The sequence below is a fragment of the Pelmatolapia mariae genome, linkage group LG7, assembly GCF_036321145.2.
Source record: "Pelmatolapia mariae isolate MD_Pm_ZW linkage group LG7, Pm_UMD_F_2, whole genome shotgun sequence".
NCBI lineage: Eukaryota > Metazoa > Chordata > Actinopteri > Cichliformes > Cichlidae > Pelmatolapia > Pelmatolapia mariae.
The window spans coordinates 54,881,617-55,169,974 of record NC_086233.1 but is presented as its reverse complement, the minus strand read 5'-3'; the positions used below and the strand labels follow the sequence as shown (position 1 = coordinate 55,169,974).

General features: G+C 39.0%; 5 protein-coding genes across 9 annotated transcripts; all 5 read right to left on the bottom strand.

Moving 5' to 3' along the window:
* Window positions 1–53,667: 53,667 nt before the first annotated feature.
* Window positions 53,668–72,347, bottom strand: hgfb (hepatocyte growth factor b). Its single transcript, XM_063479801.1, has 18 exons — window positions 72,206–72,347; window positions 69,595–69,751; window positions 69,215–69,327; window positions 68,520–68,634; window positions 66,705–66,853; window positions 64,800–64,920; window positions 63,733–63,851; window positions 61,207–61,372; window positions 60,971–61,104; window positions 60,081–60,174; window positions 58,809–58,939; window positions 57,911–57,940; window positions 57,314–57,419; window positions 56,672–56,746; window positions 56,383–56,532; window positions 56,186–56,292; window positions 55,821–55,963; window positions 53,668–55,286 (listed from the first exon to the last, which is right to left on the bottom strand). Exons 1-18 carry the CDS (start codon window positions 72,255–72,257, stop codon window positions 55,113–55,115), a joined length of 2,136 nt encoding a protein of 711 aa, XP_063335871.1. The 5' UTR covers window positions 72,258–72,347; the 3' UTR covers window positions 53,668–55,112.
* Window positions 72,348–81,479: 9,132 nt separating this feature from the next.
* LOC134631449 (voltage-dependent calcium channel subunit alpha-2/delta-1) lies at window positions 81,480–150,276 on the bottom strand. The gene is made up of 40 exons (XM_063479800.1): window positions 150,011–150,276; window positions 141,384–141,465; window positions 141,042–141,158; window positions 127,327–127,386; window positions 125,581–125,616; window positions 124,548–124,677; window positions 118,032–118,163; window positions 116,964–117,033; window positions 116,283–116,333; window positions 115,964–116,063; window positions 112,319–112,477; window positions 110,638–110,742; window positions 109,623–109,701; window positions 109,115–109,164; window positions 108,920–109,009; window positions 108,717–108,791; window positions 108,558–108,638; window positions 108,111–108,185; window positions 106,987–107,046; window positions 104,017–104,073; window positions 103,677–103,748; window positions 103,070–103,131; window positions 102,621–102,715; window positions 99,935–99,995; window positions 99,765–99,856; window positions 98,677–98,758; window positions 96,331–96,393; window positions 95,633–95,736; window positions 95,057–95,146; window positions 94,902–94,969; window positions 94,773–94,811; window positions 94,616–94,687; window positions 88,352–88,504; window positions 88,115–88,167; window positions 87,644–87,699; window positions 87,387–87,513; window positions 86,626–86,738; window positions 85,629–85,711; window positions 85,224–85,303; window positions 81,480–83,526 (listed from the first exon to the last, which is right to left on the bottom strand). Exons 1-40 carry the CDS (start codon window positions 150,097–150,099, stop codon window positions 83,490–83,492), a joined length of 3,300 nt encoding a protein of 1,099 aa, XP_063335870.1. The 5' UTR covers window positions 150,100–150,276; the 3' UTR covers window positions 81,480–83,489.
* A 6,503-nt stretch (window positions 150,277–156,779) lies between these two features.
* On the bottom strand, window positions 156,780–219,323 carry pclob (piccolo presynaptic cytomatrix protein b). Of its 4 annotated transcripts, XM_063479795.1 has the most exons (38): window positions 219,201–219,323; window positions 216,773–217,811; window positions 210,142–210,993; window positions 208,165–208,995; window positions 207,104–208,009; window positions 206,328–206,948; window positions 205,188–206,159; window positions 203,765–204,706; window positions 202,608–203,450; window positions 201,605–202,459; window positions 200,323–201,486; window positions 198,540–199,517; window positions 188,980–189,837; window positions 181,738–188,509; window positions 177,291–178,846; window positions 176,935–177,200; window positions 175,739–176,549; window positions 174,423–175,461; window positions 173,001–173,069; window positions 172,645–172,671; window positions 171,505–171,593; window positions 171,298–171,373; window positions 171,057–171,182; window positions 169,642–169,750; window positions 169,351–169,418; window positions 169,016–169,248; window positions 168,272–168,319; window positions 168,021–168,151; window positions 167,045–167,071; window positions 166,498–166,591; window positions 165,632–165,703; window positions 165,040–165,334; window positions 164,584–164,778; window positions 162,416–162,557; window positions 162,224–162,282; window positions 161,502–161,639; window positions 161,255–161,400; window positions 156,780–160,107 (listed from the first exon to the last, which is right to left on the bottom strand). In XM_063479795.1, the coding sequence occupies exons 2-38, from the start codon at window positions 217,583–217,585 to the stop codon at window positions 159,964–159,966; spliced, it is 23,367 nt and encodes a 7,788-aa protein (XP_063335865.1). In that variant the 5' UTR covers window positions 217,586–217,811; window positions 219,201–219,323; the 3' UTR covers window positions 156,780–159,963. The 4 variants fall into 4 exon arrangements, with proteins under 4 accessions (XP_063335865.1, XP_063335866.1, XP_063335868.1 ...); XM_063479796.1 differs by lacking the exon at window positions 167,045–167,071; XM_063479798.1 differs by lacking the exon at window positions 173,001–173,069.
* Window positions 219,324–231,352: 12,029 nt separating this feature from the next.
* sema3e (sema domain, immunoglobulin domain (Ig), short basic domain, secreted, (semaphorin) 3E) lies at window positions 231,353–251,509 on the bottom strand. Of its 2 annotated transcripts, none has more exons than XM_063479793.1 (17): window positions 250,648–251,509; window positions 242,819–242,979; window positions 240,548–240,607; window positions 240,141–240,260; window positions 238,331–238,424; window positions 237,944–238,060; window positions 237,145–237,287; window positions 236,946–237,060; window positions 236,450–236,519; window positions 236,227–236,371; window positions 235,673–235,898; window positions 235,361–235,452; window positions 234,900–234,941; window positions 234,489–234,658; window positions 234,045–234,115; window positions 233,628–233,761; window positions 231,353–233,325 (listed from the first exon to the last, which is right to left on the bottom strand). In XM_063479793.1, exons 1-17 carry the CDS (start codon window positions 250,778–250,780, stop codon window positions 232,837–232,839), a joined length of 2,382 nt encoding a protein of 793 aa, XP_063335863.1. In that variant the 5' UTR covers window positions 250,781–251,509; the 3' UTR covers window positions 231,353–232,836. The 2 variants fall into 2 exon arrangements, with proteins under 2 accessions (XP_063335863.1, XP_063335864.1); XM_063479794.1 differs by having other exon boundaries at window positions 234,045–234,112.
* Window positions 251,510–262,045: 10,536 nt separating this feature from the next.
* sema3ab (sema domain, immunoglobulin domain (Ig), short basic domain, secreted, (semaphorin) 3Ab) lies at window positions 262,046–284,916 on the bottom strand. Its single transcript, XM_063479792.1, has 17 exons — window positions 284,155–284,916; window positions 275,871–276,031; window positions 275,366–275,428; window positions 273,343–273,462; window positions 272,426–272,516; window positions 271,525–271,644; window positions 270,619–270,761; window positions 269,364–269,478; window positions 269,198–269,267; window positions 268,937–269,081; window positions 268,624–268,843; window positions 268,411–268,502; window positions 268,265–268,306; window positions 267,647–267,804; window positions 266,126–266,193; window positions 265,424–265,569; window positions 262,046–264,474 (listed from the first exon to the last, which is right to left on the bottom strand). The coding sequence occupies exons 1-17, from the start codon at window positions 284,270–284,272 to the stop codon at window positions 263,947–263,949; spliced, it is 2,400 nt and encodes a 799-aa protein (XP_063335862.1). The 5' UTR covers window positions 284,273–284,916; the 3' UTR covers window positions 262,046–263,946.
* Between the last annotated feature and the right edge of the window lie 3,442 nt (window positions 284,917–288,358).

Sequence of the window (288,358 nt, the reverse complement as noted above, 5' to 3'; positions counted from 1 at the left end):
ACTTGCCACCATATAGGTGGATCTTATTCCAACTTGATAGGATCTGCAGAGAGATTCTATAAGGTTGAGGGTTTGTTTGGAACACGTCCTTGAGCCCACAGATCCATATCTGTTGATGAAGTCTCTTGCAGAAAAAAAGTGTTGGTCAGGTGGCAGAAATGCTGCCACAGTCTCTCCTCTGACTGATGCCTTTTTGTGCCCACAGAGGGATTGTAATAATCCACGGTACCCTTAGAAGTGAGAAATTGTCAGGACTCATCCCTCTCTCAACACTTGATTGGACTCTTTTATCATACTGCAAAGCTTTGGCCGGTGTCTTTGTTTTTTTTTTTAAGTTTTTTTTAACTAGGGCAGAATGTGCACAAATTCAAAAGATTAAAAATGTAAGGGAATGAATAACCTTGAATCACATTGTCAAAATAATATGTACAGTGTTTTGCAGTTTCACTGGCTATTGCTTTTGGATCGAGGAAAAATGAATACTGTTAATACATCAAAGAGAAAATGTAAATGCGAGAGAAGACATAGCAGCTTATATACATATAACCAGATAAATCTACAGTTAGTTGACAAATAAAAGGCCAGTGCAAAAGTTTGATTTTCAGTTTTTTAGTTTTGCTAGATTGTATTTTGTGTTGCTGCAATTTTCTCACCAATTACTTTTTATGATTAAGCAAAGTACTGCAGGTACATTAAGCTATAAACTAAGCCAGTCATAAACTATATTTTCTGATTCAACTGCCAAGAAATTGTTGAAATTATTGATGAGCCCTCATACCTCCACTAAACGAAAATCTGAATGTCTTCCACAAGGATATGTGGATCTGGATTATTTTATTTCATATTAATGTATTTTCTTAAGAACATCAAGATGTCCCAGATTTTGCCTTAATTTTATATATGTTTGCATATCAAACAAAATTTTTAATTGACCCCATCTCACCTTACATTTGTGAATCATATTTCATATACTTAAGTTTTTGATGGTTTCTAATTCCTCAGCGATGCTGTGTACACCAGGTGAGTGGCCTTCTTCTTTGAAATAATGAAATAATGCTCTCAGTTTTACTACGCCACTATGAACAAAGTATGCCAGGTTTCTCCTATGCAGTAGAAAAGATGTGAGACTTCATCAGGACATTCACTCAGTGTTGGTTTGATTCAATGAAGAACATTAACATGTAAAGCCCTTGTGATATGTATACGTATACTAAATACGATTCCACAAAAAGGAAATAAAAAATAAAACATAAGGTAAGGTGTCACTACAATTATATTGCCTCAAAGTAGAGACGCAGTTTGCATCCTACTGAACTGCACTGCATTGTATAAGTCAGTGTCACTGGAATGTAGGCCACGGTACTCTCTTTGAACCACTGCAGCTCAGGATAAAGGATGGCAACTGGAGGTTGTTCCTGAAGGTTTAATTCTCTGTCAGTCCATCTGACACTCTTTATATTTTTCAGAGGGGTGTATGTGTCTGTGTGTAAGTGCCTGTGTATGTGTGTGTGTGTGTTTTAAGTGTCTTCTAGAGTCTTTCATGTTATTTTAATCCCTCTCATTCATGACTATGAAGGTAAAAGTGGAACTCATGCATGATATACTGACAAGCAGTGTATGCTCACAGGGAATCCTAAAGCAAGCAATAATGCTTAAAAAAAAAGAAAGAAAAAAAAGTCATATTTGTGGACAGGCTATATTACATTCTACAGAAATGTAGATACTATAAGAAAAGATTTGGAGGCTACAGTTTGGACACCATTTGACTGATTTAATCAAGTTGTGACTTTTATGTCTGCCACAGAAAATAGCAAAGTGTATATTACAGGTATTTTTCACAGATCCTATCTCTCTCTGAAAAAGAAGCAAAACAATCACATCTACAAATACAGTAGATCTTCTGATATCACAAATAGAAAGCAAACTACCTGACATGTGTACCCCTAATCTTCTTTATTCACCACCAACTGACCCACACATGATGTGTGTGAGTGTATTTGTTTATGAGAGTATTAGAAACAGTTATCTAGACCACACAGTACATTATGATTACCTGATTTAGGGCTTAAATCACTGCTTTAGGTAACTTTCCTCTGGGAGTGACTACATAGTACTGAAGGAAGAACTGGGCTGTTACACAGTTACTCAGGGATTAAGTAAAATTAAAAGAAGAATGTTTACATTTGAGATTACATCTCAAATTGAGCCCTCACAATACACTGAGATTTCAGGTAATACAAAGCTAAATCCCTTTTGTCAGCTGGTCCTAAGACTTACTGATCAAATAACTTTATACCGTTCAACTTCAAACCAAGACTGCATTCTAACCCCTAATCCAAAGTTGTTGTTTTTTTTATCTGAAGCATCAAATAAACTCAGGACGAAGCTGGGAGATTCAAGTAGGGACACTATCTGCAGTGGCCCTTACTCACATCTATGATGTGTTCTCCCTGCTGAAGAGGAAGAAAGAAAGAAAGAAAGAAAAGTGGACTGGAGTTAAAACTCTGTGGTGTTGCTAGGTCAAAGACAGTTTTATGTACAATCCACATGAATCAGAAATTTGCGTTACCACAATGTCTTTAGTGACTATACTCTAGCCATAAAGAAAAGATCATCCATCAGATCAAAGAGTCTGTATCCCTGCACAAGAGGTAGAGACAAAGCTGTATTTCCCCCTTAAGATGACAAATAGCATTAACAGCATACCTTCATGCAAAAGGGGGACACAAGTCAAAGCAATAAAAAATGATTATGTCAAAATAACATATTATCAAAATAAAAGATATTTTGATTATGTCAAAATAAAATCTTGACATAATCTGTCTTACATATTTAAAACCCACACACACTTTTCATTCACGTTCTTTTCATTTTAATGTGGTTATTAATTTTATTTTACTTAATGAGTTGTGTTTTTCTCTTTCCCTCCTTAGTTTTTAATTGCATCATCCTTCAAGCTATGGCAGTATTGTCCACCTGACGTTCACACCAGAAAGAACATAATGAACTGAGTTGAGAAAAACAAAATGTGATAGTCCGAGCAAGACAGAGAGAGCAACAGAGAGATTTTGGAGAAAGTTCAGTTGGTACAGACTTTTTGAGCTGCACCAAAGCCAAAATGCCACTGAAACACTATCTATTTGAGCTTATAGGTTCATCAACAGACTCACTGTCACATCTTCACAGCTCAGCAACAGTTCTGGCAGTTGCATAGATTCAGTTGGCTTTTTTTTTTCTTCTTTAAACTTGACTTCCGCCTCTTTTCTCTTTCATTCTATCGACCCTGCCAATAACATCCAAGGCCCCAGGGTTGCTATGGTTTCCCTGGATTCCAGTGCAATGGTGATTGGCTGTTGAGGAAATTGTGGTAGACATGGAGCTGTGTGAATAGGGAGCTTACTGTGACCCTGACAGAATGCACTGTATTCATATTTACTTTGAGGACCTTGGTTAAACAGCCACTCGAAATAAAGCTCAATGGGCCTACTCACTGGCTGGTATGTGCTGAGTTCATGTTGTGGCAGATAGAGGAGAATGATGTGAAAAAGGAAAAAAAATAATTATTTATAATGTTTTTTACAAATCCCAAAAGCAGAGCTCTACAATTCATTGTTATGTGACACAGAATGGAAGAAAGCAATTTACCATTTTTTTATTTTTACAATTTAACAAAGCAATGACATTTACAGTAAAAATGCAACATACAACAGTATAATAAAGTACAGATATCTTAATAACTAAGAAAACACACTGCAATATGTCCCAGCAAAAATGGGATGTATGAGACTCAAGAATATTAAATTGCAGACAATAGCTGAAAGAGGAAAACAAAGATCTCTTTGTTAATACAGTCAAGAGTGGAATACAGCAACACACTGTAACCTGTGTTTCTAAAAGTTGGAACTCGGTAGTGCATAGGATGTGAATGTGCATACTACTGTGTACTCCTGCTAAATTCTCTAAATTGTAAATTGTCATGGGAAATTGATAACAAAAAATTGCACTGTGCTTGTGCTGTGTGTTCTAAGTGTGTTATATCAGTACTGGATGTTGAATGCATTGAATCTAAACCATCTAAGGTGTAGGATGAGGAATGTGTGAAAGTGTTATGAGGCAGCACTCTAAATAAACTGAGGCACACCAATTTTGCAAAACACTCAAATGAAATATATCTTGGCTGTAATAACACAAACTCTAAATATGTAAAAAAGCAGCGGGCCAAATTGCTGGTACTGCTCCTTGAAATACTGAGTTATTTTTTGTGTATATAATGTGGGAATTATTTATTTATTCATTACTTACATTGTAAAGTAGCTCCTGACTCAAGGACCACTTACTATTTTACGCGTATTCCTCAGTAGATACCACAGTGAGTGGCGGGACACTGATAACCACAATAATCTCATTCACCTGTAAGCATAGTTACATGTAGCATAGCCCATATGGGTGCATCAGACATACAAAGATGACTGCTAATTAGTAACCTACAAATAAATACTTGGTCAGTCTGTTAGTACATATATAACAAGTCATACTGTACATGTGAGGTAGCTGTATTGAAAATGCTAAGAAAGGAATCAACAAAACAAATGGTCAGGATGTCCAGTTCAACTGATCAAATTAGATGAGGTCCCTTGCAGAAAGCCACCAGTTGCAGTCAAAGTAGCCTATACACTCAGCCACTTTGTTAAGTACACCTTAACAAAGTAGTTCTCGGGGTGTACCTCCCTTTGCCTTCAGAAGTGGCTTAATTCTTTATAGCATAGATTCCACAGGGTGCTGAAAACATTACTCAGAGAGTTTGTTCATTATTGACACAATAGAAACACAAAGTTGCTGCAGGTAGTCAGCTGCACATCCACAATACATTCAGACTGAGATCTGGTGACTGTGAGATTATCGGATCTTTGTGACAAGCTGGAAGCAGCCCTCAGAAGATGGGTGCATTGTGGTGATAAAGAAATGGAATTGGTCAGCAACAATACTTGTGTAGGCCGTAGCATCCAAAGTGTTTCATGAAAAGATGTCCTGCATCACCACCAGCCTGCACCACCTAGCACCACCGCCAGCCTGAAACACTGATATAATCTTTATGCTTTCAGGTTGTTTCCACCTATCATCCAGATGTTGCAGCAGAGATCATGACTGATCAGACCCAACTGCAGTTTTCCAGTGTTCTGCCATCCAATTTCACTTAGCCTGTGGGAATGGTAGCCTCAGTTTCCTGTTCTTAGCTGACAGGAGTGGCACCCGGCATAGTCTTCTGTTGCTGTTGCTAATCTGCTTCAAACTGAAGCAGATTAGTTACATACCTCGGTTGTAACAAGTGGTTATTTGAGTTGCTGCTGCCTTCCTATCAGCACAAAGCACTCTGACCATCCTTCTCTGACTTTTTGCATCAACAAGGCATTTTTGCCCACATAACTCCTGCTCGCTGAATATTTCCTACTTTTGGATCAGTCTCTTTAAACCCTAGTTTAAAGAGACCCTAGTTTGTGCAGGAAAATCCCAGTAGATCAGCAGTTTCTGAAATACTAAGACCAGCCCAGCTGGCACGAACAATAATGCCATATTAAATCATCTTTCTTCTCATCCTGATATTTAGCTTGAACTGAGCATATCTACATGACAAAGTTGCTGCCATGTGATTGGCTGATTAGAGGAGGACTTGAGCAGCTGTAATTAACAAAGTAGTTGTTGAGTATATACAGTGCACAGCTTAACAGTCGGCCTTTGTCAAGCTCAAATAATTGAGTTATGAAAAAAAAAAAAAAAACGGATAAAATTACCCACCAACTTTTCATGAAGTTTAGAATTACCTGTAGAGACCAAAACCAAAATTTTTATTTGTACTAGGCCAGGGGTCTGCATGCAGTGATGCAACTTGACCTTAATATGAGCATTGTTATTAGTTTTATTAGTTTTATTATTAGGATTATTATTATTAGTAGTAGTAGTAGTAGTAGTAGTAGTTGTTGTAGTGGCAACCCACCCTGAGCATCACTAGTGATATCACAGTCAAAACTTATTTAAGTATGGATGTATGAAATAAACAGCACTTAAACTTGTAACACAGTAAAGAAAATTGTAAAAAATTGTATTCAAAAAAATACAGTAACTGAAACAAACTTTGTCCTGCTCAAAGGCTTTGACATTCTGTGTACAACCAAAACAGTAAGTGATGGATTTTTACACTAGTAATAGTAAATTATTAGAACTGGACACTAGAAAACATACTAACAGAAGATGTAAACAAAGGTTTCCATCCACATTGTTACAAGTCAACCACAAGTAGAGGCATTCAGGCAATCTGTGATTTGTTATAGTTTGATTCAGATTATTCACATAAACACATTCATAACATGTATACTAAACTTGTTCAGAACGATTGTCAATCAGCACTGTGCATTACATACACATGCTTGAGTGCCTGTGTGTCTGTGCTTGGCCGGTGTATGTTAGACCGAGGCCAATCATTCTGTAGAATGAAAGCCTGATAAACGACAATTATGCTCGCTGTGTAATTGAAAGACATAGAACCCCAATTTGTTTACACTGAAATAAAAAAAAAATATCAATGAGAAGTGCAAGCACAGGTTTTATTCTGTATGTGGGATAATTATGTGTTCTTAAGAGAAGCATTTATCTTAATACACAGAAGATTACCCTCCAAATCACTCTCACAAATTCAAGCTATCAGCTTGGAAATAACCTGCTGACAAGCACGGGGGGCATAAATGTGTTTTTATTTCAACACTAATTCTCTGTTGTGTTTGAATTACGCAGACCATTAGGACCGGCAAATGTGCTCCAGGCCAGTGTGTGTGTGTGTGCGTGTGCGCATATTTGTGTATAAACGAGTATGTTGGAACAAGAGTGTTCAGTGGCGTGTCGGTGGTATTAATAGGAGGATGTGAAGATGCAGTTGTTTTGCCTTCTGCATGTGCTGTACATTCACTGCCTTATCACTTCCAAACACTCTGGCGCTGCTCTGTCAACTCAAATGAGCTAATTGCTTTAGTCTTCCACTCTTACTTATTTTCATTTTGGCTCCCTCCCACTCTTTCTTTCTACCCACACACAATGGCCGCTGACTCGCTTTCGATTCTCATTGTCCCTTACTCTCTCTCTCCCTCTCTCGCTCGTACAGTTTCTTAATGCCTTTTTTTAATTTGGATTCTGTCTAAGAATTGCACCTTGTCCTAATTGCCTTTGCAGCTGAGTCATAGCCCTTCTCCAAGCTATTTTCTTTGAGTGACTCCCTTTCAGCACGGCTCACCTCTTTTAAATATATTCTCTGTTCATTTTTTTTAGCGACCTTTGCAATATGTTGATCAGCTAAAACTGTAGATCTATTAAGTTCTGCTTTTTATTCCTTGCCTTTTCTTGCTCTTCTCTCTCTCTCTCTCTCTTGCTGAATTTCCTCTGTAGCCTCTCAGAGAGTAAGGATGGATTATAGTGTGACAAAGAGCCATGGTGCAGTAGAGGGGGATTTGGGAACGCCAAGCTCTCTGTCATCTCAGGACTCACTCATATGCCTCTGCACTCCATTATTGTCCCACTGACGCATCTGTCTTAACAGAGAGCAGGGAAAGAGTGAGAATTAAGTGAGGGATGATATATGTGTGTATGTGGGTGGCTGGGCACTAGCCTTAATTGACAGGACAGTCCTGTATTCTTGAGTTTCTTGGACAGTCTAGATGGAAACTTTGCAAAAAAAAATAAAGTGGTTTCTTGGACTTTTCCATAGCATAACACCTTGATATTAAGTGACATGAGATTTAAATGAAGGGAAATGGAGCAAAGTGTGGCTACTGTTTAAGTATGCACCATTCTAGTCATAATCTGAGGTAAATGTCTCTGCTTGCACAGTGATGACTAAATCACATTAACCACATTACTGCTGGCTACAGCATAGACCTCCCTTTACTAATAGCATGCTGCACAGCTAGTCTGAGGTTGAAACAATGATGAGATCATTTGTCTTAATGAATTACAAAAATGATCATGCATGACTTTCATGTGTATGGTTGATTATTATGATTATGAATATTGGATTTCACAGAAACTGAGTACATAGTGTGCTCCAGTTTGCCTGTATGCTGCATTCACCTCATTGTTTCTATCAACAGTCAGTTTATCAGTTTAGAAAGCACTATATCTTCAGGAATCGGGTAATATGATAAACTTTATATATTTGTGAGAAAACCGATTTTTCAAAATCTTGTGCAGATCTTGTGATTTGATGCAGTAAGCAGTGGCAGAGGGACTGAACCAGACATGCACGGTGGTCTGAGAAGAAGATCCCAGCACATAGTATCGTGTGTCTGTTTTGGAGAAGGGGTTGGTAGGTTGGGTTTGGGAAGCTTTCTTACAAGCAGGTTAGGACTCCCAGGAGCATCAATCCTGCTGCAAACTGCTTTGATCAGTTTGTAGTCTCAATCCAATTTAAGAGTTTGCCCCAAGCAAGAGTGTGTATGTGTGCAATTTTGTTTATAAAGTGTAAACTGGTGCTTGGCCCATGGCAGGCAGTGACTGCGGGCTACAGCTGCAGAGCATGTACATATAGACATATGTATGTGTGTATGCATGCATGTATGCATGTGCTCTTTGGAGGCTGTGCTGTGGGTAATCAAGCATCATTAATATTCCAAGTTGCCACATTCAGGAAATAAGGACCAGCGCATGAAACACAGCCACCCCTTTGTAACCACTTCTATCTGTCCCACTCAAAGACACACATGCACACATACATAAAGCTAATACACACTAACACATCACCCACTTTTTCTGAATACGTTACTATATTCAATATTTATTGTTCTAAAACTGCGGCTGCTCTGATTAGCATTTCACCCTAGTAAAAAAATAAAATAAAACAGTATAAAATATTCAGCTTGTGGAAGTAAGAGTCATGGGAGCCCTGAGAGTGTTTATTCATGTTGCACCCTGGGAAAGCACACAGGAGCACGTTGGAGAGAACACTTTACAGAGCACAGCAGAGCTCATCAGCTGAATATATTACTCTGCTCCTGAAGGCAACGCTGTTCACTCTGGACTCCAGCAGAGTGAACACTGCTGATCAGCAGGACACACACACTCAGACACACTGATTCTGTCTCCCATTTCACACCCACCCACACCTCAGCCTCATCTCCCCCGAGCTGCCCTTTCTTCCATCTCGTTCCTCAACCCATAATGGGGAGGAGGAGAGGATGTTAATAGGCAAGAAAAGGTCAAGGACAGCCACTGATATCCTGCTTAAGACACAAGACCGTTGTTAACAAGAATGAAGCACTAGAAAGATTTTGTAAGGTGCAGGTACACAAAGAGACCTTGATGGATACATGGCAGTGGTTAGCAGTGTTCAGGATAGCATGTTTCAAAGTCATTACGTATCGCTGTAATGATATCACATTAGACTTGCCTGTAAAACAAAAAAAAGAACTTGTTCCTCTTGCTAATTTCGGAAACTGAATTAAAATTACTCAAACAATAATGTCACTTTTGTTTCATAAGTCACCTTGAGTGACTGTGTCTCACACACAATGAGCAACAAGATTCAGTTCAATAGAGCCCAACCTAGTGGCAGTGAGAAAGATATTTTGCTTTCTTTTAAAATAATGCCACTTCCTTTCAACTCCAACATGCAGTCACTGAATATCTGAACATCAGGGTCAGAGACAGAGATCCTGAACCCTTCGTCTTTAATAAAGACTTTGCATGAACTATAAATCAACAGCATTTTGCTCGTGGCTCTTCAGCCTGGACATTTGGGCAGACTTCTTCTCATGAGCTTCTTCTTAGATATAATGGGGTAATATGGAGAAATAATAAAAACATGAAATAATCTGATTCATTTAGTGAGTATTTTTAGGTGTATTTGATCTGTTAAAAATCACTTTACACAACACTGAAATATGTTTCTTGGCTTAAGTCATTTGAAATGATGCTAGAAAGGCAAAAGTCTCTGTTGTTACTACAACAAAAGGCTTTGTGTAAAACACACATTAGACTGGTTTTCATCAACTTTGTAGTCTGGTTTTGTAGTTTCATTTGTCAAAAAGGATAAAAGGAAATGTGTGTGTGTGTGTGTGTGTGTGTGTGTGTGTGTGTGTGTGTGTGTGTGTGTGTGTGTGTGTGTGTGTGTGTGTGTGTGTGTGTGTGTGTGTGTGTGTGTGGATGGGTGGGTCTTATTATTTTTAACAGGAAATTATATGACAGTGCTTCCCTAGCAGTGATGTGGAGAAATGCAACAAATAGTGTAATACACTGCTTTCTAAAAAGTAAAAATAAAAAAATAAATTCTGGAAAAAAACAACAACTAAAAAAATCTAATGACTAATATATGTAAAATATGCTGCAACTGCAGTACTGATGATTAGCCGCCTTAAGTGTATCTGGAGCTTGAGCGGTTGAAAATGGCACAGAGAAGTGACAGTGGCTCTTTAGAGAAAGTGCTGATACATGTCAGAGCTTCCTGATTCATTAATCAAAGCACACACCTAACTTATTAAAGCCTGCAAAGAGTATCTCTTATTTTATCACGTCTGCAGTTTTCTCTTTTCCGCTGTGCTTTTATCCTTGATTGTCTGGCCGATCATGTAAAGAGAAAGAAGAGGAGAGAGAGAGAGAGAGAGAGAGAGAAACCTCGCTAACAAGGCTCATGTATCTCAATCACCTCAAACAATATCAGTTCCAGCTAAAATATGCAAGGCAACACTCCTCACAATAGCAATGCCAGGGGGCACAGTGGCTGGCATTTCCTGACAAATAGACTTAATTTAGATGTAACCCTGTTTTTGTGTTATTAATTCTCCTTTCACCTATTTACACACATATACGTGCACACAAGCAAATCCAGCCTCTATTTTTCATTCATTCCCTTTGTCTTTTTGCAAGTGATAAGGTTTGAGCTCTGACTGACAGGCGACTGCATCCTCTCCCCGCCTTTTCCCTTTTCAACCTCTCATGGTCTCACCATTTCGGAGCTTCCCCTCTGCTCTCATTCTGCCCATCAGCATTATAAAGCTCCATACTATCATACCATTCATGCACATACACGGAAACGGTAAGGAAGAAATTATGAGGAAGGGAGAGCGGGCGAAAGAAAGCCTTGAGTTTTAGCTGACACAGTGTCTCTAAGCAACTCTAACTGATTTTCTTTTAACTCTCTGGTTAATAATACAGATTCGACTGCTGACAGAACAAGTGATGACTCTTCCAATGAGTTATTTTATTTTCTCTCCCTTAGTCACTTTTAAGTGTTAAACAATAGTCATATATTAAACTGACAAACGACTGCTGTGACTGTTGGATGGCTTTAGAAGCAAAAGATGGTAAAGTGGGACTAATCTTTACATCAAATAACCCTATGATCGTCACTCTTTGTAGCCTCGTTACACAGAGTATTTTTTTAAGTAGTCATTTTCTAGATGGGCTAAACTAGTATACAGTACCTTTCAAGAGCTGCAATATTAACCTGGAATCTACACAAAATGCAAAAATAAGAGATGCAGACTCTTCGCGGCTGCTCAAAATTATGCAAAATTACATGTCGTTGAATTTACAAGTTTACATAGCTACATATTGTTTTCATTATCATTCAGTTTGAAGAATGTAATTGGATTTTATGAAAGTATGACTCTTTCAAGGTGTTTTAGCCTGGCAGCCAAAGTTTATTTGTAGGCAGTTTGTCCTGTGAAATAACAATAACAGTCCCAAAGACTCCAAAGTCAGTTCAAGCAGACAGCTGTTGTTGCACTGCTACACTCACAGGTGACAAACACTGGAAAATGAATGCATGGCAAACATGGCGCCGTATATAGGGCGAGATCATAAAGTTGGCTTTCTGGTCTTAAAATCCAAAAACTAAACCTCATTCAAATTTGGCTCATAATGGCTTTCAGATATAAGCCACACTGTTTCTCAGTGGGTTCTCAAATCTTTTCTTTGGCAAAAATTATATATTGAATGTTTTCACTGCAGTTGCTGTTGTGTTGCTTTTAATTCTTGTAGCATTTATATTAATGATAAATAGCAACCTAGATGATGCCATTTTTTTAAAGGACAGAAGCAAAAGACAAGAAAACAAAAGCAAAAGCTAAAAACAAAGAAAACGGTCAAGAAGCAGCTGTTACCAAGGTCCACTTTTAGAAAGTATTAGTAGTACAGAATTCGTCTCATATGCTGCACAGTTTTTGTTGGATAAATAAATTTATCTGGTGTCTTGTATATCTGACAGTTTTGTTTGGCTTAGCTCTTGTGTAATAGCGCTCTTCAACTACACACTGAACAGCGAACATCAAGTGTTTACTCTCGGGCTTCTTCTCACTCTGATTTCCAAGTGACTTGACTTGTTGATGGTACGCAGCAAACAGCTCCAGCCACGGTGAAACCCGCCTACACACAAAACAGAGCTGTTGTGTGTTATATCTTCAGGTGCAAGGGGGAGGGAGAGGGAGAAGACGGGAGAGAGCGAGAGTTTGGAGAATCGTGTGACTGTGTGTATCGTGATGACTGCTGCTGTGCATGCCGTCACTCCAAGTTCAGACTTGTGCTGCTGTTTTTCTGCTGCACTGCAGAGGCCTGCGTTGCCTCTTGCTCACAACTTTAGACTGGTTTCCCCGGCAACCAGGGTGTCTGCACATAGAGAGCAACCATCTTCCCCAGATGAGAGCTTTTGTCAGTACAGTCACGCTCACTAGGAGAGAGAGAGAGAGAGAGAGAGAGAGAGAGAGAGAGAGAGAGAGAGAGAGAGAGAGAGAGAGAGAGAGAGAGAGAGAGAGAGAGAGAGAGAGAGAGAGAGAGAGAGAGGGAGAGGGAGACAGAGAGTGATGAGAGAGCACATGGTAACTCTTACCCATATATCACTTATATGTCTGGGTGAGACCTAAATTGCTGTTTGTCCAACCAAGTACTCAAACCTTTTCAAGTTATAGCAGCATAATATCTCTCACTTTTTTTCTCCCACACAAACATCCTCCACAAGTTTTGCTGGGACAGTTTGCTTCTTCTAGGTACCAGGGAAGAGAATGTGAAGTTTACAGGATAAAATAACCCAACATGAAAAAATACCTGAACTAGTCTAAGTTTTATTCCAACTGTACCACTTGAAGAAAAGAAAAAATGTCACATGTGTTGAAAAACAGTACAACATTATAATGATTAGGTTTAACATTTAAACTAGCTGATGGCAGTGTTGATTTTGACATGAGATTTTGATATAGTTTTAGTCAGTTTAGGCAGTCACTTGGTGTTGGCTCTGTCTGTGGTACAGTATCACTTCCTGTATCATTTCCTGTTTACAGTACCTACCTGATCAGTGTATAATATGTTTTACTCCTCGACTCTCTATTTTAGCAATAATGATAGTTGTAATAAATGTAACCTCTTTAATTCAATTCAATTTTATTTATACAGCACCAAATCACATCAACAGTCACCTCAAGGCACATATTGTAAGGTAGACCCTACAATAATACATACAGAGTAAAACCAAACATTCATATGACCCCCTGTGAGCAAGCACTTTGGCAACAGTGGAGAGGAAAAACTCCCTTTTAACAGGAAGAAACCTCCGGCAGAACCAGGCTCAGGGAGGGGCGGCTATCTGCCGCGACCTGTTTACAGCTCTGGAGGCCAGGATCACTGAATTGGAGACCTCGCTCTGCACCCTTAAAACCAATAAGTAGCCAGGCCCCTGTAGTCGGTGTGGCCGATGGTAACGTAGCCAGCGTTAGCAGTTGTTGGGGTTTTCCCATTATTATTGTAGCTCTTTACCTTACAATATGAAGTGCATTCAAGCAACTCTTGTTGTAAATTTGTCGCTACATCCTCCTGAGAACCAGCCTATTCATTTATGCCCTTTATAATAGACATTTGTTTTGGTCTATATCTTTTGACTTTCATTGTGCTACCCTAAAAAGTCCTGATGAGTCCTAAATAGAGGACACCCTGGGCTTTCCATTGATATCTCATGTGTTTGGGGTGGCCTCTTTTAGCTCCAAAGAGGCAGCAAATCACAAAAAAAAATTCAATGGGAAGATTCTTTTTGCCTTGGTTCTCAGGAGGATTGAAAATTGAATTGAATTGAATTTAAATTCTTTTCATTTTAGTCTAGCTTTACTTCACTAAAGATCATAAGATTATAGTTGACTAAATCTAAAGTTGATGAATCTATAAAGTGTAAAAGTTTGTCATGTTTATACCAGTGAGTAAAAAACAAACGCTATACAGTTTCTTGAGGCAGGTCACATATGCATGTCTAACCTTACTGCATAAGGAGATTATTCCTCAGTGTATCGCTTCCAAACTCGTTCCACCTTTTTAAAGAACTTAATTAGATTGGATCTTGTTTTTCTTATTGTCATCTAATTTTTATTTGTTGATGACAGTGTCAATACATTGATGTAATTGTTAATATAAACTATGAAGTAAATTATTAGTAAAGGAAATTACAGTAGAAGAGGAAGAAACTTGGTGTTCGGTGTTATAGGGAACATGGAAAGGCCAGGGATTTAGCCACTAACCCTCCAACTAGTTGACATTCAGCTTTACCCTCTGAGCCACAGCTTCAGAGGCTTGTACCTCAGATCCTGGAAGAATCATCTGTCTTACACCCTTCTTGTGTGGAGTTTGTATGTTCTTTCTGTGCCGTGGTGTGTAGTCAGTTACTCAGTCCCACAATCCAAAGGCATTGTATGTTACGCTATGTTATATGTGAATTCAAGCTAGGTACAATACATAAATGTATACATTAATAGGTGTAAAAATCTGAACCTGCGTTGTAAATAAACACCTTTCAGCTCACTAAGACCAGAAAAGCATTATACAAATGTCAGTAAATAAAAAGTACTGAAGTCCCCGTGGTAAACTTCACTGTAATTAGAAAAAAAAAATCTTCACAAACGATCGAAGTATTACTCAAGATAAAATTTATTTTTCAATGATTTGAATAATTATGGAAAAATATATTAAACAAGCCTCAAACAGGGACATCTTATATAATAAAGTCATGTGGAAAAGTCAAAATTAAGTCGGCAGACAGTGCAGATGTATATAGATATGTTATTCCTGGTCAGTACTCCAAAGTGCTCAGCACTGAATTCCATGCACAAACAGAACGGTTACATGTGTTGTTTGTGTGTTGCAAGCCTTGACTCTTCTGTAGTTCCACAGCTGCATTCAAACTTCATTGTAGTCCTTTATTCCTTTTAGAGACTAAAAATCTGCAGTACAATCTACCATTTTAAAATGGTGGAATTTTCTGTGCTATACTTTATGGATGTTTTGCGCATTCAATCTACCATTTAAAGTTTACGAAAATGCCCATGAACCTCAAAAAAGAAAAGATAATGTTCTGGCAGAAACTTATCAGGGCATTTTATTTATTTATTTATTTTCTGCAGAATCTGTATTTATCTGTTTGTTGCTTTGTTGTTAGTCTTATTTATTTATTTTTACCGTGGATTCAAACAGCAAAATCCTATTTCTGCTGTTGCAATAATTCTTTCCTCACCCGGGCCACAACATTTACTTTCAGGTTGTCCCTGTAGTTGAGGACCTTATAATAATCGTTCTCTGCGGAACATTAATATTACTTACTTTTCCAACTCACTGTGCCTTCTCCATTTATTTAGCTGCCGTCCTTGATTGTCTTTGTTATCATAAATTCCTAAAACAGAGCATACTGAAGGTCTTTAGCCCCAGGTGGCAGGCTTACTAGCCTCATGAAAAAAAATGTCAGGGTCATTCTTAGGCATATGGCACAGTCTCTTGTCTAATTTTTCTCTGCTATGGCAGCAATAACTGTGCAGCATTTAGAGAAAAACTCAGACTTTGTTTATTAATTACCACAAGTACAGTACTCATTTCCACACTTTATGCTTCTTTAGTGTCACTGTTAACTTATTGGGCTGAGCTACTTGAACTGATGTTTGATAACAGTTTGACAACTACACAGTATTTTACCCTTTTAACAGCTTAACAAAATATATGAAATTTCATAAACTAAATTAATCACATTTAATGCTGAAGAAGGACAAATATTGATGCTGGAATCCTGAAATTAGTGTCTGTGAATATTCTGTGTCTGTGACTAATCAAATATTTACAAAGTGTTTGTCGTTGATATTGACTTTTGTTATTTATTTTTGTCACTTCTTTTCAGGTTATCTGTTTTAACTCTGTCTGTATCAAGTTACTGAACCTGCAGTCTGATGCAACAAATATGAATGTGCTTATTATTATGACTTGCCAGGTTCAGTATAACTTTTCAAAAGATATTATTTATATTTTTGATTACTTGTTGACGGTATTTTATCAAAAGTTCTGATAGAAATCTGCTTATTGTATTCGCTCCTTTTCTTTCTCTGTGTTTGGGTTTGTTAAAACAATACAGCTATGTTGACCAAAACAAAACCTGTACCGGCATTTCTCAAAACACTTTTCATTTCCAAACTTTCTACCCTCATTGTCTCACTTTTCATGTTCATTTCTCTCTCATGTCTATTTATCTAGATGACTCATCAGACTGTAATGCTCAGCTGCAATTTAGCTTTTCTGTTTCATTCAAAACATTCTCACTCTCTGTTCTTCCACCCACTCTCAAGTTCTATTTCTCAGTAGTCTGGCCTCATCTGACCTCCACTCTAATGAATAATAATAAGTGTTCCTCTCCTTGCATTGGTCACTAAGATCCAGTCAGGGGTCATTCAAGAAAGACGGGACAGCTTGCTGTCTTTTTCCACACAGTAGTGATATAATTATTAAAACACCACTGTGGAAACAAGGACCCGGTGGCTGTATTTTGAATATATTATACTTGGTCTTTTGGTGGACTAATAGTGCGTTGATGTTTGTAGCCTTGCTATTGCGACCGTTCACACGCTCATAACTCTTCATTACCGCTAATAAGGACATGAGAACTTCTGAAACAGATACATGCACAGGCACACCTCCAACAACAGTGGCCTGTTTTTGTTATTACTTTGTGATTTGTGTGTGTGTGTGTGTGTGTGTGTGTGTGTGTGTGTGTGTGTGTGTGTGTGTGTGTCTGTGTGTGTGTGTGTGTGTGTGTGTGCGCGTGGGAGGGGGGGGGGGGGGGGGGGGGGCAAGTCTTCAGTCTCAGAGGAGCTTCACTGTTGTGATGAACTGTCTGAACTGTTAACTCGACTAAAATGTTTCTCCTGCCGCAGGCAATGGTTTTGTCATGTCAAAAATAACAAGGTTAAGCACTGGCTCACATAAATTTATAAATCCCGAAAAATCTAAAATATCCTCTGTTATCCGATCCATGAATACAATCTAGGCCGCATTTTCTTCTTTAGCTCAGATAGGCATTATCTTGAATAGTGTCACAGAAACTAGTGGACACGATTAGACAGATAAAAATCCTCTCTCGGACATGACCTCTGTCAATGACACACACACACACACGCGCGCACACACACAACCACTTACACAAGCCGATATATACACAGTGAGACACCATCTCAAACACAAACATCTCCTCAACCACAAACACTAAAGGTTGTAGACAGTGTTTACAATGTGTGAGGCACTTCTGGTGCACGCACATGCACACAAGCTACCAGACACAGTGAAGGACATATAGATTCATTCTCTATTCAGGTTTGCAGCTAGAGTATCCTGGGGCCTTTTTATCACTTCTTAGTCTATATTATTAATCTCATGCTGCATGCACCAGTTCAAACCATTGGTGTCGACATCCTTTCACATCTTTAGTACCTGAATACATTTTGTTGCTGTTATTTGTAAAAAAGTATTTTTTTTTCTGTTACAGAAAATGAACACTGTTTTATGTGCAGTGTGTTTCCACTAAAAAAAAAAAGGTGAGGAAATATTATGTCCTTGCGATGTACTTTGAACTTCAAATATGAAATAAAATCTGACCATGGCTACTTTTTTAAAGTAAGGATGGCATTTTGGTGTTCTCTCTTTGAGTTGTGTCGGCTCAAATATACAAGGATGTCTTTTAGAGCTGTCACTCTGAAGTTGTGACAGATCTAAAACAGTGCACTAAGGCAGGATAAAAAGAGGCACTTACACTTGCAGTTGTTGACATACTTAAAAGGCCTTCTAAAAACGGTTATGGGATAGGCTATTTGACAATAATGCTTTGAGCTGGTTGGAGGAAGCCCCGGTAGTGTGCAGTTGAACCGCTCTGGATCCTCTCCTGTTGTTATGCTTGTCATCCTTTCTACTTTACACAATGGCATAATCTGGTGCCTCTCGGTGTTCAATGGATACCTAGATAAAGTCACTGAGCACTATATGGAGAGATATATTGAAGTACTACTTCCAGCTACTCCCTCAATCAAATGGGGCTTGTCATCCCAGATACTCCCCCATGTTTAAATTGGCAGACCTTTTTTTTCACATGATATAGAGTGACTTCCTCACACTTCAGCACATTTTAAATACATAATCAGCCAATAGCCTGGCAGTAACACAATACATTAGGTATGTAAACATGGTCAAGACAGCCCGGTAATTTCACACTAAGCATCAGAATGGGGAAGAAAGATTATTTAAAGGACTTTGAATGTGGCATTGTTGGTGAGACACTGGTTAGTCTATTTCAGAAACTGCGCATCTACATGGATTTTGTTGCACAACTAAACTCTGTAAACTAAGATAATGGTATAAAAAAAGAGCAAATATCCACCGACTGGCAGTTCTGTGGGTTTTGATGTCAGAGAAGAATGTCCAGACTTCAACACGATAGGCAGGGAACAGTAACTCAGATAATCAGTCTTTACATCCAAGGTATGCAGAAGAGCATCTCTGAATGCATGACATATTGAACTTTGAAGTAGATGGGGTACAGCAGCAGAAGGGCACACCAGTGCCACTGCCGTAAGCGAAGATCAGGAAACTAAGGCTGCCTTTTGCAGAGGTTCACCAAAAAGCAGACAGAAGATGCATACTGTGTCCATCCCTTTATGACCACAGTGTACCCATCTTCCAGGACATTAACAACTGTTCTCTGCTGCTATTATGACATCAAGTCTTTCCATGTAATTAAAGAGAATATGCTAACACAAAGGTAGCAAAGAATCCAGCCAAAAAACCTACTCCTGAGAATCACTGTTGCACCAACATTTTTCTGTGAAGTGCTCTTAGGGACTGATTTTCGTCAACTTTGCTGAAAGCTTTGTGTTTGATACTTAAACACCAACATAAAGTTTTTCTTTGTGTCTTCAAATTACGATAGGTGGTTGCGTGGATATATAGGCTCAGATCTATATAGCTAAATGCTAATTGTGTGACAGTGCATCTCAGGCCATCTTGTGGATTAAAGGAAAAGTAATGTAATGGAGTAAATATGTAACTTGTACTGTATTGTATTGCATTACAACAACAAATATTGTATGTAGTACATCTCTTTTTGGAGCATCACACTCAGTACTGGTGGTATAGAGCAGCAGTCCCCAACCTTTTTTGCACCATGGACCGATTTATGTCCGACAATATTTTCACAGACCAGCCTTTAAGGTGTCGCGGATAAATACAACAAAATAAAACCAGTACCGGTACCAAAAACAAGAAGATTTACTCATAACACACTGGGAAAAGGCCCAGTTAACAATAAAAATGATAAAAAAAAAATAATGATAAAAACCCCGAAAACCATACATTTCACACCCGAGCCTCAACTCTCATGGCCTGGTACCAAACGACTCACGGAACGGTAACAGTCCGTCGCCCAGGGGTTGGGGACCGCTGGTATAGAGGGAACTGAACATTGTGAGCAATGGGCTGATATTAGTGATTATATTTGATTGATGACCAGGTCCACATGTGGTCAACTACACCCCACATGTGCAAACCAGATCACTGTTACTGTGCATCTGTTGCAGTCAACCCCCCATAAACTTCCAGATGACACTGACCCAAGCAATGGCAGAGACGATTTAAATTTCATTCTAGCAAACAGTTCTGGTTGGTGCATCACTTTTGAAAATGTGAAGTAAGATCTAATCCTTTTATGACCCATTTGTGCCTTGTATGCTGTTAGATATTTACCCCCTGGTGTGCATGTGATAAACAGCTTATATTAAAACAAGTGGCTAATTTTTGGGGATACAAGCTGTTTCAGGTACCACTGAGACAAGAGATACGGTCCCGTAGAGCTGAGTTGAAATGGCAAACCAGACACCAGAGTACAGCTATTTTCTTTAGAAACCAAGAGGGCAAGATGCTTCTATTCTTTAAAGCTGCAGGGTAAATTATTTTTCTCCATGTCAAAATATTCATTGAGATAATTCCCCAGTTGTGTTAATTCATTCAGAACAGAGTGTAATTAAATATTATATGTTCTTACTTGAAATTATGCTTAAGGGTACTTAACATGAATACAGAATGTATCCTCTGCCCTTTCTCTGTTTTTTTAACGCCTGCATAACCATCTACTCCTCTGCCTTTCTGTGTTTAAAGGTCATATTTGTTTTGTTTATTGTGTGAAATTGTTTGGAGAGTCCACTTGCTCAATTTGACAGAAGGCTGAGGCAGAAATACACAAAACACAATTTCAGGCAAATGGTCTAAAGGGTGCAGGCTGGTCAGAGAAGAGAAGTGGACCAATGTGAGTCCTCAAGTATGAATATGATAAACATAAATAACATCCACAAATGTTAACAGACACAAATATATAACATAAAAAAATAAAGCTTGAAGGTCAGATTTTTTCTTTTTTGGACTCCCACAAATTCCTGGATCTCTGACATGTGATTGTTGCCCTGCTAGGATTCATTACCTCTACCTCTCTTGAGTTTAGCTGCATTTTGGTCTAGCTGCCTCAAGTGAAACAGCAACATAAGAAACTGTGGTCTTACAATGTCTGAATCGTGTTTGATATAAATAGATATATCGCTTGCATTCTTGTACAAAATTATTCAAATGGCTCTACCTTTCTAAGACCATGCTGACAGGGTGCTAGTGTTTCTAGGGTCTATGTATATTCACATAGTAGGCTATTACCAAAAGCTTTTGTTCACTTCTTTATTTTTTGCTAGAAAAATGTTAAATAGGTATGATGATTTATTGAAACATCTGCAAATACTCCAAAACGTTAATTTAGCTTTCTTTTTTCTTTTCTTTTTTTCTTCTTCATTTCTTCTACATTACGTGTTTTGTATAATTTTTCTACTCATTAGCCCATCTGTGCTTGAGCTTCAGACCACAAGCTGATGGCCGGACATTCTCATTCAGGACTTAATGGTATAGAGCAGAATTCACCAATTTCCATGTTTGACTGCTGGCTTGGTGCTCTTTTTGTAAAATTGTGCATTAATTTTATGCCAGATGTAATGGGAGTCAAAACTTCCAAAAAGTTAAACTTTTGCCTTATCAGTCCACAGGCTGTTTTCTCAAAAGTCTCAGGGAGTCCTCAGAGTTTTTTTTTTTTTTTGGCAAATGTGAGACAAGCCTTTGTGTTCTTTTTGGGCAGTATAGCTGGATTGAAAATGACTGAAAAGGCAGCCAAAGAAAAACTTTGAATAAGAAAAACTTAGAAGAACTAATATTCAAGACCACTTTTAAAAATTACAAGAAAGTCTGGCCCCCTGGAAGGAACTTATTAAAAAAATATAAAGAACTGAGGAGCAACTCAAGAGTTTTCTACAGTACTTATATAAATTACCGACTAAAGGAACCTTGACTAGCCTGTGTTACGTCCCTCTGCAGCCCCTAATCTCCTCAATGTTTTCAGCTGGTGCTAATTGGCCACACCTAGTCAGGTGTGGATAAAAGCATACCTGAGGCAAGCTTCCCAGAGAAGCTCACTTGTCTTTGTCTTGGTGGCACCAGCCATTTTAGCCAACCTGCTAGGCATTTTAGGATTGAAACCTCTTCTCACTCACAATTTGGTGTTCGTCTCCTTATTTATGTTGCGGCTTTTGAGCCGGGTCGTAACACCTGCTCAGCTGTGATACATGTATCTGGCAACCAGAACTGTTAGACTGCATACAGTAACTCTTAGTCTTGCAATAGGTACCCAATTGGTCCCAGCTACAGCTACTAGCTAGTAGTGTAAACTATTATTTTTGTTGCAAAGAATTTTTCTTGAAATATATGATACAGTTGGTGACATTTGACACAGACTGTCAGGCACTTACGATGCAGTCTTGAGATCCCTTCCTAAGTCCCTCAACCCCCACTCACATCTTGTGTCACATGATATGGTGAGGCAAGATCAGAGAAACCTCTGATGGTACGGACCCATGCCTTTTTTCATACCTTGGCACAAGTGATGAGGTACATGATTAATAGTGGGTCAATGACCCTCTTAAGGGACAACCCTCATTAGGGTTTAAATACCTGGAATTCTTCACCATTTGGTTTTCAAATTGATGAAGCCTTTTAGATCAGAGGTAAAACAGTCGCTCTATTTCCAAAGTCCTCAGACTACCGTGATCTGGATGACTGAGAACCTACACAGACATATGATACTACAATATAAAAGTCTATAGTCTCTTGCTATATACTGCATAAACATAACACAATGACACTACAAGTGTATCATCCTGCTTAATGAATGGCAAAGCTGCTTCTTTGATTCTAAGTCCTCCACATCGAAACTGTATGAAAACAAAGAGAAATAAGAGAGATCATTAAATGAGCATTTCTCTAATTATATCTTTTGCAATTTCAACCAAACTTTAAGTCTAAAAGGAGGCTAAACTTAATTCTGTCATAAACTGGCTCCTTAAAAGTGGAACCTGAGCAAATATAAGAAGGTAATACTATAAGGAGGCAGCAGGTAGGAAGATTGGGGTAAAAAAAACTTATGAGAGACAGGTATTTGGGAATGCAAGTGTTCAAGGGTCTGCACCTTTGTGCAGCTTGGCAGGCTAATCACAAAACAGATGTCAGAGTGCAGCAAAATTCTGTTGTCTTTCACCAGGATAGGACCTAGGGAAAAGGGACATGAACACAGGTAGCTGTGGAGTTGTGTACTAAAACTCACTTCAGCTTCAGTCACACACAGTCAGGACTCAGTGGGGCACATGTCTACCTAGCGACTCCAGAAAGAACAAATTTGTTTATTTGTCAGAAACAGTCACTTAAAATAGCATGAGAAGCTTTTGCACCCTGTGGTGGGGAAATCACTGGCATGTGACATATTTTTAGTGGCTTCCCATACCGATTTTTTGGAAGGAAGACATAAAATACACATAGTTTGGTTAGAAGCTAGCAGTGAATGTGGCTGATGTTTTAATCAATTCAGGAGTATGTTTGGCATCAGGAATCATACAAATCAAGGTCACAAGCACTTTGTAAGTAGATGCATACTATATACTACAAAACCGCGAAGGTTGTGTGTGCCCACATATGAACTTACAATGTAGTCATTTTTACTGCATGTTCAGAACAACACAGGCATCAGTGTAAAGAGACATTTCATAAATCATACAAGTGTCAACAGACAGAAAGACACAGCTGCTTGCTCTGTCGCCAGAGTTGCAATAAATGTCATCCACGTCTGTGGATGTCTGCCACTATAGTACCGGATAATGAGGAGTATTACTGATTGACCTGATTTTCTGCATGCTGAGAGCACTCTGGCTCTCAGGACCACCACACATGAACATGCATAAAAGATATTAAATCTTGTTTGCATTTAGAGAAAGCCCAGTGAAAGCAGCAATGTATAACGGATTCATAATGAAATGGAAGTGCAGGCTGATAGAATAGAGCAGAGAGGAAAAGAAAGGGGTCAGCCCACATGAAGGAAGGCATTATGCATGTAGTAGTGGAGTACTGCTAAAACTGTCAGTGCATGCCGTGTACTATATATCTGAGGGTGTGTGTGTGTGTGTGTGTGTGTGTGTGTGTGTGTGTGTGTGTGTGTGTGTGTGTGTGTGTGTGTTTATGCATGTGTCTGTTAACTTTTGCATTCACAACATACAGAAGTGGCACTGTAACGAGATTGCTAAAACCTGCAGTTAAAAAGGCAGCGAGCGAGACAAAAGTCTTGATGTGAATATATCCTGTGACAGACACAAACCACATTTGGAGCAGAGTGCACCTCCTGAATGCACAGCAAACAAAATATAGTCGAAAAAAAATGCTCAACACAGTGAAATATATGCAGAGTTTGAAATGACAAAACAGACCTACTTATCGGGTGTTTATTTGGAGTGCTCCAGCACAAACGCCAGAGTTGTTTTCTGCAGCACTGTGCACATTTAAGGAGGACTTCTCACCCTGCTTTCTTCTTAGACACATTTCACAGCTACCAACTGCCTCCATCAGCACACACGTCACTGTACAGACACACAACACATACATATCCAAGGGACAGTCACACATGAATGCAAAGACACATACACACTCATGTCATCTACATGCACATGCACACACACACTCACAAATACCCTATGGTAGCTGAATTCAGGTTGCCGTAACTGTATGGGCCATTTTTAGCTCTTTAATAATACTAGAATAGTTGTTACCTGAGATAACCCCAATGAGAGGAAAAACAATTCCAGTCTCCCGCAAGCCCTCTAGTTTAATCCTCTCTAGTATCCTAGGGAGGGAAATTACACTTCCTGTAACAAATCTTTTGGTCTTGCAGTTCAACATTGATGTCCTTTTGTGTTGGCCAAGGCCATTAGTTTTGACACATGTATAATTGATTATCATATTAACAGCTGAAATCGTTCAGCACACTTTTGCTGAGGCTGTGGGGATAGACAAGGTTCATAATGACTTTGAGCAGATAGATCCATATTTTGTCTGGTTTACTTTACATGTAGTCATGTGACTTCAAGACTTTCAATCCAATTTTTTTTTCATAATTTCTTCCATGTTACCTTAATTAAACTGTATATCTGTTGATTAAAAAACAAATCTATGTAAGATTACAGAAACTGTAAAAGTTTTTTATGTGTGAATTTTTTTTAAAACAAAACGCCAGTTCTTCGTAAAGTGGACATCTTTGGCTTTTTTCTTAGATGAAATGCTACTTTTTGTTGCCAATCATCGACTTTTAAATAAAGTCAATACATACACTACCAGTCAAAAGACACACCTTCTCATTTAATGTTTTTTCTTTATTTTTATCACTGTTTACATTGCTGATTCTCACTGAAGGCATCAAAACTATGAACAAACACATATACAATTATGTAGTAAACAAAAAATGTAAAATAACTTTAAACATGTTTTATATTTTAGATTCTTCAAATTAGCCACCCTTTGCTCTTATTACAGCTTTGCACACTATTGGCGTTCTCAGGTAGTCACATAAAAAGGTTTTCCAACAGCTCTAAAGGAGTTTCCAGAGATGCTGAGCACTTGTTGACCCTTTTGCCTTCACTCTGTGGTCTATCTCATCCCAAACTGTCTTGATTGGGTTTAGGTTGGCTGACTGTGGAGGCCGGGCCATCTGACACAGCACTCCATCATGCTCCTTCTTGTTCAAATAGCTCTTACACAGCCTGGAGGTGTATTTGGGGTCACTGTCCTGTTGAAAAATAAATGATGGTCCAACTAAATCCAAACATGATGGGATGGCATGTCGCTGCAGGATGCCGTGGTAGCCATGCTGGTTCAGTGTGCCTTCAGTTTTGAATAAATCCCCAACAGTGTCACCAGCAAAGCACCCCCAAATCATCACACCTCCTCCTCCATACTTCATGGTAGGAACCATGCATGTAGTTCACCTTTTCTGCGTCAATCAAAGACATGATAGGTGGAACCAAAGCTCTCAAATTTGGACTCATCAGACCAAAGCTTTCCACTGATCTAATGTCCATTCCTTGTGTTTTCTGACCCAAACAAAATTCTTCTGCTTGCTGCTTTTCTTTAGTAGTAGTTTCTTTGCAGCTGTTTGACCATAAAGGCCTGACTCGTGCAGTCTCCTCTGAACAGTTGACGTGGAGATGTGTCTGCTACTGGAACTCTGTGTCACATTTATCTGGTCTCTAATCTGAAGTGCTGTTAACTTGTGATTTCTGAGGGTGGTGACTCAGATAAATTTATCGTCAGCAGCAGAGGTAACTCTTGGTCTTCCTTTACTGGGGCGATCCAGATCATGTCAGCCAGTTTTGTCATAGCGCTTGATGATTTTTGTGAGTGCACTTGGGGAGATTCAAAGTTTTAGCAGTTTTCTGGACTGACTGACCTTCAGTTATTAAAGTAATGGTGGACTATCATTTCTCTTAGCTGATTGGTTCTTGCCATAATATGAATTCTAACAGTTGTCAAATTGGGCTGTCAGCTGTGTACCAAGCTGACAACACAACTGATGGTCCCAACCCCAATAAGAAGGCAAGAAATTCCACAAATAAACCCTGACAAGGCAAACCTGTGAAATGAAAACCATTTCAGGTGACTACATCATGAAGCTCATTGAGAGAAGGCCAAGGGTTTGCAGCGCTGTCCACAAATCAAAGGGTGGCTACTTTGGGAAATCTAAAATATAAAACATATTTGGAGTTATTTGTTAATTTTTTTTCTTTGCTAAATAATTCCATATATCTTGCTTGATATATTTGATGTCTTCAGTATGTATCTAAAATGTAGTAAAAATAAAGGAAAAACAATGAATGAGAAAGTGTGTCCAAACTTTTGACTGGTAGTGTATCATCTTACCATTAATGTACACAGTAAAGGAGTGAAGTGGTGCTCTGTTTAGAGTTATTCTGCCACAAAGAATAACTCAATTTGGAGTTATTCTCTGCGGCACAAATGATTCTGTCAAGAGAAACACCTGTTAGCCTTGAAAAACACATTGTCTTTGTCTGGTTCCCTGCTGTTCTGTGTGGCAGAGCTGCCCACAGTGCACAGCTCTTTAGCTCAACTGGAGAGCTAGTTTGAGTCTTTGGTGAATTATCTTTTGAGTTTTTTGTTCCTTCACACAAGAAGTCATTGGCTTCATTTAGTTTTAATTGTTAAAAGGTTAATATATTAAAAAAAACCTGCTGAACGTAAACTTTGGTTTGCTAAAAGGATATGAAGCAAAGCACGACTTTCTGTCTATCTTTGATGCATCATTTTGCAGCTGTTTTTCAACCTGGACTAAATGTCGAGAAAAGGCTGTAATATTTGTAATATTTACCGGGTAAACAAAATTGTATTGCATCTTTATTATGAGTAAAACTGACTTCCAAAGATCATCCCATTATAGTATAAATAACTGATAAGCAGTCTTTATTCTTGGAGTCACTTGAAGCTTTATTATGAGTGAAGTGATAGCAAACCTTCGTGTGACTCACACAGCTCATTAAGGGATTATTGTCAGGGGAAATGTAAAGATAGGATTTTGCAATAAACACTAATGCTGCAAGGTGTTCACTTGTTGAAGCCTGGCGTTATCTTCATTTCAATGTAAGAGGTAAATTGATTATCCACATCAGTAACTCTTTAAATAGACATATGGAATGAGAGTCCTGTGCAAATATTGGTATTAACACACATTTAATTTAGCAGATTTTCTGCTCCATATATTAAGGAAATGTTTATAAAATAACAGAGCATTGTGGGTTCTTTTTTCTCTCCCTTGTTTGTGCTCAAGTCAACTGAGAGAGCCCCTATAAGTTCACATTACTTACAACTTTCCTTAATAGCCTTAATTACGTTTTAAGCATTTAAACATGCATACGTCTAAGCTTATCTCTACTTTATCTCTTTTGATCAAAAACTACAACAAATGCATTGATCAATCAGAATAATTGTGTACTGTTTCCATTGATTTTGCAAACTGTGAAGAACTATTCACATGTAAAATATCTAATTAGTGGCACAATTAGTGGGATTATTTCAAACTATCATTCTGTTTCATTGGTTTAATGATATTTTACTCTCTCACTAATAAACATGAATTTACTCTCCAGGATGATTATGTGGGAGCCCGTAAGGGAGCAGTGGCTCCGGTGACAGTGGTCAATGAAGAAAAACGGCCTGCAGGACTTCCCTTTAAAACACACACAATGTTGTCAGTCATCCAGGTTTTAATGTCTCACAGATCTCAGTGAGATGCATGGGAGGGGGGGGGGGGGACTTGTGCTATATGCAGTTTTTATTCCAGTGCTAAGGAATGGTTCTTTTATTGTCAGTGGCCATAACATTTTTTTCTGTATCTAGTGGGGAGAAAACTATACTGTAGACAACATGTGCACCGGACATGCATCTGTCTGCTACATGTTACACATCATAAGTGTGTCTATCAGTGTCCAGCATATTAACAAAGGAAGCTGGTTCATAAAATGTCATGAATATTTTGTGTTATTGTTTACCATGAAAAATTGTCAATTAAACATCCAGAAATACAAGTTTATTATTATTATTATTATTATTATTATTATTATTATATATTTTTTTTTTTTTTGAATATTTTTGCTGTTAATGGAAAGAAATGAATGAACAGGAAAATGCCATGTACACAATTATGAATGTTTAACATCGACTAAATATTTTTTTTTTTTTTTTTTTTCGTGTGTGTTTTTTAATATCTGTGTTTGAAGGTTTCATCAAATGAAATGAGAAACAGCAACGAGATTTGAAGCTGGTCCTGCTAGTCTGTCATGATAAATCCTAATGGAAGCGTTAAGATAATGCATTCAGTTCAGTTTATTTCACTTCAGTTTTATTAATATAGCAAAACATCACAGCATTCACTTTATATTGTAAAGAGTACAGAGAAAACCCGAAAGCAATTGGTGACAGTGGGAAGGAAAAACTCCATTTTAACAGGAAGAAACCACCAGCAAAACTGGGCTCAGAGAGAGGCTGCCATATAACGCAAATGGTTAAGGGTTAGATGAGTGAGACAAGAAAAAGGACATGCTATGAAAGTGAGCCAGAGAATAATGATAACTAAACACACAAAGCGAAAAGAGGTGAGTAAAGAAGAAACACTTCATCATGGGACGCCCCCAACAATGTGGGCCTACTGCAGCATGACTAAGGGAGGATTCAGTCACCTGATCCAGCCCTAACTATAAGCTTTATGTAACCCTTAGTGTGTAACAAACGATAGGTTTGATTCAAACCACTGCAGCCCAGTATGCTAGACTCTCTGTTATAAAATATTATGGTAAACAGTATCAACTATTGCACTGAGGTCTAGATTGCAACTAAGTTCATTTAAACCCCCTTTAAATCATTCAGTTCATCTTTTACTGCTGCGTTTACTGAATTTTAAAAAGTGCTTAAATTGTTTACATGAATACACTTCTGTGTTTTACAGTGCAGAAAAGAAATCCAACAATTGACAGGAAAAGCAGTTAACTGCTTTGAATTTATGTGAATTTTCCTCCTTCACCAGAGTCAGCACAGGTCAAGACTGTAGCTTGAGGCATGAGGCTCTCTCCGAGACAATTTCCAGCTGCCTAGGACCAAAAAAAACCCTGCAATACTCCTCATCTAAGTCTGAAATCTCACTAAGAATATGTGCCATCCACAAATAGTTATGTTTAAACAAATAATAGTATTGCATTCATGAAAAGATGAATTCATACATAATTTAACAGGCTGTGTTACACATCAAGTTTAATATGCAAAACATTTTTATGCAGTATATGTGTGGGGGTACCCGGTTTTTATCTTTTAGCAAAAGTGTCTTTAGCCTGATAAACATTTAAGAGTACTGCATTAGATATTATGTCTTCAGAACCATCAAAAATTGATTGGCATTTTAATAAACTGGAATTGAATTTCCAGTTCCCTTGTGCTGCGAACACCAGGAGATTTAAAAATCAACTTAATAACAAAGTGATTTGTGAGAGGCACTGCTGACATGCAGCAATCAGAAACAAAGTACATCACAGAGAGAGAAATTAACCAGAAATCAATTTTTTGACTTTGCTGCAAAATTTGGTTTGGGCTAGGAATCGTGCTTGCTGCCTTGATATTTCAATCACCAGGAGTCTAATAAGTTGTGAAATGAGAGAGTTATCGAAGATGTATTGAGATTTTTTGAGGAAAATTATTAATCCATTCATTATTAATTACTTCTAAGTATCAAAGAAAGTAATGTCCCTTAAATATGCAATATTCCTAATGAATTATAAAATATATTTCATAGAATAAAAAGACCAGATTTAATCATTAACTGTGTAGATATTCTTCTATGTACATCCAGCAATAAATATTTGATACTTGCATTTTGCAGCTGCTCTTGTTTCTTGCATCTTTGATCACACATCTACTTTAGTTAAATTGAAAATATCAGAATTTTAGTAGGAGCAACCTTACATATATCTTTACCTTTTTCCTATTTTACCTTCATGCTAAGATTTCAGTGCCACTCATTGTTCAAGTTATGGGACCACTTCTATAGTTCAGGTCTTTGATCTCTGCTTTAACTCAGCTGCCACATCTATGCTGTCCAGCAGGTGTGTCCACCTTGTCAGTGAACTGCTTTGCTGCTTCTAAGATGGCATTGCTTCCTAGTACCTTCCCTTTGTTCTTTCTTTTATTTGTCAGTGGGTTCTTTATTGGGGAGAAAGGGTCTTATCTTCAGGGATCTTTGTGAAAAATTCCATCTTTGGTAACGTAACAGTCAGTTACCCCTTTGTGGTGCGCAAAGTTCTTTTTTCTCCAGTTTAAATACTGCAGGGAATTTCAAAAGGATATAAAATGAGAATTTGTAGTAATATAGTTGTATAAAGCTGGGACAGGCAAACAGAACTCCAAACATAAGTTGCACCTGGAGCCTACCTTGACATGAATCCCACCATGCCAAACTACCGTTAAAACAGTGAACATGCAAAGTTTTACACCTGCTTTAAAATGCTAGCATCATCATTGTGAGAAAAATAGCATTTAGTTAAGAGTATTTGTCTGTGAGTGTATTTTGCCTGTTTGCAAGTAGTTTTAATCAAGTTAACCAATGCTATCTATTGATAAAGCATAATAAGCACAAAGTGGTGTGGAGTAGAAGGGAGGAGAGGAGGTCTGTGACGTAAAAGGGTAGCTGGTAGCATACATAGCTTTATCTGTGGCCTGTATCCCATGGTTACCATATGCCGAACGCCACTGGGAACCTGGGCCGGAGAAAGCAGGGTGACGCACTAGACACACACTCACACTGCAGGACAGCTGGCATCCAGCACAAATGCACGCAAATGCAAACGCACTTGTGTAATTTCACTGCACCTTAATCCAGCACTAATGTTGCTCACTCAGGGGGTGGTGTTTCTAATTCCATCTTGGGTTAGAGAGAACACAGAAGGCTAATATCTGCAGGATCTCCAACTGGGAGAGGTTATGCACCTCTATCCCCATGAGATCATCCTGACAGAGAAAGATAGAACGAGGGAGACCAGCAGAGAGAAAGAGATCCATGTAGAGAGAGACACAGACACACTGGGTAGGTGGGGGTTGGGGAACCGAGAGAGACCGAGTCAGAGACACAGGCAGACAGAACTGAGAAAAAGGTGGAAGAGAAAGCAGAGCGTTATCTGTGTGCTGAGTCCTAGGAGGAACAGCCTGTTTGTAGAGTGATACCTATCAGCTCCCTGGCTGTCTTGGGAGATGTTACTGCACTGTGGTGTACTTTACCCAGATAAAGCATCCCTGTGTCGCTGATAGAAAGACTCAGACAGATAGTGGCAAGGTGAAAGGGAAAGACACAGAAAGACTGTCAGACAGATTGACAGACTAAAGATTGGTGCAGTAACAGATTGCCTCTTTTAAATTCACGTTTCCGGATAATGGACAAGATTCTGCTGGATATATAATTTGGAAAAATCCTTGCATCAACACTGACACTATATGACAGACAGTGCAGGCACTGCTAGCATCTGGTCCCAGAAGAAATCAAATATTTTTGCTGTGTTGTACAGAACTTTAAAGTGTATTATTTGAAGTCTAAACCGGGTATGTGTACAAAGCATACAAGAAAACCCAAATGCATGGGATTAAGGATTTAAACACACATGTTCTACATATACTGTGTGTTGCTTATGTTTTTTTTTCTGCTTGTGTAGTTGCCCTCACATAGAATCTTGACCCTGTTTTTCAGCAATGTGCAGCAGGCAAGGAGAATCTCATAATCAAATCAGAAAATGCACAGTTTTTTTTTTTTTTTTTAAATATGGAAAGTCATTTTTGATGTGAAACCTCTGGGCATAAACCTGGAAGTTGGTTGTCACTTTGAGACTTTGTGATCTCCCAGACTATGCTGTTTAATGTCCCCCAGCCTTTTCCCCCCCTTCTGATGATTCACCCTGCTTCGTGTCTGCCTTCCTGCCTCTTGCTTGTCTGTCCCTTAGTCTGTCATGCTGCCTCCTGTGGTCCTGGTTGAATAACCATAGATTAATATCAGCACAGCCACTGCCTTAGCAACTGATTTACCATATCCATTGATCCAAACCTTGAGATGTCCTGAAATTGCTGAATTAATGGCATGAAAGGCTTATAAAACTACATTATCTAAGCTTGACAATTTGTGTATGCTGGCAAAAAAAACCCCCAAAAAAACAAAAAACCACTGCTCAAGGCAAAACTTTTTTAAAATCTGTTATCTAACATGGTGCATTTTTGAATTTTATTTTGAGAATCAAGTAAACATGTGATGATATGATATAATAACATTTTTTAAAAACCACTGAACTGGAACTTCTTATTCATTTAGTTAGGGCCTGGTCTTGTTAGGCCAAAAAGAAAAAGCCCTGTGACTTTAACAAAGACGACTGGGAAGTGTCAAAACTTGCTTATTGAGGGACTTATAGAAAAAGAGAGAAAGCAGTTGCTAAGCAAAAATAGAGCCTTTGTCAGATTTCTCAATAAAAAATATGAAAGACAGTATCTGGATATTAGCTAACTTTTCTAAACACTGTTTTGTTGCCACACTGATTTTGCCACTGTTTTAAAACATTTGTGATCACAATTATGAAAACTATGGATGCTTAACTGGTTCTAATGGTCCTGGTTATACAGACATTGTTGCTCTCCTTTCATTTCTACAGATATAATTAACACATTATTTAATGGCTCTAATGGCACTACTAATTTTAGTGTAGTGAAACTCTCCAACAATACTCTTCAGCCAGTACAAGCACTGTCCATCTAGAACAAATCCAATCATTACGCCAATACAATTGGAAAGCTGCACAAACAGACAAACACTAAAACAGCAACCACCCCATAAATAAAATGACTTTTTTACATATTCAGCAGCACACAATCGCTGCAGTATTATTCCATGTTCCTTGTAAGTCTATTTTGGTTTCCACAAATTCTTTGAAGGGGTAGCTTCCTATTAGCTGCTAAATGCCTCATTGTTTTCATCGGTTGATGCTAATTTTATCAACTGTGTCAAACTGGAAAGGTGAGGAAGAGTGGAGCTAATTTGTTAAAAAACAAACTGAACACAGGTGAGAAGTAGTCAAAACAAAGCTGTAGGCTGGAAATTGTAACACCAGGGCTACGTCCACACGTACCTGGGTATTTTTGAAAACGCAGATTTTTCTATGCATTTGCACCTTTCGTCCACACATAAACGGCATTTTCGGTCACTGAAAACTGAGATTTTTAAAAACTCCTCCCAGGGTGGAGATTTTCGAAAACTTAGTTTTTGCATTTACGTGTGGATGAGGAAAACGGAGAAAACGCAGCGTCAAAGGTGTGCGCCTTTTTTGACGTCACACTGTGCGCCACGTTATTGTTTCAGTGAAATGAATTTCTACAATGGTGGACTTACACAAAATACTGTTAACTTTATTCTCTGCAGTGTTTAAATGCTACATATACACACACAGTTTCTGTCCCTCCACACATACCACTCAGTTCTGTTTCAATGCGCCATCCTTGTTTACTCTTTCCGACCCAGGCTTCTAGACTTTTGATTGGCCAACATTTCTACACGGTTAGGAATATATCGCCACCTGTTGCTTTGGCATGTTCCTAGCAGCGTTTTCCTTCATTTTTGCGTTTACGTGTGGACGGGATTTTTTTTTAAAAATGAAAACGGAAAATCTCCGTTTTCAAAAATAATCGTGGACGTAGCCTAGGAAGAAATGCAGCATCAGGTTAAGGTTCTCTGTTCATTGCCACAAGTCACTCCTCTCATATTACACATAATCATGTTGTTGTTAATAAACAGTGTTGCGCTAGTTACTTTGAAAAAGTAATTAATTATAGTTACTAGTTACTTCTTCAAAAAAGTAACTGAGTTAGTAACTGAGTTATAATATTCTAAAAGTAATTAATTACTTGAAAAGTAACTATTGTGTTACTTAAAAAAAAAACATTTAACCCTCTGGGGTCCAGGGTATAATTGGCCATTTCTGACTACTTTTGATTTTACCTCTACATTTCACCTTTAAAAACTATTTACTTTGCCTTGTTTGGTATCATTCTTTTCATGACAACCTCAAATGTCTGAAGTTAAAGTTATGTTTTCATTTTGACATACTGTATTAACATAATTGATCTAAAATCAGACAAAAAACATAAAATCTGAGTAGAAAAAGTTATATTTTTACTGTAACCACAAACATTTTTCTGCTCTCTCTCTCTCTCGCTGTCACTCTTTTTTTTCTTTTTCTTTTTTTTGGCCTGTCCCGCTTGGCTCTTTTGCCATCAGAATTATTGTCTAAAGGCGAAGAAAGATGCCCAACGGATTTACTTTACCAAATAGACCATCCCAGCCTTGCCGTAATGGTCTATTTGATTCACCTTTTATTGTTTATTTTATTTCATTTTCACTTGCTAAATACAGGACAGACTTGACTGGGGAAAAGAAAGGGGAGAAAGAAAGAGGGAAAGAAAAACAGCGGGGAAGAGGAAAGGTGATAAAGGGCAAAAAACAAAAACCAACAAAATAAGCAGACAAAAAAATACATATATCAATCACCTGGATCACCTGTTGAGAAAGAAAAAAGAGAAAACAAGCAGAAGGAAAAAAAAGAGCAATATAATACTAAATATTAAACATTATTGTGCAGCACGTAAGATCGACAGCGCACAGTGTGCTTTGAGGTAGGAGCCAAAAAGGGTGTAGTTTGTGTGTGTGAGCACCCGTGTGTACACCTGTGAGCATGAGCGCGCTTGTATTTAAAAGGTTCCTTCATGTAATGATCTGCTAGAGGGTGTGGGGGGCCACAGTCCCGTCCTCCAGGGCATGAAGCAGGTATGGAGGAGATCAAGACTCCAGACATCCAGAGGCCCCCAGAACACAAGAGACCAAGGAAGACCAACAGAGGGGCAGCCGCGCCACTATCCCAGAAAGAGCTGAGGAGATCTCGCCGTCACTCCTAAAACTTCCCCCTCTTCCTAAACCACCAAATGTCATGTTGCCATATCATTTTTTGATTGGTCGACATGGTACATTTATCCACCAACACGAAAGGGCTGTTTTTTGTTTTGTTTTTTATTTTTTGGTCTTAAGCAGAGAGTGCTTGCTAGCGCTGTCCTTAGACGTTAAACGTGACAAAACTATTGAGGAAAAAACACCGCATACACTGCAAAAACCCACCTCCTTAATACTAGATAAATACACTTATTTTTGGTGAAGATTTGCTTAAAACAAGTGAAATTATCTGCCAGTGGGGTAAGTGTTTTTTTCTTATTAAGATTTCTTGAAATAAGAACAATATCTAGATTTAAATAAAGCTAAAAAAATAAGTCTTTTACACTTATTCCAGGCAACAAATCAGAACATTGAAACTTAAAATAAGCTTTAACCACTTATTCTAGGGAACAATTAGATAGTTAAATCTTAAAATAAGCCTTACACGCTTATTCCAGGCAACCAATCATGGCAATTGAAACCTAAAATAAGCTTTAACCACTTGTTCTAAGCAAAATGTTGAAGAAATTAAATCTGAAAATAGGCATAAAACACTTATTCTAAGGAACAAATCAAGGCAAATAATCTAAAAACTAGTACATTGAATCATTTTAAAGATACACTGCAAAGAATTACCCATCTTAAAATAAGTTAAAAAATAATAGATTGTAGTCTAAATCTTCTTAAATTTAGTGAAATAATCTGCCAGCGCAGTAAGATAATTAGACTTGATAAGAATTCTCAAAATAAGAAAAATAAAGCCAAATTAAAGCAGGCAAAGTATACTGTGTACTAGGGCTGCCACAAACGATTATTTTGATAGTCGACTAGTCACCGATTATTTTTGCGATTAGTCGACTAATCAGATCATGCATCGATTGGACGTAAAACGTACAGCTTATAGCACCAGCAGCATCTGCTCTTATATAACTATTAGCTTACAGCTTTAAGTGTTTAAGGTATGTGCTAACTAAAAATAAAGACAAGGTGATACTTTATTAAATTTTAATGACATTTGCAGATTGTTTCGGTGAAGTTTAATAAACTCCTTGCTATCTAAAATATAACAGGACACCGGAGTAAATTCTCGAGCATCTCACACTTCTGATAATCAGCTGTCTGCTTGGCGTTTATTCAGCTGTGTAAAAACTATCACTTTAATCTCAGCCAAACCGATTTACTCAGGAACAAATAAAATACTAAAAAAAAGCCAAACAATAACATTTTTAAGTTATCTAAGTGACTTATATATGTTTAACCTGAGTAGCGAAAGACAGCGGTGGGTTTGAAAACGATTTGCCGGGAGTCCGGTGTTCTCACGGGCTCTAGTAGGGCTGGGCGATATGGCCTAAAATCAATTTCACGATAAACTGAGCAGTTAACCTTGATAACGATAAATGGACGATAACCACCCCAAGTGCCAAAAAAACAAACTTTTTTTTTTTTTTTTTTCATTTGATGGGGCTGTGGCAGGCAGCATAGTTCCTCCAGTTATTGTGATATTATTCCCCCTAGACCTATTCATTGCAATTATATTATTACCACTTTAAAGGACTGTAAAATGTCACTGAAAATAAATGAAGACAATAGTAGTAACTACTTTTAGTGGTTAAGATTTATTAACTGAACAAAATAAAAAGTGTAGGATACAATATGTAACCATGCTCTCTAAAAAATGTGTATCCCTTGTAAACAAAATAGTTTAATAATAAATATGTTTCACATTGGCTATTCACAAAGTAAACAATGATTGTGCAAATGTAATGCCATCATGGACAAAGGCCTATCTCTGCTAAGGCCTTGAGGTACTATAACTTGTAAACAAATAATGTCACAAACACAAATGTCAACTGAACACAGAAAATCGAATTCGAATTGAATCTCATGGTTGTGCTGCAGGTGGTGGAAGAGGTTGGTTGTGTTACCCTGACTTGACGCAACAGTCTTTTTGCAGAGTTTACATTTAACAATTTTTTGATCAATATCATCCTTGTTGAATCCAAAATGTTGCCAAACGATTGATGATGCATTTTTTTTGTTAACAAGCGTCTCCTCTTCCTCCTCCACCAGCTCTACCTCCGTCGCTGCTGCTTCAACATTTAAATCGTCCTCCATTTGTTCACCCGTGTCTCGTCTTGTTACAGGTAGTAGAGTCATGTGACTCCACCCCGTCAAGTCTGTAACGTAGCACAGCGTCTTAAAGGGACATGAACATCGCCAACCTGCACATGCCTTTTCTTTTTTTTTTTTAAATACCGAATTTACCGACATGGGCAAAATGACGTCGATGAGAGTCATAAATTTCGGTAACGATAAATTTTTGATATATCGCCCAGCCCTATGCCTCGGTAAAACTTAATATTTGACCACGACTGATGTTACTACAAGTCAAAGCTAAAAGAACCTTAAATGTTTGCAAGCAAAAGTTAATTACCTTAACACAGGGGTGTCCAAACTCCGGCCCGCGGGCCAACTGCGGTCCGCAGTCCATTTTTAATTGGCCCGCAAGTAATTTTATAAATAGAATAGAATATGGCCCGCGCTTCAACTTTTGCTTGAGTGTATTGCACTTCTTAGTTTTAACACCAGGGGGAGCTACTGTTGATCAAGGCAGTTGCTCCACCAAAAAGGACAATCACAGAAGAAATTTACCCCAAGTTACTAAACATGGCAGAACCAAAGAAGCGAAAGGTAGAAAGTGAATGCAGAAAATTTCCAACACGGTGGGAGAGTGAATATTTCTTCAAAGAATTCAAGGGGAAGTGTGTCTGTTTGATCTGCACTGAAACTGTGGCAGTTATGAAAGAGTATAATGTACCACTCATTATGAAACCAAACATCAGGCCTATGCATCCTACACTGGTGCTGAGCAAGGGCAGAAATTAAAGCAAAGGGTAGCTCTCCTGCGGGGTCAGCAACAGTATTTTTTTCGTGCTCAAAAGGTCCAGGAAAAGGCTACCATAGCCAGCTATGAGGTCGCCCAACTCATCGCAAGACATGGTGAGCCTTTTTCAGATGGAGACCTCATAAAACACTGCCTCGTTAAAGTCACCGAAATAATGTACCCGGAAAAAGTGCAGGACTTCAACAACGTCAGCATGTCCAGAAATACAGTTGTGCAACGCATTGAAGACTTGCCAGCCAACATTAAACTGCAACTGTCTGATAAAGCTTGTACTTTTGATTTTTACTCCATCGCATGCGATGAGAGCACCGATGCCACAGACGCCGCACAGCTGCTATTTTTTTGCGGGGAGTGGACGAGAGCACGAGCACTTTAGGTGAGTAAAAAATATATTCTACAGTACCCGTGTGTTAATGTGCAGGTACACATGCTTCAAATATCAATAATGTGCATACATTCTGTCACTACCCTGCTTTTGCGCACCACTTTCTTATATGCGTTTTTCTTGTTAACACACAGAGTACACACCGCTGTGCACAGCGCACGCACATGCAAAGTCAGCTGATCTCATCTGATGCAGATTTCCTCCTTGATCAAGTGACATTTGTCCGGATTTTTTGGCACGAGTGGCGTCGGATCAGTACCGCAGCTGGATGGCCCGATTTACATACCCAGCGCAGCTGATACTCACCAGAATAATTTACTAAAATTATATGCACTCCTGTTATTAAGTCCAGTTCAGTCTGTTAATGCTGATAACTGTTTCAAACGAACGTTAATAGGTGTGTTGCTAAGCCTAAGAACTTAAATAACAAATTTACCTGTCCCATTTTCCCCTTTATTGTTTTTTCTCTGTACTGTAAATCTTCTGTCTAAGAAGAAATCTGAGGCTGCGAATGAGCTACCAAAGCTTTTTCTGAGTAAATCAATAAAGATCCATTTATGGAAAGCTGTGATGAAGGCAGTTTTGTCTTTAATTATGTTCAACAACATAACATATTAAACCACTTAAGTGATTTTTTTTAACTTTAATACACTAAAGTTAAGGTTATATACCTAATTTCTAGTAAGTGGCCCAGCCCCTCCTATATTTTTATGTATGTGGCCCTCAGTGAAAAAAGTTTGGACACCCCTGCCTTAACAGAATCCAGTCCGAACCTGCTCCCTCGTGTCCTTCACTCCGATTCAAACGGTGAGATCAGTGTTGCCGCTATTGACGTAGCCTGACATATTTTCGTACCTTATCTGTGGAGTCAGCACGTACAAGCCGTCATTCAAACAAAGGTAAGTCAGCTCGAGTACTGCGTGTGAAATGCGTTTGATTTCCCTGCAAACATTCAGATTAGTGCAGCATAAATTCATTCATGAGGGGAAATTACAGTGAGAACATGTGGAGGCTCTGTTAGAGGGATAACATAGTAAGTTCAGTGCATTGATGTGACATTGTCCTGAAGGATTTAGTTATTCTTTATGGTTAAAGAAATTGCAATGATTTATTCATATTTATTATAAATAATTCTAATTATACATCTTGCTTCAATATTTGTATCTTGTGTCACTAAAAATACATTTTATTTTAATTTTATACATTGATTAATGACCTGCAGAATCTCCCTATCATATTAAGTGATTCATAATTGTCACTTTATGCTTTCTCCATCTCTAAAGTGATTACATCCTTGCATTACATACTTTAGGTTCATTTTCTGCAGGCAGGTTTCTGACAGAGAACAGGCAGATTTACACTATAACATGCAGAGTTCTATAGATGGATACATAAAGAAATGAAAAATTACATGTATGTGCTAACTTTCTAAACACTTTGTTACATTTATGATAAAGTAGATAAAACACATTTATGTCGGCCTTGGCTCATTAGTTCTTGTCTGTAAATGAACTTTGTGTGTGTTTCAGGTACTGCACTCTCAAAGACTGAATGAACCAGCATTGCAGCCATGGCTCACTGTGAGCATCACAGGGAAGGTTGAAGCCGCCCACTGCACCTGTATGGCCGGAGTCGTGGAGACCTGCAGCCATGTCCCTGCTCTTCTGTTTAATGTAGAAGCAACAGTGCAGATCTGTGGCACAAGGCCGGTTACAGATGAACCTGCATACTGGGTTTTGTTGGGTAATTTGACCAAGATACAGTCAGTGGTTGGCCATAAGATAGACTTCTCCTCTTCAGCTGCCCAAAAAAAGGCTCTTGATCAAAACATAAACAGACCATCCGTATTGAAAGGTAAAAGGAGCTGTCCTCAAAAAAGAAAAATCCCACCTGCTACTGTGGAGGAGTTGTCACTGCTATAATGCCATAATGTTTTATCTAGGGGTCTAGATTTATGCCTGAAGTCCACTGCCATGTAAATAATTTGCATTTACTGAATATGTACTGACCCTTATGTAGCGCTGGAACCCAGTCACGATGCGTTTCATCCATTTCATAGGCTGGTTTGCTGCAATAATGCCAAATAATTAGCAACTCTATAAAGAGAAGGTAGTTCTGCAAAATCACTCAGTAGGATGTTTGTTCTAATTTGCTATGACCTCAGAGCGCATCGAAAATAAAACTAATAGGCTATAAAGAGTGATATGAACATATTTAGAACTTACCGGAATGAAAATGTCTGGAGCACACCAACAGATATTTGGAGATGGAAGAGAACTGGATATCAGCTCGTCTCACAGCTGCTATCCAGACTAAGACGCCTTCGTTTGGTAACATCCGATACACGAGCTGCCTCATGTTGCTTCCAGGTTGGGAAAGAATGAAAAGACAAACCCTTTTCAAGCTTATTCTCTTGCCGGTCGTGCGATCACACATTGCTGCCGACCACACAGCAAATACGAACCATGGCTATTGTGTGTGCCTTCGCTCCCTTTTCACTTGCGCTAGACCCCCAAAATGGCGGATCGGGCCAAAATCCTTTCCACGCCCACCCCCGTGACATCACGCTCCAAAGCCCTATTAGTGATCGCTCACTTGTGTGCACGTGCATGTAGGTGAACGCTCACGGCATGACGTCACACAGCTCAGTTCCTTTCTGCTTTAATCTTGCAGTACGTGCCTTTGATCTTGCAGCACGTGACCTCCACTGTAGTCCTTAAATAGGGTTGAAACAGCGGGCTTTATACAAGAATCTTGCAATTTGCATTTTTAGTTGTCGTACGTTAAATGTACAGACCGCGATCTTCCCTTTCTGAAAGCTTTCTGAAAACAGATTTCCAAAGTAATTGTAGCGAAACTAAGTCGTTGACAATGTCTTTATCCAGTGTTAGAACCCCTACCCGCATTAATTCAGAGGCTATTTTACCTGCTATCAGCGGGTGTTTCGATAGGCTCTCTGGATTACAGTGGGGCTTGATAGAAAATGGGATCTGGGACTCCGATGTCCAAGTAGCACTGGCTGATATGATTACTGATGTCATACAGTCAGTTAGTGCAAGCACCATAAAAACTTCAATTCTAGGAGGTCAGGACCAATTAAATGATGCATCATTCCAGACAAGCCTTAGCATAGCCGTGACAAAAATAAGCCCCATATTAGGAGACTCTCTCTCAACCAGCTTTGCTACCGCTCTTAATGTCACCCATGAGGAGTGTGACAGCGCTGTGGAGCTGACACAGATGGTTGAGGAGGAGATCTCAAATAAAGTCAACTCGGGTTGGGTTCTAGTCCCAGAAAACCCTGATTCTATTTATGTCACCAGAAAAATAACGAACATAAAAAACCTCAGATGCATGGTTTCTCATGCTTTCTCATATCTGAAGAGATATAAAGGTAAGCTGAGCTGCCTGTGCATGAGGGGGGCTTTACCCAGTTCCTTTAGTTCAAGCGATGAGAGCCTTGAATCCAAGCTCTCTGAGATGGGAACAATTAAAGAAATAAGTATGGCTCTCATGAGGTGGAGTACAGACAGAGAGATGAGTAAAGATGACGAGGACTGTCACATAGAACTGCAACCCATGGAGGAAAAAGAAAGTGATGAGTTTGCAGAAGCTGAGGAGAAAGCTCAAAGTGATGATGAAACATTCCTCAACAATCTGAATTATTTACATGATGAAGATGATGCAGATAAAGCTGCAGTTGACATTGTAAATGTGTTAATTGCCAACATTCAGAATCCTGATGCAGAAGATATCACATTAAGTGAGAAGTGTAGCTCGCCCAAGCCTGCTTTTGATGTGGACATGGTGATCAAAAAGGTGAAAGACTTTTTTGCATCATGCGCCCTAATTATAAAACCAGATGAAGTAAAACAACACTTCTTCAGGTTTGCTAAAAAGGAATTTGAAAAAATGAACAGTGAGCTAAAAGATCATTTGAAGAAAAGCAAAGGATTTTTCACCTTTCAGAGACAACAGGCAAACTCCCCTGAGAGTGAGAGAGCTGACTCCAGGAAAAGCGAACTCATGAATCCCTCAGAAGTTCCCAGAAAATCACCAACCTTAGAACCCACAGTTAAAAGTTCTTCTCCTCTCAAATTTACAACAGTCATGCCAGTTCTGAATAAACTGTTTAGTAAATTAACCCAGGCAGGACACCTTGACCTGACAAGTAAGGAAATCAAGATGTTTTCAAGGGAGTTGACAGAAAATGTGTACGCCCATGTCAAGTCAACATATCCAGCCCCCACGATGCAAATGGGTAAAAGTCTCTCAGAGTCTGACATCTCTAAGACTTCACAGGGTGACTGTAACGTACCCTCTGCTCCTGAGGTGCCATATGTGTTCGTAGAAGATTCAGTGGAAAGGTTCTTACAAAACCTTCTTTTCTGGTTGGAGAATGAAACTTTAACCCAAACTATTATAAATGACAAAATTTCTGGTGCCGTGGAAGATATAGTAAGAGTGCTGACCCCATCAAAGGAAGAAGTTATGATTGGACCAGATGCTGGTGAGACAAGCGACAGACTGTTTACATCACAGACAAGTCCAGTTACTGATCTCACCAATCAACCAGTCTGTGTGAGTGCAGAAGACCCGGACCTGGTTAATACAAGCGATTATCAGGCATCAGTGTCTCACTCTGAATCCACAGAGGGTCAAAGTCAGCCAGCAACCTCTGAAAACACAGAGGAAGAACTGTCAGAAACATTAGTGTCAACTGGTGATAGGCTAATTGCCAGTCAATTTAGCTATTTTCTAGTCATGAGAATCGCACACAAATTGCACAAAAATACTAGAAAACTTCTGGATACACAAAAATTAGAATTAGCTACCAACTACCTGACAGATTTGGTACTTTCTGAAGTGAGATGCACCAAATCCCTGGAAATTCTTAAAAATAACAGGAATAAATTAGTCAAGGCCACAGCTAAAGGCCTTATGAAGGAGTTTGGATCTCCAGACAAGTTCTTCGATGTAATGATATCAGAAGATTCATCTTTTTACGACACTATTCTGAAGCACCTAGCAATGAATGTCGGTGTCTTCATGAATCCTCCAAAGAAATCCAAACTCACCAGGTTTTTTTCAGCAGTGTTAAAAGCTTTTAAGAAGCCGTTCAGCTGCTGCTTTAAAGGCAGTACTGATGACTAAATTGTCATCTTGACCTCTTTTAAAATCTTAAAGCACTCTGGCCTCAGAGTTACCATCTGAGGTATATTTTATTTTAAAACTATTTCATTCGACTTTAATTAGACTGAGAAATATTCTTCATCGTGTCTCTTCGTATTATCGTTACCATCACCCCCCACAGGCCGCGGCAGATGGCCTTCCCTTCTGAGCCTGGTTCTGCCGGAGGTTTCTCCCTGTTACAGGTAGTTTTTCCTCCCCACTGTCGCCAAGTGCTTGCTCATAAGGGATTATTAATTAATTGGGGTTTTCTTGCTGCTACTGTAGGGTCTCTATCTTACAGTATAAAGCAATTTGAGGAGACAGTTGTGATTTGATGCTATATTAAAAATCTTAAATTCAACTGAATCTTAAAAACATGTAATATAGCATCACATCACCATCAAATCAACAACTGAAAAATAAAACAAAATGAAAATAAAAACAGTTTCTGATTTGTCTTGTGCTTTCAAAATATATTGTCAAATATGAAAAGCTCTGGTCATTATTACTGGTATTTTAATGTAAGCAAACACAAGGAACATACACCGATGAGTAAGTACTACAGATGAAGATACAAAGAAACCATGAAATAATTAATGAAATAGTGAAGTTTATAAATAAAATAAACAACTATTTTGTTTTACAAATCTTGTCAAACTTGTAAAACAATCTGAGATCTTCAGTCATCAATATCTCTCCTGAATAACTGACGCTTCTCTCTAAAGTGGATATGTTGCCTTTCTTGTGTAGAATCATCCGTCAACTCCGACTTGACGAGCTGGTCTCTTGGCCATCAGAGCGCGGTGTGCTAGTTCAATTCCAAGTAACTGGTCACTGGGAAAGCCCAGCATGTTTTTCAATAAATTATCCAAAAATGTCATCACTACAGCCCCTTCTTTATCTTCACATATTCCATATATCTAAAGGGTTTCTCTGCGTGCTCAGCCTTCCTGCTCAACCAGCCTCGCTTCTAGGCTGGCTTGACGTTCTGTTAATCTCTTAATTAAAGACGATGCCGCCTGTAGCACCGTCTCAGTCTCGTCGAATCACCCCTCTGCCTCTTCCATTCTAGCATCAACTCTTCTTAACCCTCGTCTAATATGCGCATATTGTTTGTTGTTGTCTTTCCTAAAGTTACAAAGTTCTTTCGGGATATTCAGGAGGGTGGGTTCGTCTGTATCCATGCCCTCTGTGGCTAACCTTAGCTCAGGAGAGTAGCTCCTATCCATGTGGCTTTTCTCTGTCTCCTCTTCTGTCTGAGTTGTGCCTCTCAAACTTCTTGTGACTACCCCCGTTTTCATATTTAAAAGCAATCTCACCTATTATCAAAAAGATTACCGTATCTTATTATAAGAGAAATTACTCCCACTTCCTGGTGTTTGGAGACTCTAAAGTAAGCAAATGTGGTAAAGGGTGTGGGTGATTCTGGGATTGATGCAGGAGGGCGACAGAAATAAAAAATAAAATATAAAATTTTTGCTGTTATTGACTTTCCTTTACAATATCAAACACTGAGCCAGATGCAAAATAGTCATGTACATCACACGTAAACACATTAATGTAAAAAACACAGAGGTTAGGCCATCAAAGTGTGTGTAAAAGAAGTGTTTATGTCTGTCTTGCAGTTTCTGTTCCTGTCCGAGGATTGCAGTGGAGAGCTCAGACTAGAGCAGGGCGATATGGCCAAAAATATTTATCACGATATATATTTGAAAATTTGCGATAACGATATAACTGACGATATAATTGATGCGAGACAAAATACAACTCCACAACTTTACTAGCGCAAAAAAACACCATCCGTTTATTTTCACTTAAACAAGAAGCTGTTTTTTATGTGCATTAAAGCTATATAAAAATTTAACAGTGCAAATGCAAATTCCTTGCTGAAAGTTTAACCAAAAGGCATTTCCAGTAGAAATGGGCTGACATATCCTGAGCATAACCATGTATAATATCCACTGAAGTTAAAAAGAGTTGCTTTGCAACATTAAACTGCAGTGTGCCAAATAAAAAAGTCAAATACATATTTTTCCACCATAAGGTGCACGGGATTATAAGGCACATTAAGCGAAACAAAGCAGTCAGATAAATCAAACTTTATTCAACTCATTCTTCTTGCTTCCTCCACTTCTGTACCATTGATTCATTAATGCTGTATTCCAGGGGTCTCAAACTCGCGGCCCGCGGGCCATTTGCGGCCCACGTCACCTCTACTTGCGGCCCGCATATTGATGTGAAGAAATATTTTTAAAAAACTGTTATACGAAAAATGATTTAATACGACGGCAGAGTGTTACAGGCATGTCCCTTTAAGACTGTAGCCTCATGGGCGGTGTAGTCCTTGCAGCAGGGAGAACGTGTGGGACCGCCCCTCCCGCTGTGTGTGTGTGTGAGCGTGAGGGAGGGAGAAAAAGGAGATAAGTACAAGGTGCCACCGAGCAGAAACGGGAGCTGGAAGCATGTAAATATAATAATAACCACTGCAGCCAAAAAGAGTGCCTGACGAGCCCAGTTTTAAGTAAGCTATTTAGACTCGACTGTACACTGTGTTCGTGTTCTCCGAAGAAACAATAAAGTTCTGCTGGAGCAGCCTTTCAAAAGCCTCTTTCTGTCTCTCGCTAGCAAGGTTGACCCAGAGAGTAAAGCTAGTTCCCGGCTACGAGCCCGACACGGAACCCAAAGTATTAGCCGGACGTCTCCTTACCACGGTTCGGAGCCGCGGACCTGGCCGAGGTAACAAGAGAGTGCAAACGTGTTGAGGGCTATGTTAGTTCAGTGAGAGATTTATTTGGAAAGAAAACAATTTTCACTTGCAGTCGAAAACTAATGTGTAGGCTTATGCCTGCATTTTAATTTTGTTAAATACAAACAAAATTGTAGCAAAAGTGCTGCCACGTGTCTGGCCAGAAAGAGCTGTTTATTTGGTAGTTCAATGAAACTACTGTACTATACTGTACTATACTGCTGAGTGACCGTCTTCTATTTCATTGCAATGTTGACCCTGTGCTAACTTGCATATGACAAATGAAACTGAAAGGCTTCAGATAGTTGAGAGTGAGAAAAAAATTGCGTTCATGTTTGCAATTTTGTCTTGTTACACAATATTTGGAATTAAATAAAAGAAACAAAACACTACATTTTAGGAAATATTAGTGGGTGTTTTCGTTTTTGTTTTTTTGTACTACTTGGACACTAAAGTGGCCCTCCAATGAGATGACGGTGCCAGAAGTGGCCCGCGGCTCATTTGAGTTTGAGACCCCTGCTGTATTCTATTACAGCTGCTCTATTCCCATGTTGTTGCAGTATATTAATGACTAACCTTCTATTGTGGATGGATTATCTCAGTTGTTCTCCTGACTAAAGTTTGGTCCGTTTACAGCATCCTGCTATGCGATTGCATTTGTCTCTAACCATCAGGAAACTTCACGTTAACTTTTATTGAGTGGAAAAGTGTTAGCCTTGATTCCTCCAGCTTCACTGTTTATGTTATGCTAACATAGCTGTGTCGCTAGCGATCACGTAGCACATCATTACATACCAGCTAGCCCAACTTCAGTAACCTTACAAATGTCACTGCTGTTTAGTTTCCTGTCTTCATTTATGTTGGAAGTGATAGCAGAGCTGTACGTTTGAATTTTTTCAGAAATCTCTCAGTCAGAACATGCTATATCATGCTTAGGTAAGTAGCGAAACTAGCGGGCTAACTTCCGCTAGCTTCCTGCTAACTTCTAACTCCGTTAAATGTAATAAATTCTGTTTTCATGTATGCCTGGATCTTAAACTTCATAGTTACACCTGGTAAAGCAGCAATGCTGATCATTTTATTAAAGATGAAAGAATTTAGACAGTTTTTAACTCTTAGTGATGCTACAGTGTTTGTTTGACTTTGGGACCTGAAACGGAGGGAGTTTAGGACCCAGATTATTCCCAGATTTACGAGCACCTTAGTCCGACAAATACGGCAATAACAACGGCCGCTTGCATGTTCTACAAAAAAAATGTGCTTTGTTGTGTATCTGACGGACAAACACCAAACCAGTTCCACATCACTGAAGTGGCACCATTTTTACAAACTAATTCTGGTTCATCCGTTTCACTCAACAATCGGCCATGTGCGTATGAAAACAAAGGCACTGCGCATGCGCGTTTGACCCATATTCTATCGCAATATTTCATTTTCCTATCTTGCCTAACATTATACCGGTATTACCGTGAACGGTATAATATGGCCCAGCCCTAGCTCAGACCACACAGGACCCCGTCCTCTCCAAACCCTGCTCAGCTCTCTGGTACCAGCACACCCACGCACAACTGGCCACCTTAAAAAATTGTACAGTTTTGAGCTCTATAACCTGCAGGTGAAAAATCTGTAGATCAATCATCGTTGCTCTGTGGTGTTAAGATGCTGAATACAAGGAGAATAAAAGTGGATTATAATCGATACCAAAATGGATCTTTATCCATGGAATCAGTAGCTTAAAATCAGGAATTTCAGGCTTCATTATCATGGTTAATTTAAGTAAATAAATAAAAATAGGTGTGACCATATTTGACGATTGCGAGTTAATTCAAGCAAGTAGAAAACTGAATAATTATCCATAACTGTGGATGAACTGGCCGTTAGATGAACTGTAGTTTTTGTCCTTTGAGTGTGGCAGGTGGCTTCTTGATGGCTCACACCGTTCCCCTCTCTCACCTCCCGCAGGGGGCAGTGTCCAGCTCTCTCACCTGTCTGCAGCTGCATAAGAGGGCGGAGCGAGTGGGAGCTCTGCTGATGGAGAGAGGCGGTCTGCAGGAAGGAGATCACGTCGCTCCGGTGTACCCGCCAGGTGAGAGACGATGCAGATGTTAAATGTACTTTTCAGGTGACAGCACCTGGACACTGCAAGCATCGTTCACACCTGTGTGTCTCCTTCTTCTGCAGGTATAGACCTGATCGCAGCCTTTTAATTTAATTAGCTGATTAATATAAGGCCACATGAACTTTAATTGTTGGGTTCAGTTGTAGACGTAGCGCTTGTTATACACACAAAGAAAAATACAATATTGAATATACACATACACCCTGAACTAAGGCTTTACTCAAAGCACCGTACAGTCATTAGTGTAGAAATATTTCTGGCTCCATATTTTAAAGCCACGCTGCAGCCTCTGATCACAGCAAGAGTCTCGTCTTGAAGTAATGCAGACAGACCTTTAGAGAAAAAAAAGACTTCTCCTCATCCTCCTTCGTTCCCTTTGTTTTTTAAGTACCTCATATATGTTGGGATTCTTTAGCTAGTTAGCCATCACATTAGCAAACTGCTTCGGAGCACAGCTGCCCGAGTCGCGGGTTTTGTTGAATCAGGCGTTGGACCTGCTGGAGGAATGCTCTGCGACGATGGTGGAAAACACCCGCCATTCAACCCATTTGAGAGATTCAAAGAACTGGCTACAGGTATGATTGAAAGTTTGAGAACACCGACTTCAATGCCGGCGCTGAAGATAATGGACAGAGCCACTTGAGGGCAGCCAGGGGGGAGGTAGTGTTACACATTTTCGTCTGTGTAAAGCTTGTAAAACTTGAACATAACATGCATAATGAACCAGCATTAGAAAAACAAATTTTAACAAATAACCCATCAATTACTATGACTGTTGTAGTCGTCTTTACAATTACATTACTACACAAGTTAAATGCAGACTTGGTATAAACCACCCCTTCAAACCTGGTATTGACCTCTACTACTCTGACCGCCAAGAACTTCTTTCAGGTCTTTTCCCCTAACAAGATGGCGTGTTGGAGGTGGGGGATTTGCTTTGTTTTTGTTGCCTTAACATTAAAGTCTCTTTTGAGCCATATTAATACAATTCATAGCAGTAGTCCAGACTTTCCTGTGATATGTGGGATTGATGGTTGTACGGAGGAATACAGGAACCTAACCTAGTGCTAATACATTATTTAACTTTTTAATATGAACTAGACTATGGAACACCAAAGTGTTAAAATGTGTCATTTAATTTTTATTTTACATTATGTATTTTTATAATATTTTATTAAATATTTATTTCACTACGATTCTTTTTTGTAATAATAGAAACATTTTGAGACACTTTAATTTTAAGCAACTGTTTAAGCAGCAGCCAATGAGCGTTCAGGTCCCACCCACTGACCCTGATTGCCTGAATAAGAAATTCAGTTGTTAAATGACCTTCTGAAATAAATACACCATTATGAAAAACGCCATTATGAAACAAAAACAGACTTTGGGAAAAAGAGATTTTGGAATATAAACTCATTGAATTTATTAAAATGTCTCAAAAAATGTTCTATAATTCATAAAAAAAATTTTAATGCTAGTTTAGCTTCAAGTGACAACAGATTAAAACAGTCCTCTGGACAAATGCTTCTATTGATTAAGATTTTGCCATTCTTATTGGACAGTGTTGTAGAGAAAAATCCCTTTATCCAGTTTATTTTGGATTTAATTGAAAGTGTTAAAATACTTTTTGCCCCAGTTGTGTCTTTAAAAACTGTGTCCAAACTAAAAAAAAATGATAGAAGATTACATGCTGCATCTTCCCTTTTAGATTATTGCCCTGGGACCTGTAATTTGTCATACGTGTATGAAATCCGAGTCTAAACACAGTTTTTTTTAAAACAATGGTCAGCCAAATTAAACTTTAAGAATGTGTGCAAGTCTCTTGTAAACCACAATCAGCTGCTGGAGTGTTGTCAAAGTGAAGCAGGAACTGAGCATCTGATATTTGTAAATGAGAAAGGACTAGGTCCTGTATCAGAGGTTGCTAATATGGAGTTTTTGGTGATTGAAGATGCTATACATCATGCCGTTAGAGTAAAGTGGCTTATTTTACATGGTAACAAATACATCTGTGACAGGTCTCAGATATAAATATACCTTCGAATGATTGACTTTCTTATTTCAAGGAAAAAGGTGAATGTTTCTTATTTTAAGATAATTTTTTGTTTTGCACTCTATCTAAAAGCTATTTTTGCTTGAAATAAATGTAAAATGGTTCATTTTTAGATTTACAGACTAAATAAGAAAAAAAAGTAATATATACTTAATACAAGTCTAATCATCTAACACATGAAACTGGAAACTAGCTTGTAATGTTCAAAACAAGATGGACAAGATAATCTGGCTAAATTTAAGAAAATAAATCTTGTTAAACTACAAGAAATTTGCAGTGTATATATAGTGTTTATCATGACTCTGGTTTTATGTGGCCTATCAACACAATTTAAAAACTGGTATATATCACATTGTTGCTTTGTACGGTGGCCACCGTAGGCTTTGTCATCTTAAAGTGGTCATGTGATTGGCTTACCACGACTACTTTATTCAGTCAAACAGCAGCACTCATGCGATTGTTTTGCCCCATTAGCTCCAGGTGTTGTGCCAAAAAGTGATCGTGATTGCTGTCCGCGGCAGCGCACGCAGCTGCTTAAAGCTGTTGTGCCCAGATTACTTACGTAGACAGCTACTTCCGTGCAACTGATATAAGATGCAGTAAGCTGAACACAGCTTCAACCGTCTGTTTGTTGAAAAATAGTAACGCGACCGCACCGCATTTTCTTGTTAGTAACGGCGTTGTAACGATAGGAATAGTAATTAGTGAGATTACTCGTTACTGAAAAAAGTAACGCCGTTAGTAACGCTGTTAGTTGTAACACCGTTATTCCCATCACTGTTAATGAAACACTGAATGAAATAAAATAGCATTAAATGTAAAATTAAAAAATAAAATCCTTCAGCAGATGATTCCAAACATGCTAATCCAGGTCAAAAATGAGCAAAACTATACAAGTGGTAAGTATAACAAGATTGTGTACTTGCTTTAAGAAGGAAAACACTTGAGAGAATAACACTTGACTAAATTGATTGAAAAATAATCTGTGCCTTCTTGTAGTTTGCTTGCTGCTACCTCTTCTCGCTCATTTTCAAACATTTCTACAATAAGATGTGAATCAAACAGTTATTCAGTCAGTGTCTAGAAGATCAGAAGCTGAGCTGATGTGGAGAGTTAATTTCATGGGCAATGTGCTCTGCTGTGTTTGCTGATTGTTTGTAGACCATTGTACCTGTCAGAATTTCTGGAAAACTCAATTGCATCCCATTTGTTATTGTTTCTTATATTATCTTCTTTTCTTTTTTTTAATGTGGGACTCATAACAATGGGAACAAGTCTGAAAACGCATCTTAAACTTTCCAGTTTTAGTAATTAAGTAAAAATGAGCTTTATTCAAATTTATTTGACAAAGATGTATTACTATTCGCTTTGCTATGTATGGCTGTCCAGTGTGGGTGGATTTGTGTGTTTTTTAACTGAACATACTATGAAAAGTATCAGGTAGAGTTAGTGTTGGGATGGAAAGGTGTGTCATGTTACAAGGTGAAATCCTGATAGGAGAAAGATACTTTCAAAAGCTTGGACATGATCAGATTTCCTCTCTACACTCTTGTAAGCCTACACTTGGAAGTAATAATAATCTGACAATCGGAAATGGGCACACACACGCACGCGCGCACAAGCATACTCGAATACACACAGGTATAACAGAGGCCCAAAACCGACGACTCCACAGAGAGAAGTGAAAGTGCCTAAAAAGAGGTTAAATGACATTACAAAGACAACCCAATTAGATTATGAAAGATATTCTTAACTAAATCTGAAACATAATGATCTGTAATGGGAGTCTTGTGGCTTATAAAAGCCTTTCTCTGGAATAATCAGTCCCTCTCTCATTTTCCATCTTTCTCTTCTAGCCACTCCCTCTCTTTCATTTAGTCGCATACGTAACACACACATACAGAGGGATTGAGAAGCAGATCTCTGCCTGGAGTCGTCAGCCAACTGTGGCAGCATGTGAGACTATCCTGCTACTGTGTTTGAATTTCAATGGCCAGCCAGATAGAGAGAGATAAAAGTGTCTCATTTTACTCCTCAAGTTGTCACATCTCAGCACTGTCGACAACTAATTGTTGTTTGAAGATTGATTATTGCTCTTAATCATTTTCTTTACCATACGTCTTGTAGACTGTGCTTCCATGCCAGAGTGAACAGCCGTGACACAAGCCATGCCTCCTGCATGCTGTAGCACAGAGGGGGTGAGCGGGGAGGGGACCGGTGTCCTTGTGTTTATCTGCTCGTTTATATCTACATTTCCATGTCTTTCCGTTCACCCTGCTGACCTGCACATGAAAGCAAACTTCTTACACGTCATATTTCTTTGATACCGCTACAGTATGCATTATCACAGATACTGTACTGTCCCAGCCATAAGTGCGAGTGTGTGCGCGTGTGTCTGTGTGTGTTGTCTCAGCATCAGCAAGCAGCACACACGTTGCAACGGAAAGTGTCGATCTCAGTGCATTTTCTGCTTGCTCCATAAGTTTCTTAATACAGCATCAATGGATTCAGCGTTTAATCTCCAGCTCGCAGTAGCCACTCTCTTTCACCTTTATGCGTTCTATTTCTAACACTCGCATTCACACATATACTCTCATGCCCCCTCATATTTATCTCACACTCCCACTCTATTAAACTCTGAATGTGGTGACACCAAAATTCGGCTATTTTGGTGTAGTATCAGGAACAGCTACATGGCTGGAACCAGTGGTGTGTGTGGGTATATGCCACTTTGTGTGTGCAATTGAAAGTGAATGTGGCTATATGGATTGTGTGTGTCTGTGTGTGTGTGTGAGAAAGAGGGAGAAAGAGAGATTAGCAAGATTACAAATTCGTCCTCATAGTCTCTATGCTACTATGGTGCCATCTTCTGGTAGTGAAATACAACAACCAACCTATGTTCTATTAATTATGCAGCAAACTGACTGCAATTATGCACGTTTGTACTCAGAATGCAAAGAATGCAACATTTAAAACATGAAATTAAAATTCAATTCACAGATAAGTAGAAAAAGAGTTTAATATAATGACAGGCATCATTTGAAAATAATGCTGAAACTGGGTTTAACATTTCACGCTCATAGTAAATGCACTCAATACAATACACATTTTATATTATAAGGCATTACTGTACAGTCTGTGGAATATAGCAGCTTGCAGAATCTTTTAGTGTGCACACATTCACACACAGACCATTTTTCTCACTCATGCAAAAATAATGTAGCTGTAAAGCCATCTCAATCACTGACACTGGAAAAAGAAGTGTGTCAAGTTGTTTCAAGGGCTGTTCAGTCATCACAGTGAAACCCATCACAGACAGTAATGTTACAAAGACCACATCCCATCCACAAGAGTTGGAAACAGCAGACTTTGACACGCTAATATCTAGGGTGGAATTAAAATAAGGGTCTGCCAAGGTATGAGAGTGGAGATAATTCATTCAGTTCTGGCTTAAATGTGCACAGGCTCACAGGCAAAACTCACTCTCCCTCTGCACATACACAGACATAAAAAACAAACATAAAAAACAGACATACCGATGACTATTCAACTCTTTTTTTTTAAACGAAATATTATATTCTGTACAGAAAGAACTTTTGTGCACACATAAAAGGAAAAAAAATACATGTTTTTCAAATCCTGTGAAGACTGGGTAACCATACACTCATTTTATTTACACAGAAAGCAAAGAGCATCTTTCAGTCAGGTGTATTGTGTTAGGAGAAGAACACTGAAGATGCAGTTTATTTAGGTATTTCTGTTTATTTGACACCACAATGAAACAGAAATGTGGCTAAAAGCTAAAACACAGAGATAGCACACTTTATATCCACCACAACATCTGAGTTCTCTTATAATAGATCTATAAGACCTAAATGAATTAAGAGTGTCACAAACACACTCATTAAAATAGTATGTACAGTAAGGACCACTTTATCAAAGCTCGTCATAGTGTCCTTAACGTTGCCCTACCACTGGATAGTTTTCTAAGTGGCCCATTGACGTACTCTACAAAAGCAGCTGCTGAACCACCGAATTTGGTATTTAAAATATTCAAGTAATGCCAGGAATCAAGAGTAATTACATACACACATACACAATTATGGTGGAACTGCTACCCAAAGGAAAATGTGAATTGGATAAAAAAAATATATACATATATGTGTATGTTTGTCTGTTCTGCTCCCAACTCAGTCAAAGCCATACTTTGTTGTTTCTTGACTTTCTTACCATATGTCTAAGATAAAACATCCACTCAAAACTGCCATCAGTGCCTTTTAGAAACAGAATATTCTTGTTGATACTTTAAATATTACATCATAGTGTAAGTACATCCTTGGATCAATTTCCTATTGATCTGGACTGTGTAAGTATGCAAAACATATAAACCAGGCATCCTGCGTGCACCACTGGCTCTCGGTCAGATTTAGTCCCCCAAACTTTTTTCATTCTCGGTTAAGTTTCTAGACGGTGTTGGGGTAATATTTGAAAACCTTGTAGATCCATTGCGTGTAGAAGGGCACGTTAATGAAAATGCTAGGCTGGTTGGCCCGAGCACAGCCTCTGCCATGGACACTTACTCCAACAATAACCCTGATATACCCATCCTGACACACCAGAGGGCCTCCATAATCCCTCTGCAAAAAAAAAGAAACAAAAAAAGAAAGAAGAAATTTATAGCACATTTTTCTTTGTCCGTAGTTTTAAACAGCTAACATCAATGTTTTACATTTCTGACACTCAAATGAAATTGTTCTGTTATAGATACTATATCCAAACATGGGCAGCTCTTTTCTAAAGCCAGAAACCACAAAATCAAGTCTTTGATAGCTGATGAAATTTAGCGCAACAGTCTCCAGCTGCTCTATTTACAACTGACTGAATACTAAGCCCACGGATTCACATAACATTTGTTTGAGATTTAGATCAAACTGGGCTTTGGAAGCACTGTGTTAAACAAAGGCGCTAATACCCACGTAGATTCACACTGGGAACAATTACTTTATCCATAGGAGTAAAAGCCTGTTCTTGTTTACCAACACGGTTTGAATGCACTGTATGAATTCTAGTGAGCACTTTTCCTTCTGATCACTAAAACAGTTATTTGCCCTGTGTGTAAATACCAAAACACTTCTTTAGGAAAACAATACAAACTGTTTACAACAGTTTACCTCACACACTCCCTCATTCCTCTTCCCTCCTGCACAGATCTTGTTGGTGGTGATGTGAAGGTTTCCTCTGTGCATTTCTCTACACCGGTTATTCCTGACAATGGGCAGTTCCACTGCCTTTAGCATATCTTCATAGCCAGTGCCTGAAAGAGTTAAAAATTGCACTTCATTGCCTGTGTTTTGTTGTAGTAAATATAATACAGTGCAACACAATGTTAAGAAAAACCCAGGGTTAACATATTGCAAGCATATAGAGCAAGAAGTTATTAATTATGCTTTTGCACCTCAATCTTAAAAAAAAAAAAAAAAGAATATTCCATGACTGCTATGTATGTATACTATAATCCAATATATAATATTAGTACCTTTGGTCTCTCCCCATCCATACATTTTACATATTGTTCCTTCTGGGATGGTGCACCCAGCCACAGGTAGCTGAATCGTATGGACATTGTCTGCAGGAAGAGCAGGCCTGAAAAACATATTTACAAAATATGATTAGCATCACAACTACAGAAAAATATATCAATATATCACTGAGATTATTTTTCCAGGCACTCACTTAGAGAGCCTTAGGAGGGCTAAGCTGGAGCCCTCAGGGCCACATATTACATGGGCTATACTGATTTCCTGCCTCTTAGACCAGTCAGGAGCGCCCTCTCGAATATCAGAGACCCCCAGCCACACTCGATACTCGCTGAGGTTCGGAACACTGAACAGGCACAAGAAAAAGTTAATACAGTTGGAAATACTGCACAGTTATCATTCTTCGGGTTAAAACTGCTCAAATCCTTTAACTTTTTACCACCCTACTCCAAAAACCAAAAAACCAAAAAGGGAGACAACATTACCATGAGGAGAAGCACTCTCTGTCAGTAAGCACCCACTCGTCTCGTATTAGTGAACCGCCACACCAGTGCATTGATCTGAGAACAGCACAAAACACAAATATTATATTGAGGTCAAATCTATGACATCCCACAGCATACGTGACCTGAAACTGCGCCACTTTGGGGAGAAAATCTGGGGGAAAAAGCTTGTAATCATACTATGACAACCTGACAATACAATTAATAGAAGCACATCACAAGCTCTTCTTCAATACATCTGAAACTTCACCAATATATAAGCACACAACTAATAATTATGTTCTAGACAGTCATTGTATTTAAGGAATCAGGCTTAATAGGCTAATCCTTAAGTTGTTCAGAGAAATAAGAGTATTATAAGTGAACTTCTTACAGTGGTAATCTGTTTCTTTAACCCTGTTTCTTTTCTATATGTACATGCTGACTGATCAGAAATGTCAAGGATCAAAGCAAAAACAAACATATGTTGTTCATAAATCCTAAATTTGCAGCAGTCGACAAGATATAAAAAGAAAAAGAATAAGCAACCCTTCAGATTTTTTTTAATCAATTCAAGAATAGTCTGGGCAGGATCCTCCACTGTTCTTTAGTAGAGGAAAATGTGTCGAATGCTAAATGCCATACCCTTTCTGTATGCTGACCATCCAGCTGCCTTCTGATATGCTCATTGGACTTCCTCCTACGATCCTCGTTGTCTTATGGACAAAACAGCTCACAGAAGCCTCCTCACCTAGAAAGTCAGAGCGCAAATAAAATATACATTAAATTTTAGCCATAGAGACACGGTCACAGACACAATGACACTGTAGTTAACACGGACATATATTGTTTACATAGTCACAATACAAGAGGCACTCGAGCTGCCTAATGACACAGCTCAATCATCATCATAAGAACATTAACTGATGAGGCCGATAATTAAGGTGATTACTGAAAATGTTAACAGAACCCATTTGTATTTTGAACTCTGTATGTCAAGAGAGCAGAGGATTCATCATTTGTTCTTCAATTACTATGTGCAAAAGAGTACAAAGTAACACAGAAAGACCAACAGAGACACACAGAAAGGGAAACAGATGCCACCACAACCTCATTATCTCATGCATCATTATAGCTGGACATAAAAAGCACCCCATCAAGTTCTGTAGCCTATCAAATACAGTTCAGCAGCTGAGCCACTCGCACACACAGGCAGACAGATGAGCACAGAGAGACTCTCACCCAGTTGGATGGTGTTCTGTGAAGCATTACCTGCAGAGAGGCAAGGAGACAAGCAAGTGATCAGGGCGCATTAACTCATTAACTCAAGGTAAGAGCCAACCTCACACAGGGGTGTAAATTTCACAGTGAGCATAGAGCAACAGCTACCAGGGCCAATGAGTTTGTTTTCCCTGTCATGTTTAATTGAATGCAACACGCCTTAAAAGGGTTGCAGTGTGTCTGTAGGTTAAAGCTGCTTCCTAATTTTAGATTTTTAGATGTAACAGACGCCACAAGAGCACAACTGCTTATGTTTTATTTATATACTTTAAAGCACTTTTCCCATAGTTTTAAGGTCAGCAGTCATGAATTAATGTATATTCTCATAATCTGCTCATGTCAAGTAATCAAATATGGATGCATTATTCACACCATTAATGGAGGCTCGACAAGATAACAGATGGCAAGGATAATATATTAAATAACATATCAGAATTGTAACACAGTTATTTACAAAACAGTAAGTGAGAAGGAATCCTAAAACGTGAAATACAACAAGGGTATGGTCTTGTAGTTAAAAGTTAAAAAAAAGTGTAAAAAAGAAGAAAAAGATTCAGAAACTTTTATAAGCTAGTTGCAAGCATGATGCCTCTGGCTCCATACAAAAACCCTCAGGCTTCCTGATGACTATGGATCTCCTGTGAGTATAGACAGACTTACCCACTCCAAATTATTCTCACTCTCCCTCTCTGTGTGTGTGTGTGTGTGTGTGTGTTAGAGAGAAACAGAAGTGAAAACAAATCTACACTAGCTAGGTCTTTTCTCTAGAACTATGATAAAGCTTCAATTACACATCATCTACGTGACTTTTATGTTTCTGTGTGTGTGTCAGTGCTCATATGTATGGATTGACACTCACATGGTTTCACATTGCAATAGTCCCAGGGTATGGCAGAATTGTTGGTGTAACACCAGGGACCATGTTTGTCTTTATCAGGATTTCGACAGTAGCTTCCTTCCAGGCCAGCCGTCGGCATGCCCCTCTCACCACTGAGCAAACACAGAAACCCGAATGATCCCTTAACAAATCTTTCATCAACATTTATTAAGCCCCAAAGACAATGTGAAAACAAAAGAAACATCTCTCTCGCTTTCATTCTTTCTTTTAGTTTAAGCAGATAATTTGTCTTGTTTTGAAAGTTAAAAAAAGGATTTTCTACTGATTTATAACTATGTGTAAAAAGCTGAATGAATTTAGCCGGATAGGATTTGGACCGTTAAATACACAGCTGTGTAGGCTCTCTCCCTCCAGACAAGATAATGAGGTGATTTGCAAAGGAATTACTCACTTAGACAGTATGCTCCCACCTACATTCACATATCTAATACTCGTGCAGACGTATCCCACACATGAAGCATTCTCGCTACAATTTTAAAACCACAAACTGAATCCCTTCTCACACCAAATTCCTTAACTAATAAGGTGGTGAAATCATAGCAATCAAGGGTTTAAAATTCATGTTTATTTATATTATCCTTCTGGTGCAGCCAGCTCTCTCTCTGACTTCCTAACCCCAGCTTTTGACCCATTAGAAAGAGCCATACAGTGGGGTTGAGTGGCTTTGAAGTGTTCCTGTAAAGGAGCGGTTTTAGGGTCAAGGGTGAGTTGTAAAGAGTGCATCGCCCAGCCAAGTTATCTCTGGGAGTCTTTCTTGCTCAGCTGGGTCATTTTCAGGAAAACGCTTCTCAAGCCATAAAAAAGCTGTAGGGGAGGCTAGGAGTTGTTTTCTCCGCTGAGAACAAGTGGCTTGCCCTGACTGACTAACAACAGCGAGACTTAAGTAGAGGTCACTTAGAAAGTGCCTCCCTAAAACGACATCATGTTTCAGATTTGCACACATGGTTCTAGAAAACTCAGCTACACTTGCATAGCAGGACTGTCATGCACAAGGTCATCTTCTGTTCAAAATTTGTGTTTTCTTTCTTCTTGTTGTCTCACTGAGTGCCTTAAAATCACCTACACTTTGTTGGGGTCTGTGGGTTAACATGTTGTGGACCGGTGTGACAATTTGATGTCTATTTTAGCCAGTAGTGCTTGTCTACAGTTTTATTAATGGTGCAAATCTGTTTTCTACATCATAGTGAAGTTTGGGAAAGTTATTAGGAAGTAGCAGAGATCCAGTGGGCCGACCTGTTGCTGTGGTCTCTCCAGGGAGCGCAGGGCAGGTTTGATCTAGTCCTTGACTGCTGTCCTTGGTAATTTTCTCCAAATCTTTCATAGCAGTCTGGATTTGGACAAAATGAGATAGAAGAATTAGATAGGCTGTCTGGACACATACTGCGTGTGCAAACAAATAAGGGCTTTAAACAAAAACATGCAAAACAGTCTCTATAAATGTACAATTATGCATGTGGTGCTGTTCAACTGAAAAGCTGGAGAAAAAAAACTGTGAATTGAGTTCAAACATGAGCAAAAGAATACACAACCCTTAGCTGAGCTATCGTAGTTGTTGTAGTGGTCCTACTTTATGCTTGGCTGGAAACACAAAAGTAATCCTTGACAATGATAAATGAGAAAAATACCGCCGTTCATAATTTTTTTAGCTGTTTGTTACCCTTCATTTCATTTACAATATATTGTATATGGGAATGTATTGAACTCTCAAGGGTAAAACACAAGACAGCCTCAGAGTGGTTTTATAATTCCAATTCAAGCCCACTCAGTCTCGAAAGAATATCCGTTAAAATCCCTTAGGGAATCTGAATTTGCCTACTCAGCTATAGATCTGCATGTAGAACTTCTAAATCTACCTCGAAAAGAATCTCAAACAGCACTAATCCTTTCGATCTTTTTTCAGTGACCAGTAAGAACTGACCATCCTGAGTTGCTGTCAGATTTTATTTGTGTGATACATGGTGGTCAGTCCTTCCCACACTCTTACAGGGCAACAGCTTTCCGCTGGGATGTGTGTGGTTACAAGATCTCTTTCAGAATATGCGCATTTCTCTGCTTCCGATGGAGAGAAAATTGTCTTTTCCCTTGCTCCTGTCAAAACCAAATAAATCTGTTGAGTCTCTCACCGCTGACAGGCCTGTTTTGGGTGCCACACTGAGGGATATTAATGCAGGACATTGTGCGGACTCTTGGGTCTGTAGTGAAGCACCAGGGGAATTCTTGGCCATCTGGATTTCGACAGAAGTTCTCTCTCAGGTCCCTGGAAAACACAAGAGAAAGTCATGCTGTAATCTGCTAAAATGTAAGTGCATGCATGTGGGTGAGTGAGTGGATGGTTGTATCATGTAAGTTTCTGACTCACTTGCAGGGGTAGGCTTCAGGCAGGAATGTATGGTTATGGGGATACTGAGAGTCCCAGCGCTGGCAGGTAAGTCCAGTGGGCGTCATATCTACTGTTCCCCTGTAACCCTCTCCTCTGCCCTGGTAACACTCAGTTGTTTCCACCACATTACTTTTAGGAGGGGTTTCTAAAAAATATAGCCAAAAAATTAATAATAACACATGTTCTTAAACAAACCAAAAGACATACCAAAATATAGCAAGGATAGTATAGTATATAGAAAGCCTAGTAATTTAGGCTCAAGATCTTGTGCTCTTGCAACTAAAACGGGGAAGATGTTTCAGCATAACCCCCATTTATGAGTGCACTAACATAGAAAAAAAGACGGTGTGAAAAGTTTGGCCACCTAATTTACACTGTGCACAGAGATGGTGAAGAACTGATAAAAGCTTATTTAGCTGAAATGGTGTATGAAGAAAATTTGAAAACATTTGCTGTGAGTTACAGATCAGTGAAATGAGAGCAGTAAAAGAAATTTTCCAAAGTGATGAAAACTGAATAAATTATGGTAACTTTGAACTGTATAGAAAGTTGAAAAACGGATACTGCAAAACCCTCAGGAGGTCTTTTATTTGCCTAAATTTGTATATCGTTCTCCATGAATGATTTTCCAGGAAGATTTTTCAGGAACTTCCACAGGGTCAAGGTTCTGCCGCTGTTGTAATTTGCATTTTCACACGAAACATAAACAAATGAGTCAACTAATATATCAAAATATGTTAGTCTGAATACCATCCTCTGCAAAAAAATTGGTAACTATGAACTGAAGTCAAACAAAAAGTGTGTTTGTGTAACATTGCTGTGGAAAACATTAATATAATAGATAAAATGACACTGATTAGTGTTGCATGCTCTGCCATAAAAGTGTATGTATGTTCAGAAAAGTACAGCTTGCCAATGGGGCACTTTTTTGGGGGGTTGTGGGTTAAATTGCCTCCTGGTAAATTTAGACCCTCAATACACTGTGCAGAATTCAGTCTCCCAACTGCCAACACCTACAATTCAGACTGCAACAAACAATTTGCTCTGATGGCAGCCAAATTAGTTGGCCTAAAAATGACACTGTCCTCATCCCCAGGTTTTATCTCAAAATCATTCCCCGATCTCAAGATACATCCACTTTGTATTAGTGCACAGTGATGTCAATAATAGCAAACAGTCAGGATTATAGATGTATTCAGTGTGACAGTGTATTTGAAATGGTGCCAAATACTCTTAGTACACTGACTATCTGACATCAACAGAATAGCTGTGGTTTTGAAAGAATGCAGTTTAGCTAGGCTCAAAAAGATTGGACAACCAAGGCACAAAATTGAGTCTGCTGTGCTTGTCTTCACGGAGATCCTCATTAGATAGTGCTACAAGTTCATTAACCTGAGCATTACACGACTGTACCCGAAAATGTACAAAGCGCCAGATCTTCAAGTCTCTAAAACAGAGATTTACTGTGCATAGTAGATGCATAAAAATAGATTTGAACTAGTTTGACAGTAAACAAAAGAAGGGGCCTTATCAAATGAACACTTTATCTGGTTGTCTCTGTGTGCCTTGTTTTGATTAAGACTAACTGGGTCGTAAACTTGGTCTGTTCCCAAAAAGCTCCCATAATAGAGAAAGAGTGAGAGAAGGATTGAATGCCCTGGGTAGAAGACAATTTTTAGAGAGGAGAAAATAAGGGGGAGAGAACAGTGAATCACTGGGTCCACATGGTGGAGTGCCATCTAGTAAACATGGTGCCAGGACTGCTGATGATTCTAGCAGGAAAGCAGGCCGGTCACAGACTAAAGAGAATAAAGCAGAGTCCAACAACAACACCAGCTCTGTTTCTGTTTTATGTTCTTGAAGAATCCAGTGTCTGACTATGTGACTTGTCACTGATTGCAGGGTGAACTCCAAGCACGTAGTGTTTGCTGGTTTACTACAAGTGCAAAGACACACAAAGCCAAAGCCAGATGTGACGCACACACCGATCTCTTAGACATCAATCACACCGCTTGCACTAAGTGTATGAGGTGTAAATGATCTGCTTGTAGCGTGTATGACCCTGGTGTTGTGTCTGTATGTGTAACACGAGGTTAATGTAGAGCAGTAATTGAGACCTGTGCAGTTTGACTACGACACATAAGAGCTGGCATAGAACAATAAACAGAAAGCCAGTGGTGCAGGGAAAAAAATAAACATTCTGGCTATCAGAGAAGACATAACAGAGAGCCAACCATAAGAGGGAGGGGAGGGGGGCTCTGCATCTGTTTGTGTGGGTGGGTGAGTGTGTGTTTGTATATTCTTTAGCATTAGCCAGGAAGAGGGGAGGAATGGTAAAATGAAAGGTACAGGGAGCAGTAAATTTTGATGCAGTCAGTCATACTTTGTCGACCCGCACTGAACAGCACCACTGCCACTAACAGAAGCGCATAGATTGCTCCATAACATGCATGACAAATGGTAATGGATTCAACCACACACAAACAAACATGAATATATGCTCACCGCAAACTGTGATGTTGCAGTACTCCCAGGGTGTATTTGGGTCTGTGGTAAAGCACCAGGGTCTTTGGCGACCATCTGGGTTTCTACAATAGTTATCATCCAGGCCTTTGTCAGGGTACCTAATACAAAACAGACAGAAAAAATATGTAAGCAGAAACAAGACTCAAAAGCATTGCAAATAAATAAAATATAAAACAACTATCACACACTTGGAGGACTCCTTGATGTTAACTGCCACTATATTCTAAAAGTCCAGATGTCCCTGTCAAGAGATCCATGTTTCTATTTTCCTGCTGATTCACAAGCAGTGCGAAATAGTTGAGAGACAATTCACCATTGCATGTAACCGACACACTAATAACTCTTCTGAGCTCAGGGGAGTGAGGAAGATAATAAGTTGCACCACTACAGGTGTTCTACAGTAAGTCATCCCAAAGTCCTACATCCCTTCAGGCCTGTAGCCACTAGGCATGAAGTATCAGGCTGTGGGACCCTCTCATTACATTAGTGCTATGAGCAGTCTGGGACCTCGTTTACATAAACAGTGGGATGATTAAGGATGTGTTAACGAGTCCCCACTAATCCAGACCACCTGCCATCCCACTAGCTGTCTTGACACAGATGCACACAGCTGACATGTACACACACTTTTTGAAGATCATGCAACGAATAATAATATAGATTAAAATATATGAAACCTTAAAACAGGTATAAATGAATAACAGCTTAGGCCCAAGTCTGAGAGTTTAAAGCAATTTGGGACAATTAAGTCAAAATGAAGCATTTTCCCAACATATTATTGTTAAATACACAAAAAACCCACATAAACACACATTGGATTCCAATATTATTCCTTTGGGGAAGGTTTTCACTAACTGAATTCAAATCACTTCATCACCAAAGTAAGTGCAGCTAAACTACATTGAATTACTTTATGAACCTTTTAAAACATAATGTATTCTCATGCTATAAGCATGCATGTAAGTAGATGTGATTGAGTTTGCACAAAATTTGTGCGCTGCAGAGGTAAGTGTGCATCTGTGTGTGTGTGCACTTGTGAGCATCACCTCTTGGGGTGGTACAGGTGTTTGTGTGGGTCATCCAAGTCCCACCGCTGGCATTCTTTTCCACTTTCTGTGTGGTCCATTGGTCCTCTGTAATCCTCGCCAATACAGTTGATACACTCAACTATACAGCAGTAAAACACATGCACATATCTTAGAAAAACACTGAGTTGATCAATGAAAAATCATATATCCAGAATATAAATGAGAGATGTGGTTTTTTTTTAGTAGGATAGCCATGTGCTGACAAAGGAATAGAACTGAAGATCAAATTGAATAAACTTTGGTGTTTAATATTAGATTCCCAAACTGTTAAGCAACATTTTGAACTAAACATTTTGATAACATAATACTTAAAGTGGGATAAGCAACATTTTTTTGTTTGTTTCACTAGACAAACAAGTCGTTAACAGCCTTTCACCATACTAGGTTTTCAACTGGGCTGTGCAAGAACTGGATTTCTACACCTACTACAGTGGAACCCTGACTTACGAAATTAATTCGTTCCAGAGGGTCTTTCGTAAGTCAAAATTTTCATAAATCGAAGCACCTTTTTCCATCGCCTTTTGAGTGAGGCGATGCTGGCTGAAGACGAAGTTCTTGGTGGAGGAGGAGGTGGCGGAGGTTGAAGAAAGCATACGTATGCATGCATACATACGTACGTGTACATGTACATAACATTATGGAATTTAATTTAATTTTTTTTAATTTTCTATTTTATCTATTTCGTTATGCGGGCATTTTGCCGTACCACGGGCAGAAATATGAGGTCTTCGTAAGCCAGGGTTCCACTGTATATCAAAAGGATCAGTTTTGGCCAATCAAAGTTCTTTTCTGACTGCATCAGGTATAAAGTAGGAAGAAGGCCATGTTTTTGTTCTTTAATGAAGACTCGTTATAAACAAAGACATTTAAAATATGGATGCAAACAGTATGTATGAATTAAAAAGGCAAAGGTTTCTTGGATAAAGACAAAGCCTCTGCCTGGTGAGTAGAATACACTGTCTAGTGTGAACAACAGCAAGGATCCAGATTGGAAACAGATGTTTGTGAGTCCACAGGCTGCACATGTATTTGTGCTTGTACACGCCATGTTTGCGTGTCTGTGTGTATGTTTCCTATTAGGACCACTTAATTTCAGGAGAAACCCTCCCAGTCATTTTTTTTACTGAGAGAGCACAGGCTTTTTATCAAAATAAAATGTCATTATCTTTGTTGTACAACTTGTGTCAGTTAAAGAGCAAGAAGGATTCCCATTTTGTCCTACCCAACCACAACCTGGCGCCTCATTAAAGTGATCCAGTGCCATGCATGCTGAGGAAACAACCCCTCTGACAGCATGAATCCCCGAGGATTAGATAACAGAGGTCATTATCATCCCCTCCTTCAGTGCCTGACAGTAACATTGTGCGATATAACATAAAGGCTAAAACATGCTGAGAAGGCCCTCTTCTTTCATCACAACCACATGTATGCCACAGGGATGGATATAATAGCTAACAATTGATGTTGAGTAGACGACAGGGGGATTAATATCCCGTAACATTCCAACACCCGCTTCTTCAGGTTCAAACCATTTACAAACCCTCAGCCTGATGGAATGAGAGAGGACAGTGTAAACCGAACCACACACCTGGAAACAGCTGCAGCTGGCCTCAGCAAGTAACACGCACACACGCACACGCATAAATATATAGATAGATAGATATCACAAGAGAGCACAGTTTAGGTGAACTTGCTTAGTCCAACTATATGATTGCCCAGTTTGCCGGAGCTCGTTTCAGGCTATCAAGCCTCAATTGGTGAGATAATGCACATTGCAGAATGGGTATTATTTTAACATTAATATGTGCTCATATAAACACTGATATATTTCTGCAAACGTGTGTGCCTGTGTGTAAAACCCACCCTCTGAACACTGTGGTATGCCACACTCCTCATGTCTGAAGTGTGGCCGAGGGTCGGTGGTAAAGCACCATGGGCCAACAGCAGAGTTGTCTGGGTTGCGACAGTAGTTTTCCCGGAGGTCTGTCTTCCTGAACCTCTTAGACATGAATCTGTCAGAAGCAGAGCCGCAGTTACAAAACAAACACATGTACCAAGACCTGCTGCCAAATACAGCGTTTCGGCTCGCATGCAGAGCAACTTCTTTTTGAAAAACACCAAAAGGTCACAGTTTGTGGTCTCTGGTTTTAATCTCTGACAGAATGACTTCTTGCTCATTTACTAGAGTGCTGCTCTGTAAACACCACCGGTGGAAATTAACAAAAATAAAAGTTACTGACAACTATGCCAAAGGACTGAATCATCAGTGACACAGCAGTCTTTTTTTAGGGAAAACAGGTTAATACTTAAAAGCAAAGTTAGTTCTCCATGAGGTTGGCGTTGGACGTAACATAAACATACTGACAAATGACTCATATCTTTTACATCAGGGAAGCACATGGCTGTAGTCACCAGCTGTGATGATGGACACAGAAAGCATAGCTTGTTAGACAAGGGGTGTTTTTCCACATGATGGGGAAAAGATAAAGCTATGAAATAGTCCTTCACTAGATTTGGTAATGACAGGTACAAAAATGAGAAGTCTTTGGTGGGCAATCTATGGAGGGGAAACCTTACACTGATAAAAATGCTATTTGAACTTGTGTGTGTGTGTGTATGTGCGTGCATCCATCTGTGCTTGCGTGTATGTCAATTTCCCATGTCTGTAAGTGAACTGATAAAACATACAAAGTGCCTGGGTTTAATTACCTGATTTACAGAAAAGTTAATAACGGCCTGATAAAGCAGGTTCACTGGAGGTGCAAACGTACACTGCCGGCTTTGATTCGACACTACAAAGCCTTTCAAAGTCATTTTAAATCTCTGAGGAGAAAGGGCAGTGGGATTTTTCTTTTTCACTGAAGGTTCAACACTATTCATGTGCTCTTTGTTTTGGAAATCAGGGAATAGGTGGCTATCTTTCAATCTTGGATTACCTTTAAATATGAAAATGATAAAGAGAATAATGAACAGAATTCCAACAATGTGGAAAAAAGAGGAAAACAGTTTAAAAACAAAAGAGAGAGGAGGTAGCATAGGGTTCAGCGATAAAGTATGGCTAGTGTACAGTACAGTCGTCTTTGATTTTCAAGGAACCACATAGCTCTCTCTGTCGCTATTAAATCTACAGTGGATCTTAGTCATATAGGCTTAGATTAATGTAACTATATTGTTGCTTACTGGGTACAAAACGATGCAACTGCACTGTGCAATGTAACCGAGATCAGTGCAAATTTCACTTTTGTCATCTTTTACTGGCATCTTATTATTTTAACTTTTTTCTTACCGTGAAAAATACCTTATCAGCAAAAATAAATTTAGATATTTAGGGGACATACCTAGAACTTAAACTTAACCAAATGTGGCATATGCCAGTAAAAGTAAAATACACACACTTGAATTCACACTACATACACATCTAGATAAACAGTAGGTTCACAGCAGGAAATGATCTGTGACTGTGTAAGGCGTTACAATGAGGTCAGTTCTGATGAATGACTGCTCCCAGGAGCCTAATCAACCCCTAATATATCATACTCGTATATACATATGCACACATACAGACCAGCCTCTAGCTACTAGCTAATTGCATTACTAGCAGGCCAAAACTAACAGTAAGAAAGAGCTTATAACACTATTTTGTTTGACATTGTGGTGTAAAGTACATCAGATTCTTACTTGTGCTCATGAGGAACAGGAGAAGCCCAGGCCTGGCACAGGATCCCACTCACAGTCACTGACCTCCGCCCCCTGTAACTCTGCCCTGTTCCGACAATGCATTCTCTAACATAGTCTGAAATAAGACAGAAACAGAGAATGATCTTGTAAATGTGATAAGTGCTTTGCATACAGAGCCAGAACAGATAATAGAGAAAACAGACAGAAGGAGATTTTCATCTGAAACACTGAGCTTAACGGAGATGCGACAATGCCAAAGTCAAATCTGTTTTCCTAATCATCTTTAAAATCTGGACTCAGTAAAAAATATGTTACACAGCCAGCATGTTCACAGTTCACAGTTGTGGTCAGTGTGATTGAAAACGGGTGGGAATTTCCATTATTTACATAAACACCGCTTAATGACAGAAAATGAACCATGATGTGGCCCAACCCAATAAACACGACAATAGTCCTTGCCCTTCCTAGTCTTCCCCCCAGAGGGTTCCCATCATCACGGAGCTAAAATCACTCTAGCATAAATTGTTATGAAATGGATATTTTTTTCTAAAAAATGTAAATCAACAAAACCTCTACAGAAGCAGTGGTGTCTATTGAAAGAAAGGCTACCTCAAGGATGTGTTTTTTCTGAGAGTCAGAGACACTTGATGTGTATGTATCAGCTGGGTGAGCAAAAACATGGAAATGTAGAGCACCTTTCTTCTCATAGAGTTGGTAGTTCATGTTCTGCTGGCTCTGAACTCCTGGTGAGTTCCTGTCGAAGGACAGCCACTGGCATTTCCTGTTTTTATGATCATACACAAATGCTCTAGAGAATAAAGAGGATTGGAAAGGAGGAAGAGAAAACAGGAGGGAGAGTGAGAATAATAATGGTCAGTTTTATGACATCTTGAAGTAAAAGGAAACCAGTAACACAGGGATTCTGTGAGTACACAAAGGAGAGGCCTGCTAAACTAAACATCAAAATTCATGCATCATGCAAACATTAATTAAGTAAGACGAACTGAAAGCCATTCCCATGTTACCAAAGTAATATCCTGAAACTGAAAGGGTAATGACATTAGCATGGACAAACCTGCAGGTAAAGGGGAGCCTTTTGTTGCGGCTGCAGGCTTTAGCACACTTCGATAAGCTCAGCTTCCTGCTTTTGGTCAGGAGGGAGGAATCAGAATGGACCATCAGTTGAATGCTGTCAGTTTTCTGGTAGTCCTGGAGAGCATTTCTTCTGCCTTCTGATACACAATTGCATAATGTGGTCACAATCACTCAGTAGCATTAATTTGACATTTTACATTATTAATGAGACTCATCTATAGGTAAAGAGAGCATCATTAGGAAGGGCCTGATGCTGTTGTGGTTGAACACAGACAGATAGCTTTATGACAGTCTAAAGACTTGTCTGGCTCTACATCCATGACAAAAGTAGTCTTAGTCTGCCCATTCTAAATTGTATATATTAACACAAGGGATACTAAATACTACTTCTAGTAATAATAATAATAAAATTAATTCACACAAACAAAGCATTCTTTGCTGTCTGCTGATGAGACTGTCTAAAAAAACCCAAAAGTCTCAAACACCTCATTTCTTTTTATTTTGCAAAGAGCCAGACTTTCATTTAATTTTAAGTGGTCTTAATTCTTCAGACTTTCTGCATATCTTTCAGTTTTTTTCTTTTTCAGTTATTTTCACTCCAGTCCTTGTTTGTGATCATTTTCACAGGAATATTTTCTTTTTGTGTGTTTAGTAACTTAACAAACAAAAAAACTATGAATCATTCAACCATTAGAAAAAAAGCACCTATACCAAGCAATGAAACAGTATTGTGTCTACATGTAACAGACAACTTAGCAAAACAATTTAAAAATGCATCTTGTGCACTCTGTAATAATATTTTTGCACCAACAAGATGATTCCCAAAGAGCTTTTGCATATCTGGCTTGATGTGCACTTTAAAAAAAACCTGAGGAAACTGGACAGATGGAAGACAAAAGAAGTCTTTAAAAAAGCCATGGCCTTAGGGAATGAAAAAACAAAAACAACTGTAAAACTGCAAAAAAACAAAAAAAACAAAACCTGACACAGGACCTGAGAGATGCATTTTGGCCCTTTAGCGGCTCTCTCTACTGTTCACCAAAGCCTCATCTGAAATAGCCTCAGTGGGAGGCTGGCTTTTAAAAGCCATATTTAAGGAAGGGAAACAAGGAGAAAATGCATAGGTAATGTGCAAGAACTGGACTGAAAATGAGTGACAAGAGAAATCAGATCCAAATAAATATGGAGGTCAGGAGAGACGTACATTAGTGAGTGTCTACAGCCATCTGTGAAACAGAGTGGATGCTCTGTCAATGTTTGGAGCTGAATGAACGCATAAAAGTACCAACAGATTTTGGTCCACCATGGAAAGCATCTGAGTAACAGTAGTTTCATTTTTTTAGCATGACAATGATCAAAACTACACTCCCAATGCAGTAAAAGTATACCTTGTAGAAAAACACCATGGAACACTATCAGTCATGGATTGGCCTCCCCAGAGACCGGACCTCAACATTTTTGAAGCAGCATCCATAGAAGAGCTTTGAATGACCTACATGAAGCCTGGAGAACTATTCCTGAAGACTACTTGCAGAATTGCAAGACAGCTTGGCTAAAAGAGTTCAGGCTGTGTTGAAGAATAAAGGTGCTCATACCAAATACTAACTTCAAGTTTCTAAGAATCGTGCAAACACTGTTCTTGTTTTAAAAACCATATTTCCATTTATGTTTGCAAACGTTTCAATAAATCACTGCACCTATTTCCCCATTTTCCTGCTTAAATATAAAGAAATGAGCGGTGACTCAAGCCTTTTGCACAATACTTTATGTGTGAAGAAGTCTGCTAACTGTGCATCATATTAGGTCTACAGCGTCCAATGGGATGCACAGTCATTTGTCACTGGCCCCAAATGAAATCGAGGCTGACACACACACAAACACACAGAGAACATACAAACAAAAATCGTTGAATCACTTGAAGGGAAGACGTCACACATCAGAGCTGATTTCAGATTCAGTGTCTGGATGGTTTACGATGTGGTAAGCAAGCTGAGGATCACAGAGTACCAGAGGCTTAGTGTTTGTCCGCTCGTCAGCTTGAGTTGACCGGCTGAGTGCCAAGGAGCAATGAACCGCGAAAGTTGCACTCAGTTAGAGGGTGACTGCACGATTGATTGGATTTTAACAGGTCACTTTAGGTGACAGTGGGTTAGTGTATAAGCAGATGTTTTTTTCTTATCACTTACCCAGTGTTCATTCAGCTAAATTTTAAAGCGATACTATATAGTCCAATGAGCTCTAGTAGTGAGTTAGAATGAAAAAGCTCTGTAATGGCTCTTAGCAAAAGCATCTCTTTTCACTGAAGTCCAGTCTTAAGAAATACTGCCAGGGATGTGTTTTGACTAACCCATAAATCGCGCACCCCCAGATTACATTAATAACACACCTATACAGAGTTAAACACAAGACGAATGTGTTATTATCCGAACATCGCAGCGACAGTAATAAAATCAGATGAATCAAGGCACTCCTAACTCGTGCTTGACAGTTTGTTGTGCAGGGAGCGCAAACCAGTGCGCTCACACGCTGGCTCTGGTGTCACACGTTGGGCAGCAACGCGAGCAGTTGTGAGTAGTTTTCGGCAAACTTACCAGAGCAAGAAACGACGAAAACGAATCCAAAAACGAGCTTGTAAATCCACATGGTCTCGTCACGCAACAACGGTTTCTGAAAACAAGTCGGAAAAGCTGCTACTGCAACCAGGAGATGTTGCTCCCACCACTGCACAGATGATGCGTCTTCTCTCTAAGTACTTCCCCGCGTCACCCCTCCCTCCCTCTCCTCCCCTCCTCTGTTCTCTCTCTCTCTCTCTCTCTCGCTTTCGATCTGTGAGTCTGCTTATCCCTCCACCCCTCTCTCTCTTTCTTTCTTTTCTCTCATTTCCTTTATTTTAACCACCACCAATTTTCAATTAGGTAAGCACACGCACACACATTGCCATCCCTTCCGTAACAACGTTGAATAACTGATCTTTATATCAGCAACTTGCATCTGCGTCTTCAGACCCGTGGTTTAGGAAATATTACATCCTCTCTTTCTTTTTCTTTCTTCCTTAACACCCTCCACCGAGTGTTATTTTCTTATAATTAAAAAAAGTTTTAATGTCTAGAAGGAAGGAAAAATGATTCTGCTATTGTGGCAAATTTTGGGAAACCTTTTCTGCTGTAATCCATAAATTTCATAGACTTCAGAAGACCTCAAAATCTAATTGAAAAGCAGTGCTACCACAGTTATACATTTGGACAGACTGCAGTATGCGTTCCTACAAGTCTGCAAAAAAGAACATTATTTTAAATGTTTTGTTCTGCGGATTCTTCACCTATCTCACTCTCGCTCACCTTTTACTACTCAGTTATCTTTTTGGACCCTTTTCACTCTGCTTTTTTACAACCTCACCAAGGAACACTGTGTCCAAAACAAAACAGATATCAGCAGGCACTTGTCAACAAAGATAAACCTAATGGGGATGCAAAGGACAGGGAGGTTGTTTATGCTACTTTACTTCTTTCTCCCCTCCGTCTAAGTAGTGAAATTACTGGTGGGGGTGCATGAAGACAGTGCATCCACCTCCTGAGTGACATGTCTATTTCCAGTGACGACAGCACAAGACAGCAGGCATGACACTTAGCTGGCTTTTCTCTAAATACCTTCAGTGCAGCAGTCACAGAGCAGTCCTTGGATAAGAGCCTGATGAGAAGTGCAGTAAAGAGACATCATGTAAGTTATCACAAGGCAGGCAGGGGTTTGCTGCCTTATGGGAATTCCCGGTATTTTCTTTCAAATCACACCATGTGTGCAAAACAAAAACAGACCAATAGACGAATAAATGTCTAAGGGGAGACAGACTACATCGCTATCTTCTCTTTGGTGCAATGAGTAATACTCCTGTGGCTTCCTGAAAGGACTACAGTCATTTGCAATAATAAACAATCAGGCATGAGTCAGATACTTTCACTGGAGTAATGCTCAAGCTCCCTTTCTTTACTCTCTTTCTTTGTGTACCATATCTCATCTACATCCACATATAACTAAACCACACACTGTATACTTGAGGGAAATTGATTCCAACTTTTTTTTCTCTCTCTCTTTTGTCTTTCCAGAACTCACATGCACACAGATTCAAAAACACGCATGCTCACACATAACGAGCAGCAGATGACTGGATAACCTTTACCAGTTTGAGTTTCCAACAGAAAGCCTTCTTCACCACAATCTCATTACTGACTTCTCTTAGCAAGAATCCAGTGGGTGTTTTCACTGACTCCAAGAGCAACAGCTTCTGCTAGAAGATGGAAATTAGAGAGACCTAGTAGCCCACTACTTTCCTCATAAGAGTGCTGTCACCATGCAAGACTCCTGACATCTGTGGCCAGTCATTGGCAGAAACTTATCTTCATCCTGCTGGCAATAGAAGGGGGAAGTTCAGTAAGAGATGGAGATGACATAGAGAGTAAAGAAGTTGATGTGATACGAGTATAAATGAAGAGTTATGTGAGAAAAAACAATTTCTTTATGAGGGAGGTACAATGCAGAGCAGGGTATTGACGGCTGGGCTGTCTTTGTGCATATTTGCGGAGTGTGTGGAGTATTAACAGACTTCCTGCAGATTTGTTTGGAAATTTTGTGTGCATTGTGTTGTGTACTATTATTTCCCCGCAAGTCCCATTATGTGGACATTTTCATCTGCAGCAAATTAGCTGACCTCTAATCATTCCAGCCTCTCTTCCAGATTACAGCCAGTCGGAATGAGAAATTAAAGGAGGGAATACTGTACCAATGGGGTAATAGTTTGAGCAAGACAGAGAGCGACGTAAAGCAGAAAGGACTCTGTATGAGGAAATGTGGGAGAGCAGAGGGGAGGTGGCGCAGGTATTTCAGTCTAATTAGAAAAGAGTCAAATTTAGGGGTTGTGTTAGCTCTGTTGGAGTTAGTGATGACAGTGCTGGGGCTAGACTCTGTAAACACAGATACTGTGTCAAGACATCCTCCTTTAAACAAACACACATTTCCTGTTGTCAGTGCATGCGATTATAGTCACTGCTCGTAATTGTGATCCACTGACAGTTACAGGCAGCACAAATAAACTGCACACACACTTCTTGTACAAACAAATAAAAAACACAGTGTGTGAGATGAAATGTGTGTGATGCCAGACCCGCTGTCTGCCTTCAAGTTAAATTTTCATTTGATTTTTATTTCTGACTCTCATTTCAAAGGAAATGCTGGAGAGTGGGCAGCTAATAGAAATACAAACCTAGAGTTTTAACACATCAGTTCATTATCATGCACAATAGCGAACTGAGTCACCAACATATTCCTAAAAATAGCTTTAAAGAGGATCAGAAAACCATTACAGTTCTAAACCACTCAATACACCATTGATTTTCCACTCAGATAATTCATCAGTGAACAAGTGCTTTTGTCATTGCCATGGACATACTGAAACGTATTGATCACAGAAAGTAGAGACCAAAATTTTACATATGACTCATCTTAAACTGCTGAGTCATCACTCAGTTTTCTATCTGTAGGTGCACCATGAAAATTGCACTTTTTACTCTCTTTTATGGGGAAAAAGTGATGTTAAATTGAATCTTCAGTCGGTTTCTTGTTAGAAAGTTATTTTTCAAACTCAGAAACTTCTGCACTATAATTCCTGTACTGAGAAATATTACTTAAACAATTCAAGAGACCACACTCAGTTCAAGAGCACAGTTCTTGTAATGCCTTTTGTCTGTCACTTCTCCTGTGTTTATGGGTGTTGATGTGAACATTTGAGACTGAGCCTTGGAACAATTCATAAGCAAAATGGCCTTGTGAGTTTGTATATCCACAAAACCCCGAACTGTTTAAATGACACATCCTTTAGCATAGTACACAAGGAGCTTGTGACACAAACACATCAACATCCCACACTGAGTCTATTGTGCCAATCCTTTGACGGCGGATCACTCAAATGTGTGCAGCACAGAAACAAAGTGGGGGAAAAAAACACACAAATAGGTCATGTTTATGTGCTCAGCATTTATTGTAAAGGTCAAGCTATTTAATACAATTGTCATGCTTTTTCATACACATGGTTATGTTTTTTTAAACAACCCTTTTGATCAGATGTATCCATTTTTTCCCAGTGGAGCTTCGCAATTAGATTACTCCAGAAGTGAACAAAGATGAAAATGAAATTTGTCACTAACCACAGAAAATGAATTTAATTCCCCAAGATCCAGTTTGATCAATGACGTGATTACAGTAAAAAGTAAAAAGTAACTCCAGTTAAACAACAAGAGACTATCCAAAATCTGGACTTTGAGGCAAAACACACAATAACACCAAACATCCACTCTGACCACTACAACTCAAAGTATCAAACTAATGACTTAGAATAGGGGACAATTGGAAGCAGGTCCTAAAATAGTGCCTAAACCTGTGTTTCCTTCTTTCTTAAACATCTGCAAACAGTCACCTTGTCTTGTCTGCTCCTCACTGCTAATTTACCCCCACGTGATTCGTATGGAACTGGAGACACACAGAGGAGGAAAGATGATCGGTTAAATTAAAGAACAGACAGAAAAGCGTCTCCAGGTCAGCAGGTACACTTCATCCCACATGTGTCTGTGTCAGACCTGTACACGTAGTCACTATGTTGTGACTGTGAACATGGCATAGAGTAGGGGAAATTGCAAGCGATCTGTAAGTCTCTTAGTACCTACCTGAGTGATTTGCACACAAACACACATACTGTACACACAAGTAACTTGAGATATAAACATAATTCAAAAAGTCGAATGTCCACGTCAGCTCTGTGAGGTCTCTTTGTACCACCTGCCAAAGTTCTACTGCTCCCCCGTTTCTAGCAGAGGGCCCGCTAAATTGTCAGTGGGGCAACATGCAACCAAGTGAACCAAGTGACATTTTCCCTTCCTGTCTGTATAATAATTTTTTTTTCATATGTTTTTCAGCTTTGTGAGTGATGTGCACACATTTTAGGCACCAGTTGAACTGAGGATACCTTTGACATGATTGCAGTAGCAATATAGGCAAAAATATATGAATTAAATCAAGATGTGTTGAAGCAGCATTGCATTACATACGTTTTAAGGATACATGTCAGGTAGTACAAGTGTCTATAAGAACTTATCACGGAACTGCTGTAGGCTGTAGTCTGTCTCAGGGTAATCTATCTTTTTGTGTAATGCCAAACTGTCTTTGTGATGCTGAGCTCAAAGCTCTTTGGGACCAGTCAGTCTATTCCAGGAAATCCCATTCTTCTTTTGGCTGAACACTGTCTGTAGCTGCATGCTTTAAGTTTAAAGCAGTGATGCAAATCTATCTTGTCATCTAAATCGAAAGATACTATATTTCTGCTTTTTTATTAAACGGTGAAATTGAAAATTCACAGATAACAACAGTAATTATATTTTGACATTAAAAATATCATTTCAATTAAACAGATTATGTGTACTGGTGGACTAGTTATTATTAATCTCTGGCTCTCTTCCACAGTGTGTCTTTGTTTGTCTTTGTCTGCCTCCCTTCACCTCAACACAGCATGTGGCCTGAGCCTGGTTCTGCTGGAGGTTTCTTCCTGTTAAAAGGGAGTTTTTCCTCCCCACTGTCACCGTGATGCTTGCTCACAGGTGTCATATTATTGTTGGGATTCTCAGTTTTTTTGTACTATTGTGGGGTCTTTACCTTACAATATTAAGCACCTTGAGGCAACGGTTATTGTGATTTGGTATATAAATAACATTGAGTTTAAATGAATTAATTTCAATATTACAGAAATATAAGAAATGATTTTGATAACCAATACTGTTATTTACATTAGCCCAGTGCAGTCAGACAACTACCATTCTCCTGGCAACCTCCAAACCCAGACTCATCCATCAGATTTCCAGACGGAGAAACGTGATTCATCATCACTCTAGAGAACATCTCTCGGCTGCTCTAGAGCCCAGCGGTGGCGTGCTTTACGCCACTGCATTTGAAGCTTTGTATTGTGCTTAGTGATGTCAGGCTTGGATGCAGCTGCTTGGCCAAGGACGTTCATTCCAAGAAGATCTCTACATACTGTTCTTGAACTAAACTGAAGGCCACATGAAATTTGAAGGTCTGCAGTACACTATGCACCTCAGCACCAGCTCATCCCGCTCTGTGATTTTACTTGGCATACCACTTTGTGGCAGAATTGCTGTCGTTCCCAGTCCTTCCAAAGAGGAATATTTAGTAGTGAGGAAATTTCGTAACTATCATGGCACCATGCTGGAATTCACTGAGCTCCTGAGAGTGACTCATTCTTTCACAAATATTTGTAGAAGCAATCTGCGTGCCTAGGTGCTTCATTTTATAAACCTGGGGCCACTGAAGTGATTGGAACAACTGAATTCAATAATTTGAATGGCTGAGTGAATCCTTTTGGCAGTATAGTGTAGCCATGTTCCTTCATATCTTGAGCCTTGAGTATGTCGACGAGTTCTATTCTCCTCCACCTTTGGCATATTACTTACATGGTCTCTAGCCAGATATATAAAATGTAATCAGGTGTAACAGTGGTGTCCAGCTTGGCCACTGTATTCAAGATAGTGGAGCAGCATGGCAGCTTCCACAAAGTTGCGCCCTATTTTTAAATCAATTAATTCTAAGATTGTGAGAATCAGTTTGTTTGAAGATCTAATTACGCACTAATCAATCTATATTTATAAGTAAAATATTCTATATGTGTCAAATAGACCGAAAAAAGACTGTGTTATTTAATTAGTCCTGTATTGCTTGCAACCACCCCTTAAAGTGTGTTATTTCTTACCTTTATGTGGCAGCCTGCCTCACATCACATTGCTTTACATCTAAGTACCCATATCTGCTGATCAGTGGAATAAAGGGAAACCAGTTGCAGAATCTGTTTTGAATGTGCAGAGTACAAGCAAAATAGGAATGAGCCTATAAAAACATTACTACACTGTGCTACTAGTGGCCACAAACTTAACAGGATACCTTTAAAAGTTGTACAGTTTCTATGTCATTCACAAAAATGTAAGTTTTTATGTTGAGAGACTTATAAAAATATCTGATCCCATGGAAAGAACCTCAGTGAATGCACATGGCCCCAACAAACTTAACACCTCATGTTACCAGTTATACTATATGTTAGGCCCCACTCTAAACACAGAGAAAATCCACAAATCAAGACTCAATAGGGGCTGGAATGGAATGTGTTATGTTAAGACCATTCACCTGGTTAGATTTTACCCGGGCTATGCCTGCCAATTACATTCGGGACACACGCATGCAGATATGTACTGTACCTACAACATGATTACAAACTGAGAGAAAAAAAAACAAGGTAGGAAGAACAGACAAGTGTGTGGTCATGTTTATGGGTTTGGAAAAGACTGTGGCATTTCCTGAAAGTCCATGCCAAGTGTATGTTTGGTGTTCTGCCCGACCTTCAGGTTGTTCAACACATCTTTCTCACCGTGTTGCAAATATTGTTGAGGCTGTCTTTGATTTACTTTGCTGCCAGCCTGTGTGCAGGGGTTCACAAAAACAGGTGATTAAAAAAAGTAAACTGCAACAGGAAAATGTTTAAAGACTATTTGGGATCATTTTGTGTGATTAACAACTTATTTGAAACGTTCTCTCTTTTCCTTTTGTAGTGTGCTAAATCCTTTTGGACTTCCATAAACATAAAGATTTATATACAAATACTGTTTGATCCTAGCTCGGAGGGGGGAAGAGTGTGTCTCTCACAGGAAAATACACCATAAATATACCCAAGCAATCAGGGAGCATTTACAGAAGATACTGGAAAACTTTTTCTTACTACACTTTAAAACCTTATTGACCCCGATGCCCCTGCCCGGCTGAAGCCTTGTAGTGACGGAAAAACTGTGACCTCTATGTCACGGCTTACAGGAAGTGTACTTTTTTTAACAGTTAGAAAAAAAACAAACAGTGCCAATTAAAAATGTTGTAGCTAATGTAAACCACATTATATTAACCAGATTCAGGGAAGTTTACTCAGACGTGGGTTGACTGCCCCGGGAACCTCATGACCCAAAGGCTGCCGAGAGTGTTGGAGCTAAATTTAGAGTGCCATTAAGTTGCAACACCGATCCAAAAAAACCAAGCATTTGCCGGTAAAGGTCTACGCAAATAGATGTTATATTACTATCACAAAAGAGTTAATGAACTTTGGAGGAGTGTACTTGATGACATGCTGATCCTTGCAGATCCAGTCACGGGTCATGATGTTGATGCAGCATTAGTCTAGTGTGTCACTTCCTGCAATTAGTGGAACAAACCTAAAAAGCCACTCTAAGATTTTAACTTAACCACAGATGAGTCATGGTCTTTCTTGGGGGATCTAATATTAATGCTGTTCCTCAGAAATATTGAGTAATGAAAGAAAAGCAAAACAAAAAAGTTAAATTGGATTGAAGCCACCCGATCTAAATCCTTAAAAGTGTATTCCTTATATTATACCATGCTGTTGTTAATCTACATGTGTGGACCAGTTAGTAAGTTAAACTAGTAAAATGAGGGATCTTTTTGACTTTGAATACATTGTTACAGGTTTATTTTATTTGTGGTTAGAAGGAAGGTTTTTGATTTGTTAAGCATTAAACAGAGATGTCTAACTAGTTCCTGCTTTTCTTCTATGGCTGTAGGATTTTAAGCCAGGCATGCTAAAGGGTATGACCTCGTGCCTATTTACAAGGGTGTCCCGTTACAACCTCCCTACTAGATCATTGCTGTGTAGCACACATACAAAGACCTCCCAGGCTGACACATCTCTAAGAAAAACAAATATTTTTAATACCTACTACTCCAAATTGTGGCCTTACTTATTCTTATATTACGGTCAGATAAACACAAACCCCATCAGGTAAAGTGTAGATTATGCTCAACTACTCACTGGTGTTAGCATCTGACATTTGATTGCTGCTTTAGGCAGGGGATAGCAGAGCTGTCTGTGTCAATAATGCTGCAACAGGCATCACAAAAATCAAAAACACTGAGGCCTCTGACAGTACTCAGTGGGGCACTCTATGCCATTCTGTTTGACATCTTACATACAGTTAAGATTTCCACCCGGAGGAGCCAGTGCCTTCCTCACCCCAGAAATCATGTAAAAATGGATGTGTATGGTTTTATATGTGTAGTTGAGGGAGGATGAAGGAAGTGGAACAAAAACAAAAATGTCTTAAATCATCTCTTTTAAGGTAGCATTTAGGCTTCTTTGAGTGGTCATTTGAACTGCACAATTACTGTATTTAACTTATGCTTGATCAAGTGTGTTTTCTTGCTGAAGTGAATGAAGTGCTTTCATAACTAGATTCAGACTTTACTTTGGAATGAAAGATAAAATGAAATAAAGCTGCAAACATTTACACATTTTAGCACACATCTGCCAGCACATTTAAGAAATAAATACCCAAGACCCTGGAAATATGATTTAAGCTAACCATTACCTTCTTGTACTGATGTAGACAGGCTATTGGCTATGACAACACCCAACCGCAAATCCCACACATCAGAGATCTGGGGTGTGGTCAGACACAAACTAGGCATGATGTTTTTTAGACAGCCAGGTGTTAAGTTGCACTTTCTTTCACTACTTTGATAATTAGGCATTAATAAGACAACTGTAGTGTAAAGAGCTACTTGACTAATCCCAAATCACCCACACCCTTCCTTCATATACCAACACGGACACAGTGAAACACAAATGCAGATGGTCTTTCTTTTTCAGCAGCTGTCTCTGTCAGCAGGAAGGATGACATGTTTGGTCTGCTCCCAGTGGAGCCAAAGCATCTGACCAGATGTGAGCAATAAGGAGAATCTCAGGTCATACTAATACAACGTTTTTTGTGAATTTATTATATATGCACAATTACTAACACCATATTATAAACATTTTTTTCATTTGTTCCATTTTCTCTTTTTTACAGTAAATAGTATTAGTGTACAAATGTATACAAAATTTATTCAGGCTAGTGAAGATCCACAAAAGAGTATTTCATGTACGGTATTAAAGCACAATCAGATATCGGAGGGACACATACATGCCTGCACACAGACAGAGACCCTCAGGGTAAAACACAAGTCAACACATAACTTTGCTAGACAGCATAACCTGATCACACCAGTATATCACCATGAAGGCGAGGTGGAGAGAACATTACTTTTGTTCTTAAAAAAAAAAAGGAAACAGGGAAAAGATGAACTTATGTATGATGACTTACTAAAACCTAAGACAAAGTAAGGCAATGGAAAATTATCATTGGTAAAAGAGTGCTCTCAAAGTTCTCTCCAGCACGCCCTGATGCTGATCGTAGGCATAGACAGAGTTCAAACACAGAACAAGCTCATCCCATGACATTGCAGCATTTCGACACTGAGCCTTCAGTGTCTGCTTCACAGCACTTATAGAGCAACACAAAGAGGAAACAAGCATAAAGAGAACAGCAAGAAAACAAAGAAACAGTCATTTTGATATGCTGATCTCATTCACAAGTCATCTTGGCTCCTGAGTCTGGCGATCCAGAAAGGAAACAGAAACAGGATTAATAAAGAGAGGTGTTGGAACCCAAGCTCAAGCCTGGCTTAGCTTTGTTTTGGCAAAAGAGGGGAATGATATTCCTCTCTCATCATCAAAGTCAACGGTTGTTTCCATCACCTATCTGTAAGCCAAAAAATTAGAATAACTGCAGCAGATTTGGACTATTTCATAACAAATTACTGCAAGGGATACCCTCTCTGCTAAACTGCAGCAAGCATTAGCATAGAAGCATACGTGGTAAGAATACAAATCTGATGTGCTGCTTCATTCAAATACCAGACAGTTTGATTTACTACATAGGCACTGGGAATTTGATGCATCAAACTGAAGACAACCAAAGCTGTCACTTGAAGTACAAATATATTTGAAATTTGCAGTATCCTAATAGATTATCACGTTGGATGCAACCTGACCTCACTTATCTCTTGGTGAAATATCTATAATATCTAGCTAATAATGTAGCTCGTTTACTGATGTACACCCACGTCTGAGGAATATCTCAAATTAAACTATTGTGCAGATTCTCTTTAGTAGGTTTGTGGTCATTGGTACTGTGTGGAGCTTTGGTGTCAAAAAGTCGGTGTTGTCTTTCGCTCTGTACTGAGCACATGCTGCTACAATACAACACCTAGCTAGACACAAAATGCTTACTGATTTTGAGTACAAAAATGAAATGTAGATAGGTTGGTAAAGTACATTTAAAAACAAATCAAAAGGGATACTCTTAATACTTGCTCTGGTTGCCAAAATAAACGATCCTTACAGCATACTTATTCATACACAATGAATATAATAAGCAACAAACAATACCGACAACCACACAAATCAATGCTGTCAGTGAACATACAGGCTTCGAATGAGATTTAGTTGGCATAGTGGGAAAACGTCTTTCAACCTCCTCAAAATAAATCAGACACACAAGAGAAAATGAGGCAGAATTAAAGGGTTTGGTTAGCTCTTACTCTTGCACCATAGGAGAATATTAAGGAGTATATCATGAAAATGAGTGCAGCTGAGCACAGTAAATGTGTCTCTCTTCTTGGAAAATAATGAGGAGGTAATGAATGAGCACCCTTTGGCATTGGCAAATGGAAATGCTGATATTGGTCTTGAGAAAATAAAAATGTCTTGTTGCAAATATTCTGCATACATCCTGTATGGTGCAACTCGTGTGTCTTCTGGCCTCCAGCGAAATGACTCGATGATCAGTGTATGAGTGTATGTAATCGCGTGTAGGGGTCATGAGTGTTGCAAAGATGTGCTGAGCCACAACAGCAGCAGCTGAAACCCGAACACTGGCCAAAGGCTCGGTCTTAGACAAGTCCCTCCTCCACAATCAGAATCGTCTTCCTGTTGGACAGATCAAGTGTAAGTAAATTAGAAGCAGTCTTCTCTCACATTCAAAAGCTCTATCTCACCTGCTACCACTACTACTGCTGCTACTAACAGTAATAAGCATTTTATGATTATACTATATCTAACGCTATCAAATTCAATCATTCGATAGTCTACTGTCGGTGTTGTATCAAGTCTACTTTTCACACTGAAGATTGACAGGTTTTTAGAGAAGCATGTTTTCCCCCTTTCCCCTTGATACAACAACAATGTACATACCTGCCACATTATATCTGTTATAACTAGATGGAACCGGAGATAGTTAGCATAGCAGAAATACTCAAAACTGTGTAGCTTAATCCCAAGTTGACAAAAAACATCTACCCAGCACACTGAGCGCATACAGATTATTTATTTAGATATCATTAGTTTTACCCATACAAAACCTGAAGTGTAAAAACAACAGCTTATGGTGTTATCTCCTTGTGTGTTTCCTGGATAGCTGCAGCGAAAGGTTAGCTCTTTCTGTGGCTAAATAGCTATGCGGTCCAGTGTTATAATAAGCAGCGAGAGTGGTATCAACATATAAACTTATGTTTTATTTAACTGTCAGCAAAAAAGCAAACAAGCACATTGCCAAAATGAAATATTAATTTAACAGCTCTGTTCAAATATTTAGAGGTGTTTTCAGACCTCAATCTTTGTGCAATGGCTTGCACCTGGTAGCTTCAGTGTGTGACTGTTTTTTTATTTAATGGGAGTATTCAGGATATCCGTGCATGCCAAAGGCCTAGGAGAAAGAGGTGGGGGTCTTCTGTATTCAAAGGGCAGGAAAGCCATGTGAAGCTTCCTTTGTTTACTCCAGTGACAAAATGGACTGGCCTGGACACAAACTGTCTTCCTATGAGGAGCTTAGCCAAAAGTAATGGGACAGATGGGAGAGGAAAAGGACACGGCCTACATTTACTCCGTTCATCTACTTCCTACGTTATTCCTCCCCTCCCTTTTTGCTTCCCAGCATGGCCTCTTCATAATATAAACACCAAAAGGCACATGAATTGGTGGCCTGTTGTGTGTATGTTCTACTCCTTTATAGCACAATGAAAGGCAGAGTTCACAAAGATATGCCAGATATTTTTTTCCCAAATATTTAGATGTCTTATAAATTGTTCACAGTTGGGTGGTGACTCAACGAGTTCACATATAATTTATCTACTTTTCTCTTTTGTTTTATGGATTTAGCTGATATGATACATGAACGTCCACTAGTAACTTTTTACAATACTTTAAACATTATTTTTTTAAACAAAATTGTGCAAAATTATGTACAATATAAGAAAGATGCAGCATTCTGCGAGTAAGGGAATTATTCAACAAAGAAAAGATCTCACCTATTTATTAAGCTGTGTTATACTTCTTAATTTTTTGCTCATCAGCTATTTCCTTATTAAATTATTTTAGTGAGTATAATACCTCATGAAAATTAAAATCTTTACTGTTTATAAAACTTTTTAAATTGTAATAACCAACATTACATATTACAACATAATGGAAAAGTGAAAAAATAAATCAGCTTTAAGGATTGAAAGCCCATCATACTACCTGATTTACACTGCCCCTAAAAAGAACTTTGCAATCGCCAAGAAACTGTGAATATCATAGAAGTAAATATGTTAGTAATGAGCCTTCTGAAGCAGTGAGACGGCACTGACCCTGAAGCCAGAACCAGAAACAACAGAAAAGGTGTAGGGCTCATTGTAGAACCTTTGCTGACTGGGCACAAAGGTTCATCCTGCCAGACAAGAGCAGCAGCCATTGGGAAGCAGAAACATAAAAGAAGAATGAAAAATGATGAGAGACAAGAAGACAGAAAGGAATATAAACAAATGAGTGAATTGTATTAAAAACTGATAAATAACACGGAAACTGGATAGATAAATGAAAGATGAAGGAAGCTCAAAGGGCAGGTAATAGACATTGCTTTAAATCTATGCAGAAAGCACATTGCTGATGAAAACCAGACAGAAACTGACAGAAGCCAACTGTTTAGTCTGGCTAATAGAGCTGTTTCCAGAAAATATTCTCTGCACAAGGGCACATATGTGACTATGTCTTACATATTCATTGTTGTCAAAGCACACGTCCGGCCCTTTGCGATATCTGGCTTTATCAACCATGTCACATGGATCTGGACCTTCAGCTGAAAGGACACTCAGGAAAATTCAAATTGCGGTTGTGCACATTTTAACAATAAAAACTCAATAATGCTTCTTTATGTACTCAGAAACACTTCATTTTTATAGCACCAAATGACAGCACCAGTCATGTTGAGGTACTTTATATTGCAAACAGTGCATCATTATAGTTAGACAGACAACAATGATCCCTTATGAGTAAGCACTGGAGCAACAGTGGAGAGAAAAAACACATTTTAAGAGAAAGAACTGCTGAAGTATGGATGGCAGCAATCTTCAAAGACCTAAATACGAATTACTAATTTTTACGAATTTTAATTTTTCACATCTAATAGAGATTAATAAACATCATTTAGTAATATTTGTTTTAAAAATAGCTATTTTATATGAAAACACTGGAGACTGTAAGAGAAATTTTGATTACTGATATGACAAAAGGTAGCCTTGATCATTGATTAGAAGTATTGTTTATAAAATGTTTAATATTTTAATGTGCTGTGGCAGCAACATTTAGTGCTATTATTACCAAATGGACCGCTCTGTAGTGGCCCCCTGGTGACCTTTGGTGATGACACCTTTACTGTCCAATCAACAGAAACCTACATTAAAGACACATCTGTCAAACACATATCCAGAACACATACACACACCCTTCTCTTAATCTTAATTTAACCTGATGGCAACCTGTAGCCCAGATGAAGTTAAACATAGAAATTTAATCTAGAAGTAATGTGAGACCACCTTTCATATGCTGTGCATCTGGTTTACGGTTCACACATGAACACTGAGTGGGGACCCACTGCACACTTATTAGGTGTGTGTCCTCGTACTGACAGGTTAAAGTGCTGCTATATATGTGGTTTATGGAGGATTGAAGAGACAAAAGAAAGTTCAGTTTTTAAGCCGAGTGAAAGGATACAGGGCTGTTCAGCCTGTCGCAGTGGTCTGGGGTCACATGACAAACATGTTGCTTTGGCATCAGTGATTAAAAACACAAGGTTGGTGTTTGGCAGCTTCTCAGCACGGTACATCCTAGAAAAAGGAAAATAAAGCACGTATAACGTGGTACCAACGCAGCACACATTTACATGCAGGTATGTGTTCAGTTGTGCACAAACAGTGCACTTCATACCACCTCCTTCCTCACGGGATTGACTTTTTATGGTAGTCATTAAAGTATCTGTGTCTACAGTTGTTAACTTTGGGGAGTAAAGCATCAGACACGTGGGACTCATAACACCCAGTAATTACAGCCATATTTAACCCACTCAGACAGCCCAAAGTGATACAAACGTAGGTTACAGCAAAGCAAATGTGCAGCGGCCTGTAAATGTGTGTATTAGTGAGTTTGACATACAGCCAGAGTGTAAAGGAAGAAAAACAGATAAAAAAGGCTTTTTGTGCTTTCCTCTGCAATTCCGGGCTCTGACAGATCAAGGTAATCTGTGTGTGATCAGAACTCATCAGAAAGCAGCTGTCTGAAATCAGGCTGGAAAACAGAAAGAAACCAGGAAACCAATTCTTTTCTGGATCAATCCCCACAGGCCATTAAACAGATGGACGCCCAGTAAGAAGCTGAAAATCTTCAACAACAGCCATTTAAAGTTATTCAGAGCATCAGTGGAAAGAGCCACTAAGATGGAAGCATATGGGGAGTCTTGTGAACTAACATACACATACCTGGAACAGTTTCCACAGTCCAGGACTCCTGAGTAGGATTTTTCGTCGTTGTCAAAGAAATATTGAGTCTGCTCTGTGATACAGCTTTCTTTAAACATGGCATCTGATATGTCGTCATCTGTCGACTCTGCTAGAAATAAGAGGGACGTTTAATAGAAAAGAGGATTAGTAAGAAAGGACATGGATTAAAACTGGACTGACAGCCCTCTGTCTCTTCAAACTAAGACTGATGGTTATGCACAGCTTATGTTACTTGCCGGCCTGTAGAAGGCTGGGGAACATGAGACCCAAGAAGAGCTGCTGAAGTACTGACCTAGGAAAAAACAATAAAAAGTAAAAACAAAAACAAAATGAGTCACATGTAGGAGGCAACAAATCGCCTGAACAGCTTGTTTTTTAAAACTACGTTCAACCAATAGCTGTTAAGTAAAAGCAACACATCTGTCTAAAGTTAGAGTAACTGGTGATGTAAATGTCATGGGAGGTATCAGGCATTCTATTTTAAAAGCTGGTTATATTGCAGTTGGACAGCTAAGCAGAAAATGATGCGGTATCATGTTGTGTAACTGCCCTTGTCTTACACTGACCCAGCCAACTTCATCCTTCAACAGCATGCAAGTCCACTCCCGTACAAACTCCCACCCTGAAATACAAGTGTGCTCCCACTCTAACATGCACACGCAAATCAATGAAACATAGAAGCACAAGCACACAACCTCTACACTCACCAGGCAGCAGTGGATGCCCACCAGCCAATACTGAGAAAGTCTGCAATGGTAGGCTGTAGAAAGACAGGAAAAGAAATGCTAGTGAAAAAGCAAGCACAAAAAAGCCTCAGACAAAGCTAGTAAGGCTTCATAAATCAAATTAACTAATAAATTCTGTTTTTTTACATTAATATATTACTATTGCACAAATAGAAACCAAATAACATATACAGTAATGGTTTCAGTGAGGTTTCTAACCACATAGACGGAGCGGGGTCCAGCTGCTGCCTTGCTGTCTTTCTCTGGATCACAGACAGACTGATAGTCATAAGTCTTGTTCAAGGAGTACAGGGAGGTATTGACCAGGTTGGTCATCAGCACTGGATCCACCTCACCAAAAAACTGACCTATCTAGACAGGTTCACAAACACAGACACACACACACACACACACAAAACATAACAGAGAGTAAAAGCAGTGTAAAAGTAAGTCTTGTTGTTGTTTTTTTTTTTTTGTAAACAAAGCACGGAGTTGGGTCCTACTTACCTTAAAGTAGCATTGGTTGGAGTATAAGTAAATTAACAGAAAAGGCAGTGGCGCTATTAGGTAAGTATTTTGCTTACAGGGTTGAGGTACCCTTTTTATCCCCTTAGATGTATGGGTCATTAAAAAATCATTACAGTGCTGTTCTAAGTGACTATCTTTATCCAGTGAGGAAAACATTTCTATTCTAATATCACTGCATTCTTACAGAATGACAACGCCTTATACATAGGGCACAAGGGTTCACTGAATGGTTTGATGAGTATGATAATGATGTAAATCATATGCTACAGTATGACCCTCACATAGCAGATATTAGCAGTTATTAAGTCAGCTGAAGACTTTTGAGAGGTTTTGCATCAAAATGTTAGACAAAGCTCTCCAACATAACTCTACCAACTTGAATAAGTAATCATTAGAGTTAGGGTTGTAGAATATATTCCATCATTTATCATCATTTTATATCTATATAGGTATATATCTATATCTATATAGCTATACATACATATATATATATATATATATATATATATATATATATATATATATATATATATATATATATATATTAGGGCTGCCACGATTAGTCGACTAGTCACGATTACGTCGACTATCAAAATCGTCGACGACTGATTTAATAGTCGACGCGTCGTTTGAAGTTTTGTAAGATCACAAAAGACGCAGGAATAAGTAGCGGGATTTAAGAGTGTAATAACGGACTGAAACAGAAGATGGCAGCACTGCGTGTACAAGGATGCCAGCTGCCATTAAACCCCGAAGAAGAAGAAGTAGCTCTGTCCCAGAATTCATAGCGCAGCCCAGCTTAGTTTCCAACAATGGCGGCAGCTAGTTAGTTTTAATATTACTCTTATTATTCTTTCTGGGTCACAAAATAAACGTTTAACATATTTTCAGGCGAGAAAGTAACTGTGTAAACCTCAAATATCTGCTCAGTTTATCAAGACACCACATATTTTCAAAAGCGCTCCGACGTTTTCGGAGACATCTGTTACCCACTAGCTTGATAGCTAGCCGGGGGCAAGGCTCACTAGAGCCCGTGAGAACACCGGACTCCCGGCAAATCGTTTTCAAACCCACCGCTGTCTTTCGCTATTCAGGTTAAACATACATAAGTCACTTAGATAACTTAAAAATGTTATTGTTTGGCTTTTTTTAGTATTTTAATTGTTCCTGAGTAAATCGGTTTGCCTGAGATTAAAGTTATAGTTTTTACACAGCTGAATAAACGTCAAGCACTGGTTATCAGAAGTGTGAGATGCTCGAGAATATACTCCGGTGTCCCGTTATATTTTAGATAGCAAGGAGTTTATTAAACTTCACCGAAACAATCTGCAAATTTCATTAAAATTTAATAAACTATCATCTTGTCTTTATTTTTAGTTAGCACATACCTTAAACACTTAAAGCTGTAAGTTAATGATAGTTATATAAGAGCAGATGCGTGCTGGTGCAATAAGCTGTACATTTTACGTCCAATGGATGCATGATCTGATTAGTCGACTAATCGCAAAAATAATCGGTGACTAGTCGACTATCAAAATAATCGTTTGTGGCAGCCCTAATATATATATACATATATATATATATATATATACACACATATATATATATATATATATATATATATATATATATATATATATTAGGGGTGCAACGATACACAAAATTCACGGTTCGGTTCGGTTCGATACTTTGGTGTCACGGTTCGATATTTTTTCGATACAAAAAAATGTTCATGCCTTTTTGTCATTTATTAAAATTACAAATATATATTTTAACTCAAAAGTACCGTTTTTAAATTTAATGTTGCTGAAACAACAAAATAATAAAAATAAATAAATCTATCTGATTGAGAAATCACTCATCTTTGGAAAAAGAGAGTTTATTACAGAGAAATGGCTCTTTCCAAAATAAAAGCTATACTATACGCTTCTTCTGGGCTATATTCTCAGCAGCATATTAAACATATCAGGTCCCCATAAGGAGAATCATGTGCTAACGGCTGTCTAAATGACTCGGGTAAAGTTTGTAGCATGCGTGCTTGTTGTTTTTGTCTGCTTCCACTTGTCTTTGCACTAGGATGATGTCGGAGTAAATGTGCAGTCATATTCATTGTGTTCCCACTAGTGCTGTCAGCGTTAATCTCGTTGAAATGACGTTAACGCCACAACACGGCAAATCTCCGTTAACGAGCTACCGCGGATCGCCCCGTGCGTGGGGCTGGACGGCGTCAACACGTTAACGAGCAAACTGCGCTAAGCACTAGTTCCCACCCATGTAATTGAGCATTGCGTGGCACATCCGACATACTGTTTTACTTTTGTCCATGACGCGCTTACCTTCAGGGTCATACTTCACATGAAGACCGAAATAGTTCCAAACGCCAGATCTGAATTAGGGTGGGGGAGGTTCAATTTGCCATGTTGCAACAGCTTAACTTCTGTCTCGCTAGCTTGCGCTGTGCTCAGTGGATCTGCGCTCGACAGTGCAGCCTAGTCGGATAAGTCGAACGCAGATCCACTGAGCTCTCAACACAGACAGCATCGTCAGAAGAAAAGTTGATAAAATAAATTAAAAAATTTGTATTGTTCGATACATATGCGTACCGAACCGAAAGCACTGTATCGAACGGTTCAATATCGATACGAGTATTGTTGCACCCCTAATATATATATATGAACCTCTTGTCTGCGGTTAATAGCTTTTTTTTCAGTTCAATTTTATTTATAAGTTAAAGACCCTACAATAATACAGAGAAAATTCCAACAATCAAACAACCCCCTTTAAGCAAGCACTTGGAAACACTGAGAAGGAAACACTTTTAGCAGGAAGAAACTTCTGACAGAACCAGGCTCGGGGAGAGACAGCCATACTTTATCAAAAAGGGAAAGCGTTCAGCCTGATCTTAAAAGTAGAGAGGGTGTCTGTCTCCTGAATCCAAACTGGGAGCTGTTTCTTGGCCTGAAATCTGGCAGCTCTTCCTCCCATTCTACTTTTTCCCCATTCTACCTCGCATCTTGGGAACCACAAGTCACCCAGCAGTTGGAGAGCAAATTGCCTTATTGGAGTGGGGTAGTATGAGGTCTTTAACATAAGATGAAGCCTAATTATTCAAGACCTTGTATGTGTGAAGGATTCCAAATGACCAGGTCATATCCTCGTCAAAAATAACTCCAACTTTCCTCATAGTATTACTGGAGGCCAAGGTAATGTCATCCAGAGTAAGTATTTGGTAGACGTTATGTTTTAGAAAAATAACCTCAGTTTTATTTAAATTTAGAAGCAGAAATGTAAAGGTCATCTACGTCTTTACATCTTTAAGACATTCCTGCAGTTTAGCCGATTGCTGTGTGTTATCTGGCCTTATGGATAAATAAAGCTGGATATCATCTGCATAGCAATAAAAATTTATGCTATGCTGCTGAATGATACTGCCTAAGTAAACGTTTGTAAATGGTATTGGGTATCTAAAAATATTATCTTGATAGCTATTGTAAAACTGAAAATGTTTTCTATGTTACAGTATACCTTTTTAAGTTTCCATAAAAGTTGGGCAGATTGGCACTGGTATCAGTCAAATAACTGCAACATGTACTATTATTTGTGTTCTGTTTTGTTCTCTAGTTAGCTTTAGGTACCAAAAGTACTTCAACAGTTTAGGAAACAAATGCAGTTTTGGATGAAAAATGTTACTTAACATGTTAACTGTAATGATAAAGTAAAAAAAGTTTCCATATATAATAGGTGGGCTTGAGAATATTGTAATAATAAGAGAATGCTCTTACTATTACGATACCAGCAACTTTTATAAAACCACAATATTTAAATACCCTGAAAATGAGAACAGGCTCATAGGTCAGTGATAAAACCTTTATAACAAAATGACCATTATACGTGGGAATTGTCAACAAATAGAGATACCATTAAACACTACATAACTATTTAAAAATTATGTGTGCTGATGTAATTAAAATTTCATTTTATCACCTCTTTATCATCTCATCTATATTCCATAAAATTACCATTTTCTATTATAAGAAACAACGACAAAAATAAACTTAAATTAAAATATTACATGTGCTCAGTGATCATCATCAGGTGTCAGTTAGTTTAACAATAACTGACAATGGATAGTATTTATTTAGCAGTATTTATTGCTGTTTTAATAACTATTAATTTACAATCCATTAATCGATTTAGTTAGTTTATTTAGTTAGTTATTTTTGGGTTAGTTACTGTGCAACCTATTTTTTTATTATTTTTTTATAAATTGCAATTTTTTAATTTTAAATTGTATTATTTTTAGTATTTGATGCTTTAATATGTAGAGAGTTTCCATGGGAAAGATGCAAGTTCAAAAAAGGTATTACAATACAAACACAGCACTTTGCAGAGGTAGATGAGCCACAGTTATACAAACATCGTAGTCTAAATAAACACATGTGCAACAAAGCATCCTCGTGACTGTTGTGATGGCAAATTTGACAAAACTGATAAACTTACGTCATTTCCTGTATATTTTTTAATTATGCAAATACGCAATATTGTTTCAATTAGTTGTTTTTTTTTTCAAATCAAACATTTTTTCCACAGCCAGCTTTAACTTTTCTTGTAGACTTAGTACAAAATAATAACTTTGCTTGGCAGGTGAGTCGTTCACAAAAATGTAGACCTTTCCACACAAACTTCAGTTCTGTTGTGGATTTGGGTTGTCTCAGAGCCTGCTGCCTCTTCATGTAAGCCCACACTGACTCAGTGATGTTGAGATCAGCACTCTGTGGGGCTTTGCCATCTGTTACGAGACTCTTTGTTTTACTTGTGGCTAAAAAGAGTTCTTTACAAAAGTATGTTTGTGGCTGTTATGCTGAAGGATGAGTTTGGGACCAATCAGATTGTACTATGTGAAGTACATGCACTGTATTGCTTTCCCATTCAAATTTTTCACAGAGGGCATATGATCTCGCTAGATAGAAAGTGGTGGAATCCTCCAGTCACCAATTACACATGTTGATGCTCGACTGAGGTCATTGTCACAGGACTTTTTCATGTTGACTTAACCCTGTGTATTAGGTTATTAAGCGGTTAATTTTTCTTTGTCATTGAAACACATCTTAGGCAATGCTATATATCTGAATCCATGGCCCAGAACAAGATTTTTAGTCTTAAGAATTCCACTTCTTCTATTATAGATTGGAAAAGATTCTAAGTGAAGAGGTGTACTGTTAAGCCTAATAAAGGGATCCTTTTTCTGGATCATAGAACTACTGCCACTGCATACATTTACTTTTCTTCAATAGCACAAAAGGTTTGGCATTGTCTCTGAAGACATCAATTGTTTCACAATGTGGAAAAGAATACTCAAAGAGAGTAAACTGTATGTGTCAGATTTTGTGATGGTAGAATGGATCAAAGACAGCAGATGTCCTGTCTTGACTGACATGAGATGTTTTTGAGCTCACAGTATATCCTACAACTGACAGGCTGGGGCTGAAGGCAGCCTAAAAGAGTGGAGTTAACACAGTTGAGCGGACTTCTCACATACACAGGGGAAACAGTTCAGTACAGCTTCCATGATTGACTAAGACCCATCGGAGCCTTCCCTTTGATCTTCGTCCAGAGTCTAGTGCTCTACTTTACCAGACACATGGGTGCACTGCTGTAGTAGAAAAGTAGAGCTAAAAGCAAACAGGCCATTCTTGTAAATGAGTCATAAGTCCTTTATTTGACCCGTATATATGATTGATGAATTTCTCTGTCAAAGGTAAGAGGAACTGAGTTTGTAGACAAGTAAAAAATGAATAGAAAAGACAAGAAACATGACTGCTGGAAAAGCCGCCCCTTCTGAACATGTGGCCACACATTTTTATGATCACAATTTGTAGAGAGAAAAAGGAATGTTCCAAATTAGTGAAGCTTACATTTTTTGCAATAATGTAAAGATTGCTGATGATAACTCACCAGGGTAATGTACTCATCCTTGTTGGACATGAGAAGAAATCCTCCATCATCCAGTATCACACAGTCCACATGCTGGAGGATAAAAAGTGTTAAACAACTGAAAAAGTGTTTAAAAAAAAGTATTTAAATAAACTGGTAGTTTTTTATATGGTTATACCTTGTCATTCCTTAGACAGCCACAAATCTCATCTTTGCACTAAAGGGAAATAAAGTGAGTGAGGCAAAAAATAAGTTCAGTAAAATATGCATTTCTTAGATATTTCAAACAATAAAATGAACAGCTTACATTCAGTTTCAGTGTGGCATTCATGAAACTGTTCATCCAGAATGAGACATTGAGTTTCACTCCCACCACTACAGAACAAACCACAAAACAGGCAGAGATCTTTTTATTTGTGTTTCATCACAAGAAGCAATCAGCGTGGTATTAGCAAGACTGACCTGCTGGTTTGAGCGTGACTTCATTAATGACAAGATCCACTGCTTTGCTCACCAGAATACCTGACTCAGACGCAGACTCCCCACTCTCTGCTGCAATTTGGAAAAAGATGAAAGAAGGTTAGATGATCTTTTATCATTGCAATTTAATTGAAATCATGTTTAGAAGTATGAGGTAGAGAGAAATTTCCACTCCCAGTGCAAAATTCCATACATTTTTATCTGCCGAAATTTACAAGAGCTGACCCTGTAAAGCCAGCACGTGTTAATCTAGTCACGTGTACTGGAGCTTTAAGCATGGCTTCATCACTGCACTCATGTCTGTTAGAGTGATCAGTGGAGATGACAGGAAGTATACAGGACAGAAGGGAGGGAAGGTGGGGATGAGCACTTTAAGACACAGCGGGAAAAGAAGAAGGATAAAGAGAGTGATATCAGAGGGCTGAGAGCCTGATCTCTGCCAGTAGGGTTGGGATGGCGTCCAAAGGCAGAGAACAGAAAAGGCTCAGTGCCAGACCACACTGAAGATCCTCACACACAGAAATGTGCATGCAAATCCAAACCTTTCAGAAAACTTGCCGTTGAAAGATGGAGCTGTGAAAATATAAATTTCATTGTCCAGGGTCCGCTTGTAGAAACTTGACTCATATGTCTCAGGATTCTCGGTCCACTCTTCCCCAGCACTGAAAACATTAATAAAGGTGTGTAATATTATATGGGGTCTGTTACAGCCATAAAACACCAAGTAAATGTGTTTGATCTTTCTAAACAACTCATATTTTAATCTATAGCCAGTTGTAACTCATAAAAATAGGCTCACACCCTTTGTAGGGTGTGACGTCCTTATAATAAAAGCAATAACGAACTGTATATTATGTTTTTGATTGTGAGAACAAAGACTATGTGCATTCAGTTTTAGTTGCAATGTTACTGTATATTTGAAAAGTGGAGCCCCTAAATGTTGTTCAGGCAATTGAGGAGAAATTGAGGAAAGTCTGCTGTATTTGGCTGTGGTTTTTGTAGTTTTAACCCCTGTCCTATACTGGTCTGGCAAGCCCTGGGAGTTCAGCTGAAAGAGTTTAATCCTCCATGTTCTGTAAAATAGCCCAGTGAAGCAAGTGAGTAAAGCAGCCAAAACCATTCAACCTAAGAGTATTACAGTCTGTATCAATTTTCCTTTTACACATTTTCGCCACAAGGTATTTGGGGAAAGAATTCAGTGATATTTCCCAATGCTGATGATAGCAATGTAAATACAAAGAAAAAACTAAGAGTACCTTCTTGGATAGACTCTTGTGATTCCTCCATCTGTAGCTACAAACCTGGCCACTATCCCATCCCTGAGAACATGGAAAGCAACAGAAAATCAAACATCAAAGTCAATCACACTCACAATTACAGAAAAAGAGCTTTTGTGAACTGAGATCAGACTACAGACACAAACTGTTTTATACCCATTCAATTGTCTCTATATGTCATAATGTTAAACAGATACCCTTCAGTGTGTGTAAATGTGTGCTGGGATTATTTCAGACAAGGGGGCATACCATAAAAGCAAACACACTGACGTAATTATTTTATTTTCCCCTCAAAACAGCGTCTTGGCAAAGCACAATGTGGTTGGGTGTGATATGCATTTTATCCTTTGCTTTCATCATATTTCACTCATAAGTTGTGATCAAATCATCCATGGCGGACAAGAAAGAAGTGAAACGTTGGCTCAGCCAATAAACTGTGCATGAAGTAATCATCAGCTAGGGTAGTTCAGAGCAGTGGTGTACAAACAGAACAAAGTTTTCCACTGCACAGTACTCTATAGTGTATATAGTACTGTGCAAATGTCTTGAGTCACCCCTCATTTCTTTCAATTTTCTTTCCAACGAGCCACAAGACTTTGTAATTTTTTTAAGACATCACAATCACATTCCTTCAGGTCACACTGTCATTTCGGACAATGGAGTCTCCAGATGGGGCACTTTCCAGCACCCCAACTCAGGGATTCCCAGAAGGCCATTCCTCGACCCAGAGGTGCAGGGAAGCAACCGTCTCATCCACTGTGAAAACACCACCCTCTTCGTGGCGTTTGGGGGGTGTACAAGTATACCCCTGGCTGGATTCAATCAGACATTTGGCCAAAGTTCAAATAAATTTAGCCAGTATCACTAGGCCTCATCACTAGCTTAATCTTAGCACTATCTTAAGCTTCCTTTCCCACCAGAGCCATGGCATTCTATGTAACCAAAGCAGTTTCAGGGGATCGGACTGCCAAGGCCTCTGGCTTCAACCACCATCTGATTCATACTGCACCAGACTTCTACAGCGCCTCCTATGGGTGGTGGAATGATGTAGCTCATTCATCACCAGACTTTTGCCAGCAACATCTCCGTGGGCCTGGCTCCAGGGTGGGGCCAGTAACCTCAATCTGGGTGAGGGGCCATGGTCCATAGTTTTTTGTCCATAAGGGTTTTGTGACTCATACTTAATTTGGATGGATGGATGGATGAATGGATGGTGTTAGGCAGTACTTTCCCAGGTTTTCTAAAAGTCTTTCAAAGTTTTTCTTTAGACATTAGCTGCTTTTTCGCTCATTTCCAACCCCGAACCCTAACCCTCTAGTCCAGGGTGTCCGACTCCAGGCCTCAAGGGCCGGTGTGCTGCAGCTAATGTCTGCAGGATCCAACACAGCTGATTTAAATGGCTAAATTACCTCCTCGACATGTCTTGAAGTTCTCGAGGACTGGTAGTGAATTAATCATTTGATTCAGGTGTGTTGGCCCAGAATGATATCTAAAACCTGCAGGACACCGGCCCTTGAGGCTTGGACTTGGAGACCGCTGCTCTAGTCCTTGTAGCTGAGAATTTTAAAATGAATGGCGGGGTTTTTTTTGGTTTGTTTTTTAAATCACTTTACATTGACGTATGTCTCATTCAAGCATAAAAAACAGACCAAACTCAAGGGATTAACCTGTTTCATCTCTACACAGACAACTTAGCAAATAACCTATTTTAAATTGTATCTTCAGGCACATCATTAGCAGCCTATTTAAAACAATACATAATTTGCCTTAACTTTTTTAGCTGAATATATATGAAAAATGGCTTGACATAGATGAAATAGTATTTTTGCACCAAACAGATTTTCAAAGTGCTATTAGCTGAAAATATGGCTTATCCCAGCACTATATGCAGTGTTTCATAAAAAAAAATCTATATCTATAATAAAAATCTATATCTAGATCTATAAAAAAACAAAAAAAAACTAGCTACAGCAGATAACTCTATCTGGAAGTCATGTAATTAGGAAACAGGAAACAATTCCAGCAAACACCTGCTACATCTAGTGTTTGCTGAAGCCTCGTCAGATATGGTCTCAATGGCATGAAGCAAATCAAGATGGGAAGAAGGGAGAAAATAACACAAGAACTGGATTGAACATCTGTTGCAACAGGTCTTATGGAGTAATGAATCCAAATTTGAAATTTTGTATTCTAATCATCATCCCTTTTGCCTGAGTATCACCACATAACATTGAAAATTGATTTAAATTGATTTAAGTGCATATTTTCAGATTTGTTTATTTGCATTGCTTTCAATACACAAGACCTAAAAGTTTTGGCACTCACACGGTCTGCTCGCTCCAAAGTTTAACCAGTTCAGCTGTCAAACCTGCATCCAGGATCAGTCGACTCACAAGGGACACATTACCTATAGATTAAAGACAAGGTATATTTTACATATTCCAGGCAGTGGAACATAGCACAGCAACAGTGCGTGACAGGTGAATTATAGTAATGCAAAAAGCAGTCTCTTGTTTACAAATCTGGGCAGGTAACATTAATAACTTATGCTTTTGGAATGCACACCAGTGAGCTGAAACCAATCAGATCTTCTCATTTGCTAAAATTAAGAATAAAACAAGTTGTCATGCAGGTGAAAGTCAGAGTCTGAAAAAAAGAGCAGGTGTATTCAGCCAATGTTCTTCTCTAAATAAATCAAGGAAAAATGACAGCTGTCCGAAAACCATCCAGCAGGGAGGCTTGTGTGGCTATTGCTATTCAGAAACCAGGTGTACTTTGTGAAGGATTGACTGTTGTATATTTAGGAGGGAGATGATGCCAAGATGCTGAGTTTAAATCTCAAAAACGTGCTTTTCAAAATGAAATCATTCAAGCACGTTTCTCTATAGAGTTTCAACACAACATCTCCTGAGTGTTGTTTTAAATCATGTCCATAACATTTCACAATGACTCAACATACTGCATAAACAACAGCAAAAAGAGAATTGATGCCAAAGTACATGACTTGACCTTGGGTTAAAATGGATCATGGTACACTGATCCATTAGCTGGATGATGGTGGTAAGCCATACTCTGGGTGAGATCCATTAGGTGATGACAAACACTATGAGTCATTGTGCAGCATGACAGCATCAGACTTGTAGGAAACTCAGTCGATAATTCTGATATCATCCTGCTTAGGATATAGTAATGATCAAAGTCATGCTCTGACCTTGAGATCAAGATTTGCAAGTGGAAAATCTTTTAGACCATGACAAACTGTAAAATATGCAATGTACGAATACATACACACATATAGAAATGCAACATACCGTCTGCTGTTCTGGGTGTATATGCAATATGAGTACGAACAGTACAGGAAACCAGTACAAATGTGCACAGTGAAATAACACTGAAAAAGATGCATGACTCACATGCATCTGGAGTGTTTCTATCAATGTACTGGTTGAAGTCGAGGAGAAATTGGGTGTTGTTGAGTGACAACTTCAGCTCTTTGCAGTACTCCCTGAAGAAACAGCATTGGTCAGTTGGAATCTCCTGTATAGTATATAGAGGATGTATAGTAAATGTGAGGACCACTCACCTTGGAGCAATGTAGGTATAACCAAATTCATCAAATCTCTCCTGCTGCAAGGTCTCCATTGCTTTTGAAAAACAAAAAACAACCTTGTTTAGGCTCATATTATCAGATATTATATTATCCAAAAATATATTTTTACAGTTTAGTAGAATAGGAGCCAGCTGTGTGATGGCTATGTGTGGAAGTATTCACTGTGGGATGACATGATAAGCAGACAAACAGAATTTATTTTGGTTGATACACACACACAGGAGTCCAAATTCCATGACAAGCTCCAAAATCCATAGCCATACATAGCCACAAGAGAATTAGACAGATATGAGGTGATGGATTAAAGTAGAGAGTGTGAATGGAGTTAGAATGGGAAGCTATGAGAGAATAACTGACTGAGAAATACTTGCCTTCTTGCCCTGTTGTGACCCCAGAGAAAAAGAGTAGGAGAGAGGGGAAAGCAGGAAAGACAAAGGGTGATAAAAGTGAATTTGTCATCTGACGAATGATGTCATACCTGGGAAAATATGTTGAGATTTGTGTATATTCCCTACAGTAGGTAATGAAATACTATGCTGCACTGAAAGGATATTAGGTCTAATAGACAAACCTTGAATATATATATAACAGAGATTGATTGCACTTTGTAGAAAAGAACAGAACAGAACATAAAACAATGAAAGGTGGGGTAGACTGTGGGAATGCAAGGAAACAAGATGTAAATATACAACAATATGAGAAAATTTTTCTTCCAGGGTGTTACTTGGTGCAAGTCTGGATTTTATTAAAAAAAAAAAAGTCTGGTAATTCTTATCGTATAAATGACATGGCAGGCATCAATGGCCATCATTCTGTAGTCTCTTAAAATGAAGAGCTTTTTGGACATTGCCTTTAAAATATATTGACTCGTGCGGTGCAGTCTGCAAAAACAATTACTGAGCGCTGAGTTTCTTTGGGGTCATAGAAATCTGGTGCAGGATGAAACAATGTCCTTCACATATAAAACATAACAAGCAGATTCATCGTTGCTGTGTCTCTATAGACTGGGAAGGGTGTCTTTATGTCTCATGGCTTTCCACACATTCATTCTTCCATATACTTTTTTTGTTCTTTACTTTTCTCTCATCACTTCCTCTACCACAGTTTTGGGTCACATCAACAAATATAAATTTCCACTATATAGATAAAGAAAAAGTCCCACATATATTCATCCACCATACCCATTGCTTTAAGGACAATTTCTAATATCCTAGAGAACAAGTGGATGCAGAAACCACCTTGTTTCTGCACTCACTCGATAACCTGGTTTAAGGTGGTGTTCTGGTGGTCTGGCCCCAAATGGAAACTCAATATGGCTGTATGGAGAACTTTAGAGTCCAATCTTCCTATCAGCGCAGACTGTGGCACTGAGGCACAGCATGCTACTTTCTTTAACAGGCCTGTAAACGTTCTGACAGCATTTATGGCACAGTGACAAAGTCGTTATGGTAACCGAGGGAGCGATACAAAGGCTGAAAGAGTCAGTCAAGATCTCATCTGTTGGAATACCTACACCATTGCTTATGCTTTGTGGTGTTTACATCAAAGTTAGCAAAAAATTAACTAAAGCCAGATATGCCAAATCCAGTGTTTTTTTCAGCCACTTTTAACCCTTGACTAAAATGGCCCTCTGTGCTTTGATAAGATGATAAACATCTCAATGCAATAATGCAAACAATAAAGGACAAAAAGGTTTATGCAATGGAAGAGCATCACACAGCAAGAAGGAAACAGAGGACACAGAACAGTGAGTACTTGCCCCAAGAAGAAGCTGTAAAATCCCGGTTCAGAAGCAGGAGAAGAGACAGAAAAAGCTGCATCAGAATCAAAATGCAAGCAATTGTACAAAGAGTGGAACACAGAATGTGTTCATGTTAGCGTGTGCCTGAGCTGTGTTTTCATGATTTATAAGCAACTATTACATTCGCTATGTTCTGAGGTGTTAAAAGAAGCAGCCAGTTTGCATTATACAGAGAGCTTTTGGAGTGCAGAGTGAAAAAATAAATAAATCGGCCAAAGAAAAAAACGAACATGGGGGTGGTGGGAGAGGGGTATCAAGAAGAATGAAGAGTGTGAGGTGAGGACAGGTTTATAGATAAGATAGAGAGACAGAGAAATAGGTTGAGAGTCAGGCAAAACAATCCAGGGTAAGGTATGTCTGCTTAAGGTAGGTCATCACTCTGTTAACAATTTAGGAAAGAAAAGTTGGACTTAACGACAGAAAGGAAGACATAATTGGCCAAAGAAATATTTTTAAAAGTGTAATGTCCAAAAAAAAAGAAAAAGGAAAAGAAAAACAACCAGTTTGGTAATGGAGATGATAATGAGGAGATGAGAGAAGCCCAAATGAAGGGAGTAAAGAAGGATGGAAGAGCAAAAAAAAGAGATAAGATCAAAAGACCCAGCGCTTGGGCTGGGTATGTGAGAGGGAAAGCATGTGGAAGAGTTTGTGTGGGAGCGAAGGGTGACTGACCAGTGGGTTGCACTAGAAAAGAGAAACTCTGTAGGGATTTGGCAGTTTTGAGGAGTAAATACAAAGGAGTCGCTATGGTTCCAGGTTATTAACAAGTAGTACAAAGCAAGTGGGGACACTCAAGAGAAAAACCCAAAGACAGTATGCATGGGGTTAATGATTTGTTTGCATGCTGGTTATCATCACTGTATATGTCATACTTACACATGGCTTGTTTAATATCATCCCCCAGTTTAGCTTGAATGAAGTGTTCACTGTATTTAGGCAACACAAGAGCCAGGCTGCAGAAAATATGACCACAGACAGACTCAAAGGTAGCAAGGTCATCTGAATAAAATTGTACAGTAAGTACAAAATTATACATTAAATATATACATAAAAAAATAAAGGATGCTTTCCAAAGAGTTGTTTTTCTGGAATACATTTATAGTGGACTACACATGTGATCTCTTCAATGTATTTCTCATTCAACAGAGGCTGGTGTTAGAAACAAGAGAGTGACCCCTGTTGGCTTAGGTACAGCAGCATCTTCCAATATTTGATGTCTCAGTGCTAACTGGGTTTGAGCTTACATTAGACAGCTCGAGCATCCTTAAAAAATATATATAATACAAAATTTTTGTAATATTTGTCACCTGTAGTCTGTTCCATTGACTGGTGCCCACGTGTAGGTCCTGATTCCACTATCTATATACCTCTGCAACAGATGATGCATACAAAAAAGAGAATTCAGAATTGTTCGGTAAATAGTAAAGTTATGTATCAAGCTCCCTTTTAGTTGTGGAAAACTAAATAAATTCATTACAAAGAAACTATTTTCATCCCAAACCAGAAGCTCTGTCACATCATTAGCGCCACACTTGTGGTGCAAAAAATAGTCCAAAATATCCTCACTGTAAAAGGACCTTCGTTATAGCAAGCAAGAACAAAAAATGTTTTCTTGTAGCAGGAGATACAACTTATGTAGAAACATTTTTAACTCTTTAAATGTAATAAATGTAAAAATTTAAGAAAGCTTGAAATACATATTTATTCTGATGGCTGACTTAATATGTCAATATTAGTCAATCATTTTCAGTTACAGTACCTGTAGCATTTCTCAGTGCCTCATTCATAAAGTTAATATAATTTTGCAATGAAGATATAGTAACTAAGTAACTTGTGGCTGGGTTCGCCCATTTTAAAAACTTCCACCAATTACTGCACTGTAATATGTTAATCCCCTTCAGCATATTGCCTTACCTCATCCTGAGTTTTGACCAGAGTGTTAATGGTGCGCTCTCCTGTTTCACCATCAATCATCATTCTCCTGATCTACACATCGAGACAAACAAACAGCACAGTTACAACTTTTTTTTTATCTGACTGACTGATAATAATAGATAATTTTAACAGTTTGTCTCATGGCTTCATATAAACAAGTTAGTCAGACAACCTGACCTGTATCACTTGCAGATACTAGGAATAGTAACCTGTGACAGGACATGGCATGACAGCATACCTATCTGTATGTTTGCGTGGCAAACATTGACTTGTGTAAGTGTTTGTTTGGGGGGGATTGACGTGCTTCTAAATACTACACCTCTATTTTGATGTCGTTCTCCAGCTCAGCATCCAGAAAGTCCAGAGTAACAGGCTCCTGAAATTTAGGATTCTGTGGAAAGAATAATATTTCACTCAGAGAGAGGCACAGTTTTAGATTAACTAAGGACAGCTTAATCGATCACACTGACAGGATCAGTGTAATCAAAACAAAAGAGAATTTTGACTTAACTATAGACTTTTGATTAGCTGAGCTCGAAATAATATATTATGAGTTTTGTAATATAAAATTCACTCAGACATATCAATTAATCTAAAGTCTACTGAGCTAATATAGAAAAATGTTCCAGGGGACCATTTTGCAGTTGTTATTCATCATCAGTCTACCACAGATTCCTCTGCATTTTGTAACTTGGATGGACAAGTAAGACAGTTTCATCTACATCTACATCAACCTTTTCAAAGTGTATCACTAAGAACAGTAAAGTCACAAAAAAGAATTATATTTTATTAATGCTGACATAAAATAAAACAGTAAAATCTGTCTTGTCTTATACACAGCCTTCTGCAATTTCCCAAAGAGTGACACGTACCAAACTAAAACAATTCTGCACAGTTATCATAGACAGTCTGCGTCACTTCATTATTTTCTGTTAATTTTCTTATGAGCAGTTTAGCTGAATAGGTTCATATTGTGTCACTTCCCTTTGTTTCCTTTTCTTAAAAGCTAATTTTATAGTTGTGAGCACTTCTGGTCTTCCATGTTTGAAATTTGGCTCCCACAACTACTTATGTGTCTAAAGGGACTGGGTTGATGTGGTCAGAAAGGCTATACAATACATTATTCCATAATTTTAAAAGATTTTATTTATATAAATGGCACAAAAAACCTTAACAAAAATGTAAACATGTGCAAATATGCATTATTGTGTTTGTGTTTAGATACTTAAACAATGAGACAACAACCCTTGAATTTTTTACTTTAATAACATTATTAACAAAAATGTGCTTTTTAGTAGTTTTGGGAACATTTTTAGAGCACGGTTAAAGATCTAAGATTTATGAAAAAACAGTTAAGGAGTAAACCCTTAAGTGGAAAAAGAAGATGGTATAACAGATGGTGTACTACAGTACTGGGGTAGGTAGGCAGCAGATATGCATTTAGGTGTTACTAATACAAACGGGACATCAGCTATTTGAGATGTTCTTTTTGGGTCAGTTCATTAATTTTCCTCAACACATGAATCTAGTCAAATCTTGGGAATAAAAAAATAAAGGCTAACATATGGCAGCACTTTGACAGCATATCTGACATCAGACACAGCTAAATCAGATTTGATACAAAGTGACACTGAACTCTATGAATGTCCTCTCTTAAAAACCCTATACGTCTGAGTGGCTTTATGGTGGTATAAAATAGTAGCAGTAATCTTGTGCTTCTCTATAAAACAGCAGTACATGGAATCTGATACCAGCATGTCCTTCATAGTTCTTCACTCAAAATAAAGGGTTGGGTGGTGAGAGCATAGCAGTGTTGAAGTGATGTTTTCTATATAGATTCTTGCACGGTGGTATACATTGTGCAAGCCGTACTGCAGCTCAAAACACACAGAATTTGACTGTAAAGTAGGTAGGCTATGTTGGATACAGAGGAATAACTTTGCTTTTTTTAAGTTTTAAAATGAAGTATGATTTACTGTGGGAAATGCACATGGACAAGAAAAGCAACTAACTAGAATAATCATTTACACTAAAGGGCATCAGTCAAGGTTCTTACATGTAAGTGAAATAAATTGAAGCAACAAAGGAAGATGATGACGACGAAGCATCTCAGCATGAAAACGAGAAAAGAAAGAATAAAAGATCAAGAGGTACAACACTGGGTGATACAGAATGAAACATCAAACACGAGTTAGACAGGAAAGAAAATGAAGAGAAGGGAAATGGGAACGGTGGATGGTGTGAACGGCAAAGAAAAAAATCAAATGAGACGTAAGGAGTTAGAAAAGAAAGGATAACAAAGTAGGGGAGCGATGTATGTCAACAATGTAGTGAGCAGAGATGGGGTGTGAGATCAGAATGAAAACACTCTAGCAGCAGGGTAGGTCTGCGTGATGAATATGAAATATGCACAAACATAATCAAATACAGAGAGAGCTGAGGCAGTGTGAAAGACAGAGAGAGAAAAAGAAAGAGGGCCCCATCAGTATTCATACAATCTCCCATTCAGACAATAAGCCTTACATACTATATTTAAAAAGTGTGTGGTGGGCTGATGGGAAAATAGCTAGCTTGAATGCCACGTGAACATGAGGTCATTCAGAGAATAACTTTGATGCTTATGTATGTTTGAGTACCATATATGTGTTATTACAGTAAGACTGCTTTAGGTTTACATGCCTTTTTATACAGATTTGAAGAAATCTAAAGTCATATTGTCACATTACTGATATAAAAAAGTAGAAAACAATTAAGATGATAAAACAGTGTCTGCTTCTGTGTAGTCATCTCACTTACACAAGGAAAGTACAAGCAGCCATGGAAATGTTGGAGAATAGCAAATACACTCTCTACAAAGGTTAAAAAAAATCTAATGTCTAATTTTTTGGATTAACTTCACTGTATATTTTTATTAATGTAATGCTGCCATCTTTCAGTTTAACTAAAAATAGTGGCATATGGCATCTAACTAACGACTAACTATTTTTCACTTTTGTCAGAACCAGCCTTGAGACAGAATAAACCCACACTGATGGATGGTGCATAATGGCAAAAACAAACAATATATATAGCAGCAGAGCAATAATCACAAACAACAGAATAAAGTAGAATGGCTTCCGTTGAGACGATTCAGACACAGAATTGCAAACTACTAAAAGGAGCAGTAATACCCTCTGCAAAAGGTGATATTTACCTGTGGTTATTGCTTCTTCATCACTGAAATCTCTTCATCTACAGAAAACACTACATGACTACTTCTGCAAACTACAGTGCATCTACTTTATCTCACCTCATGAAAAGTGACAGCATACTTATTATTGAGTCTGAGCTTCCTGTTACGGATTCTTTTCTAGGAAATTTATGAAAAAAGATACAGAGATACACTTTGATTTCTCAGAATTTTTTTGAGATGGAGGAAATATGTTCGTTTGTTGAGACTAAAAAGAAAAAAGAAACATACACAAGTTTGCAAAACAGATCAAACAAACACTATATAGCTTTGCAATAAACACAATGACAGAAATACATCAAGATTCATAAAAATACTCAGTGCTGAGGTGGTATAACCTTTTTGAGCCCAGGGCTGCCTTATTTTTCTCATGTTTACTATTTAAAATAAGTGGCTCCATACATGTTTGTCTTAATGGAGTTGAGTGTGGACAGCGGATTGATAGCTCAAGTGTGTCTTAAAGGATTTAAGAGTTGCTTTTCTAAAGTTCTGGGCAGAATATTGCCCTTATGGAGGCTCTGAGTGTGTATTTGCCTCAGGCTGAAAGTAGTGAAATGCACAGGGATTTGCTGAAAAGTGGGCAGAGACCATCTGTGAGGTTATTGCTAACTCATAATGGGCCACATCTTAATACATGCCTGTGGCAAGAAGCACTAGTGCGTTTCTTTGAGGAATTGTAAGATGAATCGGAGCCTTTGACAGGTCAAAAAAGCAGCTTGAAAGTTAGTATGCTCGGTGGCATTCTCGTTGCTTTATATGGAAGCGTTTCCTTCATATTTCAGCTTTAAATATGTATTATCTAATTTTTTAAAACTAAAACATTAAATTATTTTTTATTGAGACTGAATGCAGTAATTGCTACTCTTAAAAAATATTCTTTGCCAAGTCTATATATCTATTTAATCCCATAAGGGGAGAGTGACCTTCTAGCCAATATCTGAGGACTGATGATAGCAAGTCATACTCTAACAGAGGGATAGATTCTCTTTATGAAGACTGATGAGGTGACGTGGTGAACATGGAAAAGTTTGAAATAAGACCACACCATATGCTAACCAGAATAATATTCACTGAGTGCAAACAGTTACTGTGAAACCATGATAAATAGTCACAATATAATGTAATGCTTTCAGATATGGACCTACTCAGCCACACAAAGTTATGTACAGGATCAGACGCCATACCTTTGGCTGGAGATTGGGGTGCAGCAGCACATATCCATTGGGATCTATGGCAAAGTAGTAGCCATTTGGACCAATCTGATGCAAAAGAGGTACAGAGGAAAAGGAATATAATATGTGAGTCCATAAAATCCCGTGATTATGTTACATTTTTGACATGTCAAGGCACTGTACAAAAGAGCAGCTCCACTGGTCCAAAAAACATGAGTACACCATGGAAAAAGGACCAGTAACTGATAACAAAAGCAGTCTTATCAGTGCGTGACCTTTTTTAAACAGACTTGAAAAGAACAAGCCATCTAATGAATCACATCACTCACTAATTGCTCCAGAGGGAAACATCCGAGCAAGTGCTTTACAACTGAGCAAGTCGTGTAAAGTTGCTCCTTTACAACAAACGCATTTGTCTCCATGCATGTGATCACACACGGGTATGGGCGGTACACTCACTGTGAAGCGTGGTGTGAGCTTCTTGATGTCATCAAGAGACACGTCAATCGCCATTACGCCAAGAATCAACTGATTCTGGTGCTAATGGGAAGTATGAGAGAAAAGATAAGGACAGATACAAGCCCTCACATGATGTTTTCATGCATTCATTTACTATACCTCCTCGTTTCTTTTATCTATGGTCTTGGTTCTGTTGAAAACAGGTAGCGTTCCAGTGATGACGAGACCAAGCTCCTGATCGAGAATAAAGCAAAAGCCCTATTTAGCAATATTCTTGAGCAAATGGGACTGGGAGCAAAATGGGTGATTTTTTCATTTAAAAAAAAAAAAAGAATTTGTAACATAAATTGCAAAATACATACCAGAGCATCAAGGTATACGTTAGTCCACTGGACTTGTTTGGCCTGCTTGTCTGCTAGAACCATAGGTCTTCCCAGGACATCTAGATATTCCTAAATTGGACACATAACATCATTTAATATTGCAGATTCTTTCAAATAAAACATATTTGTTCATTGTTTAATATTAATTAATGTTAAACACAAAAACAAAATCACCTGTGTGTTTATTCTGATGGCTCCAATGGATGGAATCTCATAGAAATAACCTGGATAGATGATTAGGAAACAATAGATAGCGTGTAGGTATGAATAAAACACCAAGTAGGAGTAAATGATGCAGGGTGTAAATCTGCAGTTTAATTTACTGCATCATAACATTTGATTGTGTCAGCTGAGTTACAAGACACAAATAAATAGATGAAATAACTGCCATCCAGATTTCTTGCTTGTGCATCACTGATGAGATTGTTTACTGATTAGTCTATGAAAATGTCCTCTACTTCATCTACAAGGCTCATTAAAGACAGCCATTCCTGTTAAGATTTCCGTCATGTGGCCAAGGATGTCCTGTGCTCATGCTGTGCCCTTTGAGCATTTCTAGCATGTTTTATGGTGTCCTTAAATATTCCAAGTTAATCATAGAAATAATTCTTCAGTAGAACATAATGTTATCTAATACTAAGAACAGATTAAGCACAGATGCATGCTGGGATCAGTGTTGTACCTTTGTTCGAGCAGGCCATCCACTGAATGGGTCCTTTGTCATAGTTGTGTTGTCCTACTGAGAAGGTAAAGATCCTAACCTGAAGCATAAGGTTAAAAAAAATCTCTCCGTGTTACCTCTTACAATGTTGAAAAACCAACAAAGAAAAATTGTTTTACAAAAGCGTAATGTAAATACTTGTAATTATTAATCAATTTAACACATTTAAAGCTGAACACAAAATAAAGGTGAAATCTGTCTTTGATCATGTGACTTTGAGCATCATATGTAATCTTTTTCCTGTTTTGACATGTTGAAATGTGATGCAACCTTGTGTAAATCCTTGTGTGAATAAATGAAATGAGTTACAGACCATTTAGAACCTGTATTTATTTGAAAATAGTACAAAAACAACATGTGAAATGATGAAACTCAAAGAATTTTGAAAAATGTGGGGACCAGGGGAGAATAAAATAAATAATTTGTCAGACCACAGGAAAGTTTTCCATCTTAAATGAGTTTGGGCTCAAAAAACGTTGAGTTTCAAGTTTTATTATCACAAATGCAATGATCTGGTTTTTGCATGTTAATCTAGGAGTTTAGGAAGCATAAAGCAGGAAATGGAAATTTCATACTTTAGCCTGGTTCATTTGCAGAGGCATTCAGTTCTGCTTTTGTTCATATTTTGCACAACATCACAGCTATTTTGGAAACTGTGTGAAGCCTTAGTTTCACACCCTCATCTGCCTTGTGAAGAAAATTTTCCATAAAGAGAATGTGCACACAGAAAACACAACCCAAAGGGAGTTCCAAGAGGTGGCACACACACAAGTTTGTTGGTGTGTGTATTATTCATAATGTGTGATGTAAATCTCTTTACTCCCACTTCCACTGCTGAACATAAAGCAAGTCCCCAAAATGTTAATCCTTAAATTTCAAAGTATGGCAGAATTAGTTCAAGAAAGTAAGGAATTTATGCAAGTTAACTGTCCTCTATAATGATAGAAACGTGTGTGTATGTGTGTCTTTTGTATACCTTTTTGTCAGCATTATATTTCTCCAATATGGCCTGGGCTCTTTCCTCTCCTCCATCAGTGAACAGCATGATAATCTTGTTGCAGTTTGCTCTGCTCACATTAGTCTATCAAAGAAAATAAACATGGAGATTAATGATTATTTGTCATGTTTTTAGCCACATATGCTGTGGGCACTTACTCTTTTGGAGAAAAATATTCAGGCATTCACTAAAGCCTTTGCTTTGCATTGTTGCTTAGATAAGATTTTATCTAGCATTTTCATCAAAAACACCCATTTTGCATAATCAATACTCCACGCAACTTAAAAAAAATTGTTAAAGGCAATTTTCTTCTATCCCAGAGAAAGCCTGCATGTTTTTATACTGTTAGGAAGCCTGGGTACTGTAGGAGTCTCAGACAGCAGATTTAAGCCCAGGACCTTCTTCTTTTGTGAGGCAACAGTGTGAACGATTCCACCACAATGCAGCCTCTATCTATGAAGATGACATATATATATAAATGAGTAGACAAATCCTATGTTTTTCGCCCAATAGATAAAACCTTTTGTTATGAAGATCCACCTGCTTTTCATATAGTGACATATATTTTTGCCTTGTCCAACAGAAAAGGTTATGAACAGCTGCTTGGATTCATTGGCAGAAATTCTAAGCATCTTACTCTGAATCCTATCAAATATGCACTACTTCTAACCGCCTGCATTAATATTATTCAGTAAAAAGTAAGGGATGGGATTGAATAGTCAATTTCAATTAGGAAAGTTCATAATTGAGGGAACTGTCCTGGAAGTTTCTGTGTGTTAATAATAAGAGGTTTGAAATCTCTAATTACACTGAAATGTGCTTCAGTGCTTCCTTTATTAGCTCCTTTGGCACCGAATAAACTGAACCATCCTTTATGATAGGAAATGAGACAATAACATCCCAAAATTTATAGCGTCAACAAACCTGACAAAGTGGCACAGATCATGAAAATGTTAATTAAAAACGTTTTAAAAGCTATTTCACGCAACAACCTACTGATAGGTTTTGAATTTTCAACAGCAGGCTGTTAAACCTACAGGTGGACTATGAACATTACACTGCTGCAATAAAATCTGCTTCTTGCCAAAAATGCATGAAGAATGTAGATTTATACAGACTCAAATCGAGATTATGAGCTATAAAATTGATTGAGGTGCATTTAAGGTTGGAGCAAATTTTACTTTATTAGTAGAAATTCTAAACAAGGGGGAGAAAACGAGTTACACTGGATCACCAAGACGCACATTTTGTAGTCCATCTTCTGGACATTATAGTGTCACATTATTAAGGAGTCGGCAAAATTGCAGGTGCATTTGCTTCTCTTTTCCTGAGTCGCTATAAATTCTCCTTCACACCTTTCTCTGACCTCATGGATTTTTCTATCAGATGAAGGAAATGTGCTCAGGAAATAGCAGTAGGAGGTAATATTTGGAAATGTTCAATCATTACCGAGGTTCTCGTCAATCAAATGTAACATTGCATTATTTCTTTCACTGACCAGGCAGTTCAGTTGAGGCAACACATTTAACCAGCAGATGGCAGTAAAACACAACAATCTGAGGCTGTCAACAAAAATGGAGGCAACACTCATTCAAAACTTGCTTTACAACTTGTGCACTCTCTCAACCCAAAGTCAGACAAAATAACATGTTTTTCTTACCGCAGAAAGCTGCTTAAAAGCAAACTCAAAGCCCTTTGTGTAGTCTGTAATTCCTTTAGCGCTGATGTTCTGCACGGCATCCTTCAGCAGCTTTTTGTTCCTCACGTTGGCTTGAACCAGACGGTCGAAGCACGCCGTGTTTTTCACCAGTGTGTTAAACTGGGTAACAGAGGACAGGAGTTATGACCTGAAATTTATTCATACAATTATAACATGTGTGCAAATTCAACACATCATACAAATGCAGCACACGCACACAGACACACAAACACTACCACCTGGCCTTGGCTGTTATCAGGCAGTGGTAAACAGACACATTCATCAAGCTCCACTAATTGCTTCACATCCTCAGAGCTCAACGATTTGGTACCCATGGAAACAAGATTCTGTTATATAGAAACGAGCTTAGGCAACCTCACCGTCTTTTTTTAAAGGTGAGACTTGCTTATTTCCACCTCACAGTGCACACATGCACAAATACTCCACCCCCCCAAAAATGAGGTATGTTTGAGTTTGCTTCAGGAGTGCCTAGGAGTGAGGAGGAAAGGCATTTTTAAAGAACTCCCAATGGCAATAAGTAAAAAGACAGAATAAATTAAATACACCAAAATAACTTCTAATGATAGTGCAGGAAGGGCATGGGACAGCAGAGTAGCCAGCTGTCTCATTCCCAGCACATCCATTGTGTAGCAGAACTCTTCTGAAACAATACTGCACCTCATCGATCTCAACTAATCAATGCGTCTCTGTGAGATGGCCAATAGGGAGGCTGAAACACTGATGTACAAAGACAAGCAGGGAGGCAAAAAGAGCTCTGACTATATGTGTGCCTTGATCAGTATGTGTGCATGTGTGTCTGTGTGCGCTTCCAGGGAACCAGGCAGCCTTGAAGTTCCTTTTAGAATGACAATAACAGACATACACATCTCTGCTGGACCGAAAAGCAATACAATATTGGCTATGGCACACGCACAACACAAAACACCACCAACACAATGGAAGTTCACATGACTGACTGTGTAGAGCAGATGGGAATCTGTTATCACATAATCTATCTAAAGCAGAAGTGAAGAAGGTGGGTCTAGCATGTGGGATGGTGAGGAGCAGAAAGTGAGAGGAAGGGAACGTGTGTGTGGTGGTGGGGGGGTTAAGCATGAATGTGAGGTGTTTGCCTTTAGAGAACAATGATCTCATAAAGGGTACGTGACAGAGAATTATAGTTTTATCTGATTTAATTACTTTATTAAAAAAATAAACACTGACATACAGAGACTTGTGGAATGACTAAAAAAAAGCAATATTCTTTCATTGTAAGACTGCGTTTTTGGCCCTGCACATGAATGTGAACGCAGTCTACCGCAAATTCCACTATTCTGCCGTGATCCTATTACAACAGCTCTTATATGTGTGTGTGATGGTCCAGGCCTTGGGAATGGATTAGTGATGACACAAGAGAGAAGACTAATCTTCAAGCTCTAATCCCAGCGGACTGTCTTCTATTCTGGTTTACTACTCCGGCTTGCTCACTGGACTGACGCTGGCTAAAAGAATTGATGCCAGCAAAACATGGCTGAGCAGGCTGGATAAATGTGGTGAAGGCTCGTGGTGTGAGAGGTGTGGGAAAGAGAGAAGACAAGGGTAAAAAAACAAAAAGAGAGAGAGAGAGAGAGAGAGGGAGAAAGCGAGAGAGAGCAAAAAAGGAAAGGAAGAGAGGCAGCCATCAGCAATCGTCTGACCTGACCAGCTGTGAAGAACGAGTGCGAGCATCTTCCGTGACCAAATGCCAACTTAGTCCCTGGGCTACTGTTAATGAGGAGGGATTTATGGGTAATATCAGAGACTAATGATTTAGTGACAGGTAACAACACCCTGAGGACCAGACATCGGGCAGTGGATATGTGTATGCATGTGTGTGTGTGTGTGTGTGTGTGTGCCCGTGTGTGTGCATAAATGAGTGAATCAATGACAGAAAGAAATAGATATGGTGAGGGGTGACTGACAGAAGGAATAATGATTTTTGCTGAAACAGGAGGAAATTGACACTGACTTACCATTATGTAACTAATATATTGCAGCAGGAATATTATAAATCCATTTCATTTTGACTTTAGCTGTCTTGTTGTTTTTGATACCCTTCCTGTTGGTTATACTGACATTGTGCTTAGCAAATAATATTGTTGACAGTAAAAATACAAAACTGCTAAAAAATAGAAACTGAAAAAAAGACAGACTGGAACAATGAAAACAGGTAGCCGTATGATATTACAGGTTGCAAATAAGCCCTAAGAATTATTGTTAAAATTATCACCCAAACTTTAGTTTACGGTTCTTGACTATATAACATAGGTGTACTGCTGGCTTGTTTCAGCCACATAGTCTAAATGTCTAAACTGCAACAAACCTAAATGAAGTTTTTAGTACCTTGATACAACCAGGCAAGTTCTTTGGACTATAGATTCATCATATCTCATGCACTGTACTTTTAAAGGGTTCAAGTTCAAAAGTCATAAATCTGAGTCAAAACTGAATTGGATTTCAGTGTCTCTACAAATCTCTCACCATCTCATTTTACACACACACACACACACACACACACACACACACACACACACACACACACACACACACACACACACACACACACACACACACACAGTAGCCAATAATTGCACATCTTTGCAGAATCACAAGTCCACCATGAAACCGAATACATTACGTCCAAGACAAAAGGTCCCTCGAGAGAGGAAAGAGAGTCGGAATGGCTGTCATTTGCAAGGAGAACGAAGACAGCTCCAATCTCTATAAAGACCTGTCTTAATAAACACCTCCACAGGCACCCATCTACGCATCACACAATCTCCTGATTGACTCTATTCAAGTGTAATCACAAGTGTGGAAAGCCTAGAATAGATGGCCGGAGAATGAAAAGCTGTAGAGGAAGAATGTAATGGAAGTGATGGGTGGGCGAGAAAAGTAAAAATGAAGGTAAAAAACAGAAGGAATAGTGAGAAGAGGAATGTTTCTTGGCTGTGTATAGAAAAGTGGAGGCATACAGTGTAAAGGAAGGGCATTCATTGACACAAAGAGATGAATGGAGGTATATGGTGAAATGCTGACAGGAATTGCATGGCTCACTGATGAAAAGAACAAATGATGGAGAGAACAAGAGGGTGATAAATGTTTCCTGGGGTTCACTCCAGTCAGAGGTGCAGCTTTAATTCCTTTAGGAGCGTTGGGAATGGACATACACAGCCACGGCCACATTTGAGGGCCTAGAGGTGGGGAGGGGCCATGTACTGCAGAGTTTTAATCCTGTACACCAAATAGAGCAGTGGGTATTTCATTAAAGGCCTGTTTCATGGTGGCCAGACCAGAGAGAAATCCATATTTCGTTACTGGTCATCCATCTCTCTGCCTCTCTTTTATTTGTGTGTGTATGTGTGTGACTTTGTATGGGCATTTGTTGTGTATGTGTAAAGATGTATGTGAATGGATACAAACTGGGTGTAAATTCTCAACCCCACTCATGGACACATTTCAAATCCATATTTCACTCTCAGTCTTTCTCATAACCCCCCCTCCCCCGTCACCTTCAATAAACAGACCACCCAACATTCAGCAAGTGGGCAGTCTAATAATACTCACACTGACTACGTTGACATAGTCATCGTCAGAAAGAGTCTCCAGCATCTCGCTGACAGAGGTCCTGATCAGTTTTAGCGTCAAGCCAGACACACTCCCACTCCTAAAAAAAAACAAGAAAGAAATACCTGACAGCTTCTCACAGCAATCTGTCTGCTCAGTTCTTGTCCTGTGAGATTTTACTCGATGTAATTAGAACTGCTTCTGCCTTGGGAAATACATTACACTATGTGGCAAAGCTGGAAAGGCATGCATTACAATCAGGGGAAATCATGATGGATGCAGGAAGGTTATGGATCAGTAAGATTATCAAACAACTCACGCATCCACGAGAATTAGCATATCTTTCGGTGAGGCGGCTCCTTGAATGTACCTAGATGGTCATAAATGAATGCAAACACATTTCTGGACTGAGACACATATACTCTGAGGGCCAACCATTTACATAATCATTTATGCTGAGAAAATACAATAACACTTTACACACTTGAGTCATATTTTCATTGTCATATTAATATAGGACTGAGAGATATGGATGAAATTATGTTAATAACTCAATGGTAATGATTTAAAGATGAAAAAAGGTCAAATCAGTAGATATTCAAAGCAATCAACAATTAGCTGTTTTTACAAATTATTATTTTTAGAGCAATACAAAATTTTATCACAAAAAAATCTTTATTCCTGTAGTGAATACAATTTGTGTGCTGTGTGACTGCACTCAAATTTATACAACCTGCACGGAACAATCAATTAAACACTAAAAAAAATTTATTCACCAAATTTGCACAGTATTAATAATCATAACAATATTCCACTGAAACGCAATAGGCATTATTTGACTGAATTAAAAAACCCTGCTTACACATGAGCTACCCATAATGCTACATGTAATTAGCTCTACATGTAAACAATCAAATAGATATACAAAGACACATAATGACATAAAAGTTTAAGTTTTGCATTCTGACTAACACTGTTATGCTTGAGCCAGTTTTCTTACCATGGCCTCCTGCGCACATCATAGAGATCTATTTTACTAGGGGTCTTACGAGCATCCATCCAGGGAGAAGCTAAAAGACAAGATTTGAGATGTACTGGGTTTTCATCATAATTAAAGCAGAAAAACAAAGCAAAAAACAGCACACTAAATACTATTTTGGCTAAATTTCTAATATATTTGACTAATATGATAAAATCATACTGTATGTAGTGTCATATTCTGCTCAGGAACCGTTGTGTACATATTACATTCTGTGACATAATGACAGGCTTATTGGACCGATCAATTTATTATACCACCTACATTATAACATGTTTTAAGATCACTAAAAATATTTATGAGGAGGGAAAACATGCACAAATTATTTATCGGAGATGCACAGCTATTAGTGAAGGGCACCATAAAAACAAGGAAGTATACTGAGAGTGAGTGACTGCCTTTCATGCATGCTAAGAAGTAAAAGAACGAGGATAAATCAAAGCCAATGCAAATTTATGAATATGAGACATAAACTTTTGTCATAAAGCTATAGAGTCAATGATGACAGGGAATCTCATGAATAGAAATAGCTTGGCAAAGATAACACGCATACAAGAGGGAGCAGCAATAGACAAGAGCAGACGCACATAAAGTCAATGTGAACTTAATTATGCGGACAATGGATCAGCTGGAGGCGCAATCGAAGATTGCAGCGGTCCCAGATCCAGCTGTACACAGTGGAATATTCTCCCATGTTGCTTGTCTGTGTTTTATTGTGTTATAGTGTGTTAATATCTGTGCATTCCTGGATTATCCTTTTGTGTTACACATTTCAATGTTTTTTTTCCCTTGCTACCTAGCCGCACCTGTCTCCCCAATGTGATGTTTGTGTATTGTATGTACGGTCGGCAAGGTCTATCATCTCGGTTGTGGGCAACTGCAACTGACAAATAAAGGCTATCTCATCTCATCTCATCTCATCTCAATTACTAAGCAGTGTGTATTTAAGCTCAGAATTATATGAACAGACACATAAAAACCTATTCAAAGGCAATGTTTGGGTTGTTGTCCCCCCCTTTGTTTCCTTACCTGGATAATAGCGAGCCAGGCCAGTGGCACTGCCAAACACCTGCCAGAGTAGGGTTGGGTCATCCTCTCTATTCTTTCTAAACACTTCCTCCAGTGCCTCCGTCCAGGTTAATTCATTCAGCACAATGGTGGCTGGATGAACAAATACACATGAAAAGCTCATTTGTCAAAAGAAAGCATGCACATGAAGAAGAAATACGTCATGAACCCACCAACATAAGCAGAATTCAATATATTATACTCTAATTACATTTTGATTTTGTGTGCAGCTGTAAAATAAACATTTTCATGTCTTTGTGGGTTTTCTGCAATCATCTTTAGAAGGCTTAGCAAAGAAATATGGACAACACAGTTTAACACATTCATTAAGATTCACACACAGGCCTCACTGTCACCCCAGTTGCCCAGCAGAGCACAACCAAATATTTTTCCAGCACAAGCAGATAGCGCTTGCATTAGGCATCAATATCAAGGAATAGTACTCAGACAAGTAATGTCTTTGCACAGACACAATTAAACTGTTTTACCTAAAATCACCAATTAATCTGCATGACTGCTTGTGCAGAAGGGTTTTTTTTGTGTGTGTGTGTGTGTGCATGCTTTTGACAGATAGTGTGTGCTGTGAGAGGCAACAGGCATTATGGATGTAATGACACAGCACCCAGACAGCTCAGAGCCACATTAAGACTGATGATGGATGGAGACACAACACATGCTGCCCCCAACTCTATCTGTCCTCTCTGCCGCTCTTCTTTTTTTACCATCTTCCACTTTTTTTGTACTTTGTGGCATTGCATATATTTTTTTATGCAAGTCTGTACATCTTGACATGTGGCTAGAAGTATAGTGTGCATGTGTGTAGGACATATTGCTATCTTGTATTGAGCGTGACGTGTCTCATTGATGTGCAAAGCAAACAGTGTTCATTTGCATCTATTTCTCTAGAGTGAAGAGTTAATGAAGCCTCGGTTGCCAGGAGTGCATGTTTTTCATTATAGAAAGGGAGAGAGCATGAAGCGTGTGCACACACAGTAATATATTTCTCTCATTAATCATTGAATTTTAGAATTTTAAGGCAAGAGTCAAAAGAAATACTACTGCACTTGTTAGATAATGATAAAACTGCAAACTATATGTATAATTTTTTATTGAAGACTGATTAAGTTAGGCCATTGGATAGACAGCACAAGCCATCTTGCTTTATCCAAACAGCTTGACAGTTAAATACAGCGAGATGATGCTCACGTGTACTAGACTGACAGACGAAATTATGGCACAAGGCAACCACAAGCCTCTAACTAGTAATATGTTGCTTTTAATGTCTCCACTGGTTGTGAATATCCCTGAGTTAGTCATAATCTTTAATAAGCTAAACTCCACTGCTGCTTCATAAGGGAAAGACTATCCTCGGGTTGCCCATATTGCCAATGACACTAATGAATTCCCTGGATACACATGTATGCCACACTGAATCCACACCTAGTGATGACATAATCTCATTGGGACATCGTGGGTGCAGTATAATTCACAAAAATATGCAATATGGATTGGTGTATATTTTCCCTATTTTTTGACTGCTTTAATTATCAGTCTTTTCCGTATAGAAGCAACAGTTACACACTGTATAACAGTGAAAGCTAATAAGCAAAAATGTTCTATACAGCTACAGTACAACATGCTCAGTTAAACAGTTATTTATAGTTAGTTTAACATAAGAGAGAGATAACTACAAGACATTAAATTTCCCATCATTACTAATTAAAAGAATAGTTGGATATTTGAAAGACTATAATGTATGTCACAAAATAACCTCTGATATGGAAATATTGCTGGCTAAATATCTAATCACTGGAGATAAAAAGAGAGGGGCAAAAACAGTCTTTGTTTTTCTAAGCTGCACAAAATTTGCTCACCCGCTACATTTGTTTATGCCATACGAAAGCTATGGTGAAAATTGCCTTTGGATGACAGAAAAGATAGGCAGCAAACTGGAGGGATGCTTGCATCTACACAAATCTGGCACTTGAATTCCAATCATAAGCAGTATTGCCCCGAGTGTGAAAGGTGAAAGATGTCTGCTGAGCTCCCTGTGACACAAGATGACATTACAGTATGTGTGAATTTGTAAATTAGGAATCATTTTTGCAGAAACAGACTTGTGTGAAATTGTTGAATAAAAAAAAAACTCGTTCCACAGTCTTGGACAAGTTAATTAACCCAACAGGATTTATTATTTCACTCATATCAAATGCAATGATCTCTTATATATAATAAAAAAGAAATGTACCATTACACAAGAAACACCTGGAAACAGAAAGTGATGTGCTGATTCTGATGGATTATTTAAAGTTTACTTTAGGCTACGTTTGTGCTGAGCTCACAAGAAATTCTTCTATATGACTGGCCTATAGCCAGGAGACATTGGGGTGTTTTTATTAAGGGATCAAATTTTAAAAATTAAACAAATGTATGTTTAATATATATGATTAAAATAAAAACAAAAAGAAGTTTTAAAGAATTTTAAACTATAAGTTTTGTTTTTCTGGAACATCGACTGAATATAAAAGATGGACATGGCCACTGACACATCACTCATTGTTTAGTGAAGCATCTGTTGTAAAGTCTTAAGTGCTTTTTTCCATATTGGTGCTTTATAAATGGACTTAAATATCAAGCATGGATCTGACAGTGAAACCAATGGACACTCCCTCCTAAGACTGTAGCGATCACATTGAGACCATCCATTCATTTTATTCTGCTCATTTGATTCAGGGTCAGGGGTGGTGACATCACAATTGTCATACGGCAAGAGGCTGGCCAGGTCACCAACCTGTCACAGTGCTAAAACATAGAGAGAGCCAACCATTTACACACACCATTCAGCACTGTCCCTGGACAGAGTCCACAGCCACCACATCACTGTGTTGCCCTCTGCTAGGGACCATAATTTACCAAAAGAACATTATGTTACATTCAGCTTCACTTGAAACCAGTAAGGCCATGAACTCATCAGGAAAATGATTAGTGAGATCAGATCACATTAGACAAAGGGTCATTTTCTTATGGATTTCTGCAGCTGAACTTCTTATTGTAACCAGCCTTGCCCCCCCTCAAAAAGAACGCAGATGTAAGACAGTTAAACATTGGCTGGAAACTAGGTCTATTCTTCATATACAGTCTATATTCTATAGTGCTCTGAAAAAAAGATTTTGCCACCTTGCTGATTTCTTCTTTGCAATGCAATTGCAAATTGCATTACATCTGACATTACACAATGTCAAACATGTTTATGATGATGATGATATAACAGTGTAACAGTATGGGACTTCTTTGATGCTTCAGGATCTGGACAACTTGCCAAAAATCCTCCAGTGTGGCTGAATGAAAACAAGTCTGCAAAAAAGTTGGATGAAATTGGTCCAAAGCAACTTGATAGACTCGTTGCCATTCGCCTGCTGTCACAAACACTTGATTGTAGTTCTTGCCGTTAAGGATGGCACAATCAGTTTTTAGGTTTAGAGGGAAATTATTTAGAGTAATTGTGTTTGAATATTTTTTTTCTATTTCCATTTATCTATGTCTAATAATGAAATTAGTTTGATGACATGAAATGTGGCACAAATACTACTAGCTTAGCATGCTCTCTTTGCAATGTATAGTAACCCTACTAAATATCACAAAGAGATACTCCTTGAATATTTTTTTCACATCTCATATTGAATATCTAGAATTATAAATACATAAATTTTACATTTTTATATTGAGCTTCCATTTGTATATCCACTGAATTAAACTGATATACTTTTTTGGTACTATGTCCTTTAATGGACATTTTATGCTTTTGTGATCTTTCTGTCATGCCTGTATCCTTTCCGATACTGCCCTCACACACATGAGTCTGATTTCATAAACTTGTCACCCACTTTACCCGGAAAATCTAATTTTCTCCAGCTGAGCAAAGGCTATTCCGGGAACATTTATAGGGTGGAGATTAAATTGGAGAGTTGAAACCTCAATAACTATGAATCTTCTGACCTGGAATACCAAATACATACTCCTTCACGTGTGTCCATATCTGACACAATATATGAGCCTGCGTATGCTCTCAGACATACGTTGTTCTCCATATTCGCAGTGCTTTTTTGAATACATTAGTTAATTTTAAATAATTTTCTTTAGCTAGATATTCCTAGAGTTTGAAATTTAAACTTAAATCTGAAAAACAAGTCTCAATCTCAAAACAAAATTGCATGGCCTGGTTCTTCATTTCCATACCTGAGATTGTTGCCCACAATGTACCACCAGGTTTGAGTCCTTCCTCGTAAACACACACACACACCTAAAGTTTCTTTCATCTCACTGGATAGGTCCCAGAAGCTCAGCGTATCCATGCATACTCATTACAGGCTACCAATAAACAGCATCCTTGTGAGAGAAAGGCAGCGTGAGTAGCTGTGGCACCCAGCCCAGATTAAAGGCCAGATAGGGATCTCAGGGAAAAATTGACAAATTCACAGCAAGTTCAAAAGAAATGCTAATAAACTAGACTTTCCACCCACAGATAACAAAACCTGACAGCTTTCCATTCCAATCTACATTTCCCTTTTCTGCCCATGTGTCTGGGGTCAGCAACAAGGTGAAGCAGGTAACCTTGGGGCCAGACGGTTCCCCAGCAGGCTGAAGTCCATGCTGAGGAAGTCATTCCATCCTGCTGTCTCTCCAAGTCACTGCTGACGCATTACTTTCCACTACACCGATTCCACTACACCAATTACTGAACATCTTACCACAAACACACAGATATCTTTCTTCACAGAAACACAGATACAGACGCACAACATTCAGAAATGCTGCTGCAAGATGGTTTAAAAAAACAGATTGTAATTAAACTGGAATCTTTCTGAAGTTCTTCGAGAACCTAGGCCTACTGTGGTGACACATCCTTGAGCAAATCACCTAAGGCTTTATTCCTCTCATCGTAAGTCACACTATATTAAGGACATCACCCCACAAGTTGAAATCTAAAAAATAGAATAAAGGAAAAGCCACTTAAAAATATTACATAATTCAGACCACACTTAAGCTATTCAGCCAGGCACCCTTAAGTCACTGACATTCAACTTGAGCTGTGCTAATGTCAGACAGACTCTCGAGATTTAAATTATGCTGTATCACTCAAGGTAAATGTCAGCACATGATGATGAAATGATCAGAAATGTACTTTTATAACAAAAGGAGCAAAAATACTCTTTAACAGGATATCTCCCAATCCATGTTACTAGATAATGGTTTCTTCCTGCTTCGACTATTGCTGTCCAACAATACCCAACAACCTCCTCAGACATGTTCTCACTACAAGACATACTTACAGGATATGCGACGATCATTCACTATGAATCCGTCAAACGATTACCTGCTATATTTTTAAACTGTTTCAAGTAAATATTGCAATCACTTTGTAGTATGAGCTGGCAGGCTAAAGACTTTTAACATCCAGTGTGACTGAAACAGCACCATTAGGTAAAGCCTGAGTTTGGGATGGTATAAATAGATGAAAACAGCCATGACTATAACATAAAGCTGCGTAGGTTTTAATTTTCCTGTATCCAGATCATGACAACCAAATGTTTATTCAACATGTTTAAGTTTTTAAGAGATTATCATTAATATTCTCTATAATCTTGAGTATACGTGATCCTATTTATTTTTTTTGCATTCTGAGAAACTGATTACATGTTCAGTGAACATTCACCAACCTTTCACAAGTAGCAGGTGCAGTGAAATGAACCATTCTGTGTTTAAAAAATGCTGACAATGCAAATGTACTGATTGATATATTTCAACAGATGATATTATTGTTTCAGGATTTACACACAATCCAGTGTATAGTGCAGTTCAGTTGCACATTGCATTCTTTTATGGGTAACAGTAAAATACCTGTGCCAAGAATAAATATAAGTGTCCCCTCAAGCAAAAAATGGAATGAAAATATCTATTATAGTCAATATCTATAATATGGTCTATAAATATAAGTGTATTATAATTCTAAGGAGATATCTCCTATATCTATCTATTTATATCAATCTGTTCCTAAAGACGTTCAATAACTGCAATATTCATATGAATAATACATTTATAATATGATTTATAATTTTAATAAATGTATACTTATCATTCTAGTTCTGGTTAAACAGAATATTAAATTGAAAGCTGCATAACTACCAATAGCAAAAATATTTCTAAACAAAAAAAGAAAACATACACCCATAAATCCTTTCAGTTGTCGTGCCTCCTGTTCTTTTACATTCCAAGGGCAGGCAGCTTTGTTAAGTAACAGAGTACTACAGGAGAGCTTATTACTTGTATGAGGCTTTTTTTTGTTAAACCCATCTTTTAGCTAAGGGCAACTTTGCTTGAGGCACAATCTGTAAACAACATTTCATAATGGGTTGGTGTGTCAGCCGTATCCATGGTAACCACTTTGGTATGTGTGCGTGTGTGTGACGATGCACTCACAGCCATCATAGATGTCAGTGGGAATGTGGACAGCCGTGTGGTTGTAGTCAGTCAAACGTTTAAACGAGGGGTCCTCTTGAAAGTCTGGTCGAATCCTGTTCTTTCTTCCCTCTGTCTCATTTGCATCCAGCTGAAAGGGGAAAAAAAGATTAAAAGCACTATCTATGGCTGTTCTCACTATAGGTTTAAGAAATCATAGCAGACATCTTTATGTAAATTAATGAGGCACGCTGCACATATATGACATGGTTTGTTGGTCTCCATAAAAACGAAAGACTTTACAACAGCCTGAACGCACATTCTCAACAGCTCATCGCTACCATAATAACAACATTGCTGCACTTTTCACACCCTGCATGCTTTAAAAAAAACCCTGACTGTTTACGTGATGATGTCTCGCTTTTTTTCATTTTATCATCTTCATTTGGGAGGAGGAGCCGGAGACACTCAGATTGTTTATGCCCCTTGTGGAGATTTATAACTCCTGCCGTGCATTTGCCAATTTACATCAATGAGAGCAGTAGAGACAGGGAGGAAAAGATGAGATACCGATGAACGAAAGCAGGGTAGAGAGGGGCCGAGGTAGTGAGGTGGTGAGAGAGGTAGAGGGGGAGGGAGAAATGGTGCGAACAGTTGCTTCCTAATAAAGCAAGAGCCTAGCCAGCTCATACATCTCATCTGTCAATTAGAGGAGAAACATGGCAGAGACCTCTTCACCTGAGAGAGGCTGGAAGGAGGGATGACAGAGAGGTAGCTACATGGGAAGAAAAGCTCCAAGAAGAAGCAAACTGGGGGCTGCAGTACAGAGCTAAGGCGATAAGAGAAAGCGGGGGTGAAAACAGACACAAATGTGGTGATTTTTGCAGGAGTAAAATGAGGGAGATGAAGGAATATGAGGCAATGAAGGCGGGGTGGGGGTGGGGATGCTGTGTAGCAAAAGCACATTCATGATGCATGTATGATCTATGTGTTTGCAGGGGCTCAAAGAGAAAGAGAATAAATTAACAGAGGAGGGCAAAAAAAGCACACTCACATTGTCCTTTGCGTTGTAGTACGCAATTTCATCATCCTGTAAACAAGTGACAAAGAAGCACAAAAAATGCTTTTTGGATGCTTCAGGGTGTTGCACAAAGAATCCTAACATTTATGCAACTATTAAATATTTGATCAATTTCTAAGCAGTTCTTTATTTTGCCATTCGTTCATTCTATTATTTAGTTAAAAAAGATACTAGTCTGTGTTTTTGCTTAAACAAATAAGGTATGGTCATATTTCACCATGTCCCTCTGTCCCTGCAGCCATTTGCAATGCTCCAGGTAAGCATTTTTTGCCTCTGAGATAGCAATGTAATAACTGCCTCTGTGACAAGTATTTTTCCTGAGCATTGCTTTTTTCCCTTATATAATTGTTTGCCACCCGGGTTGTTAGAAGGCAAAGCATCTGTCATTGAAAATGAGGGGCATGTATCATAACACAGTGTATAATGAGCAATAAACCAGTTAACAAAAGGAACTGTACTCACTGCTAATGATGGATGCTGAAAACATGTAAAAACTATTCACACAATCAAATTATTGTAAGTCTAGCAAACTCAGACTACATGCATCACCATTTGTGTATCTGTGCGTCTGTAGCTATACTATAAGTGCTAGAGGTAGGAACACAATATGATATTATCACAATAATTCACTCACAAAACAATAATATTAGTATGATTTTTAACATTTTGCGATACGTAGAGTATTGCAGTAGTGATTAATCAACATCAAATTTTGTCCTCAAACTTTGTCACTATCAGATTTATCCAATAAGATAAATTGGATCTCACTTCAGATATTTTTTTTATTTAATTTAATTTATTTTTTTATTTTTTTTTTTGGCAAAATGAGATTATAAAGCATGCCAACACTATCACTAAAGCCTGCGGTAAAATGTTGCCATAAGATGAAGTTAGTTATCTGTCTGAGATCAAATAGGTTGATGTTGGCTGCATGCACGTCACATGCACTCCGTTTCTGGTAATGCACTAGTTAGCTGTGATAAATCGTAGAAAATCACAAAATCTGTTGTTGTCTGCATAGACAGAAATTCACATTTAACCACTACACTTGTGCTCAGCAACCTTGCTGTTCTATAAATACAACCAGCTGGCAGCCAGTTGAGTCAAGTCCCCTCGAGTTGTGCTCACTGACAAAGACTCATTCAAACTGATGGCAATATGATGGCAATCTGTCTGCATTTATAAATTAGATGTGAATTATTTGAAAAACTTCAATCAAAAATGGTCATTACTGTGCCACACCCTCAAGCTCTGGGCAACAATTAAGTCACCCTTAGTTGAAATCGGCAAAGGAATGTGAAAAATTACCATACAATTACCAGGCAGCCATCAATTTTTGTTTGGTTGCTGCCCTATTTTTACTTGTATGGCTGAGTCATTAGCCTTTTCTGAATTAGGAGGTAGGTTTGTTGAGCTAAATGTTTCCAGTGTCCAGACAGTTTTTCACAACCTGTTAATGTAGGTTTGCTCAGCTAATGTTATCTCAGGATAATGGTGCATGAGACAAGTCGTCTTGTTTCCCAGACAGCTAGTATTCCCAGAGTATTTTAATTAATTTAATCAAATATAGATATTTAGTGTCCCTGCATTGATATAATATCCTCATCCTAAATACAGCAGTACTATGCTGTATCGATTTTTCACCCATCCCTAATAGATAGCACATAAAAAACATATATAAACGGGTTTTTTTCTCTGTATTTTCTCTCTCTCTGTTACCTCGAAATCGTCCTTCCACTGATGCTTCATTTGGAACTCTTCAGCACCTGTGGCCAGTTTCTGGGAAGTGAAATACGACAAAAGATTTAGGCTGGAATATACACTGGGTATCCTTCCTTCAAAACATCTCTCTCATTTTAGAAAACCTGAGCAAAAGAGAGGACATTAGAAAACACGGTGGAGACCGCCCTAGAGACAAGAGAGAAATGATTATGATCTCACTTGCAGAGCTCAAACCACAGGGCTATCAAGGTCTTGCAGCACTCACTGTCCGCTAAAGGCCACGCCACAGAGTATCAGAATGTCAAAATGAAAAGGTTGTACTGTAAGAAAGTAGTGTGTGGGTGGGTGTGTGGCTGAATGTGTGAGCGAGTCAGAGAGTGTGAAACATAGAGCTAACTGAATAAAATAAGTTGGGTTCAGTGCTGGAAGAAATGATGGATCAGTGAATAAAGTGAAGAACAAATAAATTACCCACTGAAAAAGCTATCAATCAAAAAGGAATTTAAGAAAGGAATATAAATGTAATTAACCACACTTGTGTTATTATATGATGTTTACCTGACAGTGTAAAGCACCTTGAGGTGACTGCTGTTGTTATTTGGCACTATATACATACAATTGAATTTAATTGAAAATGTAATAATCTCACCTTTAATCTAGTCATCTCTCCTGCAATTGCACATATACGTGCTGTTTTTTTACTTCTTGCAACTACAAGCTATAATAACAGCACGTCTTCCATCTGGGAACAAACAAGTTCTGATGTGCATCCAGAGAAATAAACATCTATCCATGATCACAAGGTCGAAATTTAATGTATATGTCCTGATACTGAAAAATCTTGAGATATTACTTTCCAGTTGTGCTATACAATTCAGGTGATGTTTATATTACAATCGAGCAAAGTGTAATTTCATCTTCTGAATTATTTTTTTTTTAAATGGAAAGGAAGGCAGAACTGAGAAGTGTGCTAACAAAAGGGGAAAAAAATGGCTCAAAAAGGGGACAGAGTGATAGATACCTTATTTCTACATTTTTACTTTGATTTGTGGACTAATTTAACCACGAGCCTTGCATCAATTTTTAAAATGTCTTGTTCCAAGTTTCATAACTAGTGGCATAGAAATGGAAAAGGTAAGAGGTTAGAACAAAAGTGCAATAAGAAACGAAAGCAAAGAGCAGGACAAAGAATCTTTCTTCACAACACCAAAGTTAAATCATGTTAGAATCAAATCTTTTTATATGATTACGAAAAACTGTTTTTATGGCTGCATCTTTGTCTGACAACCATCTGTTGGCTCGTGCAAGCATGTATAACAGGCATGCTAGATGGACACATTTTTGGATGAGATGCTTATATTATTTTGAATTGGTATTTTTACTGAGTGTGGGCATGTATGTGTATGTGAGTCTGTGACCATGTGTCTGCTGTCGGCAATCGTTCCATTTTGATCAACAGTTCCATTCCTTTGGCCTCCAGTCCTGGGCTGTGTTCCAGACCTCTCTCTAGCTCCTATGCACTGGATGTCAACCACTAAATATACACCCTGCTGCAGCTATATACACACGCACACACTGACCAACCCAAAACAGTGAAAAAAATGTGAAATGATTACAAGCATTGTGACTGATGTACATTGTACATAAAAATAGCATATGCCAACAATGCATCAAGTGCTGAATCGTATTTACCAGTTAGTGGTAGCAAGCATCATAGTCAAACAGAGTCAGACACTGATCCCTGCTACCACCAATCACTAAAGTGTTTAGATGTTGTCAGTGATTCCATCTGCATATCTAAATCAAAAGCTCTGTTAAAAGTTACAGTTTTTGGAGTAAAATGAAAACATGTCTAACTGGCAGTTGCACAATGCAGACAAACATACGGTGTCTTGTTATTTATTTTAAGCATTCCCACATGGTAATGAAACCATTGCTATTTTTAAAACCATGTGTTGGTTGACTTTTATCAACTGGTATTTTCTGCACTGCTGATAGCTAACTCTGCAGATTGGCATGTTCTACTCTATTTTAAAATGTTAAAGTTGGCCTCTTATGCTCATTTCCAGCTTCATATTTCTTTTTCTTTTAATCTTTTTGACTCTACAGTGGTGTGAAAAAGTTTCTGCCCTCTTTCTGATTTCCTGTTTTTCTGTATGTTTGTCACACTTAAATGTTTCAGATAAACCAAACAAATTTAAATATTAGACAAAGATAACACAAGTAACCACAAAATGCAGTTTCTAAATTAAGGTGTTTATAATTTAGTGGGAAAAAATTCCTACCCTACATGGCCCTGTGTGAAAAAATGATTCCCCCCTAAACCTAATAACTGGTTTGGCCACCCCTAGCAGAAACAACTGCAATAAAGTGTTTGTGATAACTGGCAATGAGTCTTTTATGGCACTGTGGAGGAATTGTGGCCCACTGTTTTTTGCTGAAATGTTGTAATTCAGCCACATTGGAGGGTTTTCGGACATGAGTCGGATTTTTAAGGTCGTGCCACAGCATCTCAATCGGATTCAGGTCAGAACTTTGACCAGGCCACGCCAAAGTTTTTATTTTGTTTTTCTTAAGACATTCAGAGGTGGACTTCCTGATGTGTTTTGGATCATTGTCCGGCTGTAGAACCCAAGTCATCTTCAGCTTGGGGTCACAAACAGGTGGCCGGACATTCTCCTTCAGGATGTTTTGGTAAACAGCAGAATTCATGGTTCCATTTACCACAGCAAGTCTTCCATGTCCTGAGGCAGCAGAACAGCCCTAGACCATCACACTACAACCACCGTACTTAACTGTTTACTGTTCTCAGGTGGGGTTTTTTTAGATCCTGTCGTAATGTGTTGCTTTTTGAGATCTTTTAGCCTGCTTCACTTTATCAAACAGGTTCTATTTAAGTAATTTTTTGATTCAACAGGTCTGCCAGTAGTCAGGGCTGAGTGTGTTTGGTGAAACTGAGCTCAAGTTTCCAAAAAATGCAGTTTTTTGCAATTAATTCATTATTTTAATAAGAGGGGCAATTACTTTTTCAAACAGGACGAGGATAACTTTTCTCTCTTAATCAATGAAATCATCATTGTAACTTATCTTATCAAAATAGTTTGATGATCTGAAACATTATGTGTGACAAATATGCAAAACACTAGGAAATCAGGAAGGGGCCAAACACTTTTTCACACCACTGTATGTGTCAGTCAGTGGAAGTTGATTCTAAACTGTGCCGATGCACTTGTAAAATCGTCTTGAGGTCATAGATAAGTGTGACATTAGTGCCCCTGATAATGTTGCTTAGCAACAGGGAGATCCCAAAATGAGACCATCACTTATCAGAGAAACTTGACTCGGCTAAGTTTGACATAAATGCCTTCAGCAGATACGCTATGCAAAAAATAGAGCATTTTTGATCTACTGGCGAGATTTGTGAAGTGTCAAATGTCAACAGTGTAGCATCACATCAACCCAAGTGCACTAACTGAGCTTTATCAGATAAACAGAAAACCAGGCTATTGCTCATAAAATGATAAGCTTGCATAATATCAGTGCAAAAAGATACAGAAACACATATTTAAGGTAGTCTAAAAACATATGGATAGGCATTACACAACCCTCCCTTGGGTTTCTCCTTCAGCAAAACATTGTATCAGAAATGATACGTGCATATAACCAACAGCTGTTCAACTCCTGATACATCATACATCATACTTAAGCCATTAGTGTGACATTCATGAATTATATAAGACTTAAATGGTTTGTGTGAAAATCCCTTTTTTTGCCTGACTGTATATGAACATGCACATGCAGAAACCACACATCTACACACACTTCCTAAGAGACCAACAGGCATGTTAAAAATTCATGACAGGGCTTTGACGACTCTCCACTACCCCCTGGGAGATATGGGGGAGGGTGAGAATGAGTGTGCGAGGAAAGATACCTAATTACCCTTCTATTTTGCTTGCATCCCTCTCTCTCTTTCTCTCTTTTTTTTATGTCAAACACATACAAAGGTTATCAGTCTAGCCAAAGAAAGCAACAACACAATCAAATGTGCTTTGCACTGAGGGATCTAGATTTGAAGAGGCTACTCAGTGAGTGACAGCTAAACTCTCTGAATGAGCACAACAGTTCATTAGAGCTGCTGAAAACTGCTGTCTCTGCCAATTGATTAGAAGCCACTGTTACTCCACTAAAATGCACAAATTTGCACTATAATGGATTACACTCTGCAAAACGCCCGACAAAATGGTTTTTTAGTCTCACTTTCACTAATTGTGAAAGTTGGACACCATAATGAGCTCACTCTTTCAGTTCATGACCACTGGAGACCTGAGAAGAACTATCACTCCTCTGCAATTGGCAGCAGAGGGTTGCATGGGTACCAGGAGAGTGAGAATTGGGTATATGATTCTTGGGAAGAGAAGTTGTTTTCAGACTCGTACTGATAAAAATTTTAACTGGTTAAAAGTTTAAAAGACATCTAAATATACCTAAAAACCGAGTTACATTTCATTCAACGTGGCATTGAAATTGGGTCGTGTTCTCCGGGGGACGAGGCGGTTCAGAGATTTCAGGGAGAACAGGGGGAACAAGAGAGAGTTCACAAGAATAATGCAGTCTATGACAAAAATGTTCAATAAAATCTACAGGCAGCGCAACTGAAGCTAGTTAGTAGTGAGCTCTATCTTTTTTCCCAGATGAACATAAAAATGACCTCATGATGACTGCAACAACTGCTGTGCATATTAATATTCTAAGAGCCAAATAGGGCAGATACAGCTTTTAACTACTCATACTCACTGATGTATAGGATCATTGTTCTACTGCCATTGAGAGCTGACCTGAGTGCTAGATAGTCCTGCTAGTCCCACAGAGAGATATTTCTGCCCTGCTCTCACCACTCTTAGTTGTCATTCTGCCAGGGCCGCCCAGCAGCCCACCATGCATTTAGTGAGAAAGCAGAGCACAGCTTAAAGGATAGACAGAGAAGATGAGACAGGCTCTGCTAAACCTCACAGAGCATCCCAGACACCCTGTGTATATGTGTGTGTGTGTGTGTGCGTGCGTGTGTGTCAGCATGTGTGTCTAAAGGCTCCAGACACTGAAATCAATAGGCTGTTCAGTGCACACTGCCCCACTCCCACAGACAACAAAGCAATACTTACAAGAGTAGTAACAGTCTAAATGATCATTAACACCCACATTCGCTCTTATCTTACTCTTTCTCAGTTCTGATGTGTCCACACATCGTGTTTTTTACTTGCCATAATGAGCTCCGTCTCAAATGGATGGTAAAAAAGTAAAAATGGGGGAGGTGTGAAAAAAGAAATAAAAAAGAAAGAGATGACTCTGAAAAGGGAAGAGGGAAGGACATAATTAACGAGCAGATGTATTAGCAGAAAGGACAGTCTAGAGAGAGGAAAAAAAACAATACTCTGACTCAGCATGATCACTGCCTTCAAAGTAAACTCATTAAAACAAAGCTCATCAGAATGAACACTGGAATGAGGAAAACATATAGCTGTGTGGTTTATGGATGATTTACTGAGCAAGGGGTTGGTTTCCGTGTTTGGAAAAGGACAAGCAAAAACACCTTCATCCATGTCTAATAAATAAATACTTTACATGTATGCAGGAATATACATAAAGGAGAACAAAAAGAGTAAGAAAAGAAATGACTCATATCATGGGAAAGCCAGACATGGAGAGCAGGGCAAAGGACAGACAGACAGGACAGTAGCAGTTTAAAATGAAAGCTGCATTGAGAAAGAAGAGATAGATGGCAGAAGAATAGAGTGAGTGATAAAGCAGTGAGAGATGTCAGAGGAGATAGCCAAAAGGTTGATTTTAAATATCAGTTTGACAGAGAACTGTGACAAAAGGCCCAGATTTGAACAAAGGGGAGACAGAACTGGGTGTACTGGAACAGAGAGTTGGCAGAAAAGGTGGGAGGGATGGAAGTATCCACAGAGAAGAAGGTGAGATAGGTAAAAAGAAGAAGAAAGCATGAGACGGAGTGACAGACCTGAGGTATCTGCAGCTGCGAGAACCCATGGGAGAGCCTTGCTGATAGGAACAGTAAATGTACACCTGCTCCCCATTCCATTTAGTATTTTGGCTTTTTTGTTGTCATGCATGTATCTCAGAGATCTATTGCTAAGTGTAGCTATATCCCCTAAATGGACACCATGGATGGATGATTGGTATTAATATACCTCTTTCCAGTATACTTGGAGAATGCCATGGCCTTGTAGTATATCAGCTGTGTTCAAGGATATGCAGTCACAACTGTTTGGACGGTCCCCCTGAAAGCCTCTCGTACAACCTCAAATTGTTATTATGATTTACAAACACTCTGATCTAAAAAAAAAACCTTGCATGCTTACCACTGCACAACATGGGAGTCAAGAAAGGCTCTCTTCCACAGTGTGTACTTTGTCCTGTCTCCCTCCCCTCACCCCTAACCAATTATGGCAGATGGCTTCTACCTGAAGTCTCTTCCTGTTAAAAGGGAGTTTTTCTTTCCCACTGTCACCAATCAAAAACTCCTAGGGGGTGTCTAATTGTTGGGGTTTCCTCTCTGTTATTGCATGTGCTTTATCTTATAATATAAAGCTTCTGACATGGAGAAACTGTAGATTTAGGCGTGCTTACTGTATGCTTACTTGTAAGATCTACAACATATTTATACCTATTATTTACTTATCTATTTCGTCAATCATGAGTACAATGCTTACCATACTGTTACAAAAATCCTAGATTATTAATGTTCATTTAATTAACACTTGAGCTTTTATATCTTCTTGTTTTATGAATGTTTTCTATTCAAATCAGAGAAAACTTTATGTACAAAACTGTGGCATAAGCATACAAAACACCGTAATATGTAGGAAAATATACATCATTGTCCTTTATACACCACTATCATATGTGGTGATAACTGCAGTATTTATTTTTTTCATGTTTCAAATCTACATTAAACAAATCTTAGTATTAAAAAAAACATTTATTTCATTTTTTTTTTTCTACTCTTTGCAATTTTCTGACTGCTCAGTTTATCTCTGCTTGTTTCCCGAGGAAAAACAATGATAAGGATTTACTATCCCTGGTTAGACTGATTCATTTTATTATTACAAAATATTATAATTTCACTGTCTATTGGTTAATTATAATTAGATTACAGACACTACATAACAATCTGTAAAAGAATTAACATGTGCAAAGGAAGCATAGATATAATGTTTGGTAGGAATCGCAGCTGAGAGAAGAGCGGCAGAGAGACACTCATGCTTGTGTAAGAGCTGATCCTAATTACCTTGTTTCATCTCAATTATTGCAATAATTACAAAGTATGGAAATGCTGATTCTGAAAAATGCTACATGCCACATTTAATTGGCATTGATCAGTGTTAATTTTGAAGGAACAGTATCTTTAGACCACAAAAGGCTGTAATACATTTTGCAATCCACTAACACAGTTTGGATTTCATCTTGATTAATGTATTAGGCTATTGTCCCTGGCCTACTAGAAGTCTAGTTAGAATTCCCTATTTGCAGTCCTTCCCCCCTTCTCTTTTTGTTATCACACAAACAATAAATATAAATGTATGCTCACAGAAAAAGACACACACGTACACACACACACACACACACACACAAAAACACCGTTTACCTGCTTAATATGATCAGCGCACAATTGTGATGGGATGTAGAGTAACATCTGTTCTGGAGACTAGAATATCTCTGATCGTGTCATAGCTGCTACTCATTGCTGTACACTGGTACACAGACACACACACACACACACCTACACACACACACACACACACACACAAACACATAAATGCATCTTCTGCTCATTATTATAACATTGTGACAGCAGGCAGCAGATTAATAAAAATATGGTCCAACACCTGGGGTACAAAGACTCCATTAAAGAGATCTACAAATACCACATTAAACACTTAACACACATCTCTAGACAGAGGGAATTGGGTAACTGAACTTTGCAGCATTACCCTGGAAATCTTGAGAATGACACTTTTATAGATATGACTATGATTTTTTTCATTATTGACGTGATTGTAATCTAAATGTTTTTATTACCATATCATGCTTACATTATAGGGAAATGTCTGAAAGACAGCTGGGACATTTCTTTCCTCCGAATATGCTTAATACATAAAATATATAAATATGTATAAATATATAAAAATAGCACTCCAATGTTATGATATTGTGTTGTTTGTCTTGAACCATACTTTGCATTTGTTTCCCTCTTTTAAGTGAGGTAATCAATGAAAAATGGTAAATGGCCTGTATTTGTATAGCGCTTTACTTAGTCCCTAAGGACCCCAAAGCGCTTTACACTACATTCAGTCATCCACCCATTCACACACACATTCACACACTGGTGATGGTAAGCTACATTGTAGCCACAGCTGCCCTGGGGCGCACTGACAGAGGCGAGGCTGCCAGACACTGGCGCCACCGGGCCCTCTGACCACCACCAGTAGGCAACGGGTGAAGTGTATTGCCCAAGGACACAACGACTGAGACTGTCAGAGCCAGGGCTCGAACCGGCAACCTTCCGATTACAAGACGAACTGCCAACTCTTGCACAATCCAGATTTACCTAATACCATGTTTTTGGTAGTGGAGACTACCTGAAAAATATAACATTTTTTACTGTTTATTCTATGTCTACTATAAATAAAGTTACAGAATGTCAAAGTAGTCAATGAGTCATTGATTTGCTTGTATTTTGGTCAGTCTGACAGTCAAATAACCAAGACAAAGACTTTGTACCAGCTTGCATATCCAACAAGGTATATAATCAAAGACAGTGGGCTAATTGTGTTAGGAAATTCTAACAGCAAAGTTTTAATCAATGTATTAGATCACATCGACTGGGCCTCAGAATCAGGATTTTCTTTTACTTTTTTATTAAGATGAGTTTTACACATAAGCTGCTAGTTAGCAGTTAGCTAACAATGGTAAAAAAATTAAGTGAACACTTGATCATTTCAGTGTAACACAAACTCAGTTAAACTTCAGAGATCTTTCTAAAATCTTTCCAGTTGGAAAGCATAAACCATTGTGAACTAATCTGATGCACAGTGACAACAGTTGCACTGCAAAGACAACAACAAGACAGCCCCAAAAGTGGAATGGTTTTGCAGGTGGTGGTCACAGACATGACTGATTCTTCCTCTGGTTTGTTTCTTATCTTTCTCTTCATGAGCGGAGGTTCACACTGAGCACATGTCACAGGCATGAAAGAGTCTGGAGATGTGCTGGCAAACCTTACAATGCCTGCACTATCATCTGCAAAAGCAACTACGACCAGTGGTGGACCTGCAAGCTTTAATGTTCTCTAGCATGCCAATCAAGCTGCATGAGCACAAATCCCATTAAAGGATGCTGGCTCCTCATACCACCTTCAGTGAGTCTGATTTTGACAGTTTGGTCATAAACATGCACATGAGTAGCCTACTAGAGCTCACATTGTAGGGCTGTGCTCCTTCTGTTCCAGTGTGTGGCACATAGTGTATGTGCCACATACTGTGGCTTTTTTATTTTCTTGTATCCGTCTGTAGACTGCATTAAATCGAAATAATAAAATAAATATTTAAAAAATTCAGTATTTTATCAACTTACTGCTAAATGCTATTCTGTAAGAGAGTTCCATGATCATGTTGCCAACATTGTAAAATTAAGATTATTTTGCAAAGACACATTAATCCGCAAATATCCATGTACCAACACACCCCATTTTACAGCGCAGAGTCTTACACACCACCACCACCTGTGTCCTGTAGACTTTCTTTTCTTTTTTGTGCGCTGCAGGCTGAGGGATTACTCTAAGTAATGCTGTGGAGTGGCTCATTAGTCACTGGATAGAGCCCTTCACCTCAGGAGAAAAGAGGAATTGTGCAGACACACACATACAGTACTGTAGACACACACATTTACCCCATGCAGACTGTTCAAGTAAAAACAAATAACTGCAGCTGATATGTGATTCCTGGATGTAGGGAACAACCCATTCAAAGAGCAAGTGTCTAAAAATATGCTAGTATATTATTTAGAGTGATAACTCAGCCTGCAACACCAAAACTCAACATCTGGTTTATGTTACATTCAGTTCAAGTGATGTTATCAATGAAGCAAACCTCACATGGACGTCCAAAAAACACTGTGGGACCCCACACAATCACAGGGCACTTGTGTGGGCAGTAGGTATACTAAAGAGGGAGTTTGATGTGTGAGCATGCATCAGTTTCTTTCTTCAGTGTTTATTTAGTTTATCTTTTATAGCACAAGTTTAGCTGTATCAATAATTGAGCCTTTAATTACAGTGTACTTAGGCATTCAGGGAAACAGATAACAAGCTGAAGATGTAGGAGGGAGAGATGTGTTGTGAATCAACACATCTCTCCAAGATGTGTTGACTCAAGCCAAGAGAGTCTCACACAGTTTCGCCGAGTGGTCAAGCGTATTTGACATCAAGATTTTCATTATGATATCACCCTAAGCAGAATTATTTACTCTAATGACCCTTTCACAGCTTCATACTGTTTTTATGAAGGTGTGATAGCCATTTCTCCAGCGTAAGAGGCAAGAATTTTCTTGGCCTTAAGATGGTTGAGATAAACCCATTATAATGCAAATCTGTTTCGACATATGGACTATGCTCTCTGTATTATAATAATAATAATAAAAGCAACAAGAATAAAAATAAGATGAACAAGATAGGATTCTGGAAATCAACAGTAAGTGGTCTGAATTTAAAGATACAAATATGCATTCATTAGAATTTATTATAAATTTATAGAGGAGATTTTGGTACTTTGGCCCTTTGGCTCATGCTTGTGTAGGTGGCTACATTTCAGTGCCTAAGCTCTATCAAACAACTGTCTGCCAATATCCCCTATTGAGTTTTTTATGTAGCAAATGATGTATAGTGGGTGGATCAGTGAGTGGGCAGGTGGACAGTCCAAACGGTGAATGTTTCCACGTGTAAATGTGTGAGTGTTCCCCACTGGGCTTCGAGCCACAGTATCCATTGTAAAACCTTTGATAAAGTGATCTCTCCTAGCAGTGTGCAGCCAAGTACATATTAATAATGCATGCTACATTCTGCCTCACACTTTTTTATGAAAGCATGAATAGGCACACATAAACGGACACTTATTTCACACACCTGTGGCAAGGTAAGCTGCGGCCTTTGGAAGGTCATCCATCACGCGGAGTTAGATATCAGATAAAGAGAGACAGACAAGACACAAGAAAGAGAAAGACGAAAGCCAACGGGAGGATGAAAGTTTGAAAGCACTTGTCAAGTAAGTGAAAATGGCTTGAGTGCCTTGGGCAATCTCCAATTATATTGACATTGCGAGTCACTTCCAACCTCATATCAAAGGCACTGAGCAAAAAAGGAAGTCCCAGTTGCAATGAAGATTCGCTTCCTGCATTTTGCCTAATAAAGTTTAGAGCAAAAAGCCCTCCTTTGACTTAGAAGATTGGTCAGCAAAAATCTCAAAGCACAACTGAAATCTAGTGGGACAGTTTGCTTCCTGTATACCATCTTCTGGTTTGAGTTTGCTGGTGTTTATTGTCACACCTACTGTATGCGGTCTGCAAGGATTAGAAAGACTATACCCAAAAGGGAAACCAGTCGCACTATTTGCTAAAAGCCTTCTTTATTTTCTCAGCTGCTCTCACTATGATCCTTTGCTCACTGTCTATCTGTCCATCAATCCACATAGCCATTATTTTCATGTTGACCTGCCTCTCTTTCCCAGCATGCATTTATCATTTATCTTCTCATCTATACATCTCATGACAGAGAATCCAATATCAGTGTGCCTTGAGGTTACTCATAAAAGAAGATGAGGCATAATAAAGAGTGAGACGTGATCGATGTGTGGAGGTTGGATCAACTGTCAACATAAAGTTGATGTCCCACCCACCACCTACCCTTATGAACTTTTCACATAGAAAATACACCGTAACATTGCCCAGTATTACAGCCATTTCTCTCTTCTATTGCTTTTCCATGCAGTAGAGCCAATACTCACTTTGCTGCTGATGCATCTCGTGGCACCAGCACTCGGAAAATTGATAAGAACATGAGTGCCTTTACTTAACAAACAAAAGACAGACACTTGGCAGGACACATGTTTATGGACATTCATAAACACTCCCTTTCCATTACTAATTAGACAACAACTGCAAGACCTTAAAAAGGCAATGTAAGGCAATTTGCTATTCAGACTCCTAGTGGAGATGAGAATCTCTGCCCTAAAAAAAGAAAGAAAGAAATTGGGGGGGAAGAACATCCCGAGGGTCGAGGCTCTCATTATCACATTCAGTCCAAAAGAAGAAAGATCTCAGTCCCTGCTTTCTACTCTTTTAAGTATATACTTCACCCGCTGTTCCTTTAGCATACAGCATCTATCCTCTACTATGGAGCCAAATTAGATTTATAAATCGTCACACACACATACCTTTATAACAGAAACATTAGTTGGCTATAAAATGTCCATCAAAAGTAATACGCACTCCTCGGGTTTAGATTGTGATAACATACAGACCTCCTAAAGGTTGTTCTGAACAACTGTTGGGTAGTTGTGTACTTTAAAACGACTAGGAGATCCTGTTACTAAACCACTCTAAAATGTTTTGAATGATACTCTATTTAAATGCTTTGGACTTCAACCAAAGAAAAAGCAACCACAATTGGAAAACTAAGTCAGAAAAATATGCAAACAAACAGATAATGCGCAGATGGTGGTGTTAATGCAGAATTATGTGTTACGTTTTGGGCAATAACTTGTGAATTACTCAACTTAACTATTCATACTTTACACAATAATGCTGTTACAGTTATATGTTGTGTCCTACTTAAGGAAAAGCAATCATTCAGTTTGGCATAAAAATATAGTTTCTCCCCATTTACAACTGCTGTGCTGGTAGGTGTGATTGTTGGATATTCAACTAAACTTCATTTTCTGTATGTGGATGTAGATCACTGTATGTTAAGATTTAAATCTCCAGTCAGGTGCATACAGTATATGCATCAATATTAGAGTTACACATAATTCAGCTACCTTTATTAAATTTGCATGCTATATAGAGACTGAATTTTCTTTAACTTTTTTGTTGCCTTTAATAACACATGATCATGACTTTGCAAGTTTGTCTGTGACAGATGCAGCTCAGAAAACAGAAGGCTTTTGTATCTAATTGCTTTTAGTTTTGTGACTGTCACAAAATCTACACATAGCACAGGGTGCCGTGCTTGTTCAAGACAAATCAAACATAAAAGCAACTTAATTTTTTATCATCTTTTTCAAATTGCTTTTACCCGTGTTGGCAGTTTTCATCCCTGGTCTGAAATGAATTAAATGTACCCAAAGTGAATTTCACTTGAATGAGAAATCGGTTCATCTGCTGTTATTTGTATTACTTTTACAATGACTAAATACCACAAACATCCCTGTGTCACCAAAACCTAATGCGCTCCAGTTTATCTTTAGGTTTTTACAATCACACTCTGATTATTTAATATCCATGGTGGAGTCTTAGAGAAGAACAGATGGAAAACTGGTCGCTGTCATTGCACTTGAAGAGTTTGTCCTGCGCAGCATCAAAAGCTACAAACAAACTGCAAACTGACAGTTGGTTCCTTTGAGAGGAGTGAATTTTACCTCCAAGGCAGCAGACCTCTTGCGTAGCAGCTGCTCTATGTTCCTGGCCGCTCTGGCCACTAGCTCCTCCGCATCGTTTTGCTCCACAGTGTAGAGGTGCTGGTTACTCAGAAAAATCTACATGGAGAAAGACAAATGTAATTGCCGTTTTAATACAAAAAAGACTTTTTGTACACACATTCATTTGTTTAAATTATTGTTAAAACTAAATATAATTTTCACAGGAAATTAAGAGTTTAAACATTTAGGGGAAAATATACAAGTTGTTGACTTAAATTTTAAGAAAGGAATAGAATTATGCTCTGATTTTATGCATGTCTGTGTATATTCTGGTGTTTATACCTGAGTGAGGCTCTTCCCAGCTGCGGCTGTGTCTGCCAGGGTAACAAGCTCTTTCTGCATCTGATCAACCCATTCTTTAATCCTATGGGACAAAGAAATGCACACAACCAATCCTGTAGCTCAGATATAACCAGTTTAGAAGAGACGTTGCATGCATTTCAGTTAAACTGTCTGTCAAGCTATCTTATATCAATCATCTAAAAAGACCAACCAAGTCACTTGACGCAAAAACAAACAAGGTCAAAGAGAATCACTCTTGTGGGTCGGGCAAAATGTCAACCAATCAAACCCAGATCACCAGAAACAAACACAATGTCATCTAATAAAGCTTGTGTCACTGCATGTCAACTAATACAATTGCTTTCAGAGAGTTCAAACATGAAGTCAACCAATCAGATAAGTGCCAGCTATTGTTGTGACTAGTGACAGTGATGTGAGTGGACAGGCAGGAGGTGGGCGGCAGCTAAGACCAACATGCTTTTCTATATCTCAAAGAGCTTTAATCATTTCCAGCCTGCTGGTGCCATTGATGTACGAATAATAGCAACCAAACAACAGACTCAATGATGGTACCCATTCACTTGAGTGAAAATTGCTCACCTGATGCTTGCCTTTTATTTTATTTTGTTTTTTTTCTGTGTCGTCGTGGTACATTAGTCACTGTGCCACACACTGGTTTATACCTTAGTCTCATCCTCCTCCATTACTCTCTATGTACCACTTGAACAAAGTGGCCATGGATGATCATTGGGAAGAGTAGAACCTAAGACATTATGTATGATATGAGACAGTGACTTGTTAGGCAAATCACATGTTGTCACTCTACACATGTTGTCAGGTGATGTGAAGTTGTATGAGACCCCCCCCCCCCCCCCCAAGAAGTTCCCTCTCTGGCCGCCCCTAGTCCTCACAACTGAGAGGGGGTAAAAGGTCTTAACATGCAGCCTTAAGTGATTAAAACTGATCAGAGTGCTAAAACAGAGCTTTTCCCTATTCTCTATTAAAATACAAGTTTTGATCAATATGTTAAATGACAAATGTAGTTTGAATAACAAAAATGACATGATCCAGCTTCAACCTTGGTAGATTAATAGGTAACAGCAGGACTTTGAGAAGATAAGAACTCTGTCACCAGACCATCATTGTACATGATTTTAAATGAACAATGAATGAATTTGCTGTTAGTAAATTATCCTTAATACTGTTCAGAATATCATCAGGTATATTGAAAATGAGTAGGTGTAAGTGTAACCCAGATATTAAATAAGAAAATGTAACCTATGCATTGATTCTAATAACAGACCTCACTGAGAACCTCTACAGAGTCTGACCTTGGTATGTGTGGGTGTGTGTGTATGTGTGTGTGGTGCAGGATAGGGGTGAAAGTGACACACAGGAGCCACCGGTCTTTGAATGTCTGACTTTTTTGATAAAAAGTATGATTAAATAAAAAGAAGTTGTATTAAATAAATGATTGACAAACACAGTTTTTAAAAGAAAGTAAAAGAAAGTATTCCTCGGTATTTAAATTAAAAAGGGATTATGTTGCAACGAATGTTCATTTGAGAATCTGCTAAAGACAAATCTAACTGAAGTAGAATTACATAAACTGAATGAAACATGAAGTGAATTATATCCATATGTGACTGAACGTTTAAATGTGATGGGATTTCTGTGTTAACAATGACAAAGAAATTGTAATGAAGTGATTTTAAAATGTAAACTTTAAACTTTGCGTTAAATCACATAAGTCAGATAGACAGAGATAGATAAGATGTGGGTGGACATCAGGTGATTAGATGTTAATTCACTAGCTGGGCCCACATCCTCATTTTAGGTTTGACAGCGTTTTAGTAGGTAAAGGTGAATGCTTGGACATGAATTGAGCTGCGGTTTGGGGAAGGCCTCGAAGGGGACTGGCGGCGGCTCCCGGGCCTGGCAGATCCCCACGTAGTAAATAGGAGTGAAGAAGTTAAAGAATTGAGAACAAGGAGGGAGGGAGGGTGGGGCACGTAAACGAGAATGAACAGCTTGCAGAACTGGGGGAACCTATATAGATGACAACCGGAAGGAGCGTGTTTGGAGGCGTGGTCCTGCTCCTGAAATTCCGATACATAATCTCCAATAATGTGACTGGATGTCCCCAGTTAGATGTCATCTCAGAAGATGTGACATCCAGTAAGAGAGGGAAGAAAGGGTGAACGTGAAAAGTTAAGTGAAGAAGAGATACAGAGTCCTTCCCCTTTGCAGCTCAGAAGATTGGATCTGAGATGTGCACAGTTGAAAATTACAGCAGAGACACTAGAGGGATTGACCCAGCCCGACCTGTGGACCTGCAAAATGGTTGTATATTTTTGGCTTTCCTCTCTGCTCATTTTGTGTGTGTGTGTGTGTGTGTGTGTGTGTGTACAGCATACTTCCACTAAACTCCCAAGGGATACTCATTTCCTGTTGGGTGATTATCATCAACTCGGAACACGGGGATAAGTGCATCTTTAGGCCTGGTTGTGCTCACCCTTTCTCCAACCTCTCCTCACCAAAGATAAGAACAAAATCAGCATTAGCTCAGAGTCAGTTAATAAGATAATTGTAGTTCAGGTGATTTGATTGTTGTTTTGTGATTATTACTATTTGATTTTGCTTTGCTCCTGCTAAATTGCTTTAATAACATTTCCTGCAATTAGTCTAAATTGTAGACATTCACTTTTTAACCTTTTGTGAAACAGTATTGGTAAAAATCTGAGTATCGTTCTTTACTAGTCCAAATAACTCTTACAGGTTACTCTAGTCATTTGAATACAACACTCCCTTAGGGCCTATTGTCTTGGCTTTTAAAATCAACCCAGTTATTAACAAGTCCCCAACTGAGAGGGGAGCTGCCTTTTAGTAATGAGTGGTGGTGATAAGGCCGATCCTGCAAGGCTACTCGGGCATTTTTCTTATCAGATGACGACAGTGGAGGACATTTGGATGATTACAAGGCAGTCAGAGGGGTGAGTCCCCTCACATATATCGGCTCCAGCTGAACTCTGCATTACTTACTGGGTAAGAGACTTATAGAATCAGAGGTTAGGACATTTTAATCAGAGAGCTGAAACAGACTTCCCATATAGGGGTCATGGACCCTGCAGATCAATGATGTAGAAACTTTTTTTGCCATGTATACTGTATGAGAATGATGACAAGTTTATATAGCATAGAGAGATTCTCATTAACATCCATTTCACAGCTCGGCTGCCTTGAAGCAACATGCACACACACACACACACACACACACACACACACACACACACATGTCTGGTTTGCTATCCTCGTGGGGACATCCCATTGACATAATGCTTTCCCTAGCCCCTTACCCTAACCCTAACCATTAAAAATGAATGCCTAACCCTAACCCTTACCCTAAACCTAACCATAACCTAATTGTAACCCTGACAGTAAAACCGCATTTTGAGTGTGAAAATTGCTTTCAACCCCAAGGGGACCTGGATTTTGGTCCCCACGGTGCAGAAAGTCCCCACCAGGATAGTAAAAGTCAGATTCTGGTCCCCACCAGGATAGTACGAACCCGTACACACACACACACACACACACACACACACACACACACAGGAACAAACATTGAAAATCAGATATTCATACTCAGAAAATACTTTCAAAAACTGTCATTGCAGCGGTGTGTTGAAAGTCATTCAATTTACTACGTGAAAAACATCGACCGTGACATTTAGTACAGCTGAGGGGGTTGGCAAGACAGAAAGGTTCAGAAGATCAAAAAGCAAGGAAAAAATGCATCAGGGATACAAAATCCACAGTGAATGAGGAACATTCAAAGCAAGCACACTTGTGGAGAAAGATGAGACACTTTGCAAGATAGGGAATACCACAGGGAATAGTGAATGTGAAATACAGTAGTTTAGGGAAAGCTTTACTAGTGTAAGTCAGGAGATTTTAATCTTTGCTTCTCAATCTCCAACTTGAAAAAAGTACAGCTTCTTAAACTCCATAGTGATTTGAGGAAAGTTGAACTCTGCAAATATTATTACCCGTCACATGTAGGCTGCTTATTTCCACTGAACCTATGGCCTGTTGGCTAATACAGATTATAAGTGTTATGCTGATGGGCCTGTTACCCATATTTTGTGTTGATCTATTGCTGTCATAAGTTGTTAATTGTTTCATAATAATCATTGTCAACTTGACAACCTTACCAAGAGAATAATAATTTTCTCTGCCTTGTAAATTTTGCAGTATAGGCCAGGGTTTGCTTGACTTCTTTAAGTATTTTGTGACCCTTTTTAATATCCTATTTTTCACTGGGTATAACAAAACTCTGTACTGTTTACACACTGTGTGTGTTTATGTGGACCTTAGCTCTTGAAGCCTGAAGCACAGACAAGTCAACTGTGACTTAGAGTTTATGTGTGCTTCCTGGAATTTGGCATTCAGAAAGGCAGAGGCACTTTCACCTGACTTCTTGAGTTTAGCTTCTGTGGAATCTTATCAGTGTAAATTTCTGGTTGTAATAGTTGAGATAATCAGGTTATGTGTGCATGTGCTCTTCTTCAAGTACAATATGGGTGCGTGGAAATGTTTTGTTACTCACTTTGTTTGGAAATCTATATGAAAAGCTCATTTGTTTTATGTATACACAGAAACCAAGCACTGCAACATGCAAGGGAATTGGTCTTAGTAGTACAGACCTCACTAGACTCCTGCAGCAGAGGAAAATGGTATAGAACAATGCTACACCCCAAAGCCATATCTGTCAGTTTATATGCATATTTGAAATCAAATATTCTTTTTAATTAGGATTTACTGCAAATCAATACAAAGTTGTTCAGATTGATCACCCTTTCCCTATGATAAAGTATATCTATCCTGACTGAAGTAATCTTGTCTTAGATGACAATGCACCCAGCCTTGGGGCACAAGGTGTCACTGAATGCTATGAAATTGGTGTAAATCATATTTTATTGCCTTTGCTGCTTCAACCCAGTCTCACAAATGGGAAGTTTCGAATTGATGTTTTCAACAGCATTCTCCATCACCATCATTAAATGAGGGTACGTCTTTTGAAATAATGGTGTTGCATCCATCCAGTAGACTTTCAGACACTTGTAGAATCAGTGCAGAGTCACAGTGAAGCTGTAGTGGTTGAACATGGTGTCCTTGCACCTTACTAATAAATATATATATATTTCTTTCTCATATTCACCATCCATCATGTTTAATTTGATCTATTCTATTTCTAGACTAAAAAGGCAAAGTACTCTGATCTGTGTCATTTTTTCATCTTTCTGAGCGCTAGCACTCTAGCACTCATCATAAGGTGGGCTGTTATCAATGGCTAAATCAAAAAGGTGATCCAGAGGTGCCTGTAATAAACATTAATAAAGTCGATGTTGTTAAGCTGAGGTAGCAACATTTTTCTACTCTGGTTTCTGGGCTTTGATTACTGTAGCCTGTGGTACAATGCTGGATAATTAAACACACATACGCAGACACAAATGCATATACCAATGGCAACTGGGTCAGGCACTGCCCTACATTGTTTTACAGACACAAGAAGAGCAAATGAGAGCAAAAAACAGAAAGAGAGGAAGAGAAACAAGGCAGGAAAGAGAGAGACAGATGTTGTGGTACAATCACTTTGGAACTAGAGAGAGTAATGAGCTGGCCCATGATGTGTATCTCGGTAGTCGGCTGTATTAAACCACAGTCTAATTACGCATCATTATAGAGGCAAAGGCTGAAGCAGGTCCAGTCCAGACAGAAAAGCAGAATGAGGCATGGAAACACCAGCTGCACCAAAACAACCTGCAGTGCCTGCTCTCACTCTGAATCCTCTGACACCCAGGTGGCCAATTCAGTTCCTGTTCAACATGACCTAGATAATAAACGTTGCTTTAATGTGAAGTTAAGGGTTTGAACATCAAAATGACTTGACCACCTCATGACCCTTAATCTGTTTTTTGGGGGGGGGTTGTTGTTTTTTTCTACAACCATGGGACAAACAGTAGAACTGTGATATATTCCTTCCACAGCCAACATGGGTTCACAGTAATAGATTCAAAAACTCCCATGCGATGTCTTTAAAGTAAGCTTTTGCCCCAGTTTTATTTTCTGTTAACTTTAAATAGTTGCTGAAGAGAACTAAGGTAATGTAAGATGTTTTGTCTCCAGAGTGGCTACTTTAACAACAGAGCTATTTAGGATTGTCAAGAGACAGAAGAGCAGGTGTTTACAGTTTGCCAGAGCAGCTTATCCATAATGAAAATGTTTTCTCTCCATCCATTTGATCAGTGTAATCCGGGAGGATGCACTTAATAAAACAGAGTGTAAAATACAGTTAATTTTAATATCTCTTTTGCTCATGATGCCTGTGTTCAATAATTCTATTATATCTCGTTAGCTCGCACAATCCGAATTTTCTTTTTAAAAAAAGGAAAAAAGAAACTTCTTTAGTTTCCCTTCTTTCTGGAACTATTTTCATTTATCAGTTATTTCTCACAAATATCTTCGTTGGTATTGTGTCGTGTAGAAAAGCATGCAAGGACAGTCATGTTTTTACTGATCACTTTCATGCTTACTGTTTGTTAGTTCATTTGGCAAGAAAGAACTATGAAGAACAAGGACTATCTGGTCGATAATTTGTGCTCTAAAGCATTCAAAAATGAATCCCCACAGCATCCTCCACTTCTAAGCAAAATGTTTTAGCAAGTATACAAAAAAAGAGGAAGGGACATTAAGATACAAAGGTGGTGAAACTGAATTATTTAATACAGTTTAATACAGATGGAGAATCTATTTGTGGTGGGGAGGGAGAGAAAGAAAGAAACAAATAAATAACTCAAGCAATATAATCATATGCCATCTCCACTCAGTCTCCAGCTCCACCATCTCCAACAGCAGTTCTTCACCTGCTGTTGATTCTGGTTAGAGTGGCCCTCTAACTCTCAGTGCATTAGAGCCAAAGGAGGACTGCTGCTGTTCAAGAAGGTGGAGCTGGAGTCTCATCCTCTTTTCTATTGACAGGATGAGCTCTTCTCTGCAGATGAAGAACAAGCTTGTCATAGAGAAGAAGCTGAATGAAACTGAGGACCGCTACAATTGAAACCTGGCCAGTTTGCCAGCAGGTCTAAAGAACACAAGACAGAAAGAGTATGGGTTAGCAGTAAATGAAGTTTACAAATAAGAGCGAGGAGATTACCCACAAGCAAATCAAATGCAGAGAGCATCTTGAAAAAAATACTTTTTTTTTTAAACTACACAAAAAAAAGTGTAGAACATTTCAGTAAGTCTGTTTCAGATAAAATGACTTCTGGATTTTCTGAGCGCTTGTTGTGGGCGCACTGATCAGTCTACCAATGTAAAAAGTGCAGCATTACTAAAAATCTAAACAAACCAGAGCAGTTTAGGCCAGTGAGCATTTCAGCAACAGTTTCATTTTTTCTGATACTGTTTACATTTTGATAAAGAAGAAATGTTTCCTTTCCATCTATGAATCAGAATCTTGTTTTGTGGTTGTGGATAAGCATATGATTATTATTAGTTCAATGTTATATGCTCTGGCAGCAATGCAATACTGAATTTAACAGCTTTTGAAAAAAGACTTGGAATTATTGAGATATACTTTTTTCTCCATATTTGGCTATTTTATTACTAGGGTAAACTGGTGTAAGATCCCTCATCCCCCTACCTCTCTACACCCCCACCCCTTTCTGACAAGTATATTGACTCATTCACGTTTCATCTTTCCTTAGAAGATGGTGGCCTGGTCATGTTTGAATAGCGCAAATATATTTAATATAACGAAACAAATATATAACAAAAATATAAAAAAAAAATGAAAAGAAAAAAATAGTTTTGAGTTGATGTAATAGGTTACCATGTGGGCTATCTAGTTTAACATCAAACAAAAATATTTTTTGAAGTAAGTGAAAGTGTGCATTTTTGAGATATAAAGGAAAATTAATGTCTCTCAGAGGCCTTCCCCTCTTGTGAGAAAAGAAGCACCTTTTACAAGATTTTACATAAATTTATAATAAATTATCAGTTACAGTTTAAATATCCTGTAAATGATACTTAAGCATATTTTTTGTAAATATTATGTTGATAATCCAAAAAATATTCTAAAAGAAAATAGGGGCGTTTTACTCCAGTTTACAATAGCCAGGAACAAACCTCAAGAATCACCTGGTTCTTGGCCAATAAGGGGCCCCAGAAAAACGCCAACTTTTATCATTTATTATTGGCTAAAGCAGCAGGACCGAGCAAAGCCACTCTCCTCTAGGCTACAACTTCATAGAAGAGCTGTCACGGCTCGCCAAGCCACCGGTGACAAACTGCTGATTACGGTAACCAACATTAATCAGCGTAACAACGCGAGCAGGCAGAGGTCTGAAAAAGCTGTCTTTATCAAAATGACCACCGCATGAATGAAATGACCTGCCCACCCTACTCTCACACCCACGCACACCATGAAGCCTATACACCCGTGAGTGTTTCATTAGAGAGAGAGAGAATAAAAAAAGAGAAAGCAAAAAAGCTCCCTGAAACAAGGTCTCTGCAAACCAGAACATCAATTGATCGAAACAGGATTACAAGAGCTGTAGCCTACTTACATGAGCTGTGTCGGAAACTGCGATGCCCAACAACCGTCCTGCCACAGCAGGAACAGAAACACCCAGGCTCGTACCCCGCAGGAATCCATTGTAAAAAAGAGGGGGAGAAAAAGAGGGGAAATTCCCCGATGGACGTCAATATACAATCTGCTCCACTCCCCTCTACCGCCGCTGAATGAAACGACGTGCGAAAGCAGCGCGTGTAGCCGCCTGTCGCTCCCTCACAGATTAACGAACACTGACACCTCTAATCTGATCACTCGGCCATCCAGCGCTCTAACAGGTACTGGAGCTGAATGCGATGCCAGACTCTCTCTCTCTCTATCGCTATCTCTCTCACTCACTCACTCACTCTCGCTGTTCCCGCTCTTTTCGTCTGTCCCTTAATTAACCAGATGCAATTACGACAAACAGTAGTTGTGTAGGCAATAAAAAGAAAAGGTATAATTATGGTGTCACAAATGATTACTAAAAAGCATAACTTTAATTGCTGCTTTTAATTATTAGTTATCGTTAATCTCACAGTATGTTTTTGTCTTGTCTCTCTTTCTCCCCTTTAACAGGTTTCTTCCTGTTAAAAGGGAGTTTTTTCTTACCACTGTTGCCAAGTGCTTGCTCAGTTTGACTGTTTTTCTGTATTATTGTATTAGGGTCTCTGGCTTACACAATAAAGCACTATATAGATATATAAATAAAAGTGAATTGAATTGAGTTGAACTGAAATGAATAACTTTTGTGGTCTTTTGAAATAAATTTTGATAACTTTTTTTTTCTTCAAACAGGCACCATGTGTGTTTGCTCTCAGGTGGGCAGCTTAAGTAGCAAATATGTCATTTTTCTGTTCTTTTTATAACAAAACAATGGAAGGGACTAACTGGCATACCACCCACACAACATATGCAGTCAAATATATACAGGTTCTGGGTTTTCTCTTTAAAATACTTCAAAACCTCTCATCGTTGCCTACAATGTGGAGATAGGGGAGAATTTACTGCCTTTGACTGCACAGTCTTTACCAGTTATCCTAGACAGCAAGCAGACTAACTGTCCCACACGAGAATGAATGAGAATACTAGGCTGGCGGCTGCATTGATTTCACACATATAGTGCACGAGTGAAATTACCAGCAAAGTACAGTATTAGAGCCCAATAAATCTCAGTACCATCCATCATGTTTTATAAAATTGCATTTCTAAAGATGTGCTGCACATCGCATCGAATTTTAAAAGTTGCAATATAAATTCAAAGTCTGGCACAACTGCAGTAATGTTTTTGTTGATATTTTAAGTTATTAGTATCATCACCCTGTGATTAATTGAATAATTAAAGCAAAACCATTAAACCTAATCTATCAAAGTGCCTGTGTGTGCTTGTGCATGTGTCTGTTTGTACGTGTGTGTGTGTGTAATTCAAGCCTGGAGGGAGGGCAGGGCGGCACAAGCACGGTGCTTGGGGATTTGGTTATCAATTGTTGCTTGGCAACCACACACCATCTCTCTTGTCCTCTCACCCTCCCCTCCTCCCATTTTCCCCTTTCTCTCTTTGTTTCTCCCTCCCCACCTATCCATTGCTCTTACTGTACTACACTGTTGCGCTGACCCTTCAGTTTTTCCACTGTTCTCATCCTTCACACCTTGTGACATCACCTTTCCTAAATTCTCCCCCTACACCTTTTTCCACCCTCATTTCTCCTAAAAGAAGAAAAGAAGCAGAGGCGCCTGATGATGGGATAGGAACAAATAGTGAGAACAGGACAGGAGAAAAGAGCAGCGCAGAGAGGGAGAAGGAGATGGAGAGATGGTGGCCTCTTCTGCAGGCAATCCCATTGAGTACTTCAAGGATCTCACAGTGCACCCTGAAAAGGAGTCACTGCTACATACCTTCTCATATAGTCTAAGAAACGATCATTGGAAAAAGACCAGAATAAAATCTTCTGGCATCAGTCAGACAGGCCGTAGAAGTCATTTTTTCTCTATCCGTATACTAATGTGCTCTATTCCATATAATGTAGTTAGATGATTAGATTGATTAACATATATTCCGTAACAGGAATACATACAATAAATAATTTGTCTTAAAATGTATTTTTGTATGGGTTTTTTCTTACTCCATATGAGGAATTTACTGAAAATATCTGCACAGAGTACAGAATATTTATTTTGAATATTAACCTCAAAGTTAATACTGACATCCGAGAGCAACCTGGAGATTTATATTATGAATATAAGTAAATAATGTGTTGAACCATAATTGGTTAAAGAGCAGCTGTATTGGGTTTATTTGACAGGATACTGCCACCTATAGGTAATCTACAAAAATTACAGGAAACATTAAAGAACAAACCAGCTTCAATACAGTCTTTGTTTTTTTTCTCCTGTCTTTTTTTTTTTTTCTGCATCTATGCAGTAGCGTGCAGATATCATAACGGCTGTGTTTAATATATGTGTTCATACCCATGCACATTTAAATTTGAACATAGATGTAGTATCTGACCACCTGGGAGAACATCATGATGCATTTCATCAATTACATTCCGTCATTTAATTAAGTGAACAGCTAAATGATACACTGGATCTTGATGAATTAAATATTCAAAGTGGAGATATTTACGTATGTAATGTAATTTAGTGAGAAAAGAAAGATAAAGTGAAATAAATGCAATTAAGCATCTTAGTTTTAATATCTGTTCAAACATGAGGATAAGCAGTGGATGGGTGTACTAATAGACACATTTAAAATATTTAAAAACAATTATTTTGACCTCACTAAAAAAATTATTAAAAAAAAAAGCAAAAGCAGGTTCATTTGGCTAAACGACAAATTTATAATAATACAATTCATAATAAGTTAAACTAATGATTAAAATAATGAAATAAAATAACTCAAAAATATATACTCCTCTGTACTGTTTCAGTATTATTATAAAAAAATAACCTTGTATAAAAAATATTATATAAGGTTATTTTTCTACCTTTCTGAATTGTATTTACTTCACTTTGTAAACAAGTAATTCTGTATTTCTATTTGCAGAGTAAAACTAAATTGGAGTTTGTTTCCTAAGACCTATTTACTCATAGTCTTCTTTCAACTTTGAAATTCTTGATGGTCATGACCCAAGAACATATATTTCTTTTGTACCATGACTGAGACTCATTCTTAGAATGGTTCAGGTGTTATTGAAGGGCAAGATCAGAGAGGCTAAGGACAATTACAGGAGAAAGCTGGAGTGGAAACTCCAGCAGAACAGCATGAGAGAGGTGTGGAGTGGCATGAAGACAATCACTGGATTCAGGCCATCCAACAGCAGAGGAGCTGGGAGCAGTGAGGACAGAGCCAATGAGTTGAATGTGTTTTTCAGCAGATTAGACACTGCAGTGAATGCTCTCCCCCCTAGTGACTTACCTGTAGTCAGCCTGCAATCCAGTGACGGAGCGGGGGGGGTGGCTTACTGGGCTTAAGCCCGGGTTGTTTTTTCAGAAGCCCGGGGTCTTTTGGAGTGTAATTTTTTCATAGTTAGATGCCTGGCTGACAACTGTATAAAACAAAAACTACACACAATATTCGAAGCACATAGTGCACACTGTGGGAATTTACGACTGTGCGTAAATCCCCCCTAATATTGGTATGATCCGAGCTCAGGCACTAAGCGACTGAGCGAGGGGGCGGGGGGAGCTGCTGCATGCGAGTGCACTGTTGGAGAAACGCAGCCAGGCAGCCAGAGGAGAACTGAAGTTCGACCAGGTACCAAAGCAAATCATTCGTACTTTACAAATAATGTAAATATGACGTCAAACGGATCACTTGACCCATATTACGTTACTTGCTCTTCGAGTGAATCAACAAATGGGGAAATGAAAAGCCAAACAACAATGCTGTTTCTTTAGAGAATCTTAGCTTACATGTGTGTTTATTTCATATTTCCAGTTGTTACCCTCCACGGCTAAATAAATCGGTTTCAGTTATGTATTGATATACAAGAAAGGACATAAGGGGCTTCTTTCAAAGAAAAAACTCTGGTAGATGTTATTTTATATATTATGCTTTGTATGTTGTTCAGTATATTTCTATGCAAAACAAGAGGAATTTCAATACACAGCAGTATATTCACAGTTTAAACCAGATATTTACATACACTTTATGGAAAACACAAGAACATTTTTACTGTACAACATCAATTTAGAGTAAACTTGTTTTGTTTTGGATAAATAAATATTGAAATATCTTTTGAATTAGTTAAATGTCAGAATAAAGAGAGAGAGAGAGAGCTGTCTATTTTTTATCACTTTCATCAAATTTAGGAGTACATATACACTAAGTTTATTGTTAATTAATAAGAAAACTCCAGACGATTCCATTCTGAGCTGAAGAAGCTTCTGATAGGTTAGTAGAGTCCATGTGAGTAAGTTTGTGGCACACCTGTGGATGCATATAAGGCAAAACACAGAGCCTGTTTCTTTGACATGGGAAAATCAAGAGATGTCAACCAAAACACCAGGAAAAGAATTGTGGAGCTCCACAAGTGTGGCTCAATTTTGAATACAACTTGGTGCCATTTACAATTAAGAAATACAGATAGTTTCTCTCTTTACTCTTAAAGCTAACAAATATGTTTTTTATATTTATCAACCTAAAAAAAATAAACATTTAGTCTGATTTGATGTTACAATTAAAAAAGTGTTTTTATCTGAAGAGTATGTAAATATCTGGTTTCAACTGTATATTTGATGATGTTGGTGTTTGGCTTGATTGTCAGCACAAAGAGGGAGAGAGGAACAGAGAGGGAGAGAGAGGGAGGAACAGAGAGGGAGAGAGAGGAACAGAGAGGGAGATGGAGAGGAGAATGAGGACGGAACAGAAATGGAACAAGAGCCAGGTGAGACAGACCTGTTAGTCAAATGGTTGTTTACCAAAAGTATCACCGTATCATAGGTACTCAGGTATCTCGTACCTAGTGTTTCTTTTTAGGTTTGTTATTTTTCAACTTCTATATTTATTAAGTTATGCAGGCTTGTTTGCACAACGAGGCTAAATAATTATATAACATTTCTGAATCTAAATATTGTACTTTGGTAGAATTAAAAAATAAGTGTAGTGCAGGTCTATGATGATTTTTAGTGCTACTATCATCTAGTTCTGATTCTGGTTCTGTCTTGGTTAAGTCCTCAGTAGTCCTGATTTTGAACTGTTGTAGTCCTGTTTTAATTCCGGATCAGTTCTGGGTTTGGTTGAATTGGGGTTTAGTCCTCGTGTCTTGATACAGCCCTGATTTTGTTCTGCCTTGCTGCTTAATTAAAAAACTAGTTTAAGGTGTCCTGCGTATGTGATATATATTTTTCCCTATATGAAGTCATTATTTTTTGAACAAAACTCAAAACACAGCCTATTAATCTTTCAGTCATTTCTACCAGCTCAGTTCTGTCTATGCACATCTGGACCAGCCGGCAAGCACTATAGCCCCTTTTCCATTAGTACCTACTCAATTGACTCAGCATGGTTCACCATGGTTTTCAGGGTTTTCCATTAGGTCATAGTACCTGGTACCAGGTACTTTTTTAGTACCTGCTCGCCTGAGTTTCAAAGCAATCCGAGCAGGTACTAAAATGTGACATCGTCAGACTGCGTGCCACCGATTGGCTGGTCAGTAGCATTTCTCAATGAGTCATGAGGTCATAAGGTCAATGCTGGACAGTACCTCCCACCCACTCCATGACGTGCTGGCCAATCACAGAAGCACGTTCAGTGAGAGATGGAGAATACCCAAATCCACAACTGAACCACACAGGAAATCAGTGCTGCCTGATGTGGCTATATCCCAGTACAACTCCTCCGTCTAATGCATAACACACAGTGCAATAGTTACACCCTTTTGCACATGTACAGTGAAAATGAGAAATAACAAATGATAAAGTTTTACAGTATGCAGTTTAGAGTAAAATGTCCATCATATATTTATCCCTGTAATATTTTGTATATTTATAATTGAACTATTTTGTAAATTTTGTAACTTTATTATACTGTTTTATTTAATTTAATCAGTTACAGCTGTAGTCTACGATACCAAGTGGCTCATCCCCAGATGTTAACGTGAGTCAATTCTGCCTCACAGTGACCATGCCTTGAAATTACAGCCAAATAAAGGATCGGAGGCTCTACCAAAGCCATTCATCATCCCAGTTCCAGCTTCTGCTGTCATAGTAATAAGTTATGTAAAATATGCAATCACCAAATATTTAGCTAATGTTAAAGCTGTGTAGATGGTGATAATATTTTCAACTCCTAAGAAAAGAGACAATTTAAATAAATAAATTTAAAAAACGAAAAAATAGACACAAAACTCGTATCGTGTTGATGAGAATAAACCACAATGGGATGTTGAAAATAGGTCTATATCATAATCACAAGACGGCAAAATGGTACAGCGATTATGTGTTCCACTCCAAACTCACTTCTACTAAACAACTTTTAAAGAATCACGGTGCCTTTTTTTTAATAGTTTTTGGCACTAGGATGTCAGCTTGTGCATACTTAATGTAGGTTTTTCTTTCAAGAGCAAGTTTGCAGTGTCCACAGGGAGCAGACGGTCAGAAGCTGAATTCATGCGTCCTTAGGCACGTCTAATTAACAAATAATGATTAAGCTGCTCCAAACACAAAAAGCGAGTTTGTTCCTTAAAATAATTAACAGAGCAAGGCCTATTATCACTTTAAAAAGTTATTTTGTAAGTAATAATAAAGAAAGCTGTTAACAAAACAAAGCTCAACTCCAAATGTGCAATATAACTCTTCTTAATATTTATTCTTTTAGACTCAGGGGAAACGCTGATTTTTTTACAGCACGATTTGCATATCTCAACACATCCTGTGTACAACCACAAAACCATAACATTATATGTTTTGTTTTTACACTGAGTGAAAAACAAGACAATTTTACAAGCATATTTCTTTACACTCAGCATACAGATAAATCTATACATATTCTCTCTCTTTTTAAACATAATCTTTAGGCAAAATATACCGACAAACCATCAACAAAACATGCAACATCCAAAACAAAGTTTTAGACAACTATTGAAGTTGAGTAGATTTTTTTTTCCCTTTGTGTTGTTTCAGCAGTTTACGGGACGTAGTTGCACACATAGTCATTGGTTGACAGCACAGGTTTTGATTACACAGTCAACTCCCCTTTTACAGCTATAGACATGAATTGCTGTACAATTATATGTCTTTTGTGATTTTTTTTCAACACTCACATGCTCAGACTTTGGACAATATAAACATTCAATCTTTGTAGAAAATAAACACTTTATGTACACATGTCAAACAACTTGAGTCACATTCACACCCCTCAGAACAACAACAAATGAATGGATTCACGATTACAGGCAACAGCTGATCTAAACAAACAGTATTTAGCTTGGGTGAAGTCTAATGAAACACAGGGGTTGAACAGTCAAGGCTGAGCATTGAGATAATATGTCTAATTTACTGTACTGTGTACACAAACTTTTTTAAGTACACTGAGAGCATGATGCAGTTTAGAGTGATATTTATCCCCCCCAGATTGTGCATTATGTTTAGGAACCCCAGTGTGTCTGCATGTTTTTTCTTTTTCCACATAGATACAAAATGCACACCACAATATTTCCTGCCATCACATACACCATGATTCAGTTCATTTCAGTGCATAAACACAAAACACGTAATCCCGCATGTCATGATGGAACAAATGAGACAACGCAATAATAAAGTGCACAAGATCCATGTAGATGTTAACAGCCGTTAACATCAATATATATTAAAATCAGTAAAAAAATCAGAGTATTTCATATTTTCTTTCATCGATGTACAAATTAAAGTTATTTTCTTACATATTTTAAGAACATATGTTCACAGATAAAACATTTTAATTCCAAAAACACAAATGCATTCAAACGTATGTTGCATAGAATTACTTCAAATGAAACAATGGATCTGGATTGTAAAAAAGAAATATAATTGTTAAGAATTTAAACATAAATCATGGTTGGCACAACAAAATAATTGTCAGCATTGAAAAATTAACCTTGTTTTCTCCCTCACTATACTCTCTTTTTTTGTTTGCTTGTTTGTTTTACTTTGCAATTAATATAGGCGATAAGTGACATCTTGCTCTAAGTATGTTTGTAGTCTCCAGTGATATATTCTAAATAGTTGCATTGGCTTTGTGATGTGCCTCAACACACTAACAGTAGTTCTGAGGGTCAATTTTTCATTCTGTACAGGTAAAGGTGACAAAACATTGTAAGACGAATACAGATAAATACATGGGTCACCTACTCACACCTTAGTACTGAGACTAGGCCCCATGCTTTCATTTGATCCTATACATCACTGTACGCCAGTGGGCCTGAGTGTTTTGGTTGCAGGCAGTGAAAGAGGCTGGTTCAATGTGTTGTAATGGGAGTCACTGACACAAAATAGTTAAGTGTTTTACAGTACAGCCAGACACACAAAAGAACCTTGACATTTGAATGGTAAAGCGTTTTTTTTTTTTCTTCCTTTTGAAATAATTTTCAGGGAAAACTCAGACCAGAGGGACTTACTAACACAGAGACAGCAGGGCTGTCATACTGAGGTAATGACAGTTGCAGATCTACAGAGGATTTGACACATCTTGTATGAATTACATGTCTGACGATGGACTACACAGAAAGAAATATTAGCAAAATCTGAGCCACTATAACAATCTTAAAGCAAAATGTTGCACACGTGAGACGGATGTGTGAAACTCACCTTCCACAGTTGTAACATTCAACACAGCAGATGCTGTTCATTGTTAATTTAAATTTTAATTCTAATCTTTCCTAACAATATCATGCTAGTAAAATAGTAATCAGCCACTAGAGGTTGTCATTGACCTTGGATTTTATTTTTATTCTGTCACAGCCCTGTTCGATATAGTGGTGCATTAGTGTGATCGGAGAACCAAGGGAGCTACTGAACATGATTATTAACATCCTTGAGCTCACATAGGTCCACATTCACATAATAGTTATTGTGACTGCCTACACCATAGATTACTGGATTGTCAGTGCGCCACTCACAGCCTCAATCTAACAAAGTCTGTGTATCTGTACCATATTATATATATTTGTATATATAATCTAGTGACAAGAGAACAACTCTTATACTCTATATTATATTTAGATATATTCTGCATCTGATATCTGTGTATACTATATAAACGTCACACTGTACAATGTGATTCTCTGATATGCTCTTATATTTGCATGTGGGATATCTACAATCAGAAGTGCTGTACATTTAATCCTCATCCCACAGCAAAGGTCAACTGTCTGACTCAGGCCTACATAAGCTCTTTATTGTGTTTTTCTTTCCTTTTTCAGTGAAACTGAAAGAATATTGTACAAAAAATGTATGCATTTCTTCATCAGTTAATATTCCAAGACCACTTAAATCCACACACATCACGATCATAGCACAACCACGTCTCTCATATGAAGGAAATAAAATGAATTCCATGATTCTGTTTTTCATCTTTCCCTTTGTTAGATATGTTTGTTCAGTAGTGCAGAATCACATCTCGGCGTCTCATGTGGATTATGGAAATAGAACTGTGGTAAGAAAGACGTCACTGCCCTCAAAGCCATATTGCTGCTGAGTGTCTATCAGTGCCAGCTTTTTATGTTTGCATGTTAAATCCAAAACCAGCAGAGACTTGAAATGGGAAGAGGTGGAAATGTGCTGGCAGTGTTGGACTGATATAATTGCAATGTTAGTAGCACATAATAAACCTTTATTTTATGATTTATAAACTGAAGCAACAAATTAAAGGAATCTTTTTTCTTTGCTCTTATTCTCATTCTCTTATTCATTTTTTGTCACATCTCTGAACTATGCACTTTGCATTTAGTTTTGGCTGATCTGCTGCATCTGGATCTTTTTGTGTGGTGTTCAGGGGTTGGTCTGAGTGGAACTGACGAACAGCTTGTGCCAGCTGACCACTCTCTTCCTCATGTCCACCTTGTCAAGCCAGATGTAGGCTTCACCTATCAATGTTTTCTTCATGAACTTCCCTCCATTAGACACCAAGAAAAGCTGGGAATGCATGAGAAAGACAAAAAGAATTTGTCAGTTAGTTATCTATATGTGCTTTGCCAGCTCAAAAGTGCATGTTATTCAGTATGATTATTCATAGCTGCAAGCAGGTTGTTACAAGTATATCTATAAGTCTAAAAATGAATGTATTTTATAGACCTGGGAATTTTAGAGCCCATATTAGCTATTTACAGCAGAAGAAACAGCTATTAACCATGTTGTGAGTACCAGAGGAAACTGGCTGCAGCCGCACCTGCAGCCACACACCTCTGCAGTTGGGCTGTGTTATGTATTGAAGTGCTGATTGGGCCATACCAAGTGCAGCTCTTGCCACCCACAGGTGGCAATAAATAGGTAATTTATGTTTAATATTGTGCCTTTTCTTTGATTCATGAATTGTTTACTTGCTTAGTCTTCTGCTGGGTATTTTTGATTTGAAGTAATTATTAAACTAAGTGTTGCTTTGTTTGTTTGGTGTTAGATAATTTGTTAGGATTTGTGTTCCCCTTATGTATCAACTTGGCCTGATCAGCCAGTATTTAAGTCCCCTTTGTTTCTTGCTGTTAGCTCAGTTTTGTTTGCTGAGTAGTTAATCTGGAGATATGTCAAGTTGCTGTTTTTGGATTGAGTTTTGTTCTATTCAGTTGACTTCTTTTAAGGGTCCTGTATTATTAGTTCATTTTGTATTTTGGTTTTTTTTTTTTTTTACATTTTTGGGGGATAAATAAACCCACTTTTTTCTAAATGCTCACTGTGTCCTCGTGCTTAACCAGCTCAGTCTCTCATACATCGCAACAAAAAAAGTTGGGAAGAGTGTAAACTAGTAATCCACAACTTGTTGTGCTAATAAAATAAGATTATTTTTTAAACAACACTCTCATATTATTGGATATTTGTGAGTCCTTGTCAATACGCATAACAAAAATTAGGGAAATCTATTTGTGTTTTGTGTGTCTGAAAGGAAAAAAACCCAACAGAATATTGCCAAGTATATTGGATTTTTAAATCACCAAATATTGGTATCAGTCATAAATATCCTCTATTGTCCAGACTCTAACACAATCATGATTTACTAAGTTTTATTCACTCATCTTATTTGACAAGTTGCAGGGGTCTGAAAGTTATTTAGGTGCATGTTGTACACTACCTGTATGGAGTGTCCAGTTGGGTTTAGGGGGAATCTGAAGGTCTCATTGAAAGAAGGCTCTCTATCATGTCGACAAATTCTCGTCTTCTTCTTAATGATCCTCTTCTGGGTGGCCACATTCACCACATACAACTTCACATACAGATCTGGATGCAAGTTGGAGAAATAATAACATGAATTCATAAAAAGAGGACTATTGAGATTAAAAAACAAAATGCATGTACATCAATTCTGATTGGTTCCACACCTGGTAGGTGGTCTGGGCTTTTGAACTTGTAAGTGATGTTTCTGCACTGAAGGATCTCTAAGACCAGTTGGTCCCCTTCTGTTTTCACCTCCTTCTTGAGAGCAACCTTGATCTCGCCCATTACTTGTGTTTTACCAGCTTACACACAAAACAGAAAGAGCAAACTCAAAATCACATCAGGGAATATACTGCCAAAGTTTCACGTGTGTCTCATCAGTTCTACAGGTCCTGAAATAATTAAGAATTTTACAATACAAGCTCATTTAAACTTGGTAAATTAGTTCTCAGGCACCATGGAAATGACCTCCCGACCTTCATCATTGTAACAACTGCCAGGCTATACCCTGAAATGACCCTGTGCTCTTTGTAACAAATTGAAACTAGAGAGGGAAGGGAGGCATCATGACACCTGAGCTACATGAAATGTAGATATAACAGCAGGTGGGATAGCATGGCAACCACTTCTCTCAAGCCATGCAGTAAGTCATTATTCGGGTTAATATTGTTCATTGACAATAAGCACTTAGCTGACAATTTGACCTCACAACTTAATAATGACATGAGCAACACCATTTAGAGGCAGTTAATTAGGTGGCTTGGTTACAAAGAAATTGAAAAAAAAAAAAAATACAACAAAACCGTCATTGCACAAAACACTCAACAGGGGGAGCCCTCTGACCAAGAAAGCAAACATTTGAAAACGTGACATTTCTAGAGCTTGCCTTCATTTTCTGCAGTCTCAAGTTGGTTTTTGTCTGTGCCATTAGGAATAGTCTTACCGCTGTGAGAAAAAACAAAAAAACCCAAATGAATTTATAAATACTGTTTCATACATCCAAAAGAGTATAACATGACATTTACATTAACAACTGTTAATGCATAATATGCTTGTATGGAGCCACAAATAGTCTTACATCCGTGGCACTTGAAAAATGGCACTGTCCACTCCTGTGCCTGCTCCATCTTCACTATCCAGACCTCCATAAGCATCTCCAACCAGGCTTGGGGCAGATAATACCACTGACCCCGAAACATCACTCAGCCGGTGTCCTGGTCCTGTGGGTGGCAATACTGAGTGTGATACTGAGGAAATCAATCACTCAGTTTTTTTTCTTCAAAATAAATTATTTGCATAAAAAACAAACAAACAGAGAATGTTAAATGACCCAGCTTTGACCACACATGCATGGATGCCCAAGACATGTGCTGTATGTAACAAAACACACACCCAGCTACCACTCATTGACAGAGGCACTCTCCATCACACATAACTTTGACAACTTTGACTAAGCATCACATAACAGGGCATCGCTGTAAATGTCAGCATCTCCTTGCATTTACGTAACAGTGCTGTGTAAAATCTCTGTAATACAAAGCAAATCCCTACATTAGAACTAAATGAAGGTCACTAAATTTATTTTAAAAAATAAGATTAATTCACTGTAGGACATGGCATGGCAGTTTGTTCATACATATTAAATATTCTTTCTTGGCTCTGGCTGGTTTCTGTTATGCTTTTGCAGTAAGAAAGAACTTGGGAAAATATGTGAAGATTACTGTTGAAACACATTTGGTGACTTTCGGTGTATTTTTGAAAGATGATGTATGACCACAATGTGTTTGAAACACAGTCTGTTACTGAAATGCAATAATTAGTCATTCTGTTCCTAATGAAAACAAAATCATTCGATAATAAAAGCGACACAAAATAAATATATAAATAATGAAATAATATATAAAATGAATATGTGCATTTCCAGACATTCATAGTGCTACATACAGAAAATAATTACAACAGAAATATCAATATTTACACATTCATTTATTTGGAAGGCTTAGTTTTAATTGTTTAATTATAATTATTATTATTATTAGTAGTAGTATTTTTAGTTGTTAGCTGATTAATATGATTTATCTATATATTTATAGAGTACATTTTTCCTATGTTGCCTCACCTTCCCTTGACATTTCTGCTTCCCTCATGGTTAGCTGACCGCTTTACACTCACTGGCTGGTGAGTGCAGCGTGAACCTCCTGTTGGCTTTTGAAACCTCTTGGTGTTTCTGTGTTTCCAGGTTTGACTGGGTCATTTGTGCCCCCTTTGTTTTAGGTGGGAGGAATAGGGAAGGACTGTGCAGGGCGAGAAGACTGTGTGCCATACCTGTGTCTCCCTCTGTGTGTGCTTTTCTAGGGGTTAATTCATGTGACACACACATGCACATACACAGCAATATTGCAGCTCCACAAAATATTCTGTGGCCAGGAAATAATAGCTAGGGAATCTACAGTTGCATGCGTATAAAAACCTCCAACAATGAGTTTACTTTCCTTTGTAAAAAAGTAGACCATTAGAGTTCATTTTGAGGACATCACATTGAGGATTATACACAGGTAATGGATGTTGTTTAAGTCATGTTAACACAGTAGAACATACAACATGTAAGGGATTGCCATCCTAGCTTGGTTTCTGTACTGGGGTTGGAGATCTCCACACCGGGGTTCTGTAGAAACCATATGCTTGGGATTGGCACATGCACACTCCATGTAGAAACAGAGGGGTCTGGATTTCTAATTTAGCTAATAATACTAATACTACTAGTTAAAATAATCCATTAATTATGTTTGTAGTTTCTTAAACTATTATCCCATTTTATTAACTATTTAAGATGCCCAAAGAGAAAACCAAAATATTAAACTGGTGAAAAATATCAGAAACAACACATAACAATTTAGTAAACTGAATGAGCCCCATCTCTAAAAATAAGATTTTAGAGTTACATAGTGTATTAAATAGGATTTCACAGCAAGTTTATTTTTATTTGTGTACTTATTTTATCTTTTTCTCTTTTTAAAATTCTTCATCTGCCTTGCTTTTTGTTTAACAGTTATATTAATGAGATAGATCACTGTGACTTTGTGCTGACAGAAAAGCAAGATGAAATGAGCAGAAGGCAAGGTAAACTGTTAAGGAGATGAATGCAGAGCAATTCAAGGCTTTATCAAACAATCTCTACAAAGCTTGCATGCAAGGGGAAAAGGTGCATTTCGAAGGTGGTTTATCAGGGGTAGGGGAAGGATTTACTTGGTTGCAGGCAGGATTGTTGCACGGCAGCTTCAGCAGCAGCAATTGCTATTCCAGCATCCTCAAGGTGGGCCTGAGTGACACTGCTCTTGCTTTGGCTTCGGGAGGGGCCATGGGAACGTAGTTGGCCGTCGGAGGAAGACTTGGAACTGCCTGGGCTACTGTGTGACTTTTCCAAAGGCATCATTTGCATGTCTAAAGGAATATTAAATGAATGGTTACAAGTGCCAAAGAGAAAACTGCAAAATAAATAAACCAACCCCACTCAGGTGCAAATAATATTTCACAGTCATCTGATTGTTCCATGCAGTACTGATATGTATGTATTTACAGTGTTCAAGGTATGGTTATGAATGCCTGCCAAGAATATTAATATTATTTATTGCTTAAAACTACCTATATGGAATGAATTGATATGTAGCAATCATTAACTGTAAGAATGAGGTGATTCTTTACCTTTAGCTGGATCGGGAAAGATTCCATGGCTTCTGCTCTTGATTACAGAGTTTTTAGGTGAATCATGACTCCCATCTCCCTGCCCTGGTGCTAGACCCTGACCCATTCCATGCCCCTGTCCAGAACCTGAAATGTGGCCCTGGCCCTGGCCATGCCCCTGACTTGACCCAGACCCTGACGGACCTTGGGCAGCATGGTGGGCTCTGCTGTGTTCAATGCTTTCACTCTGCTCTTTCAAAGGCAGCCAGCGAGGAGTGTTGTCCAGCTGGGAGGTATTTGACAAGTCAATCAGTACCTGAGTGACAATAAGAGAAAATAAAAGAGAGAGAGAGTGAGACAGTACAAAATAAATAGGAATTTAATATATATAGTTATAGAAGCCAAGTTTAAATTTGGTGTTTGTCTGACCTGAGAGTTAAGTTAAGGAATGCAGGTCCACCAGTAAAACAATAAAAATAAACCAACAGAAAATAAAATAAAATAGCAAAAACCACTTTAATGAGGTAAATTGGTAAAAAAAAAAAAAAAAAAAAAAAAAGTGAGCTAAATTTCACATTGTCAGATGGCAGACTCGGCTTCACAAGTCACTTACTTCTCCAAGGAAGTCATTGGAGGAGGACCTGTCATAGTCCCACACTGTCACCTCCAGCGTTTTTTTCTTCAGCTTCAAAGAAAAAAAAAACAAGTAAAGAGAGGGTCACAGATTATGGTGAGGCGTTGAGGCGATCGTGCGAGGGAACAAAATGTGTGAGGTGTGAGCTTGTTTGTCTGTGTGAATGTGGGTGGATGAAGGACAAAAGAAACGAGCTCGTGTACACTGAATGAGTCGTGCCTAAATGATTGCAGCCATGAATGCTAATGAGGGGGGTAATTTAATCAGCAAGGAAATCACGAGTTGTTAAATGCATGTGTGCAAATACGTGGACATGTATAGAAACACTCTGAAGCATGTTGGAGGACATAACATATACAGATATACTTATATAAGTATGCACTGCAGATTTTTTTTTTAAGGCTGCGGTAAGACGATGGTGGTGTCTGTCACAAACAACACAAGCAAACACAGATGGCTAAGAATAAACACAAGCAACCATATATACCTCTAGCAGTCACAGATGAGCACACATGGGCATGATTACCTAACACTCTTCTATTACTCTTTTTGCTAAAAAGGCATGCAGTTAAGGTGCCTGTGTTGACACTGTGTAAGAGCAAGAATGTCGGTTGTTAACTTGAGGTTTGCTAGTGCTGATAAGAGGCTGCATAGAGGATACTGAAAACAGCCCTAGGGAGAGAGCATGAGGACAGAATTCTAAGTGTCATATAAGAGGCTGAGGCTTCCACATTGCCCAAAGTGGATCACAACAAATACAGTAACTACACAAGAGTGACTGTGGGAAGATGTTTGTGTGCATGTGTGTTTTAGTGTGGGACAGGAAGAGAGGGTCTGCACAGTACCTGCTCCAGATGAATGTTCTTGTAGATGACAGTCTGATTCCATTCTGGGTTCATGGTCTTCTGGGCATACTTGGTCCTTCTCTTGTTATCAGCACTGATAATTCATGACATTCAGAATGACTGGTTGTTAATAATACATTATTAAAAATCTCTCCACTGCTTGATCCCATGGCAACATTCACAAAACTGCAATGCTCAGTAAATGGGCTGAATAGATGCTGCTTGGAAAATGGTCAATATCCTTATTTGGAGGCACCAGAAAGATCGCAAACAAGCTGAAATATTTTTGTTAATTGTCTGCTCTGAGTAAGATGCTTTTAATTTTTTTTTTCAAATGAGTACAGAGATAGAAGCTGAGGAGAGTTCAAACTCAGAGGCATGGAGAGAAAATGTAATGGCAGAAGTGCTCTTAAACACTGTGAAATAGAGCAGATAATTGGACGAACAACAAAGGCCACAATAAAAGGATGGAAAACCACTTTGGATGGGTAAATTACACAAATAAAAACATAACACCAACTAAAAACAAAGATCAGCACCACACTACCTTGCATTCTGGACAACCATGACTTGGCTGAGGGAGTCCAGAAGAGGAAGAGGAGGGCATATATCACAAACAAGAAAAGCAAAAACACAAAATAACAGTCAGAGAAGCTCAAAGAGCTCAAAGAAAAGGCAGTAAAGGATAGAGAGCTGAGGCAATCAATATTCTCTTGAGGGTAAATCACTGTTTTTGTGCCTACACAGTAGATATGACTCAAGACCAAAAAGCCTCACAGTGATTACTGGCTCACAGGTGAATGAGAAATTCACTACTCTGACCTTTTGTTGAGACACTGCGGCTGTGAACTCTTTTGCTAATGTCAGACAGATGCATTTCAAATATATTCTTACAATAAAGCAGCAGTACAAAGGTGCTCTCAACGAGCTTACATTTTTAACCTATACAGCGTGTAGGTTGAGAGAGAGAGCGCATAATCTAATAAACAGGCCTGATGGAGGCATTATCTAAGAGCAGATATTGTTACAAGGGAGATAATGGCTGCATCGATCCTCTCTCTTGCTATTCACAAGCTCTTAGGAAGACAGTGGAGTCGACACCGATAAGAAGGAGTCTCAACTAGGGACAAAACCAAAGCACTCACTTTAGCCAAAAGTAGAAAGAGTAAGAACATGAGGTTGACCATGTGGACTCTCTATTGCCAGCTAATTTGATACATTATAATGCAGCAATTTGGCAAAAGGCCGCCTCTTACAGCTTTATGTAAAGTCTAACACAACTCACTTTATTTATTCATAGACTAAAGCAAATCGAATCAAATTACTGCAGAAATGACTGCCTCATATCATCATGTCCTGTACCATTCTCTCACACAAACTTAAGACGTTAGTCAGTGGGATACAGCAAAGTCAGTACAAAGTCAGGAAAAAAAAATCAGGGAGAGAGAAAACAATACAGACACAAAGGCAGAAAGGCAGACACAGAACACATATTAGTTAGCACTAAAATACTAAAAGCTCACCCTCTCCCAGGTAAAAGGTAGACCTTCACAAAAGGGTCAGAGTAGCCATCATTATCCCTTGGGGCCAGGTTTCTAGCTTGCAGGACGTGGACAATAAGATTTCCTAGATTTCTGTCATAGTTGATCTGGAGCTGTTTGAAACAGAGTGTAGAGGAGGCTCTATGAGAGAAACTATAGGGGTCCATCTTTATGTTGTTGGGGTAAATAGTGATATTTTCTTAATGTTTGTTTGCATGTGTGTGTTTTTTAACCTGAATTTCTCCTGTGATGGGATGAGGTGTCTTCATCGCCTCTGTTTGCTTAAAAAAAAAAAAGAACAAAAAAAAGAACAAAAACAGAGAGGTCAGGAGGTGGAGTGGTTCTAGATTGATAGTTTAATGATTTGGCAAACGAATTTGTCTGGCCCACAATAACAGACTTTAGCCATTAACCTGGGATTAAGTTGCAGTATATATTAATAGAGTACTGGTGAAAGAGGTGCCCTTGTAGAACAGATATTAACATTTTTCATTGAACGTATGCACCTTGTGGGGGACACTGACTATCTGATTGGTGTGCTAGAATGGAAAGTCTGTCAGTGTAGTGTGACACCATTAATTAGTTTAGTTAGACATCTCGTGTTCAAAATGATTTCTTTATTGCAGCATCAGACTGCGAATTTGGGGTTTGATAGGTAATTATCCCCCTTGACCCTACATGCGGATGCTAGGATGGTTGAAGCAGCCAGCTGCTCTGTGCAGAGGGAGAGACGAGAAACCCAGACTCTTAAATAGAATGCCCAGTTGAGAGGTTGTGTTTGGTATATGATTTAGGGAGAATTTTTCATTTGTCTGATGCAGTGCAGCTTGAGTTGCCTGGCTGAACTTGCCTGCGGTCTTCACTTCATTTATTTAACGCAAACACATTTCACAGAAATGTCAACAAAAGACTAATTTGAATAAGAATGTGTGTGAGGTAAGCCACTAAAAAGAATTTTAATGGATGAAATCCATTACCTTGTGTCGCTGCTTCTTGCTTATTGCAGGGGATGCAGGCTGGCCAGGGCTTGGTACCCCACTGGAGGCAGCCGATCCAGTACCAGAGTGGAGGAGGGCAGAGCGCTCTAATGCAGACAGTACCCCCAATCCCCCAGCTCCTACTCCAGCCATACCAGGTGCCTGCTGCTGGGACACCTTCTGCAATTCTGCAGCTAACTGCTTAGGATCCACACCGGGGGAACGTTGTCCACCTACAGAGATGAGTGTATATAGTGACTCAAATTTTATTTATGTCAAACATGTACACAGGCGCATGCACGCATGCAGACGTAGCAACAAATTCTCGTACATACCAGCCTTAAGCTGGACATGGTGCTCCAGGGCTTGTGGGTGCTCAGGGTCAGACAGCATGTTTAGGTCGCTGTTTGGATCCATACAGGAAATTTATAATGGAATAACAACCAGTGCGTTGTAGGAGTAATCAGTCACAGAGTGGATATTTGGCAGATGAAGGGGTGTGGGATGAACAGAAGGGGAAGGAAAGACGAGAGAAGGTGTTCATGGCTGCAGAGTCACCATTTTGTGACTAAACATGTAGGAGTTTCAGTGGGATAGAGGGATAAATGATGACAGATGTTACTCACAGTCTCACACAAAGCTCCGCCTCTGCACATGTCTGGCCCATAATAGACTGCACTTCCTCATAAGTCTTTCCCGTTAGAGGGACTCCGTTCCACTCCAACACCTGCATTCCTGTAATACGATGAAGGCCAGCAAGCAAAATGAGTGACTACCCCTCATCTCTATACATGAAACGTGTTAGAACAGAGAGTGCAGTTTTCATGCTCACAGAACAATAGTAATAGCAAACAGCTCTTTAACTGAATTAACTCTGTCTTCATTCTTCTTTATTCTCATTTGGGTTTATGCATTGGCTTTGTTCCATTGTTGGAACAACACCCAGCACAAAAGCAAGAAAGAAGAGTTTTGCCGATGATTATATTAGATGTTTTTTTTTTCTCACAAAGAATAATGTAGAAAAATAGCACATTAGAAGTAAAAACACAGCAACAGCACAAGAAATAACCACTAATATGTGCATATTTATGATGTAATACACAAAACAAATCACAGCAAACTCAATTTTCCACCCAGGGCCAAAGAAATATGAGGCCTCACTTACACAACTGAAACCTGGTCTTCAGATTAGACTTCTGCTTACGAAGCAACTCACCAGCTGCTGTGACAGTAAAGGCTCACATTAATAAGTGCGTATCCTCATGCATGAGCCAGTATTTCTTCTTAGATTATTCCCTCTGTTCTCTGTGTATAATCTGTATCCTCCCCCACTTTATTTCACACTGCACCTAAAGGCATGTTCTACTGCCAGTTTCTTTCAACAGAACATAAACATATGCATAGCATACAGCACACGCTTGAAAGTAAACCAGCCAACCTACTGTCTTGCCGTTTTTTTAAAAAAAAAATTCTTTTCTTGTTCAGCAAGACAAAAAGGGAGTAAGCTATATCAGAATTAAATGTAATAATCTATTTCTGAAGAGAGAAGCTAGAACCAATTATCTCATTAAAACTACTGGTGGAACTGCAATCAGTACTCAGGCGCTTCTCTTTCTAAACAAAGATTAGAGCATCAATTATTTGAAATTCCAGAAACTACAAGAACAAATTGAGCAGGGATTGTTGCATGGTAATTCACTGTGTGTGTGTGTGTGTGTGTGTGTGTGTGTGTGTGCGCGCGTGTGTTTATGTGTGCTTGTCTGTCTATCTGTATCTGTATGTTTACAGGGACGCTAAATATAGTCTAATGACTAACACAGCCCACTGATGTGGAGGGTGTATTTGCGCGTGATGTGTTGAGGAAAGACACATGACAAACCAACACACAGTAGGCTACAGCCGCCTGTCACAACTCCATCTGGAGTGATTTAGGCATGAATTTTTACTGAAGGCATAAACGGCCCTAAAATCATCAACACTTAAAAAGCACTGTGATCATGACTCTCCTGAGCCTTGAGAATCTTTTTCATTCTGCTCTTACCTTCCACAACTTTCCCTGTTTGTTCTGCCACTCCACCAGGGATGACCTTGGCAATGTACGCTCCGATCTCTCCACGACTCCCTGGAATCTCCTTACCACCTACCACACGGATGCCAAGTCCATTCCCTAAAAGGTAAAAATAGGGATACAAATCCTAATTACAAAAACAGAAATAGACAATCTTTGTGAGTTTTATCGTTGTATGATAACTGTATGTCTGCATTTTGTAGTAGTTTTATACCTGACACACTGGGGTCCTTCATGTCTCTCTTAAGCTTGATGCGAGTGTGAGGGAAGGCATAAGGCACGAGTTTCATCTGAAAATTCACAGCATTAAAAGAAGCATGTTTGTAAGCAGAAAGCATTCCGGGTTTACATATTAATACCGAAAATAAACATGGAGTGGAAAAAAAAGGACCAAGCTGAATATTATTAGCTTGAATCGCACCTGTCTCCTGTCTGACACACTCCCGCTCTGAGGATGCCCTTCTCTTGGCTTATCAAACCAATCTGTGTCCTCTCTTCTCAGGTGGTAGGCTAGACAAGGAAAGGATCACATTAAAATCTATGCACACAAATAGGGACTAGAAGCTTTCAGCATGGAATCAAGCAATCTCTTTTTTTGTATTTAAGAATAATTGTCACACATCCACCCAGATTTTCTAAAAGGCAGGAAGATCTCTGATCTGTCCTGACTGGATAGGTGAAAGCAAAGAAACAGAAACTTTGCTCCATCCTATCCACAAGTGTGAGATCAGATGGCTACTACAAATACTAAATGGAGTATGAATAATTTCAAGTTTGATAAAAATTGATATGCTTTAAATGTATGGAACGTTTTATTTTCTTTGTTTTATTTTACAGCACTGTGTACTGGAAATCTCCCCCAAACCATCATCATTTATAAGTAACATCACAATTCTAAATCATACCTTTAAGAGCAAAAATAATCAAAATATTGAAAGCTATAGTAATATCTCAACTTTGAAATGCTGTTTTGGTGTTAAACGTAAAAGAATCCAAACAAGGATAGAATTTCCTATGTATTGGCGAGTCAAGCCCACAAACAGAAAATAGACTGCTACATATCTTGTAAATATCTTGAAAGCATTAGATCTTGAACATATGAGGAATCAGTATATGGTGGCAGCATTGGTTTTCAGAATTCTATAGAAGATCTTAAAATACTTTGATATTTGTGCTGTGAATCTGCATGTTTTTGGTAACACTTGTGCACAACACACATTTATTTTAGTGCATGGACATGAATACTGGAAATGGGTCTGATATGTTTACAAAACCACAGTGCAAACATTCCTGAATGACATATAAATTAAGTCTCTGCAGTATATGACACATAAAAGATATCGAGTGTCATTAAGATGGGGTTCATACCAGCATGGAACTGACATGTCAACTACAAGAGAGTCACTAAATGATATGCATTGTATACGACTGTGAGGTGGGTCATTCCAGAATGAATCTGGTATGTTTACAAACTCAGCCAGAGGAGTGAACCATTCATGATATGCGGCATGGAGGCATACAGTCTCTAAGTAACTACATGAGAATTGCGATGCCGTCTCACCTTCTATATTCCAGTTTGGGCCTCCAGCTGTGGTACAAAGTTATATGTTTTTTTAAAAAATTTGTTCAACATATGTTCATTCTTCTATCAAACTACAGGAAGTAGAGTGCTAAGACTAAGATTTGTACTGCAAGTAGGCTAAAATTCAGCACATGCACTAAAAGCAATAGTAAGAGATGCATGCTTTACTGCATTTACTAGCCTGACAGACAGATCACAAATTTAAGCAGAAGCACTATGAAAAAAAACCCCAAACAAAACATATAAGATGTTTCTTTAGGAGGGAAAGCCATATCAAGATTGAGCCACATTATCATGAGAGGCAGTAACTTTAACTATGCTGTAAGATACTCTACCGTGTCTGATACTTTCATGAAAGATTCTGGCATCATCTCTGTTCAAAGCCAACATGGACTCACTTTGTGCTGCAATTGAGGCAGATGAACACTTTTATGTAAGGTCAAGACAAATGCTTCTGTCTCAACAAGAATGTATTTACATTGATTCCTCATAATTGGCCTTGAAACAAAGCTAAAGTTGCTGAAGATATTCTTGTTCGTTGGCACTATCTGACAATTACATCAGACCCTGTTTTGAGAAAAAAAAAATCTCACCCTTCATGCTGTGCTTTTTAATGCTACTTATTGCTACTTCATACACAAGATACTTACCAAATGAAAGATAAATAATTATAAAGGCACTGGATTTACCTAAGCTAATGGAACACTACCAGTCCCACTCTTATGGAAATGGAAACAGTGCATGTCAATATCTGCTGTGAATCACCGGGGAACACAGACATCTCACACCACAAGGAGACATCCACAGCAACAACCAACAAGCAGAAAACATTAATTTTATTAAGATGAAAATGGAAAACAGATGTACATGCAAGGATGAAAATAAGACCAAATTAGAAACTGAAAGATTACAGAATCAATGTTTAACACAGTTGACACAATTTTCTTTAAGTATACACAACAACATCGGCTTTATAGAAAGCTACTGCATTACATCTTTTTTGATCTATATAAACCATCCAGCAAATTTGGAAATGTCTAAATTGGCCTGGCACTGGCTTAGCAATTTAGTTAGAATGAAACAAAAATACCCGTAGAATCTGCAGAACATGTATATCACCATGATTCAGCAGTACTCTTTTAAACTTACTGCTGTTGTTTTCGAGCAAAACTAAAGGAAGAACCTTAAAAATGTATGTATTTCTTTTTCTATAAGTTTTCTGTGCCACTGAAAAAGGGCTCCAGTGTAGGCTGTTAAATATTGCTCAGATTTTTAATGAAATTTATACAAAAAATAAGGCAGCTGCATTGTGAGCAGTATGTTTGCTTAGCATGTCTCTTTGTAGTTCATAAACAGATAACATAGATTCTAGAGAGGATCTAATCTAACATTTTTAGAACTGTTGGGGTCTAAGAATAAGGAAGGACATTGAATAAATTAAACTGAAACAAACAAACAAACATCAAGCTGATGAAATGACACAGAAAAGCATGGATAGAAGTGGCATACATAAACAAAGAGTGTTATGTATCGGTGACAACGATAATTAAAAGAAAGGAAAAATCATGCAAACATGTGACTTTACATTTATCGTGACAGAGGGAAATATTGTAACAGACAACAATAATTATCTGGAGCACTGATAACTGAGAAAGAAACAGTTAATCCACAAAGTCAATAAGACCACTCAGTATTAGCATGCATGATAAGCACGTCGATATGGTCAAATTGTTGAAGCAGTCTTAGGCTCCATTTACCTTCACTGTCAGACATGGCACCTTGCAAGTCATCCATGATGAATGCGATGTCTCGATCATAGCCACGAGTCCGAGATTCCTCTCTCATATGTTGCTGTACCTCTGGGAGGGAATGGCTTGACCCAAATTGGTCCCTGGAGTCAGCAGAAATGGGAGGGAGAGGACCAGCTGAAGCTCTAGCCATACCCATTGGTTGCCCCACTGGACTCAGAGGACTTTCCTCCTCTGAGTTCTGAGCAACAATGGGGATGCGTCCACGGCTTTGGCTTATAGGTAAACTAGTGGGTTTTGCTCTGGCCACCCCAGGGGCAAACGCTGCATCTAGAACCTCTCCCTCTGATTTAAGTCTTAATGAAGAACTGGACAGATCCCGTTTAATAGATAGATCCAAACCATAGACTGAAGAGGGTCGGGAGGAGGGGCGAGAACGGGTACCACTTGGGTAGGTGCCATCATCATGGGCAGTTGCCCTGATAGTAGAGCCAAGTCCAAGAGACTGACCAAGATTAAGAGAACCAGACAGGTTGGCCCCCAAGGAGGAGCCTAAATATTTTTGTTGCTCAGACAAGTTTTTTCTTAGCCCAAATGTAATCTCATCCTGAAGTAGCCTAGCTCTAGCAGCCAGACTGGACACAGAGGACGCTCCAGATCCCATGTAGCTACCATATTCAGGCTCAAGGTCCCTACTCTCCTGAATTGGGGAAAATTTTGTGATGGCCTTAGGGTCTATAAGGGCCTTTTTGTTCTTCATCTGTTTCTGGTAAAGCATAGCCGCTGGGAGTTGTTTTGCAGCCTGTTTTTCAAGGGTGAGCCTGCCAATGCTATATTTCTCTCCTTTAGGGAAATGGCGAAAATTGCTGTCACTGGGCAGATATTGTGGTAAGCCCAGACCAGTCAAGTGTTCGAGTCCCTCAGTTCCTCGTCGGAATTCTTGCTTGATCTGCTGCTTCAGTAGCTTTAGCTCATAAGGTTCTTCCATAGTATCATCTTCTCCTTTGCCATAACTCTGAAGCCGAGATGAGCCTAAAAATTCTGCCACCTAAACGAAATAAATAAATAAAATTATACGCCACATGTTAAGTGTTATCTAAACAAGTGTTTTGAACAATTAAAAGGGCTATATTAGTCACACTGTTTTCTACATTCATGTAAGCCTAATAAAATAAAATTGGAGAATCAGCACTTCAAATTGTTGAATCGCTTTTTTAAATTAAAGAGCAAACAACAAGAAACACTAACATTCTGAGCTATTAGCATTTATCTGAGGAGAAAAAGGTAACGAAAACTAGAAACTGAGTTAACAGTATGGGATTTACCTCTGCTGTGCGCCTGAGTCTGTCTGCCTTGGACATCTCCTTATCAGGCAAGTTGAATCCAGAACCCAAGCCAGTATTGCTCAGCCCTGTTGATGCCTTGGTGAGCTCCCCTATGTCTTCTATCAGCACATAATTCCTGGCATTATGGTGGTCAATATCAGCATAGAAAGAATCAGCAGAAATGCTAGACATGGGACTAGAGGCCATGCTCCTCTCCTCAAGTCCTAACCTCAAGTCCAAGCTTCCATACTTGCCCCCTAGGTGAGCCACCCCATATCCACTTTCTGTGGAAGTTGGCACAATGAGCAGTGGCTGGTTGCGTATCACCTCATAGTTAGTGGTGATTTTGGGCTCTAAATCAGACAGGTTTGTTTGTCGCTGCTTCCCCTGCTGCAAGAGCAGAGCATGTTGGTAGCTGCCTGGCTGAGTCTGGGCATGGGAGAGGGACATGGTTGGGTAAGGAGACACCTGTTGGTGGTAAAGTGATTGTTGCTGATACAGGTTCTGTTGGGTGTAGTGGCTAGTGGTTTGGGTCTGGGGAACATACTGGCCATAGTGAGAGTAGGGACTAGTCAGTGTGTTGTACTGGGAATCAGCTTCTGTCTGTGGGGGGATGAACTGCTCAAATTCCGACTGGGGAGCTGTCCGTGGTCTCTCAAGACCATCACCTCTGGTCTCTCTGATGTTGCTGACCTCACTGTCAGACATGTAGTCTCGCTCCTCTGCCACACCCTGAAGATAGGCTCTTTCTCTCTTCTCTCTTTCTTTCAGCAAGGCCTCCTTACGGCGGTTGATACCCATCTCCAAGTACCTGGAATGAATACATGACATAAATACTTTTTTTTTTTTTTTTTTTTTTTACAATTTTAGTACTCAAAAGTTCTAATAAAAACCAGGGGGGCAAACAATATTCTGTTTTCTCACACATTAATACCTGTTACTATGTGTGAGTGTTGAGAAGTCTCATTGAGAGATGTCAAGGCAGCCTTTTTGCCCATAAGCTATCAAGGTAAGAAGGGAATCATGCAGATGAATTAGGAAGATTGATGGCATGGGATGCAATGACTGATGCAGTGGAGTTAGCTTGAATCATTTTCTGAGGTATTAGTTATTTATTAATTTAATACAGTAATACAAGTAGAGGTAACTTTATATCCTAAACTGCAATGATTTTAAATAAATTAAATGTGTCTCACCGTAGCTTGGCATCAATCTCTTTTTCTTCTTCATCTAACTCAGCCTGTTTCTTTCGAAGTTTAGAAGATTCTCTCTCCACTAGATCAAGCTCCTTGTCAATGTCCTGCAGGATCTTTGCCCGGGCCATAGTTGTACTACGTGCTAGACGGCGTCGAGCAGAGTTGGTGCTGTAGCCTGACCGTCCTGTGAGAGAGTCATCTTCAGGAGGGGGATCTGGCAGTGTTCTCTTTACCTTCTTACCTGTACTAGAGGGAGAGCCTCGACTCTAGAATAAAAACAAACAAACAATCAGTTTGTCAATTCAGACTACTATATGACGGCTCATATTTTTCCATCTGTATGTGATATGACTTACAGAATAGCTGTCTGCATAGTATCCACCCATCCTGTCTTCTGTGGAAGGACTAAGGGACTTAGGGTCAGATAGAGATTTTTGACCAGCCTTCAATATCCGAGGACCAGAAGAAAATCTGGTTGGGTCTGCAGTCAACATTCTCTGTCCTCCAAGTGACTTTTCTGGGGACAGTGGGGAAACTGCAGTATAGAAGGTTTTGGACTTAGCGGGGATGTCTGCTGAGAGGTGCGTACTGTAGCCCACCTCAGTGGGTGCATGTCTTCTGTCTGAGTCTGTCTGACAGCTCAGACTTCCACCTCTCTGAGAGTTCTCTGGAGCTGATATATGTTTAATGATTTCTACTTTTGTGTCCATCTGGACATTAGGTCGCTTGATAGTTCCAGAGTGATCAGTCTGAACAGATATCTCTGCCACTGTCTGGATAGCAATGCTAGAGACCTTGGAGCCATGTTTTCCATCACTGCTATGCTTTCGAGAGCGTCGCCGAGCTTTTGTTGGAGCATCCCATTCATCTTGGTCTTCATCGTCAGTCTGAGCTGAGCTATCAATGTTTCTTTTATTTTTCTTTCTCCTTCCAACGTGTTGTTTCTCTGCTGAGTCTTCATCATCTGTCTGCACCCCACTATCAATTATTTTTTTCCCTATGTCCTGATCAGCTTGAAGCTTTACTAAATCTTGACTTTCCTCTATGTGTGTCCCAGCAGATGGAGTCGTTGACTCATCTCTGACTGGCCAGTACTGGCCACTGTCTCCTACGCCTGCATATTTAGCATCTAGAAGATTTCCAGTGGGACCAGTACTACCATAGTGCTCGTCTAGCTGCCGCTGGAGTTGCAGTTGGAGCTGCTGAATTTGCTGCAACTGCTCTTTCTGCTGTGCATAGGTCTCCTGTTGAGCCACCATGTGGGCATGATGCTCCTCTTCTTGCTGAAGGAGAAGCTGCTGTTTCAGAGCCTGAAGTTCCTCAAGCTCCCTTTGGACCATAAGCTGTTCCTGTTCTCGATATCGCTGGATTTCTTGCCTTTCCCATTCCAGCTCTTCTGCAAGACATAGTTGCTTAAGCTTCTCTAGCTCTAGAAATTCCCTCTCCATCTGATACTGGGCCATTTTGGTGTTATCTAAGCCAGGGAATATTGGAGAAGAAGCTAGGGCATCCAGAGAAGCAGCAATAGCTTCCAGGGTGGCATCTGAGTACATCTCTGGATAGCCAGTTATGATGTCAGCCAAAGCTGTAGGTAGAAAATCTTTAGATAGCCCAGAGTCAAAAGGAATTATCTGTCCAGGGTCTGTAGTGGGAATAAAGCCATATGGGTGTGGTAATGGCTGGCTGTGGACTATTGATGTGGGTGTTAAGGTTGTGCTAAAGACAGAACCTGGCTGAGTCGTAATTGCATATGTGGATGGAACTGGGGCAGCAACAGAGGAGTAAACTATTCCATCTGATGTCCTTAGAGCACTATTTACACCAAACCCAGCTGCAGGGATCTGGGAGTATTGAGCAGTAGTCATCAAAGGGTAGACTCCAGTCGTTTTGCTAGTGTAGTCTAGTGCTTTACCTGTTGTAATAAAATATATATTTTATTCTTCTAAAAAACTTTTATTTAAAAAAAAAAAACAAATGAGTCATGCAATTTGGATAAAAAAAAAACTGCACATGCATATCTGAAGTCATTTTGGCTAGCAAGATGCAAAACCAAAATACTGAGGGAGCACACGCAGGCAAACACATGCATCTGTATGAAAAAAAGGAAAAGAAAAGAAAAACAGGTTAATATTTAATGAAATCATGCATATTAAACAGCAAAGCAAATTAAATAGTTTCCAAAAAAGTTAAGGAGATCATGCAACCTATAAATAAAAACAGAAGATATACAAATCATATAAAACATTTTATTAGAGAAGTGTAGAAAATGTATAAAATACTGGTGATTTTTTTTTTCAAACAAAATGTTTGCAAAATGCTTCTTTGCTTGAAATCAAATTTTAGCTGGTAATCACTTCAGGGAATTTTATGTTAATTTTATTATGTGCTAAAGGGTGACGGGTCTTGCCTTCGGGCAGCAGGCTTGGACTCTTTGTAATACGTACAGAATTTTCCATTATCTTGCTGATATAACCAAGCTTCTCACTGACAGAATCATTGTTCAGCATTAATGGTGCCTCCAAAAAATTAAGTTTTCCATGCTATGTGCACCAGTGGAACCTATAACTATTCAGATTGTCATGTGTCTGCTGAAAACAAGCCAGGTGGTCAATGGCTGCTTTAGCCTAGAGTACACAACATCTTCAGGAGACAGAAACGCTCTCTACTTTTAAGATTAGCCTTAAAACTTTTCTTTTTGATAAAGCATATAGTTAGGGCTGGACGCTGAATCTTCCCTTAGTTACGGTGCAATGTCTAGGCTGCTAGGGGCTTCCCATGATGCATTGAGTGTCTTTCTTTACTCATCTTTTTACTCACTATGTGTCTATACACATTAGTTATTATTAATCTCTTTCTCGCTTGACCCCCCAGTGATTGGGACAGATGGCTGCCTCTCCCTGAACCTGGTTCTGCTGCAGATTTCTTCCTGTTAAAAGACAGTTTTTCCTTCCCACTGCCGCGCTTGCTTATAGATGTTCATATAATTTTTTGGGTTTTCTCTGTTTTCTCTGTATTATTGTCTTTACCTTACAATATAAAGCACTTGGAGGCAACTATTGTGATTTGGCGCTATATAAGTATAATAAAATGGAACTGAATCTATGAATCAATATATTTTTTTAATTTGTGAAATTACAGAATAACATCTTTGTATGTTCTTTGTCTATTTCTGCCATAAAGATAAAGGGCATTTATTATCAATTTTTCTCAAATTATCAGAATCTTCTAATGATATTATATACCACAGTTGGTAGAGTTATCTTTTTTACCCTAATCGAATATTAATTTTCCTAATTTGTTATGAGATATTCCTCAAATTATGTCCTTCCAGCTTTTTTAAAGCATGTTGCTGGCATTAAATTTAAAATTGGCATATATGCAGTGCTGGGGAGTAACGGAATACATGTACTGGCGTTACGTATTTAAAATACAAAATATGAGTAGCTGTATTCCGTTACAGTTACCGTTTAAAAAGGTGGTATTCAGAATACAGTTACTTTGTTGAATTAAAGGGATTACACGGCGATCTTTTCCTGTTTCATATGTTATGTTGTCCCCTCTCTATTTGTGGTAATTCCACGCCGGTGGAAACCCAAACAAAACACGCATTAAGAGGCTCTAATTCCTCTGTCTCAATCTCGCGGCCCATGTCACCCCTACTTGCAGCCCACATAATGATGCGGTGAAATATTTTAAAAAGTTATATAATGTGAAGGCAATAGGCAGAGTGTTACAGGCATAGCCCTAAAGAATGTAGCCTCAGGGGCAGTGTAGCCCAGTTGTAAGTAAGCTATTAACTGTACACTGTGTTCGCGTTTTTCTCCGTTGGAGCAGCCTTTCAGCGCCTCTCTCTGTCTCTCGCTAGCAAAGTTGATCCAGACAACAAAGTAAAGCTAGTTTTCGGTTACGAGACCGACACGGAACCCGACGTATTAGCCAGAGGTCCCTTTACTATGGTTTTATATACGCGCGGAATAGTTTTCTATACGAGATCACTGCAAAAAGTGCAGCCTTACCTAATGTCCACTCTACTGTTACTCATTTTATATTAATATTTAAAAATCTAGGTGGTATTGATATGGCGAGTATCCTTAAGTAATAGTAATAAATCACACAGCAATAGTACATTCATGTAGTTGTGAAAAGCTTGATAATATATTCAAATCAAATCAAATCAAATCACTTTTATTGTCACATCACATGTGCAGGTACACTGGTACAGTACATGTGAGTGAAATTCTTGTGTGCGAGCTTCACAAGCAACAGAGTTGTGCAAAATACAATAATGTAAAACAAGCAAAATATAAAAATGGCTAATCTAAAAAGTAATAAATATATGTACAATATGTAAAGGTATATTAAGTAATCCAAAGTATTCAGAATACGTTACTCTCATTGAGTAATGTAACAGAATACGTTACAAAATACATTTTGAGGCATGTATTCTGTAATCTGTAGTGGAATACATTTTAAAAGTAACCTTCCCAACACTGCAGAATGTAAATATTTGTTTCTGTTTCATTACAATGGTCCCCAAATTATTACATTCTGCTTTCATTTAAAACCTACACAGTGTCCTAACTTTTTTGGAAACAGTATGCAAGCAAACATGAAATAATAAACTTCCAGGAAAAATAAGTATGTTTATATTCAGAAAGAACTGAACTGTAAAAACATACTATATGTCACGCAGAGGTATTTTAAAAGCTTGATTCAAGCCAATGGAAGCCCACTACCCCCTCTCAAAAAAAGAAAACACGGAAGTAAAAAAGACAAACCATGCAGAAGTACTCTCATACTCACCAGCAGAAAGTTTAGCTGCAGTGAGGTCTATAGCGCCGTCTGAAGAGCCACTGAGGTAGTCATAGTCACTTTTAGGAACCATGGAAAACAGTCCTGCCTCTGTCAAGTTGGTTTCAGACACTGATGCTTTTATGCCATTAGTTCCTTTGATACTATACAGTCCAGCATTATCATATTGATAGTGGTCATCTCTGTGGCCAAAACGGTTATCAGGCTGGCTTGTAACTGGAGGCTGTGTTCTGCATGATCCCGTGAATGGTAGCTTGTAAATTACATCACAGCAAACACTACGCCTTCCTGCTGTAAGGTCCATTGGGGTCCCATCATCCTCTACAACAGTGGTCACCACTCCTGGGCTTGTACCAGACAATGCTACCACAGCTCTCATTGGTTTGTAGTTTGTCAGATCCATGGCCTCTGTGGCCTCTAGAGAAAGGACAGGCCCTCCATTGCTGAGAACTGTGGGGACTGACGTCAATGGCTGTTTTGCTCCAGAGGACACAAGAGCTTCAAAGGAAAGATTAATTGGTATATCTTGAGCTGTGGATGCTACAGCACTCACCATGGGCTGGGTGCTAACAGGTCTGTATACAATCTGTGCTAAGGGCTCAAATGGTTTGTATGTTGTGAGGGATAGTGGCAATGATGTAACGGGACCTTGCAAATCAAGCGGTTTCTCTGCTGGAGTGTTGCTATATGAAGCAATAGTAGCTGTGCATGTGACAATTGTGATGCTGTCAGTGACAACAGACAGTGTGGTTGCTGGGGTAATTGCTGGACTAAGATTTACTATCTCCGGCTGTACTGCTGTAATTTGACGGCCACTAGAGTCACTTGAAAAAGACTGTCGACTTGATTCAGGTGGAGTCAGGTCCATGCCTTTCTCAGTCATCTTTATACCAACCTTCATTGTACGTAAATCAATAACATCACCAGGATATATTTTACCATTCTGTTTGGGTACAGGTTGGACTTTAGCAATGTCTGGTTGTATAGTTATTGCTACACTAGGTGGAGGGACCTGTGGAAGTCTTTCATGGACAACAGAAACAGTGGTCCTCTGGACCTCAGTGGTAACTACTTGAGTAACTAGGCTAGGAAGGCTTTCAGGTGGCTGGCCTGAGGTGGAAATTGAAGATGAATACATATGGCTCATACTAGAGACCACCTTTTCTGCTCCTCTAATCTGCTGGCTTTCAATAGACTCTTGCTGAATTTTAGTGATGGTGACTGGAGCTGCAGAAACATTCTGTGGAATGTCTTGCACTGTGGGTCGTGAGGTCCTCGCGGTGTATTCCTCAGTGGTTATTAGCTCCACAGGGTGATCATATTCTGATGAATAAGTCAATGCATGTGGTTGGCGTTCTGGAATAGATTCTCTTCTGTAGGGGAGCTGAACAGCATAACCATCATTAGAAACATCTTTTTCAGCTGGCAGGTTTACTACCTGTGCTAATTGGTATGGTTGCTGCATGGTTATGGATTCTCTTCTGGTGGCAGCAAAGGCTTCAGCTGTAACCACTTGTCTGGGCATCTCATACTCTGTAGGACAAGTAAATCTTTCAGTTGTGGCATATGTTGGCTGTACTATGGAAGATATGGATGTCCTCCTCTTATGGGTGGTTTCCTCAGTTGTCATAACTGGCATTCCAGGCCCAGCCTGAGGTTGTATCATGGATGATGATATTGAAGAAGCTATGAGATCAGCATCCTTAGTTATAATTTGTGTAAGAGGCTCAAATTGAGGTTGCAATGCCAGTGGTGGCACTGAATGTGTCATAACTGAGGATGTTATTCCTTCACAGACCTTTGGAATATATATATGAGGAGGTATATTTGGATGTGTAACTATGTGTTCAACTTCCATGATAAGAGGTGATGGTGTTTCCTCAGCAGCTGTAGGAGATATCTTCTTATCGTCTATAGCTAATGGCATTAACTCAACAGGGGTAATTTCACTTACCACAGGTTGATGATGCGGTAATGGATGTACCATTGCTATCTCTGGTATTCTAACAGCTGCATCAGTTGTAATAACCTCTGTGGGTACATCAGACTTGGTAGGGAGGGAAACCCCTTCAGCTACAAGAAGTGGTTGCTGAGTAGGCAGATGTTCTGTCACTGCAGGCAGAACTTCTGAAGGTCGAATAGTTTGTAGAACAGGTGAGGGTTCAGGAATGGTCCAGCTATAGTTAAAACCTGTGGCCAATTCTTGATCTTTCGAATGAGTCATTGCTTCAGATACTGTAAGTGGATGTTCAACAGGGATTTGCTGAACACCTGGTATCAGTGATCTTAATGAAATTGCTTCTGCAACAACGACATCAGTAGGTACATCCTCGTCTGTATGTGGCATTTCAATTTGGGCTGCAGCTTGTGCATCAAAAACAGTTGCAGATGGTCTATCTTGGGCTACAGGTTTGTCAAAAGATACTCCAGGCTGCAATGAAGTAGAAACAACTTCAATCAGAGGCTCTGGCTGGACAGGTATGGTTGGTTTGGGAGCCTGAGGAACCAGTGCTTCACTTAAACTTTCTGATGGAACTGTTATGATCTCTGTAATTGTGGCTTGGACTGGATGAATGAGAATTTTTGGCTCTGGGGACACTGTGATGACCTCAGACAGTGTTTTAGGTTGTGACAGTGGTGGAGTCATTGATTGCTCCTGGTGCACAAATGGTTTCTTAATTGGAAAAGGCACAGTATGTGCTTGGACAGAAGTTTCCTGGGCTGATGGCAGTGTTACGATATCAACTACAGGAAGCGATGACATCACTACAGATGGCATAGTGTCTGTTTTAGCTTGGACTTCAGAAACTACTACCTCAGAAGTTGTCATTTGTTCAGGGACAGCTGAAGCTACAGTTACTGGAGGTGGATGCCTTACAGTAGGGACAGAGGCTCTCCTTACTGTAGCCTGTGCTGAGAATACTTCAATGGGTGCTTTCTGCTCTGATGGTGTTGTCCGTATTCCTGACACTTTTGTGGAAGGGATGGACCCTCTTCTTACAGGTGCTTGGACAGTTATGGACTCTGTTGGTGAACCAGGTTCTGATGGAAGCGTTATCACTACATAGGTTTGTAAACATTTCGCATGTCTAGGAGATACAGGTGATTTAGGAGATGTTGCACCCAACTTAGACTCCACAGGTCTTGTCAGACTAAGTGATAGAGCCTTTGGAGGTTCTTTTGTCCTGGGGAGGGTTGCCGCTTTGGGAGCTACAGGAGGTGGCTTGACACTCTCTCCTGGTTTATGACTGAAAACCAGTCCAGCTGGAATTGATACAGGTTTAGGTGGTATGGGTGGAGGAGGCTTGGTAGTCTGACTAGGAGTAGAAGCTGCAGAAGAAACTGGTGTGAAATTTGCTTTAGCAGTTGTCACTGGAGTGGGAACTGATTGCTTTGGAACAGTTGGTTTGGGTAAAGTGGATGGAGGTGTTGGACTAGAAACTGTAATGGGTACTTCTACTGTGTCTATAACTTTAGGTGAAATGGATGGAGCTACAACTTCCTGCACTGTTGCCACCTTAGTAGGAAGTGAAGATATATCTGTACTGCACACATCTGAAGCAGAATGTGGGGCTACTTGGCTACCATATGGAGCAGAAGCAGTGAAAGATATTGGCCCTGTGCTAGGTATATCTTGGTTTCTGGCTTGTTCAATCAAAGCTTTGTTCTCTACACTCGGGACAATGATAACTACATGCCCCTGTCTATTTGGTGTTACTAACTGAGGTACAACTCCACCATCTGATTTCATGGCTTCCATTCTTGGTTGGATATCCACAACAACAGATTGCATTGGCTGTCCAACAGCTGTGGTTCCCATAGGTGATGTAGTCCGAGTGGCATGCTCAACAGGTTTTACAAAAGGAACATCTGTATTAGTTTCAGGTAATGATACCGAAGTAGATCGAGGGGGAGGAGGAGGCGGGACCTTCTTTTTGACTATAGTAGTTGAAGCTGTTGCTGCTGAAGGCATCTGGGCGGTTTGAGCCAGAGGTGGGACTACCACTGGACTGACTGATGGGATGGCTGATTGTACAGGGACTGAGTGTACCACTTTAGTTTCAGCTTGAGCTGGGGTAGTAACAAGTGCTGAGACTGGAAATGGGGGATGTGTTGGTATGGGAGCTGTGGTTGAAACCAGGTCAGGCATCTGCACTATGACTGGTTCAGGACATGAAACTAGAGTGACAGAAGTGGAAAGAATGGCAGATGTTGGAGCCGAGACTGCAACAGGTTGGGCTGCTACTAGGGTTGTAGGATGAATGGAGACAACAGAAGGTGCTGGACTTGGTGCTGAGACCTGTGAAATAGCTGGAATGTTGTCAGGAACCTGAGATGGAGATGAAACCAAGTCTGGCATTTGTACCACAACAGGTGAAATGGAAGACATCCCCATTAGGGGTGTAGTTATGGCTTCTACTGTAGAAGTCTGAACTTGAATGGCTGTAGCTGTTTGCACTTTGGATGGATCAGACACAACATCTGGTATTGTAACTATAACTGTAACTGGAGAAGAAGAGACTGAGTTTTCATTAGACTGTACTCCTGCATCTGTGGCAGGCAGTGGTGAGGAGATCTCTGGAGGTGATTGTGTTTTAAATGAAGCAGAAGGTGTTGGTGTAGACAGTGGAGTTGAATCTGATGAAAGAGGTGTTTGAGCCTGGAATGGAGATGAAGATGTAGCATTAGAGGCCAAACTGGAATCTGGACTAGCTGGTGAGGTTGGAGGTGACACTGGTGATACAGGAGAAGGTGTTGTAGTTAGTTCTGGAGCTGATATTGGAGTTGGAATAGGTTTTGGCTCTGGAATTTCACAGACTACACATATAGGATCCATCTCAACAGTTTCAGACAAAGATGGGCTTATGCATGGTTCTTCTTTGGTCTCAGAGTCATCACTGGGGGTAATGTCAGAGGAAATACCAATGCCATAGTCATCTGCAAGACTGTCATCCTCTTCTTCCCCAGATGAACACTGAGTAATCTTGAGGTCTGGTATAGGGAACAATGCTTTCCTTAATGCAGGATCTTGTTGAATCATAGGCCTAACAAAACTTATAGCCCCACTAGGAGTACTAGGGACAACAGTTATGTCAGGACGCTTTGGGGGCTCAGAAGGGCGTGGAGGGGCTGGTCGCTTCTTTTTCTTTACTGACATGTCACTTAAAGTTTCAGTTTCTGTAAGAGGCATTTCAAGTTTTTCAGTTGGGTATGTCTCTTCTATAGTCACTACACAAGTTTCAGCAAATGAGGGAGGGCAAGTGACCTGTGAAGCACTTGAGGCAGAAGATTCCATGGCATTTTGTGCCTGCTGAAATTCATGCTCTATCATCATCAACTCTCTCTTCTTTTGCATCATCTCCTCATAAACCTCCTCAGGAGACCTGAGTTTTTTGAGAGAATCAGAGCAAGTATCATTTTTGGGTTCTTCCCGAGATTCACTCATTTTAATTTCAGGTTCCTCAACTAAGGATTCATAAAGATAGTCCTCTATTGCCATCCCCCCATAGAGTGGCTCAATATCAGGTGGACTGTCTCCTGGAATAGCTTTAGTCTTCTGAATAATTTCCTCGTATGCTTCTTCTGCACTCTTTAATGATTTTGTCACACTGTCCTTTTCTATAAATGGATCAGAAAGGGTGTATGGTATGACTGTTGGTGAAGGTTTACGTCCTCTCTGTACAGCTTGAGTGGCCTCTGATTCTGATTCTATACTGGCAGAATACTCGGAGCCAGATGTTCTATGAGTTTCCTTTATAACTGTGACTTCTTTCAGATCCTCTGTGGAGGAAGAATCTTTGTGTGGGGACAGTAGTTGTCCATGGGGTCCCATCTTCTCTTCCTCAGAGGAGTCTTCGATGGTAGGAAGAGGCTGAGTTGGTTGCCTGTGCTTACCTTTGCGATACTGTTTGTCCCCACTGGGTTTCCTGCGACTAGGGCTGCTATCACTATCCTCTTCCAGGGAGGAGGCTGATGTAGGTGAAGATTCTGGAGTAAAGCTGGATGCTTGAACACTAGATGAACCCTTTGACACAGATTCTGTGATGCTTTCTACTTCTTCATCTGTGCTTTGTCTTTGTCTCATGACTGGAATTGCTTTCTTGAAAGTAGTTCTGGGTAATGTTTCAGGCACGCTTTGATCAGTCATGCTGTCAGTTTTTGGGACTGCTTTGTTCCTGGCTGGGCTGTCTTCATTATCTGTGCTACCTTTTCTAGAAAGTGGTTTGACTGTCACCAATGTATTATCAAGGTCAGCATCCTTTATAGCTTGTACATTCTCCAAATTCTTTTCTTTCTCATCTTCTGATACAGACATTTCTTCTTCATCACCCATACCCATTATCTGCTTGCGGATGAACTCTTCGTCTTCCACAGAGGAGTCAGCACTCTCAGTTTTGATGTCCTCACTGCTGGATGAAATATTGCTCACCTTTAGTCTCCTTCTCTGGACTTTAGGTGATGGTGAGGGTGTGAGTTCACTTTCACTGCTCTCATCCATTGCTTGGAAACTCAGGCGCCTTCTTTTAGCATTTATCTCCTCCTTTGCTGGTATAGAAGAATCTGTACCATCTTTGCTTGCACCACTCACTATTTCATCATTCAATTCATGTAATATGGGTAAAATCTGAGGTTGCTCTTCATCATGACCCTCTGGTTTGGATTTGGGCTTAGTAGCTGTTACAGGGACATCTGTAGGCACCTCCGCAGTGGAAAGAGAGTCTTTTCGTTTCTTACTGAACTCTACTTTGTCTTCATCTTCATCCTAAAAATGTGAAAAGGAAGACATATCAGTGTGTCTGTGATTACATTTCTTTAATAAATGAAGTTGACTCTTAGTGCTGTGGAACCCAAGATCTGTCATGAGCTAACTTACTGCAGAAGACACACCAACAAGCTTAACAAGATTCTGTCCCCTTTTGAGTTAATCAGTGTAACCAAATGGAGCTGTAATGTACAAATTTCCATATTACTCCATATACTCATAAAAATGCCATCACTGATGTGAACAACTTTAACGTTCTTATAATTTGAAAGATGAAAGTCAAAGTTTTCAAGATTAGCAAAACAAGAGTTTGGAATCTGATGTGCTTTGGATATAAAAAGACATCTAATCTTATACAGGTAAAGTACAGCCAAGACTAAAGAACAGAGAGAAAAGCTCTTGTTGTTTAATTTTTTATCTCTTTTAGATAATCTAGATTTTTTTTTTCAACAAACAGGATAAACTCTTACTTTTCTTTTTGGAGAGACTGGTTGCGACTCAATGGTTGAGATGATGTTGGTAATTTTGTCAGCAGAGTCATCAGCAAATTCTTTGCTGTCAGTTACTGTGACTGCATCTCCTTCCATAACCACCTGCTGCTGTTCTTTTGACTCTGGTTGCACCATAATTTGCTGCAAAGATTTTGATGAGTCTGTCAGGATGGTGCGATCATCAGTGTCTACCACCTTAATAATCCTCTCTGCAACAGACAGGTCTTGTTTTGTCTGAGCCTCTGGAATAACTTGAGCCACTGCAACCTCTGGAGTGACAGGGGACGCAGAGACAACTGAAGCATCAGGAACTGGAAATGAAGAAGGTTCAGCTACTCCTGCTTCAAATTCAACTTTATGAAGATCAGTTTTAGACTCTTCAGTTTTGCGTAATTTTGTCGTGCTGAAATCTGTTTTTGGTACCTCTTCTTTCTTGGTAACATCTGTATCTAGAACGTCAATCGTTGGTGTTACCGCTGTCAAAGGTTGCTTTAAAACCTCTTCTTTGGTGGGTAAAGGTGTCGTCTCAAGCTCAATATGTGTAGACGCTGCTGTAAGCGTTGTTTCCATTTTGAGAGATGTTGATTCTACATTTGCTTTTATGGTTGAAACTGTTGGTGCTGTCTCAACAGGCACGGGGGCGGGTTGTGATTTTGTGGGTCCAGGCCTGGTCTCTGACTTCGTTGAGGTGGTTTTGGGCTCTGCCTTTGTGGTTACTGGTGTGGCCTGGGTCTCTGACTTGGCAGGTGGAGGTGAAGGTTGAGGCATTTTTCCTGAGTCTCCCAGCTGTCCTGACAAAGCCCTCTGAGTTTGGCAGTTTAAACACAGCCATTCCTTCTGTAATCAAGCAAACACAACATAATTAGGAAACACATTAAGATAAAAAGTCACAATACCAACTGAGAGCTACTGTAATCAGGCTAATTATAGTCCTTATCCAAGTAATTTATTTGTTCAAAAAGATAACTGAAGCATTATGCCAGAGTTGTAAAGTCATGAATGAATTAGCTTCTTTGTCATGCTTCACACCAGTGCTTTTTCATTAGCTTCTGGACTAGTACCTGATGATATGTATATGGATGGCCCTGCATAATGATTTAAAATCTTGACTTAGAGCCTACTTAAATAAAGTATTATACCTTAAATTATTAGTAATAATTAAAATGAAACTGTGTGGAATTTATGACTAAATTAGTACTTGGTATTTAGGTGGGATGTCTCCACGTGTGTACCAAGGCCACAGAAAAACAGCGCTCTAAAACCAAACTAGCAGAACAAAGGAATTGTTGAGTAATTGTTTGGCTAGCCCATTGAGACATTACACAAAAAAAGGATATCTATTCTGTAATATATATAACTGTGCCTAACTAATTGTTAGCCCATTACCTTCACTGTTTAAGAAAGGGAATTATATTATATGAATAACAACAGACTAAATCTGAGCACTGACAACACTAAACTTTGTTACATGTCAGGTGCTCATTAAAATCCTGCATTAAGATCACAGTAAATTACCCCACTGTGTGCAGAACTCAGTTATTTTTGTGCATGCATTTTTTCTGTTTTCTGTTATGATGATACAGAATCTTGTGTTTTATATGTCAATACATCCATACACATTCAAAAAAAGAGTCCATGGTCAAAAGTAACCTGACCAGGCTGAATTAGACAGAAAGGTTATTTTTCATACAAAGTGGAGCTATTAAAGAAAAAGAAGGGCTTATGTAAGTTGAATCAGTATCAATCTCATTTTATAAAAGCCTCGCCTCAGACTTTATTTCTTTTTAAACTGCTTTCAGAAAGACAATTTGCTGAAAATAGTGCCAAATTACTTGAATGAGGCTGCCTTATGTCTTTACTGAAAGGAAAAGCAAAAACAAAGAAAAACAATGAATAAAAACAACAAGCACAAAACAACAAAAAGCAAAAATACTTGAAGACCTCAGTCGTGTGATGTCTAGACTTTTTCCTGTTAAGTACGTTTGCAAGTAATAAAAGTTCCAAATTATGTGTTTTAGACTAAGACATGATAATTCCTGATGGTTTTCACATAGACAAATATTATAGTCAATACAATACAGTTTTGGATGCTGAGTAATACCATAGCACTCTAAGTGATCTAAATTCAGTAATCAGCTATCAATGCTGAAAAAACAGACTTAGATTTTTAAACTTCTTAATAAAATAATATAAACATGCTCAGTACTATTACAGTAGACCTTACATTACACATGAAACAGCAATAGAATGCTTACCTTGCAAAAAAGCTAATCTCATTTTATAAGGAATGCTATTACTTCAAAATGTACTCCTCTGAAGACATTTCCTATCACATCTAAGCTCCATTAATGGACAGCTAAAGAGGACAAAAGCCATAAGCTGTCAATACATTAAGCACTGTGTCTGTACTAGCAACCTAGCAGACCAAATCACAGCAATGCGCCTGCCTCTGCAGAGCCAGGGAGAGCTGCTCTCATATAGGACAGAGGGGGAGTTTATAACACACACATATCCTGTGAAACACCACAAAGTTTTAATTGCTTCATCCATGGTTTAATGTATTAGACCCATACTACATATACTGTTTAGTGTATATACATTTAGAATATCATAATTATGCTAATACAGTGGTCATATATGCAAACCAATGCCCATGTAATTCATAAACTAGTAACACAGTTACTTTGTTTTTTTCTCTTTCATTTTACTTGTGAAACTGAGCTTTTAAATTACCCCTCCTGTTTGTATATTTTGTTCCACTAAATTGTATAATTATTGCTTGTAAATTTCCAGAACTACCACTGAAGACTGATAGCGTACATCTACTGCAAATAGAGCATGCAAGGAAGTGTTTATATTCAGAAAGTGTAGGCAGCAGTAACACTGCAAGATGAATATGATAAACTGCATGAGCGTGTTTTGTTTCTAACTGAGAAATATTAATTGAAAACAAAATTACAGCCAGTGAGAACACATTAACATAATCTTTGATAAATAACGCCATAAAAAATGGGGAAAAAATGCTAGACTTAGAGGAAAATCTGATACTGATGCATTCAGTTTGCCTGACAGTGAGATGTTTTTGTTCAGTGAGTCGTGATTCAGTCAGGAGGATGATAATCCTATTTGTTACCAACAGTAACAAATAATACCTCATCAGCAGAGTGTATGATGCTGATAATTGTGTTAAACACAAAATGATTTGAGTCTCAATTTCGTGTGATCTGATGCGAGTTCAGCATCAGTGATGTTTACCTTTGAAGTTGATCAAACACTAACTACCAGGAGGTTCATCTAAAACCCATATTTGCTGAGAACAATTCATCAAGAATACAGAATATCTGCTGAAAAGCCTTTTAAGTCTAAAGGTTAGGGTTAGTTCAAGTATTCTAATATAATCCCAACATGTCCTTCCATGCTCCATATTCTTCTCTGTCTTGCTTACAAGATGTAATCACAGGTAAGGTGGAAGATGCTCTTCTTGCCTGTGCATGCTAATCAGCAATTTCATGTCACTACCAAGGCCATTCAGAGGATAAATTAATAATCATAAACTTCTGCTCTCCCTGTTTGTTTGATCATCTTGTAGACCCATTACAATATGGTCTGATGGGAGGCAGCTGATTATCTTTATAACTAATGTATACTAAAATGAATACAATTTTTCCTGTGTATAAATACCTGTGCCATTTGTCATTTTCAAGGAGATGAAATCGCAAGTAGTCATAAGCAATCTTAACTTTAGTTCGATGATGGATATAAAATCAGATACATTTTACAATCATTGATTACAGGAGATGTTTACAGTTGTAATATTTCTGATATTCTATTTGTCACGGTTTGCGGGTGCAAGCCGTGTGGAATTATTTTAGGACCAAAACAACAGCTCAGGTGCAGGTGAGTATTTATTGAAGGAAGGACAACGAACAACAAAGGTACTGGGAAAAAGAAACTAAAACCTAAACTGGGTCATACTAACAAAACAAACCAGAACGCAGATGCGGGGAGGTCCGAGGAAACACACACGGAGAGACGCAGGGACATCGAGGGGAAACAACACAGACGAACCAGCAACTAACAGAGGCAGACACGAGGTTTAAATACACAGAAGGATAACGAGGGAATGAGACACAAAAGGAGGGCACAGCTGGGAGTAATCAGACCTGACGAGACAGGGGAAAGTAAACTGAACACACTGAGATAAGACAGAGACTTTCACAATAAAACAGGAACTACACATACAAGGACACACACGGGCTGAACAGAGTAAACACTAAACAAAGGAAGAGCAGAGCCAAAATCACACTAAAAGAGAAACACAAAACGCTGGGTCAAAAGGACCCAGGATCATGACACTATTAGTCAGCATCAATTTATTAGTTACCCTCTGTGGATTGTCTTTAGTGAAGATAACTGCAAACTGAAATTAAAACATATTCACAACACAGAGGTTGTGACAAAGCTACTTGCCGACAATCTAATATGGTTCACGCCATCTTCAGGTAATAGTATTACACTGGTCTGAATTGTATTAATTGATCTTTTTCAACCAAAGTGATGAATGCATGTACTAATTGCAGGAAGAATGTAAACAAAGCAACTCACTTTTGCATTGCGTGTTAAATGGTGGACAAGGCAGCTGTGATAAACAAGTACACCCCTCACTGCACCAGTCTAGAATCTGATAAGTCATTTAACCTCCTAATGCCAAATCTGACAGCAAGGCAGAAAAAAAAGCACTTTCGTCAACAAAAAAGACCCTATCCCTTCACATCCCCCACTAGCGCCAGTCACTGCTTCAGCGCCATGCATCAGAGCCACAGGGCTTGGAAAGTCGCCATCGTTCTTTTGTTTAATTAAATCTATTTTATGAGCAAAGAGCAGGAGCTTATAGCAGAGAGCTGTGGGAGAGACTGCTCCACACGATTAGCCTCTGAGCTGGATTATCAGACCTTGACAATGACAGCAGTAAGGAAAATAGGCTCTTGACACACAGGTATGCTGCATTAAGCAAGATCTGCTGAGCTTACGAAATCATTTCCCTGTTCAAATCATTTAAAGAAAAAGATAAATAAATTATATATATCATCCAAAATGTGAGATGTTAAAATACTTTTACTGTTATTTATGTATGTTAAATAAAAACATTTGCCAGATCTCTTCTGATAACTCTCAATGGATCCTCAGTACTGTCAGGTCATGGTAGTGTTGGGGATGAAAGGTGACTGGTTCAGCAAAGACACATTAATCAAAGTGCTCCAAAGACCAAAAATGTTTTAGTCTTGCATTTTTAGACGAATGAAACAATTTTTAAATATTGTTTTAATAATGAATATTATTTGTCACTTCTTAGACACCTATCATAACTTATTGTGGTGCTGAAATTTATCTTAACATAGCTAGATCCAAGGACTCACTATTTCTCAGCCTTTCTTCTGTGCTTTCCTGCTGATGTGTCGGATCTAGTGAGGTTCTTATTGATTTTCTGGCAAGCACCTTTAGCAAAGGCTGTAGCTTGCTAATATACTTGGCTTCCAGCAGCCCCCACAGAGCAGGGCTTCTCATAAATCACGCCCTCTGATAATACAGAATGTTGACCTACTAATCTGTAATAAGCACAGTGACTCACTCTAAAGACAATGAAATATGCCCATGCTTTTTCCATTGTGACAACTGGTGCATCAGCAAAGTTTCATTTGATGGCAGAGTGCAGTGGGGATGAAGACTGTTGTGGGACCAGTGGTAAGAGGGTGTGCCAGCATTAGAAGGAAATGTTACAAACTAAAGCTATAAGCTACAAACACAAATAGATGAATAGAATAATATGTTTTAAAGCAATGAATAAATGCAGGCACAGAATTACTGATACAGAAACGTCAGCGTTTCCAAATTCCAAATATATTTTCTATGATTCTTGTTTATAGAAAAGAATTAAAGCATCTGAACTAAAGAAGCTCTTAGAAATGATCATATATTAACATATAACCCCTAATCACTGTCAGTACAGGAGAGAGAACGCATCTTGAGATGATGTGGAATTTACAAGAATTTCATTCATGTTACTTATTATTCATTTCTATATTTATATTTAGATACTTTAAGCGTTAATACAATTTTTATTTATTAACTAACTCTAAACTAACTCTGTAAAATGAAGTAATAACAGGTTATATAAGTACAATTTTGAGTATTTGCTTTGTAACATAGCACCAAGGAGTTAAACTCCCTCTGTGTTTTGTAAACCAAGCCTTTCCTGTTCGGTGTTTTCATAGCTACTTTTACAACTTTAGTGCAAGTCCTTCCCTATAATTTGCAAGCCAGAGCAAAAAAAATAAATGCTTACATCTGCTCTCTGTTTCACTGTGTGTTAGTGAATAACATACCAGCTAACACAATAGTAAACAACATCATCAGTTTACCTGCTCTAACATATCATGGCTGCTCACTAAGAGTTGGTGGATGTTTTTTTCTAATAGTTGGTCTTCTGATTGTCAATGAAATGCAAAAGAAATGTGAAGGTGCAACTGAGATGCATTTACTTTGCAATGTGACATTCAGTGACTAATTCAATACGCCCACCAGCGATTACTCTCGACACCTGACATAAACCAGAAACAGCCATCACACCTCCAGAAGTTTAAATTTCCATTTAAGTTCAAATTTAAGTGAAGACCATTTTTTGATGGTTGCCAAGGGTGGCACATACACTCCAACGATGGCCTTCTTTGATAAATGTTGGATCTTGTGACTAATTTCCATTGCTTCAACTTTCATGAATTTAAACTGGGAAATTCTTAAAGAACATTCAACAGCTTCAGCGTTTACAGACTTGTTGTTGTCACCTCTTTAATGCTGGACCGCATCGTTAAGCTTATACATGTGAGATTTTCATACATGAAGTTATGCTCACATAGCGGTGACTGTGGCTCAGGTAGAGCAGATTAGCTACTGATTGGAAGGTTGGTGGTCCGATCCTTGGCTTCCCCAGTCTGCATGTCAAATATTCTTGGGCAAGAACCAAGTTGCCCTCTGATGCGTTCATCGGAGTGTGAATGTAGTGTGTGTGTAGTTTAGAAGTGCTTGTGTGAATGGGTGAATGAGGCATGTTGTATACAGTGCGTTGAGTACTCCGGGAGAGTAGAAAAGTGCTATATAAGAATCAGACCATTTACCATAATATTGAACTACCCCCCAAAAAATAATAATTTAAAAAACATTAAGTAGCCTGCCGACTGATTACTTTTTAACACCATAAAATTGGGAAATCATGCAAAAATAGCTATATATCACACAGCTCTTTCTAGAATGATTTATTTTTTTCTTCCTATTAGCTGAAATGTAGCAACTTAACATAGCAATGTCAAGGTACTGCTCTGCACCTTGACATTACTGTCTTACCTTGAGGCAACTACTGGATATCATAGTAAACCAATTTAAATGGACAGTAATAATGTGGGGCTTTTGTACTGGAAAAGCTGAACAAATATTCTATTTTAAACCAGTGGTAACACAGAAAATAGAGGAATCATCAGTCATACTGTCACAGCTGTCACACTCTAAGCTTTAGCTAGCAAAGCACAACACACGTGTGCCCTACTTATCAGACAACAGTCACTCCCAGGCTTTTGATGGCATCAGCTGAAGCAGAACAGGCAAACGGGAAAAAATGAATAGACTTGCTGATAGCACTCACTTTGCCTCCTCTTCTTTCAAACATTACTTTTTGATATTTTAAAAGGGGGCTAAAAAAAACCCCAGATAGTAAACTGGTGAACACACCCATTTTGGACAAAGCAGGTCATAGGACAGCAGCAAATATGGCATCCTATCCAGTCATACTGAAGCTTTTTCTGTTTTCATCACATATTTAGAAAAAAACATGTGCATTGTACACCCACAGCAGCAAACTCTGACTCACCCCCCCAGCCCCCGGAACACAATCCAAATTCAAGCTCCAGGTTATTACCATTTTGTTGTGTCAACGAAAAAAGTGACAAGTGTCAATTGCATAAATGGCACATGTCATTCTAGGTTATCTGTCACTGGGAAAATGAAAGAAAAAAAGATTCAGGTCTGAGTGTGCCAGAACAAATTACAGCATCAACTCTTAAATCCACATCTCAGGAGATTAAAAAAAGTGGCGTGGTATTTGTTCACTTAAATTATAGTAAAGTCTAGGATTTCACAAAGAAAGAGTAGACAGCACTGCACATTTCATTCAGCTACACGTTGTATGTGTGTGGGTAAGTCACAAAGCAGGTACACGTGTATATTCATGTCACCAAAACGAAGAGGAAATTGTTGAATTACATGGAGCCACTGCTGCGTGTGAGAGCAGATGGCCTGATAAGAAATGTCTGCTCTTCTAATGTATTGCACTGTTTTGCTGGACTTAATCTGTTTCAACTCTACTTATTGGCATATCACAGGGCTTTGCCATCTCAAATCTCTCATGGGGGTTGGAGATTCCCTGGACCCTGGTCTCCTATGGCAGTAGATCCCATCTCGCTAATGCGGTTGCACAACCGTCAATCGCTTTAATACATTTTCAGTGCTCCCGGCCAGCTGAAGCACTCTCCTCATGAGCAGTTATGTAATAACCCTGGCATCTTCCGTGGAGAGAGAACCACAGCAGTTAGAGTGTAGTTTTGGTATGCTTTGTTTTACATTGTAATTATTCCAAACACTAAGACATAATAAACTGAATGGACACAGACAGCTCTTCAAAATCAAAGTCTGAAAATACATATAAATTGAAGTTCTCATCAGATTCTAGCTGCTGTGGCACCTTCATCTAATATTCTACTACACTTGTATTTTATTTTCTTTGTCAAGAAAATCAAACAACAGAGCAAAATGCTGCCTCGGGTGTGCTCTATTTTCAGAAGGAATAAAAGGCTTTATGACAGTCAGTCTATGTTTTTCCACCCTTTGCAACAGAAAGGAATATTCCTCAGAGTAAAAATGTGCTAAAATATGTTGGTGCAGCCTGAACACTCCAAACCAATATTTAATAGCACAAGAAACACCACATAAACAGAAAGTGTAGTAAGGATACAAACTTACTGTACTGATAAATCGCAGCATTAGGACTACCAAACACTTGTAAAGTCATTAACATGCTCATTAACATGTCTCAGATGCATTGCCAAAACGTGAGAGTTCTTATATTAGATTTTATGCAACTTTTACATGAAAGCCAACAATGTGCCTGACCAAAACTTTTGTACTGGAACAATTTGTTTTATATAAAATAAGAAGCCACTGTAATAAATTATGTTGAAAAATGTGCAAATGGAGCAACATGGCCACTTCACTATCACTCTGTGGTGCTCTTACTCATGTTTGGCTCCCCAATGGAAACACTGAATATTAAAATAAGGTGCTTTTGTCACATTAATGCAAAAAGACATGATCATGATAATGATCACTCCTGCCAGTTGAACACAAGGCATATCAGCTGATGAAAAAACTCCCTTTTTTCTGTAAATTGTAACTGAAACATTAATATGTGTATTCAAGAGTATTTTTGTACTTACCACTGCTGTATGAGGCATGGGGTTAAATCCACAAAGATTGCAGACAATGTTCTTGCATTCAGTACAGGTGTTGTAATTGGGTGGCTCCTTTGTTCCCACATTGAGTTTGACCTTACAGAGCAGACAGGTGGACAGACCTTCTTTAGGAGCAACCTGAAGCACTTTGTCCTGTGCTAATGGTGTAGCCTTGGCCTGTTGAAGTGGATCTGGTGTCTGTGTTGCCGGTGGTTTACTATCCTTTGCTGGGGGCATCTTAGGAGAAACCGGAGGTGTAGGTTTAGGGCTGACACTTGCTGTAGTGGACATCTTCCGTGGAGTAGGTGGTGTAACTTTAGGTTCATCCTGAACTGCCGAGGTTATCAATGTAGATGCAGAACTTAAAATTGATGAACCAAAACCAAACATCTTCCCAGTCACTGACTCAGCAGGCTTTGGAACAGTAGGTTTAGGGGCACCAAAGCCAAAGAAACCACCAGACTCCTGTTTCGCTGGGTGAGCTGGTGGTGGGGCAGGCTTGGGAGATTGGGTCAATGGCTTTGATGGCTGTTGTGGTAGTTTGCCAGCTTCTTGTTTTGCGAAACCTGACTTTACTTCTGGCTTTGTAGGTTGTGAAATCTGTCCCTGTGGAGGTTTTTCCACAAGCTTTGCCTGGCTAGCCACATCCTGAGCATGTCCTTGTGCCTTTTCCACAGAATCTTGCTGTGCTTTGTCCATCCTTTGGACTGCAGTTGGCACTGGAGCCTCACCTTTGAGAATTTCTTTTTTGGGTTGAACTATTTGAGTAGCCTCTTTTTGGACATCTGCATACTCTGCAGCTTTCTCCTTCTGGACTAATGTCGGTGTGTCCTTCTGTTCAGAGCGAAGAGGTGTAGAAACCTTGCTTGGCATGGGCTGGGGTTTCACTACAGTAGGTTCAATGGTTTCAGATACTCCAAGGGCTCTCTGCATCTGGCAGTTTAAACAAAGCCATTCCTTTACCTGGAACAAGTGTAATGGAAAGCATAAATCACTGTCCAATAAATAAAAAAACAATAACAGTGTTCTGAAATCAGATGAAGGTGCAATGATTTTAAAGCACAAAGAATATCCAATGATATCAAGGTTACTAATGTAACGTGCATATATTCAAAGGGGATTCATTCATACAAACAAATCATGATCATTGTAAAATAAAATGTGTTTAATTTCTCAAACTGTTTTACCAGTGTAATGTAGTTTTTATTTTCTTTTTAATGCAATTTTAATAAGGCATAATTATAAAAACAAACCAGAGGCAAACTTTTTTTTCAAACAATAGGAACTGTGAGAGCTCCTCTATTGTTTTAAAAGCTTTTCTACAATGCCCAGTTTTGTTACTTTTCTTTAAATTTTTGACTGAGAGTAGCGTAGCTTTTATCAACTCAATCTGATAATTCTTCTCCAAATGTAAGTTTCAAACGTTACGGTCTCAAATTGGGGTATGCAACATGTTTTTGATGTCACTTGAAAAATAAAACATCTATATTTTAACAAATTATTTCTTAAATTTGTTCAAATTCTTCCTATAATTTGTGCATTTTACTGGAGATAAATGGCAAAAATTAAGCCAATTCAGGCAATTTATTACCAATAATTTAGATTAAGTCTTTAGATTAAATTCAGATTAACATAATCTGAATTGTTGGCTGGATTGTTTTGTAAATCAAGTAATACTTGATTTAGTAGGTCTACTGGACCCACAATAATTGAGTGACAAAAATATGAAAACTACAAAAAAGGCAACAATAAACAGAAAGTTGCATACCTTTGAATCATCTGGTACTGGATTAAAGCCACACTGATTGCAGACAGTTGTCTTGCATTCTGTGCAAGTGTTGTAGTTAGGAGGATCTGTGGAGCCCACTGTAAGTTTCACCTTACAGAGTGGGCAGACAGACTGATCTGCTTTTGAAGCACCTTGGGTGTCTATTGGCACCTTGGGGGGCTCTGATGGAACTTTGTCCACTTTGGCTTGAACTGTTGAAGGAGTCTTATCCTGCTGTGGTTTCTCTGGTTTCTTCTCCTCTGTTTTCTGGACAGGCGGTGGTTTGGTGTCCTTTGCAGGTAATGTTTTAGGAGAGGCTGGTGGTGTAGTTTTAGGAGTGACACTGGCTGTGGTGGACATTTTACGTGGTGCTGGTGGTGTAGTTTTAGGAGTGACACTGGCTGTGGTGGACATTTTACGTGGCGTTGGTGGTGTAGTTTTAGGCTCATCTTGAACAGCTGATGTTATTAAATTGGATGCAGAGCTTAAGAACGATGACCCAAAGCCAAACATCTTTCCTGTCACTGACTCAGCAGATTTTGCAGCAGTAGGCTGTGTTTTAGGACTGCCAAAACCAAAAAAGCCTCCTGATTCCTGTTTTGCAGGCTGAACAGGTGATGGAGCAGATTTAGCTGGAGGAGTCGCAGCTTTTGGAGGCTGTTGTGGGGGTGGCTTTCTTGCTTCTTGGTCTGATGGAAGAGCAGCTAAAGAAGATGCAGCTTTTGGAGGCTGTTGAAGGGGTGCCTTTTCTGTCTTTGAATCAGGGGGAGCGGCAGGCTGAAATTTTGGAGTTTGTTGCTGGGGTGTGTCTGGCTGTCCCTTGGGAGTCTCTGCAGAAGGCTTTTGCGAAACATCAGTCTTTATGATAGTGGATGAAATAGTTTTGTCAGGCAATGAAGCAGCTTTTGGAGCAACCTCCTTAGTTAGGTCAATATTGATGGGGGAGACAGTTTCTTTGGCTGCAGGAATGCTAACAAGGTCACCTTTGGGTACATCTGGCTTAGAAACATCTTTCTTAGAAGCTGTCAAGATGTCTGTCTTCTGTGTGCTGGCAGGGACCTCTTTGCTTGGTGAAGGTTGTGGTTTTATCATTGGTAGGCCTGGAGGTTCAGAGGCTCCAAGTGCTCTCTGCATCTGGCAGTTGAGACATAGCCATTCCTTTACCTATAAGAAAAACACACATGAGCTCTGTCAATCTCTCTCTCTCTCTCACAAGCAAATTCAAAGCAATACTAGAACTTTGTCTAAATAGGCATTCTACATTGATAAAACATTTAATTACCTCTGTTACATTTGGCATAGGACTAAATCCACACTTGTTGCACACAGTGGTCTTGCAGTCAGTGCAGGTGTTGTAGTTGGGAACATTTTTGGAGTCCATGTTGAGTTCTGCTTTACAGAGTGGACAAGTAGAGTGAGCCCCTTTGGGAGCAGCTTCTGGTTTTGCAGACTCTATTAGGGTTTTATCCACTGTTGTCTGCTCTGATAGAGGAGCCTTGACTGGCTGAGGTTGCTTCTTTTCCAGTTGTGGTTTCTGAGCAACAACTTGGTGTGATTCTTTGCTTAGGGGTTGTTTTTCCTGTATTTTATCAGAGGATATAATCAGTTGCTCAGCTGTTTTCTGAAGTGTTTCAACTTTATCCTTTTCCTTTTCTGAATCTTCTTTAGGTAGAGGAAAACTTGGTGTGAGATCACTTTTCTTCTTAGCTGAAGTTTCAGCATTAGTGGTAACAGGTGCACCTTGGGAAGGCAGTTGTCTTTCTTCGCTTGGTGGTGCAGTGATGGCTTGAACATCCTTGGCAGGCAGTGAACTAACTTTCTCCTCTTTTGCTTCAGCTGAAACAGTAGCTGGGGTGTCTTTTGCAGGTGGAACGATATCTGGAGTTCGATGTACGATATCCATTTTCTCTGGTGGTGCCTCTGGTTTTGGACTTTCTTTCTGCTTTTTCTCTAATACGTCTGTTTTTTGTGTGGGAATAATATCTTTCGTTTTAGTCTCAGAGACATCTTTTTGCTCAGCGGCAGGTGCGGATGCTTTGCTGGGTGATGCCTGAGGTTTCATCACTGGAGGCTGTACTGATTCAGCTGCTGTGAGGGCTCGTTGCATCTGGCAAGTCAGACACAACCACTCCTTCATCTACAAGGAAAAGCATATTATTTTGAGTAAGTGTGTCTTTAACAACTAAATTTTTAAAATAAAAGCATAAATCACCACAGTTAAGAAAACATAACGTATATATTATACATAACATACATTTTAATAACTACATTTTTGGTTTATTTACCTCTGTTTCATTTGGTGTTGGGTTAAATCCACACTGGTTACAGACAGTTTTCTTGCATTCAGTACAGACATTGTAGTTAGGCAGATCCTTAGACCCTATGTTGAGTCCAGTCTTACAAAGTGGACAGGTGGACGGGCCTTGTTTGACGGTGGTTTGGGAGGCTTCACCTGTTTTTGGAGGTTCTGATGGAGCCTTGTCAACTTTGGCTGAGACTAATGGTGGTGTCTGGATCAGCTGGGGTTGTTCAGCCTTGGTTTTCTCCTGGGTAGCAGGGGATTTGATCTCTTTTGCAGGGGATATCTTGGGAGAAACTGGTGGAGTCTTAGGCTGGTCCTGAACAGCTGAGGTAATCAAAGTGGACGCAGAACTGAAAATAGAAGAACCAAAGCCAAACATTTTCCCTGTCACAGACTCTGCCTGCTTTTCAGCATCAGGTTGAGATTTACCACTGCCAAATCCAAGGAAGCCTCCCGATTCTTTTGGTGGTGGTGGAGTGGCATTACTCAGCTTACGTTCAGGCTGCCTGATTTGGTCTGGTGATTTGTTAGGAGCTGATGTTTTCTGGGGCTTCTGTTGTATTTTCTGAAAAGAAACCGGGCTGGCCTGTTTGTGAACCTCTGGCTTGACATTAGTCTCAGATGTAGCAGGCTGTGCCGTTACGGATAGTTTCCTCTGAGGTGACTGCTGTGCTGATGACACCTTCTTTTCAGGTTCAGCTGGGCTGGTGACATCTTTCTTTTGGGGTTTTGCAGGTGTCTGAGCGTTCACTGAAATTACTGATGGAGGCTCTGTTACTCCTAGAGCCCGCTGCATCTGGCAGGTAAGACATAACCACTCCTTTGCCTGAAAGAAAAATTAAATAAAATTAAAAATTATATACACACACACATTCTTCTAGGTGATCTATTTACAAATACTGATTGTTTCATCATTATTAAACTAGTTATTTTTATTTTAGTTTACTTTTCCAATGCTGTAATACATCTAGTAATAGATAGTATTTTTTCATTATTTAATATTCCTAAATCCTGGATGAATATTCCTTGAAATCCTGAAATCTAGGTCAACAAGAGACATTTCAAAAGTATAAGCTCTGCTGATATTAGTTAAATACAAAGTGTCAATAATAACATGTTTTGTTTTCTTCTCAGTCTTACCCCAGTTCCGTCTGGCATAGGATTAAACCCACACTGGTTGCACACAGTGTTTTTGCATTCAGTGCAGGTATTGTAGTTGGGCAGATCCTTGGAATCAGTGTTAAGTTTGACCTTACAGAGTGGGCAGGTAGACTGATCTGGTTTGACAGCTGCTTGGGAAGCTGCTGCCTTTGGAGTTTCTAATGGCACCTGTCTTGATGCTGGTGTTTTGGTCTGCAGGGATGGGTCAGTTAACTTCTGCTGCTCCAGCTTCTGGGAAGCAGGGGGCTTCATCTCTTCTGCTTTTGACTGGATTGATGGTGGACCCTTTATCTGCTCTGGTTGATCAGATTTCGTCTCCTGTTCTGGTTTCTTTACAGTGGGAGATTTGGTTTCCCTTGCAGGAGACAGCTTAGGTGAAACTGGCGGAGTAGTTTTTGGCTGGTCCCGAACTGCTGAGGTTATCAAAGTAGATGCAGAACTGAAGATTGAAGAACTAAAGCCTAACATTTTTCCACTCACTGACTCTGCAGACTTTGCAGCTTCAGGTTGAGGCTTAGGACCAGCAAAGCCAAAGAAGCCTCCTGACTCTTGCTGTGTTGCTGCTGTGGCATTACTTTGCTTACGTCCAGGTTGGGTTGCCTGATCTGGGACTTTTTCAGGAGCTGTTTTCGCTTTTTCTTCCGATGTTTTACGTTCAGGTGCTGGGCTAACCTGTTTCACAGATGCTGTTGATTGTTTTCTTTGTGGGGAGACTGCTTCTGAGGTTTGCTTTTGTACAGCTGTGTCTGGACTGTCCTTTGTTTGAGGAGTAGTCAGTTTGGAAGATTCCTTCGACTGGACTGTAGCAGGTAAAGAAACTTTATTGGGTGACATTTGTGACTTTAGTGATGGAGGTCCAGTAAGTTCAGAAGCTCCTACTGCTCTTTTCATCTGACAATTAAGACACAGCCACTCTTTTACCTAAAATATAATAGACACTTGGTTAAGTGATGCTTTATAACTACAGATTATATCATCAAATGTATACATTATGCATCAAAACAAATTCATCAAACCTCTACTTAAATATAGTTTAATACCACAGATGACACATCTACAAATAAATTACTTTAAAAAGCAACTTTTAATGATTGAATGAATTCAAAAGGCCGGTACCAAAGATTAAAGTCACAGTATCTGGCCAAAAGTGAAATAGGATTATTATATTACCTCTGCTCCTGAGATAGAGCATTGGATAATGGCTTGAAAAATGTTTTAACTTCTCTTTATAAGACATCATCAGACATTTTCCAGTCTGAGATGCACAGACATGCACACAGATGACCACAAAAACATGCCTGTGACTATAACTGCTGCCAGCATGGTGGTATTTGATTATTTTACACTACAGGCAATGTGGAAAACAGACAATATTTTTTAAATCTTGTATTCATGTACTTACCTCTCCTACTGGCATGGGATTAAATCCACATTGGTTGCAGACAATGTCCTTGCACTCAGTGCAGGTGTTATAGTTAGGTGGGTCCTTGGAGCCTATGTTAAGCTCAGCCTTACACAGTGGACAGGTTGTCTGGCCTGCATTAGGAGCCATATGAGACACTTTTGCTACTTGTGGTAGAGCTTTATCGGCTTTGCTTTGGTGGGATTCATCTGGTTTCTTCTTTTGTTCTGGCTTCTGAGGAAGAGTTTTGGGCTCCCTTACCGGTGACATCTTGGGAGAAACTGTTGGTGTACTTTTTGGAGAACTCTTGGTTGCAGCAGACATCTTCGGCGAGACTTGTGCTGGCGCAGACATTTTTCGAGAGCTTGGTGGTGTGGTCCGTGATTCGTCTTGAACTGCAGATGATATCAAAGTGGATGCTGAGCTGAAAATGGAAGATCCAAAGCCAAACATCTTTCCACTGATGGATTCTGTTGTTTTTGAAGTATCAGTTATGATTTTACCACCCAAACCTAGTGGGTTTCCAGACTCCTCTTGTGGGACTGTGGTGACCTTACTCTGTTTTAATCCCGGTTGACTTCCCTGGTCAGTTGGTTTCTCAGGGCCTGATGCAACTGAAATATCAAGAGGCTTTTTCTCACCAGGAGTTGGGCTAGGATGTCCTTCACTTGCGGGTCCTTTAGCCTCCTTAGATGAAGGTGCTACTGCTGTGGACCGTGTCTTCTGAGGAGAGCCTAGTGTGGCTGTGTCCTTCTTTTGAAGTATGTCAGCCCCTGGAGTCTCCATCTTAGGAGCTGCATCTGATTTTATTTCCTTTTTAGTTTCCACTTGATCGGTAACTATTGCTTTCTGATGTACAGCAGATGGAGAAATTTTTTTATCTCCATGGAGGTGTTTCACAGGAGGCCCTGTGGGTTCAGCTGCACTAAGAGCTCTCTGCATCTGACAGTTCAGACATAACCATTCCTTTACCTGCAAAAACAAAGTATATTTTATTAAAATATGAAGCATTTAAAATAATATTAACATATAAATTAATGTTGTAATAACAATTCAATTACAGGTCTATATATGTAATTTTTGCCGTGCATTTTATTGAAGTTTTATTAAAGTAAAATGAGTAATTATTGCTTCTCTTACCTCTGACACATTTGGCATTGGATTGAATCCACACTGGTTACACACAGTGTTCTTGCATTCAGTGCATTTGCTGTAGTTCGGCGGTTCCTTTGAGCCAAAGTTGAGTTTCATCTTACAGAGCGGACAGGTAGATTGGCCTGCCTTTGGAAGAGCTGGTGAAGCTGGCTCTTTCTCTACTTTGGCTTGTATCAGGGGAGAGGTCTTGGCTTCTTGAACTTGCACAGCCTTCTTCTCCTGCTCCTGCTTCTGAACAAATGGTGATTCACTCGCCTTTGAGACAGGAAGCTTGGGAGAAACTGGTGGTGTCTTTTTGGATTCATCTTGGACAGCTGAGTTTATTAAAGTCGAAGCCGAACTGAAGATGGAGGTACCAAAGCCAAACATTTTTCCACCCCGTGATTCACCAGGTTTTGTAGAATCTGAGAGAGGTGTGGAACGGCCAAATCCAAAGAAAGCTCCAGACTCCTCTTGTGTAGTGGATGTAATACTACTCTTTTTGATTTCAGTTGGATTTCTCTGTTCAGGTGGTTTCTGAGGTCCTGTCTTTTGGCTCTGCGGTGGCTTTTCTGGTTGCTCTGCTGTTTTTTTCATCTGACAGTTTAGACATAACCACACCTTCCCCTATATTAAAGCAAGGAAAAATTAATTAAGATATAGTCAGGGTAATTTTAATGCAATAGAATATTTTACTATTAAAAGACTGTAATAAGTTCATTGACAAACATTTATATATGTAATATGTATAGGTGATTGTTCAAGTCACTTTTTTTTCTTACCTCCTTAACATTTGGCATAGGATCAAATCCACATTGGTTGCAGACAGTGTTTTTGCACTCAGTACAGGTGTTGTAGTTGGGAGGGTCTTTAGAACCCATATTGAGTTCCAGTTTACAGATAGGACAAGTTGACTGGCCTGTCTTAGAAACAACAGGCAATGCAGGTGCTGTCTTGGATGGCTCTTCAGGAGGTTTGCCTGCTTTTGTCTGTACTGATGGTGAACCTTTGTCTTTTTGTGGTTGCTCTGATGTTTTCTCCTGTACCGGTTTCTTGACAGTGGGAGACTTGGAGTCACGTGCAGAAGACATCTTAGGAGACACTGGTGGTGTCTTTTTGGATTCATCTTGGACAGCTGAGTTTATTAAAGTCGATGCAGAACTGAAGATGGAGCTACCAAAGCCAAACATTTTTCCACCTAGTGATTCAGGGGTCTTTGCAGAATCAGGTTGAGTTGTAGAACTGCCAAAGCCAAAGAACGATCCAGATTCCCCTTGTGTCGATGCTATACTACCCCTTTTAGATCCTGGTTGATTTATCTGATCTGTTGGTTTCTGAGGACCTGTCTTCAAGCTTTGCTGTGCATTTTTCTGACCAGAAGCTGGACTGGCCTGCCTATGACTTTCAGATCCTTTCACATCTTCAGTCTTTGCCAGCTGTTCTCCTGGCTTTTGCACTTTCCGCTGAGGTGAGCTTGATGGAGAGGGCTCCTTTAATTTAGATTCAGCAGATGTCACATTCTCTTTCTTTTGAAGTTTATCCACTGGGGGAGTTTCCTTCTTTAGGGCACTGTCTTGTGCAGTGACTTTACTCGGTGAAGCCTGTATTTTCATCATGGGAGTTCCTGGAGGTTCTGATGCTCCCAGTGCTCTCTGCATCTGACAGTTGAGACATAGCCACTCCTTCACCTACAATGGAGCAACAATATTTAAAAATTCAATCAGTCGTGCTGCAGAATACATTTTAATGTTAAGACATTTTAAAGTGACAACAATAAAAAAGACAATGTCACAGTTATTGTTCAAATAAATTGTTATATTCTACATAATTCTTCTTAATTTACCTCCTTAACATTTGGCATAGGATTAAATCCACACTGGTTGCAGACAGTGCTTTTGCACTCAGTACAAGTATTATAGTTGGGAGGATCTTTAGAGCCCACATTAAGTTCCAGTTTACAGAGAGGGCAGGTAGACTGGCCTGCCTTGGAAACAACTGGTGGAGCTGATGCTTTCTTTGGTTGCTCTGATGATGGCTTGTCTGCTTTTGGCTGTACTGGTGGTGAGCCCTTGGCTTTCTGTAGTTCCTCTGTTTTTTTGGCCTCTTCCAGCTTCTTGACTGGAAGAGGAGATTTAGAAGTGGGGGGTTTAGAATCCTTTGTAGCAGACATCTTGGGAGAAACAGGTGGTGTACTTTTAGGTTCATCTTGAACAGCTGTGGTAATCAAAGTAGATGCAGAGTTGAAAATGGAGGAACCAAAACCAAACATTTTCCCTGTCACTGAATCTGCAGGCTTTTTAGCATCAGGCTGAGTTTTAGCACCACCAAAACCAAAGAGGCCTCCGGACTCTTGCTGTGCAGCTTTAGTGGTGCTTTCCTGCTTTCCTACAGTTTGATTCATCTGCTGCGGTTGTGTCTTCTTGTTCTCCTGAGCTACTGTCTGACCAGGAGCTGGGCTGACTGCCTTTTGACTGTCTGGTTCTTTAGTCTTTGCTGGCTGTGGTGCTGATGTTGGTACTTTTCTCTGGGGAGAGCCTGGTGCATTAGTCTTCTGTGGTGTAGGCTGTGCGGGAGTAGTCTTTTTGAAAGATTTGCCCAAAGATGTATCAATTTGAGGTTCAATTCCTCCAGCAGCCCGTTTCACCTGGCAGTTTAGACATAGCCACTCCTTCCCCTTAAAGGAACAGCATAAAATACATTATAAATGTATTAATCCTAAAAACACAAAAACAGTCTTATGGAAAAAAAAAAACACAAAAAGAGAAAAGAACCATAGAAATACAAATGCGGAAAAATTTTGTCACTACAGTTAGCAAGAACTGTGTTGGTCCAAAAATCAGCTTAAGATTGGGATAGTACTTTATGGTGCTATTTGTAGCACCAAATATTTACATGAGACAATGCAATATATTTTAACTGTATCCAAATAAATTTGGTTTTCCAACTAAAAATAGTGCAGCAAAACAAAAGCTTAAAGAAGGATTAATCGCCAATAACTATTTGCTTAACTTACAAATTAAAAAGCTGAGAGCAATAATGATAGTATTATTTTAGTTTAAGGCAGTATCACAATAGGCAACCTGACACAGTAGGTACTTTGTCATTTACCCTCAAAGGCTTTACTTTGAGCAGTAATGTATTTTGAAAACACCTTTAAAAGTAAATGTCTTTGTCCAAAATCCAAGAACAGGAACTTGCACAGTATGAATGTGAAAAAGCAACAACACTGTTCAAGCATTACTGAGCATTTTTATTTCTTGTTTCTGTTATATAACCATATAGGAGTGGTAACATTATTGCAAGAAATAAAATGCCACTCCCTTTTACTTGAAAAGAGATGTAGGTCTAATGGAAAAGACTGCTGCTTGCAGGAGTGTGAGCCTTCCCCTGCTCAGCATGATTAAAGGATCTGACAAATAGCATTCTCAGTGTGACTCTTAGTCAAAGTATCAGGGGTTCAACAGGACTGCACATGAAAACAAAAACAAACAAAAACAAAATAGCTTTCTCGGGTAACTTCTGTGTTCATAAAACTTTGTGAAAAACGCTCACATGTAACAAAATTTTGTATATCATCTAACATGTAATGGTTCTTTGATAATAGCTCTCCAATCTATGAAATAACATAGAACAGGATCTTAACAGCTTCAACAAGCTTAATTCTTAAGCATGCCTCAGAAGTCGAAGTAAAAGACACTTCTGAGAAATCTGTAAAATATTACAGCAAACAAATGCACTGACCCTTTAAAACTCCAAAATTATAAAGATATACATTTCATTTTACTTTTCCTAAGTTAGTTCAGTAAACTGCACCTCTTACCTCATTAACGTTTGGCATGGGGTTAAAACCGCATTGATTGCAGACAACGGTTTTGCATTCAGTGCATGTGTTGTAGTTGGGAGGATCCTTTGAGCCCATGTTAAGCACTATTTTACAGAGAGGACAAGTGGATTGGCTTGTAGTAGGAGCAGTGTGGGAAGTTGCTGCTGTCTTTGGAGTGACTGGCAGGGATTTTTCTGCTTTTGCATGTCCAGCTGGATGAACCTTTGCTTGTTGAGGTTGTTCTTGTTTCTTGTCTTGTTCTGACTTTTGGATAGAAGGCGGTTTGGTCTCCTTGGAAGATTGCATTTTAGGAGAAACCGGTGGAGTTGTTTTAGCCTCATCTTGAACAGCAGAAGCTATCAAATTAGATGCAGAACTAAAAATAGACGAACCAAAGCCAAACATCTTTCCAGTCACTGATTCTTCTGTCTTTGCAGTTTCAGTTTTAGTACCTCCAAAGCCAAATAAACCTCCTGACTGCTGCTGGGATGCTGAGGTGGCACTGCTTTGCTTGCGTTCAGTCTGATTAGTTTGGTGTGGCTTAGAAGACCCTGATGCTCTCTGGGCCTCAGGTATCATTTTCTGAACAGGTGCTGGACTGCCTGTTTTTTGAGCCTCCGGTCCTTTAGCAGCTTCTGCCTTTTCTGGCACTTTTGTTGATTTAGACTGGATTTTCTGCGGTGAACCTGGTGCTGATATTTCCTTTTTGACAGGCTCAGCAGCTGATGGTGTCTGTTTTTGGGGACCAGAAATTTTGTTAGGTGTGGGGTTTTTTATGGGAGGTCCTGGCAGTTCAGAAGATCCTTGAGCTCTCTGTATTTGGCAGGTAAGACAAAGCCACTCATGTGCCTGTAGAAAAAAACAAAGACAAATACATTTATTAAAAGATATGTGCACATAGATGCACATAATGTAATAAGGTGAAAGAAGAAAAAAGTACATTTCCCCAAATTATTCAAGGGACATCACAAATGAGTTTCGAAACTTTTGAAAATAAAAAATTGTAAAAACTAGTGATTCAATAATGGTACCAGATTGATTTAGCTCTACCAGTGCTAAACCCGTGTTAATTCAATACTAATTAAACACAATCTAACAACAGTTTTCAAATACATGACATAAAATTTACAATATTTGCAATAGTACAATATTTCATCTTGTAAGAACTTTGGGGTCGCCAAATAGCTTGCCCACTACTAGCACGGTAAGGGTTCAGTGTCCTTTGGTAAGACAGTGAACACAAAATTGTAAAACCCCTTGTGTGTGAATGTGAAAAGACATTGCAAAGTACTTTGAACAATGTACTTTGTTCAAAGTATGTGCTAATGTGCTAAAACACATTAAGTGAAATATTTCAAGTCTTTGTTGCTTTAATTGTTAGATAAAAGATAGCAATTTTGATTATAGCTTATATCTCAGGAAAATCAGAAATCTCTATCTCAGATTATAAGAATATCAATCAAAAAAGAATTTACAACACAAAATATCAAACCTCTGAAAAATATGTTCATTTAGACACTCAATACTTGATTGGAGCTCCTTGAAAACATACTATTGGATCAATATGGACTCATTATACATAAAGAAATGTATAATGATCATGTTTTGTTCTATAAGGACTGCACTGCTTCAGCCAAATCCACATACTACTCTGCTTTAATCAGTTCTAATGAAGGTAGCTCCAGGTCTCTTTTTTCATTGTTCAGTAAAACTACAAAACCTCCAGACATATTCCCCTCCCATATGTATTCTGCTGACTTTTGTAATTCTCTTATGTCTTTTTTCACCTGTAAAATCTCAGATATCCACTGTCAACTTAACTCTCCAGGAGCTTCCGACTCTGAAGTAGACTTCCTGTTTCCCCCACTGTGTTCCTGTCACTTATTTTCAAGCTTTACTCTTCCCTACAAAACTGATGTATCTAATCTTATTATAAAATCTAAATCATCCACCTGTCACCTTGACCCTCTTCCCACTGTGTTAGTTAAAGCCTGTCTTCCCTCGTTAGCTCCTCTCATAACCAGTATTATCCATTCCTCCCTTAACACTGGAATCGTTCCTAAATCTCTGAAAAAGGCTTCTATTATTCCAAATCTCAAAAAGCCTGGTGCAGACCCCCATTAACTTTGATAATCTTCGCCCTATATTAAATCTCCCCTTTATTTCAAAAATTCTTGAAAAACTTGTCGCCTCCCAGCTTCACTTACACCTCAATAACCATAATCTCTATGAACAATTTCAATCTGGTTTCCGCCCTAATCATAGCACAGAAACTGCTTTGTTAAGGATTATCAATGACCTTCTGAAGGCAGCTGATTCTGGTCTCCTATCCATCCTCATCCTTCTTGATCTTAGTGCGGCATTCGATACCATTTCTCACAATATCCTCTTGAACCGGTTAGCATCCATTGGCATTAGTCATACCCCCCTTGCCTGGTTTACCTCCTATCTCTCAGACAGCACTCAGTTTATCCAATTTAAATCCCTCATCCCTCCCACCTACCGCCCTCTCAAACTGTCTTATCGAGATTAGATCACTTTTCTTAAACTAAACAGTAATAAAACAGAAGTTTTACTTGTTGGTACAGCCTCTATCTTATCCAAATCCCACAGTTTTTCCATTAACATTGAAAGTTCTCCCACCCTTCCCTCCCCTCAGGTTAAGAGTTTGGGTGTCATATTTGATAATACTCTCTCATTCCAGTCCCACATTAATTACATAACCCGGTCTGCATATTTCCACTTACGTAATATTAACCAACTCCGCCCCTTCCTTACTCCCCATGCTGCTCCCATCCTTGTCCATAGTCTTATTACGTCCCGCATTGATTACTGCAATTCCCTCTTATTTGGTCTCCCTACAAGGTCCCTTCATAAACTCCAACTTCTTCAAAATTCCGCAGCTCGGGTCATATTCCGTCAAGAGCTCATATTACGCCAGTTCTTCAGCAGCTTCACTGGTTGCCCATAGAAGCCAGGATAAACTTTAAAATCTTACTTTTCACGTACAAATGTATCCATAAATCTGCTCCTTCCTATTTGTGTGACCTACTCCATATCACCACTGTCTCCCTCCCTCTCCGATCCTCATCTGCTATTCATCTTACTGTTCCGTCCGCACGTCTTACCACTATGGGGAACAGAGCCTTCAGTCGCTCTGCTCCTCGACTCTGGAACTCTCTTCCTCCAGCCATAAGAAATATAGACTCTCTTCCCACATTTAAGTCACAGCTCAAAACACATCTGTTCAAACTGGCTTATTCGCTTTAGTGCTGATTTTATCTGTTGTCAAGTTCTGCTTTGCAATTTTAGCTTATTTTATGACTATTGCTTCTTTTATTAATTTTGTTCTTTTGTAAGGTGACCTTGGGTTTTTGAAAGGCGCCCTCAAATAAAATGCATTATTATTATTATTATTATTATTATTATTAATAATAATATTTTGTGTTGTGACATACAGCAGACCAGCTTGCTAAGGTGTTTTTGAAGATCAAGTTGCTTTGACAGCAGCCTTCAGCTTGTATACTTTCTTGGGTCAGGTGTTTCTCATCTTCCTCTTGACAATACCCCACAGATTTTTAATGAGGTTCAGGTCAGGTGACATGGCTGACCAATCAAGCACAGTGACAAGATAGTCAGCGAATTATTTGTTAGTAGTTTTGGCACTGTGTGCATGAGGTAAATCCTGCTGAAAATGGAAATATCTTTCTGCTTAGCCAAGATAAGACGATTCTGACATTGTCTCTGGGTATTGATTGTTTGGTATGATTGATAATAGAAATTAGATAGTTGTAGACCCTTTCCTGAAGCTGTTTGTGTGTAGTGGTTCTTGAAGTTAAGTGCTGTGCAAAACTCTAGAGCGAGCCTTCATTTCTCTTTATTTTATTTCCTTCTTGTAATTTTAAAGTAGTAGAGGAAGAGTTCCTCAAGCTTTGTGAAGGTCTTTCAAGGATTTTCTTTGGATATTGGATATTGACTAAATTTTCACCCATTTTCAATACAGTCCTTGTACCTAGCAATTATGAATGGAATGCTTTTGCTTGTTTGTTAAGCCACTTAACACTGGCCTATGACTCAATCAAGCATAAAAAGGCACCTAACTCAATGAATGAACTAGTGTCATCGCAAAATTATATAATTTCTTCTGAAATTAAATCAATGAAAAGTCCAAAAATAACACAGTTTCACAGGCATAAAATAGTTAATACAAGTTTTAGATACTTTATTTATAACTAGCTATAGTTATAAATTGCTATAGTTATAAATTGTTATAGATATAGATTCCCAAAGAGCTACTAGCTGAAAACTCTGCATTTCTTAACATGTTGTACAGAGTTTACTTAAAATTTTGCAGAAATTTGACAAGTGGAGAAAAAAGAAAATGTGTCAGGACTAAAGAAAACCATCAATAGGATGTCTGTGAAGGTTCTCAGTCATCCAGGTCATCGTTGTCCAATGTAGACTGTTCCTCACTACACTGTACAGCAACACTGCTTTACAGCAACACTGCTGTACAGTGTAGCGAGGAACACTGCTGTACAGTGTGTGAATGCTCAGACCTCTACATTGGAGAGAGCAAACAGCCACTTCATAAACGCATGGCACAACATAGAAGAGCCACCTCGACGGGACAAGACTCGGCGGTCCATCTGCATCTAAAGTACAAAGGTCACTCCATCGAGGACACCAATGTTCACATTTTGGACAGAGAAGACAGATGTTTGGCTGATTGTGGCCTACACCCATTTTCATACCTTGGCTCGTGTGATTAGGTAGAGGATCATTAGGGGGTCCATTGTCCCTCTTGGGGGACTCCCATAGGGCTTAAATCTGGGACTCTGCATCATGACCTTAGAACTGAAGAAGCTTCTCAGATGAGAGGTGAAACGTTTTCAAGCAACTTAAAGAAGTCGAGACGCTTTTCTTTCCAAGCTCCTTAGACTATCAATAAGATATGAGTAGTATCTGACAGTCATGTTCTTGAGAAATAGGGAAAAAAAATCAAGCAAACACCTGACACTGGTCCTTAAGTTGATCCATGTACTATTCAGTGAATCTTGAAATGGTCTCAGTAGAAGGGTGGCTGTAAATGAGTTAATCTTAAGGAAGGAAAACAGGGAAGTATGCCAAACTACTCCAGAAAATCAGTGGCAAAACCAAATTTAAACTTTTTAGTTCAAATCATCATCAGTACATACAAAGGATGTCAGAAGAGAAGTACAACAGTGAGTACTGTGAGTGTCTACAGGTCTAGAACACGCTGGACACTCTGTCATGTTTTGGGGCTGCATTTCAGCCCCTGGCACATAGAAATCTACCATCAGATTTTCCACGAAGCAATACCAACTCGAAAATGGGTGATTGGCAACAGCTTCATTTTCAGCATGAAAATGATCTCAAATATACTGCCTAAAGCATACCTGGATAGAAAAACACAGTGGAAGACTGTTAGTCATAGATTGGTCACTTGAGAATCTAGCATTTAACATTACTGAAACAGTGTGTGATCATCTTGGGATAAAATGGAATAAAAGGCAACCAACATCCAAAGAAGAGGCTGAACGTCCTTCAGAAAGACTGTAAAACTATTGCTGAAGACTACTTAAAGAAATTACAAGAAAACCTGCCTAATAGATTTCAAGCTGTGTTGGTGAATAAAGGTGGTCATACCAAAGACTGACTTCCATGCTTGTCAGAATTATACAAACACTATTTTTGCGTTCTACATTGCATTTCCATGTAGTTTTGCACCAGCTTCAGTAAACAGCTGAACATATCTCACATTTTCATAGCAAAATATAAAGAAATGAGGGGTGGCTCAAGATTTGTTCACAGTATTGTACTAACATGTTACTCCATTCTATGCAAAGCTCTTCGGAGTTCTTGAATCGATTTGTCTTAACAGTCCTCTCAAGGCTGCACTTATCCATGTTGCTTGTGCACCTCTTCCTACCACACTTTTTCCTTCCATTCAAATTTCCATTAATATTCTATGATACAGCACTCTGCAAACAGGCAGCCGTTTCAGCAGTGATCTTCTGTGGCTTACCCTCCTTGTAGAGGGTGTCGAAGATCACCACCTGAACAGCAGTCAAGTCAGCAGTCTTCCCCATGACTGAGGTTGCGTGCACTGAATTAGACTGAGGCATACACGGTATTTATACTGTTTGAGTAGTAGTTTTAATCTCAAACTGAAATATTTGAATAATGTGAGACACTGATTTTCGTATTTTTGTGAGCTATGAGCTGTGATTGTCAAAATGAAAACAAAAAGGCTTGAAATATTTAAATGTGCATTAAATATTACCTTTTTAAATTAGATGACAAAAGGGATGTATTTTTTATGACATTCTGAACTTTTAAGATGCATTGATAGATGCAAATGAATAACCATTCAACTCCTGGCCATTTGCCTTCATTGTCTCATGATATCAATTAAAACTACACTGCATTAATATTTTTAATTACATATGTATTAATTCTGTAAGTGTAGTGTATAGCAAAAGTATCCAACCAAAGAAAACTGCTTAAAATTTGTAGTATCAAATAAAAGAACATTTGCATTGAAGTAAAGTTACGAGAAAGCATAAAATAGATCACATAAAGACTAAATTAAACCACTACTTACATTAGAGTCTGGCGGGCTGAAGCCACACAAGCTGCACACATCCATTTTACACTGTGTACAGGTTTTATGGTTAGCTGGTTCTTTTGTAAGTTGTGTTGTTTTACACACTGGGCAAAGCTTTGCTACTGTTGTTGACTGAGATCTTGCTTTGGCTGTTCCAGGTGATGAAGACCCTGCTTGTGTCATGCCAGTTGGACCAGGTCCCTTACTCCCTTGCTTATCAGAAGACTGCTGTTGGGATGTGGCCCTGATGCCTTTCTGCTCTGGTCCTGCCTTAGACGAGTCATGCTGTTGCTGCCCAATTTTTGGTGATGCCTGCTGTTGTTTTCCAACCTCAGACCCAACCTTTGTTGACCCTTGTGCACCAGTCTTAGCAGGGTTTTGTTGCTGCATCCTTGTCTGTTGTTGAGCTCCAGGTTTAGGAGAACTTTGCTGTATAGGCTGGTTTTTGGGGGGTTCTCCTTTAGGCTGGACTTCAGGTTGAGCCCCTGTCTTTGAAGTTGTTTGTTGCCCAGCAGGTTTGTTTGAGGGGCCAGTTTGTCCATTTCCATGTAGCTGTGGTGAACCTTGCTTGGGAGGTTGTTGGGTCTTTTGCATAGGGGGAGATTGGCCTGGTTTATGGGGATGCGGTTGCTGTTGATGGTCTTTTCCAGGGCCTGCTGTTGGCTTCTGTTCTCCAGATTGCTTTTGCCCCTGCTGGGGAGGTGATTTTTTATCCCCCTCACCATCATCTCCAAACAAACCAAACTTATTTACAGCAGAGGACACGGCATTGAGGGGGTTTGCCCCACTAAGGAATTTGGAGGAGAACATTGTTGGGTCTTCCTCGTCCTCCCCCTCTTCCTCCTTGCAGGAGCTGGAATCTACAGGACTGTCAGAGTCAGAGCAGGAACTGTCTCCACTTTGACCCGGCTCTCCCACAGATGCCTGAGGGGGGGCTGGACCTGTGGAGAGGGCATCTACAGCCCCACTCCTGCTGCTGCTGCTACTGCTGCTGCTCCCTGGGCTCTCCTCTGGCTCAGCATCTACGTCAGACTTCCTACATACATGACAGACAAAGAGAGGATGTGTGAGGTGACAGAAACAAGGGAGGGATAATGAAAGAGAGTATGAACATTTGCGGACCACAAGTATGTAGAAGAAGGGATAATGTAGTTTCACCCATCCACTCAACATTAAGATAAAGTTGGCTTAATCTAATAACTCAACTTTGAAGACCATCAATGCATTACACAACATGTAGTTAACTCGATTTAGACAAGTGTATCCTTATCTGAACCTATTAACTGCATGGTTTTCAATAGAGAAATTTTCATATAAATATTCTGTAAGAATCTGTGTATTAGACACACCGGTGCTTGATAAATTGTATTTATTTCCATTCTGGTTAGAACTATTATTATTTGTCATTAAAGCCATTAAAGATTCATTCTCTTTGATTTACTCCACACCGACTGTTGCTTTCAGTACCATGGACGGGACCAGAACCGCTCTGCTGCTTGCAGCCTATACAAATCAGAGAGATCCTTTTCAGCCAGTTAAAGCCTACGATACAGCCTAATGTGCAATACAGGAGGGGGATGTCGCTCTCAATTGACCGGGCTACTACAAATCCTATTCAAATGACTACTGAATAGGATCTGGACTCGCGGGTCCAGATCACCATTTTTTTCACGGTGACAGAATTCGATTTTCATTATCCGAATGGCACCGATTGTCACGGAGTGAAAAATGTCACGCAAGACGTGTTTTACAGCAGCCAGACGAGTAAACACAGGAAATCTAGCGCTTTCACTGGAGAAACTGCAGGCACATCCGGGTAGCGGCCCAGCAAATAATGCATGGGAAGTAAATACTGATAGTTTCTTGGAAAAAAGCAACATCAAGGGCAATACAAGTCTGTGATGACCAATTATCTTTCTAAATAGGCAATTACAGCTGCGTTCGGCGTTTACTACGCAATGTTCACTTGCAGCTCAGGTTCACTCATACGCGGTGAATCTGACGTATCCACGGCGCTTTACCGATATGAAAAGGCATCATGCATAACCACCAACCATTCTAAACCGGACAACATCTTAGTCCGCAGAGGGTACGAGGTGATAACAGCCCAAGCCCACGGGTGAGCGAAAAAATGGAAAACACATTCTCACCTTTTTCTTGTGTCCTTGACCAGGTATCTTAGCGAATATTTTTTATACTTAATGTGTAGTATACTGTTCTAGATTATTGTAAACCAACGTAAAACTGTGACGAAACCCAGTAACAGCCCTGTCATCCCTGTGATTTCCCGAAATACCATCTGTTATCCACTCTGCGCCCCCCGCTCACCTCCTCCCATCCTGCAACCAAGCATCCTTCACCCTCCACGGTCACAATGTCAAACATTGAAGCGCAGAATTCAAGAGAAACCGAAGAGAAACAGTACCTTCATCAACAGCTGATCTGTCTCCCCATCCTGCCCAGCCTTCCTGAGATATCCCCTGTCCGTGTCTGTCTGATCGCCGGGGGATAGAGAGCACAGGGCAGCGGATAGAGAGCGATCAGCATCCACTCCGCCTCCCACTTTTGCGCGCATGCGCCACATCTGACAGGTGATCACAATATATATCACGCACGGAAATTGAAATTAAAGGGGACAAGCGATTTATTTCCCCTGGAGTCACGTGTGATCAGACCTGAAAATTTACCCTTATGCTGAACGTCTTCTCAGTGGCCGCTGACAGATTTGATATGTCATTGCTGTGATCGTGAGTTGCAGTGTAGCTGGATAACAATAATAATAATAATAATAATAATAATAATAATAAAAGAGCAGCACTGGATAATTTCACATCACATTAAATGTTATACCCGATTAATTGCATTTTCTAGACAAATGACGCTCCCCTGTCATGTTCACTTATTTCTCTTGTTCCTGAAAGCACAGTGGATTTAAATCAACACTGAGCACAAGGAAGGCAAATAATGCCTCATCTGCTTTATGTGTGTGCTAGGTCCTCTTTTGGATTTGCAGTGTGAGCATGCCCAAGCACCATTAAGAAAGTGAGCAAGCTATGACCCTCTGTTGTCTGAAAGACAGAATGAGAGCGCTTTCCCCGGCTTATATATTGTAAAGTTCAGCTTTAGGCTCTGTCTTAGAAGAAATTAGTTCATCTGACCTGCCTCTAAGCTTCCTTCTTATAGTGCTCTCTGTCAATTTAGTTAAGGTAAATGTTCCAACCAGCCTTGGTTCCGGATCTCTTCCACAGTAATAATGGGCTAGATATAAGCCACACAGCCTCCATTATAGAGTATCAGTTCATTTAGTTTCATTAACAAATAAACATGCTTAGTGAAGCAAAATGCATGAGCAACTCTGTGCACAAGCAGCTCTTGTTGTTTTATTTAGCTCATACAAAGGAAATTCACACCAACTGCCACTGTATATCAGTTCTTCCATGGTTCAGACCTGGACACCCGTCAAGATTTTGACTGCATAATCTCGTTTTTTCCCCTTGCACTAACTTTCTTATCTCTGTCACAACTGAAAGAGCAGATGTGAGGAGAAGAGAAAATTTGGACAATCATATCTGGTCCTGCTTTGGAAAACTTTTCCAGTTCAAGGAGGTTGCATATCATGATCACAGCTTTTGGCAGCTCTGCAGAATTTATAATTGTATTCGAAACAGATAACCATGTAAATGCAAAAATGCGTATACTATTAAAATATTCAAATATGTAGTTTTCTTCCTGGTGAACTGATATATGGAATATATCACAAAGTTTAGCAAAACTTTTGCTCTATTATGTATCACTTCTGCAGCATCCTGCTGCCATAAAAGAGGAAATTCACCATCAGCGATTACTCACCACCACAGTTCATCATTTTTGAGCACTAATATAGCTCCGCCATGGCATGCATGTTTACTCAGTCGTACAGTCAATAATTTCCTACTCAGTGTCTGGTAAGCCTGAGGAAGCTCTGTGGGAAGGATAGAGAGCAAGTGTTGTGTGGGCGTGTGGAAGAGTTACGTCATGTGTGATGTGTGAGCAGCAGAATCGCTATGATCTCTCTTTGGAAAGCGCCAAATCTGGCTTCACTGCAGACATGCACACATACACAAACAGATACGCACACAGGAAACATGTAGCACAATCTCCATCTGGGGATATAGGCTGTAACTTTTCCGTGTCCTCCTACCTGGGCTGAAAATCCATTAAGTAATCTCAAAACTGCTTATCTCTACCTCATCCTCACAATCTGGCGCTTCCTTCTGTTTCCGCTTTCTGTTTTTGTAAAGTTTTAGAACAGAAAAAGAGTAGAACTAAAATTATGTTAATGCACACTAATACCTTTATGTGCCATTAGGTAATGTCTTAGGTCATTGTTGTATCGTGAGCTTTAGGTTTCATATTTTCTTCTGACAATGATTACGAGATAAATAATATGATTAGCCTTGATATTTAAAGCACATTACAGTAAACAGGCTGTCTATAATTTAGTGTTTGTCATTAAACAGTTTACACTCTTCCTCACAACAGATTTGTTTGTCAGTCAATATTATGTAAGACAGCAGGAAATCACCAGATGTGGGACGAGCATGTTCTTTTCTTTTGATCCCTCCCTACTTGTCAGTTTAAATACAATAACCAAAATCTCCACTGTCACCATCCTTTTTTCTCCCACATACTCTTTGATAAGGGCAGACCAGACTTTGCTCTCACACAACTAAGACATCGCAGATTTTTAACTGCATCACTGACATGTTTACCAGCTGACCTCAAAGTGAATTAGAGTCTGTCACGTGTATCCAGGACCGAAACAAAAACCAAGTTGCTGATGGGAAGCTTTGAAAGCTCACTTCTTTTCTGTGGCTTCACATGTATAGAAAGTACAACCCCAATTACTAACAAGTTGGGACATAAAATTGAAATAAAAAACACAATGCAATGATTTGCAAATCTCATAAACCTATGTTTTATTCGCAGCAGAATGTAGAAAGCATATCTAATGTTTAAGCTGAGAAAATGTAACATTTTAAGAAAAAATAAGGTGACTTTAATGATGATATGTTGATGACAACACAGCTTAAAAAAGTTGAAAATGCATGTTTACCACTGTAACATCTATCTTAACAACAATCCTGGGAAACATCTGGGAACTGAGGAGACCAATTCCAGGACTGTCCCATTCTTGTCTGATATAGAATCCTAGTCCTCAACAGTCCTGGGTCGTTTTTTTTTTTTTAAATCAAATAGGTGAACGGTCTAGACTGTAGGCAGATCAGTTCAGCACCGAGACTCTTCTTGTACAAACCACACTGTTACAATAGTTGGCAGTAAGCAGTTTACCATTGTCTTGTTGAAATACACAAGGCTTTCACTGAAAAAAGATTCTGCCTGCATGGGAGCATATGTTGATTTAAAACCTGTATATACCTTTCAGCTTTGCTGCTGCCTTTCCAGCTGTGCAAGCTGCCGATTTAATAGGCATTAAGTCACTCCCACACCATCAGAGATGCAGGCTTTTGAATGAGCAGTGATAACAAGTCAGATGGTCCCTCTCCTCTTTAGTCCAAAGGATGCAACATCCATGTTTTCCAAAATGAAAATTAATCTGACCAAAGAAACATTTTCCACTGTTTTCAATTTTAAATGAACTTTTGACCAGAAAACACAGCTGTGTTTCTGAATCTTGTTCACATATTGGTTCTTCTTTGCATGATAGAGCTTTAACTTTTGTTTGTGGATGCCATGGTGAACTGTGTTCACAGACACAGAAGTGTTCTTAAGCCCAAGCCCGTTTCCATGACAGAATCATGCCTGGTTTTAATGCAGCGCTGCCAAAGATCACAGGCATTCAATACTGATTTCTCCAATTTGTCATTTGATGATATGATGTACTGTAGATGACGAAAAGACAGTTTTATGTTGAGGAACATTATCCTGAAATTGTTCCACAATTTGTAGATGTAGCTTTTTGTCCATTTTTACAAACCCTTCCTCTTATGCAGTTTTTATATCCAGCCATGTTACTGACCTGTAGCCAATTAACCTATTTGTTTTTTTGTTGTTTTTTTTGTTTTTTTGTTAAATGTTCCTCCAGGTGTTTTTTTTTTTTTTGGTACCACTTTCTTTTCCAGATTTTATTTTTCCCACGTTAATGCCATCACATTCAAAATGAGGTGATACTTTTTTGTGAAATATGAAGATTTCTTAGTTTAAACATTTGGTATGTTTTCTGTTTTGTATTGTGAATAAAATATGTTTTATATGGCAGTTTGAACTTCAGACCTGCTTGCACGGGGACAGAAGAGCTTCTTGCTACTTTGCTTATCTGTTACTAGTCCAGTAATAAAAACTATAAATGTGTCTTTTAGATGAATTTTAAATAAGAAAATAAACCTGATGGTGTGACTAAGAAGAGTTGACCAAACACATCTGTAGTTCTCTCTCATGTAGTATCGCTCGTATATACACTTGTATTCTTCTCTCCACAGTTGATCCCAACACCCACACACCCTATTTCTCTCTCACTGTTTCTCTATCGGGCTGTGTACACAAACAAACTCAAACAGATTTGAGAGGCAGTACTTATCTCTCTCTCATTTTAATTAAGCAGACACTGTGGAGCATTATGCTGCCTAGCAGTTTCTAACTCCCCTAGCTGCAATTCTCACATATGAGACTGCTACTTCCGCAACAAGAACAACAGCCAAGCATTCACTTTTTTCGATAATGTTGGAATAAGTTTACAAAAACACACACCTCTGACGTTGACCCTTGAGGAATTCAAAGCAGTTTTTTCCCGGCATGGTTTTCTCGGGAGCAGAGCCGGAGCAAGGTGGAGTGGTAACCTGCATCGAGGTGTATTGCTGTCCTCTGTAGGTCTCTAGGTCTCTGTGCCTGAGTATCTGGCAGGGTCACAATGTAATCTATACAGTAACCTGATCACACACACTTTGCCAGCATCATTAAATTTACATATCTGCCCCTGGGAGGGGAAAATATGGACTTGCAATAATACTCTCTGAACAGAACCGAAACACATGTGGAAAGAGCAAAAATCACTAATATAATATTAACAGCAGATGAAGGTGTTTACAGCTTCTGTATTTCAGGAATCTAGTTCTATGTGTAATTCGATCTAATGCAGGCTGTTATTCGTTGCAACATGTTATTAATTGCCAGAATACAAATCCTTACATCCTTGAAGGGACTGGCTCAACAGTGGACAGGAAAAATACACAAAAATTGCACACTGTTTGTCATGAGTTGTTTTTCCTGTTGAATGCATTGATTACAGTTGGACTCAAGTACAAACTGTGTCACACATAAAATATGTTCCAAACAATGCAACTGACTGACCGTTAACTTAATTGTGTTCGAATGTGCATGAGACACAGGTAGAGTTACCAAGCACTGGCAGTCTGATGTGTGTCACTTGGGAGAATGGTTTGTGCTTTGTGCCTTCCTCACTCAGCATTGTGCTAGAACACTGAGCAAGCCTCTAAAGCCACCCAGTCCTTTTTCCTGATGAGTGACCACTGCTATCTCCCGTACTAAAAATACTCTTAAAGAGACAGCACCGACAAGACATCTGTATGGGCTTATCACTGCCCCTACTACTCTTATCTTGCTTTTCACACCAGCCCCTCCCTCTGCTGCCATGTCACGGGAGAAATTTGAGGATAACCCAGTTCACGCCCCCAAATCCTCCAAATCAGTGAGCACAAAATCACTGCTGATAGAGTCAGACTGGCAAAGGTGAAAAGGATGGATGAGAATAAAAATGAGTTTTTATTTTCTAGTCTGACAGGAAATAAGCACTACCTTAATGAATATCTTACAGGCGAGAGGAAAAAAGTCAATGACAGGTGTAGCAGATGTAGGACCAGGCAGTATGAATTGTGCGTCTAGAAAACCCAGTTTGGCTGAACAGACTCACATCAGCTTTAATGCTAATGTAATTGCTAATGGAATTGGCAAAAGCCTTAAGTAAGACATTTTGCTGTCTTTCTCGGGCATATCTTGCTGACATTATTAAGCTTTAATAATAAAAGGCATGGAGAGTGTGCGTATATGCTTTGTGTTTCCAGATCTTACAATATCATACTTGGCAAATCTCTGAAACACACATTTCAACCATGTGACAGCATAAACCTTTGTGCACCTCTATCTATGTAGCATGTAATCATACAAGCCCTGAAGCGGCCAATCTATGATGGTGTTGGTGCCTGAATGGCATCAGAATGTTTTTACAGGTTCTGTGATAAGGTCCAGACAGCCAGCTGTATATAATTGAAGAGGTGTAAAAGAAGATGGGGTTTTAGACTACAAGGAGAGTCCTGCACTAACAGTGTACAGTGTCAGAGGTAGCCTTTGTTCAGCTTGCATGCAGGCACTTTAACTAAAATGTATATTTCTCTTGCAAAGAAATCCAAATCGAATTCAATAGCACTGCTACCAAATGTTTGCAAAAAGAGCATTTTTTATTATTAGTATTAGTATTTTCAAATTGCACTTTATTCTCAAACATTTTCAGTGTATAAGGTACTTATATACTGCATGCTGCAAATTTGTTTTAAAATAAATATTATTTCTGACTAATATGAACCAATGGAGATGTGCACTTCTTGCACTAGTTGCTTATTTTCTCTTGTGTTTGGCTCTCTTAGTATTCAACTCTTGCGGCTTGAAAGCCTCCAGTGAAAAAGAGACGATGACCTTGCGTGTGTGCGTAGTGCGTGTCCTGATGATTTCTAAGATGGACACCGTGAAGAGTGAGAGGCATCACTTTCTGGTGTATTTTTCATCAGGGAGTTTTGCAGTATACTCTTATATCACCTTCACTGGTACGCGCTTAGTTGCTGAACAGCAGAGAAACTGTACCACCTGGTGTATGTGTGTGCACCAGGGTATATCTGCATGTGTGTGTCTGTGAGTGCTCGTCTGTGTGACTGAGTATGCACACTGTACTCAACCTGCCCAGGGAGAGGATCTATTCTCTCATCAAATATTCACCAGCAACCACAGGCTCCCAGCTGCCTGCTGCTATAATGCACACACATTGCTATGTTATTCAGTGCTTGACGAACATTCAGCTGTCAACTGAAAAAAAGTGCCTCATAAAATGTTTGAACAGTCCATTTTGAGAATCAGTTTTCAGTGTCTGCAGCTCCCCTGGAAGTGTACACATAAATTGTATGTTTAAAATTTATTCACAACCATAGATCAACTCAACAATGTGTGGCATTTTCATGAAAAACAGATCATTAAACTATGCTTTAAAAGCAATTCATGCATTTTAATGCTAACATTCAGGATGTTTAATTTATACTAAAAAAATATAACTGGGTAACTCTAAGCTGAAAGAATAATACTGGGTTCTACCTTCCTATACTTTAATAAACTAATGCATATTAATGAAGAAATATAGTAACGCTATTGGTTTTATATGTTTCAACTAGACAATGTTAGTTTCAAAGCTCAGATTCCTCCTTATGAACTGTTGAGGCAAATTTGCAAAGTTAAACTGCATTTAAATGTGTGGTTCATGAAAGAACTGGAGTGTGGCAAATGTAAAGCTGTAATCACTTCCAAAGTATTAGTGTACAACACGACGCTTTGAAGAATATCTCTGAAAGTGTCATGAAGTGCTGAACAATCTGCTTAAGACTACTAATTTGATCACTCATACAAATCCGTGTATTTTCTGTGGATGAAACTAACAGATGCTGGTACCTTACAGCCTTAAGCACTTTCTGTTTTCACTCAGGGGCCCTGGGGGCATTCAGCATTGGGTAAAATATCTTCTTCCTCATTGGTTTCCTCATCTTTATCACCTCTCTGCAGCAGAGGATGCTTTATATTTATCTTTACTAAAACACCACATTTAGGTTTAGTTACATTTGGTCTCCTACACCGTAACTATTTTTTTCATTTTATGTTTGTTTTCCTAAGTATATTTCACAAAGAGGCTAGAAGAAAATCACATAATGCAAATAATAATGTCCAAACGTCATCATTATTTTCCTTTGCTCCCTCCCTCCCTCTCTCTCTCTCTTTCTGTGCATATTGATTAGATGAATGGTTGAGAGGCTTCAACAGACAAGCAGGCTGAATGCCTACTGTATATGCTTACTTAACAGGATGCAAAGCCTTGAGTACATGCATTTCTGTAGCTGGGATCAACAATAAATATAGATGAATTCTTGCAGTATGTCTGAGACTGTTTCACCTCTCTGTAACCAAATAATAATCTCTACATTTATATGTAAATCAAGACTTTTCATTTTATTACTCCTGCATATAAAAGCCAATACGACCAATATGTGCTGCTTCTCAGTGCATGTTGTTTGGTGTTTAACAGCCTTGGCCAGCTGTTGGAGCTGACATGGTACAAAGGTCAGAGTTATGTAATGAGCAAGACGCTGGGATAAAGAGATGGATTAGAGGAGAGAGCAGCCCCCACAGGGACATAAATGTAGTGATTACACTGAGATTCATGACACAGTATTCATGCATTACTTTCGCTAAACAGTGCACTTTACTGAATAGAGATGTTAATTAAAGCTGCACAGATGCATTTTTTAATTGAAATTGTTTTCAGTGATTTTTTTGTTTATTGCATTGTTTTCCAATCTCCTGACTGTGTTGTTGTTTTAAACTTTTCTTCTTCTCTCTTCAAAAAGAAATTTCATTTCATATTAGTATTTAGGCATTTTGTTGGTAAAATATACAAATAAATCCCAAAAAATAATAAGCATTACAAATTTTTACCTGTCTGTCATGCACGATATTTTAGGGGAAGATTGGAAGATTTCGAGTTCAGGTTTCCTGATGAGGCAGTAATATAATTCAAAGTTTGTTATCCCTGGAGAGGCAAACCCCAAAGGTGAAGGGAGCACAGAGCTCCCCATCACACACCTCAGTGGGTATACGTTACTCTGTGCTCTCTTTTCTTTCCTTTTCCTTTTCATTGCTTTATTCACTTCACAATTTCCCTATCTCTCTTTGACTCATTCTGCTTTCTCTGCTTTCCCTTGCCTATCAGTTGGAAAAGCCAGATGATCTACACTTCCCATCTTTCTCACTCAGTCAGCTGTCCTTTCTAAGCCTCTTGTGTCTTCTGAAGTATGGGCGCTGTGGGAAACATCGCAGCTCCCATACTGATGGCTGGTAGATCCCTACCACCCATCAATGTGATGGCTGGTAGGCATCTTTATTATTCACAAAGTCATTCCTGGGATCAGAGAAAAGCACACTGACACATGAATCAGAGTGAATCCTCTTGAATGTGTAATTTGAGTTTTCATGTCTTGTATAGGTGACACATGTGCTATTGCAAGCAATATACAAAAACAAAGCCCAGTCAGGGGTCAGTACAAGCTCTCTCACTTATGTTAGGTTATCTAATGTAGTGGCTGCTGGGGAAATATACTTCTATGACAGCTTTGTCATTGAGATAACACTGGGCAGCATAGCACATGTTGTCCTGTTGCTGTGTGTACAGTGTTTTCGTGTATGTCATTTTTTGTATTATCATCCATCATACAACCTCATTTCCTGAAAAGTTGTCACAATATGAAAAATTCAAATAAGACAGAATGATTTTAAAATTTTATAAACCCATATTTCATTCACAACAGAAAATAGAAAACATCACATTTTAAAATTACTATTATAAGAAGAAAAATAATGTAATTTAAAGTTTTATGGGAACAACCTGTCACAAAAAAGCTGGGACAGAGTCTTGTTTACCACTGTGTAGCATCCCCGTTTTCTTTGAAGAACGGTCTGTAAACATGTGTGAATGGAGCAAATATCTGGACTTTTGGATTCGCAGAAATGTCCCACTCTCATCTGATATACAATTCTAACTGTCAACAGTCCAGGTTTATCGTATTTTTCATTTTGTGAAACAAATCTTTTCAGTTGGAAAGGTCTGCAGGCAGGCCGGTTCAGCCCCTGGACTCTCCTAACACAAAACTGTGTCGTTATAATATACATGCATATACCTTTCAGCAGTGATGGTGCCTTTCCAGATGTACAAGCTTTCACTTCCATAGCTAATAATTCATTCCCATACGTTGACAGATGCTATAAAATACAAAACAAAACCAAAATATACTAAAATATAATATACTAGAGAGAAAACTATGAGAGCTATCTGTCCATATTTGCTGGGCACAGCACAATCAGTTGTTGCAAAAATGCACAGGGACACAACATTAAAGAGTGTTAGTACTTGTAGCAGATCATTTACCATTTGTTCATTTTCCACTGCCTGATAACCTCCCCCTTTTTTCTGTGGCATTTTCACTTGCAATCAAATACAGTTGATCCTGATGGAATCAGTGCTGTGTGGCAACAACAAAGACAACAGGGGACAAAAACAGGAAGATTGCAAACAGAGGAAAAGACTGAGCATTATCCTCAACAAAGCCAAGGAAGGGTACTATTTTTTATTACAGAGCCCTTTGACTGTTGGGGTCTTTGTTGGTTTACAGATTTTTGAGCACAATTAATTTGCCTCTCAATCCTAAAATGCATAATTAATATGAGTTGTTCCAGATTTAAATTTTTCTTTTCCATCTGTTTTCATCTGCTCAGATGGAATCCATGTGTGGGATCAGAAGCCAAATTTAGGAGGTGATTTAGGGGTTCCATTCCATAAGAAAGGAAGGCACTTTGGAGCTTAACTAAGAGAACAAGTTTCATGTAGTAGAGTATGATTTATGAGTGACCACAGGGACCACTGGTTACAGGGGCCCAAGGAACAGTGTTAAAAACTTGACAGAAAGAGAGAAAAGGATTCTTTGATGAGGAGGTGAGCTGAACTGCTTCAGAGTCTGTTGCTATGGTAGCCATGTGGAATAAATCAGCAGCATGAATTCCATTCTGAAATGCCTTCAGCACCCCACTGACTCAGGTAGACCCAGGCGGAATGTGAATGAGTCTGATGTCCCAGTACGTATTTCACCCTGGAGAATAAAAAGAACCCTGAACAGATGTTATTGGCTGCCCTAGATGTATTTTTCAGTGACGGTGACATTTTATACAGGTAAATACATACTGCACTATAATCAGTGTTGGGGGGTAACGGAATACATGTACCGCCGTTACGTATTTAAAATACAAAATATGAGTAACTGTATTCTGTTACAGTTACCGTTTAAAAAGGTGGTATTCAGAATACAGTTACTTTGGAATACGTAACGGAATACGTTACAAAATACATTTTGGGGCATGTATTCTGTATTCTGTAGTGGAATACATTTTAAAAGTAACCTTCCCAACACTGACTATAACATAAATGCAAAAAAAAAAAAAAAAGTGGGGCTGTGGTTTATGGCCAGCCATCTCCACTTTGGTCTTAAGGACATCAAGTTCCAGAAGTTTTGTACTTTCTTCAGGTGCAGCTCGGCAAACCTGAACTATGCTACCACATTCTTTTAATCGGGAAGCGGCCTTCTCTTGGCAACACTTCAAAACAAGCCATAGTTGTCCAGTGCAAATGGCACTTTTCTGAACTTTAACATTTGATATTTTGATTGTTGCTTACAGAGTCTGACATGTAGTTCTTTTTTGCAGTTTCTCTGAGCATCCTCAGTCTTGCTTTCTGATGAATTTGCTGGGATGTCCACTCTGGGAAGATTGACACCTGTCTTGAATGTTTTCCGCTAGTGAACAGTCTTTCTCACTGTAGAATGATGGACTTCAGATAGCTTGGAAATGGTCTCATAGCCCTTCCCAGATTGATTAGAGGCAATAGTTGCTCCCTTAAGGTCATTGCTTTCCATTCTCTTTCCTTCTTTGCATTATGTTTGTAAATCTAAATGCTCCGGACCAACAAACTGTCAGAACTTCTTTTCTAGAGGTGCCCACACTTAATGACAATCAAGTACATTTGATCATAAGCACCAGGCTGCTACTTACTCTCAATTTTTACGGAAGCAGTAAGGGTGTACTAATTTTTCACACACTTCTTCTGCACGTTGGCTTAGTTTTTACTAAATAATTGTACAGTGTAATATGCCATGTGTTGCTTACCAAATTTTAAGACCTACTATGCTGCTACGGACCAGATGATTTTTATGATGCCCTGATATGTAAAACCTTGGAACTGACAGATGGTGTGTTACCATACAATAGTATACAATATACATACAGCATACAATACACACAATACTGTTGGTACATTTGGTGTGCTTTCTTTTTAGTAAAATACAGGAAAATCTTGCTGTGATCATTTCAGTTGTTTTAATGTTGATATTAAAAAAGAAGTACTACTTGCTGAGAAATAATAGAGGTAAAATAAATATAAATATATATTATATTATAGTAGATTATATTAAAAATTAATATATATATATATATTATATATATATTGTTATCATATATATATATTTGTTTGGTCTTTTTCATTCTGTTTTAATCATATGACTACTGCATAACCACTTTCTCCATGTGTTTGTGTGTGTATGCTGTTACACACACTCGGAGTATGCTTTGCCATTATTGATTGCTTAACCACAGAGGTGACACCAGGGAAGGATGGTCCATCTTTTTTTAATGACAAGAATTTATAGGGGGTATAGCAGACACAACATTTTATTCCGAGTCTCAGATCAAGAATACTCAAGGTGAATGATAAGTGACATTAAGGCCTGACATAGAAAAAGTGGATTTTTTTTTATCACATACCACAAAGATCAAAACAATGTAGAAAAGAAAAGAAATAAATAATAAAGAAGAAATATGGTCCTCTGGAGTAATTACCACACAACTACAGTGTATACTTCACTGTAAGATAATGTCTTTTTGTGTCATTCCAGGATAAACTGAATATACATACCGACTCATCAGTTTTGCTAATGATATGCTTGGATAGTGACCCTATCAGTTATTTGGTGTTTTTCTTCACAGAGAAATTTGGTGATGTACATTACTGTTTGTGGTAAAGCCCATCTACAGCATCACTCATGAGAAACAAAATCATAACGTGGCTTTAAAGAGTGTCAAAAGGAGGAAAGAGAAACAGTAAGAGAGAAAACAGAAGGCGAACAGGTCAGGAAGCAGAGAAAGATAAATCATTTTTGGAATACACAGTTATAATTATCAGATATGCACATGAGGACCACCCTGAATTTTAGATAAATACAGCATACAATACACACAATACTGTTGGTACATTTGATCACAATAGTAGACACATAATAAATGCAGACACAGAGCAACAATGAGATCCACTACTAAGATCACATTTCATCCAATGTAAAAACTTTTAGAAGTGCTTAGATAGTAATTATTTTCATCAAGGGTGCAACTATAACAGAAACATGCCTCAAATATCCACAACAGTGGCATCACAACACGCTTTGTATTGTGGTCATTGTAACTACACACCCCAAAGTCATGACTGCAGTCTAATCAAAATAGCAAATATCATAATGCTCAAATTATGTTTCATTGTTCAAAAGCAACATATTCTCCAGTTAATGACACCTAAAAATCTAAAGTACTCAGAGAAAAAAAACACTACGAAAATAAGTTACCGTAGTAACAAATAAGGTAAAAAGGCAGTTGTTCCCTCTCATGGTACTGTAGGTGCTGTAAGAGTTTGCTGGATTTTACCGTTGTATTAGAAGTAAAGCAGCCTCTATGTGCGCTTCAATTGACAGCTGGGATGGGGTAGACTGGCTCAATCCAAGGGAGCGGATATTAACATATGTCTCTTCAGATTTGAAGCAATGTTGCTGTTGTTCATATGCTTCCAGGTCACTTTCTCCATACTGACACTTAAGTTTGTAATGTTGATCGGCACCAAAAATAAGTTTATACGACACAAAAAAGGCAGAGTGTTTTTTAAACAAGAGGAAACAACACAGTCAAACTACTCAGTAATAAATGTAGCTACAACAGTGAGGCAGCTTGCTACTGTTCTTTTTCTCTCTTTTTTGTACTGCTCTTGTCGAAAGCAAAGTGAAAACCTTTTACATGGTGCAAACACTGAGCGAGTCTGACCTTTAGACTGTGTGTGAGTGCATGTATGTATGTGCAGTGAGCCTCTGTTCTCCTCAGGTGTCCAAGGTGTGCCTGGGAGCTCTGTGGGAGTTCTCCCCTCCCTTTCCTTTCACTCTCTTCTCACCAGCCAGAGGAACATACTTTCTTTTAGTCTTTTTACGTTTCTTATCAGAGCACCACACTCTCTCACAGTACTCTTCCACTTTTTGAGCATCCCCATAACCAATCAGCTGGAGGAACTCCTTGTACCACAGCCTGGAGTGGGAGCCTGATGCCAGGGATTTGGGGCTGATGCTGGGGCGTGGTAGGGGACCCATGGAAGAGTGACACAAAGCCGCTGCTTTTGCCCCATCTCCATCATTGGCCATGTGGATTGTTGATTCCACCTTCTCTCCTCTGAGCACATGTAGAGTGATACGTAGCAATGTGTGCACATATCCATGTTCCACCGTCTGGCATACATACACACCAGCATCTGAGCTTCTTACACGTAAGAACAGCAGCCCATGTGAGGTCACAACAACTCGTTCATCACCTTGAACCTACATGAAGCAAGAGACAACTTTTTATGCCACTGATGTCGTCATTTTATGAATTAGGTTGACAGAATGTTAGTATTTTAATAATATGCCTAACTCAGTGACTTTTTTAAAAAAGATTTTTAGGAATATAACCTTTCTGAGTTTCTCTACACTACTGAATTAGATGTAATGTAAGATATAAGCATTTAAATCTGTAACAATCTATGAACCTTGTCATCTAAGTAAATGTGACAACTTGTTTATCACAATAACATACTTAATACAAGTATGTTTGTAGTATTTTAAACATGCATCAGACTTACCTGATGGTTCTCCCCTCCTTTCTGGAAGAACCAAAGGACCTTGGCTTGAAGTGATCGCGGGACACATTCCAGTAAAGTGCTATTGCTCTCCACCCCGTACACCAGCCTGTCTTTAGCTCTGTGCCATTTTTCATCTACACACCAATACGCACACATCATAAAACATAGTGAGGCAAGAAAAATGACATTGAGCTGCTTTGACCTTTCATTAGTTGGTAAATGTCCAGTGAATTGTTCATTGTTCTTTTGCTATAGCACAAGTGCACCAATCACATAGAGTTTGTTTTTTTTTAAACGGTTTTTGTAACATGTAACCATATTTGTCTGACAACATTTTTAATATTCTAGTAAATACAGGCAAGTGGCCATGCACACCCACACAAACATGCACATCCCACAGTTCTTTTATACACTAACCATCAATTTGCAGCCCATTGCACAGCTGGACAGCGTTGCCATGGCGCACATCCTGCCGCCTGAATCGTCTGCTAAAAAGTGAGAGAGAAGCAAAAAGGGAGTAATTTTGAACATGTGATGAAAGTGCAAGCGATGGGTGAAAAGAAAGACAGTGAGAACGTGAGCGTGGGGAAAAGAGAGCAGGAAAGATGGAAAGAGGAAGAGGGTGATCAAGTGCATACTGATTGGCATTACATAACATCTGGCTGGCATGTCTCTCAGTGTCTGTGATAATGACTTGGGAAACCAGCTTCACAGCATTGTGACTTTCAGTGCAAGATCCTGAAATCGAACCCGGGGGGGGGGGTCTACTATTAAAGGTGCAAACCGATGATAGCTCTTACAGACATTTGCGGTAAAAAGAAAATGACTCCTGTACTGAAGGGTGTGTGTACATGCTGTTACCTCCTGCTGGGGTAGACTCCAGCAGGGTAGTATCTGGAGCAGGTGATACCATCCCAGGCACAGTAGGGATCTCTGGCCAGACAACAGTCAGCACATTCTGAACCATAGAGGTCACACTGATGCAGTCTGACCTGAGCCACACCCACTTCTGACCCAACATACAGCTGTTGCTGTGAACCAAAAAGATGTGGACCATTAGAATTGATTTGCAGGCGAATTAAAATGTGACTTTGCATATCCATTCTGTCTTTTCCTCAACCGGCAGATCTACTTAACAACACACAGGCAATCATGCAGATCATGTCAATACAGTGTTATGCATACTGTCACAATGTTATCATCTTGTGGCTAAACAGGAGAACTGCAGAACTGCATTAGTAAAACAAATAGCTATTCAGATTATTGTCTTACCCTTTTAGGTGATATTAGAATCTCTCTCACTGGTGTTTTTACCTGCAAAAAAGGGAAAAATCTTTACTGTTATTTAAGAATAAATCTGAATAAGTGGTTGGTTCATTGTATGCTATTAAAAAAACATAGCTGAAAGCCTCTTGTCATTCTTCTCTCCATACCAAATCAGCTCTTAATGAAAACAGCAGCAACCACTTCTTGTTGAGTAATTTTCAGATATAACTGATCTTAGTAGAGAAGAGCTAATGTATTCATGTTATAATGAAGATCTCTCAGCTGTCAGGTTGAACAATCACACTTGTACTCTTCTGATGATCGAAAGCAAGCAAATTAGCAAATCATTATCCTCTCGTGGTGTCGCTGCAGCAACTGAATTATGGTGTGGACTTATTATAATGCAGAATTCACTTGGGAACAAATTCTACTTTGCTTTCACATTCTGGAGCAAAAAAATATGGTACCCTGAAAACTTCTAGCTCTTCCAGCAGCACCTCCTCCATAGTATCTGTGTCTTTGTTGTAGATGGTGATAAATTTCAACACCACTGAGTCATCTAACAGAAGGAGAGATAAACATTATACTGTTGCAAACAAAAGCAAACAAAAAAGTTATGTGTGAAATGGTAAGAAAATGTTGATTTAAAACTATTTATGCAACAACTTTGTATTTGTTTTTACAGAACACCTATTAAATATCTTTGGTGTTTTTCTGATGAAATACTCGTTACTTGCACGTTTTGCATGGATTTATGCAGTCCAGTACAGTGCCTATACCTGTGCCAATGTAAAGAACATGGTAGTGTCCATCTTGGGCTTGGACTCTGTCAACTGCAATCTGGGTCAACTTTCTTCTGCCTGGTTCTGTCTGTAATAGGACTGGTCTATGATGTTGCGGAAGGACTGGATTATACATCACTGGGTGAGAACGCAAAAAACGCAGGACCTCATCAGGGAACTCCTTAGAGCTGGAGAAGCCACCACCGTTCACTTTACTGGCACACTGTGATGTAAGCAAATAGAGAAGAGGATGGGACAAAGATAAGCAAAGACTATTAATTGCTTCATCACTGCATAAGTTGAAAAGAAAAAAGCCGACACGCATTAGTCATGCTCAAACTGCCCTGGCATGACCTGCTGAGGTAGCCACAACAGTGCTGACATTCACTGACACTGCTCTGCATTCTTTCAGCACTCTGTATTTTAAAGGACATCCGCTCTGAACACAGACTGGATTGATAGGAGAATAGGAGAGTGCCCTCGATAAACAATGCTGGTGAAACTGTTAATTAAATCACATAAACGTGATTTATTTCAAATTTGGGTCTCACAGATCCAGGTCGAGGATAGGGGACTCTGTCCTCATAAGGTGTCCAGTGATGCTCAGGTCTCTCTCTGAAGGCGAAAGGCCCATTGAAGGCTGCTCTGATGTCATCCATGTGATAGACACAGACTGCATAACCTTTAAACACCGTACTACAAAGAAAGGGTTCATCAGTAAATTTGATAGAGAGCAAAATTCTTTAATGAAATGCTGACATATTTATTTCTCACCTTGTTGTGCTAAAGAGGCAAAAGACTTCTGGGTTTTTCTCATCCTTGTTGTTGAGCACAAACACATCCTCTGAAACAAAATGTATCATTTAGATTTAGTGTATATATTGTTGAGCACACATGAAGCTGACATTTTTTGTCTCTTATCATTGCCATTCTGAGTATGTTAGCATGCTGGCATTAAAATTTAGTTCAAAGTTTTAGAGAAAGGGTTTTTTTTTTCATGCAGATGGTTAGATGTGTCTTTAATGCGTCTTTGACATCTCCAGTAAAGCAGTGGGAGTTGTTCATTTATTCTCATGATTTCTCATTAATCACATTTTTTCCCTCTAAATGGGATGGTTTGTGTGGCAAAGGCAGCAGTAATAAATGAGACATTGACACACGATGTGATGAACATCTGAAACTTGTAAATGTGGATGGGTGCAATATAAAAAGAAGAAGAAAAAAGCAAACATTAGATAACGTGGCTTGTAAGGCTTTGTTGTTTCTTTACCGAGCTCATCAAAATGCGTATCAATGCCATTGGGTCCAGCCACAGAGCAGATCAGACGAGTTTTCAGGAAGGAGGTCCATCTGTTCACCAGCATCCTCTGTCCTCCTTGGTCATTCTGAGAGATAAAGGCATGTATAGGTTTTAACGTCACAGTCAGTATAAACATTTTGGTTGGATTTTGTTTCTGTAGTATTCTCACCGCACAGACCCGTCCAATACGGGAATAAACGGCTTTGGTCACACCTTCGGCATCCATCTCTCGCTCAGTGAAGAAGAAGTAAACTTTATCATCACCTCTGTCATCATTGTCAGGTATAACTGCTGACCCAACAAATTTGGGTTCTGTAGGAAGAGGAATTAGTTGCAGTGAAACATTAGAAAAAGTGTTATATGAACAATTCTTTTAGGAAAATAAATGTGAATATATGATTTATTAAGAAAACATATAATAAATATGAAAAAATCTCAAAGCTAGTACTAATTAGCACAGTTACACTGATCAGCCACAACATTAAAACCCCTCCCACACCATAAAAATGACTTGACAGTTCACCTCAGTGCACCTCCCCAGCAAAAGTGTCTAACAATACAACAAAGAGCGCATGCCCCTAAACTCAGGAGGTCCAGCTGAGATTGAGTACCTGTGGCACATGCCGGCGCAAGTCAGATCAAGAGGCCCTACCACACAAACTAGTGGACCCAGCGCATTTGCTGCAAATGCTCATGAGCCAAAACCACAGGACACCCAGGCAGCTGGTTTCGATGTTGCGGCTAATCAGTGTATATTGACTTTAATTATGTAGTGTAAATCATGAGCATCTTTTTTAACATGATTATAAGCCTTGAAGCTATGTTTGAGAAGAAACATGTGTGCCAGATAGTTAACGTCACATTCGACACGAGTAGGAGGTCACAGTTTGCACTGCCACGCCATATGGACATATTTGCCCTTTGCATTTATAAGGACATGTTATTACAATCCTGTAATGTACACCAACCATTTAGCTGGGATCTGTCGTTTCGTTCTGTGCGTGTGTAGGTCTGGTTGTTAAGTCGACACAAAGCACCATCGTTCTCCCAGTAGTCAGTGTAGAGGCCAATATAAAGCTCTCCTCCTAATGTACACATGGACAGACACAAAGTAACAACAGTGCTATTAAAAAAATAACAGCAGTTTCTTTTAATGTGATTAAAACTATATAAAGTATAATTATTTATTAAAATAAATTAAATAAAAAGACCACAAGGTGGCAGTGTTTATACTGGCCAGAGATTTACATGCTTTATCATGGAACTAAAATGAAAACATGGTCATTTCACAACTGAGCCTTTAACTTTTAACCTCAGATGGGGAGGTGTTGAGTGATAAGTTGAGCAATTCTTACTGGATAACGCTGATGTGCAGGGACTGTTGGGGTCATATGGACTTCGTCCTCTGCCACTTGTAATGCTCTCTTCTTCAAGAGCAAACAGCCTGTCCTGAGGAAAACACGCAAACACTTTGATATATGTGTAGTTATTTTCACAGGGATTCATAAAACAGGGCCACAAACACACACTAAAGAGTTACTCCTGCGCAAAGGCTTTGACAGCACCTAAGCAAATCCCTTAAGCTGATGTGTAGAAGAATAAATCGAAAAGAACTGGAGAAAGGAAAGATCAGAAAATGATGGATTAGAATGAGGGAGGAAGATAGATGAGACAACAAGTGATGGATGACCAAATGGAGGACTTCTGTCTGGATGGGTATAACCAGCTATTCTCTACTCTTATTTCATAATGAGATCACCACTTTTACCGTTCAGATGCTAACAGCTGAAGTATGCACACACAAACAGACCCACACATGCTTACAAATACAGATCTGAACTCCCTATAGAACCACAGCTCATATGCTGTGGGCCACCAGTGATTTTAACAGTCAATGGCAGTCCAGGGGAGATGTCATATACTGCAATGATTTATGAGCAGCCACAGAACCCTGCTGTGAGGTGACTACCGCCCTACGCATGACTGTAACAGAAGCCAGTTCTGGGGTTAAACTCATTCATCTTAAAAAGTGGCCTATCAAAACTAAATGGAAAATAGCAAAAATACATCTAATCAATATTACTTCCAGTCTGTACTCTGGTATGTGATCTGTGCTTTTATTGAAACATCTAAGCCACCTGATAATGAGTTGATTGGCCATTGGTTGGCATAATTGATTTCAATAGTATCTATTAACCCTCTCAGGCTCAAATTAAGTTTTTGCTGCTAATGCACAACCAAGTCCTGCAGTGGTACTTCTGAGTAAAAAAAAACTCATAAAATATGTATGTGGGGTAATCAGGTTGTTAGTTTTTAACTGTTGCAAATCTGCAATGCCTGCCTTGAGAGGGTTAATCTAGGTTTTCCTAGTGTATACATTAATAAGATCAAAATTAAAGGTAACTAAAGACTGAATACAATCTCACGTACTACATGCATGATTTCGGGAGGCAATTTGGCATGTAAGTTTTCTGTGCTTACATAAATCAGCCATATCTGAGTTTTGTGCTCAGCTATGAGCATTCCAATGACCTGAGTGATGACTGAGTGTGGTTCCTGCCTGGAAGCTATCCCTGGCTTGGTTGACCTACTGGACAAGTGCTGGAATGCAGGGCGGAAACCTTTATTCCTTCTGCTCACTAAATTTATAAGCAGAGAGGGTCCACGTGGACGCTCACGTGCACAAAGCCTTATGCTCTCCAAAACCAAAGCTTTACATCTACAGCAGCATGTGCAGTGTTTAACAGCAGAGCAGACCCAGGGCTGAAACTTTAACAAAACACTCCATGATCATATCCATCATAAGGGGTAGGATTAAAAGTAAAGAACCTGGGATTAGCTGCTCATTTTGATGCCAGTACCTCGTTGTGAAATCCATCATAAACCAATCCAACATCTTTCTTTTAGTATAAATATTGAAAGTGAATAATTGATGTGAATGATGTAACAGAACTAAAGATCATAATTCACAATTCTGTTTGACTTTGAAGTGTCTGAAATTAAGTTTTTGAAACTTTTGGTTCCTAAAATGATTGGTTGTTTTTTTTTCTGTATCTTTTACCGTTTGACCTGAGTTTGTCTTTTATGTTTGATGTGATTGTACAGCACTTTGGTCAGCCTTAGTGGTATGGTATTGTATGGTATGGTTCTTTCTTCTGGGCTCACCTGCCATGTATGCCCAACTCTGACCGCAGCACAGATAGGGTTGAAGGCTCCTGTTCCACAGGCCAACAGATGGGTCTGGTTGTACTGTTGTAAGACCTTTATGTAGTTTGCACACTCTTGCTGTTGGAGGAATTACAAGGATGAAGGTAAAGTCGGTAGGGGTCAGGAGTTGTTCTTTTACACTGGGACCAAACAGTGAAAAATGGGCAATGAAAACATGCCAGGGTGTTACTGGATCATCAATAATATTGATAAAGTATGTTCAGGTTCATAATCATATACATATCAGGCCAATAAATATTCAGCTGGTCATTAGTGCTTACTGTTAACAATAATAATAATAATAAGTTATAGCAAAGAACATAACCAGCTGTATATACAGTCATATTTTATTGCAGAAGCCTTACCTTTTCCCTCCCTTTCATGAGACAGTCCTCCACCTGATAGTCTGTACTGGCCCACTGGATCTGAAACTCAGCACAATTGTCCCCCCACATTTACTCTTTACACTCTTTAAATATCACACAAAAGAATTGTTATGGTCACTGATGTGTCTTTTCCTGTCTTCTGTCAATGATTGATGTATTTGAGTGTGTTCTTTTCCCCTGTGTCTTCAGTTTCTCTCCCGTTTTCTCATTTCTCGGTTTGCACATCTTCAATTTGCTTCTTCTCTCTCTACCCTCATCTTAGTCCCTCCCACGTGACATATAAGAAAAAAGACGGCAAGGAAGATAAATCGTGAAAGAGGAGTTGGAAAAGCAAGCATTTCATGCTTCAAAGCTATCATTTTAAACCACTTTGCAATTAAACCCTGCATGTGGTACAGCTGCAACATATGTCCATTGTTTTGTAATAACCCCCCACTGTATTTTATGATGTCTGCATGAGCATAACTGTTTCCATGACAACATATATATATTTGCTTTTGATTTTAGGAGACTGTAAGAGAAATGTAATAAGAATGTCAAAAAATATCCTTCTTTTTCATTATTACGCCTAGAATTCATGAAGAGTCGAAACTTTGATTATGCAGTTGATCATATATCATAGCCAGTGACTTCTTTCCTGCTTTCACCATGATTTATATATTTATCGTCAAGACTCTGACATACATTGCAGGTGAAAGGGATACACCTGTTCACCATCCCTGCTCATAGCTCCTCCAGCAAGACTGGAACCGGGTCTTTGTTGCTACTTAATACGCTTTTTTCATCTCCTTTGTTGTCCGTCCACCTGTCTGAGACTGAAATCAATTTCAGCACACCGCGCTGAAAGATGTCTTAATTCCTAAAATGCATCTGGAGGACAGAGCAGAGAGCAATCTTGCTAGGAGGGGAAAAAAATCAAAGATGAAAAGGTGTATTCTCTGTAGAGATGTTTTCACCCTCATTGTAAAAAAGAGGCATGACACATGGCTTGGATATACAAACCAAGGTGGAAGGAGAAGTTTTGAAACAACTATTCAAGTGCTATTTATATTCATATGTTGATTAAGCATTTGTGATGATCCACTACATGTTTAAACTTTATGAAGCTTATGTGTAAGTTCAATAAGGAAGAGCTGTAATCACTCATGTGCCTGCTTTGCTGGGTGTTCGGCTGCTTTACTGTTTACCTGTCTACCGTTTTCCCACACTGTCAGTCTTACAACTGACATCATTACTCTAGTCCATTCATCTTCTCACCTGCCCGCTTTGAGCCAGTCATGGTTTAAATCTGTGATCTCCGTCGTTCTCCCTTTCAGACTGTCTTTTGCGCAGCCCACCTCCTCCCCACCTCCACCTCAGACACTTCAGCCAGAGCACTATTCAAGCCTGAGTCTTCATCTTCACCACCACCAGCGTCTAGACTTCAGGGGTCCTGTCCTAAATCCTATCACAGCTGGGATTCCATTCTGCCATGATGGGTCATCTGAGTCTAATCGCCAAATACATTCATTTCTCTAACTCAGTGAATCATGTTCAGTTCTTCCAAGTGATCTCTTCTTGCTGAGCTTTATATTGTCATATTGTGCCATTCTGTGATTATAATTAAAACTAGCAGAAGTTAAGTTATAACAAAACAATTTATTGATGCCTAAGCGTTGCAGCTGTGCCAAACTTCATATTTAATTGACATTGCTTTAAAATGAGGCCCTGAAGCAAGGCTGTCTCGTTATGTTAAATGCCTGTTGTTTCACTTCCTCTCTTCTTTGTCTCCTCTGCTCGCATCTCTGGTGGGAAGAACTAAGATACAAGGAGACAATGTGAGGTGAGGATGTAGAAACTCAGAAATGAGAAAGGGGGGATGTGTTACTTGCATCCTGTCTCATTCTTATCGCCGCCTCTGTGATTCTCAGATCGTTTCCAAATGTTCCCAATTAGCCTTTGGCCTTGTCAGTCCTGTTGGTTTGTCTGTTTCTCCCACTCTCCTCCTGTCTCTATAGATAAGTTTATTTCCAACTTTTAAATAATTTATCTGTTTTTGTGTGTTCACCCCTTAACCCTACAGTGCCTGTTGTTATGTATCTCTTCAGTAAGTTTTATAAAACCTCCTCTTTATTTATTCATTTCCATATTTAGCTCATCATTTTGAACCCATGCCGGATAAAGAAGCGTTTACATTCATTTTGGCCAGTCTGTAGACTTATGGGTCTACATATCGAAGTTGCTGACAGGAAGGAAAGAAACCAGGCTCACCTCCGCATGGTGTGTGTTAACCTGGTCCAGGCTAAGAGAGAACAGAGCATTCTTGGCACCAACATAAAGCCTCTCGTGGCCCTCATCCAGCAGCATGGTCTGGGGTTGAAGTGACACTCCATGTTTCTGGAACACCCAAGTCCTGTTCAGCTGCCAAAGCTCTATATAGACAATACAAATAAATTGATTACAATAATAAACACCGCACACATTTAGATATACTTTACATGTATGTAGCTTTTTGACTTTAGTGAAAGTCCATTTCAGCCAGACAACCTTCCGCAAGAGATTTCTAACAACTTTAGAAACCTGTGCCTAAAGCCCAACTGCTCAAGTGGCCAAGGTCGTATTGCAACATGTGTTTTTGATTCATACCAACCCCATGAGAATCGCAGACAGCAAAGGTTATCTTTCCATCTTATGTCTCCCTTCTCAGTGATACCTATATCTCACTTCAACAGTGGTTATCATCCCTAAATCTGAAAGAAATGACAAATAAGTGATTTCTTAGAAGATGACTCTTTTTAGTCACAGCTATGTCATGAAAATGCAAAAAACTGAAACGATTCAGGAAGTAATCTTTTGTATAATAGAAGGGTCATTTGAGTTGCACTAGGCTATGGTTTCTTGTACTGAGAGGAAGCAGTTTTGTCAGACAGGAAAGCAAACCGGCTCCTTATCAGCCATTAGTTTAGATGAGCTGCCACTCCCTGTCAGTTTTACTTTAGGTGATTTGAAATCTTATTTTAAAAAGGAGGCAGTGGACCATCACATGCATGTCATTTTATATAAACATAAACGCACCAGCAAACACAGTTTGCATCACAAATACCACCCATGCACATGCACACCTGAGATTGAGCTTGGCAGGCTGCCCCACCATACCTGCTCTCTGTAATCTTCATGAAAGACTGAGGGTGAGGGATTTAAACTAAGTCCCAGACTTCCAGAGGCGTACACTTCCTCTGGGTTCCACTGGCCTGAAATACCTTTCATTAACACAAGATCGGTTGGGCTAGGTGCCCTCATAAAGGAAGAAAGGGGATCTGGTGTGTGTTAATGGTGCTTTTGAGACCTTAGGTCAAGCCTACCAGACAAGCTAGAATTTGTGAAAAAAAAACATTTATTCGTCCTACTTTTCATGAAAATGGTAGTTCATCTTTACACTGTACATCAAACTCCTTTTGAAAGAAGAGAAAAAAAAAAATCTACTTAATCATGTTACTGTACCAGCCTTTGGACTATTTAAAACAATGCTGAGGTGCCTCTACATGCCAGGGCTGCAGGGGGTAATTGTATGATTTGTTTTTCTAGGCGCTGTATATTTTTAGTGATACTCGATCTCCAAGATAGGAGGAGAGAGTGTTTATCCTATTTTGCAGATCACTCTTGGCAACAGTACTCTACTCTGTGGAAAGTTTTATTTGTTTAAAATAGGATTAGGTATCCACAGAGGAATGGGTGATTGTGTATATTTTGTTGCTATTAAGATTTCTGCGTTGGAGACAAGTGACAGTTTGTTTGAGTAGAATTAAATCTTTGGTGGTTAGGTGGCAGAGACGGAGAGTGGCAGTGGTGTTCTGCCAAGGCTCAGACATGCTTCCTGTAATTATCTAATCCACACACATACACATACAGACAGCCCCCCCACACACACACACACGGAATTCTTTCAGTTTTTGTGTCACTCACATACAGATTTTTTATCTCCTTGATCCCTCTGTGCTAAGCTGGACTTGCATTGAGCACAATCCTCTAACACTGGCTTTCAATCAGCTCTTTCTTTTTTCTTGTGATGTCAAATTTGCAGCTATTCACTTAGATGACTGACTTACAGGGCAATTTAAAATGATGGAATAAACAGTCTGTAAGTCAAACCCATTTTTCAATCTGCTTCTGACTTGTCTATGTCAATAAAGATGAGTTGCAGCTGATTTATATGGACACATGCACATAACAAGGCACTAAGATAGACCTGTAGGAGTCTCTCTCTCACACACACAAGCACAACTGCAAATAAACTTGCATTTAATCGTGTAGATTTGTTTGTTACATTGTAGATATATGGTGTTCACCTCTTTTGAACTGGAATGTTTTTACAGTAAGCAATGTTCATTTGAAGAAAGAAAACGAAAAGGAAATGCAAAAATGCAAGTTCTAAAAACATATAATCACATATAAAAAATGTTATAATTACAGTTGAAGTTACAAAAATACAATCAGTGGATCTCCTGATTATACAGATGCACTGAAGGATGTTTCAGAGGAGTTGTTTAAAGATTTCTCCTCTGTCATTATAAGTGCATGCCACCCCACTGGCTGAATAAAGGAATTGGGGGATTTCCACAATTCTCCATACTTCTCTCTGTCTTTCTCTCGCTCTCTCACCATCTGCAGCCAGTGACAGCTCCTTAGCCAACAGCTAAGTAGTTGGAAGGAGGAAGAGGGTGTTTCTCTACCAGCAACTTTGCCAAAGAGACACATGGCCCTACTGTGATCCTACTTCAAATGACAGACACAAAGAAAATGGACTCCCACAAGGCGCACACTTTCATCCGTTGTCTGAGGAGTGCTGATAGATGTTTAAGGAGATTTGGTGTGATGAAATCAAAATAAACTTTGTCATCTCTTCTTTATCCATGTATGGAAATACTGTTTTGCTGCATGAGGGGATACAGTATGTGTATGTGTGTGTCTCCAAGTGTGCAGCAGTACTTCAGCAGCACTTCATCTATAGCCACATAAACCAAGGTAACTGCACACAGGAGATCATGAAGAAAAAAGAACATTCCCCTGGAAACTTAAAAACACAAATTAAAGTTTCTATCATAATTTTGTATATTGCCAAGGACTAAGCACACATTTAACCTAAACTTGAGGTGGACAGGCTCATATTTCCAGAAAAATAAGCTTACGCATGTTACACTGAGTAATGGGACTTGTGCGGGAACAGAAACAAAGAGAATTATTGAAGTGAACTGTTAAAGGGTAAAAAAAATGAGAAGGGGGTCTGTTCTCCTGAAAGCCTGAGTGAGACTGCAGAACTCCTGGGGGTGGGGTCAGGAGCAGAAGAACTGTGGTGTTATGCCATTATCGGTATACAGCCTTGTGTTTCTATATTCCCTTGTGTGAGGGGGAATGATGTCACAGAGCAAAATGAAACCCACATGGTGTGTCTGTGGAGGGTGAGACAGAGTGTGCTTCTCTGTAATGACAAGAGTGCAAGTATGTTTCCTGAATGAAGTTATAAATTAAGATAAGACCTAAAAACCACATCAAAAGGCAAGTAGATACATACACCTCATACGTACTTCATCTCTTTGCAAGGTTTGTGAATATATCACTGTGCTGTCTTTGACTGACATGTAATTAAAGCCTGTCCCCATCTGTTACTCCTTCAGCCATATATGAAGTAGGCTATGTGGCCTCTGAGACAAAAATGAATGACTTACTGGATAACTTGATGTATATCAGTGCTGTATGTTAAAGGACCAGAATGTATAAACTGATTTCAATGTCAACTCCAGCACAGTGAATGCAGTACTGTCCACAAGTCTTGAGCCACCCTAGCGATTTATTGAGTCATACTGGAAATGTGGTGTATAAGGAAAGAAGAGCTTTTCAAGACTTTTTCAAGGTGGTGTTGCAAAATTCCGATTTTGCTAAGTTCTCCAACACCACTGGCTGAAATGCATCCCCAAACCATGACAGAGCATCCAATGTGCTTTACAGATGGCTGTGGAGACTCACTCTTCTGAAAATAATTAGCTGCATATAATTAGCTGGGGACATTAAAAACACTTTGGATCAATATTGTGTGAAACCATTTATTACAGTTCTCCTCTCTTCTTTTTTTCCCCCCAAAAGCTGGAAGAGTGAAATAAGAGAGACCTTTCCTGTTATTTACTCTCTTTGATGCACCAGCCTACAACAAACAATATCGACAATGAATCCATCACTTTTGCCATCCTTCATCCTCCTCCCTTGTAATACCATTGCAGCTTAGACTCTACAGAGGCAAACCATTTTTGTCCCATCTCTGCTTCCCTGTTACAAACTTAACTCATCTAGTCTTCATGCTCCCTTCACTGCAAAAAGGTCAGAAAGGATATTAGAGTTTCACCAGCTGCCTTCCCCTCTGGACATCTCATTAATGAACCAGAGAACACATACATAACACAATGGGTGAAAAAAATGATGGTGAGATGTACACACACAAAATGAGAATATGAGAAGGGTGATTGCAGAGGCGACTGGAGAAGGTTGAAAGATGATCCCTTTTCCTGTGCTAGCCTAAAAGGTGTGATTTACGCCACCATTCCCTTCATTTTCTAGCTGTTTGATTTAAGGTCTACAGTATGACTTGTGCTGTGACCGCGATGCAGTGTGGTAAATGCTAATTATAGGCCTCTTCACACACAGAGGGAAGAAACATAATGGGACTCCTCACTTAACATATTATATGTAAGTAGAAAAAACAAGAAGCAAAATTCCCCATTTCTTTTGAGGCAAACACATTTAGAGTCACACTGGTGTTTTCCATCTTAGCCCCAGATGAAAGTCACCCACATATTCATCATTTCAAGATTGTAAAGTACACAGAAAGAGCTTTTTCTTGTCTGGAGTGGCACCTCTAAAATTATAGTTTCAAAGGACACGAGTAATTGCTACCTGTGCTCACAGATGCTTGCACCTCAGCTGCCTCTGCTCAAATCACACAGTTTTACAGTTTCTACTGAAGAAAGGCAATGCTAAGCACAAGCTTTGCATTTCTCAACAAATGTATTTACTTATCTATACCTACACTGTAACCTTTTTTAATAAAAAGCGTGTTTCGCTCACACATGTGAAAGAAATAGTAAATGATGAAATTCACCTCACAAGTTGTTCTTTTTTACTGTCTTTCTCTTAAAGTTTCCAATTGGACATAATAAAGAAAGTGCATGTGTTTATTTGTATAAGCAGTCATATGCAGTGTGATTTTAACCTTGCCAGAACAACTTTTTCACCTTTATTGACTCGCTGAATTAAAATATTTTTGTTACTAAATGCTTACAGCTTTAGTGAAAATGTGTCCTTGGCAGACGACTGAGGAAATTCCTGGTCAATTTAATTATTTTAAAATGGTCAATATTTTTCTTTCTTTTTTCTTTTTTTCTGTTCTGGATAGGTATCTGTTATGTGGCAGGAGAAAGTGATGTTTTAGCTTTGCTAAACAAGCAATTTATTGTTCCAATTTGTTCATAAATTAAATGCACAAGTTTCTGGGTGTGACTTTTTTTCCAGTTGGGTCATTAGAACTATGAAAACTATGAAATCTGCTGCATCAAACTCTCGGCAGCTTAGGCCAAGTATGATGAAAGTGCTGAGGAAGCAGCAAAATAAATCTAAGTCTGACCACCTATCTGCAGCCTGTCAACATGCTAGCTGTGCAACAGCTTCATTAGCAGCAAAATTGATGGCTGTCCTAAAGGAAGAGCTCATTTCACTTCACAGTCCTGGAGAGCTGAAAAAACAACCTGCTGCCAAGCACCTTGAATGATGCAAATCCAAACTGCATGGCTCTGTGTCCAAAATTTTCAAAACAAACAGTATCTTTTTATTTTTGTTTTATGGTCAGCATATCTCGCTACAGGAGGCTTTCTGTGTGCTATAGTCCAAGATTTAGGGAGTTTTATTGGGCAAAAGCCCAAGCAACTGAGATGCATTAACATCTTTATGTTATTTTTAAAGTTTTTTAAATCTGTGCAGCGAAGAAGATTACGGTCAAACAGCACAGAGTCTGTGTTTGTAACTTGATACACCATGTGATTTAGGCAACAGCTCGGAGTTAACTGGATGTGTAAGCAAATGAAAGAATGAATGGGATTAAAGTGAATTAAATGCATTTAAAGAAGTCTTCACTGGAACAGAAGTCTCGAAAAGAACATTGGGAAAAGATCAAAAAAAGAAATAGTGAATAATTCTTCCATAAAATGTGCAAAGTATGGCTCACATCAAAGCGCAGAGAGATCCATACTGTATGGCAGTAATGCTGTCTTTGAAACACATGGTAATGGGCCCAGAGGAATTCAATGTCAGAAACTCTGAAAATTTGACCTGTTCATTTATTGAGCTTTCTATTGATCCCACACCATGGATCGGCCCATCTAACCGAAAGCAGAAGTATTTCATTATTGATATTATAATATTTTCTTTCCCATTATTAAACTTTCTCTTAAATAGAAGAATTTAGTTTTTCTAACCTGCTTTGATACCAAATGTTATGATAATATGGTCATACTTCTAGGAGTAGGTTAGTGAAACCACATCCATCTCTTTCCATCTTCCTGAACTGCATTCAAATTGTCAGCGTGTGAAGAATTTACAGAATTTATTTCGCGTGTACATGTGTCTCTCTTTGTTTATGCATATGTGTGAGTTTAGGGTGTGTGCAAAAAATCACTGACAGAACAGCCCATGAGGCATAAATTAGGACTTAGATGTTTTTCATTCCATAATGATAGGATCCAACTGCAGCCATTTCAAGCTCCCCTGTGCTAGCCAGAGCATGTAGCGAGAGAGAGAGGGAGAAAGAGTGCTAGGTGGTATGTCAGTGAGTGTCTCAGCTCGCCCCTTGGGCGATTAATAAACCGAAAGTAACAATGATAATTAATACCTACTTTTTGTGACTAAGCACATCAGTGGTGATTTTCTAACATTTGTTTTGGTGTGAACTTTACCTTACTTTTCATTGTAAGTTATTGTGCTATTGCTGACACATTTATCTGAGCAAAGACGAGAAAAATAACACATGCAGTACATATCATAAAACAGCACACCCTTTTACTGATGAACCAGACTTGTCAGCTTTCATAACTGAGTCCAAACACGTATTTTTGAGTTATTGACCATCCAAATTCCACACCTATTTTCAACCATGACTAACAGGCTTATGCGGAATCATCACCTTCTGTTGCTGTAGAGATCAAAGAAACTGTGAGAAAAGGCCAGTGTTTACTCAAGAGTTTTATCTGCAAAGATAAAACCCTCATTATTGTCTGAGAGATACACAAAAATCAGTCTACATACCAGGGCATCGCAAACTCCCACACACACTTTAACTGGCACGTGCACGCACGCACATTCCCGCGCACCAAGAAAAGAAATAAACAATGTTTCCATCACACCACCAGTATAGCATGAGAGAAAGCCACATTTTAGATTCTCAACCACCATGGCTGGGGCACCAAAACAAACTACAAGGAGGCTCCTTAAATATCAACAGTGGGTGAAAAAAAGGGTGCACTTCCCAAAGTCACAGGAGAGCTCAGTCTTCCCTGAGCCAACGCTGCGCAGTGCCAGGTTAAAACATAAATCTTCAATAAACATCTCATTACACGGTAATGATAACTAACAGCATCCTGAACTCACGTCCAAAGAATAGTACTTTTTTTAACTTCACTATTTTTTCACAGAGTATTTGATGCATCATTTTATTGCTTATGTATAACTTTATGCATACTTTCTGCAGGAAACTATAATGCTTTAAAACTGTATAAAAACTAATATTAGCTATTAAATTTTTAGTGCAGTCATGAACTATGCTGCAGTGACTGCTGGCGGAGAGCAGAAGTCTATTAAAGTATGGACAATGATTTTGCATTATACCTGTCTCATTTCCAATTTCCAGTTATTAGTCTGTGCAGAAAAACAAAGTAATTTTTGACAGTATCAAAAAAATCAGATGGTCTCTATATTAATGAAGCACAGGGAGCATTTTAAAGCATGCTACATAAATATTTATTGACAAAATAAATGAAAAGAAACACACATTAGATATTTCTTACCTTTGTTGGAGAGTCGTATCCTTGGGTTGATGCTGTGTGCTGTGTGTGTCATGCCCAGCAGAGCAATATACAGCAGCATCAGCGAGAGATACACAGTCCGTATGCACTCTACCATCATCATTGATATACACATTCTACATTTGCCTATTTAGAAGCCATGCAAGTCCAGAGTCTCAACGTAGCCTCCAAGGTCTTCGGAAAAAAGAAATTGCCCACAGGTGTTTGCTCAGCAGCGTTCTGCAAATACTGTTCAGTAAGATACAATCTTTAATATAACAATCCAACAAGAGCTTGCTTGGAGGTAGCAGTCCATTTTCTAATGATCAAAACAATGTGAATTGGCTCAATGTATCTCTGCAGCTTCTATATAGCCTCTGCTTTCCCCTATAGCAGTCGACTGAAAGCTGCATCCACCCACTACCTCTGTGGACAGGGTAGTGCTTTGGGTATTATCCTTGTTTGGTTTTAGTAACCAGGGAGAAGAGAAGTCCACTTGCTACATTCACGCCGCAGTGCTCACTGTCCTCTGTCCATATGTCAGTCCGTCTGTTTTTTTTTTTTTGTCTGTCTGTATGAACAGCTTAGATCCACTCTTTCTGATGTGATGAATGAAAAGAAGATAGAAAAAAAATCAGATCTATGAATCCCACAAAGGTGTAGATGCTAATTTGTAAAACCTCAGTGTATAAGTCTATCCCAGTAGGAGGGTAGACAGGCAGATCTGGAGCTGGAGCTGGTGTGCTCTGTCTTCAGTCTGTGTTCCTCCTCTTGGGTCCACTGGAGCCAGTCATTCTCTGGACGAGAGCCCAAGCAAAGGATGAGCAGAAGAGGGAGGAGTGGAGAGCCTCGTGCCTGACGTGCGGTCTAGTTGCACTAGGAAAGAAAGTGAAGCTCTAGCTCCTAACTCTGCTCACGCTCAGTCAGGGAGGTTCCAAACCTCAGTTGAAACCTCTGTCTGTCACTTGAGATGGTTTCTACCACAGCTACTGATCTGGGCAGAGGCCACCTGCCACAGTGTGGTGTGTTTGAGTAAAAGCCTGTGTGTGTGGTTAGAAATGGACTGAGTTTGTATCAGATAGAAGGGCTGAAAATTGCCTGCTCCTTCCTCTAAACTGCCTCAGGATCTGTTTTTCCCTCCCAGGCAGCTGGATTAAGTGCAGTGTGTCTCCCAGGCAGACTTCCCCTCCTCTAATGTCACTCTACAGACTACCCCCACTTCTTCTCTACCCTTGCTCTACTCCTTCACTACCTTCGTTTTGCTCCTGCCCCTTCTGCATTAATATGGACCACAGCCAAGGTTAACTGGCACTTCTTTTCATTTTCAATTATTTCCCTCTTTGTGCTTGTTTCCATGTGGATAGTCATTACCACTGTTACCATGGGTTTCCATGTACAAGGTTCCTTTCATGAAGATTTTTCCTTGCTTGCTTAGGTTCTCTTTCTTTTATCTTCCTCCCCATCCATCAAACTCATCAGTTCTTTAAAACCTTGTTATTAGTGTATGCTGCACTGTCTTCTCTGATTTATCCTACCAGGACTTTTGTTTCTGTAGTCTGTCTAAAGTTAATTTCTATCCCAGGTTCCCGCAGCCCCTGTGTATCTGGTACGGTGTTTAAGTTGAGGTATCCAGGTCTTGTCAGCACTGTAGAAAAGATTGACTGAACATGTTTTGCAAACACATGCAAAAAATTACTGAAACACACAAAAATAAGTACAAGAAGAGATTGGAGTCATTACTGAATCTGCAGATACCCCTCAAGAAATTAACATAGACGTCAATCCACTGGAGCAGATCTATATCTGTCTTCTGTGAACCTCTCTGAAATACATCTGTTTTTCGCTGTTCTTTCTCATGGCTGTGTGTTGACATCAACATTAAGTCATACTGATCCATGCTTAGCACCCCAAGCAACCCATCAGCCACTACAGAAAAAAAGAAAAGAAATTTGTTTTGTTATTCTCAAATCTGTGTCTGCTTTGCATTGCTTTTCAATTTGTGAAGCAGGGATTTAATGAGAACATTTCCCAGTGACAGTACTCAAAACAAACAAATGTGACTTAATAATTATAAAGAAAGCTTGAAAACAGCACATACAGTAGTGTTAACATTACAGATTCTATAAAAATGTCCTCATCAACAAATAGCAATTAAAAGGCATGCAGTCACAGAAATGATTGCATTAGGCTGTACGTGGCAGCTGCACCAGCAACCCCACGCCCCTTCACCACCCTAGGATATCATGACTACACTCCCACGTTGCACCTGTTCCCTGCAGAACAGAAGGACTTTGTATGTATATGGAGGTCTTGTAACATATACTATCTCTGTTATTTCATTGCCTGGTGCAATTATAGACTCTCATCTGTTGTTGAGCGTGAGACAACTGTTCATCGTCAAAGTTCCCGGAGCTGGCACTGTCAGATTGACTGTGACACAGAGTTTCATCAGTTTGAACCCAGGCATTAATGCAAGAACATATTTTAGCTCTGCCTCCAGATGAAAGCTTCTCCAGAACATTTTCATTTCCGATCTCTTAAGCCAGTGCCTAAGATTAATAGCCATTTAAAGAGTCTAATGTAGATAGTCTGGCAATGCATTCTTTTGCTTACATTATCCCATTATTGACTGAATGGGTCTCTAATTCCTCTACCCTGTCTAACAGCAGTAATCAGTCAGGAATATGCCTCAATCCAGAAACAATAAAAGCTCAAATAACCTCTGTCTGCACTCCTTTTTTTATTTTTTGTACTATCCTCATTCAGTGTATCCCTGCTTCCCTTACGTTTTCTTGATTTGTGTGTTTCATTTCAGCCCTCGATGTTGCTATTTGTACAAATCCAGTTTCACTGTTAGCTTTTTACCCAGGGCCCTCCAAAGCAGCACCCCTACACATATTAACAACAGCTACTTTCTTACCAGCTCCATTGAAATTCTGTCCTCTTACACGTGTCCCTGGGATTCCACCAATACCTGAAATTTTTATTCAGTATGTAGTGCACTGCAGAGATATTTGGTCTGCAATGTCTGCAGTCTGTGAATGCATCAGATTGCAAGGATGGCAACATTCATGGTCACATATTTTTGCCTGTTTTCACATCACTAAATGCCTTCTTCCTTCCTAGTTGGTGTTTTAGAAGCCTGCGAGGGTGAATGTGTTTTTGATTGAGTACTGGTGTCTAATGTTTGTTTGAACAGGCCATGTCAAAATGTCTGGTGGCTTTCCTTTCATGCCCACTGAACACAGAAAATATTTTCATTCATGATAATGCTGTGTCAATATGCACCCTGTTCAACAGGAGCCTCTCGCACCTCCTGTTTGACCTGCAGAGATTGACATGCACTCCCACTGCTCTCCTAAATTACACATGCAAACTCTCCATTTTTGTCTTTTTAAGTATTGTACAGCAATGCACACTGAACTGCACTTTGTCATAATTTAAGAAAAACAAAAGGAAATAAAAAGATTAAAATCAAGCACTGGATAAATATGCATAGATTGATACATACATTTATGCATGAAACTGTGCCTATGTGTATGTCTACTACTGACCACCTGCAGAGCAAAGAGGTCATGCCTCTGGTCTTCCGTAGCAACAGAAGCAACACTCTGAGGATCCAGTGTTTTCGAGCCATGATGCACTCAAAGCGTTTACACAGGTGGTTATCATATGGCCAGTAAGACATACTTAGAATCTGAAGGCATGTATCAGTACTTGTTTCCTTCAGCAGTCATTTCACTATATGATATAACTGGAGTGAGTAATCTTTGCAAGACACACAAATGCACTTTTTGGATTTCGTCAGAGAACTGAAGTTTCAGTGTGAGTGATATCACGCAGAGACAGGGAGTAACATGGAGAAATGAACCAAGAAAGCGAGACAAGCAGGGGCGCTTTCTGACTGGGTAGCCGGGGTGTTATGGTTGGCTTAGCTGTGTCTGCTGAGTGTGAGTATTACAGTATAGGACCTACTGTGCACACCTTCACGCATATGAATTTATACTTGGAACCACTTTTAACCTAAGTCTTGAGATAAGTAGAAATAAGTCTGTATATACTCTGTCACAGCCCATTTGTGCTCAACCTCTCTCCAACTGTGTGCTGTCAAACCTCCGCTGAGGCCCTATGTGGGTGAACATCTTGCATGGATGTCTATGGGACCAAAGTATAGTAAATGCATTTGCCCTTTGCGAAAACTAATGCCAAAGACCACAATGTGTCAAAGCTCAGGTGGTTACAAAACAGTTATCAAAAATGCTATGTGGTCACCATTTTCTTGCTTCCTGTGATTCAGCTTTCAGGACATATTTCTTTGTTATAGGTATAGTAATGGGAAATACAGACCAAGGCAGTGGTCTGCGGTCACAGACTGTGAAGAGGAGGAATGGGTTACGCCTCTGGAGTGATGTGTGGAAGTTGCCATCTGGTCTCTTTTGTATTCTCATCCATCATCATGGTAACCATCAACATAACCTACAGGTGAGGGGGTGAGGGTGAATTTTTGTGAACGCATATGCGTTGTTTACATGGGTTTGTGAAGTCAAAGTTTAATGCGTTGTACAGTTAAATGACTGCAAGTTTAAAATAAGGCTAAATCAGGCCGTTTGAGAAAAAAAATTCTTTATCACTCTCTGTCTTGACCATTGGTTTTAAATATGTTTAACCATGATTGCTTTTGGCTGACAGATACATATAATAATAATGGTGAGAGGCACAGACTAAACATCTGCCTTCAACATGTACTTACTGCTGTTTTTTCTACCTCACTGGTGGGTGATTTAAGCGCATACAGAAATGGCAGACACATTTCCGTCAGCAGCAAAACGAAAACAGAGGGGGATGCGCGGAAAAGCAGCAGGGCAGTGCCGTGCACTGCATCAAAATGCACAAGATGTTTTGCTCAAAGAAAACCCCTCAGCATAAAAATTGTTGCTCCTTGGTGTGTATGACTGTGGACATCTATCCACGAACCTCAGTGTTTATGAAATATGAATAGGGACACCTTAATCGAATCAGTAATCCCAGGCTTGCTCCAGGGCAAGACCACCATGTGTTGCTACGAAGAAGAAGCACTTTCTGACTGTCTGCTTTGAAATGGCTGAAAAGCAGTAAGAGTTCCTGAAAACCGTCCTCATGGAGTTTTTGTCAGCGACCAGTAAAACACAACTCTTATGTTTAAACCCCTCCTTTAATTGCACAACCACTGTTGTTTGATATACAAAGACAAAAACACTGAAGACAAATTAATTGAGACCAAATGCCACATCCACATCACCCATTTAAGAGTCTGAGTCATACTATGTGTGCATCTTCGGGCTTGCCTCTTTCCTCTAGTAAATAACTGTTTTAGCTGTTTCCTACATTTTTGCCACCTATAAATACCAGGCACTCTTCAAATCAACGCCTCACCCTTGTCTAAATTCGAGCTTTACTTATCACAGAGGACTAGATGGGAGGTGAACCTTCAGCGCTATCAGGGTCACTGTGCTTCAGTTGCACCCAATGAACAAACACAGTGACAAGTTGTGTATATTAGTCACTGTCAGAAATGACCCAAAGTGTGAGTTGGAACACTAGTGCTTTTTCCAGATGTGTTGTTCATTGTGGGAGAATTATCAGTTAACCTGTTAACCTGCTCTATATCACACTGACTGCTCCAAAAGACACTGTCGGTAATTTGTGTCAAAAGCTCCTGTTAATCCATCTGTCGATGTCACTGAGTTTACATTGCTCCCTAACTGATTAATAACAGTTAGCAGTCGTTTGGACCACTATGAGACAAATTCCAGAGATATGCAGTGGAGGCTGACATATTGTGTTGACATTTTACGCGCACACCTACGTACAGAAACATGGCAGGCAGCGTCAAAACCTTGGAAAAATAAAAATAGGGTTAACGTTAAAGCAATACTTTGGAATTTTCAGTGTCTTATCCAGCTAGATGAGGAGATTCATGGAGAAATTCCAAAGTTACCACCGACAGCTGGTTTTCTAAGCTTACCACAAAGACTTAAAAACGTGGAAAATGCTACAGTGGCTCTATCCAGTGTGACAAAATCTCACTGAACACATCTTATCTTCTTTGCTTTATGTGTTCAAAAGTACAAGCAAAATACAAACACATTTTCAGGGATTTTGTTATGGTATTAGACGTCTTTTCCAAAATCAGTCTTCCTAAAAGGCTAGTCATTTAACTTCAGCTTGCGCCTGTCTGTAACCAAAGAAGAAAACACACAGTTTTAACAGACTAATAAAGTTTTACAGAAATACTCACAAATAAAAAATAAACTCCCTCATGCTATAAATCCATTAATAACTTTCAGGCTGACGCCACCATGTCAGTACTGCCAGTAAGTTTTGTGTCAGCGTGGCTGTTGCTCCACCAGCTTTGTTTGTCACTTCATCTGTCCATAATTACTGGACTTACAATTCCACAAGATCCGCTTTTGCCCTTAGAGGAGGACAGGAGATAAACACCGGACTTTTCAAAGTCACTCATTTCTGCACTTTATGTTAACTGACAAACACTTTTCCTGGAACAAAACACACTTGTTATGGGTCACATATTTTGAGCCGCCAGTGTACACTCATCAGCATCATCTCACACAACCAGTATGAACTATAAGGTGGCGGAAAAAATCTCTTCCCTTGACCACTAATTGGATAGTGTGGCAACAGAACAAAACAGAAGTGTTATTTTCACATGTTCACCACGTGAAAAGTTTAGCTAATAGTTAAATTTAGACAAGAAAACATCACAAAGTTCACACCTGCGTTTGAAGCGTCCGTCAAATGCCACAATTTGTTTTCCCATCAGATTCTGACACAATCAATAAATTCAAATAATACAAAAAAACAGCCCAACAGTTTAATGGACTTCAGGAATGTGAGCTTAATGTGAGTCACATCTAGGGCATGCCTATTGTCTTACTCTGTCCTTTGCATGACTTGACAGCTGTAACAAGATAAAATATAGACTTTTGTTAAAACACAAAGATTGTTTTTTTTTTCACAGCACAAGATCAAAAATTAGCTTTTTAACTGTGAAGGAAAATTTATCCCTAAGTTTTACTGGTAAATGTATGACTAAAACCTTGGTGCAACCATGAGTGAATTTTGCATACAAAGTCTGAAATAAAGTGTTTGGCCATTAATAAAGGAGCAAAATTTGATCACTGACAGTCTTGTGTGAACTCCTTTCCAGGCTAATATAAAAATTTAAGCAAGACAATTAAAGCCACTAAACATAAAAGAGAAAATATTCATCGGAACAATAGGCATAACATTATGCCTGAGGTTGCTATTTGTGTTAACTAAGTGATGGGTTATGCAGGGAGAGGAATAAGCGCTGGAATATTTTTGAGTGCACTTCAGAAAAAAGACTCCGATCTGTTATGTTTCTGATATATTCTCTTCAGGTTCAGTTACTTTCATATGAAGAGACAGATATTTTTATTCTCCTTTTAAGTTTCTTGCCAGAATGACACAGCGCTGAACCCACCGTCCCACTTGTGGATAATGTTTTGCAGGCGTTTGAGCTAAAGCTAGCTTATGCACACTTCAATCAGTTACAGATTAGAAGTGTGCAAGGGAGCAGCCAGGCAACAGTCAAACACATAGCAGGGTACCTATACATTTTTCTCTGGATAAATTAACCTCTTGCTCCTTGGCGCACCCTCAAACCATCTCAGGGTCAGCTAAGGTCAAGCTATGGGCCTCATTCACCCACTGTCTAATCCTATCTCATCATCAGCTTTCATGCTTTTATTTTCATTAACTTTTTTCAGCCTGGTTTCTAATGTTTCTCAACAGCATTTCCTTTCAAGCCTCTGCAGATTTTTCTTCTTCTTTTTCTTACCCCTTTTTTTGTTGTTGTTAAAAATACACCACATTTTTACACTGGCAACAGTACAAACTCTATAATACCCACAAACATGTTTGCCAGTAATGCCATTTCAAAACAATAAAAGCACTGTCTGGAACTACATTACACAGAATTACACAGAGTACAGATACACTGATTTGCTGGAGTTTGTATGTCATGCAACGTGCTTACAAACAGGCTCAGTATAATGTACCGTCCCTAGTGACAGTTATTCTTGTGTGATTGCAGGTTTAGATGATTACTTTATGAGTCAAGTGTGAATGCTAAAGGAAGAAAAAGACATTGCTCTCCTTTTATTTACTTTATTTGCAAGCTGTTGTTTGATTTGAGTTTTATGCTTTTGAGCTGTCCAAATCATGAAGGTAATCCACTGCTTACAATGTCATTCAAATTTACTAAACCAATAAAACATCTCAAAATATTTTTATTTTATGTCATGGCAGCTTAGCTAGCATAGATTGTTGTGTTTGTACACCCGCATGATGCGTGTTTCTTTTATTTATAGATGAATATAAATGAATTAAAATATATTTTGCTTTGAGGTTATATCTGTATATGAACCTAAACATTTATTATGTATAAATAGTAACTTGGTATGTATGTGCTAAAATAAACAGTATATAAACACCGTGATATAAGGTCAATATATGGGAAGATCATGATGCTTGTTTCTCAAGAGTTCCATAGATGTATGCAGACTACAAAATGAGCATCACGTGCAATAACCATAATTATAACCTTAGAGCAGGTCTTTTCCACATAGGAAATGAGCTAAAGGTCTTGTCATATCTCCAGTTTAATTTTTTTGTGCCAAGCTGTCACTCATAGCAGAAAGGCCCCCGAGATTCCTGCCAACTTCATAGAGCACTACCAGGCACCGCTGTTGCTAAGCTGCCACAGCTGTCACAGCTAAAAACTATGTCCTCTATTTTACCCCAGGCAATGGATATGTCCCTACATGCTTACAAAATCTAACACCCTCCCATATCCTCATCGAGAGAAGCAGACTCTATATGGTGACAGAAAAACCCGATCATGCTACAGAGCACTATCCATCGATGATCTAGTAACTCCCCACCCTCAACCCAACCTGCAAACTTAAGATTTATGGAAAATATCATCCCACTCACATTTTCACTTCCAAGTGTGCTATTCCCAGCAGTAGGGTTACAGAGTCTTTGACTCAACAAATAAGTAACAGAGGGAAAGCAATAGATTATCACCTCACTCAGAGAGCACCTTGTACTGAAGTGACAGAACTGAGGTATGTCAAACTGATGCAGCCTGTCTAATAGGCAGGATACTGTCAGGGGCCATCATTTGGTTGAGTAAATGTGAGACATGCTGTGGTTGAGTGGTTTTGGCTGCACTGATGCTTTGGTAATGCGGCTCTCTCCACAGATCCCAACTATGCAGAATATCTTTGCCTTATATTCAGTTCAGTTTTTGAAAATAAATTGCAAGGAGCCTCTGTGTGGTTAGGCTTATGATTTTTCAAATACTGACAAGCATGCATTTATGCTTAAGCTAACTGAATCTTCTGCTTTTGGAAAAGTTAATCTTCCAGATAGACCAAGGTGTTGTATTTTGAAGTGATCCAGAACAGACCAGCTGGAAAGCACCTGTGATCCATACAAGTTTTTACATGTCTCCAGCAGAAACCTGCTGGGTGTAGTGAAGCATCAGTCTAGCAGATTGTAATAAGTGCAAAATAAGCGCTCTCTGGTGCATTGTACTTTTCCCACGAGTCCAGATAGGAGAGAATACAGTTGGCAGTAAAAACTGATGTCTGTCTAACAAAGAGTATAATATTTTCTGCAACATGTGCTCTTACCTGTGCATTCAGTTGTATGCCAGGTGACTGCTAATCTGTTTTTTATGGGAAAAATCAGTTTCAGATGATTATAGCTATTATACATGATTATAGCTAGCTTGCTATCTCATTTGTATAATACATATGCATTTCTTCTCTGGAATATTCTTTTGGAGTTCAAAAGCATCGTCAGTGCAGTAAAAATAGCAGCAAGAAAGTTTTTAACTTCTCTCTGTTTTCTTTATTCTTGCTCTCTGACTTTGTCACTTCTATGTCAGTTTTTCCACTGAGTCTAGTAGTCCTTTGTGTGAGTGTCAGGGGTGTTTTCACTCAACCATGGCCTTGGCTGTGAGTCAGAGGGAGTTTCTGTTTTCCACTGGACTGGAATGGTGGAAAGATGTCTCTCATCAGCCACTGGAGGGCAGTCACGTGCTGTATAACTACAATAGCAGAAGCAATTGTATCAAGGCTCTTTGGCCATTTCTGAAAGCGCTTCCTGATCCCTTTTCTGAATCTGTGATAACATGACCAAATGGAACAATGCAAGTTCAAATGTGCTTGAAATACTGAAAGAGCATGTAAGAGCATTTATAGCACACACACACACACACACACACACACACCCACACACACACATATTCTTTGGAATATTCTTTCCACAGTCCAAAAGCATATATATATATATATATATATATATATACATATGCTGTATTTATTTTACAGATGAAACACAGCAGACAGGCCATAGTAATACTTCCTTTGAAGTGTCTGCTTGAAACTCCCGTGGCCTCAGCTGAAATGACTGCAGAGGTCAAGGTCATAACCCAGGTGGGACATACACCAACCGACCTTTGACCTCAGGCCAAAGGTGTCACCAGATGCTCAAAAGTGATAAAACAAGTCTGCTGTGTTTCCAAAAGCAGCTTCAGGTAAAATGTATAACAAACACCTTTATGACTACAGTAAATGCTTAACAATCATATAGAAGATAATTTTTTTCCATTTATAAAACAATATGTGCTGTGATAAAATAACCACCAGAGGGCGGTAGTACAACACACTTAATATTTTGTGGCAGGCTACGCTGTCACACCCTCGATGGGTGAGTTTTGGTAACTTCTTTTTTCTCCTCCTCATTTTTTTCTTTTTATAATTTTTGTCTGAATTGCATATGTCGAAAGTCCAAGTTCAAATGTTTGCAGCTCATGTCGGCATGCAAATACAACAGCTAGGCTTCAGTTAGAGACTGTAGGGGTCTAATGTTTTATTCACAGCACATCACCCATCAAGGTTTTAATATCAACTTACAGTAACTCCTCTACTGCCTGAGGCACACAAGAGTACACAGCTTCACTTTTTCAATACACACCATAAGAGGCACTTGGGCTGTCTTTTTAAGCAACATTGATTTTTAATATCTCTTATGTTAATTGCTTCAGCTATAAATCATTAATTAGTCAGTTTTGTATGTACCATACAGCAGTTCTTGTCTGCACAGAGAAAAGACAAGTACACCATTAAATGAATCCCAATATTAAGGATACGTTACATGAGGGAATAAAAGTTTTCCTCATTACTATGCAGATGTACCAAAAAGGTATTTCAAGATCTAATCTGATCATCTACACTACACGAGCTCGCTATATACCATGCAAGCAGCAGGGCATAGTATATTAAAACAGATTTAATGAAGCTAGCACTTTATGAAAAGACATTTATTAGATCAGTAGAATACATCACCATCACCATCATCATGCCAAAAAGCAGCAAGAGCAGCACTTCATTTCCTCAGAGCCACTCCATGTGCACTACAGGTCCCCCACATTTTCTCTTTATAATCATGATCTTATCATATATGCACATTCACAACTGGTGTTTAACTTGATTTGTGAGCCTCAAATTTCTTGAGGCTGGCCCCAGCTGTTTCTCATCTCCCTCTGTCTTGGCTTCCAAAAGCAGATGAAGCTCACAAACACACAATGTTATCTGGCATACTAATGTGCTGCAGAGTTGAACTGGTTACTGTTGTTCACTGGTCTGTGGGCATTTCAATCCATAGAGATTATGTTTAGTTCTTGTTTTATATCAAGTATACAATTTAGAGTCCTAACAGAAATAGTATGTACAGCTTTCAAATAATAACTACTGTCCACTAGATAAGCAAACAATTGAACTCTACAACATCAGACTGGTTATCAATGCCATAGTAAAACAGCAACACTACAATAGCACTGACATGCACTAGCACATACTGTCATATTTCTCAAACATATACCATAGTATTTATATTTACATGGTGTTCACAGCTACATTCCAGGTTTGTGTTTGCATGGATATTGTTTAACATCATATTCAGAAAAAAGACTGTCACTGCTCTGTGAAGAATATGGATATGAGTCAATAAAAGGGAAAAAAAAGTATAGATACTGGCTTATTGCTCAGTACATTTGATATGTAATGCATTTGACACTGAACAAAACTTGTGATACTGTACTTCCAGTCCTACTGCAGACAATACAGTTATTTGATTAGATTGGTCCTGCAAATCAACTTAATCAAACCAAATATTAACCTCCAAGAAGCCTCCTGCACATGAAAAAAAGGAAACACACAATGTACAGAACTATTTATCAATAAATACACAAGTAAAGGAGACAAAGTGTACACAAGGTATAATTAAATAAATATGGAAGAACTCAGAATGAGATTTGGCATACTGAAACGATAGAGTTGGCAGCCATCCATATACTGTGAACTGACACTTAACTTTAAATGTTGAGGCTAGAAGGATACTGATAACTACAAAAAAACAACACAACAGAACAAGTCTTTGTTTTGGAAGCTTATCTAGGGGTAGGACACAGACACGTACAAAACTTCCTTGTTTACAACAGCTTTTGACAGATATTTTTTTAAAAATAAATTTCTACATGGGAAAGCAACATGAAGCAACTTGATAACTACAAGCATTCCCTTTCAGATGAGCAGATGTTACAGAATACAGTATTTACACATTTTAGTTACTTAATTAGTTTATTTTTTTTTCAAATGAATGATAAATGCTCCTCTGGATTTCTTGCAGTGATCGGGCATCGTGTCCTTTTGATGAGCTTCATGTTGTTGTTGTTGACGATGAGTCTTTTAATTTTCAAGACTTTATTCGTATAATCTCAGCTACTTTTGTTTCGTATTTCTGTAGCAGAAATTATCGGGTGTTTATCTGCACTGACAGTTAAAAGCATACCATGTAACTGCCACTGTAAAGATCCACCTCCACAAGAGTCTTTAAGGTGGATATGTCACTCTGCAGTATTCAGACCGCATGAGCCAACTAAGATAACATGCTCCAATGGTCTTGCGTGATACAACATCCTGATTCCTGCAGTCCTCCATACTGGTGAACTGTAAACATGGCTTCCCACGCACAGAACACTCCAGCTGACACTTCAGGGTAGTATCTACTTTTTGAGGTTTAACTTTTCTAGTTCCATTCTTTGTGGAAGAAATCTGTGTCTCAGAATAGAGGATAAAAACAGGATGAGTTTACTGAATGAGAACTGAGTGTGGTTAAAAGTCTGTGCTAACAGTCAAGGTTTGTAAGTCACACACTGCGGGGAGCCCTCTCCAGTTCATGGGTCCTGCGGTTGCGACCCTTTTGCCTCTCTTGCAGGTGTTTCCACTTGGCTGCTAGCCCTTGAGCATGCATGTGGTTGCGAGGACTCATCACAGTCTTCTGCTGCTGTTGCTGATGTAGTTGCACTTTCTGTACCAAGTGAGATTTTTGCCTCTTGTGCTTCCTCTCCCGTTTCCAAACTTGCTCGCAGAACTCGTCCACACTATTTAGAGTTGGGTGATTGACCAAAGAGAGGAAGTCCCTGTACCAGAGCTTTTGATTGGGAGTTTCTCTAGAAGAGGAAAATTCATGGGCAGGGGCACTGGCTGCTTCTTCATCACGATGCAGAAGATCTTCCAGACGCTCCGTGTCAATGACCTCTAAGTTAACTTTTAGAACTGTCTGCATGAAGCCGTGTTCCACTGCCTGGCACAGATAAATGCCTGAATCCTTCTTGTTAAGTGCGCGAATCAGGAGGCCCTGCTCGGTGTGGATAAAGCGCTCCTCTGATTTAATCTAAAGAGTGAAAGAATCAATGATGAGAGAGGCAGAGTGAAGGACAAAGAGATAAAGACAGAAAAAATGCATTCAGAATCTGAAATCTATTATCATATTATACTGTCCAAAAAATCAACTATAGTATTTGATAAAAAAAAAAAAAAAAAATAAATAAATAAATAAATTAAAAAAAAAAAAAGTAGGCGACAGGTAGGTGATTCAAGGACAACCTGAGATAATGAGAAATATAACAGATACAGGTACTTCTACACCGGTGCACTGCATGATAGTAATTATGCAATTAACATTCAACAATGGTCTAGTTTGGCAGTATGTATTAAAATGCTGAGCAGGCCCAGTTGATTCTGAATATGTATCAAGATATCAAGTAGATGTAGATACAATGTAAGTGATTTTGGAAAATAATTAATTGCTACGACATGGAGGGCTGGAGCTTCAGTCAGAAATTGCAGACGATTTTTCCATAACCGTAAAGCATTTCTGTAGGTGCAAAGTATTTGCAAAAAGGTCAATACCTGCATCAGTTTTTGGGTTTTTTTTGGTTTGTTTTTTACAGTATAATAGGTTTTGGGGAAAATGCACATGGAGTATAGATTTGAGAAATCATCCGTGATGAAAAGGAATGAGTCCTTTACTACACAGTGACTATATGGTAAGTAGAGAGTTAACATCAAAACACCAAATACATTTTAAGAGAAGGATGTTCCATCCCTTTAACGTTCCAGTAGCCAAGGAATACCAGCACTGATTACTTAGATACTTAGTCTGGTTGTTTTATTGGGGGTTTTTTGTCACCTGTATTATGTGTTACCTAACGCAGTGTCTCTTTCTTTTCTTTATTCACTTTCTATCAAGACAGACTGTATTCGAGTCAAATTGATCCAGATGCAGTCTGAATCTATTTTTCTGAAATGAAACACATTATGTGTGCTGTGATGAAACCCACCTCTTGTTTGTGGTCATCCGTTGTGGATTGATACTGCCAGTATGTCGTAGCTCTCTGGGACTTTGGACTACACTCCAGGAAAGTGCTGCTGTTCTCCACACCGTACACAGTTTTATCCTGGAGGGTTGACTGTCCACTTAATTCATCTGGGAAAGAAATGTATTTTGTTTAGGTATTGCAGGTTTTGGCTATGTGATTTATTTACAGACAATAAGTTAGAAATATGTAGTGTCTGGTTAAACCTTGTCAACTTGGAAGCTTTTGCTAACATTTTCTTCTTTTGTCTATTTCAATTAAAGAAAGAGATGTATAATTAAGATAGTGAGTAAGTATAGTAGACCAGTCCTGCTTTTGGACTAAGTACAATTACAGTGCATTAGACTGAAGGGTTTGGCAACAGAAAGCAGACTTGGAGGATTCTTTAACGTGTTAATTACAAGCTTCACTTCAACTGACCTTAATCTTTAAACCACCAGAAAACACATAAAACACGTAGATACGACACCACACACATTCAACTCTACTATCTTCTCCACCCTTTTTGATCAGGTCAGGAAAGGCCAGTTTCATTTAAATCTGACATACTTTGATTATAATTTGTTTTAGCACATTCTTTTGGATATTGAAATGTTATTGTCTACATTACAACATAAAATCTTAATTGAATGATATAAAATATATATACATATATCAAAAAAATACCATGGTGTTGCAGATCTGAGCACTGTGTGAGTGGGTCTCCATTCCTGATATCTTGCCTCCTTGTTCTCCTGCAAAAACAAACAGACAAAAAAAAATATTTATATATATACAAACATTTTCCCAAGTCAAAAGAAGCAACGATTGCATGGGTGTGGGTGTCTGTGTGCTAAAGAAAATAGATGTTCAGTCACTTTGTATGTGTGTGTGTGCATCTGAATGAGATTTGCAGAGATTTGCAGCTGTACTGGTGGCCAACACAAACAAATAAGCATCATTCAGCTTAAAGCTTAGCAGGAAAGCTTTAATTATAGGGTGTGTGACATAGGAATTCAAATTAATAAATCTTTCTAGCCTGTCATCTCTGTCGGTTTCACATGGAAAAGAGATAGAGTTTCATGTTTATTGTCAAGCATTACCATGAGAATATTTCAACCAACAGCAACTGAAGCAACTATGGAGACACCAAAGCAAACCGAAAAATAATTCACCTTTGTTTCCACATGTTCCAACTCAAAGATTTTATATTGGTGCTTAAAAAATATTAGAGTCCAAATAACACTTAGGATGCAGCTAGCATTTAAATCAATAAGCCCCATGACGCTATGAGTGGGCGGCTGCACAAAAAGCACAACCACACAAGCGCACATCAATCAGTCCACGTCTACTACAGCATAACCAAACCACCACCGAACCTACCTCACCCCTGGTTCACCCAGGCAGCCTCCAGACATCACCGACACTGGCTCTCATTTGCAGTCAACACATGAGGCAGTTTATATTTCTAGTTTTCTGCTAGAAACAGGATCCTGTACCTTCAGGGGATTTTGGCAAATACGCAAAGCCTGCACTAAAAGTGCACCCTAGCTCTAGTGCTGAATTGCGGCTTGACTGCATGCGTCCTCAGTCTATTCATATAATCAAGTTTTACCTCAAAGAAGTATAGACCATACAGTTAACCAACACAATTTATTAAACAATCATGATTAAAACCCTAACAGGACAACACTTGTGTGTTAAAAAAGCAAGCTGCTCTAATAAATGTTTTTTTCTTTTTGCATTATATACTGTATTTATATACATGCATGACAATATATGAAATGTTATATGTGAATTGTGCTGTTGGAGCATCATTTCCATTGGGGCGAAAGTCCATCTACCAATCAGAAGTTTGTGAATGGATTCCTTGGCCACTCCAGTCTGCCTATTGAAGCATCCTTGGACCAGATACTAAACCCCGAGTGCCCCTGATGCATACATGTGACTGTGTATGTAAATGTTAGACAAAGCTCTTAGGTATAGAAAAGAGTGTGTGTGATTGGGTGGATGGGGCTAGTAAAAAAGCACTTTGAGTTCCCAGTTAGAGTACAAAAGTGCTATATAAGTACCAGTCCAGGCCATTGTAGGCAAACCTAAACTTGCTCTGTGTCTTACAGATCTGATTAGCTGCAACGTAAAAGATCTCAAGCAGCTTCAACACACTGGCAACATGTTAAGTATGACTGTGAAATACGTATTCACTACCTCTTAGCCATGGGAAAGTATCTGGAGCACTCTGTGCCATCCCATGCACAATAAGGGTCTCTTGCCAAGCAGCATTCAGCACAAGCCTTCCCATAAACCTCACAACGATGCAGAGGCATCTGCGAGACCCCGATGTCTGAACCCAGGTAGAGTTGTTGCTGTAAACAGAAAAATATCAAATATTTGTTATTTTATGTCTTAGGAGCTTTAGTTTAGGTATTAAGTCTGGGTGGGCAGTGTGATTTCATTAATTACTTTTGGCTCAGATGTTGTTTCTCAATAGAGCAAGAAAAGAAAGATAGATACATTTTACTACAATTATCAATTATCCTGCTCATTTTGTCTCATCCTGCAATTTCAGTTGACAACCCAACTGTTGCGACAAACCCAACAATCAAGATTTTTCTGTGGCAACGTGCTGTTGTTTAAATTGCGCAGACAAGCATGTCTTTGTTCTGTCTTTTTACCCTGAAGCAAGATGTGTCACCCATAAGAGAACGCTTTCTCGGGACGGTTTTTCAGACACACTTATATAAACAAGAGTCACTTGTTTGCCATGAATGTCTACAAGATGACAGCTGTGTAAAGTTTAATCATAAGCAGTAATTTAGTCTCTACCTGTTTTGTAGATAATTCCATAGCTGTAATGGCTGCAGGTTCCTGTAAAATATAATAAAACAAAAATAATTAAAAACAAACAACAGATCTTTCTGATTTTATAGTCTCCAAAATGAAATAATATGGGTGATGGGAGAATAGCCTACTCTGAAAACGGTCATTTCTTCTAATAGGACTTCCTCTAAGTCATGCCAGGAACCTCTGGGGATGGATACCACTTTCAGAATTGTTCCCGCGTCTAGGATATAATGAAAGTACAAATTTTAGGTTAATACTGCTTCGTAGTTCCAATCGATTCCTTACTACAGTATGATAATGTTTAGTTATAAATTATATAGACTTTATACTTTTTGTTTTACCTGTGCCTATGAACATAACATCGTAAAGGCCATCTTCTGCCTCGACTTTGTCCACCACTATCTGGGTGAACTGGTAGTCCACATCTGTTTTGACTATGATTGGTCGATTATTAATGGGGTAGACAGGGTTGAACATGGCTGGATGGCTTCTGGCAAACTGCACAACTTCATCAGGGAGGTCCTTTGTTGTGTCAAATCCACCAAATGTCTTGCTTGGGCACTGTGGGGGAAAATAAAGGTAACTGTGTCTGTTACATTGTTGGTTGTAAAGAAGCAAGAGGATATCCTCTTTTAAAGAGGATATTGTACTCACTGTGCCAGGTCGTGGATAGGGAACACGTCCCTGGAAGGGCACCCACTGATAACTGGGCCCATCTCTGTGGGCGTACGGACCCAGGAACACTCTTCTGATGTCTGTCATGCTGTACATACACACAGCTGAACCTTTGAAGATGTTGCTAATAGAAGAACGAATGAGACAGAAAAACACATGTAATTTTGAAGTTACAAATCATATATTAAATGGACATGAACTGCTAAAAACCATTTAACTACTTCAAATGAGCCACAGTACCTGGAAGTAGTGAATACTGCATATACAACTGGGCTCTTGGGATCTTTTGTGCTCATGAGAAAAACATCCTCTGAAAGCCAAAAGAAAAGGCAAGACGTAAAAAGACATTGTGCAAATATTTCAAATTAAGGAAATAATATCTGGAGGTTTGGGAGCGATCACTTACGTAATTCATCAAAGTGTGTGTCTATTCCATTATTCCCGGGCACAGAGCAAATAAGTCGAGCTTTCAAGAAGGTTGTCCATTTATTTACCAGACTCCTGTGACCTCCCAGGTCATTCTGTTGGACATGGCAAAAGATTTTATTGTCTATGCTTAGTGATACTGTCATTTTCACTTTTTTAACACTGTTTAAAGCATACTAAAGACACAATACTAGCATTCATATTATTATTATCATATTCAGTCTCTCCAATTCCTAATTTTTATTCAGTGAACGCACAGTAAACTCTCTGTACAAAATAAACTACCAAAACTACCAAAAAAAATTCTATAACATATTAAACAAGTCTAATAAGCATCCATGCTTAGGTTTTTAAAATGTATTTCTATATTTATATGTATATTTTTAGATATATTTTTCTGAATAATGCAATTCTAAATGCTGTACAAAAAGAGGACAGCACATATTGAACTGTTTGTTCCAGTGCACTTCTTAATAATATGCATCTCTGTGCCTTACAGGGTAGTGTTTGTCTTCATGAACATAGCACAAAAACACAGACGCACAAAGCTCTGGCTCATAAAAATGGATTTCACTTTGTGTTGATTTATGACAGTAAATTATAGTGTATCCAAGAAATGCATATGCTGGAGTTAATACCCCATTTTACATAATGGATGGCTTGTCTTGTGTTGAAGATAGCAGATTCTTGACATTCTAGATAATCAGGCAGTCATGAAGGAGGCATGATGTGCAGCTAAACAGGGGTTTGAGGCTGACATCGCTCACTGATCTGCAGTTAGCTTACTGAATTCCTGCTAAATGAATAAGAAATGGATTTAGGCTGTGAAATTTGATACGAGGCCAGTTCTTTAACATAACCATCCCCTGGAGCTAAAGGCCCAATAAGTGCCAAAGCTTGGCATTAGGATAACAGTGCTGCCATTGATGGTGTGTTTGCCTCTCAGGTTCTGGCGACATTTGACATTTCTCTCAGGTTTCTGTCTTCCGGGGCAGTTGTACCACGCAAAACAAAGCCCACTCTTCTCCAGGCTAAAAATAATCACAGATAACAGCTCCTGAAAGCTACCATTATGAAAGCCACTCAGACACCCGTCAAGTGTTTTTTCCAGATACAGGAGCTATTTCACATAATGCTGGTGTGAACGTGCGTGTGCCTTTGTCTCTCTCCTATTGTGTATATTGGGATTTTCCTTTGTAAAGGCCATCCTGCATGTCCTCTGTGTGCGTGCGTACTTTGCAGAGCTGTCCGACGCGAGCATGTGTGGCCTTTCCAGTATGCTCTCCGTCTATAGCATTTTCTCTGAAGAACAGGTAGATTTTGTCATCTTCTGGGTTGTCACTCTCTGAAATAAGATGAATGCCTAAAAACCTAGGATCTGCAAGCGACAAAGACACACAGAAAGTCAATGTTAGTTTTTGTGTTTCTTAATCTGGAAAAAACTGCTCTGTATCTAGTTTTAAACCAAGTGCTAGATACTGTGTGAGAGTTTAAAGATGCTGTGAAATAGCAGACATGTACTCAGGGACTTCCCTCTATAGAGCCTGAAAGGCAATAACAACACTTAATATTAAATTTCACAACTCCACTGGAGACAGGCCAGCTAAATGAATTATGTGCTTCTCATTCTTTGTCTGGACTGCAATATTTTGAGCCATGAGCAGACAAGCTGCAGCACCTTAGCTGAAGCAGAATATGATGAATTTTAATAATATTAACTGGTGAAAAACAGTAAGTAAAACCTACATTTGAAAACTTGAGGTATGCCATTCCATCAACAGAGATGATAGATCCGGTTATTACAGGTATTTCTTGTATATTTTTCTATATTTTTCTTATATATTAGCACTCCTTAGCATTCATAGTGGTTGAATAAAGCTCAGACTCAGGGTAGTTTAATTTAAAGTTGTTTTAAGGTCAAACCCCTTTTTTTGTAGTACCAAACTGTGATAAATGTAAATCAAGTGATGGTACATTGAGATCCATGTCCACGAGGAGATCAGTGACGAACTCTGATCATATCTATTGGAAGCTGAGCTCAAATCAAACAAAAACACAACTGGGATCAAAGAGTCAGCTTGCAAAATTAAAAACAAGAAAAGTACTGTATAATCAGAAGGGATTTTCCTCATCTCTCTCACCATTTAACCATCGGGAGTCATGCTGTTCTGTTCTGATTGGGTGATGCTTTCCAAGAGTGCGAAAGATGGCAAAGTCCCGCCCCATGAAATCAGCTGATGTTCCTGCATACAGTTCTCCATCTGAGATTAAGAGGAATAAACTGAGTTAGCTTAGTAATGTCAGATGAGAAAACAATCTATAGGGATTTTTCCCCAATGATGCTGGCATAAAAGTCTGAGGGATTGTACAGAGGCTTAGCAGTATAGATAAACTTGGAGTCCTGAGAGAAAACAGACAGTGACAGATGTGATGAACATCAGGAGTGTGAAATTGACATTAACACCGTAGGCAGGGCTAAGAAGGGAGGAGAGAGAAGGATGAATGAATAGGTCAGAGGAGGAGGGACAGGACAGAGGTGTGAGATAGGAGGAGTACATAATAAAGCTGGTGAGAAAGAAAAGAGAAAAGGGAGCAGAGATTAGGGGTGATGGGCTGGAAAATGGCCATCTGCTAGGTTAAACACTCAGATGTAACGCAATGTGACTGGCAATGATTGGAGTAAGAGAGAAAAGGTATGCTCACATAGTTCACTTGCCAAAAAAATGAGATTCTATGCATAAACAAAAAAAAACTCAATAAAGTGTCACTGACCCCACACCCACCACTTAAATGATGTATAGTCACGGTGAAAAGTTTACAATCGTGCCAATGAGGGGTTCCCAGTGTTTAAATACAAAGCTGGTCCACTTATAATGAATGAGAAGAATGCCTGTGTTCTGTTATTTGCTTTTACTTTGCACCCTATATATCTGCTGCAATGACAGAGCAAACCAGTGGGTGTATCTTAACTTACATGTTTTTATATGACCTCACTCTAACACAGACAGACAGACAGCGCAGGGTATCCGCTCTTAAACTCACCAATTAGCATGGATGCAGTGAGCAGCTTGGGATCATAGGGACTCTTCCCACGGCCATTTTCCACGTGGGGCTCAAGTCTGAAAACACTGTCCTGCACATAGTTGAACAGAACCTTCAGTATGTCATCAAGTATCAGTTTTTGGAAAAAGTTTTGTCATGAAAAAATACACAGTAGTTTCCGTTTAAGTGAAAGTTTTCTGGGAAAGTCATTTTGCTGTCAGCATTTCACAACTTCCAGAACAGCATAGCTAGAGAGACCACAGGATGGTATTTACGTTTTTTGGGGTTTTTTTTAGTCCAAACTATCTTGGAAATATTGCGACACGATGCAAAAGTTGTTTTTGACAAATACTTGTGTGATAATGTTACACACTGTAGAGATAACATATAATATAAATGTTAGTCATTATGTAAAATAGGTGCAGTTTAAAATATTGAAGAATTTTGAAATTTTTACAGAACGAGTATTAAAACAATAAATTTCATTTCTCTCTAACTCTGTGACACCAAAGGACGCCCTACAGAGGAATTTCATATTTTGTTCATGATTTCTACACACGAGATAGATGGATTTCCTGCATCTAATTATCTGTAAATAGCTGTTTAATGAATTGGAAATTCACATCAGTCAGACTCAGTGACATTTGGAGGAGAAAAGAGCGCACATTAGACTGATGCACTGGAAATTCATCAGACTATGAAACCCTGCGTTTCCACCTCATTTTGCTGAATGAAAACCACTTTTTATGCACTTATATAATCATCTGTTAGAAAGACAATTCTCTAACCCTCATGGCCACTGAGACCTTTAAATACTTATACTTGATATGTCAGGAAACTCAGCTTTTATATTCTAAGGGATTATGTGTTTGATAGAAATTGGAAACTTCACTTGGAGGTGTAGAGTGTGCCTGTACCTCTGATTTCTTGCCCATGTCCAGGTAGGAGCACACAGGGTGGAAGGCTCCTGTCCCACACACATAGAGATGGGTCTGGTTGAATGGCTGCAGCACCTTTACAAAATTTGAGCATTCTCTCTGATGTAGCAAAAACAGAAAACAGTAAAATTATTATTTTTTAAAGTGTCATTCAGAACAGAGTGTCATTCAGAAAAATCCAGTGCCTGCATAAAAAAAGACTTAAGACAAAAACAGAGCAAAGCTTAAAGTAATCTGCTGTATTTCCCCAGAGAATGACCCATAAACCCTACCAGTGTGCCGAGTAATAAATCTGGAAATAAAATTAAGAGCCCACTAAACACTGTCATCTGATTCTGTTTTTTGTTTTTCATTACATACTGTACTCAAAAGTCGAAGAAAACAGTGCGTGTTGTTGTGTTGCACAACTGTATATGAAATATTGCATTGCTCTGCAGCCATACGCCACATTTCCTCGTGTTCTTGCAGCACATGCCTGAGCGAGCCTGACCTCAAATAAAACTGAATGTGTCACCACATTTTCACAACAGAAAATGTAAAAAAAACAAGAATACTGCCATAAATTATGCATGACTAAGTTATCTGGTTATACTAGGTCATGAGCAGGAAGCAGCACAGTTTTTTCTATGATGCTGACCCTGACTGACCCGACATTTGCTGTGATAAACTCGTAACACTTGTGCTTTTTAACTTGTACTTGTGTGTCACATATATCAGATCTTCCTACTTTTCGTTGACTCTCCGTTTCATCTTGTTTGTTTTGATTGCATTAAATAAGATTAGTGTACAGACTCTTCACCTCCCATTAATTCTTACTCTCCTCCAACTATATAACACAGAGACCACCCCTCAGAATACCCTATATATCCATGACATAATGTTTATAGAATAAAATAACACAAAAGACTTTAGTGGACTTCAAATCAGCCACACAGAAGGGCTGATGATCACTGGTACAGCTGATACACATCCAGCATTTCCATGATTTTACATTCCAGCCTTTTGCTTCAGGGCCCATTTAGAGATAAAATTCATAACATAGTTTACAGGGAGCAGGGGCACAGAGTTTCACCACATCACAAAAGCTATTCTAAAGCTGCACTTGGCCAGACATAGAGAAAATGTGATTTTTGACTTGCCAAAGCTCTGAAAGAGGTACAGAGTCAGAAAAGGCCCTGAATGTAAATGCCAGAACAACTTGGATTTGTTTAAGACCAGCTTTAGTTGGGAGCAAAATTTTAGAAAGTATTCTCATCCAGAGAACTCTATAATCTAAAATTATGAAATGTTGTGTTTTATCCACAACTATGCTACTGTAGGGTTCAATATATGGATAATGTGATTTATTGTATTGTGTCTGTGGTGGTGTATGTGCTAGTTTAAAAAAAAACAGTCCCACAGAAATGATATTAGTAATGTAATGGGATTGGGTGACACTAGTTTGTCTTATTTAAATTTGGCAAATTAGTAGTCTTTCAGCTTTAAAGGCCTCCCCTGAGGTTAGTCTGTCAAATAATAAAACAGAAACAGAGAAAAAAATAAAGCCCAATAACACTGGAACACTACTGTCTGTGATCCCTGAATATATGGACGTAGTTATTAATAACAAAGCAATGTTATTGTTTTTATAGGCTAAAACAGATATATCAGATGCTAAATCAGATCTTTTAAGGAGGAGAGAAATTATTATGGTCTCAAATATGGCTCTGAGATTATTATCAGATCTATAGCGAGTCTTTGAGTTGTCCGTATAACATATTGTCAACAAAGTGGTATAAACAAACTGAAAAAAAGAAAAAAATCTCATATAATCTATGATTAAAATGCCATATAAAAAGAGCTCATATAACCCCAGTGCAACTCCAAGGGTGATTTGCTTTGAGACCTGCAGAACTGCACATTGTTCATCGTATGAGAGAACAAAGACATTTGAAAAAATTAGTGGGAGTAGAGGGGCAAACTGCTGACACCCACTTAAAAGGTGGATGGTTTTAGCTCTTACCGAGAGATCTTTTCCTGCCCACTTGCATTCATCTCTTCTGGTGGAAGAAGCTGGCCAAGGGATCTGCAACATAAACACAGTTCCTGCACATGTTAGAAAAGAATTACCCCCACACAAAATCAATTTTACAGAGTCAGTCGAAAGAGGAACAGCTTGTGTGCATGGATGTGTATATATGAGAGTTGAAGGGGTCACATTGCGATTTGTTATCCACTTTGTTTCGGTTTATTCTATTATTCATCCAGGTGTGCAGAGAGCAGCTTACATGCCTGGCACAGTGTGTGATCGTGTGCAACAGCGCTGCTCTGAAATATTCATGAGGCACTTTTCGGTAGAAACAGAAAAGAGATTCCCAAGACACCTGCGCCCCTGCCTGGCACTCTGGTTGGAGATGCACGGATACGAGCGAGGCAATAAGTCGGTCAGAAACAGCAAACACACATGAAGTCTGTCACAGAATGCATGAAACCAGTCATGCAGTCTATAAATTATAGGCTTCAGCTACCTGTGCAAACTCTTTGCTGATATTGAGAAGATTAAAAGAGAAGATGTGGTCCTTGGCTCCAACTACTAGTCTTCCTTTCTCCTCATCCAACAGGAAGGTGTGGTAAGCCGAACTGTTGGGTAGGCCTTCAAATGTCACGAGGTTGTTAGACTCCAACATGTCTGCAAAGAAAAAATGGAAAGAATAGCAGGAATCAGCATAAAATATTTATCAAAATAAAGGGTTTGTGGATTTGTGTTGCATGAAAGTCAAACCTAATTCTCCAGATCAGTATATTATTCTGAAATTCTATTACATTTTCAGTATCTTTTTGCTTGACCACTTGTATGTCTTTCCATATCTTAAAATCTTGCTGCTAAATTGTAATGTTTCAAACATATACCTCTATTCCCCACAGCTACATTGAGCCAATTTAATCAAATGATATTGAGTTGTTTGTGCTTGTATCACCTTAGACTGCTGTTTCCATTTTTATCAACCCCTTTTTTCACTTTTTTATATGTTTTGAGTTATACATAAATGTTATTGCTTCCCCTTTTCCTTCACAAATTGCTCTCATAACTAGAGACTATACAGCTTGGCCTAGCTGACAGATAGTTTAGAGCCACTGCCAAGCCAAATTGAACTCGGCAGGTAAAGCCAAATCTGGGAGCCAATAATCAGACAGTCTGCGCTGAGAAGTGACCTTCACCAAAGCAGCCAAGCAGAACTTTGTACACTCACAGTGGAAAACTGTGGAGCATATATAATGTCATATTACTCTGCTAATATTTCATAAACCAAACTGCAAGACTACTCTAAACCACATAAACTATTAGCAGACTTTATTACAGGCTACAGCTCACATTTTGGAACTTAATGCAATGGTCTGCCAAGTCTAGCAGCGACATTTGGTTTCCCAGCAGAAAGCCAGACTTGACACAAACACTGAGGATCTAATTACTGTAACGACCTCTAAAGGTGGCACTATGACTGTAGTATTGTAACACCTTTTGTGTAATCTGTGTAGATACACACACAAACACATGCACATATTAATTCTTTCTCCTTCTCACATTTTGTTCTCACCAACAAAGTCCAACCACGCCATGGCCCCCCTCCCATTGACCACCTACACAAAAGGACAGAGAGTTATGGGAGCAGAGGAGAAATGGTGCCTTCCTCTCTCACTCTCTCTTGCTTTCTCATCCTCAGTGAGGCAAACAACAAAAAACTCTCATGAATGCTTTAGCAGGGAGAATGCCCCTTCTCTTAAGTGTGTCAGAACCCAAGAGAGTGAGAAGACACAAGCTAGAGGGAAACTGGTACGAGAAGAAAAACATCAAAGAATAGAGGGCATTACACTAAATGCTTTTAGGGTGTTTTTCTCAATCATAAATTCTAATTTTATTAAGATTTTTTAGGTTAAAACCTACATGGTCATGAATATTGTGCTATGGAATCTATACATTATTTACCATTCACCTACTCCAAGGCATCATGGGTTCATACAGTATAAAGTGTAAATTTAATGGAAATATTACCATATATGTATATGTCTGAGATATTTGCCTAAATGCAAATTCAATCAATATTTTGTATCACAAAATAAGCCAGAATGCTGACATTAAGGGGGTTTGGAGGAGTGGATTTATGGGTATACTCTTGATATGGGGGCAACAATATCTACATCACAGGAAAAATAGTTTGGTTTGAAAAACTGACCGACAACCTGTCCAGGGTGTACCCCAGTTGGGATAGGCTATCCACCAACATGTGCTGGATAAGTAGAAGAAAATGAATGGACGAATGGTTTGAAGAATTTAAAATACTGTTAAAAGGTGCTGAAAGACACCTGTGAAAAAGAAATGCTACAAACAGACAATCAAGTTGCCTGTTACATAAAGACTTACTTGTCTTTATGTGATTTTGGTTTATGTATCATGGCATTTTTATAAACATGTGCCTAATTCACACACACACACACACACACACACACACACACACACACACACGGACGCGCACATGCACACACATGCAAATAACAGTACTCATTGGATGGTAATACAAAATAGACTGACACCCTGTCATTATCACTGTCTCTGTAATTTAGTTTGTTTCCTGTTCCTTAATGCAAACTGTGAGAAATTTGGAAAAATCATAAATAATAATAAACTAATCTTTCACTCAACTCCCCACTCCACAGTCTTATTAAAAAAATCTAACCTTGATCTAACAGTCCCATGAGTTTCCATTAAATTATAGAGAACAGATATTTTCTGGTGCATAACCGACTGAATCTAAACCCAAATAGTGCAATGGCACAAAGCTTTAATACAAACCACTGTGTTCAACTTACAGTCATAATTATTTGTTAAATAAATGCTTATTGTTTCAGTTTGTGAAACATATCTTTGTAAATCATTTGTTTTCTGTTGCAAGATTGATCTAGTTGCATTTTATTGAATATATTATTTTGAAATATTAGACATTTATTTCATAAACACAGTTAGAAAGAAGAATAAAGTCATAAAAAAGTACAGTCAAGCCCGCTCTGTAGCCATGGTGAGCAACCATTAGCTGATCAACTGTAAATTCTGCACTGCACAATAGCATCTGCCTGCTACCTCTGACCCTTTTTTACCTGTACCGTGGACACATTCGTGTGGGGGATGACAAAGACAAAGTCAAACCAGAAGATGAAGACTTATTCTAGTTCTCAAAGTAAAAAAAACACAAAAGGATGTCTGTGTTATTTGTCATTAATAATTATTTTTAAGTAGAAACAAGTAATTGCTCCCAGAATGATATACTTGTTTTATAAACAGCAAGGTGTTAGGGAGCAGTAGGAAAACTACACTTCACTTTTCCCTAAACCACATCACTGTTTGACAGCAAGGAGAATGGCATCACAATATACACCCACCAGATATATACAGACACCCACACGCACACATCTTTGGTTTGTGGAAATTGTCTATGGGAGTCGTGTCCATAGCAACAGACCATTCAACAGAGACTACAGCTAAGTTATTAAAAGCTAATCATCCAGAGACAGATACTCTGTGGGCATTGTGTGTGGATCTGTGTGTGTGTATGTGTGTTTATAGAGCATACTGTGCTGTGTGTTATTGGAAAGAAAAATGTGTTTACGAGCCACACTGGAGGTAGTAGCCTATACATGTCTGAACTGGTGTCCCCTCAGGTCAAATTTATGTATACATTAAACAGCACTTGTTTTTTGTTTGTTTGTTTGTTTTTTTAATTCTTTCCTGTTTAGAGTTTGATACTGTGCTATACAAAAACATGTTTGGATGCAGAACAATAGAACAGCAGAGAGAAAGAGACAGTCACGCAAAAAGGAGAATGTGTGGCCTATAAGAGATTTTATGTTACAACTGATAGGTAGATTAGTTAAAAGAAAAAAAAAATTTCTTGTTTCTCCAGCAGTTTTCTACTTTCTCCTGCTCTCTCTTTTTCTTCCTTAACATTGCTGGGTAAAAGACAAATGTACTAACTATTCTCTTCTGGGTCAGGGACGGGGAGTGCAAAAGAATGAGTTAGGGAACTGGAAAGCAAGCAAGTAACAGACAAAGACACAAAGGGAGAGCGAGAGATGGAATAGATGCGAAAAATCAACAGTCCCATGTGAGACTGATAAAAATAAACTCTTTTACCCTACATTCTGTCCATCTTTCTCTTTCTCAACTGGAGGGCACGTAGAGTGTTATCTAAGTGCTTCCTAAGAAAAATACACTTCTTAATAATAACCCACACATGGCAGCATAAGGCACTGATGTTTGGCCCCGGTTCAGTAGCTTCACTGATGTTCCTTACTCGCACGACTTGTTGTATTGTTGCACACTGTCAAATCCCAACATATCATATACACTCTCCAGGTGCATAGAGTTACTGATTCACCTATGCCCAAGGGTAAAAAAAACCCAAAGCTTCAGTCAAGAAATTTGCTCAGTGTCAAGCAGAAATGAAGGCAGACACTTATTCACCCATTATAAGATAATGCAAATTAGTCTTGCTTTATTGTTGTTGGCTGAAAGAAAAAATGGTTTTGAACTTTTTCTTTTTTTGGCAATGAAGTTATTTATCAAACTTGACAAGACTGATTTCTTCAGAGCTGAACAAAATCAAATGTAGTAATATGTTGTTTTTGTAGTTAGAACTTTGCAAAATTAAATTTAAACATTCAAGTAAACATGAAAACAAATGCAATTCTGTAGAATGTAGCATATTGTAGAAAAAAGAACATAATTTTAGTTTGATCCGATATTTTCAAATCCGACCTGGGTCACTTTCGTATGTGGTACTGAATCCGATACATATCTGATGTTTTAGAATGCGACTACTGTTTGAATGGTCAGGTCTCATTAAATCTATCTTTTACGTCACTGACACAAGACAGACGCCAATTATCAGCGCCCGAGAAGACATCGCGAACGCTTCCTGGCCATCCAGTGAAACTGTTAGGAAGACAATGTTGGAGAAACGTGAACATTTTATTTGTACTGTATAATCTGAAGATTCTGACAGAAATCTGCAACTATCATTTGAAGCACCGCTCCTCTCTAAAACAGCAATAATGATAACAAAATAACTTTAGAACTTAAAGCAAAATTGGGAAACGTAAAGTCCGAAACAAGTCTTTATATTAAGGGCCATCAGTCAAACAATACTGTTTGGTCTGGGTCTAAACAGTGCGCGTTGTGTGTGACGTCTTCTTTTGCGCATGCGGGCCGCTTTGAGGGTTCACACTAGAGCGCGTTTGCTGTCACATTTTATTTGTAGTGTGAACAAGCAGAGCAAAAAATCGGATTTGATCAAAAAATCGGAATTGAGCATTAAGACCTGCAGTGTGAACATAGCCTAAATTACCTCCCCAACATGTCTTGAAGTTCTCCAGAGGCCTGGGAATGAACTAATCATTTGATTCAGGTGTGTTGACACGGGGTGAAATCTAAAACCTGCAGGACACCGGCACTCGAGGCCTGGAGTTGCTTACCCCTGGTCTAGCTGATAAATGATTTAGTTTTGGAACTGCATCCAGAAATATTGATTAAACAGAATTAGCAGCCACTAAACTGATTCTGTGACTCCCTTCATATCACTGGAATACTAAAACCCAAGCTCTTCCTCTTTCTCTTAGTCCATTTTGGTTTCTGAGATTTTCAACACATGCCCAGTAAACTGAACGAGGTCCCTATGGCTTGTCTTGGTCACCCAATTTGAGTTTTCTGCATGTTTTCTGTATATACAATTTAGATATAAAAGGACCCCAAATTAGTAAAACATCAGCAACTTCAGACCCTCCATGTTTAAGATGGTAGTTACTTTGTAGCTCTATATCTCACTACAGACACATGTAAGTCAGTAGACACAGGAAATTTTGCAAGCAGACATCTTCCAAGTGAATCTTTCAGATACAGATTAAGTTAACTGAAACAACGATTGTTTTGAAAGCACTTGGAGAAAAAAAATTTAAAAATTTTTTTTAACGAACACTGCAGAATAAATCATCCAAATCCAGTTAGAACAGAATACTGAGAACATTCAACTGAATGTATGGGATACCTTTCAAGGCCAGTCAGAGTTTATATTGTACACACCCCAAGAAACCCAACTCCACTCCGAAGATTCTTAACATGCTTATGGATTAAAGGCCTTTAGGAGAACTTCTCCATTCTCCAACTCTGATTAAAAGTCACACCACAGTGAAAACAAGAAAAACACCATTTGAAAAAAAAAAACAGATGAAGTATGAATGCTGAAGAGATATTTTGTGGTTAGTGAAACTAAATGGTTTCTAGTGTAGCATCATTTTTCAGTTCTTTGCTCCTTTTCTTTCTTGCTATCCAAAGCAGGACTTTGTTGTGCTCCTCTGAATGCATTTGCCTGTACGTGTGGCTGCAGTTATGTGTATGTGCTTTTGTGCAAGCCGTTGGCTCAGCTAAAGAAAGGGGTGGACAGGTCGGGGGGGAAAAAAAAGAGTACTTTTGGCAGAACACCCACATTCTATAAAACTCAAGTACCTTCTTTTTTTCTTTCCCTGGACAGTAAACAACATGTGCTCTGCTGCTTGTGACCCATAAACTTGAGAGCCATATGTTTAATCCCTAAAGGGCCCATTTACCCAGAGGGTGTGAATCGATCTTACATCAATTCATGCCAAAGTATAACATATGTAAAACATTCATGGTGCTTTATGGTGTTGCCGGCACTGTAGGTCCATGGCCTTCTACTCCTACTTCTTCATCATCAACTAGTCACTTAGTTGTTGATACAGTTGGACCTCAGCTCATGTTTAGGTAGCCATGGGGTACCACTGTTATCTTTCCCCTGCTCCATTGCCCTTGTGCCCCTGAACCCTTGCTTTTAAAGATCTGTTGGAAGTTTCAGCAATGTGTATGTGTGTGTGTCTGTGTGTGTGTGTCTTGGGGTGGGGGTGGGTGGTAGGAATTGGTAGGTGTGTCTCAGAGTAATTAACTTTGTCCACTGGGGGGTTCATACTGTGGTGGGCCAAGCTGCTGTATAGCTACACCATTCCAAGATAAAACTTTCATTCTACATTCAAATGAATTTAGTCTGCAAGAAATCCCAAAACACGTGCCAATGTAAGACCTGCATAATCAGATGCATCTAATTTGACCATACAAAGATTCACCCCTTGTTCCCAGAGACCTGTAGGGGTCAGGTTTTCTTCACCTCACAGAGCAGTATCTCACTGATCTGACACTGCTTCCTCAGGACTGGACAACTTCTCAGACTGTTTAGGCAGGTACTGCTCTTTAATCACCACAGTGAACAATCTGATTTCCTCCACAAGTAAATGTACTTCACCTACACAGGGGTAATACATAATTTATATTATGGCATACATTATTCATAATTCAATAATCCCATGTCACTTGCCTAATGGGACCTACAGTGGATAATGTTTAAATTTTTTCTGCAGTATTACAGGAGCAATGTTTCAACCACAGTGCAAGCATGAAAATTATACCTGCTCACTCTCCTATTATTAAGTGCATGCTAAGCACTAAATACAAAAGATAAAGCACTGACTCCTCATATGGGAGAGGTGCAAAATCCAAATTAGTACTAATAGAAATAATAATTATAGAGGTGACTGCAAAAAACAAGCTTGCCAGACTGCTACCTGAGGATCTAACTTGAAATAGAGATATCACCACATGGGCGTGTTACACCAGTCTGACAGCATGCGGTTTTAAATGACTGATACCCTCACAGGTATCATTTGCTATCTACAGATGGTCATGCATTTATGTGCGCAAGTGAGCGAGCATCGTTGCATGTGTGTGCATGTGTGTGTGTTTATGTATGTGCATACTTGTGTGTGTAATTATGGATCCCCCAGTGCTGAGCGAGAAACATTTCTCTTTGGGAGAGCCATCTGCTGAAACAGACCTGCACCATTCATCCTTAGTATAATTGCCATGCAGGAGAGAATTGAGTGAAAAAATGACATTTAGGAAAAAAGAAAGCAAGAGAAGGATAGATGAAGCTCAGTTGCAGGGGAGTCCATATCTGGCACTACTTTTATTTCAAAACTGACAACAGGAGTTGATCAAAACAAGGACAGAGAGGCAGAAAGAGAGAATGCATTCTCTAATAACCAGTTCATTTATGCATGTGCATTAGACTTGATGACTTTGACTATCAAGCTGGCAAAGTTACATTACCTAATTTTATTAAACTGTTTTCTTCGCTGGATTTATATCATATAATATTTTTTATACTCATTCCTATTTGTTAGTCTCAGCTGATTACTGAGTCAAGACAGAAATATTTTTAATGGTGCAAAAGCTTTCCATGACAACACCAGAGTTTCCCGGCTACAGGTAAATTAAACATAATTGGATATAAAAAACTCCAAATAGTATGAATGCAGGTCTGTAAAAAGACTAAAACCATATAAAACAAATATGCACAACCCTCTTAAAAGCCAGAGCCTAAACCTGATAAGTCGTAAAGTTTACAACCTTGTAAAGAATTTATGTACTTGTTGTTTAATTTATATATATAGCATTTTCAGAAGTAATCATAACTAAAGCCTCATACAGACATCTAGGGACTCACAGTTACTGAAACTTTCTATAGACACTGCCTTTTTTCAGTCACTTGACCAGCACACTATACGTGCTGAAGGGATTTGAACCTGCGTGAGAAAGAGGTAAGAGTCTAAGACATAAGATCTACCTCAGACAAAATATTTAAGGGCAAATCACTTAAAATAATAACATTTGAAGACAATAAAAACTCACAAACGCACCTTTATAGGAGAGTTTTAGCCGGGGGACGTTGTTCTTGGTCTGCTGGACTCCGCTGCCCCCCGTGTTGAGCAAAGCCACCCCACACAGCAGCATAATGCTGCCCCAGAAAAAGCCCATGATCCTGGGGCTATAGGGGCCAGAGAGTCCTTTAAATACCAAACTCCAGTGCCGAAAGTCTCAGATCTGGTTTAAGTTCTGGTAAGAAGAAGAAAAAAATTGTTTTCCAATAATTGTGAAAAAATGCTGACGGGTCAGTCCAGGCTGGTTCACGGCAGGTCTTGTTCACTGCCAGATCCAAAACCCTTTCCTATTCCAGGGGTCAAAAGACAAAATTAGAGTCCAGCTCAGAACCTGCAAAGCAGAGTTGGGGGTTATGGGTCAGTGTTACTGTAAATGAGCTTCCCCCAAGTCAATGCTAAAGTTAACCAAAGTAGGCACACACTAAATGCTAGGAAGAGCAAGCAGGTATGACTGCCATACTTTTCTGCCCTGGTACCTGACCAGTATGTAACCCAGTGAAAACAGCCATCTGCATTATCTACCTCTACATCTACCTTTAGCTAAAAAAAAGAAAAACAGTTCCACTTTGGTTCAACTGTTAAGCCTGTCTGCCGGATAATCATAATCTTTAGTGGCTTTCTCTTTTCCTGTCCACTGTGATCCTGTCTGCCACTCTACCTAAGACTCCTCTAAACTAGTTCAGCCCCACTCAGCGCAGCTCTGCCCTGTCCCCACAGCACAAGGCACACAGTGCAAATGAGAACAGCTGAGGCAGACAGCGCAGAGTGAGCGAGAGACAGCGAGAGAGGGAGTGAGAGAGAGAGAGAAGGAGAGAGATTGAGAAATAAGGGGAGTGTGGTGTAGGCGGGAGAAAGTGAAGAAAGCATGAGAGAAATGAAAACTGTGAGTTGGATAGGAGAGAAAAGGTTAGGGCAAGCCAAGAGGTTATGAAGAGTGAGAAAATAGCAAAACACAGCTGATTATTACAGTGCAGTGTTTTGAGCAAACTGCTTTGTGAGAATTTTTTTAAATTATTTTTTATGCTTTGTTCATTTTTAACTGCTGTATTTTTATACAGATAAGACTTTTAGATTAGAATAATATGGCATCTTCAACACCTTACAGAAATAAGCCCTGGTTCAATACAGGTGAGCGCAAAACTGTTTGTAGATCTATTACCCTTTTGGTCAAACATGGCATTATTTATGCCCAAACTTACATTTCAGGTAATCCCTACCTCTTTTTTATTTTACTTATATTGTCTTTTGCAAAAGGTCTGTACTTATATTTTTACAGTTATCACTCATGGATGTATGAATAAGTTGTTTTTTGTTTGTTTGTTTGTTTGTTTCTTTTGTATAAATCAACCAAACCCTCTTGCGTTGTTCTTGCTATCTTTTTCTGAGAATCTACAACATGTTAAAAAGCATTCCTTTATTTTATAATCTGTTTCGCAGGCAGCCAGTTGTATAATACACTTTTACATACTTATATCCTCTTTACTTTGTGATTTATATCACAGAAGAAAACCACCTATTTAACTGGATCATTTGTAATATGTAACATCATCAGCTTCATTTGAATCAGATGATTCAGTCTGATGATAATGATCTGATTAGTGATGAAGATGTGATTGCAGTGTTTCTGTGTTTAGATATAAACAATATCTATAAACAAACAGATAAATACCTCGTATCACTTCAGTCTGATTGGTGATGTCACAACTCAGGTTTTACAAATAAAGAAGAGAAACCAAGAATCCAAATAAACATCAAGCTAAACTTTTTGACTTTCTTATAGAATAAAATATGGAAAAAATACAAACCTTTGAAAAACCTATCGGTCCTAGCATGGAATCCAGGGATTTTACCGAGGTGGTAATAAACTTTGACACTATGAGCAAACATAGTGTCGTGGTCTTGGTGAAAAGCTGTTTATGTCCCCCAGAAACAATGCCTAATGTACATAAACACACTTTTCAAAAGAAAAATTTAAGGGCCAAATTAGCCATCTAAAATAGTTACTTCATTTATTTGTCACTCCATCAGAGACTGAAGGGGAGTTCCCTGTCTTTTCTTTCAAACCATCCCAAATGAGATGTCACTCTCAGTCTAAACAGCAGGCCCTCAGTGAGCTGATTCCTTCTCGTGGTGAATGATAATGACTTTGGTGGCAATAGTGTGGTTAAGACCTTTAACAGGCTGTATCCATCTGGATAAAGAGCCATCAGACAGTGGGAGGAGAGCTGAACTAATCCTGTAGTGAAGGGATGGGCCTCACGGTTATGCTAATGTAAGCTGTTCTCCAGTGAGAACACTAGAATCTATGGGGAACAAGTGTCACGCCAAAGCCTGTGCTTTGCAAACAGACTGGATTAGAAGCTGGAAGAGGCAGATTCTCGCTCTCTCTCTTTTTTTTTCTACTGGGATTGGCAGTGTTGATGTAGTAGTTTAATATTCCAAGGATCATGCAACCCAATCTGCCATAACTAAGACCAGAAAGAGCGATGGTTGGGGGTGAAATAGGAAGGAATGGCCCTCTTAGGAATTTTACTCAAACTTTAGGGGCCCATACTTCTCGCATGTTGATAAGATGAAGATTTTAGTGCATTTGATGGTTAATTCTTAATGGAATAACAGTAACAGTAACTTTCTCATACACTGTGCTTCATCAGCAGTGCTTTTTTTAAAGCTCAAAGTTACTGAATATTTTTAAAATTCAGATGAATTCTTCCCAAAAATGGTCACGAAGACTTGAGAATTCCATGTTAAAGTTTCTTTTTCCTCATCTTTCTCAATTTTCATACTTTCCACGCATGTTCCCAAACATTAGCTCTTACCCTTTTCATTTCTTTATCTGTGTTGAAATGTTATTGAGCTTTATAGACTTGTTAAAATCTAGCTATGATTGAAAAGTGCACTGAATAACACGGGTCCAATAAAAAGAGAGACTCGTCCTTGATAGGTTTATACACCCCAAAGGAGTTGTGTGCTTCAAGGAGAATGAGCCTGTTCTGAAGCACCACTTGTATTGAGTAAGACAGAAGCTTCAGAGTACCCTGACCATCAGTTCATCAACTCATACGTGTGGGCACAGCAGGGGAGGGGGGACTTCTTTAACTTGTGGAGGGGCATTGGTATGTTTAGAATTGGGGCTGATGAGGGCTGTGAAGTGGGGACAGCAGTTGAAGAGATCTGTCAATACCCTTTTGAAAGCTGGACCCCCCCCTCTCCATCAGAATTCACTTCACCCTCTTCAAATAATGGACCCCCCCCCCCCCCCTGCCTACACAGTACACCCCTAATCGTCACAAATTTCCACTTACAAAATGCTTTCCTCTTCGGCCTCTCTCTAGGCATGAGCTCCCCCAGTCTCCCCAAGTGGACAAGAATATACATTAAGCATGAATGGACTCAGGAAAGAAGGGATGGGAAGAGTTTTTGATGGGTGTATAGGTGCAGTGGGGTGGAAGACATGAAAGCAAACCCACAAAAATCTCTTTCAATCACTTCCTTCAATCCTGTCTATTCATCGTTTCAGACCTCCACCTACTCTTCGAACCTGAGAGTGCATGATCCCAAAAGAGAGGATTTGGCTCAGCAAAATAAACCACAAGTAAAAGGCAACCACATCTGCCTCCCACCTATCCTTTAACAACCCTTTAACAACAACAGCCTGCACCCCTAGATCCATGCATCCAGCTTCATTCGAGACTCCCTTCACACCAGATACAAGTAAGCAATATAAATGGGCAGCCTGCAAGGCATACATGAGATCCAGAATAAAGGAAGAAATCTTTTTAAAAGTATTATTGCCAGTTAAAGTATTGATTTAGAAAAGGATTCATTTACCATTTGTTTTTCACATCTTTAAATTTTAACAAAAGAAAATTAAAATGTATTTAATGACTGTCTTCTCGTGTTCCAAATGAAATGAGACAATGCAGTGATGCAGTTTACCCCACTGACATAGATATTGGGTTGCTGCCTTTTTCATGCATGATGTATTGAAACTGCGGTTATTGCAGACATAATACACACATACACAAACATGCAATGATGGAAGCCAGCTGTGTGGAGCTGCAGGTCTTGGTATGAAAGAAAAAGCTGATCCCAGTGCTCTGGAAGCTACTGGAATCAATTCAGGTCCTCACCAAAATTACCCAAGGGGCATCTTGGAGACAAGAAAAACACATACAGATCG

Bases quoted from the DNA above. Each gene is read 5' to 3' on its own strand.
- hgfb (XM_063479801.1), bottom strand. From the start codon at position 72,257: ATGTGGATTTACAAGCTCGTTTTTGGATTCGTTTTCGTCGTTTCTTGC. The intron at 69,752-72,205 runs GTAAGTTTGCCG...ATTGTGTATCAG, and splicing joins TTTCGTCGTTTCTTGCTCTG to AAGGCAGAAGAAATGCTCTC. The intron at 56,533-56,671 runs GTAATGTTGTCT...GTGCCTGTTCAG, and splicing joins AGAGAGTGCTTCTCCTCATG to TGTTCCGAACCTCAGCGAGT.
- LOC134631449 (XM_063479800.1), bottom strand. From the start codon at position 150,099: ATGGATTCCTGCGGGGTACGAGCCTGGGTGTTTCTGTTCCTGCTGTGG. The intron at 99,996-102,620 runs GTGATGATAACC...GTTTTTCAAAAG, and splicing joins GTGTAAGTATGACATATACA to CAATGGAGACCTTGCAGCAG. The intron at 94,970-95,056 runs GTCAGTCTTGCT...TTTGTTCTGTAG, and splicing joins AGTCACGCTCAAACCAGCAG to TGGTGGGAGTGAAACTCAAT.
- pclob (XM_063479795.1), bottom strand. From the start codon at position 217,585: ATGTTCTCCTCCAAATTCCTTAGTGGGGCAAACCCCCTCAATGCCGTG. The intron at 171,594-172,644 runs GTGAGACGGCAT...TTCCTTGTCTAG, and splicing joins CCCAAACTGGAATATAGAAG to CCTACCACCTGAGAAGAGAG. The intron at 168,152-168,271 runs GTTAAAAAACAC...TGTTTCAAACAG, and splicing joins CCATCACAGGAGAAATTCAG to CTCCAGATCAACTATGACAG.
- sema3e (XM_063479793.1), bottom strand. From the start codon at position 250,780: ATGTGTATATCAATGATGATGGTAGAGTGCATACGGACTGTGTATCTC. The intron at 235,453-235,672 runs GTATAGGCACTG...TCCTTCTGTTAG, and splicing joins TGTTCTTTACATTGGCACAG to ATGACTCAGTGGTGTTGAAA. The intron at 233,326-233,627 runs GTAAGTCTGATG...TGCTTCATGTAG, and splicing joins AAGGAGGGGAGAACCATCAG to GTTCAAGGTGATGAACGAGT.
- sema3ab (XM_063479792.1), bottom strand. From the start codon at position 284,272: ATGGGCTTTTTCTGGGGCAGCATTATGCTGCTGTGTGGGGTGGCTTTG. The intron at 273,463-275,365 runs GTAAGAGCTAAA...TTGCTACATCAG, and splicing joins GGGCAGGAAAAGATCTCTCG to AGAGAATGCTCAAATTTTGT. The intron at 270,762-271,524 runs GTGAGAGAGATG...TGTCGCTTGCAG, and splicing joins TGACTCCCGATGGTTAAATG to ATCCTAGGTTTTTAGGCATT.